A 288,358-nucleotide genomic window follows, 5' to 3' on the forward strand; every position below is an offset into this window, starting at 1 on the left:
GGAGGTTATCTTTAGAGCGCCCAAGACCAGGCACGTGAACAGGATGGTGGGAGCATAGCAACAAACAGACATTTAGAGACAGTGGGTGGTATGGGTATATAGGGGGGATACAGATATATAGGGGGACACAGACATATAGCAACAGCATGGGGAACAGGGGGGCAGGGTGCACAGAGATGCACATGTGGGGCAAATTCCATCAAATTCTGCTCATTCCATCTGCCCCATTCATTTTGTCCGCTCCGGCCATTCGTACTACCTTCATGAGAGTACATTCTGGAACTAGGTCAGGTGAAGCAGGAGACTACAAGTGTGTTCACGATACATGTTGTATGTACCCTTCCTTACTTCCCCACTACCCATCCATTATGCAAGATCCTTACCCTCATTTCAGTTACCCTAAACACCCCCCCCCCTTCCCTATCCACAACTTCTCCCTAACCCTCTTCCCCCCATTGGCTGCCTCAAGGTAACCTGTTATTCAGAATCAGGAGCCTGTGCCACCTAAAGTGTGAGGGGTCAACTGCATTTGGCTTCCGTGGTCAGGTTGGAGTTGTGAGATACACCAGGGGCGTGACAGCATTTTAGCCTGAATTTTGGCAGGTGGCTCACTGTCTCGGTAGATCAAATTTTCCTGCTTCCCCTTTGTCCTTGGCTGGGTGTCCGGTTTATACTCGTCTCGAACTACGGTGATCATGTCAGCTTGTCTGTGTTTCTTGAACTGGTCTCCTTTATTGCTAGGTCTGATGGCCTATAACTGCTATAGTGTCCCTTATGGCTTCTCCATGTTAGTGGCAGTTTAAGTATATGGAAGTTATATGTACAAATTCTTCTGCATCTTGCGGTTTTAACTTTGGCAAAAGATATGAATTTAGAAATATATATGTGTGTTCGTCCTCTGCCTAAGTGGATCATGTGCTTTGTGCTTATATACAATAAAGTAGTACAGGTCCGGGCAGCTTCATGAATCGATGGATATGTACTTGATGTATAAGCGCGACTACGTCATGATGTCAGTAATGATGTCATTGGTTTCTGGTTCTCCAGCCGACCTGATCAATCGATGTCAATTCCATATCGTCCAAATCATCAATTGGGTACGGTTTGAATGGTTGTCTAAGAGAATACAGTTTTTCACACCTGTAATCCATCGATGACTAAAGTGATGGGCATAACCTTCCCTTGTATCCATCCTAGTAGAACCTGTACCCCATATGGGGGAGGAGGGGGAGGGAGAGGGGGAGGGAGAGGGAGAGAGAGGGAGATGGAGAGAGAGAGAGAGAGAGAGAGAGAGAGAGAGGGAGAGAGAGAGAGAGAGAGAGAGAGAATATGAGAAAGAATCCTTCTAAATGTGCTGTGTCCATAGTATGCTTGTATCAGCACTAACATCCTGGTTGTATACATCCCAGATGTGGTGCACACCGTCCTTTTATCTGAGAATGGAATTGTAGCATTCAGTTTGCTTAATAAATCTCTCCCCAATATGTTGATGGGTGTGTTTTTAGAATACAATAATGGCATTACTATATGCTCCGTCCCTATTGTCAATGGTAAATCTTTTGTCAGAAGAACCTCTTGGATGGTCCGCAAAAAGCCTTGCGTGTCCAATTTCTTATTAGACCACTAATTGAATGTTCATTTGTATAGCGCTTATACACAAATGGGAATCCTATTACGCCTATGCACGTAATGGGAATCCTCCTTCCTTTATACAAGACCTACTAGCTCCTGTGCCTATTAGGAAGGAAAAATCCATCGGTCCTATTTGAACTGCTACCTCAGGCTCCTCTTCGGGGGTCTTCTGTTGCTGCTAGGACAGGACACACTTGTACTTCCCGTGAGCACCTCTATTGGGAAAGTGTATTGCTTGAGGATGTAAATGGATTTCCTCCCACTGGTGCCACTTGTGTAATGGGGCACCTCATTGTGCCCCAATATTGCCACCTTCCCTTGTGCAAGTGTCTGCGCAGGTGCCTGTAATACGCTCACCGTGCCCTGTGCTTCTGTTCCCCCTAAAGTCAGTGCTTGTCTCTGCGTGGGAATGACCTGTGCCTGTATATGCTGCACTTGCATCTGTTGCTGCAGCACCATTTGTGCCTGCTGTGGTTGTACATATGTCTGTGTATTGTGCCTGCTGTGGTTGCAGACCTTCCTGCTGTCATGTTTGTGGAATAAGAGGGCTTGTTCGGGCAAAGTGACCAAAATTCCCACAGACAAAGCACTGTCCTCCAATCCAAGGCCCCATTCCCCTATATCCAAATCCCCTTCCTTTTGGATTTCCCCTGCTGGATCTGCTGCATCCCCCAGTGTGAATTATATGGTACTTGTGTGTATCCCCCTTGTGCCACTGCTGCTGTCACTGGAAGCCCCCTTGTTGGGCAGGTGGCAAAGGTACTGGTCCTATGAGCACTGCCCCTTCCATGCTTATTTTTGCAAATTCTTTCTGCACAAGTTTGTTTTCTGCTTTTATTGCTTTGTCTACTGCTTCTTTGTCTATTCCCTGTTTCCTTTTACAATAATGTACAATAGTCGCTTGTATTTCAGGCCATCCCTTCACTTCGATCGCAACCACCTTTTATAGGGACGTCAGTTGGGAGCCCCCTCACTAGAATGTGATTGAATAGAGGTATTTTATCATCCCCAGATTGTTTATTCTCTTGGGTCCACATTTCTTGAATTGACCGTATGTACTCTGCAGGGTCCTCATCTTGCTTCATATTGATGCTATATCTGATGTGTCTGGGTATAGCCCTCTCAGAGCCTTCCATACATGTGCTCAGTAGTTATTAAAAGGTGCCCCATCATGTATGTTAGAGCTTAACTTCACCCCTTCATATTCTGCTTGCTGCCAAATCTTGTCACTCCTTTCTTCCACCAATACTGCCAATAAGCTCTTAATGTCCCCTATGGCCAATGGTATCCATGCCATATCCTTCTCGAAAACGTATATCCACTTGCTGGCCCCTGCCATTACTGAAGGTAAACTGTACACCAGATTGTCCCTATCCATTGTCTGCCAGGATTCGTAATGCACTTCCCCTTTTGCCTTCCGGAAGAAGGGGCAACTGTGTCTCTGCTTGGTGCCTAGCCCCCCGCCGTGGTCTTTTTACAATCACCATCCTTGTTCACCTGGTTCAATGACTATTTCCCCAGTCCTGTGTGCTCCTCTCTTTCCTATTCCTCTTTTCTCCTCCTCCTCCCTCTACTCCCACTCAATAAATCGCATGTGTCAAATTCATCATCCCTGCTATCACTGTCGCTACTCTCCCCCCAGTCTGATGCGGTATGATCGCCCTCTGTTGTATCTGGTTCGTCTTCTTCCATGTTCACTCCCCATTCATCAATTTGAAATTTTATGCGACCTGCTGTCCATCCAGGCTTTTCTTCCCTCTTCCCTGGCTCCTTCTCTTTTTTTTCTATCTCGCTCTGCATTACTTTTTTTGCTTCTCTGAAGATTGAGTCAAGCTGTTCTCTTGTGTTTTTCTTAATGTCTGCTAAGTATTGATTTTTCCCTTTCTCTTCCTGAGTGGGGTTCCGGCTCTGCTTTATTTTTCTTTGTTTTCTCTCTGTCTGGGGATGCTCGCTTGAAGTTTGTGTATCCTGTGGCTGATTTAAACAATGGATATAATGCTTAAGGAGGGGGTGGTCTGCCATCATTCTTTTCTTCCCTCTTCTCTACTTTATTTTCTTTGTACAGCTTCCAAGGACCCAGAATATCCTGTCTATTTTTAAGTTTCGCGCCTTGTGCGCATCCATGATAATTCATTTGAGGGCTGCACGGTCCTTTCTAATAAACAAGAGCCCTGCCTGTCCTATTCGCATAGGACATCACGTGATTTGTACGCACGTATGGTCACGTGTTTACCTACGAGGGCGATGAGGAAACATAATACGGAAAGCCGATTACGGCGGCTGAACACTCTGAGCATTCCACGTTGCCGAGTTCCCATATTTTGGACGTGGTGGGGATTACCACACGCAGGTATGTACAGCTAACTGCCTGACCACTAACCTCGACTATCTTTTTGTACAGGGCTATCCCACAAGCCACTACCTGCTCGAGTACGACTCAAGCAAAGTAAATTCATAATATTGCAGAGCCAATGTGTACCGGCGCTGCAGTAAGCCCTAAGAATTTCGACAAGCATACTAAGTCAGGTACGTGTGCACTTAACTTGTTAAGCACCTTTTCCTGACACAACGTCAGCACAGCAAGGAAGGGAATAAGTTTTCAATCACATTTGACTTAGCAATTGTTGCATAGGTTGTATACACCAAAGCGCGTCCCTTTCTCAATATGTACAGTTAATTATCCAATGAAGAAGCCGCACACTGGTGTACCCAGAAGCTTTACAGAAAATGCATTATCTTATGAGTTAATTACCTTATTAGTGATATATCTAGGTGATACCTATACACGTAATGTAAGAATTGGGAGTATTCTACACACTGACTCCCTTGGACTAGGATCACGCCTAAGGATGTGACAGATGAACAAGTTACTTACCAACTGGTAAAGTTCTTTTGATTGGATGTTCCTCCAACGTATTCGTCATCTTTGATGTATTCCATCCAGCTTAAGCTGCTTCGGAAAAAAAAAATGTTCGGCAGAGGGCGCCGTGCGTCGATGTCGTCGAGTCGATGGTCCCTCGAAAGCCTCCGTCGAGGGTGACATCATCGGGCGTATAAGTAGCACGTGCGGCGCCCGTTGGCCTCAGTTCTGTTTTCCCCCTTCATTATTGATTTTTCACTGTGTAGACTGTGCCGGTAGACAGGTATTTGCCTTGCGAGAGTTGGAGTGGCAACAGCCCGGGAAAAATCTACAGAGGGGTAGGTTGGGAGGGCAATGAGGAATACGTTGGAGGAACATCCAATCAAAAGAACGTTACCAGTTGGTAAGTAACTTGTTCTTCGAGTGGATTGTGTCCTCCAACGTATTCCTCATCTTTGATAAACTCCAAAAGCAGTAAGGATAATTTTTATGGAGGAGGGATTAGATTTTTTCGATATCTTTAGATGGCTGAGTATAGGACTGCCCTACCAAAATTCAGCTCCTTAGATTGGGAAGCATCTAGGCTGTAGAACTTTGAAAAAGTATGCAGCGATGACCAAGTCGCTGCTTCACAAATGGACCTTATAGGAACACCTTTTTGTAGGGCTGTAGACGAAGCGATGCCCCTGGTGGGATGAGCCCTTAGACCTTCTGGTGGGTCTTTTCCCACCAGTCTCTAGCATTCCGAAATGCAAAGCACAATCCAACGTGATATTGTTTGTTTTGTTACTGACTGGCCCAATGTTTTTCCTGTGTAGCCAATAAACAGTTGGCTGTCCACTCTAGCCTAGAGATATAAAAGCTGAAAGCTCTTTTTGGATCCAATCTGTGTAATCTTTCCTCCTCCTTACTAGGATGAGGTGGAGGATAGAATGCGTGTAACACAATTTTTTGATTTAAATGAAACTCAGATACCACTTTTGGTAAAAATTAGGGTTGAACCCTCAACACAACTCTGTCCTTATGGAACACAGTATAGGGTGGCCCAGAAGACAGTGCCTGCAATTCGCTCACTCTTCTTGCAGATGTTAAAGCAACTAGGAAAGCAGTTTTCCATGTCAGTAATCTTAAGGGAAAAGTGGGCAAAGGCTCAAAAGGAGCAAACATTAAGAATTTTAGGACCAAATTGAGATCCCAAATTGGCACTTGAAATGGGTGAGGAGGAAACACATTAGTGAGTCCTTTTAAGAACTGTACTATCAAAGGAATTTTGAAGTAGGAGCATTCTTCCGACGAGCGCTTGAAGATGGAAAGTGCCGCAAGATAACCTTTAATGGTTCCAACATTCAGACCTCTATGTGCTAGGGTCAGAAGTAAGGAAAGCACTTCCGGAACAGTACATAGAAAAGGATAGACATTCTTTTCTCTGCACCAGTTGCAAATTGTTTTCCAACGGCAACGGTATAGAGACTTTGTTGCTGGCCTTCTTGCCGAAAGCAATACCTCCATGACATCACCTGGAAGGTTCCAATCCTTGTATTTCAGCCTTTCAGATACCAAGCGTGAAGGTTGAGCATTTTGACCTCTGGATGGAGAACCTGACCCTCCATTTGAGAGAGAAGGTTCTCTTTCTGAGGAAGACGTACTGGGGGACAGATGGACATGTCTAGAAGGTCCGAGTACCACGTTCTCCTGGCCCAATCCGGGGCAATTAGGATCATGCGGCTCCCGAAGCGTCTCAGCCTCCTGATGACCTGAGGAATGGCGGGAATCGGAGGGAACGCATACAATAGTGGAAAATTCCACTCCACCACGAACGCGTCCCGCAGGGCTCCTCTCGGGGGAAATTCCCTTGAGCAATACCTTTCGCACTTCCGGTTGATTCCGGTCGCAAATAGGTCCACTTGAGGGGTTCCCATGGTGAAGATCTCTTGAATGACTTCCTGAGCCAGTTCCCATTCGTGGGACACCGTGCTCTACCTGCTCAGAGCATCTGCCGTCATATTCTCTTCTCTGGCTAGGTGAACTGCCGTTAAAGAGATTCCTTCGTGAATTGCCCAATACCAGAGTTGCATTGCCTCTCTGCACAGAGGTAGTGACCCTACACCTCCTCTTTTGTTTAGATAATGCATGGCCACTGTGTTGTCCGTCATTATCAGGACATTCTTCCCTCTGACAGATGGCAGGAAAGCCTTCAGCGCTAGTCCGATTGCTCTCAGCTCCAGAATGGTGATGTGTAGTTTGGACTCTGATGGAGACCAACGACCGCTGATTGTCAGATCGTTGGCATGAGCTCCCCACCCCTTGAGTGAGGCATCCGTCACTACTGTGATCTCCAGCCATGGTTGCCAAAAAGGTTCTCCTTTCAGGATATTCTCTGAACAAATCCACCATAGAAGATCTTGATGAACCTTGTTCGGAATCTGGAGAAGATCCATCATTCGACCTGAGAACTGGGGCCATGGAGTCTTTAGGGCCCATTGAAGGGATCTTATTCTCAGACGTGCCTCTGGCACCAGAAAGAAGCAGGATGCCATGAGGCCGAGTAATCTTAAGAAGTCGTAGGCCTGAAGATTTTGGGCGTTTTGGAATTTGGAAACCATCTGAAGAATGTCTTGAGCCCTCGACCTGGGAGGCAAGCTCTTTCCCAGGGATGTGTCTAATACAGCTCCTATATATTGGAGCCGTTGAGAAGGTGTCATTTGTGACTTCTTGAAATTGAGGGAGAAGCCCAGACTGTGGAGGAAGTGGCAGGTGACTTTCAGGTGATCCAGTGCCTGTTCGGCAGAGCATGCTCTGATCAGCCAATCATCCAGATAGGGGTAGACATGAATCCCCCCTCTCCTGAGGTGCACTGCCACTACTACCATCAATTTGGTGAAGACCTTCGGGGCGGAAGTCAATCTGAATGGTAGGACTCGAAACTGATAATGTGAGTGGCCAACCACGAACCTCAGGTATTTTCTGTGCTTGAGATGAATCGGCACATGAAAATAAGCATCCTGGAGGTCCAATGACACCAACCAGTCCTGAAGTTGAAGGGCCTGAAGGATCTGAGAAGGGGTAACCATCTTGAACTTGTCCTTCCTGAGGAACTTGTTCAAGTTTCTTAAGTCCAGGATGGGTCTCAGTCCTCCGTCCTTTTTGGGGATCAAAAAATACAGGGAGTACCATCCCATGTTCCTCTCCGCTGTAGGGACCGGTTCTATAGCACCTTTCTCCAGCAGGGTTAGAACTTCCTGCTGTAGGAGCGGGTCCGAAAACTTCAAAGGGTGTCTCCCTGGTGGATTGCTTTGAGGTTGCATTAGAAAAGGAAGGCAGTAACCTTGGGCTATTATTTCTAGAGCCCAAACACCTGAAGTAGTGGCTCGCCATTCTTGCAGATGCTGTGACAGCCTGCCTCCTACAGGTGTCTTGTGATGCAAGTCCTCAAAGTGGTTTTGTGGCGGTTGCTGCAGCATCTGATGGCAAAGAGGCTGTAGCTGGAGCTGGCTTTGCACGTTTTGCTCGTCCACCGCGAGTGGCCTTTCTTTGGCCCCTTTGACTGGCCATTCCTCTCGTTCTTCCATATTAGGAGTAGTAACGATAGGATTGTCCCCTCCAAGATTGACTTGTCGCACAAAAAGGCTGAGGTTGCCTGATAGCAGCTCCCAATGACTTGCCAGCTGCCTTTGAGGTCTGCAACCTCTCAAGGCTCTCGTCAGCCTGGCTGCCAAAAAGGTGAGACCCATCAAAGGACATGTTCAGAAGACGATTCTGTACGTCTGGTGCAAAACCTGACTTCCGTAACCATGCAAATCTGCGCATTACCGTGCTAGTGGCCATGGACCTGCTCACACTATTAACAGTGTCCAAACCAGATTCAATGGATTCCTGCATAGCTTCCTTTCCATCTCTAACAATGGCCAGGAATCCTTCCCTTTCTTCCCCCTCTGGTATGTGCTCCCCCGCAATTGCAATGCACTCCCACAGAGTGTACGAAAACTTTGCCAAGGCACATGTGGAGTTGGCTAATTTTAATGCCATCCTCCCAGCTGAAAATACCTTTCGTGCCCAGCCATCCACACAATTATCGTCCCTGTCTGGAGGGATAGACAGGTACGCAAGTTTGTTAGAAGCTGTGGCTGTCTGTATGACCAAACCTTCGGAAGTGGGATGTTTAGACAGATAGCCGGGGTCGCTACTGGCAGAGCGGTATTTTGAAGCAAGGGATTTATTCTTACTGGAGGAATAGAATCCGAAGTCTCCCAATTTTTGGCCACCCTATTTTGTAAAGCCACATGGAAAGGCAGAATTGGGTCTTCAGTAGGACCATGGTCCAGTATGTCTAAGATCATCTTGGACAAATTGGGCTGAAGGTCTGGCCCAACCCAAATAATCTACTACCTTAGTCATTACGGTATGATGGATTGGCATGTTCACCTGGCTCTGGTCTACCAAATTCATTTTCTGGTGACGCATCAATACCACTTGCATTGTGCAATGATTCAACCAGATCTTTCATCCTGCTTTCCTCTGAAATCAGGCATTCAGGAACATTTGGAGTACCAAATTGAAGCCCAAAAGGTACATTCTCCTCATCGGATTTTTCTTGTTCCTCAAAAATTGAGGTCAAGGATTTGAAAAACTCCTTCCTAGGTAGAGGTTTGAAAACCTTCTCTGGAGGAGGTGAAGGAGGAGTGCTAATGGGTCCTGAATGCAACATAGGAGTTTTTAGCCTTTTCATTCTCTCTTCCTAGCTGATCTTGTCGAACTGGAAGTTTCGGCGTCGAGGGCTTCGGCGTCGACAAAGGCGTCGATAACGTCGACGTAGTACCCGACTTCGACGGCATCAACTTCAAGGGCGTCGAGGCACTCTTTGAAGACTTGCCCTTCGAGGTATGTACGGTGTCGGATGGCGTCGGTGACTTCGAGCGGTCGACTCGACTCGAGTGATCTTTTTCGCTCAGCGTCCTAGAAGGTTCTCTATCCTTCCTCCTTCGATCACCCGGGCTCAAGGGCGCGCGAGTGTCGGAGCGATAATGCTCCCAGCCGGCTTCCGAGGAAGGCGCAGACCGAGGCTCCGCTTTCTCAAACACCTCCATCATTTTTACACTAAAGGCTTCCCACTCTTAGGACGATGAATGTTTTGTGGGACATTTCATCCTTTTTGGGGATTCGCCCGAAGACGAAGTGGAGGGGGACCTGTGGCGTCGTTTCTTCAATTTTTCGTTGAATACCACGAGCGATAGGAATCGCTTCGGGATCTGGACCGATGCCTCTCGCGTCGAGGAGATTTCTCCTCACGGGACTTCGACTCGACGCTAGAAGCTTTTCGGTCAGACTTACGACCTACCTGCAGTTTTCCCCTCCTCTCTCGCAAGGCTTTCCCCGTCATCGCCTGACACTTCATACAGGCCTCCATGTCGTGGCCTTCTCCAAGGCACCATAAACACTCTTGGTGTGGATCGGTGATCGACATTTTTGAGCCGCACGACCTGCACTTTTTGAAACCGGATTTCGGGGTCGTGGTCAGCGTCAATAACGAAGACATATTTCATATTTGTTCTTTCGTCACAGAACTCGAGGCGCGCCGAATCTCCAAAGCAACGTACACTGTGGAAAAACAGAACTGAGGCCAACGGGCGCCCCGCGTGCTACTTATACACCCGATGACGTCACCCTCGACGGAGGCCTTCGAGGAACCATCGACTCGACGATGACGCACGGCGCCCTCTGCCGAAATTTTTTTTCCAAAGCAGCTGAAGCTGGATGGAATACATCAAAGATGAGGAATACATTGGAGGACACAATCCACTCGAATGTAATTTTGGGCAATGTATGTAGGTTATTAGACACTATTCAGAGGGGCCATACCACGAAACAAGCTAGTATCAGCATTGATCCTTTTTAATTGAGTTAATCTTGCAGCACATTATTCACCCAGTTATTGCCTCATTCTTTACAGGGCAAGCAATATGTCAGCGTGCATGATGGCAATAATGGCAAGGAGGATTGAAGTGTCTTGACATCTGCCATGCCATCCCAATTCACTTTATCTACAGTGAATTATAAGACTGTCCTGAAGAAAGTGGGTACATTTGTTTAAGAAACCACTGAAACCGGTAGACCAAGGGTTCCATGTGTTAATATCCCCACAAAAATATCACCATACAAAAATATTGCCATATTTATGCGGCGATATGAAGGCATAGAACCTACGGGGGGGACCCCTGTATTATTTTAAAAGGAGTGGGGGGGGCACACCCTGCTCCCAAAAAACCCTAATATTATTCCCACTAAAAATATCACCTATGGCCGTTCCCGACGACCATGTATACGGCAATATATTTGGTGGGGATATTACCTGATACCAGACCAAGAACCAACAGCAATTACAGGTTCCAGCTTGGCTCACCATTTAAGTACCTTATTCTAGAGGTTCCTTGAGTGTGTGACAGCATTTTTGTCTTTGTTACCTACTTGCATGACAGTATGAGTAAGTGAAAGGTTCTAACAACGTTTAGGGTCAATATAAAACCCCTGACTGCACAAGGTAACTGATGTTTACGATTATCTTTTGGATTTTTTCTTTTTAGCACACATTAGTTTGGGTCTACAGGCTAATAAAAGGTAAACTATTGCCAAAGGTAGAACAGCCAGGTATGTGTATGTATGTGTTTTTACATTGCATTTGATGCAACACACAGCATTTATTTTGCAGTGTGGGTGACGTCTTGTCTCGGCAGTGGGTAGCCGCAGCTCCCACTAATCACCTCCAGCTGCATATTAATATTGCGATTTAGTTCCTTTCCATATTCTGTCTGCTTTTAAATAAGCGGCACACCAGTGCTACCTAGTACTAGAGGGCTAACAGGTAGGGATAGTTAGAACTTCCGTCTATCCTTCTGTCTCCTGCATTTGGTTGGTTGTTTGATGCATGCTGCCAGCTGCGGCTCTCTCTGCTATGTTCTACATTGGTTCTCTCCTGAGGATTCCAATTGGAACAACATGATTTCTTTGCTGCAATATTTTACTCATATTTGGGTTATGATCCCCTGATTGTGTGATAATATGAATGCTGGGATTTACCCCATAAGAGATTGAATTGATAGTCACCCTATAGTGTTTTTTTGTGATTGCTTTTACACACCTACATAATTCATTTTTTATTCCAACATTTCAAGTTGTCATGCATGATGTAGCTATATTACAAATTCTTGCCTTAGTAAATTTTTCGCTTGGTGGCAATCACATTAGAAAGAATATGTGTAATAGATTTGTTGATTTCTAATTTGTCAGGTTTAGGTGTTCTGTAATCATCTGGTCATAAATAAGGACACAGTTTAATATTACTGAATTCAGTCACATCCTTATTTTGTTGCTCAAATTATTTTGGTGAAGGTAAGGTCAGCAGGTCTTGTTTACTTCATATGTTTTTGTCTGTTTATTGGGTAACTGCGAATGATCCTATTATTTATTTCCTGTTCTACCCGTGCCTAGTAGTGTATGAAGTTAAAGGGTTTCAGCTTATTGACGATCTGTGTTGTCTAATTCCTGGAGCATTTGCACCCTATGAAGTTAGAGTGCTTTTCAAATGTTTTGTGCATCCTGCGATGATAGCCACCTTTATCTATAGCTTTTCAATCATGAACTCACTGTGCAGCATTTCCTTGGGACGTGGTGACTAATCCCATCCAGTTTTTTATTTTATTGCTCATTCAGGGTAATGTTGTCCAGAATGGCAGAATGGTTGGTCCACTTTGTAATTTATGGAAGGAGTTGTAATTGAAGCTCATCGTTTCGGATCCCAAATCTTGGTTCATTGTAAGGGAAGGAAAGCTGTTCAATTCTATGGTGTGATCTGGGGATTGTCTTGATTCGGAGAACAACTGAATCTTTACATGTTCAGGGATTTCTTTAAATGTTTACTTAAAGCTAAAGAAACTGGACCCAATCCCAACAGTGAATTCGCTGGACTCCATACCTTCCTGTAGAATGACCGTAATATATTTTTATGATTTTAGGGGCAAAAAACAGGTATATTTCAAAAAGCTTTCTTATGGAATTGATTTCTAAATGATGGCATCAGAGAGGTTATTCGATCTAGATAATGTATATTGTTTAGTAAGGGATAAATTGTACTTGGGAGTGAACCTTTTTCTGAAATTAAGCCAGGTGTCAATTTAAATTAAATAAAAAATGCTTATGATAAACTATATAATGATTGTTTGAGAGAAAGCTTTATCAGAAATCCTGTGAGAAACACATAGATACATGCTAATGAGGCAGATTGTCTTCATGCTGCAGTTAATCAAGGTTTAATATCTCGCGCCATTTCCAAGATTGTATTATCCTTGTTTCCCCAAGTCCTCCCGTGGACGTTGTGCTCGCTGGTACATTGGTCGCGGTTATTGGATATTAGGCACCATGAGGCCAGCCCAGCAGAATTCTCCCCCGCTCCCCCCACAATACTTTCATCATCTTCTACTCCCAGGAGCAATAGTAGCCATGCTGCGGCTGGAGCACTTCTATGCAAATTATAAGTGTTTCAAACAGCCGTTGAGTAACAGACTAAGCTATCTTTGGAAGCAAGACAAGCCTATCCTTGTGGTTGTGGGGAGGGCTTCCTTTCCAAGGAACCTTTTTCACATACATGACAAAATTCCCCTTAAAGCAGACTGTCTCAAATGTATTGGCTAAAAATCTAAGGTTTTAGAAATATTTCAGAAATCTAGCTCATGAATTAACCCAATACTTCAAGGTATCACCAAAAATGTGGGAGCACTATTTTGTATGTGCCAGTCAGATAATTGTGTCTTATTGAAATATTGGTTGTAAAGCAGAGTAATGTTTGTGCCACAGGAGAAGAGAAATGGCGGTTATATATTTCCATTCCTTGTTAGCTTCTGCTGTACAACAGTAGTAACACAGAGACTAAAGACTCGGGAGAAAGCACATTTGAAAGCTGTGAGGATGGCGGGTTTGAGGGAGACTAGTAAATGGGTACATATGGAACATGTAGGAAGTTGCAGGATTGACTCCTGATGACTTCTCCCCCTGTCTGCAGGATTGTCCCCAGACAGAGAGGTCATTTAGGACTTCCCTTGACTGCTGTAAAGACTATGCCTTCACATTTATAGGTATACATTACTGCACTATATGTTCTTAATCTTAAGTAAATTTCACTCAGAAGGCACTATATATATATTGGAGCCTATAGTATCCCACGGTTCCAGATAACATTTTGAAGTTTGGCGAATAATTATTTTTAGGGCATACAAAAGTAGTTCCTATTCCTAATGTGTGTACATTTTGGCGGGTAAAAATATATAATAAGTATAAAACAAATATGTTTTGTGATCCATAATTCATGCACATTTAAAAATGAATTTTTATCTTAAAGTTCCCTTTGCCTGTTTTCTGGCAGTAAAGGTAGCTGCTACACATCTTATCTATAGGGCTGAGTGTTCCTGTTTGATCCTCTTCTCTAAACATGCTTCAATGAGGCGCTCATTTTTCATGTTTCCCTCCATTCCAACCCCTTCAACTCCAAAGATTGGTGGTCAGTTCTGCTGCACACTGGGGTTCCTAAGCTTCTCCACCATTTCAGTAAGCATACGGTTGCAGAGGGCAGCATATGGGTTCATCAAGGCTAGCTGGTGTCGGGCAAACTGGCTGCCCAAACCTGCTGCACACTGAAAGTCCTCACGGGCTGCCTCATCCTGGCCTTGCAAGCGATAGACCAGCCCTCGCTGGACAAGGGCCTGGCAGGCTGAGCGCCCCTTTCCAGAGCTCAGGTTCACAGCTTGGTTCAGCTCCTTCAATGCACCTGGGGGAAAAGATAAAAGAAAGACAAAAATCACATAAGGAGGCCAAGGGTATGGAGCCATTTCTGAGATCGGACCCATCATTTCTACAGTTATTATGTTAATTTAGGTGTAAACCTGAAAATACTGTTTCTTTTACAAGAGTATATTATTTCTTAAACAACTATGAAGCTTGACTTTAAAACACTATTCATTCTAGGAAGACATGTTTGTTGGACAACTAGGGGCAGGACAGGATCTGAATGACCAATAGGCAAAGGGGCAAGTGAGTCAAATGCTGTATGCTTTCTGTATTGATGTGAAGATCTGTTCCTCTAGAGAGGCTTAGGTGAAAATGCAAAGAGCAAAGAGCAATGGTCATGCTGCTCTATGGAGATTCGGTCCTTTAAGGGAAAATTACAACCTAGAAATCCTTCAAAGTGTTACATCACATTTCTGTTCTTTTCATTAATGAGTTACTGTACATGGCAAGGGTATGCAAGTCATGGGTAATGAAATGGTTGCTGCGATATGATATGGCATTTATAACGCGCCTGTGCACAAGTGATTCTAGGCGATGTAGCCTCCTGCCTGGTTCTATGGACTGCCAAATGGGTGACTCAAGGGGCTGGGTGCCATGCTGAGTCAGTGGATGTTGGGGCTGGGGTTAGTATAGCGAGGATCCCCTGGTCATCCTCCTTGGGTCCTGTAACAGGTCAGGGAAAAATCACAGTGCTCCAGTCCAGGACATAACTAGGCAACCTCCATAACCATTCCAGTGGTTCAGGATAGGATTGTCCTGATGGTCTTCACCCCTTCAACTACCCTAGTAGGGCTGTGCAAGACACGTATAGTGAACCCCTTCCCAAATTGAGGGAATATGAAGCAGCTCTAAGTAGAACTAAAATCCTAGCATGGCAAAAATGAATGTGCTTCACCCAAAGTTAATTTCACAATGTTGTGAACTCTCAGTTCTTTTACTGCAATATCAAGGACGCTATTTGTAAGACCTAATGATACACTCTATGAGCTCTGGGGACCTATCCTTGCTACAATGTTGCACATTTGCAGTTCACTGCCCACAGGTCTTGCACATATTATACAACGTTGACAATGTATTTTCTTCTTGCACCGTATTCCCTTGTCGCAAATATAACAATGCAAATTCCCCACAAACCAACATCCTCTGCACATTTAGAGGATTCAGAAAGCTTATCAGAAAATGTTCCAACTTTTACTTCACACGCTGCGTGGATAGGAGAGCTGGGTCTATTGCAGGAAACTCTAAAGGCTAGCAGGAAGGAGAAAATAAAATCCAACATGACGGAAAGGCCAGCTGAAGGCTTGGTCCAGCCCACTAGCCCAAAAGTGAGGCCAGATGAATCCATGGGTTGGAGGCAATACTAACCCTATCCCAATTTCCAGCCACAGGTGGAGCCACTCACAAATTACTAAGCCCAGAGAAACCACTGTAAGAGCCAGAAACCGCAGTATACCAGTGTTGGCTGGTTGAGCAGAAAGTTTGAGTTGGACCGTGTATGGAATTAGAGAAAGCAGAGGCGTGAGAGATGGAGGTGATTAGAGTTGGCTGGAGAGGCAACAACAGAAGAGAAGAAGCAGAGGTGATGAGTGCTGAGAAACTGAAGGAGGTACTAAGACCAAGGGTCAGAAAGAAGTAGTAACAACAAGGGGGAGATGCTGGAAGTCAGGAAGAGGTAATAAGACGAAAGGTGCAGGAGAAGGATGTAACAAGAGGAGCATGAAGGAGGAATGGTAAGACTTAAGGTAGAAAAGTATGTGATAGCATCAGAAACTGAAAGCGATACAGAGGAGGTGATAACATGAGGTGATGAGGATTATACAGAAGGGGGTGGAGCTCACCACAAGAGGGTAGAAGGTGGTAGCTTGGAAGAGACAGCACCAAGAGGAGAAAGTGGCTAAGAGCAGGGTGTGAAGGTGGCACAGAAGAGGTGGTGACAGTGAGACGCGATGATGGTGGGGTGACAGAAGGAGGTAAAAGTGGCACAGAAGAGTAAGAGGGAATATCGAGCAGTGAAAGTGGGACTGAGGAGAAGGTGACGGCTAGTCCCCTAGGCAGACGAAATAAGAAGGTTCTGATGAGTAAGGTCAGTACTAGGCAGGGCCAGATTGTGGGAGGAGAAAAGAGAGGTAGTCAGGGAGATTACATGAAGGTCAGAGGGGAGAAGAAGCAGGCGGGATCCGGATAAGGCAAGCCTTGCGACAGGGGTTGTCAAGAGACGCGTCCCTATATCTGCTGACTACTTCTTCTAAACTATCAGCTGCTAAGTCTATGCACCTGAGTGAGCATTGGGATAAAGGACCCAGGAAAACCTGCAACTAGATTATCATCAGAGGGCCCCAGGAAATCATAAAGCCTCCAACTTCCGGACAAAAGGGTGACAAAACCCCTTTGAGAACTGTCAAGACTGGGATAGACATTGAAGGGGGCTGGAAATACCCCAGAGTCCAGACAGCCAGGGACGACATTGTGGGGGTCTCCCACAGGTCGAGAGCCTGACAAAACCAAGAAGAAGAATCATCCTGTTCATTCTGTATGAAAAATCTTATTTGTATTTAAATTGCCCTTTTCTTGTACCTAATCCCCAAAAAAGGTGTTGAACTCACGTGTGTGGTCCAAAGCTACAATTCACTAATGACCAACAAGGCTAAAACATGTCTGGTGTGGCCCTGTGTACAAGTGATGTGTGCAGACTGGACTATGCCACAAAGCCCTGATGGGATAATCACATCCATGAAATAAGATTAGATTTTGCAACAGTAAGAAAAACTAACTTAGAAAACACAAGTTAAGACAGTACTGAGGTTTCTTCTCAACTCCTTTTCGGTCCTGGGCCAAAAGTTATTATCCCTCTAGTTGAGTCAACCAGACCAAGCTTTCCATCTGGGCGTGCAGCTGTATAGAATTCAGTTTCCTATTGCAGGGTGGGTTGTTTTTTTAATATATATTGTACCACATGTGTGTCTGCAAGAGGGGTGCAGGGTTTCTGAACTCTCTAGGCCGCGCTTCAAAAAAGCTGGTTCCCCATATTGGATTTATTACACATCCCACGCATGTGCCAAATCACTGTAGCTACATGATGGATTTGCATGTTCGGCGTCCACTTGGCAGCAGCTTTCACAGGAAGTGGAACTGGCTTGGGTGCACCAAGACTTGGCTCAGACACTTGGTTGTGTGGGGGGACATCTACACTGTGTGCCTGTATTAATGGCACATAGATTACACATTTTCACTACTGCTTCTTAGTGGATGTTGGATATTTTTTGATGGTCCTGTTTTTTAAAACCAGTTGTTGGGGGACGGTAACCAGGGGACCTCCCACACCAACCCCTGGCCCTGCATCAAGGAGCAGGTGACGGCACCCACCTAGAGGTGTTGCTAGGTCTAAAAAAGATCTGGGGCTAAGCTAATGTCGGGAGTATCTGGGCTAGTTAGCCTTTTGGCCGTATGCCCCTGAGCTTCTCTCCGGGGTAACAACCAAAAACCAGGGGCTACAGCACCCTCAGCCACCCGCTAGCAACGCCTTTGCACCCGCCCTCCATTTTCACAACTCTATGGGCCCAAAAAGGCACAGACACCGACAGATGCCCTGAATACGCGACAATTGTACTTCTATGCATCAAAAGGAAGTCCTGGGAGTTGCTTTGGTTTAGCACTATTAGGAATGGTTTCGAGTGGAGGTACTTGTTATTTATTGCTGAGGCGTAAGCAAAATTGAAGGCGCTTCATGATATTTTGTCAGACGAATCCTGATATACATTGGAGAATTCTAGAATTGGGACTGCAATTTGGAAAACGATCAAGGGTTAATGTATAGCCTACTGACAGCATGATTGTACTCATGGAGATATGATATGATGTGGCATTTATAACGCGCCTGTACACAAGTGTTTTTAGGCGCGACAAGACAAGAATGGGAAACAAGGGAGGACAAAATAACGATCCTACTAGGCCTTGTGTCATTCAGATCGTGCAAGTGCAGGGAAGGGTGAAGGGGAGAAGTTTCAGGAAGCAGGGGAAGGGGGGAAGTGCAGTTAACTCACAAGTGCAGCCAGCGGGTGGCTCATAAGTGCAGAGAGAAGGAACTGTAGGGTTGCAGATACAGACCCTTAAGTGCTGGGGAGCTCGGTGGTAGTGTGAGGGCAACTGGACATGCAGGAGCCTGGGCCTGATGAGTTCTGAGGGTGACCAGTGCACTGAGCAGCCACGTGCATCAGCAGGGGAGAGGAAGAGAGAAAGCAAAACTGAAAAGGAAGGTCTTGAGTTGCTTCCAGAACCGGAAGTGGTTCTGCGCAAGTTTGGAAGAGGCAGGGAGGATGTTCCAGAGGATGGCCCCAGCTGAGGAAATGGATCTGGCCCCAACTCTGTGCTTGGAGAAGCGTCTGACCCTCAAAGAGTCGGAGGTGGATTAGCGGAGAGCTTGAGAAGGAAGATGTTTTGGAAGAGAAAGTTGGAGGTAGAGCAGTCCCAGGCCTCAGAAAGGCTTGTGGACAATGCAGAGGGTATTGAAGGTGATCCTTGCTTGCAGCCATGAGGAGCCAGTGAAGAGATTTCATCAGAGGGCGTCCTGCGTCAATAGTGTCGGGTCGATGTCCCTCGACGGCCTTTGTCAAGGGTGACATCATCAGATGTTATAAGTAGGACGCACGGCACCCGTAGACTCATTTCATGTGTTTTCCCTCCACAACGTGTGCCATAACCGCACACCAAGCCTCCGTGACTGCACATAGCCTTGTGGGAATGTAAGCTGCAATAGCATGGAAAATTCTTCAGAGGGGAAAGCTGGGAGGGCGATGTGGAATACGTTGGAGGAACATCCAGTCGAAAGAACATTACCAGTTGGTAAGTAACTTGTTCTTCGAAAGGATTGTGTCCTCCAACGTATTCCACATCTTTGACAGACTCCCAGAGCAGTATCAGTGAATGGAGGAGGGAGAAGAAATTGGATATACCCAATCAAATGGCAGAATAGAGCACTGCTTTTCCAAAGGCCATATCTTGACCATAGAAAGTATCCAGGGAGTAATGCTTGACAAAGCTGTGGATGGAAGACCACTTTGCAGCATCACAAATGTTTTTAACAGGAACTCCGTTGTAGGGCTGTGGATATAGCCACGCCCCTGATGGAGTGAGCTTGCAAACCCTCAGGAGAGTCCTTGCCAGACAATATGTATCATTCAGCAATGGGGAGGATAATCCACCTGGACAAGGTCTGTTTGGTAACAGTAGGCCCAATTGGTGTCCAGTGTATCCCAACAAAAAGTTGGTTGTCCACTCTGACCCTGGACATGCAAGAAATATAAAAGCTCAAAGCTCTCCTAGGGTCCAACCTCTGGAGTCTCTCCTCTTCCTTACCGGGATGAGGAGGAGGATAGAAAGCAGGAGGTACCACCTTCTGGCTCAAATGAAACTCAGACACTACCTTAGCAAGGAAGGAAGGAAGGAAGAAAGGAAGGAAGGAAGGAAGGAAGGAAGGAAGGAAGGAAGGAAGGAAGGAAGGAAGGAAGGAAGGAAGGAAGGAAGGAAGGAAGGAAGGAAGGAAGGAAGGAAGGAAGTACCTTCAGTACAACCCTATCCCTGTGGAACACAGTGAAGGGTGGCTTAGACGAAAGTGCATGTAACTGCAATCAAGAAAACTGTCTTGAATGTCAACAATCTCAAAGGACAAGAGAGCAAAGGTTCAATCAGAGCACCCATTAAGTATTTCAAGACTAGATTCAGATCCCAAACCGGCACCTGCAAAGGGGATGGCGGGAACACACTCGGGAGCCCTTTTAGAAACTAGGTAATCAAAGGAATCTTAAAATAAAAACATTCTTCAGACGAGCGCTTGAAAATAGACAGCGCTGCCAGGTAACCTTTAATGTGACCCACTTGAAGACCCATGTGGGCCAAAGAAAGGAAGAAAGAAAGAACCATCGGAATCGAACACTGAAAAGGATCGACATTGTTTCCTCAGCACCAGTCACAAAATTTATGCCAACGGCAATGGTACAGGGATTTGGTTGCCGGACGCCTGGCCGAAAGCAACACCTCCATCACGTCATGCAGGAGGTCCCAATCCTTATATCTCAACCTTTCAGAAACTAAGCCAGAAGGTTGAGAGTCTTCACCTCTGGATGGAGAACTCGACCCTCCCTCGCGCGAGAGACTATTCTCTCTGTGGGTAAGACGGCGTGGAGGACAGATGGACATTTCTAGAAGGTCTGGGTACCAAGCTCTCCTGGCCCAATCCGGAGCAATTAGGATCATGTGGGACCCGAACCTCTGTAACCTCCTTAGAACCTGAGGAATGATGGGGATCGGAGGAAACGCGCACAGAAGTGGGAGAAACGCGTCCCCTAAAGCTCCTCTTGGAGGAAATTCCCTTGAGCAATATGTTTTGCACATCCAGTTGGTACCGGTCGCGAACAGATCCACTTGAGGAGTTCCCCAAAGGGCGAAGATCTCCTGAAGGACTTCCTGAGCTAACTCCCACTCGTGGGGAACCACGCTCTGCCAGCTCAGAGCGTCTGCCGCCTCATTCTCCTCTCCGCCCAGATAAACTGCCGAGAGTGAGATTCCCTGCTGTATTGCCCAGAACCACAGCTGCACCGCCTCTCTGCATAGCGGGAGCGACCCTACACTCCCCTTTTTGTTGAGGTAATGCATGGCCACAGTGTTTTCCGTCATGATCGGGACACTCTTCCCCCATGCAAACTGCAGAAAAGCCTTCAGGGCTAACCTGATGGCCCTCAGCTCCAAAAGATGTATGTGAAATCTGGACTCCGATGCAGACCAGCAACCGCTGGTGTTCAGCTCGTTGGCGTGAGCCCCCCATCCTGTGAGGGAAGCATCCCTAATCACCGTCACCGGCGGCCATGAGTGCCAAAACGGCTCCCCCTTCATCAGATTCTCTTTGCTGGCCCACCACAGAATATCCCGTTAAGACTGTGAGCTGAATCTGAAGGAGATACCACATCTTGGCCGAGAATTGGGACCACTGCGTCCTGAGGGCCCATTGAAGGGATCTCATCCGCAGTCTGGCCTCCGGCACCAGCAAAAATGCAGAATGCCGTAAGGCCAGGCAACCTTAAGAATTCGAAAGCCGGGAGACTCTGGGCATGTTGAAATTTGTCGACTATCTGGACAATGTGATGAACCCTCACCTTGGGAGGCGAGCACTTTCCCAAGGATGTGTCCAACACAGCCCCGATGTACTGGAGCTGTTGGGAAGGTGTCATATGTGACTTCTTGAAATTGAAGGAGAAGCCCAGCTTGTGAAGGAAGTGGCAGGTGATCCAAGCCCTGTTCGGGAGAACGCGTTCGGATCAGGCACTCGTCCAGATAGGGTTAGACGGGAACGCCCCCCTCTCCTGAGATACACTGCCACCACCACCATAAGCTTGGTGAAGACCCTCAGGCGGAGGTCAACCCGAATGGCATGACCTGAAACTGAAAGTGCGAGCTGCCCACGGCGAACCTTTGGATGGATCGGCACTTGAAAATAAGCATCCTGTAGGTCCAATCATACCAAACAATCCTGAAATTGAAGGGCCTGCAGGACCTGAGAAAGAGTGACCATCTTGAACTTGTCCTCTTTGAGGAACTTGTTCAAGCGACGCCAGTCCAAGATGGGTCTCAGTCCTCCTTCTTTCTTGGGAATAGAAAAATATGGGGAATACCAGCCCTTGTTCCTCTCCGCCACGGCACTAGTTCTATAGCACCTTTCTCCAGTAGGGTCAAGATTTCCTGCACAAGGAGCAGATCCGGAATCTTCAAAGAGAGTTTCCCTGGTGGATTGTCATCAGGCTGATTTAGGAAGGGTAGGCAGTAGCCATGGGCTATTGTTTCCAGAACCCATGCATCTGAAGTATGGCTCGCCACTCTTCGAGATGCTGAGACAGTCTGCCCCCAACCGGCGAACAATGAGACCTGGCCTCATAGCTGTTTCGGGAGCTGTGGCAGTGCCAGAAGGCATAGAGGCAGCTGCTTGAGCGGCTTTGGCACCTCGTCCCCATCCACTGTGAAGACCCTTACGGTGGCCCCTTTGACTGGCTGCTCCTCTCGCTCTATCAAACAAGGAGTAGCAACAAAAGGAACCCCTCCACTGCTGTCCCCTAGGATGAAAAGGCGTTGACGCACAGCTGCGCCCAAAGATTTAGCAGCTGCTTTGGAGGTCTGCAACCTCTCGTCCGCCTTGCTGCCGAACAAATGAGAACGTCCGGTGCAAATCCCGACTTCCGTAACCAGGCAAACCTGTGTATCATGGTGCTCGCAGCCATGGACCGGCTAACACTGTCTGCCGTGTCCAACCCAGACTCAAGGTATTCACACATGGCATCCTTGCCATCCTGCACAATAGCAAGGAACCCATCCCTTTCTTCCCCTTCGGGAATATGCTTAGCCACCAGAGAGACAATTCCACAGAGTGTGCGAAAATTTGGACAAGGCACAGGTGGAGTTGGCCGATTTAAGGGCCATACTCTTACCCGAAAATACCTTGCGCGCCCATCCATCGAAGCGCTTGTCGTCCCTATCTGGAGAGATGGTAGGGTATGCCCCCTGCCTGGAGGTGGCCGTGGCCGCCTGAACCACCAAACTCTCAGGAATGGGGTGAGTGGACAGGTAGCTGGGTCGCTACAGGATGGGTGGTATTTCTTAGTCAATGACTTGTTAACCGCCGGAAGACATTCCAGGGTGTTCCAAGCAGCAGGCACCCTTTTCTGTAACACCATGTGAAAAGGCAACACTGGGTCAGTGGACGGACCAGGATCTAAAATGTCAGTCAGGTCATCCTGATCGAATTCAGCTGGGGGCAGGACCACCCCAGGTACTCCGTAACCCTCGACATCAACCTCCTATAGGAGGACTCAGCATGAGCACCAGGCTCTGGCCTGCCCAACTCCATCTCAGGAGATGTGTCCAGGTCACTGGCGTCATGTAAAAACTGACGCAGATTCTCCAATTGACTGTCCCCAGAGAAAACCATGTCAGAAGCTTCAGGAGCGTCACCAGGAGCATCAAAAGGCTCCAACTCCACATCCGGCCTCCCCTCATAAATATCTTGAAGAGAGTGAAAGAACTCCCTCCTAGGTACAGGAGTAGACCTGGAGTCCACAGGGGGCCTCACAGTCTTAGACAGAGCCTTTCTGGGAGGTTCCACATCTCTAGGGGCCTCCACCGGCAAATTTAGACCTGTAGGCCCTGATGGTGTCGAGGGCGCCGATGGCTTCGGCGTCAACAATGGCACCGAGGGGTCAGATGACCTGGTCGAGGGCAAGGCCCCAACAGCCGCACTAGATGGGCACTGGTTCGACACCTTCCCGGACTTCCGACGGTCTCGCCAGGGACGTGGACCTCGATCTGGCTCTGGAACGTCTCTGGCGATCTACCGGAGCCTTGTCTGAACGGGACCTCGACGGTTCCCGATGCTTATCGCACCAACCGCCCGGGCCGAAAGGCGCGTGAATGTCGGACTGAGACCATTCCACGCCGGCTTCAAACAAAGGCGCGAATGGGGCAGTGCCCTGAGATTGAAAAATCTCCAACATTTTCTCCCTGAAAGCCTCCTATTCTTCCGCAGTAGAGGATTTAGTGGAGCAAGCCACTTTCCTCGCTGAGCCATCATCCGATGAGGATGGGGAAGGAGACCGGTGACGCCGCTTCCGGGAGTGCCTCGACGAGGAGGACGAGTGGCGAGAACCACTCCAGGACCGAGATCCCCTGGACTACTTCCGACGGGGAGAGTCACCCCTCGAGTCGTTGGTGGAAAGACCAGTAGACTTCTTGAATTTACAGGGTTTGGATACCCGACCTACCTGCAAATTCCCCTTACGCTGCCGCAAGGCCTTGGCAGTCAACGACTGGCACTTCGAGCAGTCGTCGGTGTCATGGCTCTCACCCAGACACCACAAGCAGATATAGTGCGGGTCCGTGATGGTCATCTAGGACTTACAGTCCCTGCACTTTTTACAGCCTGACTGCGGGGTCGGAGGGGTAGAAGAAGAAGACATTATTGAAGTGTATAACACAAGGCGTGCCGAGTTCTCGAAGCAAACATGTTTGCGGAAAAAACGGAACTGAGGCTACGGGAACTGTGCGTCCTACTTATAACATCCAATGACATCACCCTTGACAAAGGCCGTCAAGGGACATCGACCCGACGCCATCGACACAGGACGCCCTCTGCCGAAAAATTTCCAAAGCAGCACAGCTGTGGATGTCAAAGACGTGGAATACGTTGGAGGACACAATCCAATGGAAATATATTTTTGAACATGGTAATCTTGAAGAAGGATACAGATTGTGAATGTAATCATATGATTTTATTGACCCCACATCAATGTTGAAGCAAGGTTTATACTAACTAGAAAATTCACCATTTCCCTTTGTTTACACTATATATATGGAGCACTAGGCGTAGGTCTACTATGCCACCAAAATAAGCCTTTGCCTTTTGGGTTTCTCTGGGACCAGTTTGATGGCACACACAGACAGGAGGTGTTTGAACCCCTGAGGTGAGGTCTGGCAAAATCTCCTGTTTCCACCACTCCATGGCAGGGAGGGTGTGGAAATCGGAAAAGGCAACTGTCAATGAGAAAGGTCCTGGGTGAGAGTGTACCTCTGGTTCAAAAAAGAGCCTGGGCCCTCATATAGGATCAATCCCAGTACTCCTTGAGGTGCAGGGTCTGCTGGGACAAAATGCTGGAAATCACCCTGTTGGGCTCCTAGGGGGACGGTGTCTATGGCTGATTGCAAAGGCAGCCTTATTGGGCCATCTATATTGCTTGGTGACGACTCCCCTACTTTATGAGGAGAAAGGCTCTTGTGGGGAATATATCCTTTCAGGTGCAGTTTAAGATGGGCTGTTTTACCAGAATCTTGCGGTTCAGCTGACAAAAACAAATCCATGAAAGTAGAGATACCATAAGAGTGGCCTTCTCACTAGATAATGCTGCAGGAAATGCAATCTTCGCAGCTAAGCCACGCTTGCTTGGAGCTTCCCCCAAGGGAAGGACTCCCTGTACCAAGATTGTACTTAGCATGTGTAGTTGTGGCCTGATAACCACAGTTCCGATTTCCCCTCTTTCTTTCTCTTGCAGGAGGACCAATATTTTTGATCATGAGCAGGGAGTGATCCCAAACCTAAGATGTAACTGAGCAGAATGAAATTCCCATTCTTAGAAATCTTAAGAAGAGCCACTCTTGGTACTAACATATTAAAGTTCAACCTGTGAGCCAGATGGACATTTATGGCTGGTGTGGATTCACATAAACAATTAGTCAAAATATCCAAGGTCATGCTTTAGATCACTTAAGTGCCGGTTCTCCCACACTCCATGGATACTTGAATGACATCTGGGGTGCACAAGTTGCTACATAAAAGGGTCGAATGCAAGGAGACACCTTGCTCTTTTGCACTTGTGAATGAAGCAAACCGGCTATAATGCCTGGCATGGGATTATTCTTCAGCGTTTGAAATTGAGATCCATTGAGCAGGAGCTAAAACCAGCTCCTGGGTGTCGGGCATCACCCAGTAGTCAGGAGCTACGACTAGGGAACCAAGAGCGAGTACATAACGCACCACAAATCCAACTTCCATGTAAGAGGTAAGATTTAATTGTTTGTCCATTTTATGTTATCCACTATGTTTAAGTGTGACATAATTCATCTTTATTGACATTCTCAAATACTTAAAGAATTTAACATGTGCGTGTTTATAAAGTTGTCGGGGAGCCAAAAGTAGCTCCTGGTTTCAAGTTAGCAAGGCTCTCCAGTGCTAGAGGAAGTAGCTAAAGAGATCTCAGCCCCCACCAATTGTGAGCCCTTTAATCTTCTTGAATGAATGAATATATACTGGTTTTTGGTTAAGAAAACGATAAAAGCAAGACATGCATACATAAAATACAAGCATCTAAGAACCAAAATGGCATTTCTAAAAGGTTGAGTTGTCTGGTCATTACAGTAGTTTTGCCTGTGGTTCCATGCTCTGAGCATATAACTGAAGCTGCAAACATTCTAGACAAGCTTATAGGGGTCTTACAAAATTACTCCAGTGCACTGATCACTGTAGTGATCTTACTTGCCTTTAATATAGGGATAAGCCATCTTCTTCAGATTAGTCCTTATGCTGGACAAAAGAATAAGAAGTGTTATTCATCTTCCCAGTCATCCCTGCTCATAGGCCAGCATGTATTGTCCCGGGTCGCCCAATTTCAGAGGTTATATTTTAAAGGTAGAATACCCAGGTGTAACTTAATACACAAGTTTCTTGCACTTCAGTGGTGGATCCAAGAGGTAGGCAGGGCAATGTAACCTTCACGCCTTGTCTGCACAGCTTCCTGCCCACCTCGGGCCAGTGCAACCCTCAGACAGATTCATTAAGAGCCAGACATACTCATGTTGCACACTCCACATCCCGCTTGCTCACCTCCGGTTGGACTGACATACAGTGTGTTTTACCCAAGGCTGTCATACGAATATCATCGATCAGTCTGCTAGACTTGCTCTCACAATGCCCTGCTTGGGGCAACTTTCATGGCAGAGGAGTATGCACTCCTTTAAGAAACATGTAATACCTTTTGATTCCAGCAATGCCTACTTCAGCAAGTGCCTTGGATCTCGGATACCAAGAACAATACACTACCACCTCTCTGTGTCCTGTGAGAAATCTGAGGCCGTCTCACATTTAACCCACTTAAGACCCCCCCCTTCCCATCAGGTAACCAAGAGAAGGGTAAGACTGTCAGATTCTGACCCTGGGAGTGGGGCTGCAAAGGGGTACTACTGGGATGGAGGGTCTTTGAAAAATGGAAGTGGGATGCTTGAAGATGAAATCTGGCATCCCCCTTTTCCTAATCCCGATCTATCCTACCTCCCCTCTACTGTCATAGGATATCATCACGCATGTCCCTACCCCAAGATCTTCCGTCAAACACTCACACTCAGAGGAAAACAAGAGAATGTAAACCCCCTTTTTCTAACTATAACCCAGACTTATCATCCCATCCCTCAAATATCATAAACTACTGTGAGAACCAATTGTTTACTTCCCTGTTAACCTCATTTACTAAGGGTACCAGAGTGAAAGAACCAATATCAATTTCTTGTCCTAAGAACACCCCTTAACCACAGGCATGGCATCCCCCCCTCCCATCAGCGTGACCTACCAACCCCACCTCCCCCTCAGCCTTCATAGAATGTATTAAGACACACAATCTTCTTTTTCCCAAGCATCACTCAAGTACTGTGATGAAGAAGAGAAAATCAAGAGGAGTAAAGATTTCCTATGAGAAACACCATTATGGTACTGGGACGAAGAAGATGCAGATAAAGGCACATCAAAATCTTCATAGGCAATGTCCCACTAACAAGAACAGGCAGGGTCGGACAATTGAAATCAACCTTGCCCACCTTCAGCCTATCAAGTCTTTAGGAGAGTATAAAAGGAACACTAGCAATCAGCAAGGAGAGTGAGTTGGGAGAAGAGCTGAGGACCCGTGGCTGGCCAGGACCAATTGGAAGAAACGGGGATGCTGAGACGCAGATGGTCTGTATGAGGAAGCATCCAGCAGAAACATGGCTAACCACCCGTTTCCAGCAAAGATGAGAAGTTCAAAGAAGGGAGCCAAGAGGTGTGCTCATACCTTGTTACATTGGTAAAATGAAATGCTTGTTCTCCTGGGCCCGGACAGGAGGACAGGAGCGCAGGAGTGTCTGAGGAGTGTCTGAGGAGCAGGCAGGGAGAGCCTGACCTCAGATAACCAAGACATTAACCCAAGAATGAAGAAAACATTACCAGTGAGTGAAGCACAGTGAGAGCCTGGTGTGTACTGAAGTAAGCGAGCAAGATACAAAGTTGCAGCCCCAACGCGTTAAACTGGAGCTGCGTCAGGTGAAATTGACAATTGGAATTACAAGGATACATAGTGGCAGAATGGTTGTGATTATGATTACACGTTCTCAAGTGACTGTGTAAAGAAATGAAGTGTCTGCAAAGAGGGGAACTGTGTGCGGAAAAGAAAAGTTCACAAAATAGAGATCTAAAAAGGGGGAGCTGTGTGAGAAATGAAGTGGGAGCAAAATCCATAAAAATGGTCAAATTTTTTGACAACAAACACAGAGTGCTGGAAAAGCATTGGGGTGGCCACCAGGTGGAAGACTGATCCAGGTTGGCCGCAGCACCCCCAGTATAAGGAAAAGAGAACTCTATTAAGGATAAGGTACCTGGTTGAGCAACATGTAAGGGGTGGACCGTGCAGTCTGACAACTGCGCCATGTCCAGGGGAGCCCAAAAGAAAGCAAGGAGCTGCATGATAGTGGGTTCATGGAAAGGAGACCTGGAGAAGCCTAAAGAATTTACCAGGAAAAAGTACAGTGAACTTTTTGCCAAGTGAACTTTGTGCCAAGTGAACTTTTCTTTGTCAACTGAAACCTGAGAGACTTGTGGAACTTCATAATCCAGAGTGCCTTAAACTATGGGAAGGGTGCTGCAGAAAGGCTCCATTGTCAGATTTACTTTACTTTGAACACTACTGAGTTGGCCAAATCCCATTCACCCTATTATTCTGAGAAAAGTGAGGATAAGCATATGTTTTGACACAGACAGTATTTTGTTTTGGACTGATAGACTTAGGATTCCCTTAGTTTTGTTACCGTTAGAGAACATTCCCATCTTAGAGTTAGGGCAAGTTAGGTGTTACACCATCCTGACCATTGAGAATAAAGGTTTTCAAACTGGGTTTCACTTGTCTTTGTCGTCCCTTGATACCATATCTGTCTCACAATACCCATCCACACTCACCATCTACATCCCCCTGGAGTCTCAGCGCCTGGGCCTGGTTGTTGTGTGCTGATGGCCTGTTGGGCAGGAGCTGGATGGCTTCACTAAACCTCTCAATAGCTACCTTGATGTCTCCCGACTCTGCTGCCAGTACCCCTTTCAGCTCCAGATCCTGGACACGTTTCAGCAGGTCTGGGTCGTATGCGTCATCTGTTGTGTTTGTGGAAAGAAATGACCAGAAGGAGTTAGTAAATTAACTTTACTCAGGATTTTCACTTCTTCAGTGGGTTCCAGTGTCAGCAGCAAACAGAACCCAAGAGATTTTCACTGGTATTATTTGTCTGACTGATCATAGCAATTCCCCCCATTCTATAAGTCAGGGATCCGAATTGCTTGGTACAGTGGCCAAGACATCTCACCTCCTACCCAACTCTGTGGTTTCGTTTATGGAGAAGGTTCTTCTCTCAGCTTCACCCGTTAGGCTACTTGAGACAAGCCCTTCCCCGCAGACAGATCACCTAACAACACAACATTCCCAGATTCCTATGAACTTCAGAAAAGAATTCAAGAGAGGTCAAAAGTACTCTGTAGGACTGCAAAACTTGATCTTGGCAAACCCATTTGATCTAATGAAAGGGTTGCACTGCCATTGGTTAGCATAGTCTGTATGTTACAGTGGCAACACTAAAGTTAGGTTACATGACACTTTACATAGGAAACCTTTTTCTCTGTATCTTTTTACTTTATCCATAGAAGTTCACCAAATTTGCCAAGCAACTGGTCTGGCCAAATGCAAACAATAATGCTAAAACTGGTGAGACTTCATAAACGTTTCATGTAGAAAAATGGTGTTTTGGACTTTGAGTTGAGCATAGATTCATAAAAGAAATCCTTTTGTGATGTATGTCTAAAAATCGTCTGCTTCGGTTCGTAGATTAGAGCACATACCTAGCCTGTACCTGCATCTACACAACGCAAGAAGGAATAAGTTAGTTACCTGTAACTCCGGTTCTCCAGCATTGGTATCTTTCATAGATTCACATGCTGTGACTATTCCCCGTCATCAGGCTGGGAATCCTCGGTAACATAAAGCAGTTTAAACTTAAACTGAAAACTTTCAGTCGCTTTCATGCTCTATTCCAGTCTTTTTTGGCTCATACTGCCCACAGCCAATAGGAACACCTCCCTTAGCTCATCCCCTGTCAGCCATCTTCAGATTTGGCAGCGCACTGGAATGGCAGTAAGAGCCAAAAGATGAGCGATGCGGGGTAGGCGGGAGTGTCGCTTGTGAATCTATGAAAGATACCAATGCTGGAGAACCGGAGTTACAGGTAAGTAATGTATTCCTTCTCCAGCATTGGATCTTTCATAGAATCACATGCTGTGACTAGATTACAAAGCAGTACTACAACAATACCCATGGTCGGAGGCAAGCTCCCAGCATAACTTACACTGGAGACTTACCCACCTCATACAAAAAAGGTTCTGCAGAACTGATTGGCTGACTCTAGATTCTTCTGCAGAATGTCTGTCGACACAGGCAGCAGAATTCCGAAGAGAAAAGCTGTGGTTGCAGCCACTGCTCTGGTAGAATGAGCCCTAGGCCTGCCGGGAAGTGGTCTGCCGGCTTGCTGATGGCAGAATGAGATACAGGTAGCAATCCATCTTGTAATGGACGACTTCGAGAGAGCCTTCCCAGGACCAGAAGGTCCAAAGGAAGCAAAAATCTGATCCGTTGTGCAGAAAGATTTAGTACGTGCCACATACTTGAGGGTGCACACCACATCCAGTGTGCAGAGTCTGTTCCACTGGAGACATGGGTGTGCCAAAGAATACAGCAAACCACCTGCTGGTTTAGGTGGAAAGCAGATGGCACCTTCGGCACAAATGTTGGGGTGGTACAAAGAACAGCCTTGTCCTTATGAAACATTAGATAGGGCTGTTTTACAGAAAGCGCCTGGATTTCACTCACTCGTCTGGCTGAAGTTATGGTCACCAAGAATGCAGTTTTCCAGGAAAGTTATTTACTAGACGCTTGGTGCATGGGCTTGAAGGGAGGCTTCAAGTCTTGAGAGTAGCACATTGAGGTCCCATGCTGACACCAGGTGGCGAACCGCTGGAAAAGACCAGAGGAGCCCCCATAAAAACTCCTTCACCAGCCAGTAAGAACACAGGGAAAGCACACCTGCAGCATGGTTGCACCTAGAGATCGCTGCTATGTGCACTTTAATGGAGGAATGTGTTAACCCAGATTGAGCCAGGGACAGTAGATATGGCAACAGATCCTCCGGTCGGATGGTTTGAGGTTGCAGTCGCTGGCTTTTGCACCACACCTGAAAACATTTCCACTTGCTTTTGTAGCATTTCAAGGTGTACTGGCTCTAGCCTTGGCCAGGACAGCATGGCATTCTTGCGGAAGGGACAGTGCCCCGAACTCTAAGAAGACAGAAGCCAGGCCGCCAGATTGAGAGAGGCGGGTCATGGTGCAGTACTGCTCCTTGATTCCTAGGCAGGAGTGACTGATGAGGAAACAGCTTGATTGGTGGCACCGACGAGAGGACAAGGAGGTCTGAGTACCAAAACTGTCTCGGCCACGCAGGGGCCACTAATATCAATTTGCACAGATACAGTTTGATATAAGAAATAAAATAATAAGGTGTGTAGGACTTGAGGCACCAGAGGAATGGGGGGAAACGTATAAAGAAACTTCCCATCTCATGGAATTGCAAAGGCGGCCCCCAAGCTATCTGAATGGGGAAAGCAGCTGGCAAACGTTTTGCAGCACCTGTTGTCGTGGGTGGCAAAGAGGCGATCTCGAGAGTGCCCCACGTCTGAAATAACAAGTGTAGCTGGTCGTTGTGCAGTTCTCACTCATGGGAGGAGTATAAATCCCTACTGAGGAAGTCCGCCAGAGTCTTCTGAATCCAAGGTAGATGGAGGGGAATGAGAAACATGTCTTGCTGTAGGGCCCAGTGCCACAGTGCTTGGGCCTCCTTGGAAATCTGTGGGGACCTTGTTCCTCCTTGCTTGCGGACATAATACATTGACATGGTATTGTCGGTATAAATTCGCACCACCTTCCCCTTAAGGAGGGGAAGAAAAGACTCCAGAAAATTGCTCTTAGGTTCAGCAGATAGATATGCTGGCTCTTTCCTACTCCGATCAAAGGCCTCTGGTGTGTTGGTCTTCACAGTGGGCACCCCAGCCCTTCAGTGAAGCATCCATCATGACAGAAGCCTGATGGTTTCAACCAGGCGTCCATTACTGACCACCAGCGAAGGCTCAGTTAGAAACCTGGTGTTAGGGTAATGCGGTCATCCCAGGACCCTGAGAACTGGACCCAGCGAGCATCAAGGAACTCCTGTACCGTTCTTATGTGTATTCAGCAGTTGGAGACTAACGGGATGCATGATGACAACATCCCCAGCAGGAATTTGTAGTTGCAGACTGGCATCACTCGGGCGCTGTTGAGGTAGCGCACCTTGTGTAAAAGAGCCGCCACCCTTTCGTCCACGTTTCTGGCTGTGCGGGTCTGAGTGTCGAGTCTCACTCCGAGATAGAGTGCTTGGTGCGATGGAACCAGGCATGACTTTGGGAAGTTGATAGAAAAACCCAGTTGCTGTAGACACCGGATGGCGTTGGCAGTGGTGGTTTCTGCCAGCGGAAAAGAGGGTGTCCTCCCTAAACAGTCATCTAGGTATGGGTAGAGGTGGACTCACCGCCACCACAGGTGAGCCGCCACTGGTGCAAAGGACTTAGTAAACACTTGCGGAGCAGACACGCAGGCCAATTGGAAGGGCTTTGAACTGATAATGTACTCCTGATACCACGAAGCATAGGTATCGCCGGTGTGAGAGGCGAATAGGGATGTGGACATAGGCGTCCTCGAGGGATGCCAAAACATCTCCTTGTTGTAGCTGCAACACCTGCTGTAGCGTGACTGTGCGGAATGTTTGCGATTTAGGAACTTGTTGAGCATCCGTCTAAGATGGGTCACCAGCCCCCCGACTTGATGTGCAGTGATTTTTTTCCTTACCAGGAAGTAGCGGGAGTAGACTCCTGTGCCCAGCTAGTTCCTTGGAACTTTCTCCACCGCCCTTCCGCTGCAGACCCTGCACTTCTTGAAGCAAGATTTGTCATAATCTTTCTGGTTTGTGCTTGGGAGGAATGTCCGGTGGATAATCCACGAATTCCAGTGAGTGGCACTGTTGGAGGAGGCATAGAACCCATTTGTCGGTTGTGATGAGTGTCCATTCATCAACAAACCTTTGACAGGCATCCTCCCACTGGGGTGCTGAAGTGGGAGGGCCTGTCCCTGGGCTGTTCATGTCTGCTTGCCAGACTGTCCCTTTGAATGGGCTGAGCCACAGCGTCGCTGTGAACCCCTGTAAGACTGGGATCTTTTCCTGTATTGGTCCCCTTATGAATATAGGGTCTTGTAAGAGGAGGAAGACTGGTACGTGGTGTGCTTATCCTGCAAAGTCCTGCCATAGCGACTTTTACCTGAACAAAAAAACTGGCGCCTTTGCTGTAGTGTGCCCAAGGAGCAAGTGGTTTCTGTGTCCGTTTCCATGGACTGCAGGGCCTCGTCCACCTTTTTTTCAAAGAGGGCAGATCCATCGAAGGGCATATCTGCGCCCCTGGGCTGGATGTCTGGTCGAAAATCTGTAGCCTTGAGCCAGCCCTGCTGGTGCAGGACTACTCTGTTCCCCAGCTGGCGAAAACAAGTGTTGGAGATGTCTACAGAGACCGTAATGGTATGGACGGACACAAGCTTGCCTTCATGGAAGATGTCCAAGGCCTCTTGCTTCTTGTCGTCTGGTAGGAACTCCAGTAAGGGACCCACCTTGTACCACAACTCGTGATTGTAACGTGCAAGTATGGCCATTGCATTTGCCGCCCTGATAGTCGCGGCTCCGGTGGTGATCATTTTCTTACCAAAGGTGTCAAGGCGTTTTCCTTCTTTGTCTGGTGGGACAGAGCAGGATGAGGATTGATTAGCCAACTCTTTCCTGGCTGCAGCAGAGGCAACAGAGTCTGGTGTGGGTTGGGTACTGAGGCAGCACTCTCTGGGGCTCTGTATTTTTTGTCAAACTGGTCTTTTTTAGCCAGTGCATTTGCAGTATTTGCTAAGGTGATTAGGCCATCATCCCAGATGTCTTCCAACCTTGGAATAGACGCGAAGCATTTCCTGCACTGTTCTCTGCGCTGGTACAGTACTTTTTTTCCATTGTGCCTCCACCGCAAGGATGAACATCGTGGCCGCCTTAGACATTAGAGCGTGGAAGGCACATACCTCATCAGGGGGTGAGTCCCTGAGTGGAACGTCACCTGGTTTCCCATCAGCTGTGATGAAATCATCAAATTCATCAGTCTGGGTTGTGTGCGTGGAGGCCCCGTCATTGGAGTCTGTGTCCGTCCCAGTATCCCACAGCCTCAGTGGTGCTTACCACGCAAAGTTGGATGACCGGAGCTGTAACCGGGGTCGGTGCAGGCAGATATTGTTGCAGGGATGCCACCAGTGTGGTAAGAGCAAATAAAATGTCCAAAGACATGTCTCTTTGTGTAGGTGGAGTGATGGCTTGATCTGAATGCAGAGGGGGTAAAGGTGGTAGCCTAATCCAGCTTGCCTCACCCTGCTTTCTGGGAGGCGATGTCCTGTGCTCTGGCGAGGACGGCAGTAATATGATGGTCTCCTCCTCTTCCTCCTCTGCCTCCGATTGGGCGAGAGCTGGCTCTGACACAATGATGCCATCCGGCATCAAGGCCACCCCAACATTAGGGAAAGATACCCTTGCACAGGCAGTCAATGCAGAAACTGTACTGGTGTCGGAGACGCCCGTGACGATAGCCGTGGTTACAATGGCGTGGTGGTCATTTTTGTCCGTTAACAGGGTAAACGACGAGGGTTTCGTTGACGAGTGTGTGACAGCCGTGAACGCAGATGTTGACAAGATCCTGGTGGTCATTGGTGTAGTCGTTGATGATGTGGTATTCATAGCGATTGTCGGCTTAGTTGACAACGAGGTAGTTGTGGTCGTTGACAGCTTCGTTGACGGTTGTGATGAGGTAGTTGTGGTTGTGGCCGTTTACGGTTTTGTTGATGGTCCCTCTGAGTCAGTCGTGGTCGTAGGCGCAGGTTTCATCAACAGGGTGCTGTAGCGGGGTAGATGACCGGGAGTGAGGCTTGGTCGTCGACGATTTTGATGAGGAGCTTGTTTTCGACCCTGAAGATGAAGAGTGGCCCCCAGATTTGGACGTGGACTTAGGGGATGTTACATCCTTAGGGAGATGGAAGGAGCGTTGGCTCTCATCCCCTGTTGATACCCTTTGGGCATTGAGCTTTGTTGAAGAGTCCTTGTGCGAGGATCTGGGCTTGTCGGCCAAGGAATCCTTGTGCCTCTTCTTGGAGGCCTGGACTATGCACGACCTAGACCCATTTGCTACAGGTGGTTCGCTGGCCTGTCCTGCCCAGGCCTAACGAAGCATGACTCCGTACTGAAGCAGAGTCAGAGGCACCGTCTGCGTCCTCGAGCCAAGCGATGAGATGGCAGTGACGATCCTTCAGTGTTCTGTTGGGAGAACAACTGGCAAATTTCGCATTCCTGGATGACATGGTGAGGATGAAGGCAGTAGAGGCAGTCGTCCTGGTGATCCTCTACGTAGACATTCTTTAGTCCACAGCGGGCACAGGGTTTGAACAGGCTTTTCCTTGTGGATTCCGCCATGAAGCACGACCAACTACGCAGACAAAGCTTTGTCGAAGAATACCGGCAGCTTGGCGGTCATCGGTAGCTGCGCTGTCGCTGCTAAAGCCAGTCATCAAGCAGACGTCGAAAAATATCTATTTTTCCTGAAAAAGATGTTACATTTTTATTTCTATCATCCAAAAGTTGAAGAGATGATTTCTGAGGACTCCCTACACTAATGTGTGGTAAGAATCTGGAGATGGCCGACAGGGGAGGAGCTGAGGGAGGTGTTCCTATTGGCTGTGGGTAGTATCACCCAAAAATGACTGTAATAAAGCATAAAAGTGACTGAAGGATTTCACTTTAAGTTTAAACTGCTCTATGTTACCGAGGATTCCCAGCCTGACGACAGGGAATATTCACAGCATGTGAATCTATAAAAGACCCAATGCTGGAGAATTTCAAAAATCTAATCAGCCACACGTGAGATATTACCTTTTGAAAATCAATACATTTATCAATATATTCTGATCTGCTCATTAGTTCTGGGGAGACAACATACAATGTATCTCTTTGATCTTTAATCAGTTTGACCCCTCGGCACATTATCCACACATCATCCACCTCATCTGTCACCTACAACTAGCACATACATGAGAAGGACAGGCAAAAAAAACAGCATTAAGTCTGTATTCACTGCTCATCGCCCATGTCATGTACTGCTACCACATCTAGGGAAGAAAGAACAACAAAAAGATAGCATTAAATCTGTAATCACCATTCACCACCTACTGCTACCACATCAAATGAAAGGAGAGAAACAAAAAGCAGCATTATGACCAGAATCCCCATTTACCACCCATGTTACTGGCTGCTACCACATCAAAGGAAAAAAGAGAAACAGAAATGTAGCATCGTGACAGGAATCATCATTACTCATCATCCAGACATCATCCATTTTCTCTACTGCCACCACATCAAAAGGAAGGAGAGAAACAGAAATGTTGCATTAAACTCAGTATCACCATTCTGTAGACAGATAAGTAGATAGTGCGACAAAATACCCTCCCTGGCATTGTGGCTCAAATAGAACATGAATAAGGGGGCTGGGCACATGCCAGAGCTGGTGGATTAACATCCTGGGGTGAAATTGTGAGGATCGCTGGTCATTCTCCTGAAATTCAAACTGCCTGGCAGAGCTTAGTCATATTGCCCCAACCACGACCAGTCATGGGGAGCAGAACCCTCCCAGTACAACATTCCACCAGGACAGCTTAGCATTGAGACCCTACTCCCTGGTACATAGTCTATAGCAGTAGCTCTCCAGGAAAGCCATGCCAAATCCCTAGCCAGACCTAAACCCTCAGCAGAAGAATGTATACTGCAGCCTCTAAACCTCCAAGAAAAAAGCGTTGCATTCTCCTAGAGTCACCATCAAGTGTTTTTAGACATCACCCCACTTGGTACAGGAAGTATCAGGAAAAACTATTAAACATACAGACTCAGCCTGCGGAAATCCTACGGAAACCCTGTTCTGACCAGAGGCAGTAACTGATGAGGAGCAGTAATTCTGCATGTGGGCCGGTTTTCCCTTTGGTATCTGCACCTGTGTAGTGGGCTCTGGCTGAGTTATGATTGGGCCATGTGACTATGGTCAATTGCTCTGACAGGGGACTGGCCTATGGCTATATGGTTCCATGTAATAATGTACCTGCAAAAATGTTGCCTGGCAAAAAAGTCACCAAAAAATTGCTGTTTTTTGCAGTGACATTATTACATTGAACATGCAGGAGACACCCCCGCTCCCCTTGACTCCAAACATATGGTCACCATATATAATGTCGCAACAACCTTTTCCAGGCGACTATGTATGGTGAACATATGTATGAGGATAATATTACCTGACACCGGCTACATCGAGGCAAGCCACATTATTGGATCTGCTCTGGACCCATTCCTGGTACCTGGTTAGCCTGATGTAAACCTCTTTGGTAGTGCCTGGTAGAGGTTGGGACTTGGGTAGATAATTAAAAAATAAAACATATTGAAGCAACAATGAGTAGTCTTGGCACCCTTCTCCATCTTATATGCCCTATGCAATGATAGATACATATATACATAGATACATACATGTATACATACATGGGCAAGGAGGATGGCTGGGCGTGTGGATGGATGGCTGTGCAGTACAATGAAAGGGCAGATGTGTGTATAGGTGGAAAAATTGAGAAATGTGCAGATTGATGGATAGATCATGGATGGGCAGGCATATGAATGAATTGATGGATGGGCAGATGGATGCAGGGTTGGGAAGGCATATAGATGAATTCATGAATGCATGGATGGGCAGATGGATGCATGGGCGAACAGGGATATCGATGAATTGATGGATGGGAAAATGAATGAACAGGCACATGGATGAACTGATGGATTGATGCATGGATGGGCAGGCACATGGATGAACTGATGGACAGATGGATGGATGGAGAGGCACATAGATGGATAGATATATGGACGGATAGACAGATGCATGGAGGGGCAGGTTGATGGATTGGTGCATGGATGAATTGATGGGCGCATGCACAGATGGGAAGGCACATGGATGAAAGGATGGCTGGGTGAAGGGAGGGACATCGTCCTGTTCATTCTGATGTACAGGTAGGCAGATGTGTGGATAGAGAGACAAAAAGATGGAAAAGGTTGTAGCAACATTATATATAGTGACCATATATATGGAGTCAAGAAGAGGGGGGTGTCCCCCGCATGTTCGACGTAACAATGCAAGTCTCTCTGGAGGTTAAGTTGTTGTATGGGGCAGGGCTGGACTTCCTGCCCCTCTGGGTATTAAATAGTTGAGGTGTGCGGGTTCCCAATTACTGTCTTTTTTTGGGGTGTCAAGCACTTCTATGAAGTGTTCAGTTCCTCCCCTTGGTCTTTCTGGACACCAAATCCTTTAAGCATGTTTTGAGAGTCCACTCCAGGTTGACCTAAAAGGGTGGAATTATGGGAGATATCGTTCTTCTGAGGGGTTTCTTAGCCGATTCTGAATATCTTGGGCTTAGCTCATGTTCTCCCATGTCCCTCCGGACCTCTGGGTCATGATTAGGGTTTCTCCATAATCCTCTTTCGTCAAGATCCAGAGTTTACTCTTGTGAATCAAGTCCAGGGTTTCCTCTGACATTCTAAGTGGTGTGGAATATCTGTTTTCCCAAAACAGACATGTAACAGACATGGGCGTAGGACATAAGGGGGGACAAATCCCCCCTCAATTTTAAGTGTGGGGGATATAATGGCATTGATCCCCCAGAATATGACTGTGTTGTGCACAGAGCACTGTGTCTCTGCCACTGTCTGCAGTTGTAAATATACTTCTGTAGGCTGTGCACTGCTGAAAAGTGACTTTGCACTGCCAACACAAACCCTGATTCATGGAACTGTTTAAAGTGCATTTTTGGCGTGCAAAGTCAGTGTAAAGTCATTTTTGCTGTACAAAATGACTTTGCACTGCATAAATACACTTTGCACGGTTCCATGAATCAGGCTTTGGGTCGGCAGTGTCAGTGCAAAGTCACTTTTCAGCAGTGCAAACTTGCAAAGTCACTTTCGACCGTGCAAATAATTCCATGAATCGGGCCCAAAAATGTGTCTTTACATGACATTGGTGATGACCCCTGAGGTCTCTCTGGCTACCACTGTGGTCTCCCTTGCTACACCTAAGAAAATCTCCAAAAAGTGTTTAAACATTTTTGATTTTTTTTTTAAATTGAGGCTCATGGGCTGTGGCCAGCAGCATGTGGCTCTTTGTTTCTGGAGTGGCTGGTTTTCTGATAGCTATAGCCAGTAAGATAGCTCAGTGGGTTGAGCGCTCATTGCTGCAATGTGTGTGTGACCTGCAGGTTTGACTCCCAGCAAGGTCAACTCAGCCTTTCATCCTGCTGAGGTTGAAAATTGAGTACCAATACAGGTTGGGTAATATTGTATGTGTATTTTTTTTATATGAAGCGCTTAAACATAAGTGCTATATAACAACGCATCATTATTGTTTGGCCTTGCATTCCCAGTGATTTAGTACTATGGGCATATACGCACCGATATTAACGATACATATGGTGATCCATTCTTGTTTAAAACGTATATCACTTTACAGTGATATCGTAACCATATTTTTCGTAATGTGCTTAGAAACGATGCTATGTGATGCCACTTCCTGTTTTGTCGAGGGGTGAAAGGTTGTGTTCCATCGCTTCCTGTGATGTCACTTCTGGGTGGGGTCAAATTACATCACATCCTGTGATGTCATCAGAGGTCAAGCGCCGTGTGATGTCACTTCGCTACCCCCTGGCATTTTGGTGAAATTACGTCCCTGAAGTAATCATAGGAAACCTTTGGTACAACATTTCAACTTTGTATTTATTGAAAGCTCCTTCGCAACACAACACTTGCATTGGTGTGTTTACAACAACAGGGTCTTTTCAGCTCCTGTATTTGTGCATCACTAATCCAATGCTTTGCTGGGTGCATGGTGTCATGGGAACATAGCTATTTATTTATGTATGTATTGGATATTTAAAAACCGCCGAGACAGAAAATGGTGTTTCAAGGCGCCACAAGACAGAAAATGGGGCGGAGGACAGGGAAGAAAACCCCAATGACAGTCCTACTAGGCATTGCTGTTAACAATATAGCAGCTGGAAGCTGCTGTCTGTCAGACATCATTGAGATAATAAGTCAGTAGCGCCTGACCCTTATTCACATATCCTGAATCCTTCTCTTAAGTATCTCGGTGAAGCAACTGCACATGGACATGTTTGGGCAACCAGTAAGGCTCGAAATAGAAAAGTATCCAAAGCGACCTTCATTATAAATTCCACTCAGCCTCATGGAACCTCACCAGTCCGGAACCCGAGGTCTTTAGGTCCTTTAATCACTGCATGCTCAGTTGAAGTTCTGTCCTATTCATCCGCAGTACGTCCCAGAATGCTGCAAAATATGCTCGTCTACTCCAACCTACGCCAGCTCCCACAGATTGTAGGCACACAGCTGAGAAATAGATGTTGCGTCTGCCAATGCTCTATTAGTGTAATCAAAATGTTGTAACCAGGTTCATGCTGAGCCACTCCATTTATAAGCACTATGTGTGTCCTTCACTGAAGTCCTGGTCAAAACAAACATTGGAAAAGCCAGCAGTTTTGGCTTGTGTACAAGTATTAGGCATTTGCCAAGCACTGCTGTTAGATGCCCAGGTACTCACACCACAAGTGACACTGCTGACACAAAAGTCCAAACTGTTGGCATTGCCAATGCTTGTTCTTTTTCAAATCAATTAGGATAAAAACAATAGAAGATATTGTGTGAGTACATATAGTCTATTGGTGAAAGTAAGATGCAAGCACTTAGACGTGGGACTTCAAAAATAAGTTCTTGACGGTAGCATAAACATCTGCAAAAAAAAATTATAATAAAAGAAGCTTTATACACTGTGGGATAGGGGATGCAGGTATAGGGAAACCTGAGGCTGAACAGGGCAATTCCTGTATATGGGCAACCCTCGCAGCCCTACTTTATGTGACGCTAATGCAGGTTTTGGCTAATGGGTGGGCTGATGCATTCTACTCACAGGTGTGGCCAACAAGAGGCCTGCAATGTAGGAAATTGCATTATCCTGGACCATGTGTTTTGGTTGGATTGAGCACGCTAGCACAGAAGCCAAGATTGAAACCAGCTGCAGTGGTTTAACCACTGCGGTTTGGTGGTGCTCAGGAAGGGAATTTTTAGTTTTATATGGGAGCACAGCTTTTTGTTATTTTGTGGACATAGAATACCCTATAGGGTCGGGACTCTGCATTTGACACCCTTCTAGGAAGGGTATACAGTTCTTTTGCCGCTGGATTTTTCGTTGCGGGACTTTTCGAGAAAAAAAACAGAGATGAAAAGTCCTGCGACGAAAAATCCCGCAGCAAAATAAAGTAGAACCCTAGGAAGGATTTGGAATGAGGGAGCCAAATGATCTCAAACAATGACAAAAACACACATCTCTTCGTACACATATTTGAGCGATGTCTCACATGCACTTTGACCACCATTGAAGGTTCCACATTGTATACATCAAAAAAGCCCCTGCATTGCAAGCCTCAGACTCATCTCCCAGCAACCATCAATCCCAGACTCCCATGAACTTGTGTGGAGATTGGTGCAATCAACTCACTCTTTCATGGATCGCCTCCTTCTTGTCCACATCACTTGGACTCGCCATTTGCACCACATCTATCAGGCAGCGAATAACACTTTCCACCACCTCATTACTTTGGGGAGTTACAGCGCTGTCTTCCTGTGTTTTATACAACATAAGTACCCGGCGAGGGACAATCAGAATGAAAGGACTATTCTGATTGGCCCTCGCCGGGGCATTACCTGACCGGGAATCCCTGGATTCATGCCTTTGTCCCCGGCGGGGGGCGTGGCAGCCCCTCAGCCAATGAGGAGGCTCGAAGCGGGGCAATCCACGCTCTGAGCCTCCACACGGCTGGAGGCCGCCTTCGGTCTCCAGCCGTATGTTTTAGGTATGTTTTTCTTTTTTTGTCCTCCCTCCGTCCCCGGCCTCCCACCCGCCCATTTACCTTCTACCTGCTTTGGCAGCCTCCAGCCATGTGGAAACTCGAAGCAGGGACACTACTGTTCCCAGCGCATCCACTCCCGATGGCCGCCATGGAAAGGGAAAACCTACTCCCTTTCTCGGCAGCCATTTTCTTGGCTGTTTTTTTTTCTGTCCCAAAACTCTCCAGGGTTTCGGGACAAAAAGCTTTTAGTGCCCCGGTCACGCAGATCTTGGGGGCCGGGGTACTAATAGCTATATGCCCCTCGCGGCGGGGGCATTACTGACTCGGTAATGCCCCCGCCGCTCGGGGCATATTGCTTAATTGTCCAAGATACCTTTCTACCTCCTTAGTCACAAACTGTGGACTGTTGTCACACAGTGCACTGGCTGGCTGGGTTGGGCTGTCACCAAAAACACACAGAGCTCTCACTCCAACAGCCCGCTGCATGCCCTGTTCCTCTATACAGGAAAGAGGGCTTTTTAATGCTTCTGCATGGCCTGGTGCCACACCCAATAGACACTGTGCCAGGTGGGGGGATGCCTTCAGTCCTACCTCAATAGTTTGATCCTAACTGCAGTACATGCTGTTAATGGCCTCTGGTATTCACTGAGCCATGCTTAGAGCACGGAGGGCCCAATTTAAAAATATGTTGGAATATTGGGTGTCTGTCTTAAGCCACCTCTCAAATATTCACATCACACATTAGATTAAAGCGCTCCTTTAGGGAATATGGATTTGTGAACAAATGCTCATGATCATCACTCACTACAAAACCATTGGCAGGTCATTTTACTCTGTGGTTTGTGTCTTCAGCAAAGTCCCCGTTAAGAGGGTTGTAAAGCTTGTGAGATTTGTGAACAAGGAACAGTGGGTGGACACCCAATCTTTTTGGGACCAGCTATGCTCAGGCCGTGAAGCCTTTTGACCTGGGAAGTGGTAACATTTTTACGTGAACTGAGCCTTCTGAAGTGAGACGATAAATTGAAGGATTTTATATTCTGAACTGCATTTCTTTTTCTTAATTTTCTTTTCTTCTTTACTCTTGTTTTATACAGTGATATGTATAATTTAATACATACTGCTATTTTAATATTGTGAAGTCAAGTTCTTTGACTAAAACACAATAAATAAATAAAAAAGTAAAGTCCCCAAGGTGTCCCCTGTCTCCCCCTGCACCCCCCCCCAGATTTGATGCGTCTCGTACACCACTGTTAACAGAGAAACCCCTTTTAGAGAGCCTGCTGGAAAAAGGCATTTTTTCTGTTTCTGTGTTAACGTCCAAAAGAATCATAAAATCAAACCCCTCAAAATAAAAAAGATGGAAAAGAGATTTGTGTCTGCTCCTTCCTTGATCCATGTACACTTAAAGGCAGATTGCATCAACCGGACAAAGAAAATAAACAACTTTATATTTTAATATTTTTATTAGTTTCATTGTTGCATCTTACATAGAGAATAAAGCAATAAAAATTCAAGCATCCCAACTTCAACTCTCCCCCTCCCCCAGCCAGAAGTGACATTTGTCTTTCCTTAGTTCAGGTATTGTTAAGTTCACATTATGTCCAAGATTCGGATCTTATGCGGACACCATTGTACCATATAGTCACTTTATAAGTAGGTAATTACTGGACTCCATTCCTGTTTGAATGCAACCTGATCCCCCTGGATCTTATATGTTACCCATTCTAGTGCTACACAATTCCAGACTTTTTACAGCCAGTCCTGGATCGTTGGTGCTGTTCATTGTTTCCATTTTTGTGCTATCACCAGCTACGTTGCTATCAACAGGATCATCAATCCTCGCAGCTGTATCTTTGTAGGTGGTTTTGAACCAGGATCCCATACATCCCGATCTTGTCCCCTATTTGTTCCACTCCCTGGTACATTTCTTGCATTTGGCTCTTTACCTCCACCAAGAATGGTTGTAGCACTGGGCATTTTCTCCAGATGTGTGCCAATCTCCCACTGTCTTGCATCCCCTCCAACACTGATCTAATGCTTGGGGAAACATTGCGTGGATCTTTTGTGGTGTATAGTGCCATTGTAGAAGTACTTTGACTCACATTTCCCTTACCTGAATGGAGCGTGTTAGTTATGGGATTGCTCCCCATAGATATTCCCACTTTCTTATTGAGATATTCGATATTCTCCCCAGTGTTTTCCTCCATTTCCTCATGTAGTTCCATTGAACATGCTCTTCTTGATAGATCAATAATCTATAGAGCTTTGAGACCTATGAGTGGTTATAGTTTGTTCGAAAGGTGTCAGTTGTCTTGTAGCCGCCTCCCTAATAGTTGGGGTATTTCACTTGCCCAGTGTTTCAGTTGGTTATATTTAGATCGTTCGCCCATGGGCCAGGAAGAGTCTCCACTAAAACCAGGCATCCTTGCCCTAGGCCTTCTTGGGGCCATTCCTGGAGCCTTTGGCGCCAGGCTCATACTTGATAAAGGACTGGTATTGGGAACTACTTTATTTCAGTGTCAATCAACATGGAGGCATCTACATAGCTTGGCTCCTTAGAACCAAGCTATGTGGTATAGTATTTTTGGGTGTGGTACCATAGGAACTATTTTACCTGGACTACTTTCTTGAAGCTATTTAAACCGTGCCCGACTGGGATAACACGCTTCGCGTTACTTTGCAATTCTGCAACGTGATGCTCACCGTGTTCAGCTGCACCCACGAACCTCGGAAGAACAGCATCTGTAAAGGAGAAAAAGGACATTGTCAGCAGCAGCAGTTTACCTGTAATTTCATCGTTAGCTGTCCACGGCTCTTGAGATCAGCATCCTGGAACCAGTGCTCCTCCCGAACCCACAGATCTGCAAAAACGGAAGAAACAAGGCATTAGACATTTTTACAATTTAATGAACGGTGCCGAAAGCTCACCTCGCAAGCCGCTCCTCGACCAGCATCGCCTCAGGAATTCCATGCACCGGGTGATCACCGCGACCTGTGGGAAGACAAGAAAACAGGTTAGCAAGAGGCAAGGCATCATAGCGCTGCGCTTAGCGCCTACTCACCGCATCAAGGCGCTCTAAGAAAGCCATTACTTACCGGCGAGAACCAATTCAGCCTATGCCACATATTGGACTTCCACGCACCTAAGGAAGAGAAAAGACATTAGTTAAACCGAAAAGGCATGCAAGGACTATAATAAAGTACAGCAATAAAACCTACCTGAAAGACTCAAAGCGGGTCGGCATCAGTGAAGTAACTCGATCGCAAACGGCCACCAAGCACAACGCGCCCCTACCAAGAAGGCAGGACGGAGAACACCTGCATTAAAAACAAGGTGAGGGGAGGTCCAGTGGGGCCGCGGGTATACAAGGTGGTGGGGGACTGTTTACCCCAGTTGCCCAGTCTTGAACATTGCCCACCTGTATTCCAGGCAGAACCCTCCCGCTGGTCACACCTGAGAACCACAGAGAAGGATACCTGAGCCCCAACTGCTGGGTGGCGTCCCTGTGGAACCAGGTGAGCGTAACAGAACACGAAGCCTGCCAAACCAATCCACCTGGGCGCCATGGAGACCTCGGAATTAGACCAAATGGCCCAATTAATAGGAGAACTGCGTGCCAAGGTTCATTCTGCCCGACAGGAGACTAATGCTCTCCAAAGAGATTTAATAGTGACTAAGGAGCGCACAGAAGACATTAGCAGACAATACTTGCAATCACAAGCAGGACAGACACCTCTGCCTGGAAGCAACCCGACGATGCAGAATCCTACCCTACCATCCACTTCATCTCCTCCAGTACAAATTATGCTACCAGGAACAGTTCCTTTGGCACCGCCGGAGCGGTTTACAGGTGATCCACGGAAATACGCAGCTTTCATGAATCAGTGTCGCCTTTACTTTCTTTGCAGGCCAGGAGCATTCCCAAGCTTGGGTAGCCTTTGTTATATCATACCTGAGCGGTAGCACAGCAGATTGGTCTGTACTATTGGTGACCCATGATGATCCTTTATTACATGACTTTGGGGGATTTCAGAGGGAAATGGAGAAACTTTTTGCTCGCCATACCCGAGAGCAAGCAGTGGACAATTAACTCCTTTCCCTCCGACAGGGGAATCAGGACTTGTTAACGTACATTGCTACTTTCAACAGATTGGTTGCCGAAGCTAGGTGGCCTGAAAACAAAAGAACCACGTTGTTTCATCGGGGCTTACGAGGCAAATTAAAAGACGTTCTAGCTCAAGTAGTTGATCCTGCTTGAGACTGTTCTGAGTTCATAAATCTAGTCGTACAACTAGACCACCGGTTGCAAGACCGAAAAGCAGATCGTTGCAAAATGGATCCTCGGGCTGTGTATGTTTGGTCTAGAGACAATATAACCCGAGCACAAGAAAGCACTGTGGAGCCCATGCAAATTGGGGGGGGGGGGTGCAACCTCCATTAACAAAACAAGAGCGAAATAAAAGAAGGCAACAACAGTTATGTCTGTATTGCGGAAAACCTGGCCATTTCCTGAAGGACTGCCTGGTGAAACCTCCAAGGAAGATCGTCGGGGCCACGCAAAAAGATGAAGAGAAACCATCTAAATCGGAAAACTACCCAGCTCGGCAAACGTAGAGGTCAGTTTGTCGAGTGAGAGGAAAGAGCCACCGACCTCACACTTTGCAATACCAGTGATCTTAATCAATAACCAACGGTCGTCAAGAATGCATGCCGTTGAGGCATACTGTAACGCTCACCTGATTCCTGCAGAGGCGCCGGTCTTGACTGGGTGAATGCCGTATCTTCAAAGGTGATGTGTAACACACGGTTGGCTCTTTGGGCTGGACCTCTGTGCGCTGTATGTCTGACTTGAAGAGTAAGATGTCTGCAGATAGAAAATATGGGATTAATGAACTGGGGTTATTGGGTGCCTCTCTCCTCTTCCCTTTCTCTTCTCCTGTAGAACCCCAAAGGTTAACGCCCTCACCTTAGGTAAGTGAACGCCGAGCTCTCCATCTGCCTCGGGGCAGGGTGCCGTAACCAGTTTCTTCACTGGATAAGGGTGCAGGCCTCTTGACCTCAGAGGACTGCTGTCCGTCGTTTACTGCACGAACGGTAAGTTCTGGGCACTTCAAATGTCTTAAAAGTCTTTTGTAATGATATCTCTTGTTTTGCAGGGTTCCGGCGATGGCGGATGGCGGGCTGAGGAGAGTTGAGGATCGAACCCGCGTGAGGAATAGAAGCGCCTGGAAGCACGTAAGTAAGCGCGTGTAGCCTGCTTCACGATGCGCACTAACTGTCCCTTTTATCTTGCAGGTACAAGTTCGGAGCTTTAGAGAAGCTGAAGGGTGCTGGAATACCCACTGGATTCGGCGTGGGAAGGAGTAATGGCACGTGAGTAATAAAGTTGCCCAATGTCGTTAAACGCACCTTCTTTTGTCTTTCAGATGCGGGATGCAGCGCCGAAGGCCTCCGGAGCGTGCGAAGAGCTGGTAAGCTTTTGTCTTTCAGATGCCGGAATGCAGTGCGAAGACCTCCGGAGCATGCGAAGAGTAGGTAAGCCTTTGTCTTTCAGATGCCGGAATGCAGCGTGAGGCGTTGGTGACAGCCGATGGACCAGGTAAGAGATGCGCTGCCACTGAAGACCGTAGTGCTAACCTGTTCTTTCTTTGTCTTTACAGGTGCTGCTGAAGACTGGATTCCAGGATGGTAAGCCTTTGTTCCCTTAGGCCCAGGATCAGAAGCAGAAGACACGATGAGCGTTCTGCTGCAGAGAATGCAGAATAACGCAAAGCAAGATTCATCCATCGGGTGTGGTTTAAATAGCCTCCTGTAGTGCTTAGGTGTCTCCTTCCACAGCCACGCCTAGGTAAGAAAAGAGTTCCTGCTTTCCAGAAGAGTTCCAGTGTTCTGAACCTAGGGAGTGGCTCCTGCCCCACCCAACAGGAAAAGTAGTCCCAAACAGAAGAGGATCTGGGGTTCAACTGGCAGGTAAGTAAGCAGCATGGTCTGCTGCAGGTAAGTCCACCCAAGCATTATGAGCCCGGCGCTTCCAGCGCTGGGACTGGGCATCTTTATGAGCCTGGTGCCACTGGCGCCAGGACAGGGTCCAAAAGGTCCCAATTGGGACTGGCTGGCACTCGGAACCGGGGTTATGGGTCTGCTTCCAAGGGAGTCGGGCAAGTCCTGATCTTTTGGAAGCAGAGATCATGACAGCACCCCCCCTCAAGGCCCCTCCCAAACCGGGCTTCTCCGGGGGTTTGGGCTTGTTAGGAAATGTTCGATGAAATCTTTTGATTAGACGAGGCGCATGGACATATTCTGCAGGTTCCCAGGATCTTTCGTGGGGACCGTAGCCTTTCCAGTCAATCAGGTAAAATAGTTTAGATTTGGAGATCTTGGAATCCAGGATGCTTTTGACTTCAAACTCGAGTTCTCCATCAACTAGAATAGGTTTTGGAGATGTAGTTAGTCGGGTTTGAGGTTTCACGGGTTTTAATAGAGAGACGTGGAAGACCGGATGTATCTTCATGTGAGTGGGCAAGTCCAACTTGACCGCTACTGGATTTACTATGGTAGTGATGGAATAGGGACCAAGGTATCTTGGGTTGAATGTGCGTGGTCCTTTTAGAGGTAGATATTTGGTGGATAACCAGACTTGATCTCCTACTTGATATTGGGGGGCTTCCTTCCGATGTTGGTCTGCTCCTTTCTTGTATTGTTCTTTAGCCCTTTGAAGGTGAGAAACGGCTTCCTTAAAGGCTTGGGTGATTGTAGAATGCAGGTGGTCTACTGCTGGTGTTCCAAGATCTTGGAGTGGATCCAACTCCGAGGTTCGAGGGTGACTACCGTATAAAAGAAAAAACGGGGTCTTCCCAGTTCCCGAGTGGACAGAGTTATTGTAGGCATATTCGGCTATCCAAAGGATATCTTTCCAAGTTTTTTCAGTTTGTTGTAGCATGCAGCGCAAATACTATTCCAGAGTTTGATTGGTCCTCTCGGTTTGTCCGTCGGTTTGAGGGTGGTGGCTGGTCGAAAGTCTCACATCAATTTGAGCCGACCGACAGCAACTTCGCCAAAAATGAGAAATAAATTGACTACCTCGATCCGAAATTAGAACTGAAGGAAAATCGTGCAGTCGGACGATGTTTTCGAGAAATTCTCGGGCCAGAGTTGCTGCTGTTGGTAAGCCTTTGAGTGGAATGAAATGCGCCATCTTGGAGAATAGGTCCACGATTACTAGGATCGTATTGTATCCGGAGCATGGAGGTAGATCGGTGATGAAGTCCATAGAAAGCGTATGCCAAGGGCGAGGCGGGATGTCAATAGGGCGTAAGAGGCCGGCTGGTTTTTCCTTTTGACGCTTGTTTTGGGCGCATACTCCACAGGACATTATAAAGTCTCTGATATCTTTTTTCCAAGACGGCCACCAGAAGTAGCGCTTGATCTTTTCCGAGGTCTTGGTCATACCGGGATGTCCTTCCATTAAAGAATCGTGATAACAAGAGATTACCTTTTTCTGTAAATCTGTGCTGGGCAGGTATAACCGTTCTTGGAAATATAATAGGTTGTCCTTCACCGTAAAGTCCTTTCTCTGCAGATGCCAATTCTGTATGTCTGCTGGAGTTACCAGTAGCCTGGCTTTATCCTTAACTTCCTCTATGGATTGTGTGGCGATTACACCTAGAATTCTTTGTTCGGGAATGATAGGTACAGGTTTAGGATTGATCAAATGTTCTTCCACTCTCATCCGAGAAAGGGCATCAGCTTTACCGTTTTTTGTACCAGGTCGATAGGTAATTATGAAGTCAAACTCGGCAAAGAATAGTGCCCAACGGAGTTGCCTAGAGGATTGAGCTTTTGCGGTTTTCAAATATTGCAGGTTTCGGTGATCTGTAATCACAGTAACGGTGTGGCGGGCCCCCAGAAGATAATGCCGCCAAGCCTTAAAGGCGGACTTGATAGCTAGAAGTTCCTTAGCAGTAATAGTGTAATTGATTTCAGGAGGCGAGAATTTGCGGGACCAAAATGCCACGGGATGCAACTGATTGGTTACTGGGTCCTTTTGTGATAGAACTGCCCCCATGGCAAGGCTCGAAGCATCAGTTTCAACGATGTAGGGGAGTTCTGGGCGAGGATGTTTTAAGATCGGTGCAGAGATAAATCTAGTCTTCAAATTCTGGAAAGCTTGTTCCGCCTCGGTAGACCATTCAAAACGTTTGTTTTTCTTTAACAAGGCGGTGATGGGCTGGACTATTCGAGAGAATTCGGGGATAAACCTGCGGTAAAAGTTAGCGAAGCCTAACATGCTTTGAACACCTTTTACGGAGGATGGCGATGGCCATTTGAGAATTGCATCGACCTTCTTTGAATCCATACGCACTCCGCTAGGTGATAATATGAATCCCAAGAATTCAACTTCAGTCACGTTGAAAACACATTTTTACAACTTAGCGAAAAGTTTGTGTTGACGCAATCTCTCGAGGACCATTTTCACGTGTTTCCGATGTTTAGTTTCCGATGAAGAATAAACGAGGATGTCGTCAATGTAAACAACAACACACACATCTATGAGCTCTCTGAGGACATCGTTCATAAAATATTGAATGGCGGCCGGGGCATTGCAAAGTCCGAAGGGCATGACCTGATATTCAAATAGCCCATACTTGGTGCGGAAGGCCGTCTTCCATTCATCGCCCTCTTTTACTCGTACCAAGTGGTAGGCTCCTCTAAGATCCAGCTTTGTATATATGCATGCTTTTCTGACTTGGTCCAGGAGTTCAGGGATCAAAGGTAACGGATATCTATTCTTAACGGTGATCTGGTTCAGGGCGCAATAATCTATACAAGTTCTAAGGTCCCCTTCTTTTTTGGAACGAAGAACAAAGCTGAGGAAGCAGGGGACTTGGAAGGACGAATAAACCCATTCGCTAGGTATTGATCCAGGTATTGTCGGAGGTGAAGATTCTCAGGCTCGGTGAGGGCATAAATTCTACTACAAGGAGGAGTAGATCCAGGTATCAGGTCTATCTGGCAGTCATAAGACCTATGAGGAGGTAGAGAGTTAGCCTGATCCTTCCGGAAAACATCTTGGAATTCTAGGTATTCAGGAGGTAACTGGGGAGCCTCCGAGGAAATTGCTGCCAGTGCAACACCAGGTCGAGGGTGACAAGTAGAGACACATTCTGGAAACTGAACCGTTCTTGCTCGCCAATCGATCTGAGGATTGTGCTTCTCTAACCAAGGAATTCCTAGAATAATCTGGAACTGAGGGGCCTTGATCACATCGAACACGATCTTCTCATGGTGTCCATCTTGACTTACTAGCGTCACTTCTTGGGTGGTATGCGTTACTGGTCCGGAGGCTATCTCCGTACCATCCACCGTAGTAATGACGTCCTTTACAGCCTTTGGACAAAGAGTCAGATTCATCCTCAAAACCATTTCATGATCCACATAATTGCCGATGGCACCGCTGTCGACGTAAGCTTCAATCGCATGTAATCGATCCGGATGTTCAGGGCTAATGAGGACCATAGGTATCACGAAATGCGAGGTCACGGAACTGGTTTTAACGCTCGGCAAGAGGACCTCTATTCTTGTCGGGCGAGGTCGTTTCCCTGCTCAGAGTTTGTGACCCTGGTAACTGCAGCTCCTACTACCTTCTTGGCTGGTTTCACCGGACAGTCTCGAAGAAAGTGCCCCGAGTTTCCGCAATAGAGGCATAATTGCAGCTGTTTTCTCCTTTCCCGCTCCTTTTGTGTTAGTGGTCCTTTCAGGCCCCCTATTTGCATGGGTTCCCCGGAGTCTACTCCTTTGGTAGGAGTTGGTGGTTTGGAAAATACTCGAGCATCAAACTTGGAACGATCGGCCTTCCTGTTCTGCAGTCTGTGGTCAATTTGAACGACTAAGTCAATATAGTCCGAACAGTCTTGCGGGGGATTCACTACTTGGGCTAACACATCTTTGAGCTCTCCACGTAGACCTCTATAAAACAGCGTAATCCTTTTGTCCTCAGGCCATCGAGTTTCCACTATCAGTCTGTTGAAAGACGCAATATAAGCCAAAAGGTCTCGATTACCCTGTCGCAATGAAAGGAGCTCATTGTCCAAGGCCTGCCCCTGTGAATGTCTTGCAAACAGTTTTTCCATACTGAGCTGAAAAGCTTGAAAATCATGGAGAACCGGATCATCTTGATTAACTAGAGGGATCGACCAGTCTGCCGCATTGCCACTAAGGTACGAAAGCACGAAAGCTACCTTAGCTTGATCAGTTGGAAAGGCTGCTGGCTGGCATAAGAAGTGCAACCGGCACTGATTAATAAATACTGCAAACCTCTTTGGGTCACCAGAAAATTGTTCGGGCGGAGCCAGAGGTACATTCCCAGGTAGGTTGATCTGCACTGGGTTTGTAGAGGATGTTGAAGGAAGATTTGCCCCTGATGCGGGTAACGGAGTTTATCCGGCTTGTGACTGTAGCAATTGTCTAGCGAGATCGTCTGTTCGCTCCTTGGAAATAATCAGTTCCCTTCTTAGAGCATTCGTTTCCTGACGGGCTGCATGCACTTCTGCTCTTAGTTCCCCAAGTAACTGGGCTAGCTGGTCGGTATCCGAGGTTTCCATTGCGCCTGGGTGGGAGTTTTGCTGTAGGCTTTGCGTTCTGTAACGCTCACCTGATTCCCGCAGAGGCGCCGGTCTTGACTGGGTGAATGCCGTATCTTCAAAGGTGATGTGTAACACACGGTTGGCTCTTTGGGCTGGACCTCTGTGCACTGTATGTCTGACTTGAAGAGTAAGATGTCTGCAGATAGAAAATATGGGATTAATGAACTGGGGTTATTGGGTGCCTCTCTCCTCTTCCCTTTCTCTTCTCCTGTAGAACCCCAAAGGTTAACGCCCTCACCTTAGGTAAGTGAACGCCGAGCTCTCCATCTGCCTCGGGGCAGGGTGCCGTAACCAGTTTTTTCACTGGATAAGGGTGCAGGCCTCTTGACCTCAGAGGACTGCTGTCTGTCGTTAACTGCACGAACGGTAAGTTCTGGGCACTTCAAATGTCTTAAAAGTCTTTTGTAATGATATCTCTTGTTTTGCAGGGTTCCGGCGATGGCGGATGGCGGGCTGATGAGAGTTGAGGATCGAACTCGCGTGAGGAATAGAAGCGCCTGGAAGCACGTAAGTAAGCGCGTGTAGCCTGCTTCACGATGCGCACTAACTGTCCCTTTTATCTTGCAGGTACAAGTTCGGAGCTTTAGAGAAGCTGAAGGGTGCTGGAATACCCACTGGATTCGGTGTGGGAAGGAGTAATGGCACGTGAGTAATAAAGTTGCCCAATGTCGTTAAACGCACCTTCTTTTGTCTTTCAGATGCGGGATGCAGCGCCGAAGGCCTCCGGAGCGTGCGAAGAGCTGGTAAGCTTTTGTCTTTCAGATGCCGGAATGCAGTGCGAAGACCTCCGGAGCATGCGAAGAGTAGGTAAGCCTTTGTCTTTCAGATGCCGGAATGCAGCGCGAGGCGTTGGTGACAGCCGATGGACCAGGTAAGAGATGCGCTGCCACTGAAGACCGTAGTGCTAACCTGTTCTTTCTTTGTCTTTACAGGTGCTGCTGAAGACTGGATTCCAGGATGGTAAGCCTTTGTTCCCTTAGGCCCAGGATCAGAAGCAGAAGACACGATGAGCGTTCTGCTGCAGAGAATGCAGAATAACGCAAAGCAAGATTCAACCATCGGGTGTGGTTTAAATAGCCTCCTGTAGTGCTTAGGTGTCTCCTTCCACAGCCACGCCTAGGTAAGAAAAGAGTTCCTGCTTTCCAGAAGAGTTCCAGTGTTCTGAACCTAGGGAGTGGCTCCTGCCCCACCCAATAGGAAAAGTAGTCCCAAATAGAAGAGGATCAGGGGTTCAACTGGCAGGTAAGTAAGCAGCATGGTCTGCTGCAGGTAAGTCCACCCAAGCATTATGAGCCCGGCGCTTCCAGCGCTGGGACTGGGCATCTTTATGAGCCTGGTGCCACTGGCGCCAGGACAGGGTCCAAAAGGTCCCAATTGGGACTGGCTGGCACTCGGAACCGGGGTTATGGGTCTGCTTCCAAGGGAGTCGGGCAAGTCCTGATCTTTTGGAAGCAGAGATCATGACACATACATCGACAGCGGAGCAGTCGGGAATTATATAGATCAAGACCTGGCTGCAGAGATGGGGCTTCCCTTATGTTCTAAGCCGACTACAGACAAGGTGACTACGGTAGATGGGACAGAAATCGCTTCCGGACCCGTAACCCAATGCACAGCCGAGATAACCTTGCTGTGCCAGGACGGGCATCGGGAACTCATTTCGTTCGATCTCATCAAGGCACCTCAATTCCGGCTTATACTAGGGATGCCATGGTTAGTCGCTCACAACCCTTTGATCGACTGGCGGGCCAGGAAATTAACCTTCGCCAGTGACTGCTCTCCAACCTGTTATTATCAAAAACAGAAACCAGCTTTCAGTATTTCTGCAACTCCCGGAGCGACGACAACAACCCGGGATGTAATTAATACCTTGCCAGAGGAATACCGCAATTTCCAGGATCTATTCCAGAAGGACCAAACAAACACCCTGCCGCCCACAGGCCTTATGACTGTCAAATCGACCTTGTTCCTGGTGCTCAAGTCCCTTGTGGCGGAATCTATGCTCTTACGGAACCTGAAAATCTTCATCTGAAGTCTTACTTAGACCAATACCTTGCAAACGGATTCATCCGTCCATCGAAGTCCCCTGTAGCCAGTCCTTTGTTCTTCGTGCCGAAAAAAGAAGGGAACTTAAGGACATGTAGTGACTACCGCGCATTAAACCAGATCACTGTAAAGAACCGTTATCCCTTGCCACTTATCCCAGAAATGCTGGACCAGGTCAAAGATGCTCAGATTGACACCAAATTAGATCTTCCAGAAGAGTACCACCAGGTCCGGGTCAGAAGCGGAGATGAATGGAAAACTGCCTTCCGTACCAAATATGGTTTATTCGAATATCAAGTCATGCCCTTTGGGTTATGCAACGCTCCGGCAGCATTCCAATATTTAATGAATGACATCTTGAGAGAGTTAATTGATGTCTGCGCCCTAGTGTACAGTGTTGGTCTAGAAAAATGGACACCTCTCACGATTGACAGCAAATGTATTTTGGTGGCCGAAGACCAACCGTCTCATGTACATAACGATAGAAATACAGATTTCCGAGTTTGACCAATGAGCGGCCATTTTGATGTAACAAGGATCGCCATTTTGTTTTCTCACGATTGCTCATTGCTTTCTGTTCAAACTGCTTTGCAGCACATTTTTTGCTTACTCTGCTCGACTGTTAACATTGTTGTATGAACGTGAAAGGACAAGGCCGCAAGGCTGCAAGGCTAATAAGGAGTTCGTTGAAACACAACGTAGGCAGCTCCGGAGAGGAATGCCCAGCTCCCTCCCGAATATAGCCTTGAAGGAGAGCCGCAAGGCATTTAATCATTTCACAGCTGCCAGCCAGTCTCATTATATGGTAGAAAATGTTAGAATAAAGCAGCTAAAGGCTTGAATTATGCTTTTCTTATGGCCCCCCTTTCCCGAGCCCTGTAGAGGGTGTCAGCTCCCAGGACACGAATAGCACCTCAAAGATAGCAAGGTCTGGAATGTGACTCTTCCCCCGTATGTAGCTTGCTTACAAGAACAGAAGCACTGTGTTCTGTTCAACAAAGAAAAGATGTCTCTACACTTGCAAGGTTACATATTGTTGCTAGAATAGATATTTGAAGGTGTCATATTCGTCGAAATTGTCCATCATCAAACCGAGTTCAAAGAAACCCAATAAAGGGCGGTGCTGATTGTATGATATGCATTTTGTATATATGTAACTGATGTACGTAATTCGCTCTCTTGCGTCCCTTGAGGTCAAGAGATACACGTCACAGGGCGTGAGACCGAGTTGGCCAACTGAGACTATTTGCTTTGCAATAAACCCTAGCTTTGGGAATACAACCTGGTGTCTGGCGTATCTATCGTGTGTGGTGATTTTCCTGGTTTCCATTACGCGAGGGACCCCTAGGGGCCCCTTTCAAGATGGCACCCGAATAGGGACCATCCCCCACTTGTTCCATCGTGTACGTTGTCCATAGAGTAAAGGCGGAGAACGACTATGACGGTACGATCGAGCCGGGATCAAGAGGTGTTCGGGGCGCCCTGTAGAAGTGATGAGAGATTCCTTTGCAGATCTGCACACATCTGATCCCTGATCGACGTATCTGGCCAGAGAACAAGGAGGCAATGGTCCCGAAAATGAGGCAGAAGCCAAGAAACGCAGACACAACGTCATTGGTTGCGTCAGTATACAGACGAATTGTGTCCTGGAGGACAATTTGATTTATCAGGTGAGTCATACCCCGATTCAAAATAACCCTGATATTGGTTGAGAGTTGACTTTGCAAAATCAAACGCCCAGGGTAAGGTTCATTAACCAAGAGGACGTTGAACCATGCTTGGGATATTGTCCACCCTAGCAGGGTTTTTCCGCTGCGGTAGACAATCTTTGGAGAATGGCCAAATTGCACCACCTGGGGGAACGCCGGCGTATGAGATGTATGCGAAGTATGGTGTGGGAGCGATAATATTCTGTGAGACTTGGCATAGGCAAACCAGAAAGCAACAAGACCATCAGTGGCCGATAAATGGTAGTTTTGAGATAGCGAGAATAGATAACCTGGAAAGGGTGTTGATAAGAAAGAAAGCGCGTCCCGCGGCACTTGATATCGTTGAGGACTGGAGAAGGGAAGCAATGCTCCAATTTAGAAGTAGAGCGAAGCATGCGCGCAGGCATAAATCGAAAGATGAAGTAGCGGAAGAAAAGGAGGAGGAGGAGTGGACGGAGAGTCTAAGGAGGTCAGGTAGACGGGACCAGTTGAACATAGAAAAAATATACCCACAACGGGAATTGCACATAGCAGATGAAGTGATGGAAAACATATTGATCCATACAAAACAAGGCCCAAGGTCAGAAGCGAGGCCAAACACACCAGTAACTATTGCTCAAGCCCCTCCCGCAGCTCACACTCTCCCTCCCGTAGCTCAAGCCCTCCCACAGCCACAGACTGCGCACGTAGCACTTCCTATTAGCCAGCCAGGCCCACAGCAGACACTCCCTGTTCCTATTGTCCTATCAGCACCTCCTGCCCTAGATACAGACTTGGTACCGTCCGTCCCTCCAGGGGTTGAAGTTGAAACCACAGGGGCGAGAGGCGGGAGTGAACAAAGTGGATGCACAAGGGTAACTAGCAGTGCGATCAGCAAAGAAAGGAAAGTGGAATTGCAGCAACAGGCAGAGATATATATAGACAGCAATGATGGGACGGCAGCATTGGCTTCGATGTATGGCTTCCGAAGAAGCAACGAAAGACAGGTAGTGTTGGAATGCATGGGTGAATATTTGGTGGAGAGATGGAAACAGTTAATTGGGAAATTACCATTGTAGCGATTGTTAGATCTGAATGCATTAGCACGCTGTAGAGAAAGAGATGAATCCTCAGGTCAAAAATTAGCAACATATTTTCAGGGAGCAAGTTGAGTTGGGTGGATGCATTACCGATAGCGCTATTGTGCATGCGTATGTCTGTACAGGCTAAAACTCGGCTCTCCCCGTATGAGATTGTGATGGGGAGGCCGGCGAATGTTTGGTGCACACCTCAGCCAAAGCGACTGAGTGATGTAGAGCATCCTGTACTTAGCACTTATTGTGGCCTTTTAATGCAGAAATTGCGTTTGATTCATCAACAGGTGCAGGAGGCTCTACCAGTAAGATATACTGGTCCGGGGCACACGCTGGAGCCAGACGACTGGGTGCTGCTTAAGAACTTTGAGAGAAAATCATTGTTAGCACCCAGGTGGCGCGGCCCCTATCAAGTGCTTCTGGCAACGCAGACGGCGTTATGGGTGGATGGGAGGAAGGCGTGGAACCATGCCACCCATGCCAAAAAGATCCCATCTTCACTGAAAGACCTGCCCAATCTGGATGACCGGAAAGAGACAGCGGTCCCAGAAACGAAAGAAACTGCTGCCAGTCCACTGCCGCTAAATCTGTCCAAGCGAGAAGTGAAACTCGAAACAAAGCCTGAAAAGATTGCCAAAAAGGGGGAAGGGCAAAGAGTGCTCCAACGTTGCCCAGTAGAACCTACATTACTGTTGGCCGACACGAAGTTTGCATTGCAAATAACGGCAGACACTAAACGTGCACCCCTTTGGCGCCCACCAGCACTTGCCTTTGCGCCAGAGCCAAAGACCGAATCTGCATCACTGTCGCGGCGCACACCAGCACCTGCCATTGCACCACAGGCTGACTCTAAGCCTGGATCTGGAAGTGCACCGGCACTGTTCACGGATCACACAATACCAGGAGTGAGCCGATATGATTTGCGGCCTCGAAAGACAGAGTGATCCACAGTTCTTTGGTGTTTATGCTAACCTCTGATTCCGCTCATGGACAGAGAAGGAACTAGAGGTGTAGAGGAGAGAAGCGTGAGAGTTGTGCAAGTCGGACAATTCAAGACTCGCGGCTCCTCGGTGCAATCATAAAAAGTACATGTGTCCTGAACAAGAGCGGACAAGCTGGGCGCACATGGTACAAAGGCAATAGAGAACTGTTCAGAAGTCCTCTGAGCAGTGTGAGAAAGGACAAGTGATCTTGCCTAGAATTAATAAGCAACCCAGGCTGCAAAGGGCTGGCAGACTAAACTGTTGACAATTCCTTTGAACTTATTGACATCCGGACAAGTGCAACGAAGAGAGATATTCACGACGAACTTTGTCAGGAAGAAGAAGGACAGTGAGAAAAATGTCGGGACCGGTTTCAGCCTCCTCCTGCACCACTGCTGAGAATGAATTAGTTAGTTATAAAGACTGTAAACTTGGGGAAAATGCATGGTAAAAAATGTTTATGCTGATCTTGACAACAATCATGTGCTTCATGAGTGTGGTAGCACCAATAACGACAGCCTTTGTGTTATGGTATGTGGAGTCTATACACCCATTGGGAATGTTCTTACCAATAGTTAATATATCCACTACATGACGCATACAATTCTAAAGAAAAATAATTGCTGGGTATGCGCCCATTTACCGCAGCATGTGGGGAAAGGAATAGGCTGGTATGTACAACCATTACCATTAAGTTCTGCATGCAGTGCATCTTTAAGTGCAATGTTTTATGGGAAGTGGAATAAGAGTAGTACGGGTCAATTAGATAGAACAAACATGAATGAGTTTGAGGAAATAATTATGAGGCCTGTGGGTTGTTCCATATTCCATAAAGCGCGAGTGATGATCCCAGAACCTACGGCTAAAAGTACGCGAAAAATAACACGACAAAATAGACAAGATAGATTATCCCTGCCAGTTAAAACATCTGTGATGACGTTTCGTGTAAGGACAGACGGGAACAAAGATGCAATCCCCCCTTCTTACACGGTGAATTACAACCCGAGAACTGTCCCTTTTTGTCTAAAAAAGAAAGGCTCCTATTCAGTAGGAACATTTACTGGATGCATGAATACAGCGGTGCTAAAATGGGAAATAGAACCAGTATATGTGGGAGATCCTGTCTATTTTATATGTGGAGAAAAAGCATATCCTTGGTTGCCCAGAAACTTGGGAGGTACATGTTACCTAGGTCTACTGTTCCCGGGAGTGTTCCTCTTAGAACAGCAGACATAGCCAGGCTATCCAGATCTAGAAACCGAAGGAGTAGCGAAGGTGTTTTGATAGCAAAGGACGTAACAAAATCATTCATACCATTCTTGTCCTAGATAGTGAACTCCTATAACATAAGGCAGCTGTCCCGAATACTAAAGGATACGATAAACAACAGATATACTATTTAACATGACGTTTGGAAGAAAAGGGAATTAGGTTAATGACGCTGCAAAATAGAATGGCTCTCGATGTAATCCTGGTTGATCGTGGGGGAATTTGCAAAATTGTGGGATCAGCGTGCTGCGTATTCGTAGAAGACTACTCCCCTACGATTTTTGAAGCAATAAAAAAAATGCATGTCCTAAGCTCCGAACTCCCTACTGGAGAGGGGGGCTGGGGAATAGGGTCCTGGTTCTGGGGAATACTGCGTTTTTGGGGATGGAAGTTGATTGCAATATTAGTAGTAGTGTTTGGAATATTAATAACGTGCTGTTGTTGCATACACTGCCTACCAATAGTTTGCAATGAGATAACTGAGGGATGTACTAAGGGATGTATGCATATGATAACAAAAAGAAAACAAACTTATGGCCGGGATGACAGAGACACGAATTAAATGAAAATAGTGAAAGAATTAATGGCTATAGATATTAATGACGATGATGATGCTTATAATAACATGCAAAATTCAGAAATAGGTTACAATGAATGAATGAATGTGACGCTTGGCATACGGCCAAAAGGAGGGTTTGTCAGTCTAGAAAAATGTACACCTCTCACGATTGACGGCAAATGTATTTTGGTGGCCGAAGACCAACCGTCTCATGTACAGAACGATAGAAATACAGATTTCCGAGTTTGACCATTTTTATGCAACAGGGATCGCCATTTTGTTTTCCAACGATTGTTCATTGCTTTCTGTTCAAACTGCTTCACAGCACATTTTTTGCTTACTCTGCTCGACTGTTAACATGGTTGTCTGAACGTGAAAGGACAAGGCCGCAAGGCCGCGAGGCTAATAAGGAGTTCGTTGAAACACAACATAGGCAGCTCCGGAGAGGAATGCCCAGCTCCCTCCAGAATATAGCCTTGAAGGAGAGCCGCAGGGCATTTAATCATTTCACAGCTGCCAGCCAGTCTCGTTATATGGTAGAAAATGTTAGAATAAAGCAGCTAAAGGCTTGAATTATGCTCTTCTTACGGCCCCACTTTCCCGAGCCCTGTAGAGCATGTCGGCTCCCAGGACACGAATAGCACCTCAAAGATAGCAAGGTCTGGAATGTGACTCTTGCCCGCTATGTAGCTCGCTTACAAGAACAGAAGCACTGTGTTCTGTTCAACAAAGAAAAGATGTCTCTACACTTGCAAGGTTGCATATTGTTGCTAGAATAGATATTTGAAGGTGTCATATTCCTCAAAATTGTCCATCATCAAACCGAGTTCAAAGAAACCCAATGAAGGGCGGTGTTAAACATGTCACAGCTGATTGTATGATATGCATTTTGTTTATATGTAACTGATGTACGTAATTCGCTCTCTTGCGTCCCTCGAGGTCTAGAGATACACGCTGCGGAGCGTGAGACCGAGTTGGCCAACTGAGACTATTTGCTTTGCAATAAACCCTAGCTTTGGGAATACAACCTTGTGTCTGGCGTATCTATCGTGTGTGGTGATTTGCCTTGTTTCCATAACGCGAGGGACCCTTAGGGGCCTCTTTCAAGATGATATCGTAGTGTTCTCAACCTCAAAACAGGATCATATCAAGCACGTACGTTCAGTCCTCGCCAAGCTCCGTGAACATCGTTTATATGCAAAGCTTGAAAAGTGTTTCTTTCACGTAATCGAAGTAGAGTTTCTAGGCTTTATCCTTACTCCCGGAGGCATCAGGATGGACCTGCACAAAGTTGACGCCATTCTGAAGTGGCCATCACCAACGTCAGTAAAAGGAGTGCAAAGTATGTTGGGCTTTGCGAACTTCTATCGCCGGTTCATACCGGACTTCTCCCAAGTTGTACACCCGATCACCGTATTACTACCAAAAAATAACAAAAAATTTGCCTGGACCAAAGAAGCAGAAAAAGCTTTTCAGGAACTTAAGAAAAGGTTCACCTCAGCGCCAATCCTGCGACATTCACGTCCAGATCTGCCTTATATCGTGGAAACGGACGCTTCCAGTATAGCAATGGGAGCTGTCCTCTCACAAAGAGATCCTGACACCGGCCAGCTACATCCAGTGACCTTCTGGTTGAAGAAGTTCTCACCTCCAGAAGTAAATTACGCCATTACGGACAAAGAACTCTTGGCAATCAAATCCGCCTTTAAAGCTTGGCGACACTATCTTCTGGGGGCCAGACACACCATTACAGTTATCACGGACCACCGAAATCTGCAATATCTTAAAACAGCTAAAGCCCAGTCTTCACGCCAGTTGTGGTGGGCTCTTTTCTTCGCCGAATATGATTATTTCATTACATTTCGACCAGGGGTCAAGAATGGAAAAGCTGACGCACTCTCTCGTACTGGCACTGATGACATAGTTTATATGGCCACAGACCCCGTCCCCATCAAACCCGAAGACAAACTCTTAGGCCTCACTATGGCCTTAACCCAAATGGAACTGGGAAAAGAAATTCAACAAACCATGAATCCGGATGCCCTCCTTGCATGGCAAGCGCAGGGGGAACAATATTCCATCAAAGATCACTTACCCTTTTTTAAGGGTCATCTGTACATACCCACCAAGGACTTACAGCAACAAATCATTTCAGGTTATCACGATTCTTTGATCGAAGGACACCCTGGAATTACCAAGACCTTAGCCAAGGTAAATCAGAACTTCTGGTGGCATACCTGGCGTAGAGATGTCATCCAATACATTTAGTCTTGTGGAGTCTGCACACAAAACAAGTCGCAAAAACAAAAACCATCTGGCCTTCTAAAACCTCTGGACATTCCTCCTGCACCAGGGCACACTCTTTCCCTCGACTTCATCACTGACCTACCTTCCAGTCAAGGGTTTAACACCATCCTTGTAGTCGTAGACCTATTCTCAAAAATGGCGCACTTTATTCCGCTCAAAGGCCTCCCTGACGCATCCACTCTAGCCAAGGAATTTCTGGACGGTATTGTTAAACTACATGGCTTCCCATCAGTCCTAATCTCCGATCGAGGTAGCCAGTTCGTCTCTAACTTTTGGAGAAACTGTTGTGCAATGGCGCAAATTGACATCCGGCTATCCACTAGCCATCACCCCCAAACGGACGGTCAGACCGAGAGAACCAACCAGACCCTTGAGCAATATCTACGATGCATGTTGCACCATGAATTAAGAGACTGGAAGGACTTACTATGGATAGCCGAGTACGCATATAACAACTCCTTGCATTCCAGTACCGGACAAACACCCTTTTGCACCCTATATGGTAGATACCCACGTACCTCAGAACTGGATCTCCCAACCAGCTTGGAAATGCCAGCAGTAAAAACCCTTCACACCAACATCACTCAGGCTTTCAAAAAGGCCAAAGAACATCTAATATGCGCCAAAGACAAGCAAAAACAATTTGCCAACCAACACAGGAAAAAAGCCCCAGACTATCAAGTAGGGGACAAAGTTTGGCTGGCGGCCAGGTTTATACCCATCAAAGGAACCCGAACCTTTCAACCCAGGTACTTAGGTCCCTACACCATCAAGGCGATTATTAATCCAGCGGCCGTCAAATTAGATTTACCATCCAATCTACACATCCACCCGGTATTTCATGTGTCCCTTTTAAAACCAATGCAGCCAGGTACACGGATTGGAACACCACCAAAACCCATTCTTGTTGACGGAGAACCAGAATTCGAAGTTAAAGGCATACTGGACTCTAAGTATTCAAGGGGGAAGTTATACTATCTAATTGATTGGAAACGTTTTGGACACCAAGATAGATCCTGGGAACCCTGTGAAAACGTTAATGCGCCACGTCTGATCAAAAACTATCATTGAAACTTCCCAACTAAACCCGGGCCGGATAGGAGGAACACCTTGAGAGGGGACTTGGGGGGGGGGGGGAGTGCTGTCACGACCCCCATCCAGAAGACCCCCTGGCAAGCCCATGGGCCAGGAAGGGTCTCCACTAAAACCAGGCATCCTTGGCCTAGGCCTTCTTGGGGTCAGTCCTGGCGCCTTTGGCGCCAGGCTCATACTTAATAAAGGACTAGTATTGGGAACTACTTTATTTCAGTGTCAATCAACATGGAGGCATCTACATAGCTTGGCTCCTTAGAACCAAGCTATGTGGTACAGTATTTTTGGGTGTGGTACCATAGGAACTATTTTACCTGGACTACTTTCTTGAAGCTATTTAAACCACGTCCGACTGGGATAATACGCTTCGTGTTACTTTGCAATTCTGCAACGTGACGCTCACCGTGTTCAGCTGCACCCGCGAACCTCAGAAGAACAGCATCTGTAAAGGAGAAAAAGGACATCGTTAGCAGCAGCAGCTTACCTGTAATTTCATCGTTAGCTGTCCACAGCTCTTGAGTTCAGCATCCTGGAACCAGCGCTCCTCCCGAACCGACGGATCTGCAAAAAAGGAAGAAACAAGGCATTAGACATTTTTACAATTTAATGAACGGTGCCGAAAGCTCACCTCGCAAGCCGCTCCTCGACCAGCATCGCCTCAGGAATTCCATGCACCGGGTGATCACTGCGACCTGTGGGAAGACAACAGGTTAGCAAGAGGCAAGGCATCATAGAGCTGCGCTTAGCGCCTACTCACCGCATCAAGGCGCTCTAAGAAAGCCATTACTTACCGGCGAGAACCAATTCAGTCTATGCCACATATTAGACTTCCGCGCACCTAAGGAAGAGAAAAGACATTAGTTAAACCGAAAAGGCATGCAAGGACTATAATATAGAACAGCAATAAGACCTACCTGAAAGACTCAAAGCGGGCTGGCATCAGTGAAGTAACTCGATCGCAAACGCCCACCAAGAACAACACGCCCCTGCCAAGAAGGCAGGACGGAGAACACACCTGCATTAAAAACAAGGTGAGGAGAGGTCCAGTGGGGCCGCGGGTATACAGGGCGGTGGGGGACTGTTTACCCCAGTTGCCCAGTCTTGAACATTGCCCACCTGTATTCCAGGCAGAACCCTCCCGCTGATCACACCTGGGAACCGCAGAGAAGGATACCTGAGTCCCAACTGCTGGGTGGCGTCCCCGTGGAACCAGGTGAGCGTAACACATTCCTTGAACGATCCAATGGTCTGACCTTGGTACTTATCCCGTATCTTTTGGCAGCCAACCTTTTCCTACTTTCTGAATGCCCTCTTTTCCATCTCTGGTTCGAATTCCGAGTTCCCAAACATTGGGTAGAATGGAGATGGCTTCACCATTAGTACCCCCCCCCCCTGTTCGATTGCTGAGTCCCATATTTCCACCCTGGCCCCAGGTATCTCACTTAGCCTAACATTTGGGTGTTTTTGCATTTATTCAGCCACATAAATCCTGTGAGGGCGGATCCTGATACCACTCTGTCTTGTCGTTCCCATATTTTATCTTGGTCTCCGGCTAGCCATTCCCTCAAAACCTGCAACAGGGCCGCCTCGTAGTATCTATAGAAAGGAGGGAAAGCAAGACTTCCCCTGTTCTTTGGGGCTATAAGTGTGGTCATTGCTACCCTGGGGGGTCTTTTTTTCGAGATGTACGATGAGATGGCTTTATTAAGCGACCGAAAGAAAGTTTTTGGGATCCTAGTGGGTTAAAGTAATATAAGAGTTTTGGTAATACCATTTTTACTGTCATTATTCTCCCCCACCATGTGGTTGTAAGAGGATTCCATTTCAAGAGATCTGTCCTTATCTTGTCTAGCGAATGGGGATAGTTAGCTCTGTACATTTGCTCTATCTTCTTTGTGAGGGTTATGCCTAAATTATGTATACGTTTTTCCACCTGTTTTAACTGCATTTCCGTCTCCAGCCTGTCTATCACTTCGTGGGCCACTGATAGGTTTAAGATTTCATATTTTTGCCTGTTGATTTTTAGCCCTGATATCGCCCCAAATTTGTCCAATGGTTTCATTAATATCAGTAATGAGCATTCCGGGTTAGATAAAGCTAATAACATGTCATCCGCAAATGCTATTGATTTATGTGCCTCTCCCGCCATTTCTATTCCCGTCAGTCGCTCCATTTCACGGATCCTAATCAATAGGGGTTCTAGGTAAATAGCATATAGTATCAGGGATATTGGGCAGCCTTGTTTAGTACCCAGCCCTAATGTTACTTTTCCTGAAACTACTCCATTGAGGGTTATACGTATTATTGGTGAATTATAGTTAGCCTGCACCATATGTAGAAATTTCGTGCCGAATCCCATATGTTTTAGCACGTGGAATGGAATAGCAGGGACCATTCCACTCTGTCAAATTTTTTTTGTACATCTAATGATACTAGTATTGCATGATTTTGTGTTATTCCCATATTTTCTATTAGGTGGCAGATATGTTTGCCTTGATGGCATGAAACTCGATTGGTCCTGCCCTATTAATTTCGGTAATAGATGAGTTAACCTATCTGCAAATGGAACAAGTTACTTACCTGTAACTGTTGTTCTCCAGCATAGGTCTGGCATGGATTCACAAGCTCATGAATTTTCCCCCTCGCCAGGCTGGGAATCCTCGGTAAAGAAAAAATCAGTATCAGTTTCGTTGGGTCATACTGCCCCCAGCCAATAACTGCCCTCTTCCTAAGCCCTGCCCCTGGCAGCCATCCTCAGATTTGGTGGCATGTAAAGTGGCATTACGACCAAGTGAAGAGCCGCAGAAGGATGAGCAGGAGGGTTTGCATGTGAATCCATGACAGACCCATGCTGGAGAACAACAGTTACAGGTAAGTAACTTGTTCCTTCTCCAGCATGGGGTCTGGCATGGATTCACATGCTCATGAATATAAGAATACATAGCAGTACACACATGCACAACCACGGGAGGTGGCAAGGCTCAACATTAAGCAACTCTTACCTCCTCACCAGGCCCACCTTCAGGCGAACAGGTTGCGCAGCACTGCTTGGCCGACTCTGGACTCCTCCCTCGAATCCCAGTCGACGCAGTAGAATCTCGTGAAGGTGTGCGTCAACCTCCACATAGCAGCCCTGCAGATGTCCAGCAGGGGCACACCAGAAAGGAATGCCGTGGTAGCAGCGATCGCTCTGGTAGAATGGGCTCTCAGACGGCTGGGCAACGGTCGGTTTGCCAACCGATGACAGTGCATGATGCAGCCGGAGAGCCATCTGGAAATGGAAGCCTTAGAGAGAGCCTTCCCTTGGTTCACAGGTCCAAAGTTCACTAATAGCTGTGATGTCTTCCGAAAACTCTTTGTTCGGTCCACGTAGAACTTCAGCGCTCTAGCTACATCCAGCGAGTGCAAAGTCCTCTCGGCCGGCGACGAAGGCGAAGGAAAAAAAACTGGTAACACCAAGGGCTCGTTGACATGGAAGTCCGATGGCACCTTGGGCATGAAGGAGGGGTGCGTCCTCAGTACCACCCTCGTCTCGTGGAAAGTCAAGTATGGAGGCTTGCAGGATGGGGCCTGAATCTCTCCCACGCGTCGTGCAGAGGTGATGGCCACAAGGAATGCTGTCTTCCACGACAGGAACTTCAACGGAGCTGAATGCAAAGGCTCGAATGGCGGGCTCATGAGCCTGGTCAGCACCATGTTGAGCTCCCACACCGGGGCTGGAGCCTTCACCGGCGGGAACGATCGGAACAGTCCTTTCATAAACTCCTTCACCAGGCGATGGGACCACAGGGACGCCCGTCCTGCAGTTCTGGTGTATCGGGAAATCACTGCCGGATGTATCTTGATGGAAGCATGAGCTAGTCCAGCCTTGGCCAGCGACAGTAAGTACGGTAGCACTTGATGGGCTTTAATCCGTAGAGGGTTAATCTTCTGTGGACGGCACCAGACAGAGAACCTCTTCCACTTGTGTGCGTAGCACTTGAGAGTTGAGGACGCCCTGGCCTTTGCAAGAACCTCTCTGCAGTCAGCCGGGATATCGTACCCTCCAAACTCTAGTGCTGCAGGAGCCAGGCCTGCAAGTTCAGCGACTCCGGGTCGTGATGAAGAATGGCGCCTCCTTCTCTGGAGAGAAGATCTGCGTCTGTCGACAGTTTGACTGGTGGGGACGCTGACAAGTCTAGAAGGTCCGGGAAGCATATCTGTCTCGGCCACGCCGGTGCGACGAGGATTATCCTGCACCGGGACCTCTTGAGTTGGTTGATGAGTCTGAGCAGTAATAGCCACGGAGGGAACGCATACTGGAACAGGCCGTCCCAGGGGAATGAGAAAGCATCGCCCATGCTCCTCGGCTGGGGGAACCTGCTGGCGAACCTCTGGCACTTGGAGTTCATCGCCGTTGCGAACAGGTCGATTTGGGGTTTGCCCCATCGCTGGAAGAACCAAACCACTTGATCCGGGCGTAGTTGCCACTCGTGGCACGATCGCAGCTACCTGCTGAGTGAGTCGGCGATGGTGTTTTTTTATCCCTGCTAGAGGAAAAGGTACCAGAAACCTCCCCTGGGTAACGGCGCAGCGCCACAGATCCTGGGCTTCCTTGGACAGGGCTGGGGATCTGGTTCCTCCCTGCTTCCGGATGTAGAACATCGTGGTGGTGTTGTCAGTGTAGATCCTCACCACCTTGCCCTTGAGGGACGGGAGGAATGACCTGAGGGCCCAGAACACTGCTCGTAGCTCCAGTATGTTGATGTGGAGCGGCTTCTCCTCCGGGAGCCAAAGGCTTCTCGAGTGAAGATCTCCAGTGTGCGCTTCCCACCCCTCTAGGGAGGCATCCGTCATCGTTGTCACCGTCACCTGGTATGGTGGGGTCTGAAAGTTCGTGCCCGCTATGAGATGCGCGTGGGTGCCCCACCATCGAATAGCTTGACGGAATACCTCGTTGAGCGAGATCTTGTCTTCAAAGCTGCCCGTCAATTGCATCCAACGGGCGTCGAGGAACTCCTGCAGAGGACGCATCCGAAGCCTGCACAGGGGCACCAGATAGATGCAAGAGGACATCATCCTGAGAAGGGACTTCATAGACCTCACTCTGGCCACGTCCGTGGCCAGCAGACGCTGTACCTTGCCCAGGATGGCCTGCGTCCTTTCCTCCGACGGCAAGGCCGATTGCGCTACTGTATCGAGTTTGGCTCCCAGAAACAGCGCGACCTGCGACGGAACCAGGTGGGATTTGGGGAAGTTGATGGAGAATCCCAGGTCCATGAGCAGCCGGACTGTCATCGCTGTGTGTTCGACAGCGAGTTCCCTTGTCCCTGCTCGGATGAGCCAGTCATCCAGGTAGGGGTAGACGTGGATCCCCTGCAGGCGCAGCCGCTCTGCCACTGATGCTAGGCACTTGGTGAACACCCTGGGCGCCGACTTCAATCCGAATGAGAGGGCCTTGAACTGGTAGTGCCGTCCTTGGACTAAGAACCTGAGAAACTTTCGGTGTCCTTTTAGGATGGGGATGTGAAAGTACGCATCCTCCAAATCCAACGACGATAGGAAGTAGCCTTCCTCCAGCTGGCCCAGCACGTGCTGGAGGGTGACCATCCGGAACTTCCGTGCCTTGATGTATTTGTTTAGCCGACGCAAGTCCAGGATGGGACGCCAACCCCCTGTCTTCTTTCTGACGAGGAAGTATCTTGAGTATACTCCGCAGCCCCGGAGCCTCTTTGGGACAAGCTCGATGGCTCCTTTCTTGAGCATCGCCCTTACCTCTAACAGCAGTTGAGGGAAGTGGTTTTCCTTCCTGGCCACGGGAGGAATTCGGGGGCACTTCTTTAGAAATTCCAGAGTGTGCTCGTGGGCCAGGGCATCCAGCACCCAACGGTCGGTGGAGATGGACTCCCACACGCTGACGAACTTCGTCAGCCAGCCTCCCACTGGGGTGCTTCGGTGGGGGCCCGAAGCGACGGCCGGTTCAGTCTTGCTTGGAAGCGGCCTTACCACCTTGGCCTCCCTGGCGACAACAGCGAGATCCACCTGACTTGCCTCGTCCCCTGTAAGCTTCTTGCGACGAGGAGCGGGCTGCCTGATGTTACGTCGAGGAGCTGCCGCCGAATCCTTTGGAGGCACTGTGCTTGCCTCCGGAGTTCCGAAAGGGCGGCCGCCGTTGCTGCAGAACTCCCAAGGCCCGAGCCGTCTCGGTGTCGGTCTTGATGGCCTGCAGGGACTCATCCACTGTCTTTCAAAACAGATTGTTCCTGTCAAAGGGCATGTCCAAAACCTTGGCTTGCACGTCTTGGTGGAAATCCGTCGCCTTGAGCCACCCCCGCCGAAGGCAAACGCCGATGCCCAACTGGCTGAAACCGGTCTCGGCAATGTCCGTGGCCACTGTTATGGCGTGGTCCGATGCCACCTCACCCTCCTGTACGATCGCCAGGGCCTCTGCCCTCTTGTCATTCGGGAGGAAGTCCAACAGGGGGGCGATCTTGTACCACAACTCCCTGTCGTAGCGGGCCACAATTGCTAGGGCGTTGGCCGCCTTAATCGTCGTCGCCGCAGACGAGATGACTCGTCGTCCAATGGTATCCAGTTTCTTTGCCTCGCCGTCTGGTGGGGAAGTTGAAGTTGAAGCCAAAGCCCCCCCCCCCTGCTTTCTTCTTGGCCGCTGCCGAGACGACCGAATCCGGGGTCGGTTGTGCTCTAAGGCACAAAGGGGCGCCGTCGGGGACCCGGTACTTCTTCTCGTACCGGTCCCTTTTGGCAGGCGTCATGGACGGGTTCTTCAGAAGAGAAAGTCCCTCGTCCCAGAAGTCATCCAGCAACAGCACCGCGAGAACTGTCTTCCTCTTAGCCTCGCGTTGTTGGTAGAGGAAGCCTTCCTTCTTTTCTTCGGGTCAGAGCTGAAAGAGCTCGGACGCCCTGGCAATCATGGCGTGGGTGGAGCCAATTTCGTCGGGCTAGGGGACGCCCGAGGAATCGGAGACGGGAGGTCAGTCCTGTCGTCGCCGCCGTCGTTATCCGTCCCCGTCGTGGCCATGTCTGTTCCCGTGTCATCACTCAGGACCGGGGAAGGCGACAAAGGCTGAGAAGGCCGTGAGGGCTGAAGGGGAGCCGGATGAATTCTCCTCCTCCTGTTTGGAGGGCTTCCCGACAGACCCGGTTCAGCTGGGTCGTCCGTCGGGGGTAGCGGTAGGTCTACTCGGTGGACTTAAAAGAGGATTCCCTCGCGGAGGCAAGGAAACTCTGGGCCCCGAGGTCACCTCCACTGGGGTAGCCTCCACAGGCTTCGCCAGAGCCGCAGCGACTCCCTCAATCGAGGCCTTGGCCGGGATCAAGGCCTTCACCACTTTGGGCACGCTTGAGGCCTTCACCTTAGGGGGAGGGTCACCACCTCGCTCCCCTTCGGCCTGTTCCTTCGAGATCGACCAGGGCCTCTCCAGAAGCTTAGCCGGGTTCTTGTATTTTCTCTTTCCCGAGCCAGAGCGTTGGCTTGCGGTTGATGGCGTCGGTGAAGGTGCGCCCTGCCTGGCAACCGAGGAGCCCGACCGTTCGGCGCTCCTGCTGCCCGCGGACTCGCGGTGCATAGCCTTCTGTTGGGCCCCCGTCGCCGGGGCGCCCTCACAGGACTTAGAAGACCACTCAGACTTCTTCTTCTTCTCACCTGCTGGGCTCTTGCCTTCCAGCCAGTTGGAGAGACGGTCCGACGATCCCTCATAGTCCGATCCGACATGTTCATGCAAAACGCACAGTCCTTCTCCACGTGCGTTTTGTCCTCGTGGAGGCAGTAAAGGTATTTCGAATGCTCGTCCTGCTTGAACACATTCTGTAGGTTGCATCCAGGGCAGATCCTGAACAGTTTGCCGGGAGTCGAGCTTCCCTTCTCCTGGGCCATGTTCCTCTCGTCCGTGAGGTAGGCCTCAGAAACTTCTGGAATCCTCCAAGAAGCGTAACTCGACATAAACCTCACCCTTGAGGGGCGTAAATAAATCCGAAACAGGTCCCCGTTGATCGGAAGTAGAAACGGTGGAGCTTGAGGCTTGATTAAACCAAAAAATGAGATACATTTCTTTAAAAAAGCACAAAACGCAGTAAAAGCTCGAGAGCTATAGCACGAGGACTCCCAACACTTGAACGTGCTGTAAAAATCTGAGGATGGCTGCCAGGGGTGGGGCTTAGGGAGAGGGCAGTCATTGGCTGGGGATAGTATGACACCAGTGATTGGTTACTACTAAGAAAGACAGATCAGAAACAAAACTGATACTGATTTTTTCTTTACCGAGTATTCCCAGCCTGACGACGGGGAATATTCATGAGCATGTGAATCCATGCCAGACCCCATGCTGGAGAAATGTTGGTATATAAGTTCCAGGTTTATTAGTGCTATTGGACGACATGATCCTGGCAGTGTTGGATCCTTGCCCTGTTTGTGGAACACTACCAATTTTGCTTCATTCATTGAGGGTGTGATGGCCCCCTTTGTTTTAAATGTGTTGAATAGTTTTGGGAGGATAGGTGTCAGTATATCCCTAAACCTTTTATTAAAGCTTGCCAGGTAGCCATCCGGCCCCATGCCCTTGTTATTTGGGAGATCCTTGATGGCCTTCTGTAGCTCTTTTTCCCTTATTTCCTCATCTAGATATGCCCTTTGTTCTTCCGATATCTGCAGGAGAGGAAGTCTCACTAAATATTCCTCTTTTTTAATTTCCAATGGGTTATCTTTTGCGTATAGTGCCTGATAGTATTCTCTAAATATTTCCCCCATTTCCTCGTTTGTCGTCTTGTCCTTGCCTTGGCTATTTCTGAGTTTTATTATTGTTTGGATCCCCCTTTTTTTCTTTTAGTTGTCTGGCTAGGTGTCTATCAGCTTTGTTGGCTTTCACATAGTGCCACTGCTTCAGGTATAGTAGAGCTGTCTTGGCCCTCTTCGTTCTAAGGGTCTCTAGTTGTCCCTGGATATGTCGCAATGCCCTCAGTTTATTGTTCAGATTTTTTTATATTTCCCCCTGTATGTCTCTTAGTTTCCCCTCCAGTTCCACTTCCCACTGCCGTCTGTTTATCCCTCCCTGCCTTTAGCACTATAAAATGCCCCCTAGTTACCGCCTTGAAAGCATCCCATATCATTTCTTGTGGTACGTCTCCCGTTTAATTGTCTCTAAAATATTGCTCCATCTTTTCCCTGATAGATTCAACCTATACCGGGTTGTGTAGGAGGTCTCTGGGGAACTTCCATTTCCAAAGCCCACCTTCCTAGTTCCCACCGTAATGTACATCCATATCGGGGCATGGTCTGACAGGGTAATGGATCCTAGCTCTATATGTCTTACTTTCCCCAAGAGCCCTTTGGAGGTCCAAATGTAATCTATCCATGCCATGGAGGCGTGTATATGCAATTAGTGGGTGAATCCCTGATCCTCCCCTCTTATTTCCCTCCAGACATCTTGGAGGGTCAATGTGACCATCTTCTGCTGCAATGCCTTGGATGGGGCCTTTGCTCCTTGTGCAGTGTTCCTGCTCCTATCCTGTCTGGGAATCCACATCATGTTGAAATCTCCCACTAAGATAATTTCCCCTTTTGCAAAATTCTCTAATGTCGACAGGACTTCCCTCAAGAAGCCATCCTGTACAAAATTTGGGGCGTATATAGACACCAGTTCGACCATTTGGCCTCTATTGGCTACATTTATAAACGTGTACCTTCGCTCCTTGTCTGATATGGAGTCTTTTACTTGTGCTCACACCCTATTGTGTAGTGCAAACAGCAGCCCTGCCTTCCTCTCCTCTGCGTTTGCTTGGCATATTTGTGTGCATGCTTTAATTCCAAGTTTCCACTAGTCTAGTTTACGTATGTGTGTCTCTTGATACATGAGAATGTCTAGTTTTTGCTCCCGCAGGAATTGTTCCACTTTTTTACTTTTTACTCGGGTATTGAGTCCCCTTACATTGTACGTTAATGCTTTAAGATCCTTCATCTAGGTGCCTATCTTTCCTTTTCCCCTTAACTCTCTGTTTCTTACACCCTGATGATTTCCCCACCTCTGGCTCCCTCCCTTCCCACCCGTTTCCGTGCCCCTCCAACTGTCAACAGAACCTCCCAAATTGAAACCCCCCTCCAATCCCTCACTTTCCCTGAAGACAGCCCAGGTTACTACGAACCTTCGGACAATGTGTCCATCGTGCCAGGCCCTCATACCATCCCAGAGAAATCAGTGTGGGGAGTACTAAGCCCCACTAACGATTCCAAGTTGCGCCCTCCCTTCCCCATCACCTGGGCCACAAACTTATGTCATGTGTTACAGTCTTAACCCTGTCACCGGGGTACATCTTTTGCCTACTTCTCCTCCTGTTATAGTCCACCTCACATCCGATGTTCCCGATCTCGGCTTCTCTTTTCTCTTTCAGGTATTAGTTCTACCTTTGCCCTTTTTGTCACTGTTTTCCATTCCCATGGTTTCCTGCGTCCTTTGTCTCCTCTCCTTTGTTCCTCAAGGCTCTCTCAAAGTTCTCCCTGTAGGTTTAAAATCTGTTCCCCTTCTTCACATGCCGTGATCTTATGCTGTCGTCCTTTCCATGTGAAGACTAGACCAAAGGGAAACGTCCATTTGTATCTCATTTGTTCCATCGACAGAAACTTCACCACTAGGCCCACCCGCCTCCTTTTTTTAAGCGTGTATTTTGCCAGGTCTTGGTATAATTGCACCTCTTCCGCGGTTATTCGCATTTGTCCTGCTAGTCTCGCTTTCCTTCTGCCCGTACAATGTTATTGCCACCAACACATCCTTTGGTCGTGTGCCCAGATTTCCTGCTCTTCGGGGACACACTCAATGTATTCTATCCACCTGGATTATATCTTCCTTGTCGGTTGCCATAATTTCTGCGAAGAGTTGTTGGGCTGTACCTTTCAGATACTTGTCCTCCACTGTTTGAGAGGTTTTATATCAGAATATTCAATAATCGTGAACGATTTTCAAGGTCCTCACATTGGATCTCGAGATTATGTGATAAACGTGCAAGATGTTCCAATGTTTCATTGTTTTTTGCATGTCCTCTTCCATGTTTTGCACTGCTTTTTCCAGTGTGTCTGTTCTTTCTTCTAGCTTTGCTACATTGATTCTCAGTTCTTGTAGTGACTGCTTAATTTCTTCTTTCAGAGTCTCGAATTGTGTCTGGAAGGAGGCCATGAATTGGTATTGAAGCTCTATGAACCAGCTCTGCATATCTTCTTTACATGCCATTGCTCCCTTTTCTCTAACCGTCGGCGCGGGTGGGCTCTGATTACTTTCTCCTCTCCTGGGATGCGTTGTGTTGCCCAAGCTCCACAATTGTTTAATGCTTGTTTCCTGCCTTGCCTGGGGTGTCTGTTGGGTTGCTGACACAGTCTTCCCCCTTGTCTTGGACATGTGGGCGCTATTATGGTCCCTTTCGCTGTATCTAAGCTACATAGTTTAATGCCCAGCTCCTTTAGTTGTGTTGATGGGTTCACTCTGTGGCTTCCCTCAGTTGTAATTCCCTTCTCTCATTTGTTTCTTTCCTTTTCCGGGGGGTCTTCGTTATGGTTGGTTCAAGGTCCCCATCTGTTTCAGCCCTTGGCCCCTCCGGGGTACTCCATTTTCTGTTTCCCAGGTTTTGTTTTTATTATTTGGGGGAGCGAAGTGGGGAATCACTGTCTCCCTTGCCTGGTCTCCCCCGGCCTAATGTCGTGTGGTTCCGTTCCCTGTGTTCTCCCTTACCACGAAATGTTATGGTTTTGCCCTTCCTGCCAGGTCGCTTTGTAATCCGGTGGGATTTTAAAATACTTCTCCACGTTCTCCTGGCGTTTCTGTGCTCTGGAACTTGTTATGGCTTCACTCCAAGGCCTCTCTCCCATCCCGCTCGGTGTGCTTGTTAATGGGGATCTCCTCCTCTGCTCTCCCCGCTCTGGTGGCGGTGTGGGTTCCCCTCTGGTTTTGTGTCTATTCCCCAGTCCCGTTCCCTGGCACGCCGAGAACATCTCTCACCTCTATTCGTTCCGGGGTGTCTCTGATATCCTCCTTGCCAGTATGGCTCTTATGGGTGTGATCTTGGTTGCAGGATGCTCTGGCTGCTCATTACGTTCGGCAGGTTCGTTTTCTCTTGTTCCTCTCCCTTGCTCACCTACAGCTTGCTCGGTGGTATGGGCTAGTATGTCGTCCGTCTCCCTGTTTCAACTGCGGAGGGAAGTTGGTGTCATCTTTTTCTCGCATGGGGGGCATGGCTACAGGGCCCTGTAGGGAGACGCGTTTCTAGAAGAGCTCTGGGAGATGCTGAACTGATCCGAAATAAAAGTGAAAGTGCATACAAAGAAGCCCATGGCGGTCAAAAACACAGAGGCAGGCATGCGAACGTATGGAGCCCCTTCCCAGCACGTTGGGAACCCATGGAATGCACCAGTGCAGTGGTTCTGAACATAACTGAGGATGCGGTGGCCTGCGATGTCCGGACCCAAATGCCGTTTAAGAAGAACAAAGGAGCCCAACACGAAGAAACATTTCCGGGCCTGTGATGCGGAGTAACAAGCCAGGAGAGTGACAGAGGAGGGTAAACAGAGCTGCGACTTTCATAGGCAGCATGGGTCTGCTGTTGTGTCACTACCGAAATACAGTGCGCGGCACCGAGAGGAGTAGCAAAAGTGCTCTGGCGTGTGTTGCGGATTGTTCGCTCATCCGACCCCACAATCACACACTGGCGCATACGGAGGAGCGCTGCAGCAGTCTGCATTATACCATGGCGGGCTGCTAGCAGACTGGCGGATTGAATACGCGGCACCCGCGTCTGGAAGCCGTCGGAGGAGCCACAGTGAAACGGCGAACATTGGGAGCACAAGCGGAGCACCCGATGAGCGTTACTAAGGATACTTAGTAGCTGGAGGTGTTGCCGGGAACAGAGCACAACATAGTGATAGCGCGGTCCGGGCCACTGAGAGGGAAAGGACGGTGGGCCCTGCATGTGACGACGTCTGTAGCTTCACCAAACGACATGCAGCAGGGAAATTAGGCAAATGGCGAATGCAATTTCAGATACACTGTGAACACGCTGGGCTAACACGGCCAGCACACCCCGGCAGCGGATGCAAGCTGATCACAACAGTGACCCACATGTGCAGGAACATTAATAGGAAGGGCCATAAATTAAATTGTGCTGGACCCCGACCGAACACGCTCCATAATGCCCCAAGCGGATGCCACCTCAAAGCACAGAAGCCCCGGAAGCCACACCACCAAGTCACACTGGGTGGCTGACAGGCAGCGAGAGCACGCTGCTAGCATTAGCATTGGGGCACAGAACTTAATGACGTGAAGTACGACGGCACACCACCAAAGGCCGGCACCCACAAACATCAGAGGTATGGGCCGGGACGTGTCAACCACATCAGACAAGCGCAGTAGACACGCCTAAGAGCGCAAACAACTTAAACGAGACAACCACGGCCTCACCTCAAAAGAAGCAGCCGAGGACATACTGCTGCACCGCATACCTGGACACGTGCACGGAGTACAAAGTGGGTGGCAGGCTGGGTGCGCACACGAGGGTGGCAGCTGCAGGAGTGGCTTGGAAGGCTCAGGCGCATTGAAGGATAACCTTATGGGCATTGCAAGCCCCATAAAAGCATAAACCCATGCTGCAAGCCATGTGAAAATCTACCATAGCACCAAAACAGGCCCTTCAGGAGCAGACATCGGCATGACCTAACAAGGGCCGGGATACAAAGACAGTAAAGAATAGCAGTGACCACAGACGTGGGAGGACACAACCCATCCGAGAAATAGCGCTAACAGAATACGAACACTTCCATCGCAACGTCCCTGAAGCACCATAGCTGGAGACGGACTAACCCTGAGGCACCGGGCACCACACCCCCGAGGGCCCGAAGGAAAGTATACGGCACACCAAGATGGCGAACAAAGAGGCCAAGGCAAAGGGCAAACAACCCACGCTAGAAGAATATGCAAGATCACTGCAGATGGCAGAAGGAGCAAGAAGCAAGGAGAAAACTCCCACCCCAGAAACCGTCACAGCGAAAAAAGATCAGCAGATCCTGGAAGCAATTGCGGACCTGAAACTAGCGTGGGAAACCAAATTGGATTTGCGGTGGAATGAGCACATAGGGCCCTGACAAGGAGGCCACTGCCAGGCACCCCCACACCGCTGAGACCAATGATCGCCAAAATCCTGAACAACCGCGACAGTGAAAAAAATACTAGAATACTTCAGGAAAGGAGGCACGATACAAAGGGCATCAGCGAACATCACGGCATACCCGGACTATACACTGTTGGCACAAAGACGCCGTATGAACTATGGAGCAGTGAAAAGAAGATTGCGGGAAGCAGGCTACAAGTACATGTTAATATACCCGGCCAAACTGAAGGTGTACTACAGAAATAGAGCGCTGTTCGTCGACACCCCAGAGGATGCCTCGGAGTGGCTGGACACACAGAATTGCCAATTGGAATCTGGTATCCAAAAGGAAGACGGCGCAGATAAGTAACAATAGAGGCTGTGGCACCTTCAGGACGGCAGCCTCAAACACCGGGACTAGAATATAAGACAGGGCGAAGACACTTAGGTGATACGCAACATGGGCTGCATAGATAAGAAGGCTCAAGCATGAAGGTATAGCGCAATAAGGTAGGAGTCTCGTGGAACAAGCTCTCACACCCGCAAGATTAGATTAGTTAGGTTACTGTTAGATCGGTAACACCCTGCTAGGCTCCTGATTTCGGCATTCCGAGATAGGGCCAAATGCGGGAGAGCCTGAGATCCAGGGATGGAAGTGGGCATAAGTTGGGGACGGGTAGGGAGGAGGGAGGGGTGGGAATGTGTGCAGTGAATGTAGTTGGGGAAGATGGGGTTGGGGAATTTAGCTGGGGAGTTATTGTTCATAAGGGAAGGGGAACGAGACCATACTTATGCCAAATAAGGCCGGAGGGAGGTATAAAAAGGAAGGAAGGAGGGAAGAAACACTGACGACAATGGGAGGTCTCAGAATAATAACGTGGAATGTGAGAGGCCTCAATAGTTACCTGAAGAGAAACAAAGTAATTATGTATTTAAGAAGGCAAAAAGTGGATATAGCATTACTGCAGGTATCCCACCTCACCAAAGAGAAACTAGAGATGGTCAAGTAAAAGTGGAGAGGGACCACCATGGGAGCGACATATTCAGCTTATGCTAGGGGGGTGATGACCTGGGTGGCACCTCATTTGCCATTCCAGCAGCTTCAAGCCACGGTAGAGCCAGATGGGAGGATGATAATGATACGAGGGCTGCTGGAGAACAGAGAATTGAATATCATAAATATGTATGCTCCCAACCATGAAACAGCAGCCTACTTTAGGACACTATATAGCAAAATCAGCCCCCTTATGGGAGGCGCGATCATATGGGTAGGAGACTTCAACTGTACGCTATGCCCTAAAATGGATAGGTCAGATACAAAATTAGATAAACCCATCTCTGCTGCAAAAGCACTACTGGCCCTGCTGAGAGACTTTGGGCTAGAGGATATATGGAGACAGCAACACCCGAATGGCAGGCATTATTCACACTATGCCGCCCCACACAACCTGTATACAAGATTAGATTATCTATTGGTCACCTCAGATCTCGTAGGGGAAATGAAGGGCGCAGAATACAAGGCTAGAACACTATCAGATCACTCCCCCCTGCTCATTGACTGGAGACACCAACCCCCCAGAGCAAGAATTCCGACATGGAGGCTCAGAGCAGAGGCCCTGCAAGACTCGGTTTTCCGGGAGGGCCTAAGGGAGGAGATCATCGGGTATTTTGATATTAACACAGGGGGAGTGAAGTCAGAGGAAACCCTGTGGGAGGCATTTAAAGTGGTAGTGAGGGGGGCGGCCATATCCAAATCCAGAGGGCTACTAGGAGGCATGGAGCGAGAGCTACAAGAGACAGAGAAGAGATTAGAAGAAATAATGCACAGGGGAGGCACCTCACAGGAGGATGCCGAACAAGTGTGCCAACTACAACAAGCTAGCGGGGAGCTCTGGGAAAGACTACGCAAACTGCACTATAAAAAATATATTGAGAGGCAGCACGTGGGTGGGGATAAACCGGGAAGGCTACTTGCATGGTTATTTAAAAACGTGTCACCAAGACCAGTAGTCAGGGCGATTAGGGGAGAAGAAGGCCAGATTTGGAACACCCAAGAGGGGTGAACGGAGGGTTCCTTAGGTTTTACAAACGTCTCTATGAAGACACGGGAGAGGTAGCAGAAAGGGAAATTCAGGAGACGCTGGCGGACATAGGATTACCCAAATTGAATGAGGAAGAAAAGGATGACCTGGAGGCCCCAATCACGATAGAAGAACTAGACACTGTAGTACAGAACCTACCCCCTAGTAAAGCCCCGGGGTCAGATGGGCTCCCCAGTGAATTCTACAAAACGTATAAGCAAGAAGTGCTCCCGCCGCTGCTGGCCATGTTAAATGAGTCATTCGAAAGAGGAAGGCTGCCGGAATCCCTAAAGGAGGCGGTGATTATTCCACTACTCAAACCCAGCAAGCCTAGCATGCTGCTGTACCTGCGCTTCCCAGAGGAAAACCTGCGGTATATTCTGGAAGTGATCGAGCAGTATGCGACCCTCTCGGGCATAGCAGTAGACCCCAAAAAGTCAGGCATGTTCCCCCTGGGGAGATATAGAGGGGTTCCACAGGGGAACCTATCCACCCTGCAGATACCCTGGCAGACTAGTACGATTAGATACTTGGGGATTATCGTATATCACACGATTGCAGATGAAAATAAATACAACACGGAGAGGGTAGTGCAAGGAATTAAGAACAGCATGGGGTTCTGGGCGAAGCTCCCCCTGGTCATGGTGGGTAGGGCGGCTTTGCTCAAGATGGTGGTTCTGCCCAGGCTGTTGCACTTCTTCACAAATATCCCATACATTCTCCCCAAATGTTTTTTCACGAAACTCCAGAGTTTATGCAGGGGCATTATATGGCATAATACCAGAAACAGGGTGGCCCTATGGAAACTGCAGAACTCGTATGATAAAGGGGGCATAAATCTGCCGAACTTCGAGATGTACCACTTAGCGGGGCAGCTCCAGTACATAGCCAGATGGTTATCAGAAGTAGAAACAACAGAAGCCAGATTGCTAAGCAGAGACTGTGCCCCATTTTTCTTGAGAGAAATGATATGGCTACCCGAACCACAGATACAAGGACGAGCGAGATTGCTGGAACTAGTTTGGAATACTTGGCGCAAAGCGTGCCAAGCAGTGGGAAACCCAATCTCATGCTCCCTGCAGATACCACTGGTGGCGCTATGCGGAGAGGATGAGCAATTGATAAGGGTGATACGCAAATTCTGGGAACCGGTGGGCCTCACCACCCTGGGAGACATATGGCAAGAAGGGGAGGTATTGGACTTTCAAAGGATAATAGAGGAAACCGGAGTACACATAGGACAATACATCACATACGCCAGAATCATCAAACGAGTGGGGGAAAAGCGGTCTGAGAAAGCACTGACAGAGCAACCCGACACAGCCACTGAAACGATGTACGATATCTCGGAGGGCGGGCACAAAATATCCCGAATTTATGAACTATTGATGTCCAGAGTGGGCAGAGAGTTACTCCAACTGAGAAGGGATTGGGAGGAGGAGGCTGGTGAACTTATGCAGGACGGACAATGGGAGAGAGCCCAAAGATATCACAAGAAGGTGTCCCGGAATGCGAGGCTGCAACAGATCCAGTTATATGTTACTCACAGGGCATTCATGACCCCCAGCAAAATTACTAAGTTTAGAAATACAGTAAAACAGAAATGCCCTAAGTGCGGGGAGGTAGATGCAGGGATGATCCACATGTTCTGGGCGTGCCCGGAGGTGGGAAGATTCTGGGAAGAAGTCAAACAATGCCTGTCCCAAAAGGGGATCAAGCTAAGGGTGGACTCAATATGGGCATGCATGCTGGGGGGATTTACTAGACCACGCAACCTAAAGCATATCAGTAAACTGAAAGACCTGGCCTACATCTTGGCCAACCAGAGAATTGCTATGAGCTGGAAAGCGGCCCAAAGACCTAGACTAGAAGTGTGGTGGAGTGATCTGTTGAAATGGGCAGAAGCGGAGACGGTGGCATGGTATGAAGCAGTCAGCAGGGGAGGGGAAGAGGATGTGGGTCCCCTGATAGCATGGAAACAAATGGTGGCTAGGATGTCGGGAATCTCCCATGACGGACCTAGTGAAGGTGATACGTCTGGTAACAGTGAAGGTGATAAACCCTAAGTAACTAATCCAGCGGCATGGGTAAGTGGAGGCATGGATGGAACAGTAGGCAGAGGGATGGTTGGATGGATAGAAGGATGGATGAGTAGATGGTGGGATAGATGGGTAGGTGAAGCGATAGATTGGTATGTGGAGGGAGGGGTAGATGAATGGGTAGGTGGAGGGATAGATGGGAAGATGGAGGGATGGATGTATGGGTAGGCAGAGGGATAAATGCATAGGCAAGTATTCACTTGTCCCTTTCATTTGGTGGCCACTAAAATAAACATGGATTAGGTTTTGGCTGAACTCACGGATCGTTGTTTGGGGTTTCAGAAATTGGTCAGCCTTTTTTTAGGGCTGTGGTTCTCAGTCCTTCCCTCTCTCCAATAGCTCAGGTCTGCCTTCTTGGTGGGAAAGCTATCATTCAGAATCTCTGGGATTCTTAGTGTCTCACACATTTATCTTGGCCTGCTTTGAGCCTTTCTTAGTTATTGATGTCGTGAGGAATAATTGTTGCTCCACCTGGACTCTCCTACCAGATATCTCCACTTGGTACCCTTAAATCTTCTGATCAGGTCGGGTGTTGGATAAATACACAAATGGTAAGACCCTAGGGATATTAAGCTTGCCTGCCCCCTTTGGTGGTAATCTTGCAACCTCATCTTGTGGGCTTTCAAGATCTTTGACTATGACCATGGGGCTCTCCACCTCTCCAGGATCTTTCTCTATGCCTCCTTTTTAGCATTCCTACCTCTGCTCTCTTTATACCCACTATCCTCTGCTCCTCTGATCTAGCTCCTTTTGTCATGCCTCAGGATAGGGGATGGTCTGTATGGAACAGGTGGAAGCGCTTAGCAGTGCGCTCTTCCATTTCCTCTAATATTGTGACGCGATCTCCGAGTAACGTTTCAGTCTTCCCTGCTAGTTCTGTGGGTTCGGCTCCTCCCCCCGCGTGGGCGTAGGTTTATCAGCAGCCTCTGTTAGAGTCACTTCGTGCTGCTACTCTGTATGAAGCCACGCTCCATAAGTTCTCCTAGGATTTCCGAATTTACACTTAGTCTTCTGCTGACGATTACTACTTTTTCATTTTCCTTCTTGCTCTTTCCAGACTCCCTTTCCGTGCCCGATTGTGCCTTCAGCGGTTTCCCAAGGACCTAGCCACGCATCGGATCGCCGGAGACACTTCCCCCCCTTTCTGTACACGACTTCTCATTCCCTCCTGATCCCTACTTGGGCTCTTCCCCTATTTCTGTTCCGTCACTTACCATGTATGCTCTTCCTTTCTGGCAACAGAACAGTTCTTTGTTCTTCCAGAACTCCTCCATCCCTCCAGGCATTCTCTGACTCCCGACGAGTCTGCATCCAGGCAACAACTGCCACATGTGAACGGTACACTGTTACCTGTCCCGGTAGGTGTAGACCCTCCCGCCTAAATCCACAATACTCCTCTGTGTTCTCTCTCTGACTCTTACCTTCTGCCAACAGAGAGACAAGACTACATAATGCAGCACTGCAACAAACCCAGTACCATTCTTATCATATATTCGAGCTTCAGGTACACCCTCGCCTCCCATAGAGAATCATTTGGAACCGTCACAAACCAATCCCTTATAACTCTTCTTACCTTCACAGCTCCAGCAATCCGCTATTGAGCACCACATCAGGGTCACTTCTAGTCACTGCATCGAGAGGCGACCATCCTCCTCTGCGCTACACAGGGTTTTAAACCCGAAAGGGTTTCCCTGGAAACTCAACTTGCCCCGGGCTTTGTCTCAGGCAAAGGGAGAGTGACCAGGTGGATTCTCACTCCAGCTGGTTGGCGCATCTGATACAGGTTGGTGATTCTTTTGTACAAGTGTTTATCAAAGAGGGTCTTTCTTCAAGGCCTTCACAAATTGTCACAGTTAGCAACGCCTGTGTTTTCACCAACATGGAACAGATACAGCAGCTGGTTGCAGCTGTGCAATCCGTGACTACAGAGGCTCAAAACCTCAAACAAGAAAATGCAGTCTTACGACAGAAAATGATTTGGTCACCACAGAGCTCCGCACTACCCCCGGGTCCTCTTCCATGAGGTAGATTCGACGGAAAACCCATAGATTAAAAGAGTTTCTGGAATCTTGCACTGTGCAATTTGCCTTTAAGGCAGGCTTTTTTCCTCACCAATAGAGACCGAATGGGGCATATGATCTCCAACCTAACTGGGGCAGCTTTAGCATGGGCAACCCCATTAGTCACCATGAATACCCTTATCCTAGACTCCTACCCTGCCTTTTATAACAGTTTAAAAGCTATGTTTGGGCGGCAGGATATAACTGTGGCCTCTCAGGAGCGCCTTTTGGACCTTAAGCAAGGAAGCCAGGACCTACTTACGTTCATAACTCGGTTTAAACAAATGGCGGCTGACACCGCCGGGCCGGACGATGCGCTCATTACCTTATTTCGTCGAGAACTTACTGAAGAACTCAAAGATGAGGTCTCCCGGGTGCCAAGACCTGGAAATTTAGCAGAGCTGATATCCCTTCCCATGCAGCTTGATTACAGACTACAAGAAAGACATTTCCAGAGGAGAAGAAAACGCCCTTCTCAGACTCTTCCTGATTTGTCTCCTCTACCCAGCAAACCTGCTCCCTCTAAGGAGCCCATGCAATTAGGGATAGCGTGAAGACCTTTGTCCCCGGAGGAACGCGCTCGTAGGAGGAACCTCAAGCTTTGGATGTATTGTGGGTCTAAGGACCATATAGTACAGGAATGTCCCATCGCTCCCCCTAGGAAACCGGAAAACGCTCCCGTCTGACCGTAACGGGAACCACGGTTCGAAAGATCACAATGGTTCCCCAACTTCATGCGTTGCTTCTCACAGCTCTGTTTCTACGGACACTCCCATGATGGTTCTCCAACTAGGTTTCTCCTATGGCAAGTCACAGATCATCAACATTCCAGCTCTAAAGGATAGTGGAGCCGCAGGCAATTTCATTGAAGATACTTGGACAGCTCAACATAACATACCCTGCGCCTCCAAAGCCATGTCCATCCCAGTAGGGAGAATGGATGGGAGGCCTCTCACCTCAGGGCCCATCGTAGAACAGACTGTTCAGCTCCTTATAAACATTGTTTCCCATCAAGAAGAGATCATGTTTGACATCATAAAGATCATCAGCCACTATTCTGTAATCCTGGGCTTACCGTGGTTAAGGGTCCATAATCCCTTTGGGAATTGGACTGCCGGAACGTTTTTCTTAGGGTCTGAATACTGCCTTGCTCAAGGGGCTGTAGGACAACATACGCCTTTGGTTTCCCGTTCCGGCGCATCCCATCCTACTGTGCTCAACCATATCCAGGGACTACCCGATTGTTATCTGCAGTTCCAAGAGGTCTTTAATAAGACCGAATACTCCACATTACCACCCCATTGTATAGACGACTATGAGATCACTCTGATCCCTGACCATCCTCTGCCCTTTGGGCGCATGTTTATCTTGTCAGCACGGGAAAAAAGTGTTGAAGGACTATCTCCAGATTAATCTCCAAAATGGTCTAATTGCAGAGTCCCCTTCCCCAGCACGGGCGTCACTATTTTTTATACCTAAAAAGATGCTCAAGAATTACAGCCCTGTAGTGATTTCCGCAGCTTGAACCAAATAACTGTGCCGGATCGGTACCCCATGCCCCTCATACCCGATATTTTGGAGGCAGTGCAGGGAGCTACTATCTACACCAAGCTAGACTCAAGAGATGCCTACCATCTCATTAGAATAAAATAAGGGGATAAGTGGAAAACAGCCTTTCGAACACCATTCAGCCAGTAAGAGTATAGAGTAATGCCTTTTGGGTTGTCCAATGCACCGGCTGTATTTCAGCATTTTATGGATCATCTATTCGAAGATATTCTACTTCACTAAGTAATTGTCTATCTGGACGATATTCTGGTGTTTTCCCCATCCCCTTCCGAACATGAAGGCCATGTCAGAGAGGTGCTCCGATAACTACAACAAAACCATTTTCTTTGTAAGATCGGAAAATGGGAATTCCATATATGCAAGGTTGCCTATTTAGGTTACATCGAATCACTATTGATACACGGAAAGTGGCTGCAATCTTGAACTGGCCATCCCCATCTTCCGTTAAGGAGATACATCGATTAATAGGTTTTGCCAATTTTTACAGGCGATTTATCTCTACATTTTCGGATTGTATCCGACCTCTGACATCTCTATTGAAGAAGAACACACCCTTTCAATGGACCACAGATGCCCAGCAATTTTTTGACAAGCTCAAAACCCGACTCTCTTCTGTTCCGATTCTGATGTCTCCAGACCAGAACAAAAAATTCATACTAGAGTTGGATGATTCCCATCATGCCATTGGAGCAGTACTACTACAGATTGATGAGCAAGGTGAGGAAAGGCCTATTGATATCTGTCCAAGACCCTGACACCACCTGAGATGAAATACACAGTCTTGGAAAAAGAGCTTTTATCGATCAAGCGATCATTTGAGGAATGGCGGCATTTCTTGCTTGGAGCCCAACACCCTATCGAAGTCTGCACCGACCATCATAACCTTTGGGTCCTCCAATATGCTCCAACCTGCAACAGTAGGCAAGCCAGGTGGGCCCATTTATTTTTCCCTTATCACACTGAATTCACATTCATTCCAGGCTGTGTTAACCTTCGAGCAGATGCTCTTTCCCAGAAGGGCATTGTGCAGAATTCTCAATTTCCCTCTGAACCCATCTTTCCAAAATCTAAGTTCATTCACGTCATCCCTGACTTCTTACAACAAATCGCTGTTCAGTCTGAAAACTCAGGACCCGCAAGTGATTGCACAATACCAGCTCGCACAGGACCAAGGTTGTTATTTTATGGATAACAAGGCCTACTTACCCACTGAGACGCTTCGTAGAGAGGCCCTACGACTATGCCATGACTCAGTGGCAGCAGGTCACCGAGGTGTGACCAACACACTGGAATACATCCAAAGACACTTTTGGTGGCCCTCTCTGCAGTCTGATGTTCAGGAGTATGCATCTTCCTGCGCGGTGTGTTTACAGAACAAAATACCCTGTTCTCCCCCTGTCGGGAATCTGGTCCGCATACCCTTACCGGACCAGCCTTGGCAGAGATCAACAGATTGTATAGTAGACCTACCACCTTCACATGGATGCACTACTGTAATGGTCACAGTTGACTATTTTACCAAGCTACATCATTTTTTTGCCGTTGCCCGGAATTCCATCTTCAACAGCCCAAATCGCACGTCTGTTCATCGACTGCATCTTTTTACTCCATGGTCTCCCTGAAACCATTGTTTCCAATCGTGGTTCGCCGTATACCTCTAGATATTGGAAGCAGATCTGCGCCACATTGGGTATCAAACGGGCACTAAGCTCAGGATATCACCCCCAATCCAATGGCCAAACAGAGCGAGTGAACCAAACTCTCGAAGGATACCTAAGGTGTTACATATCTGCTGCCCAGGATAACTGGAAGGAACTGCTCCCCCTGGCAGAATTTGCGCATAATAATGCGATTAATTCATCCATCAAAACCAGCCCTTTCTTGTGCACCTAGGGCTACCATCCCGCTACCTTTCCATCCCTGCTTTCTCCAGCTATGAATTTCCCGGACATTGACTGTTTGATTGTGCAGATACAGGAAGGTCACAAGACAGCCCGTGCAGCCCTGCAGGCTGCGCAGGATCGGATGAAAGACTTTGCGAATCGGTACAGGACCCTTACTCCACTGATTCAGATTGGTTACAGGGTGTGGTTAGCCTCTCGATTTCTCCCCTGGCATTTGGTGCCCTCCAAATTGTCTCCCAGATACTTTGGTCCCTTCGTAGTCCTTGGTTTGTGGGGCCCTGCTGCTTTCCATCTTCATCTGCCTCCTTCATGGCACAGGATCCACCCAGTGTTCCATGTCTCCCAACTCAAGAAGGATGTCCCTAGCCGTTACCTCAAGTCTTGACCACCTCGCCCTGCTCCAGTGGCTACCTCTTCTGGCCCTGAGTATGAAGTTGCTGGTATTTGTGACACTAGATATCGACAGGGCACTCGCCAGTATCTCGTCGATTGGAAAGGGTATTCCCCGGCAGAGCGTACTTGGGAACCAGCTTCAGGGGTTCATGCCCCCCGTCTGGTGCGCAGTTTTCATCGCCAGCATCCGGGTGCTTCAGAGGGGGCATACTGTCATGAATCGTGCTAGGGGATGGTCTGTGTGGAACAGGCAGAAGCGCTTAGAAGTGCGCTGATGCATTTCCTCTAATATGGTGACGCGATCTCTGAGTACCATTTCAGTCTTCCCTACTAGCTCTGTGGGTTCGGCTCCTCCCCCCACGTGGGCAGAGGTTTATCAGCCGCCTCTGTCAGAGTCACTTCGCGTTGCTACTGCGTATGAAGCCACGCTCTGCAAGTTCACCTAGGATTTCCGAATTTACACTTACTCTTCTGCTGACAACGATTACTATTTTTTCATTTTCCTTCTTGCTCTTTCCAGACTCCCCTTCCATGCCCCATTGTGCTTTCAGTGGTTTCCCAAGAACCGAACCACGCATCGGATCTTCAGAGACGCTGCCCCGTTTCGGTATGCGACTTCTCATTCCCCCCGGGTGCCTACTTGGGCTCTTCCCCTATTCCTGTTCCGTCACTTACCGTGTATGCTCTTCCTTTCCGGCAACAGAACAGTTCCTCGTTCTTCCGGAACTCCTTCGTCCCTCCAGGCATTCTCCGACTACTGATAAGCCCATATCCAGGCAACAACTGCCGCGTGTGAGCGGTACATTGTTACCTTTCCCGGTAGGTGTAGACCCTCCCGTCTAAATTCACAATACTCATCTGTGTTCTTTCTCTCACTCTTACCTTCTGCCGACAGAGAGACAAGACTACATACTGCAGCACTGCAACCAACCCAGTACCGTTCTTATCATATATTCGAGCCTCAGGTACACCCTCGCCTCCCATAGAGAATCACTTGTAACTGTTACAAACCATCCCTAATAACTCTCCTTACCTTCACAGCTCCAGCAATCTGCTATTGAGCACCACATCAGGGCCACTTCACGTCACCACATCGAGAGAGGAGCATTCTCCTCTGCGCTACACAGGGGTTTCTGCCCCAGAGGGTTTCCCTGTAAACTCACCCTGTCCCGGCTTGGTCTCAGGCAAAGGGAGAGTGACCAGGTGGATTCTCACTGCCACTGGTTGGCACATCTGATACAGGTTGGTGATTCTTTTGTACAACAAGTCCCCATCCAATAACTAAATTGCCCACCTCCCTGACCCCTGTGTGTCTGAAAGTCCCTCCCTCCCCCGTGTATCTAAGTGGCCCCCCTCCCTGCCCCCATTGTGACTGAATGTATCCACCTCCCTCCCCCCTGTGGGACCGTTATTCCCCTCTCCTTGCCGCCTTGGGTCTGAAGGTGACCTACCCACCCTCCCTTCCCCTGCTTGACTGAGTACCCCCCTCCCACCTCTTGCTCCCTGTCATACTGAATTGTTGTCCCCCTTACCTCCCACGTCTGTCCCCATGTATCCCAGCCAGTTGTTTCTTGTGCCCCCCCACATTGTCCTCATGTATAGCTAACCCCGCCAGTTGTTGTCTTGTGCCCCCTTACCTCCTGCATTGTCCTCTTGTATACCTAACCCCGCCAGTTGTTGTCTTGTGCCCCCTTGCCCCCTGCATTGTCCTCTTGTACCACTAACCCCGCCAGTTGTGTCTTGTGCCCCCTTACACCACCGCCATTCATCATTATCCCCCTTACCTCTGCCAGTGTCCATGTCACCCATCGACCACACCCTCCTTTGTCTTCATATCCGCCCTACCCGTCAGTTGTCCATATCCCCCCCCACCCCCACTAACATTCTGTCCATGTCTACAGGTATCCACTGACACCCCTGTGTGTCCACCTATCTCCCCCTTCCCACCCTACTTTTTCCTGTCTCACCCCTCACTCCTTGTCTCTCAGTTTCATCTCCCCCCCCAATCACTTCCTACCTTACTCCTTGCACCTCCTGTTCTCCGCTTTCTCCTTCACCCCTTCCTCTCCTCCCTCCTCTATCAAATTCAGGCACTAGACAATTGGCGTTAGGCATAGTAAGCCGTAGCCGCCTGTCTTTGCTGCCTTTCGGACCCCCTCTTCCTTTTTCTCTCAGCACTTTTATCACCCGTCCCTTTGACCATTGATAATAGCTTGTCTGTCTCCCCTTTTTACCCTTCTTTTTTATCCCTCTTCCCCCCCTGTACTATCTTGAACACTTGTCAACCTTTTCTAGATAGTCACTTGTTTGTCCCTAACCTTACCCCCTCCTCTCCTATGCCCCCTCCCACCTTCCCCTCGTCACTCTTGCACTGCAAAAATGTGATGTCACGATTGGCGTCCCTAAATATAAACAATACCCTTTAATATATGACGGGTAACATTAAATCGGCTGGATTAAGATGTATATGATAAACAAAATGGTTGGTACAGATTAAATAGTATTGCTAAATGCATGATTTAAGCCATAGTCAGATAAAACTTTAAAAATAAAAAATAAAAATATTGAATTGGAACGCGTGATCTAAATGACTGGAGTTGTTTATTTGCTGATTTAAATTGGTCGTCTAATTTCTTTAGTTGGTTCTGCAAGCCAATAAGGAGTAACTCAGTTTTGTCGTCGTTGAGACATAGCCAATAGATAGCCATCCACGCCTGAATGGTTTGCTACGTTTCATTAAGTCGCTTCGAGTCGTAGGAGCCTGTGATGGGGATCAGGATTTGGGTATCATCTGCATAATTAGTGTAGGTGACACCCAAGTTGCCCAAGTGGTCAAACAGTGGCTTCGTAAAGATGTTATATAATGTAGGGGGACACACAGGAACCTTGTGGTACTCCACAGTCGACTGGGGCAGACTCGGCAGATGCCATAGGGGCAAATACCCTCATTGTTCTGTTGGATAGGAAAGATTCACTCCATTGAGAGGCTTTATTAGAGAAGTGAGCGGCCGAGGTCAGATGTTGGCACAGAAATTCGTGGTTGATCAAGTCAAAGGCCGCTGATAAATCTAATAGAAGGAGGAGAGCTAAATTGCCTTTATCTTTAATTTCATCCATTTGGACTCGGCAGATGCCATAGGGGCAAATACCCTCATTGTTCTGTTGGATAGGAAAGATTCACTCCATTGAGAGGCTTTATTAGAGAAGTGAGCGGCCGAGGTCAGATGTTGGCACAGAAATTCGTGGTTGATCAAGTCAAAGGCCGCTGATAAATCTAATAGAAGGAGGAGAGCTAAATTGCCTTTATCTTTAATTTCATCCATTTGGATTTTTGAATTTCTCAAGGCTGATTCAGTCCCATGCCCTGGTCTAAAGCCTGATTGGCGAAGTCCCAGAAGATTGTTAGATTCTAGATGATTTTGTATTTAGAGGTAAGACACCCTGTGCAGAATTTTGAGTAGGAAAGGTACGGTTGTGATAGGCCGATAATTTGTAGGGATGTTAGGGTCTAATGTCGGCTTTTTTTAGTAGGGGGAGGACCCAGGCATCTTTAAGGTTGGTAGGGATGGTACTTGTTTCAAAAGAGGCATTAATTAGAGAGGTGATGAAGGGAGCGAGTTCTTCCACAGCGTCTTTAATGACTGCGGCTGCGCAGGTGTCGCCTAGACATTTGGATGGTTTAAGACTAGAGATAACTTTTTGTACTTCTGTTACAGAAACCGAGGTGAACTTGAATGGGATGATCTATTTCGGAGGGACATCTGTCAGTTTAGGGAATTGAATGTCGGGTGGCAGGCTCAGTTTTTTAGTTTCCATTTTTGTTAATAGAAGTTTCATTTTGTCCAGCACAGCTTTTTGGATATTAGTGCACCAAGTTGCGTCTTTAGTAGAAGATTCTTGTGGTGTCACAGGCGATTCTAATTCACGAAGGATGGCAAACAGTTCCTTCGTCCCTGAGTTGGCATTCAGGGTTCTTTCGTTATATGTGGTACTTTTAGTCTGTAGGATGGCTATTTTGTAGTTGTTGGAGGCGATAGAGAATTTTTCTTTGTTCAGGATTGTAGTTTTTTTTTCTCCAGTACCCTTCTGCTACTCTTTTAGTGCTAGGCAGGATTTTAAGATTGGTAGTGTACCAGGTGTTTAGATGTGCAAGCTGTATAGTGGCGCTACTTCGTCTGCAGCTTGTAGAAAGGTATGATTGTAGAGCTTGACCATAGTGGATGGGTCCAGGCTATCCGAATTAGTGTGACTAGCAATCGGGAGCAGTAGAGGCAGTAGCCTCTCAGCTGTAATGTTGCTATTGTTTCTAGTAGCTACTAAGGGTGCTTGAGTAGAGCCGGTGTCTAGGAGAGGGTTATCCTGGATGGTGAAGGAGATGACATGGTGGTCCGACCAGGCACAAGGCGTATTGGCGAGAATTTTAGTGTCACAGTTTAAATCAGCCAGCCAGTCCAGGGTTCTGCCTTTGTTTTGAGTGGGGTTAGTGATGCAGTGTGTGAAGCCAAGTTCAGATAAAGTGTTGGCTAAAGCTGCAGCGTTGTCATTGATGTCGTTAAAGCCTAAGTTAAGTCACCCAGCATCATAATTTGGGAGCCTGGTTTGGTGTTCCGGGTAAGGAGGTGTGTGATGTGATATCCTCAAAGGAGGATTTAGATCCAGGAGGTCTGTGGATGAGGTGGATAGTTAAGGTGCGAGAGGCAGTGAGGGGGAGTTTGATAGATAGTAGTTCTCCTGAGGGGGAACAATTGGTTTGCGAGTTCTCTCAGACCCAGCTGATTTTTTGCAATGATGGCTACACCTCCATCCCTTGCAGTGCCTCTATCAGCTCTAAGGATAGTGTAGTTATCAGGGATGGCCAATGAGAGGGCTGGACATGCGGCAGCGTGGAGCCATGTTTCAGTGATCGCCAGGAAGTCCAAATTGTTAGTAAGGATAAGGTCAGCAATGTCTAGCGCATGTGCTAAAAGCGATCTAGTGTTCATGAGAGCACCCTTGATTAATGGTTTGTTCGAGTTCGGTTTGGCTAAAATCATGGGTGTGTCAGCGGCCATAAGTGGGTTTATTACTAAACTGTCCCCAGTGGCCTTAGGTGTACCTGAATCTTTTAAGTTGGTAGGCGAGTCCTTAGCACTATCGTTCTGCACAGTGTTGCTACCAACATTAGGAGTGTTGTGGTAGTCTATATTGGTGGAGATGGGCAGATCCTTAATTCTGAGCCTATTTGTATGGGTAGGCTTAGGTTTGGTCAGTCAAGAACCGAGTCTAGTGTTTCTGATGTTCACGGGACAAGGTTGGTTAGGCGTATTGCAGAATCCATTGAATAGGGATGAGTGGACAACTGGTATCCAGTATAGTCTCTTTCTTTAGTTTGACTGTAAGATTGATGTGTTGTAGTGTAGGGAGGAAACTTGTAGGTGGTATGGCGTGTGTTTGTGGTAGTAGGGGGACATAGTTAGTGTTATCCTACATGTGTTAGCCGTGTGGAGTACAGACCTCAAGCAAATGGCTGGGCTTACCATCTTCTAGGATAGCCTGTCTGTAGTTAAGGAGTATTGTTGTTGAGAAAGTTGCTAATGATATAAGTACTGATAAGTGGCCTGTATTTTTGGAGTGGTAGCACAGCCGTGACTAGTGGTGGTGCTGTGTCAGCATTCCTAATTAGGAAGTTAGAATTACTGGCAGTGTTTGCTAGGGAGTACCGCTAGGCAGGATCAGGTGGAGATACAAATGCACATGCAGGTGAGGCGCGTAATGTCACCTAGAATCACATTATTTTATTTTTAGTATTTGTAAAGCGTGCTAAAGCCCAAGGGCATCAAGGCGCTGTTGCAAAAAGGTGTCTTAGTTTCAGGGTACGAAGGTTTGCTTGTGGGTTACAGAGAGCAAAGCCTAGGCATAAAGATGTGAAAGAGGTACATGGAAAATTAGGGTGCATAATCATAACTCATAGAATAGCAGAACGGTTACAGTGCGATGGTGCAGTGATAAACAGAAGATGGGAGGAAACCAAAATCTCAGAGGCCCATAATACAAACAACAATGTTTTGATGGCTTTCCTGAAGGCTGTGTGTGAATCCATGCTCCTTAAGTGCAGTGGAGATCCAATGAGTCGCTTCGATGAAAGGGGAGCTAGATCCTCCTGCGCGGGTCCTCAAAGTTTTGGGAATGGTGACCAAGTTGGTGTAGGACGTACAGGTAGGTCTGCTCTTGGTGGGTTTAACTAATCTCTGGGAGAGGTACAGGGGCATGGGGGGGCAGTGTTATTGAGACATTTTTGTGTGATGGCGAGAGTTTTGAATGTGATGCGTTCCTTGATGGGGAGCGAATGGACAAGTTTCCTGGTAGCTGTTATATGTTCCCTTTTTGAGATGCCCGTAACAGCCCAAGGGGCATTGTTATGGATGGTCTGGAGTGTCCTGATGTTTTTAGCAGAGGTGCTAATAGGAGAGCGTTGCAGTAGTCCAACCGGGATCCGATTATAGCCCTTGCTATGGTGAGGCAATTTTGCTGAGACAAAAAGGGTCTTGCTGCATTGAGCAGTTTACAATGGTATGCCGCAGCAGAAGCAATAGTGTTAACCTGTCTGTTCATGGTAAGATTGGAGTCTAGGAAGAGCCCCAAGGTTTTGACCGCCTGCGACACAGGGATGGGAGTTTTGTCAATGGTAAAAGAGTTGTACTTTTTGTCAAGTTTCTATAGGGCAGCTGGAGACCCAATAAGTAGCAGTTCAGTTTTTTCGCCGTTCATGCAAAGCCAGTTTTCCTGCCATGTAGGTTTGAATTTTAGAGTAAATGGGATTTAGCTTTTCCTTGCCTGACTCAGTTGCCAGTGATGGGGATGAGGACCTGCGTGTCATCCACATAGTTTATATACAATATGCCTAGCTCGTCCAGGAAGTTGAATAACAGCCTCATGAATAGGTTGTAGAGGCTGGGTGAAATGCAGGAGCCCTGAGGGACACCACATTCAGATCTGGGTTAGCGCAAGCTTGGTCAGAGAAGACTTTCATAACTCTGACCTGGAGGAAGGCAACAATCCGATCTGTAGCCTTAGGGGAGAAGTTGGCGGTGGAAGAGAGGAGATGGCAGAGGGTATTATGATCCACAAAGTCAAAAGCTGCCGTTAAATCTCATAGAAGGAGGAGTGTCGGTTTGCCTGCATCTCTGAGGTCATCAATCTGATTTTTAAGGTCTAAGAGTGTGGTTTCGGTCCCATGGCCGGGACGGAAGCCAGACTGGGGTAGACCAAGAAGTTGATTGGCTTCAAGGAAGTTTTGGACCTGCACATAGGCTGCTTTGTCAAGGAGTTTTAATAGGAAGGGGACTGTAGTAACGGGCCTATAGTTTTCTGGGATGGTTGGGTCATGTGTGGGTATCTTCAAGAGGGGCGTACCCAACCTACTTTGAGGCATGAAGGGACAAGTCCAGATGTGAAAGAGGCATTGATAAAAGATGTCAGGAAAGGTGCTAGGGTAGAGGCACACTCTTTGATGAGTTGTGCTGGACAGGCATCCCCTTTACAGTTAGATGGTTCGATTGATTTAAGGAGGGTGATGACTTCCTGTTCATTCATTTCCTCGAAGGAAAAGGAGGTGGAGTCATAGGAGGTGTTACAATGTAGGTCAGCAATTTGTTGGCTTAGGCCTTGTTGGTGAGCGATGCATGGCAGACTGGATACTATTACACCAGTTTTCAAAGAATTGCTCTTGACCTTTATAATGGCAGCTTTATATTCTTTGGAAATAGTCTTGAATGCTAGTTTAGTGGAGTCACTAGGTTTGGCTAGCCAGGCGGAGTGTGCAGCTCTTTTTCTAGTGCGCATCTCGAGAAGTGCGGAGGAGGACCAAGAGTTTGTATCTTTATTACGCTTAGCTTTCCTAAGGTTAAGTGGTGCAAAGGCGTCAACTGCGAGGGTGAAGATGGTGTTGTAGGTGGTGGCAAGGGTATCCGGGTCCTTGGAGAATGGATCCTTGAGGGCGGGCACCATAAGGTAGGGTAGACGCCTTTCCTTGGTGAGCTGATGGTAACTCCTGGAGAGAACTGGGGGGAGTGGGATAGCAGGCAAGGGGGGCCCTTTGGCGAGGTTAAGATTGAAACAAATGGAATGATGATCTGACCAGGGAATAGGAGAGATGGCTGTGATAGTATAGGGTGCAGTTGTGGTGTGCAACCCCAGTGCAGGGTGGGCCGTTGATGTGGGTGGGCCCTTTAACAACTTGTTGGTATCCTAGGGAGGATAAGGATTTGTGGAGGGTGGCGGCTTGGGAGTCTGAAGGGTCACAAAGACCAAGATTGAGATCTTCCAGCAGGATGGCTTTAGAGTTTTCTTTTTAGATTATTTGAAATGGCGTGTAAGTGGGCGTCTTGGAAGTCTGTGACTGGCCCTGGTGGTCGATGCACTATGTGGAGGGTAATAGTGCAGCTTGGGGAAGGGTTAACTTTGAGGGGAAGGTAATCACTGTTGAAACCCAGATCTCCTTGCACTTTTCTGATTGGTATGGTCTCCTTTGCTATACGTGCTACACCCCCCCCCCTCTCAAGGGGGCGATCTTGCCTGAAAATGGTGTAGCCGTGAGGGAGAGCTAGTGAGAGGGCTAGTGAGAGGGCTGGTCCTGAAGCTTTGTGAAGCCAAGTGTTGCTAATGATTAGTAAATCTAGGTTTTGGCTAGTGATGAAATCATGAATGTCCAGTGCATGGGCTGAGAGCAACCGGGCGTTGATCAGAGCACAGCTGAGAGAGAGCAGAAGGGAGTTGCGAGGGATAGGGAAGAGGGGGGAAGAATTCAGGGAGGGGCTAGCATCCTCAGTTGTAGGTAAGGTAGAGTGGTCATGCTCATGGGTCTGGGCACCTGGGGTTAACAGGTGCAACAAGACTGGCAATATCATTTGGCAAAGTTACAGGCACATAGGTGAGGGCCACTGGCCCGGGTGCAACAAGACTGGCAATATCATTTAGCAAAGTTACAGGCACATTGGTGGGGGCCACTGGCCTGGGTGCAACAAGACTGGCAATATCATTTAGCAAAGTTACAGGTACACTGGTGGGGGCCACAGGTGCAGGTGCAACAAGACTGGCCAGATAATTTAGCAAAGTTACAGGCACACTGGTGGGGGCAACTGGCACAGGTGCAACAAGAATGGCAATAACATTTAGCAGAGTTACAGGCCCACTGGTGGGGGCAACAGGTGCAGATGCAACAAGACTGGCAATATCATTTAGCACAGTTACAGGCACATTAGTCGATGCCAGTGGCACAGGTGCAACAAGAATGGCAGTGTCATTATGCAGAAGTACAGGAGTAGTAGTGGGTGTCATGATGCCTAGCCCCGGAGCACCAGGCCAGGCCCAGCACCCCCGGGAGCAGGCATCATGCCCCCGGGTAAAAGCCCAGCGGCCCCTTATAGGGGCTCTTTGGACTCTGTCCTTGCGCCTTTGGCGCCAGGCTCATGTTGGACATCAGTCCTGGCACCATAGGCGTCAGGCTCATAAAGGAAGGTGTTTTGTGCACTTACCTGATGCAGACCATGCTGCAAGATTCAGGCCTCTCTGAGACCTGAAAGGGACTATTTTTTTCATGGGGACTATTTTTCGACTCGGGCGTGGCCAGGGAAGGATACTTACCTGGAACTACTTTGGAGGCTATTTAAGCCACGCCCAGACAGTAGCTCACGCTTCGCGTTGTTCTGCATCCCAGCAGCTGAACGCTCACCGTGTCTGCTCCTGCACCTGGACTCCAGCAACGCCCGCCTCGAACCTGGAATACCTTTAAGGGAAGAAGAGAAAGGTGAAAACCAAGAACTTATTCAAACTTCTTACCTGCATCCGGAACCTTCACGCCAGCATTCCTGAAGAAAGACTTCCATTTAAAAGCATCGCGTTGCTCGCTGCAGCGCCGCGCTTCACTCACTTGTCCTCGAGACATCTCCTGGCTCCATCACGGCTCTCAGCACCGGTTGCCACATCTCTGCGCCTAGGGGAGAGAAGAAGAGACAAAAGGTGAGCAGAAGGGACACAGTAGGAAAGCCTAATTTTCAGCAATAATACTTACCGGCTTTTCTTGGTGAACCATTCCACATTTCGGGTCGGCGCCGCTTCGTTGGCAGGTACCGCACCCCGGCCCCTATGGGGAAAGGACAAAAGACATTACTGGGGAATTATAAAGACATTTTGAGGGATCGCCCTCATCACTAACTCACCTGAATTTACCATCGGCAATTTAACCCCTCAACTCATCGCCTTCATTCTGCACCTGAAATAAAGGACAGATCACAGGTTAGGAAGACAACATAAAAGAGGCTCACACTTGAACTTTTGAATCTTCATACTTACGGCGCATTTCTCAGAAAAGTCAAGTGGATTTTGCCAGCGCCCTTCAGAAAACCAGTGAAGTAACTGGACGAATGCGCGCCCCCCGCACCAGAAGCAGGATGGAGAGTTCATCCTTCCAAACCATAAGGTGAGCTTAAACCGGGGATTTTGGAGGAAGCTAGAGAAGAACGAAGGGGGGAAAGGGGGAGCAAGAACATTATTCTGCAGACTGTTAACCCCCTCTCTCATCTGCAGAAGGATATTCCTACGGGCCAGACAGGCAAGATTTGGGGGTCCTGTTTAATCGGTGTTCCGAGTTCTGCGCATCACGCTTGAAGAGGCCACAGCAACCCAGACTAGACCAGCGCCTCCGTGGGAGTCAGGTGAGCGTTACAGTGGGGCTGGTAACTTGTGCAGTGCAGGATGGGGCATTTGCAGGTGTGATCCGCACTTTCGAGCGCTGTCATTTTTCTGAGGTCCTGGGAGGTCTTTTTGGAGCCGTGGCATACAGAGGCATTGACTCCTGCAGCTCCAGATTAGCACTGGCGCAGAGTTCTGATAGTGGTGATGCCTTGCAATTAACGTGGCAGAGGGCAAAGACGCGGTCGCCTATAGGGGTTGAACCAATGTTACACCTGGGGGCCCAATGCAGCAAGTCAGGGAGGGCGCACGGCGGGCAGAAAAGCCTGGAACCTAGCCGCAAGTTAATAGTAGATGAGGACGGGGCAGAAGAGGTTATTGGTGCAATTTGTGCACACGCTCTAAGGTGTGTTGTCCTAACTGCTAGGAATGTTTGCGTGGGATGACGTGCCGAGAGAGTTTTAAGGTGGCACTCGGGAAGGGATACATTGGAGGTGCTAGCAGAGGGCCGATTACCTTGGAATGAAGGGATATTGGCTGGGCTCACAGCATGCAGAATCTCCGAACAGTGGAGAGCTGTAGAGAGAATCAGAGGCCTTATCCCTTGGCCTTCACCCGATGGCTTCGCCGATCGGTCTCCCTCCTCTCTCTCCCTTTAGGGCGGGAGGGGGTGGGCCGGCAGGTCTGCGAGGGCAATCACAACACGGACCAGCGGCGGTGATGCTTCGGTCTGCAAACATGTTGTTGTGGGTTTGCCGGGGCAACCATGCCATCCATTTTGTAGATTTGTAAAGCCACGTAGAGCGCAGCAGGCAACGTGGAGGAAAGGGAACACTCCGGTGTCCCTGGACGCTTCTTGGATGCTGCTTCCTCCACAATTAGCAATGCCTCTCGCAGCTGAGCTGCAGAGAGAATCAGAGGCCTTATCCCTTGGACTTCACCTGGGGGCTAGCGTAGACTCAGGTACAGCCCCATTTTCATGCGATACACAGTCAGCAGTACCAGGCACAAGCACATATTTTGGTATTGCTATAAGTTACCCAAAGTACACAGATGAGATGGCAGATCATATGCAGGTGTTCAGTGCTACTAGAGGCAGAGCAAGGTACATAAAACAACAGGGCAGAACAAATGCAAGTATTCAGTATTTCAATGGGAGGTCACAGTGCAAAAATAACATTGCAAAGCATGGTTCGGTAATCAATGTTTCACAGTGCAAGTGCAGCACTGTGCCGTGCTCACAGGTAAAGTGAGAAACACAGTGGGGAGTCAGTGACTGTAGCGTGGGTAGTGATGTTTACGGGCGGAGCAGAGATGTATGTACGTTCTGCTGATGGCGTGTGGTGGCACATTCGGGGACGTGCAATCGCAATGGGTGACTATGAGCAAAATTAAAGTTAACTATGCAAGTTGTGCTTTTGCGCCAGACAAATACGTGGAAAGGATTTCAGTGGCCTGAGAGAGTGGAAGATAGGGTTTCACTATACACAGATGACCTACTAATATACATGGGTGACCCATTCCGCTCCTGTCCAATAGTCACGGAAATACTAAAAAATATGGAACATTTAATGGGTTAAAGGTAAACTGGAATACGTCAATTTTCTTTCCAGTTAAAGGAGGGGGCCCAAGCAATCCCTATACACTGTCAATACCGCATTGAAATAGAACACTTCCGATATCTGGGGATCCAAATCACGACAGACATATCAGAATATGTTCCCCAGAATTTACAACCAGATCACAGAGAAATTTATGTCAGATGTCCAACACTGGACAATGCTCCCACTGACCCTGCTTGGAAGAGCGTCCCTTTTCAAAATGCTAGTGCTACCATGCTTTTTGTATATCCTACAGAATGCCCCACTCCAAATACCAGACCTAGTATTCGATAAATTGAGAGCACTCTCAGAACATTGATATGGGGAGGTGCACACCCACGAATTGCGTTAAAAACACAACAGTCTATATGAGAGGGTGGAATTGGGCTACCACACTTGCAATCCTATTATTGGGCAAGTCAGATGACGGTGGTTAATGACATCCTGCATGGAGATAACAAGCTACCTCACATCCAGGCGGAGATTAACACAATGCAAGGCATATCCCCACTCATGAGTCTCTACCAGAAGCCGACATAACCCCCCGCTCACACCAAGACATCAAGCAATGCATTAATATGGCGAGCAACCCACAAATATAATGGCTGGGATAAGAAAGTGACCCTGGCACAGACACTATGGAAAAACAGGGGTCTACCTGAACTGGATAAATTACTGATATGGCCGGGATTGATATCAAATGGGATTATAAAGATTGGGGATGTGATCATTAACGGCATACTAACCTCGTTTGAGGACCTAACAGGTTCAATCTCCCCGTCACAGAACACTATTGCTACCTTCAACTAGCTCATGCAATACACACCCATCTCCCTACACTTGCGGATATGCCAGAATGTACGCCACTGGAAAGCAATATAGTGCTAGAACGCATACCCACTAAAATAACCTCCACAATGTACAATGCTATAACCTCTTTTGCCACCTCTGAACTTTGTAACCTTAAACTAAAATGGGAGGGGGATGTTGGACCGATACAAGCAGAAGACTGGCTCATGGCACTGATGTACCCGCGAGAAACCGCTATCCTCTCGAGAATCAGGTTAATACGGCTCAAAATCCTGCATAGGGTATACTCCACCTGTACTGCATTGTATCGATGGAACCGGGCCACTAGTCCCAACTGCTTACACTGTCGGCAAGAAGAGGGTACTTTTTACCATATTTTGTGGGGGTGCCCCCGGATCCAAGAATATTGGCTCCAATGCAGTCATAAACTGAATAAAGTCATGGGACGAGTCATACCATTAGACCCTAAAATGTCGTTGTTGAAAATTGAGGAAGAAGGGCACAACACACGATATGAGAAACTATTTCTCTCCATGGCTACAGGGTTGATTAAACGCAACATAGCCAAGCAGTGGGGATCCAAAGTGGCATCACGTTTTGAACAATGGGTAGCGGATGTGGAGATGTATATGATGATGGAAAGGCGTATATATACGGCCAGAGGTTGCCCCGGGAAAGCGAAGAAGATCTGGCAGAAATAGGAAGAAGCAAGCTAGGATAAGTCTTGGGAAACCATGTACTGGAAAAGACAACTGATGATGAAAGTGGGAATATCTGGATTAATAAGTGGATATGTTCGTTTTGCTATGTATGGATATGGATGTTATTGTATTATCTGTGTTTTGAAAACCAATAAAATGTTTGATTAAAAATAAAAACTATGCAAGTGGTGAACATATGATCAATGAGTTATAGGGGGGCACAATACATATGCTGCATGCAGCGACCTTCGAATTGAGGAGAGAACACATTTGAGGAAAAATGGTCTACGGCAGGGTCAGAGGCGAGACCGTATTGACGATTGTTTGCAGATCCAAGTGTTTGACAATTCTACGTTGCAAGCAAGTGTTATGAGGTACACCACGTGAGGCACGATGCTGTAAATGCAAGAGTGAGTACATTGATGAGTATATGGAGTGTATTGATGCGTAGCGACGTTGTTTTACTTAGTAATGGCAACATGTGGAACGCTAAAAATGGAGCGGAACATGGTAGAGGGAATTAGCTCTCAAAATTATTGAGTAGCGTTTGCTGAGGAATAGTTACACATTTTTAATGAACCAGATATATAGTTTAATTTCTTAGAGCTGGACCTAAACATTGAATACAATTATCTTATTTCACAGTGAGAGCACAGAAATATAATATTAAATGATTGAGAAGAATATAATACCCAAGAAAGAATTTCAAGCCCTAGACCTATAATATAATATGAAAGTGGTAAGGCCCTAACTTTTCTAAACCTTTATATGTATTATATTCTAGCTAAACTAAATTAGAATAGCAATAACAACAAAATAAATATATAATTTCACCTCTGAGGGAATGTTCAAGAAACTCACCCTAGGACAAGTCCAAGATTAAGAAACAGGAGGATAGACAAATGTCTGGAAAGAATGATATTCTCAAATGTAGTATAACATGCCATTTAAAAGCCAGGTAAAACTAATCTGTCTCACGACGGTCTAAACCCAGCTCACGTCCCCTATTGTGGGTGAATAATCCAATGCTGGGTGAATTCGGCTTCACAATGATGGAGCCTATTCTGCTGTCCCATCTTGCCCAGATGGGTATATCTGGGCAGGTGCTGGCCTGGTTTGCGTCGTTCCTGGCGGACCGTACTCGGGCCCTCTCCATGCCCCCTTTTCTATCTGCACCGTGCCATCTAAGTTGCGGGGTGCCGCAGGGTTCCTCACTGTTTCCGATTCTATTTAATATCTACATCTGGGCACTTGTGTGTCTCATCCGCTCCTTCGGCGTCAGGTGCTACTCTTATGCCGACACCCAGATCCTCATCCTTTAAGATCTTGATCAGGCTGAGGTGTTGTCGTGCCTTCAGAGGTGCCTGGCGGCTGTGGGGGACTGGATGAACCACAATTGGCTTAAATTGAACGGAGACAAGCCTGAGGTGCTGATGGTGGGATGCCCTCGGGATCCCTCAGTCTGGGTGTCTTTCGTCTGGCCCTTTTCTCCTGGTCCCCTTCCAGCTCAAGCGATGAAGGTGAAAAACTTGGGGGGTAGTCCTGTCTGCCTCCTTGTCGATGGACAATCAAGTAGCAGCTGTTTGCCAAGCCGGTCATTTTCAGCTTAAAGTACTCAAAAAAGTGCTTCCCATGATCCCTGCTTCTCTTCGTTCCCTGGTCGTGGCAGCCATAGTACTTACCCAGCTGGACTATTGCAACTCCCTTTATCTGGCTCAGCCGAAGTGGCTGGTTCAGCAACTGCAACGCTTACAAAACCTAGCAGCTTGCGTAACAGCAGGCACGCCATATGGGGATAATATTTCTCCGGTGCTTCGGGCCCTTCACTGGCTCCCAGTGGCCCAACGCATCAGGTTCAACGCGCTATGCATCGTCCATCGGGCGCTGCACGATCAGGGTGTGGAATATCTATGCACAAAGTTCTCCCGCTACTGTCCTACGCGATGCCTGCGCTCTGCCTCAGCCAATTTGCTTTGTGTGTCTTCCTTCCGCCATGTGCAGGTTGGGGGAGGGGCCAGCTTTTTCCATAGCAGCAGCTCAGCTATGGAATGAGCTCCCGCCGGCCATAAAAAAACCATCCAATCATCTGGCCTTTAGAAAGGCTGTCAAAACATATTTGTTTTAGGCATAAGGGTGTTTTGGTGGTTCTGGCTCTGTGCCTGCCCCTGAGCGCCAAGGTACCTTTGGGTGGTCGTGCGCTTTATAAGTTCCAATAACATAACATTCATTGCAGACCATATTCTCAAAATATAAGCAGACAACATGTGAATTAATGAGAGATCACTAATGAATGGATATACAACATTAAATATTGGAAATTCTATAGATGCTCTCGCATGTGTTAACTAAAACGTTTTGTAACTATTCGGACACAAAGTATATGGAAAAATAATGAAAATGTATTTAGAGTATAAACAGAAGAGTTACAATCTAAGGTCACAAGCATAATTATATGTAGTAGAATTAAAAGTTGATTGGTATTAATTTCAGTATCTTTTTCTGGTTTTCTATTTTCACCTCTTCCATTGACGTCCCCATTCCATGCATCGATAAATAGAACATGAAATGGAAATGTTTAAATGTTTGCATGTTAAATCAAGTTCGTTTTAAATTGATAAATCAACTTGAACTAGTTGAATGTGAACTGTAAAACAAGTTGCAGGATTGAAGAAGCCCAGTTGGGAGAAACATGTATTGGCAGGCAATGGGAAACTCAGAAACCTCAATTAAAAATAGAGGCTGACTAAATAACAGTTTTTGAAATAATTATGGCAGATGAATCATTGATTTGTTCAATTTGGATATTAATTAAAACAATGAGAGATCAAACAGATTTTGGGACAAGCGCGCAACCTGGAACAAGTTTTCAGTATTATGGGTATGAGGATCATCTGCAAGCAGGGCTAGCAGGCTTCTGCTCTCTTAAACAGCAAATCCTTCCTATGTGCCTGAGGCATCTTGCGATACCCACATCAGGCAGACTCCGATTGGCACGCTTCTGACCTCTGCATCTTGCAATGACCCGAGCACTGGTCAGTTTGCCCAGGCTCAGAGGCACAGGTAGTGGGAACCAGATATGATCTGCTTCCATGTCAGTGGTCACTTTGCCATTGACCATCCCCTAAGCCCCTCAGACCAATCTTAAGTGGTCTCTGGTGAAGGCCTACATCCATGGCCAGTTGTCACTTTGCCTAGCACATGACTTACACCCATCGGCAGAGGTCACTTTGTCCATTCCCAAGGCCTGCAATCCAGTCAGAGAGGCTAGTGGCCCGGGAATACAACCATGCCCAGTAGTCACTTTCCTAGGGCTAGGCTTTCGGCCAAGCTTCTGGCCCCAGCAAGCAACTGTGACAACGTCACATGCTGGAGGCTAGCGTATGGGTCTTAGGCGACCCTTGGGACAAGGGGATGCCACACGCTCTGTGGGGCGAGCTGAGGAGGAGGTATCCTGGAGGCCCGCAAGGTGCTCCATCCTATTGTCATGTGTTCAACTAGGTGAAAACACCTTAGTATGCTCTGAAAACCACGGTTATACATTTGATAGAAATGGAAAAATTATTGTGGGGAGCTGACCTTTGTGAAAAGGGGGTGAGCCAGGTCCTCACCTATGCACACAAACAAAAAAAACTGTAGTCAATTAATACAGCATCCATATGTATTTAGGTAGAAAAACTGATTTTATTGTTTCTCAAAATAGCTATCAAATGCACAGATGTTTTCTTATAAATGTCCACGTAACACACAGCGTATGGTGGACATTGACTTCTTTTCAGAAAAAGCCCAAAAAGGGAATATTAGCCTGGCCATATTAGGGCAGTTTGAGCAACATGGTACTGACGGAAAAGACATGTGTGAACTGCATTGGCCCTGTATCAGGTGTATGCAACACACATAAAATGATCAAGATTGAAGATAATGTCTGTATACTTTGTCACAGGGTGGCCCGAGTGGGATGCACTAAAAGGCGGACACAGGAATGTGATTTTGAAAATACAAATACGTTTATTATACAAAAAAGGTAGCAGAGTTCTCTCCAAGTGAATACTGTGCATCAGAAAACGAAAGCAAGTGTTTCTTACAATAGTCATGGATTCTTCCTGGCCTAGTCTGCCTTCCAATTATGTACCCTGAGTTTGCATTGGGTTGCAGATTATAGAATTTCTAAATCCTCTTCAGTCTGTTGTCTGTTCTATCCAGGCAATGACACTCTGGGACTCGCACAGTATCAGGGTCCTCGCCAGTGGCTCCAGAGACGGTAATCAGGAGCAACAGGGGTCTGCCTCCTAAGGCAAGATGTGGCATACTTGGGTGGCTCTGTGGGCCCTGTCCACCTTCATGCTCTAGGGTCCCAGACCATGGGATTTTGCCCACCTCACTACACCTGTTGTACTCGTCCTAGCTCCTGGGTAATTGCACCATTGTGTTCCTTCCACCTGCCTCTAGTAACTGCCATTGGCCCGACAGGCAGCTGGATCCTTCCAAAGCTATCTGTCTATAGGGGTTGCCTGCTATCCTCCCACCTTCCAGGCTGTCTGGCAATATGGATTGCCTGCTATCCTCCCTACTTCCGGCTAAGTACAGGTACCTTCCCCTCTAGCCTGCTGGACAAAGTGCTTGCTTCTCCTTTACAGTATTAATCTCTCCTTACAGCTCCAAAGCCCTTAGAAGTTAAATATCCTCCTACAAAAACTCTCTCCAGATGTCACCCCTCCTCCTTCAACAATTCCCCCACCAGATGGTAACCCGCCTCTGCCAATAACTCTAAATTCAGATGGTAACCGTTATCCTCCTCCAGAAACTCTCACATTACAACCTCCAGCAAACACCTCCCATCTCTCCTCCTCTCAAAAAAACATCTTGTTTGTCAATCTCCTTCAACCACCTTCCTCCAGCTTCTTCTTAATCCCCCCTCCACACATATAGATTGTGAGAACTGGCTTTTATAGTCTGGTCTCTCGTCCACTGGGGTGCTGCTTAGAGCCATGAATTGCACCTGTGTAGTGTAGGCTGAGCTAGCCTGGGATTGGGCCATGTGTCTGGGGTCCTGTGGGCTAAGAGGGGTCTGGTCTGATGTTATATTAAGACCTGCTGCCATTAGAGATGTTGCTCTGGCTTTGAACCTGTATGCATTCTCTTCTACTCACCCCTGGAGCTGTGTATGCATGCCCTGCTTTGAGATGTGTCCCCTGCCTCCCCAGTGGGTTATTCAGAATTCAGGGAAACCTTTGGTAAGCCAGGGATTGATAGTATGCTTTTGTAGCAGGGAAATTGTAAACTTGTAATCTCAGCTACGCGAGCGGTGGAGCATTGTTAGTTTGTTTTCTCACTTAGTTGGTGATTGTGCATCGGTTCCCCTTTCTTTGATGTGTTTCTCGAGCACGACACAGGAGTCCTGTAAACTTTACAAGTTTTGAGAACTTGAGTGATTCCCTAGGCAGAATGATGAAAAGATTCTTCTGTGGGTCATATGAAATCGTTTCTACAGTACTAATAATATGAGATGTATATTTTATGTATGATTTCATGAGCAGGATTTGTCTCAAGTAGAGGTCTGCATATTTAGAGAGGGGCTAAATTGAATGAATACCAGAAACAAATGGATTCCTTGGAAGAGGAAAGGTTATTGAAGTTTATGGACCTTGATAGAGCAAGTAGAAAATCATTGTTCTAAGTTTGTCATATTTAAAGAATGCAGACTCTTGATACAAGAGTGCACCAATCTCAGTTACTTGCTGGGCCTTGCGTTTATGCTCCCAGGCAGGTGTTCAGTGGGTTCCATCTCAATTAACTCATAACTGCGAGAGACTCTCAGTGGATGGAGGAATTCCACCTCATATTTGCAATGAGCCCTAAAAACCATGGCACCTCATTTGTTAGATGGTTTAATAATTAATCCCTCATTGCTTGCCAGTGATTTTATGGGTCCCTTTCCTTGTTTCATTAGATTATGAAATACAGACATCTTGTAGTACCCTCTGCTAGAAGACCATAGATTCAGCTGAATGACCAGAACAGGTGGCTTGAAATCTGGATGGCAACCCAAATCTAGTATTGTTTGAATTAGTTGAAAACAATTATTTCAAGCAGATAAGACTTTTCTAACCCTTGGAACTTGCACCTGAACTGATATGGGTCGTATTGCTTTGTGATAAAAAAATCCAACCCTTTTTCCAAGAGCTATGTCTCAGCGTGAGGGTGTATGGTGATATGTTTATCTCCACTGTGAACTTCTCCTGGTGGTTTTAGGAGGGCCCTAGCCATTCCATTTCTTCTTCCCTCTTTTGCTTTGTCCTAAAGAAAAGTTGTTGGTGATACATTTTCCTCTTTGTGCCTTCACTGCCTCATCTATTGCAGTCTCTGGACTGCTGATAGGTCTCCCTTCCCATCTGCCGGAAATACCACACGGGCCTCATTGGGTGGTTGTTTCCTTCTGTAGGAGGAGCACCTAAATCGGACATGGTGAATGTTCTCGTTTGGGGCCCAATTCCATGTGTTGCACGAAGTCCCAGGTATATAACACTTGTCAATGTATGGCTATGCTCCAGTAGTTTTAAATTGACTAAGGTCTTTCTGTAATGTCTTTACCCTATCACTAGTCAATTTTTTTTCTACTTCGTCAAGGCATATTTAAAATGTTCCCAGGAGCACCAGTTTGGGGGATGTTCTCCTCTTTCTTTACTAGTTCTTCCAATATGTGTTTTGTGACTTCTGTGACAGTATCTATGATTAGTAAAAACCCAGGTCTCTGCCACACTTGCGCGCTATTTGATCACACCTGACTCTTAAGTTCAAATTATCTAGGAACGCTATAGGTTCATGTTGTACAATCAGACTTTGGCAAAGAGCTTTGCCTTTGAGGCATTCCAGCATAATGGCCCTGTGCATCTTAGTCCTGATCAGTTGTTTCTCTATCTGAGTGAGTTCATCGTAGTTGGCAGTGGAGGTACTAAATAACATTACAATTGTGCCCCTTAAAAAATATGTCCGAATGTGGGCAGACTGAGGTTCTCTTTGCTTTGGAGGCTTTTTCTGAAAAAAGACAGTGTACACAATAGGCTAAGTACTACTTGAAGGTTGAAAATAGAGGTCTGAGACATTGATCGCTCTTGTAAGAGACAAGACAATCATTGTTTCTACATAAATAATTGAGGGTGTTGTAATATTTGAGAAAGGTTTTTTCTGTATATGCATATGCTTTTGGTAGTACAGATGACTCACCTGAAGCAAACCCCTCATGGACCTCCTCTGGCATGGCCTGTAAGCCGTGTCATGCCCATAGTAAATGAGTAATAGCTCAGGAGGTGAAGTTTACAAGAAATGTTCACAGACCATGCCTCGGGCCCCACACTTACTTGTTAGTGGGAAATTGTGATCATCAGGGAAGAGTTAGAGGTTGCGGTCCACAGGAAGGGTCACAGTACAATTCGGCTCCTTTCGGGAAGGATTCTAGGTAGCTGAATGGAGATTGTACTAAACTGAAAATGTCGACCAAGCCTCTTGTAATATCAGGAGGAGGAGTAAGGGGCAGATCACTTCTCAATTGAAACCACACAGAGAAAGAGTAATCTGCATAGCCGATTACCAACCTGCCGACACCTCCACACAGCAAACACATATGCAAACAATCACACACTCATACCGCCTGGTCCCAGCCATGCAGCATTTCTTAATCAGACATTCACAGAGGTCTAATGGGGGTGTTAGGAGTCAGAGTAGAGTGGGTGTGAAGGATGGTGCTAGAGGCTGGAGTGTGGAGTGTGGCACAAAGAGGTGGAAAAGAAAAGGAGTGGAGGAGAAGGGGAGGTGAAGGAAAGCATGGTGGAGTGACGAGGAGGTGGAAGAGAAACAGAGGTGAAGAGGAGGGAAAGGAGAGCATTGTGACGCAGCAAGAAGGTGAAAGAGCGAGTGAAAGAAAGATATGGGGTGAAGGGGAGGAGAGCATTGCAGAGCAGGGAGGAAGCAGAAAGGAGAAAGGGAGCAGAGGAAAGGAAGAGACCATAAGAAAGTGAATGAGAGAAGAGAGCAAAAGTGCAGAGGGAGCAAATGAGCATAAAAGAAAGGAGGAGAGGTAGTAGAGAAGGTCGAAGAGGAAGATGTAGAGAAGGAGGCAAGTACCCCCACCTCAACCACTTTGCCCATATTGCCTATATGTTGGGAACCAGAGTGAGAGACACGTGCGGTACCAGTGAAAATACTGATACCGAAGAGAATCCTGGAGGCAGGGTTCCCATTGAGAAAGCCATACCTGCATACGAGACGGTATAATGGCCATTTGAATGAAATCCCAGAAGAAGCAGGACCAATGAATGGAAGAGAAGAATGGTGAAGGTACCATCACCACCGTCACGTGAAGCTAAGCTGACATACATGGAAGAGATGCAGAGATAAGATAATGCAGATATTCAATAAGGCATTAAGAAGGTATCAAAGATAAGTGACATCTTGGGATCAAGATGAATAAACTTATGCTACAGAAACAATGAAGATAAGAAGTTATTTTACACGTGTACAGATGCAAAGAAACGCAAGCAGACAAAGTATTCTTGAGGCTAGCTTTATAGTGAATAGATTGTGGCATGCGCCAACATATACATATATTGAAGTGAGTAAACAATGGATGTTTCCACTACGTATTATAGCAGAGCTGGTCTAAAAAGGAAGGCCTCTTTTTCCAGTGTGTTGCAGTTAAAAACAATTAAACGAATTAACAGCAGTGAAACTCAGAAAGGCAAGGCTGGATGAGCCTGAAGAAGCCAAGGCCGTACCAGGCTGGGGTGAGCAGACATTGGATACAAATCGTGTGAAGGAAGGAAACTCCTATTTAGAAGAAATTGACCAAAACAAGGAAGACGTCAGAGGCCTATTAAAAAATTGTATTTTTAATGCTCTGGAGCTCGATTTTGTGGTCTTCAGTCACGTGGAAGGATGAAGTTGGACGAACATGACAACCACACCTATGCATGAGGGCAGAGTGTGCCTTCACTCCCCTGAATTCTGCAGAGCCAAAGAAAACTCCCAAGGACAAGTTCAAAACCTTAATTGACAGCAAACCACGGAGGTGATGATAGATGAATATGCTAATTGGTGGGAAGCTATGGTTAAGACTAGCTCACCAGCACCTGGAAGACCAGCCTGCGTGCTGCTAACGTGGGTGGAAAGGTACTGACGGAGGTTAGAATTCCAACCAATGGTAGGGGGTCTTGTGATTAAGGGTCCTATAGTTTGTGTAACCATTGGGACGTTGTGGGCGTTGTGTATTTAGTGACGTTCATAGTGACCTGTTTTGCCATCTATCACTTTTCTTCACTCTCAAGACTAGTATGGATCGTACACTTAGATGTCCCCCCCCCCAGTCCAATCACTTTATTCAATAGGTTTTTGTAGTTTGCCACGTAGGATGACATTAGTAATATGTAGGTTGACGTCATCAATGATGATTTTTTGCTGTAAAAGAATGCTTTTTTTTAAGATGCATTGAGAGATCTTGCGCTGAGACGTCCGTTGATGTCCGTTGTACTCCCTGATTTAGAGAATTGATGTTAAAACAGTTATCTTTTAGCCAACTACCTGAGTCATTTCAATTATTGATGTTTGAGTAACCTCTGCATCACCATCCATCTCAAGGGTATTGCTACCTCGTCTTAAAGGGCTGTGGTCTACCAGTTCAAAGAGAAAGAAGGAGAGAAGGAAGAAAGAGACCAAAGGAGGGAGGGAGAATAGATATAATGATGAAGAAGGGGAAAGGAAGAAAACAGAGGAGAGTGGGCTTAGGAAAATAAGAGAGAAAGCATACGTGAGGAGAAAAGGCAAAGAGAGAATTGAGGAGGAATAAAGTGGGAAATAACAAAGCAGGTTGGAAGGAGAGTAGCTAGGGGCCTGAGAGAAAATCTCTAGAGTCTCGCTTCTAAAAATGTGTATCCACTGGTGGAGTGCCCTATGGTCATAGCCAACAAGCATGAAAGCCAAAAGGACAAGCTGCTAAATCTAATAGTAAGGGGAAGCCAGAGGGTCCCTAGATTTGTACCTCAGTGCATTTTCCCAATGTATGATTGCGTCTGAGGACCTAAAGTTGCGGAGTATAGGGTAACTGGTAGGAGATCCAGGTGGATTATTACAATACCTTGATGACTTCAGCAACAGACAAGAAAGACCCAGGAATGGCAATAAAGAAATGTGGGACACTATAACTCCCAAAGACTGAGCGTTTGTTTTGCCGACAAGAATGTGCACCTGGATATGGGGAGAGAGGGATGGGCAGAGGATAATAGTCCTAAACAAAACTTGACTGGTGTGTGTGAATCATTCCGTGGGCTCAGTCAAACCTAATCACGGATGTATCGTAACAAAAAAAAAAGGTACATTAAGAATATATATACATATATATATATATATATATATATATATATGTGTTTAGGTTTAAGGTGGTCTGTTGAATCCTCACTGTGACACTACTCATAATGGCCATTGTCCACTGGGCACTTTTCCGGGACTTGCGGAATTGGCCTACATTAGCATCTGGGCATGGTCTACAACCAGTGGCCACTCTGCTGCCTTGGCCCCCCAAGCCACTAAAGTGGCCACTGACCATCCAGCTGCTCACAGGAGTCACTGGCCATGGCCAGCAGCCAATACCCATGGCCCCTGTGCCTGGCCTTTGGTCAAACCACTGGCCCTTTCAAGCAACCCAAAGTGGCGACTAGCCATGGCCTGCAGCCACAGTCAGTGGTCATGCTGCCCGAAGCATGACCTTTGGCTATGCAACTGGTTCCCTGAGCTACTAGTAATTACCATAATGGACAGTTTGCATGGAACAATCACCAGTAGTGGACACTGGCCATAGCCTGCAACCATTGGCAGTGGTAACGTTGCCTGAGGCCTGGCCTTCATTCATGCCGCCCTGGAACCCAATCCAAGCTACCAGCTTTGGAAACTGGCTATGTCCTTCGGGCACGGTATGGGGCCACTTCTGCCAGGGTTGTTTATGTTTAATCATTTCTACCGCACTCCAGGTACCCAAAGGATTAAGGGCGCAAAAACGTAGAACAGTACAAGACAAAACACATCGAACAGGGGAGTCAGAGATCATTGCTGCAAGGTGTTAAGGCTTTGAACGGACTAGCAGAATAGAAGTGTCTTCAGTTTCTTCTTAAACATGCCTGTTGACTCAATTCTGAGATCGGGTTGTCAGGGCATTCCATGCTAATGGAGCTGCTATGTAAAAAGCTCCATTGCAAACTTTATTAGTTTTGCAGCGGTGGTCTTTAAAAGGTTGGTATTATTGGATCTTAGAAATCTGGAGCTATGTTTTTTGTAATGGTTTCTACTAGATAAGATAGCATATGACCCGTAATATATTTGTGTGATGAATAACATCCTGAAATGTACTCTTGCTTGAAAGGGAAGTCAGTGCAGGCTCCGTCTTGCTTCAGACACATGATCCTTACGACTCAAGCCTTTCACAACCCTCACTGCGCCATTCTGAATGACCTAGAGCCGGTGAAAGTCTGCTTGCGTAATGCCGACTAGGAGGCTGCAACAATAGTCAATTTTGGATCCAATGATGACTCTGGCTAAGGTTTCTGTATTGTTTTCTGATATCAGTGGACGAAGATGTCGTAGTAGCTTGATATAGTAAGATGAGGTAGAAACTAGGCTGTTCAATTGAGCTTTCATATTCAGATTCTTGTCCAAAATGATACCTAGTGTGTTAACTTTACTCTTCACCTCATTGTTACAATTGTTGATGTTAAAATTGTTCACTATCGGACCTAATTTTGCGAGTTTAATGTCAGTGCCAACGATCATGAGCTCTGTTTTCTCGCTGATCAGTGCCAGGCCATTCAGGACCATCCAGGTATAGATCACATGATAAGCTTTAGTGATGTTTTTTTCATCACTACCATGTGACCCTGAGATAGGGATGACACATTGTGTCTCGTCTGCGTAGTTGGCAAATGGGACCACCTCTTGTTCTAACATATGGAAAAATGACACCATGAAAATGTTGTAAAGATATGGTGATACACAAGCTCCCTGAGTAACCCCATACAACAGAGGCACTGGTTTCGCTTCTGCTACCCCAGTAACAACTCTGACCTGTCTACCGCTCAGGAACAAGGTGATCCATTGAGTGGCCTGATCTGAGAAGTGGGCAATATCACTTAACCTGGTGGTCAGGACGGAAAGATCCACCAGGTCAAAGAATCATAAGCAGGGATGTTTGACCATCTTCCAAGAATTCAAGCAGCTGGGATTTTAGTGCTAGAAGAGCCATCTCTGTCCCATGATTCTGACGAAATCCGGATTGATATTTATACAGAATCTGTGAGCTATTCAAGTGGTGTGATATCTGATTATAAACAACCCTAGCCAATGTTTTCAAAGGAAATGGGGTATTGGTAATGGGTCTGTAGTTGTTGTGGGTCAGAGGACAGGGATTAAGTTTTTTTTAACAGTGGAGTGATCCAGGCGTTTCTTAGGTCTTTTGGGACAGTTCTCAGCAAAAGTGGTATTAACAGATTTCGTAAGAGCTGAAATAAGTATGGATGAGCACTCCTTGATGATCATGGCAGAGCAGGGATCCCCCTGACAACTAGTAGTTTTAAGCTTCGATGATCTTGGATAATTCTGTTTCAGAAACGGGCGAGAGGTTAAGAATCTGATGCTCCTTGGCCTCTGCTGGGATAGCATAGAGATTTGCTTCAAGATATTTTTTATTAAAGGAGAATTGTTTCTCTTCAATATTCTCTTTGATCTTTTCCAGTTTGCTAAACATAGCTGTCTGAATATTTGTACACCATATCTCTTTTTTTAATATAGGGTCTTTATTGGGGCCCTTTGGCTTTTCCTGTTCGGTTACCCTGAACACCCCAGTAGTGACTCATGGTGGGCACATTGCTTGAGGCATGACATTCAGTCATGCCGCCCCACCCTCCCAAGTCTCCTGCACTGGACACAGCAGATAGTCTTCAGCCATGGACAGAGGCCCTTTTGCCCAGTCCCCCAAATCACACAATGAGGGCATTGGCTAGTGTGCACCCCCTGAAGTAGCTTAGCAGATCCTGGGGCATGGCCAAAAGCCATGCACATGACTCAGGAGCTACTTCTTACGGCCATGGTCAGTGGTCACTTTACCTGGGGCATGGCCTTTGGGCCTGCCCGTGTCTTCCCCTAAAACACCAGTAGGGGCTAATAGCCATGTGCCTGGGCCCTCCAAAGTCATCCATCATGGGCACTGGCCATGTACTGCAGCTAGGTCCAGTAGTCATTTTGCCCGAGATATGCCATTCAGTTTTGCCCCTGGTCTCCCCAAGACATATAAAGTGGCCATTGATCATAATCTGTGGATAAGACCAGTGGTCAACCATAGCTCGCCCACTACCACCACCCTAATAGAACAATGGCTTTGCCATCGCCATGCACCCTGTAACATTCTGTGATTTGCATGCTGTTCACAATGTCACCTCTCAAAATCAACTACAGTGTGGAGTTTCATTGATGGCGTGCAGCCCACTTGCTTATTTAACTGCACCACAAAGTTAAACATCTTTCGAGCAGGGACTCATCCAGCACATTAAAAACTATCGATGAGCAAGGGGGAAGCGGACCCCTGCACGTCAGGAAGGCACGCATGTCAGCTGAACTTCCAAGCACCACAGTGAGGGCGGCTAAGCCAGCATACTTCTCAATCGCCATCTATGTGTCCTTCTCTCCTTCAGCACTTGATCATTCAGCAAGGAAAGGCCAAGGAGCAAACAGCAACACACAAAACAAAAGAAAGAAAAATGTGTTGGTGATTCCTATGCAGTCTTCCTTCAGTGGGGAACTAAGCACGGTGGTGGTTTCAGCATGGAGTGGTTGTGTGCCCCACAGGAAGTACAAATCAATGACACTGTCACTTCTGGCTTAATGGAGGAACACTGCCGCCCACAAGTACATTCCACCATGAGTAATGGAGATGCAGTGAACCCAGACTCATCATCACAGTTACCATGTTCAGAGGAAGAGCATGATGCAGCAATCTCATCAACATCTCTTTCCGGTGGCAGAATTTGATGTTGTAGGAGCACAATCCAGTCTAGGTCCTTGTTGGACCCTCTGGGTGGAAGGTCTTGAGCTGTACATGATGGTGTGGGAAGATGACAGCACTGCAAATAAGTCTACCATCCTCTATACCATAGTGAAAGGCTATTTAAAAAAGTCTTAAAGGTGTTGCACCTCATGTTTGGGGTATACAAGGCTGTGACACTGGCATTAGCATCTTATTTTAATCCACAGGTCAACACTGATTAGCAGCGGTTCGTTCTGAGACAGGCTCACCATGCAGAGGGAGAATCCTTGGATGCATTCCAAGCTCACCTTCAACACTTGGTTTACACATGTACACTGGCCAAATAAGAGCACAGTTTCTATGCTCAGTTCATACAGAGGGCTTTCACATTAAAGCTGCAGAGGCGGATTGTGTGAAAATGGGGCATATCAGTCCAAAGGATTTTACAACTTGACCGGTCACACGAACCCGCTGACAAAAGGGCATTGCACATGGGTATATGGCCCTTATAAATCTCAAGGTAGAGGACATTCATGCAGTTATGAGGTGCCAAGGGTAGAGACAGATCCAGCTCATTCACCTACAGCTAGACAAGCACTGGATTTGTGTTACCTGATTGGAGGGCCTACGCAACACACAGGGCAGTGCCCAGACAAGGGACAAACCTGTAGCTGTTGTGGCAAACAAAATACCTTTGTTAGGGTTTGAAGCTTTAGCTCAGCCTGAAGCCCTACATATTGCAAGCCCTAGATCAGCAGTGTTGCAAAAGAATGGCGTAGCTGGGGCCGAGAGGGTCAGTAACAACCATGAAGAGGAGGAAAAGTGTTTTCAATTACAGTGGTAAAAGCATTACCGATCCCAGTATATGGTCAAACTTTAGTGCATGGACAGCCCAGTGGTGATTGATGCAGAAACATTACAGAATGTCATGGCTGAAGTCCACTTTAGAGCACTCCACCAGCCCAAGTCTCTTAAACCGACGAAAGTCTGTATCTTTACATTTGAAGGCTTAAAACCAATACCACTAGAAAGGACAACATTTATGACTTACGTGCATCATGGAATGAGACAAAAATAAGTAAGGGTGAACTATTGAGCTGTGACATAGCAGAAGAACTGGGGGCATTCAATTTACAATTGTGGGGTCTACTTAGGGGATTTAACCAGACGAATCCTAAAATGACAAGTGCCATATTCACATACGGAAAACGCCATTCAGCCAATTGCCTTTCAGAAAAGAAGAATCCTATTCGACCACATGAAGAAGGTTGAGCAAGAACTGGACAACTGAAGCATGAGGAAATTATTGAACAAGTGACAGGCACCTCCCGGTGGGTATTCCCAATTGTGGTTGCAGCCAAGCACAAGCAACCAGAATAGGTACTGAAAAGCATGGACATGCGGTTGCCCACAAACCAATCAAACGGGATGGCATCCCATGCCACGCCCATCCTAGATGATAGATGATAGCTGACTTTCAAGGAGCAAAACTGTTTCTGAAATTGGACCTCAATGCATGGTATCACCAGGCAGTGCTACACCTCACATTAAGATACATAACACCACTCTCCACAACGAAGACGTTGTCAGTACAGAAGGCTGAGGTTGGGTATATCATGGGCTGCCCAAGTAATAAATACACCACATGGAGCATACTTGATGGCCTTCCAGTATTGAAAGTCAGCAATGATCTCCTTATATAAGTCACAACAGATGTCGAACACCTAAAACACCTCTCCAACTTGCTTTTGAGGCTCCAGTCTAAAAGGTCGACCCAGAATGTCAGAAAATGGCAGCTCTTACAAAAGAAAATCAATTAATTGGAAGGTGTTTTCAAAAATGCAGGTCTGTCACCCGATACCTTGAAGGTTAGGAATGTGAATTTGGGTGCAGTGGCTCCTAATCTATTGGTGTTGAGAACCTTCCTAGGACTCACATACTGTGGCCAGTTCATCAAGAACTTAGCAATTTTGTAGGAACCATTAACAAATCACACAAAAATGGACTCCACATTGGGGTGGACACTCCCCACATACACACCATGGTCTTCCTTGCCCAAGGCGGCACCACGCTAGTGGTTGACAGAAGCCGTTCTGCCATGGAGCGGTGCTGACGCAGCTTGATAAGGCAGAGGTGGCTCTCCCCATTGCCAATGCCTTCAGAGAACTCACTCCAACAGAGCAAAGATAGCCAAATGCCAAGGGTTGCCGTCACTATCATGTGCAAGTCTATAAATTTTAAAGGGTGCATTGGTACAGACGGAGCATCTGTGAGCTGCAACACCAAATATGGTTGAAGCTTTGCTGTGGCGTTGCAGCCCACAGATCACAAGTATTTGCCAACTCAACCTTTAAAATATCTTGTGTAAATGCCCAGCACATGCATGGAATATGTGTGTATATATATATATATATATATATATATATATATATATATATACACAAGTAATTGGTGGCAGGGGTTACAGTTAGCAACTGCTTATTCCTACTATATTGTCAGGTTCTGCGCTTCTTACTCTGGCCAGGACTGAGAAGTGGCTGCTGGAACTCCAAGAATGCAGTGTCACCATGGTGCACAGACCTAGAGCAACCAATCCAGCAGATTTGTTGCTTTGGCATTCCCAAGTGAAAAGTCAATCTCCAAGAAAAAGTCAGTCAGTCATCAGGATGAGGACATAAGTGGAGAGGATTACATGTGCCTGCTTACAACAACAGCTATTCCATTATCAATGTTCATGGACAAAAGAGTCAATAACTCAGAGCAAGATGAGTTGGGACCCGCATATTAATGTCATAGCCACAAAACTAGAGCTGAGGATGGGCGGACTGCTGATGCTTAAATCCGGGGCCAAGATCCTAATGTCTGGAAGTTTATAGAGTTAAAGTAGGGACATTGTTCCTTTATGGGAGTGAAATTTGGGGGTATACAAATTGTGATCAGTTGGGAGTGGGCCAGAATTGTTAAGGAAAACTAACCGGCCTTCCCCTGGGTGCCCAAAATAGTGCAATTAGGCTGGAACTGGGTGTCCCACACAGAGCTACATTGGCGAAGCTGAGGATTGCAACCTTCCTTTTAACGGGCATGTGCTGGACCTGAGGAATCCTATTGCACAGAACGCATCGGCGGAGATGGTCTACTCAGAATCCAGGAGGAAACCCATATGGTAATGAGGGCTGTGCTGTTTTTAACTGAGTGGGGACACAAGGGAGTGAAGGAAATGTCTGTGCAGGAATTTTCTAAAACTAAAAAAGGAGTTATGAGGAAAGCAATTTGTTTTAATAAAGAACTAGACAAGGCTAAGGGTAGCACTTTACCTTCCCTCACATTGTATAAGGCTACTCGGTGCATTTTGAAGAGGGGCGAGAAGTCTGTATGAACAAGTCGCACGAGTGTAGGAAGTGCATGTTGATGATCAGACTCGATGTTCTCCCACTGAATGCTCGAAACACCTGGAAAACATGGGTGGTGTCTACAAAATGTAATTGTGAAATGGGAGCCGATGAAGGTCTGGGGAATTTTCTGTTAATTTGTGGGAATTATAATGTGCAACGGAAAAAGTAGCTTAGGCCTCATTTTCTAAAGGACAAAATTAAAACGTATCATGAGGCCTTACTTTATGTAATAAATTGTAGCGACAAGGATTTTATAGAAATGTTTTAACGAATAACTGCACTTAGTAATTTAAAACTTTACTTGGATTTGTTTATTTCTGAATAGGTGTTTTTAGGGATGTCCTATACTATTTTAGGATGGGTCAATTGGGATGCTGGGCAAATTGAACTGAGCATTGTGTAATTATTGTATATGTTTTAATAGAGAAATCTGAATCCAAATATTTTGAATTGAATTGAGTGTTTCCAGCTGGTCACCATAGCCGTACAGTTACCCCTGCTGTGAAATCTAGCATCCAAAGCTGTGGAGGATCCATCAAGATCTAACTGCTCGCCTCACAGGCTCCTACTGATGGACCAACACATAGTGCTACCATCAGCCTTCATGGATAAAATGAAAAATAATGCACTTAAAGATCATCAAGGTCTTGCCAAAACAAAGGACCTTTTGGGAGAAAGTATGGTTCCCAGATTTGGAAGCAAAATCACACAAGTGATCAAAAAATGCATGTGGTGCCAAGCGACAGCCGTTGCCAATCAATCTACTCCCACTGAAACTCCACTGCAGAGTTCGATGCCGTGAACCAATCTCGGTAGTGACTTGCCCTGATCTTGATGGACAAACACTTAGTAGTAGTGGTGGTAGACGAGTGCTCTAGATACCAAGAGGCTGAGTTTGTGCACTCTGTCTTTGCACTGCTTCCATCATAGTAGCTGTGGCACAAGGGAATAGTTTCTTACCTTTAACTCCATTTCTCCAGCATTGGTATCTTTCATGGATTCACATGCTTAGAATATTCCCCGTCGTCAGACTGGGAACCCTCGGTACACTTATAAAGCCATTTCCCATAGGAAAAACTCCCGACACTTCTGTGTAATATCTACATCGTTTTAGGGCCGCTTACGCATTCCCCAATAGGACATAGCGGTATAAATGCCCGCCCCCGCGGCTCCCTTCAGATTTTAACCCCTCAAAGTAGAATGGGGTAAAACACACTTATGTACATACATTGCATTCCGGGGAGGCCGGCGGGCGCATGTGAATACATGAAAGATACCAATGCTGGATAAATGGAGTTACAGGTAAGAAACTATTCCCTTCTCCAGCATTGGATCTTTCATGGATTCACATGCTTAGAATAGATTGTATAGCAGTAATCCTGAAAAAAGGCAGTGTGAATGCAATCCAACACCTTCCTATACATCAAAAGTAACTTGTCCCGGCAACAACGCAAAGTCCTGTCAAATATCTGTAAAATGGATGGATGGATAATCAAACCATCGGAATAAGGCTGTAATGTTGTTTTGATGAATAAGGTAGACTACATCAAAGAAGCTTAAAGACAACTTAAGGATCCCAGATGCTATGAGAGACTTGAAAAAAATCCCATAGAACAGATGGAAAAAACAACTTGGGAATTCCTAGCCAGATGGGAGAACGCAGGAATTTTAGATGAGGACATGGTGAAATTTCTATTCACCCCACATTCTACCATTCCCACAATCTGCTTCCTCCACAAAATTCACAAAAATGCTTCCAAACCTCCTGGCAGACCAATAGTCACATTGTGCGGCTCACTACTCGAAAATATGTCAAAATTTGTGGACGAAACCTTGTGTTCATTCGTGTCCACTCTTCCCTCTTATATAAGAGACACTACTGACTTTCTTTGTAAAATTGATGATCTTCAGTGGGAACCAACATACCTGATTGCCACCATGGATGTGGTATCATTATACACTTCCATACAACATGAGGATGGCATCAAGGCATGTAAAACATTTTTGGAAACGCTCTCTATTAACTATCTCGACCACTCTACAATGATTCTAGAAATGGTAAGACTTTGCTTAGAGAACAATGTTTTCCTCTTCAATAATGAATTGTATCGCCAAATCCAGGGAACTGCAATGGGCACCACATTTGCCCCATCATATGCAAATCTCTTTATGGGACAATGGGAGAAAACTGTGGTATGGGCCGAAGGAAATGAGACCTTTACTGATAAAATTATTTTGTGGTTACGCTATTTTTTTATTTATTTTTTTTTATTTACTTGTGCATAATCAAAGATACATGATTTTTACGAGGCTACACATTGACTAAAGAGATCAGGCGTGTATAGCTCAGTTACCAGAGTTCAAGTCTAGTGACAGGTAAACTGCGGTTAGCCTGTATGTCGGAAAGAGAATTTCCATGAGGGACCTCACCCCTCGCAGAAGCAGTTAGAGCGAAGAAATGGGCTGGGTTGCGCTATGCCCCAACGGCGTTGATTTTAATAAACGCTGCTTCCAGCAGTTTGGATGTCGCAACAGCCCAGCAGGTTTTTTCCCCAGAAATGAGACGGTACCACCAGGTGTCTTCTTCTATTAATCGACGATCAACCCAGCAGGGTGACAGGAAAGCAGTTCGTTCTTTCGTTAAGGAGGGACAGTTCAAAAAGGAGGTGGCGAACTGACTCAATAGAGTCTGGAGCCTTGCATAGTCTACAGCTTTTAGTAGCAGTTTGGTGTCTTATTCCCAAGATTTCTCTTGTGTGAAGTATGTTCAAGCGTGCTCTTAAAAAAGTAGATCTTAATTTCCTATCCGGAAATTTTGAACAATAGGCTAGAGGAGTGTTTAGCCTATTGAACGTAGGAGGGAGATGGCTCAGCAGCTTGCAAGCATGTGCTTGATCGTTGGTCGTTATCCAATCCTGATTTTTCAGTTTTTTGCTGACTCTTACTGGATTGGAGATAAGGTCATCCGTGATACACGCTAGCTCATGCAGTTTGTTTTTTTGGCATTCAGCCCAGTTGGCAAGAGTCTTGCACTCCGTTGAAGCCATCTCTTGAGCAATGACATTGCAGATGGGGAGCCCATCTTTTATGAGGATCTTTCTGAATAGTTCTAGTGTAGAAGCATTCACCGTGGCACTCAATGATAGTAGGCCCAGCTCTCTTCTCACGGCCACAATGGGAACAGAGTTGGGGAGGCCGAGAACAGATTTCCAGATGAAACCCTCCAGTTTCTGCCAGAAGGAGGTTGGTATGGTAAGTGTAGCATCCATACCGTAAGTCAGGGCCAGAACCATTTTGCCCTTGTAGAAATTAATGGCCAGTATCAAAGAAAATTTGCCGTACTTGCGATCCACCATTCTTAATTGCGAAGTTAGATTTTTTGCTTTCGCCCATAGATGGTCTTGCATTTTAGCATCCTGAATACTTCCATCAAGAATTACTCTGAGGTATTTGAATTGGGAAACCACTTCAATTTTTGTTTGGTGGACAGACCAGGGCCTAATGTTTTTCCTCGATGGCTGATTTTTGGAGCAGATCATGATTTTGGTTTTCAGCTTATTTATGGCCAAGTTGTTGGTGTCCATATATTGGGCTAAGTTGTTCAGCTGGCGTTGGAGGCCAATGGGCGTTTGATCAAGCAGGATCATATCGTCTGCATATAAGATGCGGGAAAGCTTGGAGCCACCAAAATTCGGAGGAAAGGAGCGCACAGTGGATTCTGACTCTTTGAAATCACCCAGAAAGGCAACAAAAAGCGCCGGGGCCAGCGGACAGCCTTGCTCGACTCCTCTTTTGACTGAAATTTCCTTTGACAGAGACCGTTGTTTATTGAGACGGACACTTAACGTGTTGTTGGAATGCAGTGCCATTATTGGATTCATGATGGCATCTGGGCATTTCCAATTTTTTAACTTGTTCCACAAAAGCATTCTGTCCACTTTATCGAAAGCCTGCGAAAGGTCGATGAAGGCCGGGTATACTGTCGGGGCCCCTTGTTTGATTTTCGCCTTCAGGATGTTGATTATCAAGATGTTTACCGACGTGCTTCCGTTCTTCTTGAAGCCGACCTGAAGGGGGTCTCTGCAGGGGGCCGAGAGCGCCCAGCGGCGGAAACGGTCCAACAGAAGAGAAGCAAATAGTTTCCCCAGAATATCCAGCAAAGCTATGGGCCGATAGTTGCCTGGTTCATCTCAACTTCCTTTTTTGATGATGGGTATTATTATGGCTTTGGTCCAGGATAGAGGGATTTTCCTACTATCGGCACAGTGTTTGAAAAGAAGACTTACAAAGGGAACCCATTCCTTGATGTGAGTTTTTAGGTCCAAGTTGGAGAGGCCATCAGGACCCGGGGCTCTAGAGGATTTCAATTTCTGAATGGCCATGGATATATCTGTTTTGTCTGATAGATCGGCCCAAGATGACTGCGTCAACTCTACCCGCAGATTTATGGTGGAATTTGGGGTCGTGAAAAGCGCTATAAAAAATTGAACCCAGGCTGCTTCTGACACTGCGTTGATCATGTTGTTATGTGTGTTACTCTGCCAATGGTTTATCAGATTCCAAAAGTCGGCAGTTTTTTTGAGGCAAGGACTCTTAGCATTGTTTCTGCGTCGTTTTGATATGACTGCTCTCCTTGATCTTATCCATGATTTGTAGATTTTGTTGTGGTTTTCCCACACGTCCCATGCTGCCTGTGTATTTTCAATCGTTGCTCTTCGTTTTTGTTTTCTTAACTCCTTCTTTTTCTCTGCTATGAGTTTGTCATAATTATGAGTAAAGGATGGTACAGTAGTCCTCCTAGGCCCCATCTTCTTTCTATGTTCCATCAGAAACGGAAGGTAGTTGGGCCTCCGTGTCTTTCCGGAAGTGTTAGGAGTTTTAGCTATCTCATAGTAGTGCTGGGTTAAAGAACGCACATTGGCCGCAGTAAGGCGAAGCCGGGTTTGTTGGGGATTCGTCTCGATGGAAGGAGAATACTGGTTACACAACTTGACATCGGCTGACCATTCCAGAGTGAGCATGTTATGATCTCTTGCCTCCGTTTTCACCACCTGGTAGTTGAGAGTTTCTGCAGTTAGTGCCTGTAAGACAAAGATGTAGTCTAGAGTTGCCGTCGACTGGCCTCTTTCCCAGGTTGGAATGTGAGTGTCTTTGCCCAAGATCCACGCTGCGTTGTGCAGCCCTCTTGCAGCCATGAGGTTCATCCAGGCTTTACCTCTATGTTCCGATTGCGTAGTGGGAACGTCCACAAGAGCTTGTTGGTTAGGGTGGATACAATTAGCATTAAGATCTCCGCAAATTATTACAAATGGGGTGTTCCATTCCAGCATGATTTCATCTCTGGTTTCAGCCATGATTTGGCAGAAGTCTGCTGCTGTTGTTCTTTGCGGGTTCCAATACGTGGTTATCAAAGCTAGAGGGTGCTTATGACGAGTTTTGGTACCAGGGCGTAAGCTGTCAGCCTCGTAGTTCCACTCTATAAGGACTGCCAGAACTACATATGACCTCTTCATAGTCTTGATGATTCTCAGGTTCTGTCCTGAACGAACCGCAATTAGAAGTCCGGCAGACGGGCGGCCTAGCAGGCCCTTAATAGCTGGTGAAGTCTCAATTTCAAATCCGTCCATCAACGGTTTTTCTTGGAGCCAGGTCTCTTGGAGACAGAAAATATCAAACAATGCTAGATCTACGGTACTGGGTTCCGCTAAGTGGGTGTGTCTTCTCGTATTCCATGAGGCCAGGGTCAAAGTCTTTTGGACACACAAATCGCTGGCTTCGGAGGATGGTTGCCATCTAGGTCGTTTAGCACTCAGCGCGCCTTTGATCCAGTTCCAAGGACCACCTACTGAGGATGTTTTTTCCGTGATCTCAGAAGTGCCTTTGCTCTTCCTGGTCGGTGAGCCTTGCCGATATTTTCTTTGGATGTCCTTTCTTGGAGCCGGTGAGTAGACTCTGGTAGCATGTCTCGGCACATATGGTCGGGGTTTGTCCATACATTGTTCACGCGGGCTGTCCCTGTTCTTCTCAATGCGGCCTCTTCTGTTAGAGAAGTCAGATGCAGCTGTCGCATACGTTCGGGCGAGATGGTATGTTCGTCGGGATGGTGTCTTGGTTTAGGCCCCTAAATGCTCTATTCTTGTCCACTCAGTCAAAGAAATGTGCTTTTAAGGCTTCTCTCCGTGCAGAAAGATAATGAGACGGGCTTCGGGGTTTATAGCTACTGGCAGCGGCCCTGTCTTCTGTCCGATCACTGGTGTTTTCCGGGGATATTATTTCTGATAACAAGAACCCCAAGGATTTTAATTCATCTTCTACTTTCCGGGAGAGGTCCTGTAATGGAGCGGCGTACAGGTAAGCGTTGGCCTTATTGTCACTGTGATAAGGCTGAATCCATTTAAAGCCATCAGATTTCAGTTTCTTTAGACTAACTGTCGAAGATATGATTTTCAAAACTGTTCTTCGGTTTAGAATCATAAAATTGTCTTTACTGGAGATTTGTTCAATTTTGAACAAACGGGTCTGGTTTTTCCTGTTCACTTCTGCCTCACGAGATTGTACACGGTTGTGTGAGTTGTTATGATGGGATTCCGAAGATCCATTTTGGCGATTTTTCTTTGCAGAGCTGTCCCTTGGGGCCGGCGGGTAAAACATAGTTTCCTCCGAGGCTGCTCTATGAGATGTTGAGGTCTTCCTAGAGTGAGCTTTCCGTGGCGGGGTAGTTATAGCAATAGGCCGCTTCTGAGCTTCTATAGACTTTGAGTCTGCAGCTGTTGGAGATTCATCGGGATGAACGGAGATGTTTGCTACAAGACTTGAGTCCAAAAAGTCATCTGCTGATTTTGGCGACTGAGTTAAGTCCGTAATAGAGACTGCCAGGTTGCCCCTTACGGACGATGCGCCCCCTTCTGGGTGGACCTGGGAGGCTAGGCCGCTTATCTCTAGTTTTTGAAGTAGGGACTGGGCGGTCGACCGTTCCGTCTCTTCTTTCCTGCTTAATTTTAGTGTTTTTTTCCCCTCAGGTGGGTGAAGCCTCTGACCGGAGCCAGATCCCCCGGTCAGTGCTTCGCTCACCGTAGGTCTATTTGACACTGTTAAAGCTGGGGGTTTATTTCGTAACAAAGGTGCAAGTTCCTCCCTGTCTGTAAATGCATAGGTCTGTGTGGATTTGTGGACCACTGCGTCCCCAAGTCTTCCTTTGTTGCATGTGCGTGATGAGGAGCAGGGCACGCCTGCCTCCGGCAAGTCTCTTTTTTTTTGTTGAATATCATATTTTAGATCAATTGCCGCAATGAAACCCTCCAAGAAGGTAAGCTTGGATTGAATGATAGCTAAAGATGCAGTATTGTCTTTTGATGTATCCCCCAGGGACTCAGAGTTTGCAGAACGGAGCCATTGCTATTGTGATGGCAGACATGATCGTTGTCATGTCCTTCCTCCTAGTAGGTGATTCTTTATGCCTCAGAGATTCGACATCATTGGGTCTTCCATTCCTGGCAGGTGTAGACTTCAGTTCTGTCGATGTTGCATTAGTAACTGAATGTCTCCGTCTCAAGCCAGGTTCCTAAGGCGGAGAGACCGCTTTAGGTGTGTTCAAGTGGGCTGGAGTCCACGCTTGTGCAGACATCTCTCTCTGGGATGGATATACTTTAGGCTGTAGGAGATCCAAGATCTCTGAGACTCCATTCCGAAGAGGCCTGGCCTCAGGGAGTGGAGACTGCGGCACTATGCATAGCGGAATAGTGAGGTTAGCTGCCACTACATCCGGTTGCAGAGATATTGGTTGCACTGGGGTAGTGATCATTGAAGTTTGTGGGGGCGGAGTGGGCGTGGATTGGACCGCTATAGTGGTTTGCCGAGAATCCAGAGCCTGGGGAGCATCTGGCTCATCTAACACTGAGCTAGGAGCTGCCACCCCTGCTGTTTTCCTACACTTACAGGCCGTCGGGGTTTGCTCCAATGCTTCCAGTATCTCAGCATCCGATGGTTCGGAATCAATGAGTGCCTTTCTTTTCCCCTGTGTCTTAAAGAAGTTCAAAAGGGCATTCAACAACATGGGAGTTGAAAGGAGATTTTTCCCCGAGGGTCTTTTTTATGGGCTAGGGGAGGCCCCATTTGTTTCGTCTGTTTAGTATTCCTTCCTTTAGGATCCGCCTGATTTTCTTGTGGTTTGTTAGACGGGAAACTTTTACCAATAAGGCCTTGGGACAGGACATGTCTCTGAATCGCCTTCCTTTTTTTTTATATAAAGGTCTTTTTATGTTAGACTGTAGGGACGGGTTTGGACTCCCTCGGGATGCAGAGGAGAGGTCCGAGATAGACTCGGATTCTGATTCTGAAATAACTTCGGGGGGACCTCTCATCCTTTGAGGGATAGGGCGGGCAGCCATGTCCTGCTCGTCGACCCTAGATGGAACAGGGCCCATAGGTGAATCCACAGTAGGAAGATGTGAAAGTTCCTCGGAAGACGGGGCCATTGTTGCTGGGACTATGGGAGACAACGAAGATAGAGTTTTCCTTGACTCATTAGATTCTGTGGTCAAGACCTCCAAAGGAGCGTGCATCATGGCCCTAATAGTTTGTAGGGGAAGAGCATCTGGTCGAACAGTCAGTTGGTCACGCCTCCCACGGGGGGTTACATCCTGTGGCTGGAGCTGCGTCTGAGGAGATGGCTCAGGAGGCTTGGGCACATCCAGCATTGCCTTGGTAGAGACAGGCTGGGATACCATTCGAGCAAGACCACCCGCCAGAGCCACTTCCCTCAGGTCCTCCCCCAGGGGTCCTCCGACCCTCACGGGGGGCAGACCACTCGCCGAAGCGGTGTCGGGGCAAGCGGCGCTGGCTAGCGGGAGCGTGTGCAATCCCAGACCATGGTTAACAGCGGAGAAGATGGAGTGCTCTCCGGGGCCTGTCACTGTGGCCTGTGACACAGGCCCGTTGACGACACAGTTAGTTGCCGCAGAGTTCAAAGTGGGGAAAGTCCTTCCGGGAAGCAAAGAGTTTGCCACTTTTATTCCACTAAGGCCATCTTGCCCCAAAAAAGGGCTAGTGGACTTACAGTTCATCACTTGGACTGAGTTGGACAAAGGAGCAGTCAAAACAGCCACCGGCAGGTCCATATTGGAAATCGTGGGTGAGTAGGTCTGCATTAGAAGCCGATTTTTTTTACATCGCTTCGCAGGAGGCGCTTCTCCGGGTCTTCTTCCATCTCCGGAGGGCTCCAAGAAGGCAACGAAAGGTAAGATAGGGGAAGGGGAAGGGGGGGAAGGTGGGGGAGAAGACAAGAAGTAGGGGACGAGGACAGAAGGGGGGACTGAGAACGGGGGAAGGCAGGAAGGGAAGAGTACAGGGGGGGGGTGAAGGCCGAGGAGATGGAGATGGAGATGAAAGAAGGAGGGAGGAGGGAGGATGTAGAGCACGGGCCGCCTCGGACAGGGAGTCACTGTTTTTTTCCCAGCGATGAAGGCAGAGCAGACAGATCGTACGAATAGGTCGCAATGCAGTGCTGGTTCAGAGAGTCATGGTAAAAGTCAGACGGGAGAGGTAAATAAGACAGCCTACCTCCCGTCAGTGCTGCAAAGGCCTCCGCTCCACTCTTCACGTCCTGATGCGGACTGGTGCAGACTGGAACTCTGCCCGGAACTCCGCGCACGCTCCACGCGGAAACAGAGTTTTTAAAGGAAGTGGAGGCTATTTTTCTTAAAGGTGCAGGTCGCCGGAAAAATAGCGTGTAGACAGGAGAAGCAGCAAAAGCTCGTCCTTTCCAAACAGTATCTGGTGCAGACTGGAACTCTGCCCGGAACTCCGCTGTTACGCTATATAGACGACCTATTCATTGTATGGAATGGTACAGCTCAATCATGGAAAGAGTTTGTGAAATTCCTCAATGTTAATGAATTGAATCTTCAATTCACCGAACAGCATAGCAAGCAATCAATCGTCTTTTTGGATGTGAAGGTCAAGATCATGGACCAAAAAATTGGGTGTGAGTTACATCGTAAAACCACTGGTGCTAATATTCCACTCCACGCAAACAGTGCACACCCAAAGAGTCTTCTATGGAGTATACCATATGGAGAGTTCATCCGTATTAGAAGAAACTGAAGTGATGTAAAGGAGTATGACCTAGCCAGTTAAATCACAGCCCAGAACTTTTTGAAACAAAAGTATCCCAAACAGGTGATTGAAAGATCTTACCTAAAGGTCAGAGATATGAATCGACAAACCTTACTAACGACATCTCAAGCGAATCTCCAAGACAGCACTGTCACTGACACCACCAGGCTAATATTGACATTTGGAAGCCACTCATCTATCATAAGAAACATTGTAACCAAGTATTGGAAGGTTCTAAAGGTGGACAAAGATCTAGGTAAGATGCTAAATGCACATCCAGACATTACCTTTCGTAAAAGCTTGGCCATAAAGGACTTGGTGGTTCAAAGCTATAAGGCCCCTGAGGAGGCTTCCTCAGCCCGAAACTGGCTCTCAGGTGGACAAAAGGGTTTTTGTAAGTGTTGCAAATGCAAATCATGCAAATATGCATTTAATTGCAACAGTTACACCCATCCTATTTTGAGAACCCAAATACAAATTGAAAGCAGAATCACCTGCGAGTCAGAATTCGTGGTCTATGTCCTGGAGTGCCCATGCCTGAAATGGTATGTCGGCAGCACTAAGTGCAAATTGAAGATACGAATTTTGCAACACATCAGAGCTATCGTCAATAAGGACCTCGCAAATCCCATGGCAAAACATTTTTTGGAGTTTCATGATGGGGATCCGAGTACTCTTAGGTTCTTTGGTGTCCATAAAATGACCAACAGCCCAAGAGGAGGCGATAAGGAGAAACTTTTACGACAGGAGGAAACTAGATACATCATAGACTTTGAGAGCAAAAACCCGCTGGGCCATAATATAGAAGAGGAGCTGTACACCTTCTTGGGAATATAACATGAGATAATTTGTCTCCCATATTGACATTTAGGGTGTTTATTATGTATAGCAGCTCTGTTAAATATGGAGGCCGAAATAAGTCCTCAGACTTGCCCGAGGTATTATTTTGCTTGTTTAAATTACTAGGAAAAATGTTCAGCCTCCTCCTTGAATTTTCATATTGATGATGATTTTTTCTTCTCTCATTATATATATTCTTTTCACTCTCTTTCGGCCCTTCCTTCCTTCTTGGTACTATGTGGGAGATTTTCAGTCTTTTTAAACTCTTTATTCCTTTTCCCTACATGACACTGATTTGTATGGGTTATAAATGAACATCAAAATGGAGATGTGCTCCTATATTGCGCACTGTGCCACTTAGAATTTTATCTATTTTTGTAACATGGAGTTCTGACTATTGCCAAGCAAGCCCAATTCTGAACATGAATAGACCTATGGTGATGCTGTGATATGGAGGGACAGTGGTTTTAGAGAAGCACTTGAACTTTATTAATGATGAATAATCATCATACTTTGCTGCTATGATGTTTTGTACTATGCATTAGCACTTTATTATATTGATATTAAGCATTAGCACTTGATTGCAAAATTGTCCCTACATACACAGAACTTCAAAAATGTTATATAATTGCTTGATATTATAAAATTGAGGTCGGATTTAGAATCAGACAAATTTAATCTTATTTATGCGTATATATTATCTGCATATAGCGTCACTAAGACGCTGATTCTATGCTCATTGCCGGAATGGACATTGTTGGCAACATTGGAAATACAAAATTTACAAGTAATTGTTAAAGTACAACAAAATGTACTTTGAGAATATATATCCTCTTTCATTAATGAAATGTAATAGATGTCGGAACGACTGAGTATGCAGACATGTTACTTTTATATATATGCACTTTGCACTTTATAAGATGGCCGAACGCAAATGTAGAGGCAGTACATCTCTGCGAGCTACCTTGTTGATGTTTACTATAAAACCAACCTATGCATCCAGGTATATATCTACCTATACATGCCTATACACAAGTACATATAAATGCAAACATATAAATATATAAATGTATATACATATATCAATATATCTGCATAAAATAAGTAAAGACCCTTACCGAATAGGGCTTACCTTATTGAAACAGATGGCGCAAGACTGCCCTTCCCATCTGTACATCGTCCGAGGCAGTAATGGTGGGTAAATGTGTGAGGCGCCGACCATGCCGCCACCTGGCAAATGTCCGTCAGCGGAATTCCTGTCCACAACGCCGTCGAAGACGAAGTTGATCTCGTGGAATGAGCTCTCGGACGCCCTTATAGCGGTTTTTCCGCCTTGGAATGACAAAAAGCAATCGTCGATGAGACCCATCGAGCCAGTCCTTGTTTTGAAATTGCCTTTCCCCTCGTCAACGGACCATATGCAATGAAGAGTTGCTGCGTAGATCTGAGTTGCTGAGTCAGATGAAGATAACATTTTAGAGATCTCTTCACGGCCAAGGTATGGAGGGCTTTCTCCACAGCCGATGAGGGGGTCGCGAAAAAGGTAGGCAGGACAATTGACGAGTGTTTATGATAAGCAGTAGGAACCTTTGGGATGAAACGAGGATTAGTCGACAGCACCACTTTGTCCTTAAAGAACCTTAAGTACGGTGGATCTACGACCAATGCTTGTAATTCTGAGAGCCGCCTAGCTGACGTAATAGCTATTAGAAAAGCCAACTTCCACGATAAGAACTTCATCGACGAGGTAGCCATCGGTTCAAAGGGGGCTTTCATTAACCCTGCTAGCACCACGTTAAGACTCCACGTTGGTGGAAAGCGCTTAATCGGCGGGAATGTACGGAACAGACCCCTCATTAAGTGTTTTACCAGCCTGTCACTAAACAAGGGAGACGACTGCCTCTTCCTCATGAACCTAGAGATGGCCGCTAGGTGTACCTTTATTGATGAAAAAGACAATCCGCTCTTCGCCAAGTGTAGCAGATATGGTAGAAGTTGCTCCGGCGTTACCCTTAGGGGTTGCACTCCCAGCTGACTTTGACACCACCCACAGAACCTTCTCCACTTACATGCATACGACCTGTTGGTGGAAGAGGCCCATGCTGCCTGCAGGATTTTCCAACAATCCGTCGAAATGCTCAGGGCACCAAATTCCAAAAAGTCAGGAGCCAACCTGTGAGATTGAGACTGTCCAGATTGTGATGCCACACTGTCCCTTTGTCCCGGGACAGGAGGTTCGGAACCTTCGGAAATGTTATCGGTTGCTCTATTGACAGTTGAAGCAGGTCGGAAAACCACAGCTGCCTCGGCCAATACGGGGCTACTAGGATGACTCGACACCTACTCGACACCTGTACCTGCGTATCCACTGCAGGGTTCTCCGTATAAGAGGGAACGGGGGGGAAAGAGTAGAGAAACGTGTCCGTCCACGGGAAGGAGAACGCTTCCCCCAGAGAACCCTCCTGTGGCCACCTGCTGGCGTACAGCTCACACTTCTTGTTCACCTCCGTTGCGAAGAGATCCAGCGGAGGTTGCCCCCACTTCTCGAAGACCTTCGATAACAGAATGCTGTCTATCTCCCATTCATGTATTTGGTCCATTTTTCTGCTGAGGAGTCCGCTTGCTCGTTCCTTACTCCAGGGAGATAGTGAGCTACCATGGTTATATCGTGCTTCAGAGCCCAATGCCACACCTTCTGAGCCTCGATGGAAAGGGTTCTGGACCGCGTGCCCCCTTGCTTCCTTAAGTAAAACATTGCTGTCGTGTTGTCTGTCAATATTCTCACTACTGACCCTTTGATGTGTGGTAGGAAAGACTTCAAGGCCCAGCGCACTGCCCTCAGCTCCAGAACGTTGATGTGCAGGAGTGACTCCCTCCGAGACCATCAACCTTGCGTTTGGAGAGTGCCCATGTGTGCTTCCCAACCCGTCTGGTACGCGTCCGTCAATATGGTCAGCTGAAACTCCAGCTCCTGTAGGGGTACTCCCCTTGATAGGTTCTGAAAGCTCTGCCACCATTGAAGAGCCCGCAGGAGCTCGTCGTCGTTGACGGTCAGCTTGTCCGACCAGAGCCCTTGGGCCTGCGTCCACCGGTCCGCCAGGAACTCTTGAACTGGCCTCATGAACAGGCAGCAGTTGCTCACTAGAGGAATGAAAGACGCCATAGCGCCCAGAATCGACACATATCTGCTCACTGATACTCTGGTATTGATCCTCCACCGACTTGCTAACCAATTGAGTTTGGTGATTCTGTCGACGGATGGCCTCAAGGAACGTGCCGTGTCAGAGTCCTCCTTCATGCCATTCAGGGCCTCATCCACCTTTCCGCCGAACAGAAGGTCTCCCTCAAAAGACATATCCAGCACCTTGTATTGCACCTATGGTCTAAAGTTGGTGCATTTAAGCCACGCTTGCCTTCGTAGAACCACCCCGTTGTTGACTTGCTTAAACCCCGATTCCGCAAGGTCCACAGCGATGTTTATAGCATGATTTGAGGCCTCCTCACCTTCCCGGACGAGTAACATCGCCGCCTTCCTATGTTCTTCCGGAAGATGCTCCAGCATAGGTGTCCGCCAGTGCCACATTTCTCTATCATATCTGGTTACTATAGCCAGAGAGTTGGCCACCTTCACTGTAGTTGCTCCCACCGACAACACCTTCTTGCCAAAGGCATCTTGTCTTCTGGCCTCGTTTTCCGGGGGGGTCGTGCATTTGTGCTGGGCCCTCGCTTTTCTCGCCGCCGCCGCTGACACCACCGAGCCAGGGGTTGGTTGGGAGGACAGACATTTGGGGGTGGATTCTGGTGCCTTAAATTTCTTCTCCAGCCGACCTTTTATTGCGGGTTCCGAGAAAGGGTGACGCATCGTCTGTAAACCCTCCTGCCACACATGATCCAGGATGGGTACTGAGAACAACGACCTCCTCCTCTTTCCCATGTGGTCGAAAAGAAAACAGTCCTTTTTCTCTTCCTCCTGGGCCAATCCGAATTCTGTACACGCTTTGCTCATCATGGAGTGAAATGACCCAATGTCGTCCGGGGGAGACGGCTGAGCTGGGCTCCCTGGGGCTTCTAATTCAGCCTCTGACTCCCAGGTTGGATCCCTGGAGGGGATGAAACATCCGACAGGGCACTTCTGTCCGAGTCCGAATCTAGCAGTTCTCCCTCCTCCTGGCGTGCACCTGTGAGGTCCTCACTTGCTGGTACCATCGTTGGCACTGTCGGAGTTGGCCGACGGGACGGGCCCGGTTCGTCGATGGTCGATTTGGCCGGAGTTGCCACTTGAGGTAGTCTCTCGTCCAATGTTTTCAATAGGGTCTGCAACGTGGATAGAACCTCCAGCGATAAGATCGACTGCGGATTAAGAAGAGGGGTAGACACCGGAATGCTGGTTCCCCCGGAGAGAGGCTTGCCAATTCCTCGTAACCAGAGTTCTGCATGGCCAGCTACCCTCTCACACTCATCTCCCGAGGACGCCGATAAGGCCGCCTCTTGCTGCAGCAAGGCCTCTGGTAAAACCGGGTCGAATACTTCTGGTCGCCAGGCCTCCTGCGGAATCTCCGTCGACGAGGCTAAAGCCGGGCCCGTCGTCGCCACCACCTGCGGCCCAAGAATAGACAAGACCAACTGTGTCAATGGTAGAAAAGGGGTCGACGACTGCCCTGCCGTCGACGACGGTGCTGGTCGTGTAGGTCCCTGAGGCGTTCCGGCCTTTTCTGAACTTGACCTGCATTTCTCCGATTCTCGACTCGAGGCTGATCTATGGTGATCACCTGAGGAGGATTTCGACCTTTCCTTTCTCTCCTTCTTCGACGAAGATGATGATGACGAGGTTTTCTTCGACAAAGAGTCCTTTGCGGAATTGCTTCCCGACGACCCTTTCTCTGCCAGCTGTGGTTTCTTCACCGGGTGTTCCACCGATGTCGAGCGGCGCAGGGCCCCTGAGGATTTTGATGCTGAGGTGACACTGCGCGTGGAGTCTACCTCCGAAGGCGGGTATGCCCCCGCTCCATCGCTCAACCCTGCCACTAACCGCAGACTTCGGTCTTTAAGAGTCTTTTGGGAGAAGCCTTTACATATGTCGCACTTGTCTGCCGAATGGTGAGGGTGTAGACAATATATGCAATCCATATGTCCGTCCCCCTCATACACTTTCTTCAACCCGCACGTACCGCACGGGCGGAACAGAGCTTTTCCAGACATAAGGACGAAGCTCAACGACACAACCTTGACAAAATAGTAGACGACGCGAGGTGATCCCACTACCTTGGAGACGGTTGAAATCTGAAGGGACCTGCGGGGGCGGGGCATTTATACCGTTACGTCCTATTGGGGCATGCGTAAGCAGCCCTAAAACGATGTAGATAGGACACAGAAGTGTCAGGAGTTTTTCCTATGGGAAACGGCTTTATAAGTGTACCGAGGGTTCCCAGTCTGACGACGGGGAATATTCTAAGCATGTGAATCCATGAAAGATCCAATGCTGGAGAAGTAACGAAACCCCACGAGGCCCTTAGCTAAGAAGGGGTCAGAGAGACTACAAACTAAAAATTGCAGACTTATTGAAATTCCATCATATCCCCCAATCATATAACCCCCATCTGTCACTGCCAACACACTGTTCTTCACTCTGCCGCACCTCTCCATCCCCTTTTTTATGCCAGGGTGCAACACATTTTTGAGGAATGCACATGCCACCCTCCATCTTTTCACCTCTGCCTTTCATCATCAAAAATCCCCTGCAGGGTTGCAGTATCATTGATACTGAAGGCCTGGTGCCACTTCAAAGCCTAATGGGTTTGTGTCTGTTGGTAGCAGTGGAGGGGGGATTTTCACTGTGGACTGTGTCAGAAGAGTTTGGGGCTTGAGGGAGACTTCAAGGTAAACCTCTGGGAGAAATGAGCAGGGATTCCCAGCCCCTGCCAGACTTGTGCCAGATGAATGCCTGACAAACGAATTTGTGTGCTGTCCAAGACAGGCCCTTCCCATGACAGGCAGAATTCCTAGCAAGCCACTGAGCACAAAACCTGAGCATGGTAGAGTGAGCTTGAGGCATCTTTCAGCCTGCCAACCAGCATAATAAGCAAGGCATAATGGGCGATGGCGGCACCAGACTTCAAGTAGCTCTTTCTCTGAACCAAAGGTTCCGGCCTCCCATAGTCCTTAGCTGTTGCTTATGGTAATTGACTGGAGTTTACAGACTGCCTAACCCTTCCCCCTCATCTGCCAACTCACACATGCTTGTTTTGCTGCACATGGGGGATGTGGGGGCGGGTGGGGAGGGCGGAGAGTGGCAGTGGCATTGTTAGCTAGTGAAATTGAACCTGTTTGCAATAGGCCAGTGGTGGGTGTGCAGGGTTGCAGGTTGTTTTGCTTTGACTGCATGTAATTCAGTGTGCATGTCTTCTGCATGTAAAGTGTAGCAGGGCCCTCAAGTGTAGACAGTTGCCCTAGGGGTTGATAGACGATTTATAATACCCATTACACCTCTTGCACTGCAACCCATAGAGTACAGCGGAGTCCCACAAAACATTCAGTCCAGCTGTCACATAGTAACTGACATATCGGCCATCTCTGCGCCTGAACAAAATGCTCTGCATGATTTATATAATGGTTACAGCTATGTGGAGTTATCTGGGTCGGGACTCCCAGTCTACCGCGCACCTTGTTTTTGAGGCAAGAGTATGTTGGCCCGCAGCCTTACTCATGGTTTGTCTGGGGACCAACTCCGGGGTTCCCAAGGCTGATTGAATTGATGAGAAGGCAAACCTATGGATAATTTCGGGCGCTGGGAGGATTCAAAGATCCATGAATATAGCTGGTTTGCTAGAGATTTGGGTTCATCACCAGGTCCGAGGAGTCTTGGTTGTCTTAGTCATTTAATGTTTTATTATTGTTGTAAAAAACCCAATACCAGCACAATTTCAAAACATTAAGTTGGACAGAAATTGCCCGTTTTGTTCAACATAGGTAAGTGCACACAGCCGACGCGCGTTTCGACCTAAGTCTTTTTCAAGGCTGTGAGTAGAGCGTGTGGTTTGTGTGATTAGAGATTCGGTGAGCGACGCAGTGACATGATTGTGTACCATAATTGAATAAACAAAAAAGACAACATTAATATCAAAACATTACAGTGCCCTGGTAGTTTGTAAGGTTTGCAAGAAACAAATGCAAGAACACAGGTAAAGTAGCATAGTTGGATGGTTTATCAGGTGGTGATAGTGAGTGCATGTGAAGTGGTTCGCCGAGGCAGGTAAAGTAATGCAATGTCATAAGATACAGTTGGGTGTACATTGATTATCAATTGCGAGGTAAATGATACAAAATAGATGAGCAAAGTACCAAGGAAAGAAGAGAAGGGGAATTGAATCGGTTAGTTAATAAAGCCAAGTAGGATTTATAAGGCGGTGGGTTAAGAAGCAGGGTGTAGTGGCTTACCCAATGGAGTAGCGATAAGGCTCTGGATAGAGCTGATGGGTGGTCCTCCCCAGTCAGGCCGCCACTGGGGCTGGATAGCCAATTCTGAGAAAGATAAGGGTAAAAGTTGTAGGTCCGTGGAAGGAGATAATAAAGTAGGAGAGCACCCATGTTGGGGGTGCCGGTAGGTGTTGTTTGGACCCGAGGGTGGGTGGGGCAGAAGTGTGCCATTAGGAAGGGTAGGGGACAAGCAGCTAGTGTTGGATCCAAATGCTCAGTAGGTAGGTAACCAGAGTGTCGTGAAGCGCAAGTAAGGAGAACGGCAGGGTGGTCAGGTGTAGTAGCCCTAAGGTTGAAGGAGGTGAATTGGAAGGAAGGCAGGATGGCCTCGGAAATAGTATTACAAGAGGTCTCGGTAAGAAACAAGCTTGCACGGGGATGCCCGCACGGGGATGTGATGCGTAAAGAGCGGTGCACAGAGAGATGCGGGGGAGCCCGGGACCTTAGAGGATCTGGGTTGCATGGTTGGTGCAGAAGGGGGGGGGCCTGCGAGGGCCAGAATACGAAGAGGAGCCATAGCAAGGTATGCTTGCAGAGAGCTGAATACAGCTGCTGGCAGGGGAGCGGTTAGTGCTGGGGGAGGTTGGATTGAGGTCGGATGCGGGCGGGAAATGGGGAGGAGAAAGAGGCTTGAAATATATCAGAGCGTTAGCGTCCTTATATATAGGTACAGTGAGGGGATGAGAAGCGTGTGAATCGATGGGCAGGTGAAAGTGAGGGAATCAGGGACCTGGTATGCAGCCGGTTGGGTGGTTCGTTCAGGAGGGGGGAGGCGCCCGGGAGGGCTAGGCAGCTGAGCGGCACATGAACGAGGTGTGCTCGTGGTCCGCTAAAAAGACCGCTGGGTTGCAACGGGTGGCGCTTGCGGGATGGGATAATGTAAAAGGTGGGCGTGAATATGTGAAGCCGTATGAAACAAGCTGGCACGGAATGGCTTTAGCGTCCGGTACTTACCTAGTGCCGAGTCGGCATGTCAGCACCAAGACAATTCGGTTACCCGGCGGAGCGTGAGGGAGTTTGTGAGGTCTTCCTGTTTAAGGAAAAGGCCTCGCTGCAATTGGTCGTTGGGAGGAGCCCGCTGATTGGGTACTGTTAGAGGGTGCCTGGTTGGTCAGTCGGCCATATGCATAAATGCAAGAGAGCCGAATTGGATGCATGTGCGTGAATAGAGAAAGGAACAACCTCCCTAGGCAGGATAAGGACGGAATCAATTTAGTAAGCCATTATTATATTGAGCAAGGGATAATTGGCAAGAAATATTAGAGGGTGTGTTAAACCCATGGCAGTAATTGTATGGTGAATACCAGAATTGAGACCGGAGGGTGGGGAGTAAATTTAATTGTGAATTTAAACAGCCCGGCGGCAGTGCTGACAATGGGCTAAGGATTCCATTACCCTGAGGATGGGAGGTAAGAGGGCAATTGAGAGTTACCAGGTGGTGTTTGGGGATCAGGAGAATGGATGGTTCCCCGAAATCGGCGCACCCAAACCATATGGGGCAAAGGGGCGGTGGAGATAGATGGGCGGAGCGGAAGAAACCAGTTCGATGGGACTGGGGTGGAGTTTAGAGAGAGAGGGTCAGTTAGAGAGTTGGCCCATGCAAAAGATGAACCCATGGTGGGGATGGGGTTGGCCAATCTGAGGTAGGGATGCGAAGTAGGGTCATCTATGGTGGCCAAGGTGCAGATGTACACAAAGCCCAATTTGGTTCACAGGAAAACATGGAAATCATGATCACTATTAAGTCCTGTAGTGATGGTTCTGTATTTGCAGATCAGCCGGGCCTCTTTTTGGCAGAGCAGCAGTTCTCTGTCACCTCCTCTTGGGTGCAGTGGTATTGATTCCAATCCCACGAAGGTGATGTTTTCCTTGTTATCCAGATGGTGTTCTTCTTGCCAGTGGATGGCCAGTGGGTATTTGGTTTCTTGAGAGTGCAGGGAGCTGAGGTGTTCCCTGATTCTTGTTCCAAGTTCTCTTTTGGTACCTCCGATGTATTTTCGATTGCATACACATATAATGGTATAGATTAAATATTTAGATTTGCAATTGATATATTATTTAATTACATGTGTATTGGTTTCACTGAATTTAACATTCTTGGTAGTTATGGTGAATTTGCACATGGAACACATTCCACATTTATAAAAACCTACTGGTGTACTGCTATTGAGCCAATTGTCATTAGTTTTGGGGGTCAGTTCCATGAAGGAAGGACTCAGCATGGTTTTCAGTGTTCTGGCCTTGCTATAGGTGATACTTGGTTTGTCAGGTATCCATGCTCTGTTGTCTTCAGCAATTGATAGAATGTGCCAGTGTTTTTTTAGTATCCTCTGAACTTTGTTGCTGTCACTGCAATATTGAGTGATATATCTTGGGAGGTTGTCATTCAGACCTTTGGTTTGTTCTTTCGGAGTCAGAAGAGTGCGGCGTTCTCTATTATTGGCCATTGTTTGGGCGGCCTGCATAGCTTGTTCGGGGTAACCCCTTTCTGAAAAACGTCTGGTGAGGACTATACATTCATCTCCATAAGTAGGCAGAGTGCTACAATTCCTTTTTGCTCGTAGACATTCCCCTTTTGGGATATTGTTAATGACTGATTTTTTGTGGCAACTGGATGCGTGTAAAACAGAGTTCACTTCCGTGGGTTTCCTGTAGGTTGTAGTTGTGAGTTCGGTGCCTACTGGTCTGATGGTAATGTCCAAAAAAATCAATGGAAGTATTGCTGGAGGTTCCTGTTAGTTCAATGCCAAAGTTATTCTTATTCAGGTAATGTCTGAATGCTTCCAGTTGCTCCATGGTTCCGCACCAGATCATAAGGATGTCATCTATATAGCGCATCCAGGTGTGAATATGTTTGTAGAAGTCATTGTTGGAGACGGCGTGCACCTGTTCATAATGGTGGATAAATAAGTTGGCCATTGATGGCGCATAAGTGGCCCCCATGACGATGCCTTTTGTTTGTCTGTAGTATTGCTGATTGAATAAGAAGACAGTGTTGGTAAGTGAGAATTCCAAAGGTTCTTTGGTCAGTTCCAAATGTGACCAAAATGAGGCTGAGGCTTTGGCAAAAGCAAATTCGATGGCTTTGAGTGCTAGTTTGTGGTCTATGGATGTATAGAGGGCTTTGACGTCCAAGGTAACTAAGAAGTAGTCCCTGTTCCACTTGATGTTTTGTAGTACCAAGAGAGTGTGCATGGTGTCACGTAGGAAGGTAGGTATTTTAGGTACTTCAGGAGCCAAAATGTTATTGATATACCGGTTAAGCGGCTCTGTTATCCATCCCTTGTCACTCAATATAGGTCGACCTTCTGGTATTTCGTGAAATTCTTTGTGTATCTTGGGTAAAAAGTAAATGGTTGGCATCGTGGGATGTCCTGGTTGAAGATATTTCATTTCCTCGTCAGACAAGAGTCTGCGTTTGTGCCATTTGGTCAGCAGAATGTAGGCTTGTATTAGGGTTTCCTTTGTGGGATTGGTGTTGATGGTATCATAGCATCCTGGGGTGATGAGATGGTTGAGGGCCATTTGAATGTAGTCTCCTCTGTCCATGACGACAACGTTACCCCCTTTGTCAGCTTCCTTGATTATGATCTGGTGATTGTCTTGCAGTTCTTTAAGCGCTAATCTTTCTTGATGGGTAATGTTGTCTGTTACTCTCAAGCGTTTGCTTCTTGCCTGGTCTTCCAGTGCCTGGAGGTCACGTGTGACCGCCTGACTAAAGATTTCAATCGCATTCTCACCGTGTAGATTTGGAGTAAATTTGGATTTGGGCTTCATTTCAGGTATTTCCAAGTTTCTTTCCTCAATGTTGAGTTCTCGCAAAGTCTGGTGCATGGTCTGCGATTCCATGTTCAGTGGTTGTTCAAGAGTAGTTAGAAGGCGGGTATGTTCCAGATGTTCCATATCTATGGTACTCAAGGGTACTGATATGGTCCTTGGAGATTTCCATTTGATTTGTTTGGCAATTTTTTTTTTCAATTTAAGTTTCCTGGTATATTTAAAGAGATCTATCTGTGCATCCACATAGTTAGTGCTATTAGCAGGAGCAAATGAGAGACCTTTATTCAGGATTTCCATGTCAGAGTCCGGAAGAATATGCTTGGAGAGATTGGTTACTAGGTGCGATGTCTTGGTGCTGCTTGTTGTGTTTTGGATCTCGGCAGTCTGATAGCGCTTTCTTGTTCTTCTTGCGTGTTTCTTGGTACCCGCTCTCGTGCCTTTCTTGGTTGTAATCTTGGCGGTATGTTGCCCCTGGTAGGGACTAAAAAACAGACCTGCTTGTTTTGTTGTTGTTGTGTTTGGGGGGCATGCGTTCCTTTTTTGTACAGTTGGTTTTCATCAAGGAAATTGTAACCAATGCTTCTGTTGGTTTCATGTTGTTTAAAATGTCTTGGTACTGTGATGTCCGTTTCCACATTGTTGACTTCTGATACTTGTTCCAGTTCCTCAGTCTCATCTATGTCTTGTTCTGGTTCACTGTCAGCGTCTGATGTTGCTGGGGAGCTGACGAGTGAGCTTTCATTGGAGCTTGTTCCCTGGATGTTGTCAAACTTAGGTTGGAAAGTGAAAACCCTGTTGTTTTGGTAGTCCCTTTCATCTCTTGCAAATTTCCTACATTTTCTGATTTTAACTTCATCCTGGTGGTTTCGTAATATTTCATACATGATTTTATAGTTTTTTTCTTTTGTTGCCGTTGGTGAGTTGCTTGATTCTATTATTTTTCAATTGATCAATTTCTATAATCAGTCTTTTATGTGCCCTATCGGCATGTTCGATTAACAGTTCCATCATTATTTTTGAACCCATGATTAGGTTCTCTTCCCATTTGGCTGCCAAATCAGCGTCATCAGGGTTGGTAAAATCTGGAAAAATGATAAATAAAAAAAAAAAAGAAAATAAAAAAATAATAATTCTCAATCCCCTTGGGATTTTTTCTTGTTCAAGGTAAGATTGGAGAGTAAATCTCTCCCAGAATTTGTTGATTGACTTGGTACAAAGACATTCTAGTTTGATGAATTATTGCCTTAGTGTATCCAGTGCCCTTGGAGTGGGTGGGAAGGCGTGTACCGTGGATCCTTTAGCAGAAAAAAGGTTTTTGGTGTCATTGGTCCTTGATTCAAGATAGTCAGCCATGGTGAGTTTAGGTGCTGCAGGGATCAGGTCCCTAAAATGAAGGTTACAGCTATGTGGAGTTATCTGGGTCGGGACTCCCAGTCTACCGCGCACCTTGTTTTTGAGGTAAGAGTATGTTGGCCAGCAGCCTTACTCCTGTTTTGTCTGGGGACCAACTCCGGGGTTCCCAAGGCTGATTGAATTGATGATTTGTATAATGTTTTAAACTATCAATCTCTGCTAGGTAATGGTAATGTTTATTTATATAGCGCCTATACAAAGGCAAGTGTTTCAAAAAAATTGAATAGTCCACCAATTCTATTTACTATTTGCATGCAATGTAATGTTCTTTTTATTTCCATGCTTGCACAGACTACGGCCTTGCGAACGGCCTTCCACCCTGCAGTGCTTCAAAGCCATAACAATGGCAGTAGCCACTATATAAATACCAAATAACATAACACTCCATGGCATCCAAAGCAGTCATTCTGGCACTGGAATGAATTTCTGCCACCCTTGATCTACCGGAAAGGGTGACTACAGAAAAAGGCCACCATTTCAGCAGGCCCTGAAAAATCTTTCAAATCCTGCTAGACCTACAGGTCGAGTCACTTATTTTATCTACTTAACCTAAGAGAAATGAACTCAAACCCACGAACTGATGTCATTATAAAAAAGAATTGTTGAAAAACAATGGTGACACAAGAAGAAACATTACCAGTAGTGTTGATGTGCCTTTTTTAATATTCACCACTCCTGGACATAAGGTAAACAATTTCCTATAGACCGTAGAGAACACGGGATCCCCTACATGTGAAGTAGCAATAGGCAAGGTCGATATGAGCGTTAAAATAGAAATGGGTCATAGGCTTAGAGTTTGCAACAGCTTGTTGGTTAAAGTTACAATAAGCCTAAAAGTTAGGGCTTGACTTAAGGTTAGGATAAATTATCCCCTAGACAATCAGCCGAGGCCCAAGATAGGATTAGAGTGTGAATTCGTGTTTGGACCTATCAAACAAAAGAAGCATATGGTTGGCTGCAAACTGATGCAGAATTAAATTATTAATGAGAGTAACTGAGGGTGGGTTTATTAAAAGAGTAAATGCTTTGTACCTCTACAATGCAGCCGCTCACCAATGATCTGTGCCTTATTGCACAACAGCAGTGGGAGAGGCGCTCAGAAGGGGCTACAGTCCGCTGCCTACGGTTGGCTTAATATACACACATGAAATTGGATGAGCAGGGCCATTCATGAATATAAATGAGCCTGGCAGTCGGCCATCTCCAAGCTAACCATACATGAAGCGCCAAAATATACATATCTATGATGAGGCTCAACATTCGGAAACTTGTTTGCCACCTCCCCAGCAGCAGCTAGTGGGCACTCGGCTGCAACGCAGCTGCCCCTCCTCCCCAGCCCTTTAGCTCTGATCTGTCCTCCTGTCAGGAATGTACCAAAATAAACATGTGCCGGAAGTTTGGGTCGACATTGCTATGTTATTACCACTTCCTCAGATGTCTTATATTCACTCAATAGCGCAGTACTTCCAATGGGAGCTCAGCAAGCCTCTGCTCTGGGACCAGAATTAACCTGGAGTGGTTGTTTTGGTTATTATTGCTGAAGCTGTTGAACTTTGAGCACAGCAAGCTAAGATAGTCACTCTCCACCTCACTTAGTGTCTGGCGGGTGCAACCTAAACTGCTGCTGGCAGCTGTGCCCAGCAATCTTTTACCCTCCATGGACACAACCTGCCTCACCATCTCAGGCCCCATCCTGAGCTTTGGCCTTTCGCAGATCTATGCTCCACTATCAGAAGGCCATTACGCAGCTCTGTTACAGACAATATGTTCATTTTGGAAACGCCAACAATGCTACTGTTCCTGAAGACCAGGGATTGGGCTACCAAGCCTGCCACACACTTGGGTTCAAGATTATAAACTCCAAATATACATCAATCTATACAGAATCATTTTTCTGGCTGATTACAATGCTATCACAAGACACATATACAACATTGAATTAATCCTTTGTAGGCCTGTAGCGCATAGCCAAAAGGTTCATCCAGCATGTCACAGTGTGCACATCGGGGGTCCGGTGTGCTTTGTTTGACCCAATGACTAATATAATGTAAGGCCTTTATTGCACTACACCAGTGATAGGACACAAATACCTTTCTTGTGCTACCTACTTACAGGTCTCAGTTACTGCTTCTCTGTGAATTCTTCATAGAGAAAGCAGAAACATGCTGACCCTGAGGCAGGCAGGCAGGCGCCTTGCTTCTCAGTGCACATACACCTCAGAGCTGCAGCAAAGCCTCATCCCATCCCTTCCAAACTGCCTTCCCCAACAAGCTTCACTGGCAGACTACCACAGAGTGACTTCCAGATATTTAGGATTGGCCTGATGCATGCTGCCAACTAAAGGGCAGCTGTGGACAGTACAATTAGTCCATACAAACATTTCTGAAGGGACACTCGACTACATGGTCAAGTAGCATGACAATGATATGATAGTTTATTTATAACGCGCTTAATACCCAAAGGTTTCTAAGCGCTGACCCAGGGATCGAACCTGTGTTACTCCGTGTCATCTTGCTTCCAAGGCGAGCACGATGCTCCTGAGCTATCCTCCCAAGACTCAAGTGGTACTCAAGTCTCCTAAAAAGTTCTTCTCGCCTATGCTAGAGGTCGAGTAGAATTTGAGAGCCCTGTCAGGGATTGGACTTCGAGGAATTCACAGACTCCCTTGGCATTACCCAAAGAAGGATCCCTCTGGCATAATCCAGAGCAGATGCTGATGCTTAAAGATGCAGGAGGACGCTCAACAAGACGTTTCAGATCGCCCTAAAGTCAAAGGGAAACCGAGAGTAGGACTTTGTGGCAGTTTCTGCTGGAAAACCACAGCACACAAAGCACCTAAAAGGGTATCACCGGATGAGGTGCTGATGGACCGCCTAATCAGAGGAATGCTAACTGCACACCCCACCTGGTCTGTCTCCCACAGTGAGAATGACCTTTTAAGTGTCAATTAAGTAACGACAAATGAGAAAAGAAAGAAAGCTGGAGGTGCTGAACCATTTATATCTCCATTAAAGAAGGTTATGAGAGTTGGTGTGGAATAGAAACTCACACAAGCTGGGCTTACCCTATGAAACCCCCAGCGGGGCTGTCACAAGAGTAAAAAGACCGACAGCCCAAAAGGGGACGAGAAACTGCAGCGTCTTCAGAAAAATGTACACAACAGAATAGAAACTCACACAAGCTGGGCTTACCCTATGAAACCCCCAGCGGGGCTGTCACAAGAGTAAAAAGACCGACAGCCCAAAAGGGGGCGAGAAACTTCAGCGTCTTCAGAAAAATGTACACAACAGAATAGAAACTCACACAAGCTGGGCTTACCCTATGAAACCCCCAGCGGGGCTGTCACAAGAGTAAAAAGACCGACAGCCCAAAAGGGGACGAGAAACTGCAGCGTCTTCAGAAAAATGTACACAACAGAATAGAAACTCACACAAGCTGGGCTTACCCTATGAAACCCCCAGCGGGGCTGTCACAAGGGTAAAAAGACCGACAGCCCAAAAGGGGACGAGAAACTGCAGCGTCTTCAGAAAAATGTACACAACAGAATAGAAACTCACACAAGCTGGGCTTACCCTATGAAACCCCCCCGCGGGGCTGTCACAAGAGTAAAAAGACCGACAGCCCAAAAGGGGGCGAGAAACTGCAGCGTCTTCAGAAAAATGTACACAACACAATAGAAACTCACACAAGCTGGGCTTACCCTATGAAACCCCCAGCGGGGCTGTCACAAGAGTAAAAAGACCGACAGCCCAAAAGGGGGCGAGAAACTGCAGCGTCTTCAGAAAAATGTACACAACAGAATAGAAACTCACACAAGCTGGGCTTACCCTATGAAACCCGAAACTCACACAAGCTGGGCTTACCCTATGAAACCCCCAGCGGGGCTGTCACAAGAGTAAAAAGACTGACAGCCCAAAAGGGGAACAGAGAACATCTGGATGGAAGTAAATAGGGTTCAGAAGTGACAGGGGCAGAGTATGGCGAAGAGACCGACAAGCCTGCACCAGTATGAATCAGCCATGGCATGGGGAGGTGGCAGATGGTCTGCTTCCCCAACCCTCATGAAAAGACCAGCCACAAGAGCTGGAAGACCCAGGAACACCTGCTGGTGCTCCACTAAATACCAGCCCATAGACATCGAGATACCTAAATCGGGTCGGGCTGTTGGGGCCTCACCACCTGCAGGACTATAATGTATGATTGAGATATGTTGCTGAAGTGACTCTCTATTTTTAAGCCTACTTTCATTTGTATAGCAAAGTTAAGTGTTAATGGGTTTGTTGTTTAATTAAAAAGGGAAAGGATCTTACGTTCTGTAGTATGCATGATGGTGATGTTCGCATCATCAAGCTCTCATGATAAAAAGTGCTTGTTCGTGCAAGCTGAGCAGACACGGATAACGAGTGTTTCATTAATGAAGTCCAACCTAATTGCTCACTCAACTTCAGCACACTGGCACACACTTGCCGTGAACTTCCCCCTATGACTTCTAAAGTGCTCCAATGCTTTCCGAAGCCAGGTCTGTGCTGAATAAATCACCTAACAGTGTTACTAGTAATCATAACAACAACCAGGGAAAGAATTGTGCCAGAACAATACGAAGCTGTGCGCCGGCAAAGATTGTCTTCCCAAACCCCCTTCCCAAGTTGAGGAAGCTCTCTGCACCCGACTTAATGCCTCAACATTGTGCGAGTCTTAATGCCAGCAGCCACATGCAAAAACTTCCCAAACTGCGTCTGAAAGATGTCTTTTGCTCACCAGGACAGCACAAACTCAAGCAATGAAACGGTCCAAAGCTGTATCTATGTCTCGTGCGTTGCACACATTTTACTGTCATGGTGACTATTCTGACAGGTGAAAGGAGCAGCATATCCACTGTGCATTGTATGCTCAATAGGGATGCACGTTTAAATGACTATTACAGCTGGTGCCGGACATTCTTATGTTTCCAAGATGCACTTTGTTTTTATGCGAAGCAGCCAGCATCCTATATTCAGGGCATCCACATTCTTCAACACCTACCTCTGCCCCTCAGTCCTGACCACACAACTGAGAATCCACCCGCTCCCCATACCCTGCTTGCGAAGGGGGGAGGGGGAGACTTCGCCCAGTACCTTTTGTACATTTCCAGCACTGTTGATAACATGCAGCCACAGGGTTGTCCAACTCCAGGCACAGAGGGCAAGAATCCAGACAGTCATGTGAAAAAATGGCATACGTTGAGAATCATTGTATGCAAATGTATTGCATGAATATTAATGAGGGGTATCCTGAAAGACCAACATGATTCCAGCCCTCACGGCCTGGAGTTGGACTGGCCTGATACAGGACATAAAAACAAAAACAGCAAAGGGAAAACTGTACTACCATACTCTGGTAGGGCAGTGGTCTTCAAACTGTGGGGACGGCCTCAGTAGGGGACGGCGACAACAGGCTCTTGAAAAATGGACCATTTTTAAATTAAACAAAGCGCAAACAACATGTAAATATTATTTTAAAACCCCGATTTTTCCTGGCAAGCAATTCGGGGCATCACACGAGGAGTGCATGGCCGTGGAAGAGGTATGCTTGTGTAAACTGGTGAATTTGTTAGGTTGTGTTTAGGTGCTGTCCTAAAGTCATTTTAAGGAATGTTTCTCTGAATACATATTTTATATATTTAATAAAAAAAGCCTCCAGCTCTTTGCATCTTGTGTTCCCAGCCACGCCTTGCTGCCTCTTTATTAAACGTTGACCCTGAAGGTGTCCATTCTCAATCTGTCTCAGACCATCATCCCCAGAAACACAATGGAAGCGCCATGCGGCCTAGTTACTAAATTGCCGACTGTGAATCGACGCGACAAGGTTTCTAGGCTCGGCTTTCTGATTTATCCAAACACTATGACTGGGCGTTCCTGGGCGAATGCCTTCATCTCTGTAGTGCTACTTTCCCTCGTGCGCCAAAATCAGGAGCGTGCACTAATAAAATGGGTTCATTAAAGTGAGCATTTACTTTCTCAAAACACGTGCCGACACTCACCGTCATCCAGGGCGTCGGCACCTTTCTCCACCACATCCAGGTCAGGTAGGTCACCAAATGGGGTGCAGGGGTTCAGGATAGACTGCAGGACTGCCAGGTCACCGGGCGTAGCCATTTTCCAGCAGCGTTTGGGGATACAGGGAGAAAAGAAATTGCTCCCCTCAGAAGAGAAGTTAGTCCCGAGTTGAAGCGTAGAGTCCCAGACGGGAGTCACTCGGTCAGTGGGTGTGCCAGAAAGCAGGGAAGAGGAGAGTGCGGCCTGTGGGCTGGGCCAGAAAGCAGGGAAGAGGAGAGTGCGGCCTGTGGGCTGGGCCAGCTGCAGCCAATAGCACTGGGGGTGGAGATGGCCTCAAATTCCTGCAATTCTCCCCCACAGGGGAGCCATCTGCATCTGTTAAACATTTGCAAAAAAGACAAATATTCAAAAGTGTGCAGTGATGCAACAGCAGGCCAGATCGAAGCCGACGTGAGCCGCAAAGGGGACGTCGGATAACAGAGGGGCAGCAGGGAAGGAGTAAGGTTGTGAGGTCCCTTTACTAACGGGGCAATGAGTACACTCTGGGCCTCTTAGGGCTAAATTGGCTAAGGGGACTCATGTCACAAAGATAAGGGGTTCGCAGGCAACAGGGAGTGAGGTACTCGATGCAAGACAAAGAAACGCGTTCAGGAAGCACAGAAGGCAGAGCGTCTCAGGCAGTAGAGAAGCAAGGGCCTCTCAGGGGGCAGAGAAGCAAGGGCCTCTCAGGGGGCAGAAAAGGAAGGAAGGGCCTTTCAGGCATCAGAGAAGAGAGGGCCTTTCAGGCAGCAGAGATGGAAGGAAGGGCCCGTCAGGCAGCAGAGATGGAGAGAAGGGCGGTCAGGCAGGAGAGAAGTAAGGGCCTCTCAGGGGGCAGAGAAGAAAGGCCCTTTCTGGCAGCAGAGAAGAAAGGTCCTTTCTGGCAGCAGAGAAGGAAGAGTCTTTCAGGGGCCAGAGAAGCGAGGGCCGCTCAGGGGCCAGAGAAGCGACGGCCTCTCAGGGGCCAGAGAAGCGACGGCCTCTCAGGGGCCAGAGAAGCGAGGGACTCTCAGGAAGCAGAGAAGCGAGGGCCTCTCAGGAAGCAGAGAAGCGAGGGCCTCTCAGGAAGCAGAGAAGCGAGGCCCTCTCAGGATGCAGAGAAGGAAGGGCCTTTCAGGAAGCATAGAAGAAAGGTCCTTTCTGGCAGCAGAGAAGCAAGGGCCTCTCAGGGGGCAGAGAAGCAAGGACCTCTCAGGGGGCAGAGAAGCAAGGGCCTCTCAGGGGGCAGAAAAGGAAGGAAGGGCCTTTCAGGCATCAGAGAAGAGAGGGCCTTTCAGGCAGCAGAGATGGAAGGAAGGGCCCGTCAGGCAGCAGAGATGGAGAGAAGGGCGGTCAGGCAGGAGAGAAGTAAGGGCCTCTCAGGGGGCAGAGAAGAAAGGCCCTTTCTGGCAGCAGAGAAGAAAGGTCCTTTCTGGCAGCAGAGAAGGAAGAGTCTTTCAGGGGCCAGAGAAGCGAGGGCCCCTCAGGGGCCAGAGAAGCGACGGCCTCTCAGGGGCCAGAGAAGCGAGGGACTCTCAGGGGCCAGAGACGCGAGGGCCTCTCAGGAAGCAGAGAAGCGAGGGCCTCTCAGGAAGCAGAGAAGCGAGGCCCTCTCAGGATGCAGAGAAGGAAGGGCCTTTCAGGAAGCATAGAAGGAAGGTCCTTTCTGGCAGCAGAGAAGCAAGGGCCTCTCAGGGGGCAGAGAAGCAAGGACCTCTCAGGGGGCAGAGAAGCAAGGGCCTCTCAGGGGGCAGAAAAGGAAGGAAGGGCCTTTCAGGCATCAGAGAAGAGAGGGCCTTTCAGGCAGCAGAGATGGAAGGAAGGGCCCGTCAGGCAGCAGAGATGGAGAGAAGGGCGGTCAGGCAGGAGAGAAGTAAGGGCCTCTCAGGGGGCAGAGAAGAAAGGCCCTTTCTGGCAGCAGAGAAGAAAGGTCCTTTCTGGCAGCAGAGAAGGAAGAGTCTTTCAGGGGCCAGAGAAGCGAGGGCCCCTCAGGGGCCAGAGAAGCGACGGCCTCTCAGGGGCCAGAGAAGCGAGGGACTCTCAGGGGCCAGAGACGCGAGGGCCTCTCAGGAAGCAGAGAAGCGAGGGCCTCTCAGGAAGCAGAGAAGCGAGGCCCTCTCAGGAAGAAAAGTCCTTTCTGGCAGCAGAGAAGCAAGGGCCTCTCAGGGGGCAGAGAAGCAAGGACCTCTCAAGGGGCAGAGAAGCAAGGGCCTCTCAGGGGGCAGAGAAGCAAGGGCCTTTCAGGGGGCAGAGAAGCAAGGGCCTCTCAGGGGGCAGAGAAGCAAGGGCCTCTTAGGGGGCAGAGAAGCAAGGGCCTCTCAGGGGGCAGAAAAGAAGGGGCCTCTCAGGCGGCAGAAAAGAAGGGGGCTCTCAGGCGGCAGAAAAGAAGGGGCCTTTCTAGCAGCACAGAAGGAAGGAGGGCCTCTCAGGCAGCAGAGAAGAAAGGTCCTTTCAGGCAGCAGAGAAAGAGAAGAGAAGCAGAGAAGGAAGGACCTTTCAGGAAGAATAGAGGAAAGGTCCTTTCAGGCAGCAGAGAAGGAAGGAAGGGCCTCTCAGGCAGCAGAGAAGAAAGGTCCTTTCAGGCAGCAGAGAAAGAGAAGAGAAGCAGAGAAGGAAGGACCTTTCAGGAAGCATAGAGGAAAGGTCCTTTCAGGCAGCAGAGAAGGAAGGAAGTCCCTTTCAGGCAGCAGAGAAGAAAGTCTCTCAGGGGGCCGAGAAGCAAGGTCATTTTAGGGGGCAGAGAAGTAAGGGCCTCTTAGGGGGCAGAGAAGCAAGGGCCACTCAGGGGGCAGAGAAGCAAGGGCCACTCAGGGGGCAGAGAAGCAAGGGCCTTTCAGGGGGCAGAGGAGAAAGAGCACCTCTGGCAGCAGAGAAGGAAGGAAGGGCCTCTCAGGCAGCAGAGAAGAAAGGTCCTTTCAGGCAGCAGAGAACGAGGGAAGGGCTCTCAGGAAGCAGAGAAGAAAGGGCCTTTCAGGAAGCATAGAAGGAATAGTCTCTCGGCAGCAGAGAAGAAAGGGGCTCTCGGGCAGCAGAGAAGAAAGATCCTTTCAGGCAGCAGAGAAGGAAGGAAGGGCCTGTCAGGCAGCAGAGAAGCAAGAGCCTCTCAGGAAGCAGAAAAGGAAGGGCTTTCAGGAAGCATAGAAGGAAGAGTCTCTCGGGAGCACATAAGAAAGGGGCTCTCGGGCAGCAGAGAAGCAAGGACCTCTAAGGGGGCAGAGAAGCAAGGGCTTCCTAGGCAGCAGACAAGAAAGGGCCTCTCAGGTAGTAGAGGAGGAAGGGCCTTTCAGGGAGCACAGAAGACGGGGCCTCTCGGGCAGCAGAGCGGAATGGCCTCACAGGCAGCATAGAAGGAAGAGTCTCTCGGCAGCAGAGAAGAAAGGGTCTCTCAAAAGAGGCGTAGCCAGAATTGTGGAACAAGTGCAGCCTGAAGCTAATGTAGTTGGGCCCACCGCAGTGACATTAACAACTGTTAATACCCACACTGAGTGGGCATTTAGAGATTTTGGGTGGACCTTGCCCTCTCAGGCCCTACCCTGTCTAAGCATCTGCCTTTCAAGGGCTTCTTAGGCAGCAGACAAGAAAGGGTCCTCAGGCAGCAAAAAAGAAAGGGCCTCTCAGGCAGTAGAGGAGGAAGGGCCTTTCAGGGAGCATAGAAGACAGGGCCTCTCGGGCAGCAGAGAAGGAAAGGCCTCTCAGGCAGCATAGGATGAGGAGTCTCTCGGCAGCAGAGAAGAAAGGTCCTTTCAGGCAGCAGAGAAGGAAGGGCCTCTCAGGCAGCATAGAAGAAAGGTCCTTTCAGGCAGCAGAGAAGGAATTAAGCTTTTCTCAGGCAGCAGAGAAGGAAGGGCCTCGCAAGCAGCAGAGAGGGAAGGGCCTTTCAGGAAGCACAGAAGACAGGGCCTCTCATGCAGCAGAGAAGGAAGGGCCTCTGAGGTAGCATAGAAGGAAGAGTCTCTCAGCAGCAGAGAAAAAAGGGCCTCTCAGGCAGCATAGAAGAAGAGTCTTTTAAGGCAAGCAGAGAAGGAATGAATGGTTTCTCAGGCAGCAGAGAAGCAAGGGCCTCTCGGAGGCCAGAGAAGCAAGGGCCTCTCAGGGGGGCAGAGAAGCAAGGACCTCTCAGGGGGCATAGAGGCAAGGGCTTCGCAGGCATCAGAAAATAAAGGGCCTCTCAGGCAACAGAGAAGGAAGAGTCTCTCGGCAGCAGAGAAAGAAGGGCCTCTTGGGCAGCAGAGAAAGAAGGGTCCTCGCACAGAGGAGAAGAAATGGCCTCTCGGGCAGAAGAAAGGGCCTCTATGGTAGCAGAGAAGGAAGGAAGGGCCTCTCAGGCAGCAGAGAAGAAAGGTCCATTCAGGCAGCATAGAAGGAATGAAGAGATTCTAAGGGGACACGGCCTGTTAGGCAGCAGAGAAGGAAGGACCTCTCAGGCAGCAGAGAAGACAGGGAGTCTGAAGACAGGGACTTTCAGGCAGCAGGGAAGAAAGGACGGGCCTCTCTGGCATCAGAGAAAGAAGGGCCTCCCACGCACCAGAGAGAGAAAGGGAAGCTCTGGCAGTGCTCATACTTCTTTTACCAAAAAAGGGGACCAGGCGCAGCAGTCCTGAGTTGTCCTGCAGGTCGGGTGGTGCAGGCACAGTAACTGGCAGCGAGTCAGGGTCCAGGTTTTGCAGCCTTGAATGATTACAGGCTGGCACTGCAAGCCTGCGGTGTAAGGAGCCTGAAGGCAGCAAAGGGAAGCAGCCAGCGAGCCGACATTATACTAGCTGGTAGGAGGCGTGGACCCAGGAGAAAGGTGTCCTCAGCGACTAGTGAGCCAGGCGGCACTAGCACAGTATCAGCAGGAGCTGACAGGTTTCAGGGGACCGGTCTGGACGGCCCCAAGTTTGCTGTTCATGAGGGAGCAGCAGGCACAGGCAGCGGGTTGCAGTCACAAGAGTGGCTGGTGACACAGAAGACCAGAATTAGCAGGTTTGCCGGCCTGAAGGAGGTTGCAATCGGAGTGGAGGCCTAAACGGCGGGGGAAGGAAGCTGCTGGTAAAGCAGTGTGGTTCCGGAACTGGTTTACCATCTGTGCAATGCTGTTGACTCTCTCCTGAGGCAGCGGGGGGGGGGGGGGGGGAGTGTGGGCAGGAGCCCTTCCCCCACCAAGTGTCTAGGACTGCTCCGATGAAGTGGAGCCTCTGGGCTGGTGTTTCATGGGAGGGACTTCTTCAAGTTCAGGGAGAATTCCAGCCTGTGGAGTAGTGAGCAGGTGTCCTCTAGGTGAGACAAACCCCACTCTGCCGACTTCCCCAGGATCAGCCAGTCGTCCAGGCATGGAAATGCGTGGACCCCAGATCTCCTTAGGTGAGCCGCGACTACTGCCATGAGCTTGGTGAATACCCTTGGAGCCGAGATCAACCCAAAGGGAAGCACCTTGAACTGATGTTGCTTGTCACCTATGAGGAACCTCAGGAACCTCCTGTGCTTTGATGTATCGGCACATGGAAATAAGCGTCCTGTGGATCTATAGACAGCAGCCAGTCCTGCAATTCAAGAGAGTGGAGAATTTCTCTCAACATCACCATGTGGAACTCATCTTTTCTCAGGAGCTTGTTCAGGGTCCTGAGGTCCAAAATGGGATGGAGACCTCCTCCTTTCTTGGGCACTAGGAAATACCAGGAATACCAGCCCGATCCGCTCTGCTCAGATGGTACCGTTCAACAAAAGGGCTCTCAGTTCTTCTTGGAACGCCTGTCCCGGTTGGCTTGGAGGTGGTGGGGGTCTGTCCGGAGGTTTCCTTAAAAAGGAGAGACAATAGCCCCACTGCACGAGTGCCAGGGCCCAGGCGTCAGAGGTAATCTCCCGTCATTCGGGCCAATGCTTTGCCACCCGCCCACCAACCAGTGAGTCGTGGGAGGGGAAATCAAAGCGGCTTACAGGGCATAGATGTCCCTGCCGCTCCTTGTTGGCCTCTGGAAGCCCCCTACCCCTTCCGGGGCCCGTGAAACACTTCTGCCCTTGCCTAGCCTGTGGGAGCTGTGCCTTCCTGCCGTAAGGCACATAGCGTCTATAATCTCTACCCATGGAGTCGAAGCTGAAGGCAGGTTTGGCCAGCTGCGCTGCTAGGCCCAGTGATTTCGCAGAGATCTTTGACTCCTTAAATTTCTCTAAGGAAACATCTGCCTTCTGGCTGAAAAAAAGTTCGCTCTCAAAGGGCATGTCCAGCAGTTTGTTTTTGATATTATAAGAAAAGCCTGAAGACCTCAGATAGGCCTGCCTCCTCAATCCAATTGCTATTGCTTTTGACCGACCCACGTAGTCGACCACGTCCAGGCCCGTTTACAACTACTACCTGGCCACCTCTTTCCCATCCTCCACCAGCTGTATGAAGCCATGTCGCATTTCCTTCTCAGGGATATACTGCATAGCATTTTCTACTGCCTTCCAGAGGCCAAAGGAGTACTCCGCAAAAAAACTAGCCATGTTTGTGGCTTTCAGAAGCATGCTGACTGACGTAAAAACGTTCTTGGCCATGGCGTCAATTATTTTGCCTTCTCTGTCTGGAGGCAGATTTGAAGTTGAGGATGCTGGTCTGGTGGAGACTGCGTCAGCCTGTATAGACAAGACCTTCCGGGGAAGGGTGAGAAGACAGAAATGAAGGGTCTCCTCCTTCTGGTCATGGTGGAGCTGACCGGGGGGATGGAGAAGGGATGCTGCCACAGAGAGGCTACAGGATCAGCAATTTGCCGGATTCAGAGGCATGTTCTGTTCTGTAATCAGATCCTCGTCCAGTATATCTGTTGGCTCGTACCCTTGGACTGGCACTGCCAAAGCCTGCAGTCCCAACGTGTCAACCACCCCCTCTATCAGTGCCCTAAACTTGGCATGGTTGTGGGTATAGGGTTGGCTTTGCTGATATTCCAGGTCATATGAAGTGTCCAGCCCGCTGGCATCGTGAAGCCCCTGTGCCAGCTATAAAAGCTGAGCTTGGTCGTGGAAATAGTCGATGGCCCCTGTATCCATGAACATGGGATCGACTCCTCCCTGGTCATCTGTGTTATCAGCACCGAAAATGGATTACAAAGTGCTGAAAAAAAAATCAGTCTGGGAGAGCGGAGTAAAGCATTTTTTGCCAAGCGCCAGCACAGAGAGCTTGTCTTTCAGGGCCGATAAGGTGACTGTCAGTGTTGACCGAGGCTGCGGCACCGGGACAGTGTCAGGGGCGCTCAGACCTTGATTTGCGAGGGAAGGCCATGGCATCAAAGGTTTCTGCGCCTACTTCACCATCGAGCATGAAGGCTTCCCGTGCCTGCTGGGCCTAGAGACCCAAGCTACTCCTCACTGATGAGCCCCAACAAGGGCGAAACATGTTTGGGGATGCTTGTGGTCTCGTGCAGAAGGGATTTGGCCTAGCAGTTCGGGCTGGACTGCCCCTCTTGGGGTGGGGCCAAGCCTGATTTGCATATGGTATTTCCCTTCTGTAATGGCTTGGCAGGCGAAGAACGGTGGTCTGGAGGGTTGCCCAGAGCATTGCCAGTGGTTAAGATTAAGTCTAAACCTTCCAGCCATCACCTCTTTGTTTTTGCTATGTCACCCCGAGTGGGACGGGTATGCCCAGACGTGGGTCCCGTGCCTGCTGGGCCTAGAGACCCAAGCTACTCCTCACTGATGAGCCCCAACAAGGGCGAAACATGTTTGGGGATGCTTGTGGTCTCGTGCAGAAGGGATTTGGCCTAGCAGTTCGGGCTGGACTGCCCCTCTTGGGGTGGGGCCAAGCCTGATTTGCATATGGTATTTCCCTTCTGTAATGGCTTGGCAGGCGAAGAACGGTGGTCTGGAGGGTTGCCCAGAGCATTGCCAGTGGTTAAGATTAAGTCTAAACCTTCCAGCCATCACCTCTTTGTTTTTGCTATGTCACCCCGAGTGGGACGGGTATGCCCAGACGTGGGTCCCGTGCCTGCTGGGCCTAGAGACCCAAGCTACTCCTCACTGATGAGCCCCAACAAGGGCGAAACATGTTTGGGGATGCTTGTGGTCTCGTGCAGAAGGGATTTGGCTTAGCAGTTCGGGCTGGACTGCCCCTCTTGGGGTGGGGCCAAGCCTGATTTGCATATGGTATTTCCCTTCTGTAATGGCTTGGCAGGCGAAGAACGGTGGTCTGGAGGGTTGCCCAGAGCATTGCCAGTGGTTAAGATTAAGTCTAAACCTTCCAGCCATCACCTCTTTGTTTTTGCTATGTCACCCCGAGTGGGACGGGTATGCCCAGACGTGGGTCCCGTGCCTGCTGGGCCTAGAGACCCAAGCTACTCCTCACTGATGAGCCCCAACAAGGGCGAAACATGTTTGGGGATGCTTGTGGTCTCGTGCAGAAGGGATTTGGCCTAGCAGTTCGGGCTGGACTGCCCCTCTTGGGGTGGGGCCAAGCCTGATTTGCATATGGTATTTCCCTTCTGTAATGGCTTGGCAGGCGAAGAACGGTGGTCTGGAGGGTTGCCCAGAGCATTGCCAGTGGTTAAGATTAAGTCTAAACCTTCCAGCCATCACCTCTTTGTTTTTGCTATGTCACCCCGAGTGGGACGGGTATGCCCAGACGTGGGTCCCGTGCCTGCTGGGCCTAGAGACCCAAGCTACTCCTCACTGATGAGCCCCAACAAGGGCGAAACATGTTTGGGGATGCTTGTGGTCTCGTGCAGAAGGGATTTGGCCTAGCAGTTCGGGCTGGACTGCCCCTCTTGGGGTGGGGCCAAGCCTGATTTGCATATGGTATTTCCCTTCTGTAATGGCTTGGCAGGCGAAGAACGGTGGTCTGGAGGGTTGCCTGGAGCATTGCCAGTGGTTAAGATTAAGTCTAAACCTTCCAGCCATCACCTCTTTGTTTTTGCCTTGGCTTCGCTGACACCAACAGCATCAGCACTGGGGCTTGTAAGAGGTCGGTATTACCGAGCGCCACTGTTGCCTCCCAGGCCTGTTGCTTGGGGGGAGCACCTGCGCCTTCAGCAATTTGATTACGGTTAACTCAAGTTGCAGGACTCGAAAATTAGGGTATTGAGTATCTTATGTTTTGGAGAGGTTGTAGATGCTCTATACGAACGCTGATCGCTTGCTCCTGGACATGAGATGCATTAACAATAGAATTTTCCTTTTTGAGTAAGTGTGTTGCAGCCAAAGGAGACTTAAATGAGAAATGAGTGATCAGATGTTGCACTGCTGGGCTCAATTGTACATGTCTTTAATGCTAAAAGCCGGCTTCTCCTGCCTTTTCAACCAGTTGGGGTTGCATAGTCTGCACAGCCAGAAAAGGCATTCTTCAAGAAATGCTGTTGTCTTTGTTAAGCCAGTTTTTTTGGTATAAGGCTGCACCACCTGAGTATTTGGTAGTGTAGACGGAAGCAGCCAGGCTTAGGAGGGAGAGAGTGCTGTAGGAAGTTACAAAGAACTTGTAGTATACCAAGGGTATAACAAACACTGCAACCAGAAGTATTATAAAAACAATAAAGGTTTATTATAAATATAATTAGGGCAAGTTAAGTCTACAATTAGGCCAAGTTAAGTCTTGGGGTAAGTACTTTGTCACAGTCATAAACACATTATAACAACATTTGGAAGGTACACAGACCAAAGCAGAAACCTTCTTCAGAATTCCCGAAGTAATTCTAGGGAAGTCGAACCTTATCAAACACATTTTAGTATAGGCCACACCTATTCATGGGAAGTAAAACCATAAATTACTTTCTGATTACTTTCATTAATACAAGTGTAGTGGACCCTGTCAGTTATGCAGCGACACTCGGCTAAGAAATTGCTTAGTTAACAAACCTGCCAGTGTAGAAATCTAGAACTACCTTCAGGATAACGTTCTACCAGGTGAGTAAGACCTTTTGGTGTAATATACAATTACAGTTGCTTTTCAGCTCAGTGGAAAAGTGTAGAGTTCTTGCTTACCAGAACTCTACACTACTTTAGGATTGCTCCCAGCAGAACAAGGTCAGCTAGACCTACAGAACACTTTTTAAGAATGACACACAGCTATTCTAGCCAGGTAAAACCTATTACAGTTGCTTTTCAGGACAGTGGAACACGGATTAAGGTAAGCAGGAACTTTCCAATTTATTTTAGGATGGCACACCGCTAACTCAAGGTAAGTAAAACCTATATACTTTTTAAAGAAGCTTCCAGCAACTTGAAGGTAGGTATAAACAAGGCAGACTTATTCTAGACACTCTAACGGCAAGTCCGGGAAAGCAAGACCCAGTTGGGGCACTCCTACCTTTATATCCTAACAAGTATCTCTGCTACAGCCTTCCTTCTCTCTGTTCCAAAATTCAAAAGAACAAAGGCGGGGGGGGGGGACGCAGCTTCCCAGTTGTGGCAGCCAAAGGTTGGAAAACCCTACCTCTAGGCATTAGATCTGACCCTTCCCACACCGCATTCCGCAGAAAACTCAAAGCCTGCTTCCTCACCTCCAATGTGTTGCCTCTGTGCCTCAATGCTTACAGTTTCTTCCTTATACAACACGCTTCTGCGAATAAATCTGCTCTTTGACATTTGTAAATTACCTATGTGAATAAGTTTGCACATGTTAATACTACTGATTATGTACTAATGACATTACTTTATATGTAAATATCTTAAGTCTGTAAATATTCCTATTATGATCAATGCCAAACCACTGTTTTCTATTGTTGTCTGTGGTAACCCTGCAATGTTTATTACCTGGTTTACAGCACCCAGATACCTAGGTGTTTGGTGCACGTTACAAATGCTAAATAAATAAACAGCATTACCTTTGGGGAAGTCGCACAACCAATTCACAGGTGAGTAAAACAACCTTATTTATACATTTCAGAATGGCAAAACACAATCCTGGTTAGTAAGAACGTTTGTAACTGCTCACTCTTGACACTTACTAACCAACTCTTTCACAAGTAAGTACTTTAAAACACTTGTTATACTTTTCATGCCCAAATCCTTTACTTATCCAGTCCTTCCCTAGTCTATGGCATGAGTTCACTCCGGCGGAACAGAGACCCTAGTGGCCTAGTTGCCAGCTGTAGGCAGGGTGAGATAGGGTTCTGTCGCAGCAAAAGTTCCTGTGCAAGACTCTTCAAACAACTAGTTCACTTTAGAGTTAGAGTCCAGGGACTTCTGAGAAGACACACTAGCAGGATTCCAGCAGTAGGCATGGGTGAACTGGATGAGAGGCCTCCCAATCACACACACCACAAAGCTACACAGGAACCACAAAGGCTTAAGGTAGGTAAATACCCCAGCATGGAAGAAGAGTTGCAGCAGGTGAGACTTCAGGATCTGCAACCAAACACCTGGTCGGTGGAATCCTTTGTCCTGAAGACGGAAGACAGGACTTTGGAAGGGATTTGGCAGCAGAGATCAACTGAGAAGGCTCCAGACAAGAGTTTCTTCACGGCTGTATGCAGCTCTGTGGTTCTGGTGCCCTTTTCAGGAGATAGGAGAAGACTGAACATTGCCTGTCAGATTCTCGTCACTTGCAAGGTGCAGCACTGTGCTGAGGGGACTGTTCAGACTTGATTCATGTCTCTGGAGGTCCTGCAGGATGCCACACTGCACACTGGGTCGAGGTCACAGGGTATTTGTGAATTGCAACACAGCAAGGTTGCAGCACGTTGTGGGATGGCTCAAAATGCAGGTCTTCAGTCTAGTGGATCTCACCAGGCTCTGGGTCATCGTTTTCAGAGTCCCCATTTAGCTTGGAAGGAAGGGCTACTGCAGAGACTGGTTACACAGCACTTTCCGGTAGCTGGAAATCATCTCAGCCATGGTTTCTTTAGCCTACTTGTCGGATTCAGGTCCAGTGGTCGACTACCTCCTTTAGCTTCCAGGATCACTTTTATAAAGGAACCCAGCAAATCAAACAGACTTGCAACTTTCAAACTTGGGAGGGTTGGCAGTCGTTTCAGGAATGCCAGCCTCCCAGTTTGAACTATACTTTTGCGGGTATTCTGTAAGACAAAGGGCTGCTGAGCTTTGGACTCCTCCCTCGCTGCCTGCTTTCTAAAGACACTGGAGCCTGGCAGCGCTTGACTGAGGTCTCCCGCCGAAGATAAAATGGACACACAGGATTTTCCCGCTCTTGAGGTCGGGGGGAAGGGACAAGGAATGCTAAAATGTCCAGTCATTAAAGGTAAGCATGTCTCATTAACACATGTTGGTTACAATGTATCCTTTTCTCATTCTATCTCCCCAACACTCAACTTAATGTGAGGGGGGGGGGTACTGGTCTCACCTAAATAAACTTTAGAGAGGATACAATATCCTTTCTATCCTCGGGCACTGTAGTTCTCACAAGGTTAGCCAGAGAAAGTAAAAGGGGAGCCCAAAGGGCCACCCTATAACAATAAAAAGGTATATACCAAAATGTTGTTGAGGATGAAATTAAAAGGACACTGGAGAGTCTTAAAAATGACACCCGTAAAAGATTCTGTGAGTGTGGAAAAAGGTTCCCACTCAATGAGGTATAGGGAAAAATAATCCACCAGTAAAGCCAAAAGTTCTGGGTTTCTCACAAGTGAGGCAGATTTAGTACTAAGGATTTAGTACTAAGGTTAAAATCTTAACTAACACATACCATGACCAGGTAAGGATAATTTTTAGAAATTACCCTGCCGTTACACTAAAATGCTACCTGTTTGCTGGGACATATGGTCTAGCTGCTGTCAGGAATGCAAGTGACCTTTGAACCCGCCCTTCCCCTTTGAAGAGCAGGAGCTGCAGAAAAGAATTGCACTATGCTTTTGCAATGGTGCTTTAATGAAGCTGGGGCGAGAGGGGGAGTCTGTTTAGCTAGCTTCCCTTTCAGAAAGACTTGCTCATTAATCTCTCTCCATATAAAGCAGGACATCTGTTTGTTTGTTCCTTATACAATTCCACACTGCTACACCAATCTGCACCAACTTATGCATAGGTACCTGTTTGAACTTTCCGGACATTGTAGACATTTGAACACCCCGCCCTTTCCCTGGATTTCAGCCCCATCACACATGACACTGTTGCCTGAAATCGGCAAAACATCAATGTGGTCGTAGAAGGACCGGACAAAGCCCATTTTAAGCATCTCAACACAAGAAACAAAACTCTCAGGGGCCTCAAACCACGTTTCAAGGCAATAGGACGCACTGTTTCTGATATTTGCACCGCAACGTGCCAGGGTGAGGCGACTGGTGGGGAGAGAGCACAGAAGGTCCTAGTATTGAATTGTATTCATCATTTATTATTATTATTATTATTATTATTATTATTATTGTTATTATTATTATTATATAGCGCCTGTCCCATTTGTATGGGAGGGCTCAGGAATGCGAGACAGACAAGTAGTTTCTCACAAGTAGCCATTTTATTAAACAATATGTATGAGATAAATTTGTCGCTTTCCCAAATGTGGTATAGTAAAACATGAAACTGTGAACAAAGCATCCTACGCCAACCATAGCATAGTGCAATCCTAGCCATGCTATGAGTCCACCCGGCCCACCATGGTCTCCTGAAAGAGACACACTCGAGCACGCCCACCTTCCCCCTCGCCCCACTTCCCTTCCCCCTCCCCAAACCATCTTGCCTTCCACCACACCCCCAGCCCACCACCAATCAATCTCCCAAGACAGAAGAACCACCCCATCCCAACCCAGCCAACCCGCTACCACATTCTCAGCCCACCCACTGTCCACCACGCCCCCAACCCAACCCCTATCCAAACACCAAGCCAGTGGAGCCTGATGGCGAAGCAACCATCCTAAGACCCCTGCTCCTCCCATTCCCCTCCACCCACCTGCCCAATATCATCACTCCCGCACCCACAGACCCCCCAACTAACAGCCCAACCTGCCTCCAAGGCACGCTCAGCCCCGCCACCACCCCCTCCCGCTTCCTCTCATCAACTCCCCTAAACATCCTCCCCTGACCACACACCTTCCCCTCTCTAAAAACTGCATGTCTCGCCCTGGCAAGAACAGTAGCCGCATCCCTTTGACCCTCCGACCCCCCTACCCTCTCTCACACTCCAACTGTAATAAAAACCCTGAAAAGGAAACGCACCTGGTCTCCCTCAATCTCTCATTACTCCTCGCTACTCATGTCTCGACCCACCACCTCAATCTCTCATTCCTGATCACCATCCCCCCACCTCAAACCCCTCTCCCTTGAATTCTCACCAAACAAAACTGGAACTCCCAACCCCCCCACTTTCGAATCTCCTGACCCAATTCCAACCAAGCTCACTCACCCGTCAAACCCAACCCCCCGCACAACCACCACCTCGACCGCCCGTGTACTCTTCCCATCGACCACCGACCAGCCCCCCTCTGCTACCCCCCAGTCTCCACTCCCTCCCCTCACCCTGCTCCACCCACCCATCCCACCACCCCTCCCAACCTCCACCTCTGCAACCTCCACATCTTCCTCGAGCACCGAAATAAGATGCATCCTTTTTAATGCCCGATCTGTAGCAAGAAACAAACACAGCATCTTTGACCTCCTCACCTCAGACAAACCAGACCTACTCTTTATCACAGAAACCATGTTCTCCGACGACTTTGCCCCTATTGCCAATGAAGCCTTCCCCCCAGACTACTCCCTCATCCCTCTTAACCGACCCTCTAGAGGAGGAGTAGCAATCGCCTCCAAGTCACACTTCTCCGCCTCAATCACCGACAGCCAGCCAACCATCCCTCCCTGCAAATCGCTTCTCGTCAAACTATCCCTACCCCCAACATTCTCCCAGCTTCCTAATCATCTACAGACCTCCTGGCTATGACAGACAATTCTCTGCGATTCGATAGCCACCATCCAATTAAACCATCCCACTCTCACTCTTCTAGGAGATTTCAATATCTGGCTCGACCATCCTGACCAACCCTATGACCCACTCTGTGGTCGACTGCCTAGACACGATCAACCTCCGTACCCACATAAACGACCCAACTCATTGTAAAGGACACATCCTTGAAGCCATCTTCAGCTCCCACGACCAGATACATCTAAACCCCCCGACCCCTGTCACCTGGTCTGATCACTTCATTGTCCCTTTCAGCATTCGCTCACCCACCCTCCTCCCCGTACCGGAACCAGAACCTCCAAATCTACGCAAATGCTGGAAGAAACTAAAAATCCTTCCCGACCTTGCTGACGCGCTCCTTCAGTCTCCCCCGCTACATCCATACGCAATGTAAGCTTAAGCCCCGACGCCTTTGACACATGGCTCAATACCTGACTAACCCGCTCACGCCCACTTGCCAAACATCCGCTCGCCATGGCCCATTTCCAAGATGGTTTACACCAGAACTGAAGACTGCAAAACAACTATATAAATCCCTCAAACGCAAATGGCGGCAAGATAAAACCACAGAGAGCAGATCCACCTTAGCCCAGCACCACTGCCACTACAAAGCCGAAATCCGGAAAGCAAAAAAACCCATTACAACTCTCGAATCCTCAACTGTGTAAACCCCAGCAAAGAACTCCACAAAATCATCTCTGAATTCACCAAACCATCATGTACCACCACCCAATCAACCCTCTCTCAATCACTCTGCGACTCACTCTCTCTCCACTTCTACACCACTGCTCTCGAAAGAACAAACTCCCTAATCAACAAACTGGCCCTCCTGCACCCACCGCACAATCCACCCTCCCCACCTGCCAACCCTTCACCTGCAACTACAACCCACTCTACTTTCGACTCATTCACACTGATATCAACTGACCAATTCACCAAACTTCTCTCCGCCCGGAAACAATCCGGCTGCCCGCTAGACCCCTGCCCAGCCTCAACCCTCAAAGAAATATTTGCATCCACCTGCGCAGCAGAATACGCGAGAACCATCATAAACAAGTCCCTCTCCTCAAGAATTTTTTCCGACACGTTCAAAACTGCTCACGTCAAACCCCTCCTAAAAAAACATGCCTTGACCCCAAAAACTACAGCCCCATCTCAAACACCAGGTTCCCTGCTAAACTCATCGATCAAAACGCTTACTCCCAACTAAATGCCTTTGTCGAATCCAACAATCTCCTAGACCACGCTCAATCAGGGATCAGACAAGGAATCGAAACCACCATGACCTTAATCTGGGATGACCTTAAAAACACAGAAGACTCTGCGGGGTGCGCTGCACTAATCCTTCTTGATCTATCCGCCGCCTTTAACACAATCAACCACTCAATCCTCCTCGACCGCCTCCACTCCCTAGGAATCTGTGGAAACGCTCTCAAGTGGATAGCATCCTTCCTTAACAATAGGAAACAAATAACCCTCCTCTCCTCCTTTGTCTCCACCACCCGACCAGTCAATACCGGAGTTCGACAAGGAGCGTGCCTATCAGCCTTTTTGTTCAACCTCTACATGTCCACCCTCCCACGAATATTCCGCTTGCACAATATCCTGTGCTACAACTACGCCGACAACATCCAACTAATCCTAAAACTCATTAACTCAAAACCCAACTGCCAGCCCGACCTCACTGCCTGCCTACTTGACATTGATCACTGGATGACTACAAACCACCTCCTTTTAAACCCCACCAAAACTGAAATCATGGTGTGTGGCAACACCGAAATTCTTCTTCACCCTCTACCCTGGCCATCATCCATGGGTAATCCCCCGACTTCAGTAAAAAACCTTGGGTGCACCCTCGACTCTGACCTAACCCTCTCGCACCAAGTCAACAACGTCTCCAAGTCCTGTCACTACCACCTCAAAATTCTTAGGCGCATTTTTCCATACCTCTCATTTCCCAACAGACTTGCCGCGGTCCAATCAATTGTATTGTCAAGACTGGACTATGACTAGGGCGCGTGATGAATGGGCAAATGAGCTGGGCTTGGAGGTTTTCGATCACCTATGGGGGCAAATGTGTTTGCATACCAATAGAGTTTCCCTCAACTTTCGCTACCGAGCCATACAATCTAAATTGTTGAATAGACTGTACTACACCCCTATCCGGATTTCTAAATTTGCTCGTGCCACCCCGCAGTCCTGCCCTCGCTGTAAGGCGGAAAATGCGGACCATCTACATATGTTCTGGGAATGCCCAAAGCTGGCGGAATTCTGGGAGAAAATTCGAGGGACATTATCTGAGATCAGTGACACTATTATTGACCCTGACCCGATGGGAGTCCTGTTTGGGGTGTGGAGGGCTGATGGGGCTAAAGTTATGGCCAAATATCTAAATATAAGTTGTATGGTGGCCAAGAAATGCATTCTTCAAAGTTGGAGGAGCCTCTCTCCCCCGACATTTCAGAAATAGCTAAACCGGCTTACCTGGTCTCGAAACTGTGGGGAAGAGTACCTTAACATGCTTCCGATTTGCTCACGCCCTAAGAACATTTGGACTGCTTTCAATAACTATCTTCAAAGTCAAGACGAGAGCTCTTCTGAGAGTGGTTCTTCTCCAACCTCACAATTACATGTTTACATCTTGTGGTGCATCACGATTTACTTCTCCCCCACCTGTTGCAAAACCGTTTTTTCAATTGCTGTATTCCTTCATGTGTACACTAAGTGTATTTGATTGCTCTGATGTATGTGGTTGCTGTATGCCTCTGCCAACAAAACAAAAGTAAAAAAAAGAAAAAAGACTGGACTATGCAAACTCCCTCTACCTCGGGGTCCAAGCATACCACCTGACTAAACTACAAAGAGCACAAAATGATACCACCTGACTAAACTACAAAGAGCACAAAATGCTGCAGCCAAACTACTACTAGCACTTGGCCCAAGAGATCACACCTCCCCAGCTCTCAAAACTCTTCACTGGCTCCCGGTAGGACGAAGGGTGACCTTCAAAACCGTATGCATCTCGCACCGAGCAATGCCAGAACCGGACCTCAATACCTTCAGGACAAGCTAAAACCCTACCATCCATCGTGCACTCTAAGACCAAGCTTTGCGCGCCTGCAAGTGATACCAAACACCAACTCAGTCAAGTTAGGTGGATCATCATTCTCAGCCTTGACTTCCACCCCACATCGGCCTCCCTGAAGACCTCATGTCTTTCCACAAGTTACTGAAAACGTGGCTCTTCCCTTAAAATCGACTCCTAGCACAAACAGAACAAACAACCACAATACACAGAAACCAAGGTTGTGGAATCAAAAATAACAATCCAGCATAGAGACTGATCGAATAAACAGAAAACTAAATTGGCCAATGTAATTAAAATGGATAGACCTAGATGAACAGATAAAGTGGATGAAACATATAAGTGGATGAATCGAATGAAGTGGATGAAACGGAGGAAACGGGTGAACTGGACGAAACGGATGAACTGGACGAAACAGATGAAGTGGATGGAACAGATAAAGTGGATGGAACGGATAAAGTGGATGGAACAGATAAAGTGGATGGAACAGATAAAGTGGATGGAACGGATAAAGTGGATGGAACAGATAAAGTGGATGGAACGGATAAAGTGGATGGAACGGATAAAGTGGATGGAACAGATAAAGTGGATGGAACAGATAAAGTGGATGGAACGGATAAAGTGGATGGAACAGATAAAGTGGATGGAACAGATAAAGTGGATGGAACGGATAAAGTGGATGGAACAGATAAAGTGGATGGAACGGATAAAGTGGATGGAACGGATAAAGTGGATGGAACGGATAAAGGGGATGGAACGGATAAAGTGGAGTGAACGGATAAAGTGGATGGAACGGATAAAGTGGATGGAACGGATAAAGTGGATGGAACGGATAAAGTGGATGGAACGGATAAAGTGGATGGAACAGATGAAAGTAGATGGACAGATGAAAGTAGATGGACAGATGAAAGTAGATGGACAGATGAAAGTAGATGGACAGATTAAATGGATGATCAGATGAAGTGGATGATCAGATGAAGTGGATAATTGGATAAAGTGGATGTAATGAATGAAGCGGATGGAACGGATGAAGTGGATGGAAGTGGATGGAACGGATGAAGTGGTTGGAAGGGATGAAGTGGATGGAACGGATGAAGTGGATGGAACGGATGAAGTGGATGGAAGTGGACGGAAGGGATGAAGTGGACGGAAGGGATGAAGTGGAGGGAACGGATGAAGTGGACGGAACGGATGAAGTGGACGGAACGGATGAAGTGGACGGAACGGATGAAGTGGACGGAACGGTAGGAGCGGTAGGAGCGGACGGAACGGTAGGAGCGGACGGAACGGTGGTAGCGGACGGAACGGTGGGAGCGGACGGAACGGTGGGAGCGGACGGAACGGTAGGAGCGGACGGAACGGTAGGAGCGGACGGAACGGTAGGAGCGGACGGAACGGTAAGAGCGGATGGAACAGTAGGAGCAGATGGAACGGTAGGAGCGGATGGAACGGAAGGAGCGGATGGAAACGGAAGGAGCGGATGGGAACGGAAGGAGCGGATGGGAACGGAAGGAGCGGATGGGAACGGAAGGAGCGGATGGGAATGGAAGGAGTGGATGGGAACGGAAGGAGTGGGTGGAACACATAGAACAGATGGAGTTGATGGAACAGAAGGAGTTGATGGAACGGATGTGACAAACAAGTAGAATGAACGAATGAAAAGGATGAGTAGCTTTACAGAATGGAACAGATGGATTTAATCAAGCGGATGGAACAGATGGAGCAGAGGAAACGGACACAGTGGATGGAACAGATGGAGTGGATGGAACAGGTTGCGTGGATGGAACAGGTTGCGTGGATGGAATCAGGCAGAGTGGATGGAATCAGGCAGAGTGGATGGAATCAGGCAGAGTGGATGGAACAGAGAAACGAATGAAGTGGATGGAACGGACAAACGAATGAAGTGGATGGAATGAACGAATGGAGTGGATGGAATGAACAAAACGGATGGAGTGGATGGAACAAACGGAGCAGGTGGAGCAGACGAAGCAGATGGAACGGTAGGAGCGGATGGAGCGGTAGGAGCAGATGAACGGTAGGAGCGGATGAACGGTGGGAGCGGATGAAAGGTGGGAGCGGACGGAACGGTAGGAGCGGACGGAACGGTAGGAGCGGACGGAACGGAAGGAGCGGACAGAACGGAAGGAGCGGACAGAACGGAAGGAGCGGACAGAACGGAAGGAGCAGACGGAACGGAAGGAGCGGACGGAACGGAAGGAGCGGACGGAACGGATGAACGGTAGGAGCGGATGAACTGTGGGAGCGGACGGGAGGTGGGAGCGGAGAGAACGGTAGGAGCGGACGGAACGGAAGGAGCGGACGGAACGGAAGGAGCGGACAGAACAGAAGGAGCGGACGGGAACAGAAGGAGCGGACGGGAACAGAAGGAGCGGACGGAACAGAAGGAGCGGACGAAACGGAAGGAGCGGACGAAACGGAACGAGCGATGGGAACGCAAGGAATGGATGGAATCAGGCGGAGTGGATGGAATCAGGCGGAGTGGATGGAATCAGGCGGAGTGGATGGAATCAGGCGGAGTGGATGGAATCAGGCGGAGTGGATGGAACAGACGAACGAATGAAGTGGATGGAACGTTCAAACAAATGAAGTGGATGGAACGAACGAATGGAGTGGATGGAATGAACAAAACGGATGGAGTGGATGGAACAAACGGAGCGGGTGGAGCGGACGAAGCAGATGGAACGGTAGGAGCGGATGGAACGGTAGGAGCAGATGAACGGTAGGAGCAGATGAACAGTAGGAGCGGACGAACGGTGGGAGCGGACGGAACGGAAGGAGCGGACGGAACGGAAGGAGCGGACGGAACGGAAGGAGCGGACGGAACGGAAGGAGCGGGCGGAACGGAAGGAGCGGGCGGAACGGAAGGAGCGGACGAAACGGAAGGAGCGGACGAAACGGAAGGAGCGGACGAAACGGAAGGAACGGACGAAACGGAAGGAGCGGATGGGAACGCAAGGAATGGATGGGAACGCAAGGAATGGATGGGAAGGCAAGGAATGGATGGGAACGCGCGGAGTGGATGGAATCAGGCGGAGTGGATGGAATCAGGCGGAGTGGATGGAATCAGGATGGAATCAGACGGAGTGGATGGAATCAGGCGGAGTGGATGGAATCAGGCGGAGTGGATGGAATCAGGCGGAGTGGATGGAACAGGCAGAGTGGATGGAACAGGCGGAGTGGATGGAACGGACGAACGAATGGAGTGGATGGAACAAACTAAACGGATAGAGTGGATGGAACGGACGGAGCGGGTGGAACGGACGGAGCGGGTGGAACGGACGGAGAGGATGGAACGGTAGGAGCGGATGAACGGTAGGAGCGGATGGAAAGATGGGAGCGGATGGAACGCACTGAGTGGATGGAGCAGTAGGAGCGGATGGAACGATAGGAGCGGATGGAACGGAAGGAGCGGAGGGGGACGGAAGGAGCGGAGGGGGACGGAAGGAGCGGAGGGGGACGGAAGGAACGGAGGGGGAAGGAAGGAGCTGTGGGGGACAGAAGGAGCGGAGGGGGACGGAAGGAGCAGATGCGAACAGAAGGAGCGGATGCGAACAGAAGGAGCGGATGCGAACAGAAGGAGCGGAATGCGAACAGAAGGAGCGGATGCGAACAGAAGGAGCGGATGCTAACAGAAGGAGCGGATGCTAACAGAAGGAGCGGATGCGAACAGAAGGAGCGGATGCGAACTGAAGGAGCAGATGCGAACTGAAGGAGCGGATGCGAACAGAAGGAGCGGATGCGAACAGAAGGAGTGGATGGAGCGGATGAAGTGGATGGACCGGATGAAGTGGATGGAGCGGATGAAGTGGATGGAACGGAAGGAGTAGTTGGGAACGGAAGGAGTGGATGGGAACGGAAGGAGTGGATGGGAACGGAAGGAGTGGTTGGGTACGGAAGGAGTGGATGGGAATGGAAGGAGTGGATGGGAACGGAAGGAGTGGATGGAAAGCATAGAACGGATGGAGTTGATGGAACAGATGGAGTCGATGGAATGGATGTGATGAACGAGTAGAACGAACAAATGAAAAGGATGAGTAGCTTTACAGAATGGAACAGATGGATTTAATCAAGCGGATGGAACAGATGGAGCAGATGAAACGGACACAGTAGACTGAACTGAAGGAGTGGATGGAATCAGGCGGAGTGGATGGAATCAGGCAGAGTGGATGGAATCAGGCAGAGTGGATGGAATCAGGCAGAGTGGATGGAATCAGGCAGAGTGGATGGAATCAGGCAGAGTGGAGGGAATCAGGCAGAGTGGATGGAACAGGCAGAGTGGATGGAACAGGCAGAGTGGATGGAACGGACGAACGAATGAAGTAGATGGAACGAACTAACAAACGAACAGATGGAGTGGATGGAACAAACGAACGGATGGAGTGGATGGAACGAATAGAACGGATGGAGTGGATGGAACGGACGGAGCAGGTGGAACGGACAGAGCAGACGAAGCGGATGGAACAGTAGGAGTTGATGAACAGTAGGAGCGCATGGAACGGTAGGAGCGGATGAAACGGAAGGAGCAGATGAAACGGAAGGAGCGGATGGGAATGGAAGGAGCGGATGGGAACGGAAGGAGCGGATGGGAACGGAAGGAGCAGATGGGAACGGAAGGAGCGGATGGGAACGGAAGGAGCGGATGGGAACGGAAGGAGCGGATGGGAACGGAAGGAATGGATGGGAACGGAAGGAAGGAATGGATGGGAACGGATGGGAACGGAAGGAACGGATGGGAACGGAAGGAGCGGATGGGAACGGAAGGAATGGATGGGAACGGAAGGAATGGATGGGAACGGATGGGAAGGAAGGAGAGGATGGGAACGGAAGGAGTGGATGGAACGCATAGAACAGATGGAGTTGAAGGAGCGGATGTGACGAACGAGTATAATTTTTTTTAAAAAACATTTATTTTTGGGTTTTTTTTAGAACAAAAACAACTACACACCCACATTAGGGTGGACTTAACTATGCGCCGTGTCCCTCTCTCCCTCCCTCCCCCTCTCCCTCCCTCTGCTTCCCCTTTCAGTATTATATCCTCATTTGTTTGTGCTGTCCTGTTCCAGTCCATTGCGTCACGGAGGTGGTGATACTAAGTCTGTGTCTTCACTGAAGCCTTTCTTCTGTGTCTGAAGTGTCTGTTTGGCTGGAAAGAGCCTCCCCCGCTTCATTTAGCAAGAATAGTACCAGTGGGCCCCAGATGTCTGGTGGACAGGCATGTAAGGGTAGTAGTTTGACAAAGCCTGTTTCTACATCCTGGCAATAAAGAATGTCTTTGCGCCAGGCGGCGATTGTTGGGGGGGGGCCTCGACCCCAAGTCATGGCCACTCTCCTACGGGCCAGTGTCAGCAGGAGTCCCGCCAGTTTCCTTATCGAGGCAGAGAGTAGATTTGTCATACCAAGTAGGGCTGCTGTTTGGCTCGGCTGTATCGCCTCTCCTACTATTGCCGCCGTTGTCTCTAAGACTTGGTTCCAGAACAGTGTTAGTTCGGGGCAGTCCCATGCAAGATGGACGAAGTCTGCTGAATGTGTCCCACATCTTTCGCATTTTGCAGCTGCCTCAGGGTGATGCTTGTTAGCTTTCGCTGGTGTGTAGTAGGTCTGGTGAAGGAAGTTGAAGTGGATTAGTTTAAAGCGTGAGTTGAGGGCGATTTTTTGTGTCTGTTTCAGGATGTAGGTCCAGTCCTCTTCTGATATTGTCATGTGCAGGGACTTTTCCCATCTGGTCTTTGCATGGTTGAGGTTGGGTGTCGTATCAGCGATGATTGATTTGTAAATTTGCGACACCAGCCTGCCTTCGCCTTGTGCCTCTTTGGTGTTGTGCAGCAGTTGCCAGGTTGGGGGCTGACGTGGGAAGTCTGGTAGGAGTGCTTGCAGAGTGTACCGGGTCCTGAAATAGAGGAATACGTCGAGTGCGGTATTGCCGCCTTTCAATTTTGCTTGTTGCAGCGTTATAAAGCCGTCCTCTGTGAAGAGGTCTCCCAGGGTCTCTATGTGCAGCTTATCAGTCCATTGGTGGAATACTTTCTCGGACGTCAGTGGAACCCCTGGTATGAACTTGATGGGCAGGAGGGGGGGAGTATCGCGTTTGTACCCCGTACCTTTGAGCTAGTTTCTTCCAGACTTTGCACGTCGTGAGCATTACATTCATGGTGGAGTTGGGGACGGGGGTTTGACTGAAGATGACGGCGGTTAACAGGTTAGGTGTTGCCAGGGCTCGTTCCACTTGCACGTGAGGTCTGATTGTGTGGGTGGCGTACCAGTGACTGAGGAATTGCGCTTGTGCTGCCCAAAAGTATTTCTCCAGGTCTGGAAGGGCGAGACCTCCGCTCGTTACTGGGAGTGTTAGTGTTGCGTGTGCCACTCTAGCCGGTTTTCCTGCCCATAGTAGCTCGAGGACCAAGCTTTTCAATCTTTTCAGAAAAGTTTGGGGTAGCAGTATAGGAATGTTGGTGAACAGGTATAGTAATTTTGGTAAGATCACCATCTTGACTAGGGAAGCTCTCCCCCAGAGCGTTAGTGGTAGGGTCTTCCACCGTGTCACTTTTTCCTGGAGGGACTTGACCACCTCTTCGTAGTTATCTCGGAACACCTCATGGTAGTTCAGAGACATTTGGATTCCCAGGTATCGGACTTTGGACATTTTCCATGTGAACTGGAAGTCATCTGCAAATGGTTTGGTGGCTGGGGTCAGCGGGAATATGATGGATTTTGATTGGTTGATTTTCAGACCGGAGGTCGTTCCAAATTTAATTACTTCCCTCTTGACCGGGTTCAGATTGTCTTCGGGATCGCGTATGAACAGCACTACGTCGTCCGCGTATAGGGGTATAATGCGCTTGTGTGGTCCAATAATGAGTCCTCTTCGTTGTCGATGTTCCCTTATATTGGAGGCCAGTGGTTCCATTACCAGGGCGAAGATCAGTGCTGAAAGCGGGCAGCCTTGTCTGGTGCCTCGGAGTTCTAAGGGAGCCGATTTTGCCGTGCCTACAATGATGTTGGATCGTGGCTTGTTGTACAGTAAAGATACGAGTTTGATAAAGCGGGCACCTAGACCCATCCTGGTGAGTACAGCGAACAGGAACGGCCATTCCACCGAGTCGAATGCCTTTTCGGCGTCGAGGAGGACTGCGATTGCTTGGTCCGAGGGGTCTAATGCTTCGATGACGCTGAACAGCCTCCTGATGCCGAAGGTCGTGTTGCGGCCTGGTATGAAACCGGCTTGGTCTGCTAGCACCAGGGCGGGCATCAATGGCAGCAACCTGTTAGTGAGCACCTTTGCGAGTATTTTATTGTCGAGATTAAGCAGGGAGATGGGTCTATAGGATGCGCAGTCCTCTGGTGGCTTGCCAGGTTTGTGTAAAAGGATTATGTTGGCTTCGCAGGAGGAATGGGGGAAGTTCCCCTTTTCCAGTGCCTCTTCATATACTGCCACCAGGAGTGGGGCAAGGGTGGTTGCGAAAGCTTTGTAGAATTCTCCCGTTAGGCCATCTGGGCCAGGTGCTTTGGAGTTAGGGAGGGTTTTCATGGCTTCCATGATCTCCTCTTGTGTGATTAGCTCATTCAGTGGTTCACGCAGGGGGTGCTTGACCCAGTACAACTCTGTCTACAAGGTACTCTAATGGAGCGTTTGGGTCTCCGTTGTGATTAGCGCTGTAGAGATCCTGATAGAAGAGCCTAAATTCTTCTGCTATACATTCGTCAGTGTGGACCCACTGTCCCTGCTTGGTCCGAATCCCTTCTATTCGAGATAGATTGCTGTCAGCCTTGATCAGGTTCGCCAGGAGAGTGCCAGGTTTTTGACCTTTGCCATACTGTCTGACCTGACTGTTGCGGTTTAGAAATTTAATGTCGCCATCGGCTGTGTTGCTGAATTTCTGTAGCTGTTCTCTAAGGGCGGCTGGTTTCTTGGTCGGTTGTGTTGGTGCGCTGGAGTTCTAGCTGTTTTAGCTTCTCTTCGCAGGTTGTCAGCTCCCGCCGAATGAGTTTGAGTATGCCGTTCTCTTTGGCGTGGTAGACCCCTCTGATAAAGCACTTTAGAGTTTCCCAGAGTGTGCTAGCTGAGGAAACCGACCCCGTGTTAGCTTCCAGGAACACGGAGATCTCCTCTCTCAGTTCGGAAGCAAATACCTCGTCTCGCATCGAGCCGGTCTTGAAACGCCACCGTTGTAGTGGGGGTTTGGGATTGGATGGGTTGAGAACAAGAATTACTGGGGAGTGGTTGGAGAGAGTTCTTGGTTGGATGCCACATGCGCCACTTGTCCATGGCCTTTCGCTGAGGTGAAGAGGTAGTCGATCCTGGAACTCGTGTTGTGTACCGCGGAGTGGAAGGTGTATTCCCGCAGCTCCCCTTTGGACGCTCTCCATGAGTCTTTCAGGTCGAATGCTTTGCACATTTCTTTTATTTGGAGGCAGGCTTTGGATGGGGGTTGTGGGGTGGATCTGGATCTGTCTCTCACTGGGTCTAGCACTGTATTCATGTCTCCCCCCCAGATTATGGTCGCAGGGTCTCGGGATGAGAGATGGGATTGTAGCCAGCTGAAGTTGTCGGGGCCGTCTACGTTTGGTGCATAGGAGTTGACGAAAGTAATTTTCTGGCCCGCTACTGTGCCACTTACTAGGACTGTTCTGCCTTCAGTGTCTTTTGCTGTGTGGACAAGTCGGAAGCTGATCCTCCTGTGTATAAGGATTGCGACTCCTCTGGAGAAGGACGAGTAAGAGGAGAAATATCTGTGGCATCCCCAGCTCTTAGCCCACTGGTGGTCTTTCCCCGGGAGTAAGTGCGTTTCTTGGAGCAAAGCTACGTCCACTTCATGTCTTTTTAGGTATTGAAGGATTTTCCTGGTTTTAGCTGGGATATTGCCTCCTCTTATGTTCCAGGTTATGATCTTGAATGGAGCGAATTACAGATTATGTTTGTCCGCATTTTTATTTCTGTGCTCGATAATGTTATAGTTAGGTTTGACCTGGCTTTATGGTCGGCGCCTGGAGGGCTGTTGGCTGAGTGGTGCAGCAGCGTTGCTGGTGATTCGGGGGACGACTGGACGGAGGGTGGCGTGGAACGAGTGGTACAGAACCTTCCTGGTTCCCTTGGTGGGTACTGATCACGGGCAATCCCCAACTGGCCCTTGCTGTTTCCCTCCCTATGGTGGCCAAACCCCAACTGGCCCACAACGAGGTCCCTTGTCAACAAAAAGGAACAAGAGGCGGTCCACGGAGCTGCCATGCCGCTGGGTGTATCCCAACCCGTTAACTTAACTTGTAAAACAAACAGGTGCTGTGCTAGGGGCCCTTGGGGCCTCCCAAGTATCCCAGCCCCTTTTTGGATTCATTGTGGTTGTTCTGGTGTTTATCGGTGAGGTGAATGAACAAGTTACGTAGTTCTGGTCGCTTCTGGTTATGATGGCTACTTGTAGTTTCTGGTTCCGGTGATATTTGCCGGTGGTAATCAGCTGCTGTCTAAGACTGATTAATGAGGGTTAAGGAGGATTCCTGTTATTTCTGTCTCTCTGAGGTCTGGGGCGATTGGGGTTTTGATCTGGGCAGCCTATCTGGTCTAGGAATAAGTTTGCCTCGTCGGGAGACTGGAAGAAGTGGACCCTCTCGCCGTGCTGTACTCTGAGTCGTGCTGGGAAAATCATCGAGTTAGCCATTTGGTTAGCTCTAAGTCTCTGATTTACGGTGGTGAATGATTTCCTCTGCAATTGTACCGCGGGAGAAAAATCAGGATAGAAATGTATTTTATCTCCATCATGTGAAAGGTCCCCCTTTTCCCTGGCCAGTCGCAGGATGGTGTTGCGGTCCCTGTAGTTAAGCAGCCTTGCGATGATTGGCCTGGGTGGAGTACCAGGAGGTGGTCTGGCTGCTGGTATCCTGTGTGCTCTTTCTATGATGAAGAATTGAGATAAGGCGTCTCGGCCAAAAAGGGTAGTGTAGAGGGACTCTACATAGTCCTCCATTTTCGCCTGCATCTGATGTTCCCTAACTCTGACTATGCGAATATTATTTCTTCTTGATCGGCCTTCAAGATCTTCGCACTTGGCTAGAGTTGTTTTCATTTGGTTTTCTAGTTGAGAGTCTTTGCCTGACAGGGTTGTTGTGGTATTATCAAGATTGGATACTCTCTGCTTGACTTCGTCTAGGCGCTCAGAGTGTGTGTCTATACGGTGTTGGAGGAGATCGACCTTGGAGGCTAGCCCGTCCATCTTGTTTTTCAAACTGCCTATGCCGGCTTTTAGATCAAGAAGGATCTCTTTGATCTCGGATGGGTTGTCGCTTGCTCCCGTCTGCTGTGAACCACCCGACCCGGACATTTGGTCCTCTTGTTGTTGGGGTAGTTTCGGGGTTGTGCTACTCTCAAAGTTCAGTTTCTTTTGGTTTTTGTCCATTTTCCCTATCGCAATTGGGAGTTGCGATGAGGTGTGGAGGGTCAGGAGTTTAGACTGCTCTGTCCAGGGTACCTCGGGGGCTCACCGGCGAGACAGGGGAGGTCTCCTGGCCAGCACCGCGAGTGTGACTGCTGCTGTGTGGAAGGGAGGTTTTCCCGTAGAGCGGCACTTTGTGTGATGTGATAGCTTCGCCCGCCAGGCAAATTTTATTTGCTGTGTGTGCCCGCGCCCCGTGTGGTCAGGCACCTGAGAACTCCCCCCTCGCCAGGACGGGGGAGCGGGCCGTCGTTTGGTGGCTGGCGTTTGTGGCGTTGGACTCTGGGAGTTTTCCTTTCCCCTCGTAGGAGGCAGTTTTCACGGGCTCCTCGTGAAGTCGCTCAATGTACAGGGGTCCTGTAACTACCAGTCATAGGGGTAGGGTTTCCTTTTCAGCAGGGTCAGCCACTTCTGTTGTGCATGTTGTTGTGTTGAGGCTGCGGGTGAGTTGGTCTCTCTGGGTTGAGTGGTGTGCAGGGAGCGTGGATCAGCTCGCTGTGGGAGTGCTATGATGAGCCTATATGTAAGGCTAAGGGTGGCCGTTGTTAATTCTTTATTGGTTACAGCAGCGCCGGCGTGTTTTGCGGCTTCCCACACCACGGTGTTTCAGGCGGCTCCGATAATTGTGTCTGACCGCGCGGGAGGGAGGGGGGTGCGAGGGCTGACTACTATGTCCCTGAGCAGCGCCTGCTTCCACCCCCTCCTTACCTCCTCGTGCAGGCGGCCGTGGTCTCTCCCTCCTCGGGGAGCGGGGGATTCCCCCGGCGGGGGCCGCTCCGGTAAGTGCAGCGTCCAGGGGCCCTGCTCGGAGCTTCGGTTCCCAGCTCCGCCAATGGGCCGCAGGGGTCCGCAGCTGGCAGGGTGGATGGGAGCCGCTCGTCGGCCCCCGAACCGTCCCGGCCCTCGGCAGCTTCTTCTGGCTGGTGATGGCGGGGTCCACTCCTCTTGTCGGCCCAGGATCAGGGGGGGAGGGAAGGATTACACCTGGTCCGCTCGCCGCTGATCTTCGCCTCAGATCAGAGTCTGTTCTGCCGCCGGAGCCGCCAGTGCCTCGGAGCACGGCTGGCCGGGTTCCGTCTGGAGGCGGGGGGCAGATTGGCGCCTCGCTCGGTGATCCACCCAAAGTGTGGCACCTAGGCCGTGCTGGCAGTCCTCAGGCAGGGGAAGGTCGTTTTAACCCCAGTTTTCGGGAGCTTGTAGTAGGTAGTGCCACGAGCCAGGAAACAAGAATTTAGAGGAGCAGATCCACCGGGAACAGCAGGATTGTTCAGGATTAATGCGGGGCTTGTACGGGAGCTCAGCCCAAAGCGGCCATCTTGGATGGCCCTCTAGCGCCCTCTGATGAACGAGTATAATGAACGAATGAGTAGCTTTACAGAATGGAACAGATGGATTGAATCAAGCGGATGGAACAGATGGAGCAGATGAAATGGACACAGTAGACTGAACTGAAGGAGTGGATGGAACAGATGGAGTGGATGGAACAGGCAGCGTGGATGGAACAGGCAGAGTGGGTGGAATCAGGCAGTGTGGATGGAATCAGGCAGCGTGGATGGAATCAGGCAGAGTGGATGGAATAAGGCAGACTGGATGGAATCAGGCAGAGTGGATGGAACGGACGAACGAACGGAGTGGATGGAACAAACGAACAGATGGAGTGGATGGAACAAACGAAACAGATGGAGTGGATGGAAAGGACGGAGCAGGAGGAACGGTAGGAGCGGATGGAACGGTAGGAGCGGATGGGAATGGAAGGAGCGGATGGGAACGGAAGGAGTGGATCAAACGGAACGAGCGGAGGGGGACGGAAGGAGCAGAGGGGGACGGAAGGAGCAGAGGGGGACGGAAGGAGCAGAGGGGGACGGAAGGAGCAGAGGGGGACGGAAGGAGCAGAGGGGGACAGAAGGAGCAGAGGGGGACGGAAGCAGCAGAGGGGGACGGAAGGAGCAGAGGGGAACGGAAGTAGAGGGGAACGAAAGGAGCAGATGGGAACGGAAGGAGAGGATGGAGCGGATTAAGTGGATGGAACGGATGAAGTGGATGGAATTGATGAAGTGGATGGAACGAAGGAGTGGATGGAAACGGAAGGAGTGGATGGGAACGGAAGGAGTGGATGGAAAAGGAAGGAGTGGATGGGAACGGAAGCAGTGGTTGGGAACGGAAGGAGTGGTTGGGTACGGAAGGAGTGGTTGGGTACGGAAGGAGTAGATGGGAACGGAAGGAGTGGATAGGAACAGAAGGAGTGGATGGGAACAGAAGGAGTGGATGGGAACGGAAGGAGTGGTTGGGTACGGAGGAGTAGATGGTAATGGAAGGAGTGGATGGGAACGGAAGGAGTGGATGGAACGCATAGAATGGATGGAGTTGATGGAACAGATGGAGTCGATGGAACGGATGTGACGAACGAGTAGAATGAACGAATGAAAAGGATGAGTAGCTTTACAGAATGGAACAGATGGATTTAATCCAGCGGATGGAACAGATGGAGCAGATGAAATGGACACAGTAGACTGAACTGAAGGAGTGGATGGAACAGACGGAGTGGATGGAATCAGGCAGAGTGGATGGAATCAGGCAGAGTGGATGGAATCAGGCAGAGTGGATGGAATCAGGCAGAGTGGATGGAATCAGGCAGAGTGGATGGAATCAGGCAGAGTGGATGGAATCAGGCAGAGTGGATGGAATCAGGCAGAGTGGATGGAAACAGGCAGAGTGGATGGAAACAGGCAGAGTGGATGGAACAGGCAGAGTGGATGGAACAGACGAACGAATGGAGTGGATGGAACAGACGAACGAATGAAGTGGATGGAACAGACGAACGAATGAAGTGGATGGAACAGACGAATGAATGAAGTGGATGGAACAGACGAATGAATGAAGTGGATCGAACGAATGGATGGAGTGGATGGAATGAACAAAACGAACGAAACGGATGGAGTGGATGGAGCGGACGAAGCGGATGGAACGGTAGGAGCGCATGGAACGGTAGGAGCGCATGGAATGGAAGGATCGGATGAAACGGAAGGAGCGGATGAAACGGAAGGAACGGATGGGAACTGAAGGAACGGATGGGAACTGAAGGAACGGATGGGAACTGAAGGAACGGATGGGAACGGAAGGAACGGATGGAACGCATAGAACGGATGGAGTTGATGGAACAGATCGAGTCGATGGAACGGATGTGATGAACGAGTAGAATGAACGAATGAAAAGGATGAGTAGCTTTACAGAATGGAACAGATGGATTGAATCAAGCGGATGGAACAGATGGATTGAATCAAGCGGATGGAACAGATGGATTGAATCAAGCGGGTGGAACAGATGGAGCAGATGAAACGGACACAGTAGACTGAACTGAAGGAGTGGATGGAACAGATGGAGTGGATGGAACAGGTAGCGTGGATGGAACAGGTAGCATGGATGGAATCAGGCAGAGTGGATGGAATCAGGCAGAGTGGATGGAATCAGGCAGAGTGGATGGAAACAGGCAGAGTGGATGGAAACAGGCAGAGTGGATGGAAACAGGCAGAGTGGATGGAAACAGGCAGAGTGGATGGAACAGGCAGAGTGGATGGAACGGACGAACGAATGGAGTGGATGGAACGGACGAACGAATGAAGTGGATGGAACAGACGAATGAATGAAGTGGATCGAACGAACGGATGGAGTGGATGGAATGAACAAAACGAACGAAACGGATGGAGTGGATGGAGCGGACGAAGCGGATGGAACGGTAGGAGCGCATGGAACGGTAGGAGCGCATGGAATGGAAGGATCGGATGAAACGGAAGGAGCAGATGAAACGGAAGGAGCGGATGAAAAGGAAGGAACGGATGGGAACTGAAGGAACGGATGGGAACGAAAGGAACGGATGGGAACGGAAGGAACGGATGGAACGCATAGAACGGATGGAGTTGATGGAACAGATGGAGTCGATGGAACGGATGTGATGAACGAGTAGAATGAACGAATGAAAAGGATGAGTAGCTTTACAGAATGGAACAGATGGATTGAATCAAGCGGATGGAACAGATGGATTGAATCAAGCGGATGGAACAGATGGATTGAATCAAGCGGGTGGAACAGATGGAGCAGATGAAACGGATACAGTAGGCTGAACTGAAGGAGTGGATGGAACAGATGGAGTGGATGGAACAGGTAGCGTGGATGGGACAGGTAGCATGGATGGAATCAGGCAGAATGGATGGAATCAGGCAGAGTGGATGGAATCAGGCAGAGTGGATGGAAACAGGCAGAGTGGATGGAAACAGGCAGAGTGGATGGAAACAGGCAGAGTGGATGGAAACAGGCAGAGTGGATGGAAACAGGCAGAGTGGATGGAAACAGGCAGAGTGGATGGAACAGGCAGAGTGGATGGAACAGGCAGAGTGGATGGAACGGACGAACGAATGGAGTGGATGGAACGGACGAACGAATGAAGTGGATGGAACAGACGAATGAATGAAGTGGATCGAACGAACGGATGGAGTGGATGGAATGAACAAAACGAACGAAACGGATGGAGTGGATGGAGCGGACGAAGCGGATGGAACGGTAGGAGCGCATGGAACGGTAGGAGCGCATGGAATGGAAGGATCGGATGAAACGGAAGGAGCAGATGAAACGGAAGGAGCGGATGAAACGGAAGGAACGGATGGGAACTGAAGGAACGGATGGGAACGGAAGGAACGGATGGGAACGGAAGGAACGGATGGAACGCATAGAACGGATGGAGTTGATGGAACAGATGGAGTCGATGGAACGGATGTGATGAACGAGTAGAATGAACGAATGAAAAGGATGAGTAGCTTTACAGAATGGCACAGATGGATTGAATCAAGCGGATGGAACAGATGGATTGAATCAAGCGGATGGAACAGATGGATTGAATCAAGCGGGTGGAACAGATGGAGCAGATGAAACGGACACAGTAGACTGAACTGAAGGAGTGGATGGAACAGATGGAGTGGATGGAACAGGTAGCGTGGATGGAACAGGTAGCGTGGATGGAATAAGGCAGAGTGGATGGAATCAGGCAGAGTGGATGGAATCAGGCAGAGTGGATGGAATCAGGCAGAGTGGCTGGAACGGACGAACGAATGGAGTGGATGGAACGGACGAACGAACAAATGGAGCGGATGGAACGAATGAACGGAGTGGATGGAACGGATGGAGTGGATGGAACGGATGGAGAGGATGGAACAGGTGCAGTAGACGGAACAGATCAAATGGATGAACAGTTGCAGTGGATGGAACAGATAACCACCACGCTTACTCTCTCCTATACACCAACACGCAACTAGAACGCAGCGATACTATGGCACATTCGGTATAGCTGTTCTCATACTAACACCCACCACATACTCCTCATCATCCTATTTAAACATCAGCTAAGCTCACCGCTAGCTTAAGCGACTCCTCGGGCCTAACGCAGCCATAAATCAGTCTGGACGTCATCCCTCCAGAATGAACACATATACCCGACCTCGCAACCACTACACCTACCGCTAAGAAGCAGCTATCATACAACTACCACACAGGCTGCACACATAACCAGTGCACACATGCACCTTATGACTCTTCCTCTCTCTACTGACTTGAACTACGGTTCCCAATGGCATTCAACCTACCAGCGCTTTGAGATCATACCAATGATACAGGCGCTAGATAAATGGCAAGTAACATAACATAACAGGATGTTTTTGAAACATTTCAAGCATGGAGGTTTTGAAATCCTCCCCCTTCATTACGAGTGGTTGGCCTAGCCAAAGGCTTACCTTCTTCCTCCGATAAATCTGAGTCCTGGCGGTTGTAGTGGTGCCTCTTTTTCTTACATGACGACGCAGAGGAAGAGTGGCTCCTCGAATGGGACCGCTTCTTCTACCGCCGATGTTTCTCATTATCTTTTTCGGGGGTAGACCCCTCGATCTCGGCCTCCGAGGACCAGACAATCGACTGCGCCAGAGATTTTGTAGGCGGATGGCCTAAAGCGAGTTTAGCTGCCCCCTTGCGCACCGATTTTGGGTGCATTTTAGTGCCCAACCCATACCCCTCTGTGTTGTGACCTGTGCCGTGGCACCAGAGGCATATCTTATGCGGTTCGGTAACTGACATTTTGGAGTGGCAGTCGGAACACTGCTTGAACCCTGAAACCCGGGCGACGGACAACTCGCGGTCGATCAAAAAATCGAATTCTAACGAAAATACATCAAGTAGAGTCAAAGACATGATCACTGTGTTCCTAAAGCAGCATGTCGAGCGCATGGAAAAAAAAGGAACTGAGGTGTGGGGTGTAGTGACGTGACGTGGTATATATATATATATATATATATATATATATAACCCCTGACGGTTGAGCACCGAACAAGACGGATTGACGATCGAGTCGAGGTCCACTACCCCCCAGTCGAAGTCTTTTCACAGCAGCAAAGTTGGATGACGATATCCATCAGACGAGGAATCTGCGGGAGAAAGGCAATCCATTGAAGGTGGAGATCAGGTGGGCAAGAGGAGCAAGGTAAATGTTGAAAAGCCACAGCAAGAGGCTAGAACCCTGAGGGCGAGAAAAGGGCCCATTTGAACAGAAAGAAATCAGCCAAGCCAGCGCCCAGTCTGTGATGCCCAGAGTATCACAGTGGGTTAAGGAAGGTGGCATGATTCACTGTGTCGAAGGCAAAGGACAGGTCAAGGAGGATGAGAACATAGGAAGTGTTTGAGGCGAGGTTTGAGAGCAAGTCTTCATCGGTGTTCAGGAGAGCAGTTTCCATGCCTCAGGCTGCTCTGAAGCCAGACTGGTGGTTGTGAAGACAGCCAACATATTCAATGTGGCGGATAGCTGGGAGATGACCAACTTTTAAAAGAGTTTGTCCAAGAAGGGGGTAGTGGAGATAGGGCGATAGTACGCCAGGCAGTAAGAGTCTGCAGACAGACTTTTTAAGAGGGGATGCAAAAGGGAGTGCTTAAGAGGTGATAGAAAGGAGCCAGTGGCAAAAGAGTGATTGCAGAACTCAGCCAGAGAGGGAGCAAGGGCAGCAATGTTGTCCTTCATAGTTCTAGAGGAGCAGGGAAGCACCTGTTTGGAAGAGACTTTCATAGAGCGAACAGTCTTGGTGACCTCACCCGGTGCTATGGGAGAGAAGGAGGAGAGTAGAAGGGATGGAGAGATAGAGGGGGGAAGGGAGGCCTATGTGCAGGAGGAGGACGCAAGGGGTAGAGGAAAGCGAAGGCAGGATGTCCTGAGTTTTTTTTGAGAAGTGGGAGGTCAAAGCCATGCAGAGGGCCTGTGAAGGAAGAGGAGAAGTAGGGACTGCAATAAAATTGGCAAGTTTCTTACAGATTTTGAAAAGTTACACTGTGTTATTGGTGGCCCCAGAGATGTGTGCTTGGATATGGACCCGCTTCTTGGACCGGATGGAAAGTCTATAATGACTTTGGAGCAGGCAACAGGCCAGTTTGCCAGAGGATGAGCGCAAACCCAGCCACTTCCGTTCCGCAACTCTGTACATGCTTTTCATTTAGGCTAGGTCGGAGTCGTACCAATTGCTGCACTTGGAAGCAGTCTTCATGGCAGGGGCAAAGATGTCAAGGGTGTTGGAGATGGAGAGGTGAAGGTTAGCAAGGATTGAGTCAGAGTGAGAATCAGTACCAGAGGTGGAGGGGGGAATAAAAGAGGCAGCAAATGTGGCTACTGACAATCACTTCATTTGTCGCAGAAGGAGGCTGGCAGTGCAGGCAGAGGTCTATCCGGGAATCCCAGGAGCTCCAGATGGAGAGGAGAGAATGATCAGACCAAGAGAGAGAGGTGTACTCAGAGGGTTAGAGAGGGGTCAGCAGAGATGAGCGCATCCAGGGTGTGCCCGGCTGTGTTACTGGGGCCAGAAGGAAGAATGGTGATGGAGAAAGAGTCAGAGAGGTTGTGGAAGGGTAAGGATGCATCGCGAGAGTCAAGATGGATATTGAAATCTCAGAGGAGAAGCTTAGAGGCAGGAGTCAGGAGAGAAGAGGTGAGGTCGGCCCATTCGGATAGGAAGAGGGAGACTGGCCCAGGGGTCCTGTAGATATTAGCAAGAGTAGGATTGGATAGGTACGACAGAGGCAGGGATCCATTCAGGGAAGACAAGGCCCACTCCGCCTCCTGGCCGGTTAGGTCTGGACTTGGAGAGGAGCTTGTAGCCCTAAGGAAGAAGAATGACAAAAGCAGTGACAGAGCTGGCATTGAATCACGCCTTGGTGAGGGCGAGGATGTCGAGGTCAAAGTCTTCAAAGAAGTGATAGAAGTCTGAGGAGTGCTTGACAGTGGAGCGAGAATTGAGGTAGCTAAGTGAAAATGATTGCCACTGTTAAGGTTTTTCTGAGGAGGGGTACAGGGGCGAGGTACCACCACTGGAGGGGTGGGGGAGGAAGGACAAGAGGGAGAAGGAGGAAAGGCCGGGGAAGTTAATGGGGAGACGGTAGACACATGTCAAGAAGGAGGAGGTTGGGCTGAGAGCCCTGGGCCATGATAGTGCCATTCAAGTAGACACTGATGGTGCAATTGGATGATGGGAAGTGTGCCAAGTGCACTTCCCATCTGGTTCCACCATTAATGGGTGAGGAAGAGAAAGAGGAGAGAACGGAAACCATATGGGCAGTCCATAGGTCTGGAGAGGTGACGACAAAGAGAATGTCAGTAATAGTCTGCCTGGAGAGAGTATTGACATAGGTGTTGGCAATGGGCATACCTGGATTAGAGACCAGGAGACCCTTCTTAAACTTCGTCCTTCCAGGTTTCGAAAGAGAGGGGGTATAGGTAATAGAGTAGCAGTTAGAATAGATGGGGGAGATGGAGAGCACCATAGGGTGTTGGGGGGGACAGAAGATGCCCAGGGGAGGGAGAGAGAAGTGAGCTGCACAGTGCACGAAGAACTCATCAGGTAGCCTAGCAGCCAAGCAGGCACAGATGAAGGAGTTGCTCTAAACAAGATTTGCACAAGGGTAGCAGATTTTAAATACCCTGATCAGCAGTTAAGGCATACATGAGGAATGCCTGCAATTACACAATTACACAAGGCAACAGGCTTTAAATACACCAAGATTTGGTGTTCCAAGACAGCAGGGAAAATGCAGGAGTTTAGCACAGGCAACAAATGGTTTAATGCACCCAAAAAGTATAAGTTAAGCCTGCGAAGCAGATCATCAACTCGATTCGAATTAGAAATATCTACTTATTTAGGGTATCACTTATTTAGGTTGGGTGATATGGGGATGATGGTGTTTAAGGCCCTGGAGCATAAAAGTAAAACATAAAACAAAGCTGTAAGATCTTTATGCATAGCTTTTACACTTTGGGGGATGTTAATGATATTTGTAGTTTGAGTGGGGGGCACGTAACGAGATATACTTTTCCGATATGTAGTCCCGCTCTGCCTTCAAACAACGGCATGTATTTTCATGCTAACAGTAAGACCAAATTGATTACTATGGAATCCACCTGACTCTTAACACCTGGTCAAATTCCATAGGATTCCATTGTAAATGCCACCTGCAAAGTGTAATTTCCAGGCAGCATTCACACTTTTTATAAACCGGAGTGGAACTGTGAAGAGTAAAGGGTATTTCGTCTTTGTTTTAATCTGTGCATTTTCTCTCCGTTTTGTAAATTACCAAAATTGCACAGAGTGGACCCTTTTCACTTAATTGAACATGGACAAGTCCCCTTCCAGCACAGTTTAGGAGTTGCACAAAATAACCCACAATGAAATTAAGACTATGAGAAGAAACCAGGCTGAAATGTATTGAATTGTTGGGCAAAAGTGAGGATCAGGATACTCTTGTGGGTCAAAGATGTATGAACAGAATGAGGCCTAGCCCATCATACAAGTATAGGTAGATATGGACACGGTGGCCATGGCCTCCATCTGCTTCCAAAAAAGAATGTTTTGTTGCCCTTCCTTATCTATGGTGAAGAACCTTGAGAAGAACTCTTTGGCTATCTGAAAGGAAGGCACTCGCAGTGGATCGCTTGGGGAATGTTTTCTTGATCCCTACTCTGAGGCTAGCCGAGAGACACAGAAAGAGAGGAGGGGGTGAAGAAGTGGTCAACGAATTGGTAACCAGAATTCCTATCCTATTACCAAGAGAGCAAAGGGCTTGTGAAAGATGGTTGACCACTTCTACAAAAGTAATGAGATACTTCTCACACACTGAAGTGCTGTTGGTCAGTGGCATTTGGCAGTTTGGAATCAATGGTTGTGGTGCTATGGACAAACTCTTGGTGTTCCTGTCTCCTTCTGACCTGGGAGTCAGTAGCTCGATTTATTTTGCACAAGCTCTTCCAAGCTTGGGCTTTGAATCCTCAAAAGACTTGAAAGGACTGTGAAGTGTCCTCAAGGGTTTGGACTTTTTCATTGTTCCGTTCCTCATCAGAAGACGAGTGGAAGTATTGTAATCCGTTAAAGGGAAGATTTAGGTGCTCTCATGGGCACCAGATAAATGATTGGTACTCTTAGGCCATGGTCATTGGGAGGCGCAAACATATATCATGACCAGCGGATTCAAAGTGACTGGCGGCTGACTCTAGCATGTCAAGAAAATCCTTTTTGGTGTCTGCCACATCCAAGAGGAACTATTGGGTTTTCTCTAGTCTAAGGTGAAAAGCAAATTGTGGTATGTTACGACAGGGATTGACTGTGCCAGCTACTTTGTTAAACGTTCTTGCAACCCAAATCAAGCAGTTTCTCATCCTAGTCTGAGAGGATTCAGGAGGAGCCAGAGGGTTACTTTTCTTGAGCTAAGAGCGGAACCATCAGAGAATATTAAGCAGGTGGGTGAGAGGCTAGTCTGAGTTTATCCACGGCAGAAGGATGAACGTGGAATCCAGTCGGTTATTAATCCGCCTACACAGTGAGGGCTGTCACCTTACTTCCCGGCTTCTTTAATCACAATCGACTGGAAACGGATATCTGATTCGTCTGACTTCGAAGACAGAACCATGCACTTGAGGTCCTCTGGCAGCTGCTTTCCTCCTCCTCATGGGATATCAGGGTAAGTGATTGAAGCCAGGGCTACTGTGTAGACACCATTTTAGAAGGGGAGAGGTAATCAGTGCGGATGCTGTACCTACCAAAACTGGAGCTGACATCAAAGCAACAACTGTAGGTACCTCATAAAACTAAGATAGGAAATATGTGGACCTGTGGAGGTTGGGCGCGGGACAAAACAGGGATGCCCCCTCTCACCGCTGCTGTACGCCCTCCATTTGGAACCTTTTCTAGCCGCTGTTAGAGCCGCAGTAAACATAAAAGGCATACCATTTGGAGGGCAAGAGCATAAAGTAGCCACTTTTGCAGACGACTTGCTCTTTACACTGATAGACCCGAAAGTATCTCTCCAGGCGCTCTGCGAGGAAATTGACCAATTTGGGCAAGTTGCAGGCCTGAAAATAAATCCAAGTAAATCAGAAATACTAAGCTTGGGATTATCACCATCCACTGAGCGATATATTAGGAATACCCACGCCTTTCGTTAGGCAGATAAAAACATTCAATATTTAGGAGTACACCTTACAAAGACTATAGGAGAACTTTTTAGGGTCAATTACCTCCCCCTGATAGAGAAAATTAAATCAAAATTAGTTGACTGGGGTCCCCTGAATATTTCCTGGCTAGGACGCATTAATGTACTAAAGATAGCAATTTTACCTCAGCTTTTATACCATTTTGCAGCCCTCCCAATCATAGTCCCACGTAGTTTCTTCAGGGTGTTACACAAGATTACGAGTCGGTTCATATGGAACCGAAAAAAACAGAGGGTGGCAGCATCTCTCATGAGTACCCTTCGCTCCGGGGGGTGGGGGGGTTGGGCGAGCCAGCCTTTAGGGCATATTACCTTGCAGCTCAGATCAGAATCATTAGAGACTGGCAGAGGGACGATCGAAACAAGATGCGGAGGCCAATGGATAGAGCGGTAGTTGCGGGACATCTGGAGGGAATGCTCTGGAAGCCAAAGGCAGATATAACCCCCCAAATGTATGCAAGCGATATCACGTCGGCTGTGGGAGAAGCGTGGGACGCTGCAGTGATAGGATCCCATATTACCACATTCCCTTCCCCATATACCCCTATATTTGAGAACCCACAATTCACTCCAGGGTGCAAGAACATGAGATTTGATGCATGGTACAGGGGTGGCTGTCGAATGATACGGGACATGTACCAGGAGGGTAAAGTTAAGGACTTTGAGAGGTTCAAGGTGGACTTTAATTTAGATGAACGCCTCAGATATGGGTACATACAGCTGCGACATTGGCTGTCCCACCCTGTAATGCGTCAGGCAGGCACACGATTGCTAATTCCTTTTTAGAAGTATTTAGATACGCACGCAGGAGATAGGGGGCTAATGCGGTCCATCTACAGAAACATAAAGGAGGGGGAAAACCCCCGCCCAGGAAATACATGAAGAAATGGCAGGACGACACTGGGACAGTCATTGGGGAGCAGGAGTGGCAACAGCTGTGGAGTCAAATACCGAAATTAACCAGGTCTACCCAGGTTCGCGAGATCTGGGTAAAACTATAAGCCCAGTGGCATCTAACCCCGATCAGATTGAATAAGATCTATTCGACTTCGTCCCGGGAACGCTGCAGAGCCTGTGGGGGAATTGGCACTTAGGCTCACATTTGGCGGGAATGCCCAAAATTAAATACATTGTGGGATCGAATACAGCAGGCAGTGGTCCATACTTTAGGGAACGTGGAGGGCAAAAACAGAGGGCTGGACATGATGGGATTGGGGAGGGAGGGGGAGTCCTGGGTGACGTTCCCACCAGGTCCCGCCGAAAGGTATATCTTGATGATGTCGGCGGCCCTGGTGCTGGCACGTAGATGGAAGTCCAAAGAACCACCACAAGAACACAAGTGGGTTACTAAACTGTGGTTGGTGCTAGCTATGGAGTGGCTCACTTACTCAATACAAGGAGAGCATATAAAATTCAGGACGGACTGGTCTGAAATGATAGGATATCTAAAGGAGGGAGCATACAGAGCTTGGTGCCCGAAGTCTATGACATTGCTGGGAATTATAGACCCTCAGGAAGAATCAGATCCATAATCTGGGAGAAGAGAGGATTGTTTTCTAGTGACCCTCGAATAGATGGATGAGACCTTGAGACTCTTTATGACTTTTTATGAACATTGCTGAGATAGGAACGAGATGGACCACTTCTCCTGGATCAAGAGGGAGGGGGGAGGGAGTTACTTTTGTTTCCATTAGTTGAATGTTGTTGTTTGTTGATATAAGAAATGTTAATAAAAATCAAGTTAAAAAATAAAAACATTTAAAATAAGATAGGAGCTCCAGAGCGGACACAGAGGCAGCAGTGTAGCAGCCCGGGGGGGGGGGGAGAGGGTGACGAGCCCTCATTTATAATGCCCTGGAAAGAAGGAGCTCAAGGAAAGAGTTCTAATAAGATGCAGCAACTTCTTGAATATGAACTCCTCAGTGCTAGTCACAGGAGTCGTAGGCCAAGCAATAGGACTAGGATTCTGTGGCAGACACTGCATGTGTAGAAAAGAAAAAGAAGTCCACATAGGTGGGGGGGCAGAAGAGGCTCTAGATCCTTATAAAATAGAGAACAGGGTGAAGGTGGAAATGGATCACTTGAGGAGTGAGTGAAAGACCCTTCTACTAGGGTTGGAATCCAGGTCTAGTACACTAGAAGGACCCCTGCGTTCCTTGTGTGTTTCTGTTGGCTACTTCCTACAATGCAGGGACTACCTCTCAAATAGGCATGTCACAAGGGGAGCCCTCCCCAGACACAATAAGGGGACTAAACAGATTCAGTGAGGATTCAGTCAGAGCAGGAGTTCCAATTGAGGACACATTATGAGGGCTCTCTGGCCATATTGTAACCATGGAAGGAGAAGTCAGAAGGGGACCTTGCCTTATGCATCCTGGGTAAGGGATACCATGTCCCTGTCTAAGCTCCAGGATGGGCTTTGTGAACACAGAGGTGAGATAAAGTGGAATGATCAGCATTTTTAGATACAGGGCACTGCTGTGTACTGAATCGATTTGAAAAGTGTAGGTGCATCACAGACAGTGGGATTTTTCAGCACTAATTTAAGTTGAAGGAACCAGGAATGCAGGTGACACTAGACTTAGAGTACCAATATGCATATGGATGGATCCAGAGAGTTGGGAAGTGCCCAGGAACACCCAAGTCATTAGGTTACAATTAGAATGCCGAAGCAGCACCTCAAGATTGCTCCCAAGGTTAGAATCGAGAGCACTGCAGTGCAAGCTCTGAACTCAAGCCTTCATGAAGCCTTGCAGTCACCCCTAGTAGAGTGTAGAAGTAGGAAGCATGTCTAAAGATCTGGAGAGAACCTCCAAGGTTGCCGACACACAGTAGAACGAGTTAACATCGCCGGTTGCCAGGGTGAAGATGATTTACATATGATTTACATATGGAGGTACAAGAGCTCAATGAGTTAAATATTTTAATGCAGAGTGTTGGCAAAGTGTGGCTGTCTTCCCTCTACTACGGTCTGTTCCTGCTCCTGGAGTGTTTTTTCTACCTCTACTGAAGAAGGAGCCCTACCTACAAAACCTACCACTTGGACGCGGAGTGTCCGTGGAGTGTGGGCAGAGTGTGGCTGCCTTCCCTCTACTACGGTCTGAACCTGCTCCTGGAGTGTTTTTTCTACCTCTATGGAAGGAGGAGGCCTACCTACAAAACCTACCACTAGGATGCAGAGCGTCCGCGGAGTGTTGGCAGAGTGTGGCTGCCCTCCCTCTACTACGGTCTGTTCCTTCTGCTGGAGTGTTTTTTCTACCTCTACTGAAGGAGGAGCCCTTCCTACAAACCTACCACTAGGATGCAGAGCATCCGTGGAGTGCTGGCAGAGTGTGGCTGCCTTCCCTCTACTACGGTTTGTTCCTGCTCCTGGAGTGTTTTTTCTACCTCTACTGAAGGAGGAGTCCTACCTACAAAACCTAACACTAGGACGCAGAGCGTCCGTCGAGTGTTGGCAGAGTGTGGCTGCCTTGCCTCTACTATGGTCTGTTCCCGCTTCTGGAGTGTTTTTTCTACTTCTACTGAAGGAGGAGCCCTACCTACAAAACCTACCACTAGGACGCGGAGCGTCCGCGGAGTGTTGGCAGAGTGTTAGCGGGAGGGTTGCAGAGAGGCAGAAGTGAGTCAACATGGACCTGATTTCCACTATCCAATCCTGCCCCCGAGCCCTGATTGGAGCTTAGCTCCGTGTGTGTGCCCAGGCCCCCAGACCCACAAAGCCACTCGGCTCATCCCTCGCCACAACCAGGTAAGGCCCCAGACCCCTCGCCACCCACCCAACAAGGAAAGGAACACCCGCGGCCAGGCCCGCTTCCCTCCCCAGCCTGCCACATCCATCCCAGCTCCCCTTCCACATCCCAGTCCTCCCGTCTCCCATCCTGCCCCGAGCTCTGATTGGATCTTAGCTCCGTGTGTGTGCCCAGGCCCCCAGACCCACAGAGCCACCCGGCTCACCCCTCGCCACAACCAGGTAAGGCCCCAGACCCCCCGCCACCCACCCAAAAAGGAAAGGAACACCCGTGGCCAGGCCTGCTTCCCTCCCCAGCCCGCCACCTCCATCCCAGCTCCCCTTCCACATCCAAGCCCTCCCGCCTTCCATCTCGCCCCGAGCCCTGATTGGAGCACTAGGGCCAAGGGCGGTTCCGACAGAGGCGGCTCCAAGAAGTGTCAACTGGTGTCTGCAGGGGAATCAGTGGCCGGCGATCAACCAGCATCTACAAGGACCAGTAAGGTAGGAGTGGCCTGGGTCAGGAGTGGAGCAACTACTCTGCCCCAGACTCCAAGCCACTTACGGAACCAAAAGTAAAGAAGATGATTGCATTGTATGACGTTTAGATTCCATTGATGGGCCTCTCTCCCACTACACAGGTCTCTCAAGTTTAGCTAGGGTTCTGTCCCCAAATTGCATTGTATGATGTTCTAGATTGCATTGATACGCATCTCTCCCACTATACAGGTCTCTCAAATTTAGCTGGGGTTCTGTCCCCAAATCGCATACGATATCTAGATTGCATTGATAGACCTCTCCCCCACTATACAGATCTCTCAAATCTAGCTGGGATTCTGTCCCCAAATTGCATTGTATGAGATTCTAGATTGCATTGATAGGCCCCCTCCCATTATACAGGTTTCTCAAATTCAGTTGGGGTTCTGTCCTCAAACTGCATTTTATGATGTCCAGACTGCATTGATAGGCCTCTCTCCCACTATACAGGCCTCTCAAATTCAGCTGGGGCTCTGTCCCCAAAATGTGCATTGTATGATGTTCGAGATTGCATTGATAGGCCTCTCTCCCACTATACAGGTCTCTCAAATTTAGCTGGGGTTCTGCCCCCAAACTGCATTGTATGATGTTCTAGACTGCATTGATAGGCCTTTCTCCCACTATACAGGCCTCTCAAATTCAGCTGGGGCTCTGTCCCCAAAATTTGCTTTGTATGATGTCTAGATTGCACTGATAGGCCTCTCTCCCACTATACAGGTTTCTCAAACCTAGCAGGGGTTCTGCCTCCAAACTGCATTTTGTGACGTTTAAATTGCACTAATAGGACTCCCTCCCACTATACAAGTCTCTCAAATAATCTAACTGCACTTAGCTTAGTACTCTATCAATCCCGGGAACCCACCACAACCTAACTCAGTCAAGTCCCATTCCAACAGACCGTTAACACCCTAACCCCCTCGATAGCGCACCCTTAGGAAACACACCCAATCCACCGACAGGAAAGCAACACTGAGCCAGAGAACACCCCAGCACATCCAGAGAAGGAAAAACCGAGGGCACTGCGACTGCACAACATAGCATAGAGGACCAACTACCTTACTACGCCTGCATTTAAACTGGAAAATGGCCCGACCCAGAAAAGGACGCAGAGAAACAGAACGTGACCGTGCAACAAGAGACGCGAACACACAACACCGACAGAACCCACAAGAACCAGCCCCACTGGAAGGAAACACGCCCAACACAGCCATAACCGGAACAAAATCTACAAGAGAAAAATCCTTATACCTCACACCTTACCTCGCAACAACCACGGTACACCAACACCCCAACATGGAAACCCCGAAACATGCAAAGAATTTCCCGAAACACGTGGAAAAACAATGGGAGCACTCAACAAGAGAGTGGGAGGGCTCCAACCCTATCACACCTTACATCACAAGAACAGAGGGACAACGTCGTTTTCCACTACATCCCGCACAATATGGCGAAGCACTGACAACTAGCAATGCTACTTCCCACCCAAGAATCGGACTCAATGAAGAAACCACCGCTGATCTTCACCCGAACAGCATCACAGCAGAAACACCAAGAATAATCAGCCCTGTTACCAACCTACTGGACCGCTTAAATGAAGAAGCAGCTGTCGCCGTTCTTCATCCTACCGACATCAACGCGGAAACACCACAAACAGACAACTACAAACTTGAACAACAAATAACCTCAAAACAAAATCTCACCCAGAGAATCCACTGCAACCTAATAAACACAAGGTCAATGTCCAAACACTCAACTGAAATATACAACCTCCTTTCAGAAGAAGGCATAGACATCCTATTTATAACTGAAACATGGCTAGACGACAACTACAAGATCACCCTCAACAACTGCCTGCCTGAAGACTTCAAATGCATCCAAACAAACAGAAAATCCAAATGAGGGGGTGGGGGGGGCTAGCGATCATCCACAAGGAACAACTGGCCATCAAAATGGAAGATCCTCTAAACATCGAGAAATGTGAATCCTTAATACTATGACTTTCAGTAAACCCCAAAACTAACCTGAAATTCATACTGATATACAGACCACCAACCTATGGCGCGACCTTCATAGACGCTTTCACGGAAGCAATCACCACCCTAGCCATCAAGTACAATCATCTGATCATCCTCGGAGATTTCAACATCTGGTTCGACGAAGAAACAACAACCACACAAAAATCCCTAACCGCCCAACTAGCAGCCATGAACCTACAACAACTAGTCAAAGGAGCAACCCATTCAGCAGGGACACACTTGACGCAATCTTCGCCAACAGGGATCTCATCACCAATTCAAATACTTTGGAGCGACCACCTCATCATTCCATTTATAATCACACCGACCACTCCAAAAAAAAAGCAACAAGAAAAACGACCCATCATGATGAAAAGAAATTGGGGAACCATAAAAAACTCCAACCTAACCGAACTCCTAGAACTCAGCAAACCACAAGCATCAACCATGGAAGAAGCAGATCTAGACAAAAAAGTTGCCCTACTTCATACCTGGATCGCAACAACCCTAGACGACATTGCCAAAGAAAAGCCCTTCACCCCATCACGTAAGAAAACCACAGCCAAGTGGTTCACCCCACTACTCAACGCCATGAAAGGAAAAAAACGAAAACTAGAATCTGAATGGAGGACCAACAACACCTCTGCAAACAAATTGAAATTCCTACAACAGATCCGCTTATATAAAAAGGAAATACAAAATGCGAAGAGGAAACATTACGACAACCGAATCTTCAGAGCACCAAACGACCAGAAAGAACTATTCAAAATCATAAACAAAATAAAAAACCCACCTGGCTGCAACAACACGCCAATTCCATCGATGAAACTCTGCGAGGACCTTGGAGACCACTTAAAAAACAAAATAACCTCCATCCAACACACCATTCAAAACAGACCAAGAGATCACAGCGCAAACCCTACCGACACCGACGAGGAACACGCAAACAAGCTACAAAACTTCACAGAAATATCAGTTGAGGCTTTTGTCAAACTGGTAAACAACAAATCAGGCTCTCCTGTAGACCCCTGCCCCTCGGACATATACAAAACAATTCTCAAACAAGGAACCCCCATGCAATACCACAGGAACCTCCTCAACCTCTCAATCTCAACAGGTAAAGTACCACAGGCCTTCAAATCAGCCTATATCAAGCCGCTACTCAAAGACACAACAGGAAACGTAGAGGACTTATCTAACTATAGACCCATTTCCAACATACATTACATAGCCAAACTGCTAGAAACGTACGTCTACCAAACAACCCAAGAATTCATAGAAGAGCATACTAGACCAGGCACAAGTTGGTTTCAGACCCATGAGCGGAACAGAATCAGCTCTGCTTTCAATATGGAACGACCTAAAAACAAATGCAGACTCGGACAACAGTACCGCCCCGATTCTCCTTGATCTGTCTGCAGCTTTCGACACCGTCAACCACACCATCCTCATAAAGAGATTAGAAGGACTAGGGATAACAGACACTGCCCTACTATGGATCAAATCCTTCCTAACAAACAGAACAGAAACAGTATGGATGAAACCTTTTAAATCCAAACCCAGAGAATCCACGTGCGGAGTACCACAAGGCTCATCCTTCTCCCCGCTGCTATTCAACATCTACATGTACCTACTAATCAAAATCATCAAATAACACGGCCTCACACACTACAACACACAACACACTGAAGATACTCAAATAATCTTCAACATACAAGATACCAGAGAAGAAAATGCCACACTAGAGAATTGCCTTCGTGACATATTCAACTGGATGAACCTCAACCATCTCAAAATCAACCCAGGCAAAACAGAGATAATGATTGTTTCAAAAAAGGTAGGAGACATAAACTACATCCCCTGGCCAAGAGAGCTCGGCACCACACCAGAACCATCATCAACTGTAAAAAACCTAGGGGTCCTGATGGATAACAATCTCACTCTAGAGCCACAAGTAAACTCGGTAATCAAGAAATGTTTCTTCCTCCTGCGAGCAGCAAAAAGGATCCTACCGTTCCTGTTGTTCGCCAACAAAACACTTACCATCATCGCTCTGATCATGTCCAGAGTAGACTATGCCAACAGCCTATACCTGGGCATGCCCGAACGACTTCTAAAAAAACTGCAAAGCATACAGAATGCACCAGCCACACTCCTCCTCAAGATAGCCCGAAGAGAACACATCACACCCACGCTAAAAATTCTACACTGGCTACCACTAAAACAACAAATAAAGTTCAAGTCCATGTGCACCACGCACAGAGCAATACACAAACAAGGCGCAGAATTCCTAAGCGACAAACTACGCCTACATCAACCGACAAGAACACTAAGATCAAGCAGCGACATACGCCTGGAACCAAAACCCTACAACAGAAAAAAACTCGGAGGATCCTCTTTCTCCCACCAGGCACCCAAAACCTGGAATGACCTACCTAAGAATATACAGAACACAACAAACCACCTAGCATTCTGGAAACTCCTCAAATCATGGCTCTTCACAGGGTAACCACAACGGACACGCACCAATATGCGCAGACATTAAAACAACGATGAAAATAACTCCAATCCCGGCCACTCTCAATCTGGACAAACACACAAACCAAAGAACTAACGACCCGACAGAGCATAAGATATCATGGAAAATAGCCACAAAAGGAAGGCTCCAGAGACTGAACACATACTTAGACACAGATGAAAGCCCTCAAGTAACTCGCCCACTCGCACGTACCGGACGCACCATATCCAGACCGGCAGACGCATTTAGATAGAATTGAGAATATTAGCATGGCCACACTTGGATGGAGTTGCGGACATTGGCCTGTGTCGCATCTAGAGGGGACTCTGAATGTTAGCATGCCCGCCCTTAGATGGAGATGTGAATATTAACATGCCTACATTTGGACAGAATTGAGAATGTCAGCCTGCATCGCATCTAGATAGGACCATGAGTGATGGTATGCCCGCACCTAGGTGAAAGCTGAATGCCAACATACCCACACCTAGATAGATTTGTGAAATATAAGCATGCATCACATCTAGATAGGACTTCGAGCGTTAGCATGCCCGCACCTATGCGAAACCTGAAGACTAGCACAGGCCACACCTAGAATTGTGGATACTGGCCTGGGTCGCATCTAGAAGGGATTGACTGAAGGATAGCAAGCCAGCACCTAGATGAAACTTGAATGTTGGCGTGTGCCACACTTGAATTGTGAACACCAGCCTGCGCAGCATCCAGATGGGGTTGCGAATGATAGCATGCCCACACCTGGACAGATTTCTGGACGCAAGCTTGCACCGCATCGGGACGGGACTGTGAATGTTGGCTTGCCCACACCCAGATACAATTCTGAACATTGGCCCGTGCCGCATCCAGATAGAGTTGTGGGGGTCAACTGGTGCCACACTGGGACAGAACTACAAAGGCTAGCATGCCAAAGGTCAGGTAACACACTAACCAATAAAAGCTCAAACTCTGCATACTTATCTCACTCAAACTCACACAACCATCTCTCGCACAACAAGCCGTACACACTTCACAACACTGCAACAACACATAAGCCGGACCAACAGCACACACGGCCTATTACAGACCCGATACCCGCACCAAAGCTCAGCATCTGGTGTATACCGAGTTGAAGCTGCCAACAGAACACCACTCCTCTCACTATCCTACTCCCTCTTCACCTTACTAACCCACCCCACCTTATCATTTACAGATCCGCCAGAGCGCCTGGGGACCAATTCCGTTGGTGACGGTGCACGGTACAAATACCTTTAACATTTAACTATCCCCCCTGCTAACTCTGCCTTGAGAACACGCAGTCGTACAAAATGCTTTCAGCCTGACATAGAAGAAGTGGAAAAGGGCACATACTTTCACAGTCAATCTCTGCAGCGTTGTGCCCCTGATCAAGCTTTGACACGAGTCGTGTCCACTGTGACTTTAGTGACCTCTCTTGTTCATAACAGCAATATCAGCGGGAAGGAAAAGCTCCCGCGGCAAATCCCTCGAGCCACCGACAAAGCATTGAAAGATCCGGATGCCTGGGGGGGGGGGATCAGAATTAGCCAGCGCACCTATCCAGGGCCAAGATTAAGATCAAGGTACATGGCCCCCCGTCCCCTACAACCACCATCAGCCCGCCCCCCATCAGCAACCCTGTGTCTCATCTTGAGGGCAGCGGTGGGTGTCCTTCTCTGCAGCGGCTTCCGCAGCGGTCGTCTGCCGTTACAGCAGAGGAGGAGCCCGTTGCCGCACAAGGTGCGCTTGCATGTTGCGGCGTGGAGTCACAGGTCCTGGAGGGCGAACAGGGGAGGGGCAGCACTGGGAGTGTGTCTGGATAAGGAAGGCACAACGTGTGCACTAAAGGGGCTGGTGATTCCCCCCCCCCCGGACAACCAGGGAATTAAAATAAAAGTCAACAAAAATTAGCGAATCCCTCCCCTAAGCACAGAATCTCCACTATATGTGAATGCGGTGGGGTATTTTATGGAAAATTGGGAGGACCAGCCTCCAAGCATTGAAAAAAATACAAATATAAGCGCAGTGCTTGAGCTACAATCACAGAAAATCCCTGAAATATTAAAAAACACACTCCTAAGTAACGCCATGCCAAAGAAGATATCCACAGATGTCTTGGAATGCCTTGAAATGGGTGCTAAAGATCTGATAGGCCAAGGAGTCGTAAAAACATCATCATCAAGCGAGACGACTATCCCAAAGATTATACCAGCAAATAGTGCAACTCCCCTGCACCCAAAATTAAAAGAAGTCCAGCAAAAACAGAGAACTAAATCCATGTCGGACCTGAAATCTATAAGGTGGCACTTCAAGCCAAAAGACAAAATAAGACTCGATTTGGGAAACGCAAATGAAAAACAAAAGTCAGTGACCATGGTTCAAGCGGAAAACAATACTTGGCGAGAAGTCACAGACAATGAGATTCTGTTAGCCTCGGGCCGCTGTGGCCATGGAGTAAAGTTGGATAATAACAACAAACCTGTGATGGCTATTCCAAACAACGAACAGACTTCACAAAGTGGTAAACAGCCAACAGAAGTGGTAAAAATGGCAAAAGACACAACGGAAGAAGACCAAAAAAGTATGCAAAAAGATGCTAACTCTATGCTAGCTACGGTGGATGACCAAGAAGACATAATCTTGGACTCCATGGAACAACCAGCCGAAACCTCTACGCCTTCTAGGCAGAAGGAAAAAGCGCCTAATAGATGAAGTTGAATTAAACACATCAACAACCCAAATGGCCCCAGGAAAGAAACCAACGAAAATGAAAGTCGTGGCAATTGAAGTTAACACCTTAACAAACCAAGGCCAAGACCCAAGTTCCCTGAGCTTGCTTGTAGAGGCAAACAAACCAGTCCAAGCGGTGTACATCAGTGTACTAAAAAAGCAGCACAAACAATCACAACTCAAGAAGAAGATTGGGATAGCTCTACCTCCGAACAAAGTTATACTCATAAGCAGAAATCTATAAGAGGACACAGACACCCCAGAAGGCGAAAGGAACAACAAAGACCCTAAAAAAGAGAGGACAGACAAGAAACACCCTCCCAAGCGGAGCAACTAGCGAACTTCCAAGCAGCAGTCGGGTCCATGCTGACTATTACTCGGGCCCCATTTCTCAAACTTTATGAAGCCTTACACAAAAATGACAAGGATCAAACCACCTTGCTGGCACTTATGCAGTCAAAACTGATCTTTATTGAGGCATACATAGAGGCGACAAAAGAGCGAAGAAATAGGGAGAAAGAATTTGAAAACGTTATCTTTAAAACCTTGATTGAGCTCATGAGGACGCCTGCCACGATAAAAGAGCTGCTATAAACAGCTTTAGTGACATTGTAAATCTATTAAGATTGGACCTAGATAGAAAATATCAAAGTGAAAACGAATACAAAGCGGTAGTGCACCTAGTGGAAATCCTGGAGCCAATGAAAGTATTCCTGGAACAAACCCAACGGAGACTGCCCTACTGAAAACCTAAATTGGCAGAAATCCCCTGGACACGCAAGGTATCTGGAGTGTAAAGGAAAATAAGATTGCGGAAGAACGTCCTCTGATAATAAATTCAGGAGAAGGCACGGACGTGATTGAATCTACACCTTCTTGTTCAAACAACCTCCAAACGTTGGACAAAAGAACACAAGATCAAATGACACCTACATCTATGGCCAGGAACTCCGGATCTACACAAGAAGATGACAGTGTGGAAGAAAAGCAAGCTTCCAAAAACCCACAAGCTGTTTACACCTTGTTTGAGACAGACAAGCTTCAGCTAGATCGAAATGGGAAAGACATGGGAGCCAGAAGAAAAATTGTTGAAAAACAAACTAAAAAAACAAAAAACTTACCACTGCCTAAAACAGCTTCAAATGGCGGAGCGAGAAACTTTATTTGTAACCTAAAGCCAATTGGAGATCAGGTACACTTGAACTCTCAAAGCTCTCAAAGGATGAAAATTCAAAGTGACGCTGAAGAAAAACTGTTAAATAAAGAAGAAAGGCAATTTGTAACTTCACATAAACAGAATGAGTCTGAATTGGAGGAGGTAAACGAAAAAGAAGAGGAATTGCTACTGTCTGTCTGTCTATGATGATGAAAGTATCAATGACGTGGATAATGAAATACCACGAAGTCCGTTGGCAAGGGAAGGTCAGACGATCTTCCTCCTATCACACCGATCCAACCTCGATTTGCATTTTCTTGTCCAAAGTCGTCGTGAATCTGATTACGTCAGTAAAGGAGGAATTAAGAATCCTAGGTTTTGACGTAACACTTGTGGAGAAGGAAGGGAGAGCTGTGGACAAGAGATCAACAGAAAAAAGCGTTGAGTTGGCCTTGAAAAAAGACAAAAAAAGGGAACAAATCGACAAGTATGCGGATGAGGAAGATATTAGACCCGTCAGATTTTCCCTGACTGTACTGCGGGCCCAAATGCCTTGCGTATTCTAGTCAAAGGTCAACCAAACATTGCAGTGACAGTTAGGGGGATGCCAGAAAATGAAGTAAAAACTAAGATCGATAAAGCAGCCTCTTGGGACTGGCTCCCATCATCTCTAGAAAATATGAACAAAAAATAGAGCGAACCAAAGGGGAAGCAGGATACCTTCAGGATTGCGTCATGGAACACCAGGGGCTTCAAAAACCTGCTTGATAATATAAATGAAGACCTACTACAATCAGAAATCATATGCTCACAAGAAGGTTGGCTACTAAACACACCAATTTTAGATGGCCAGCCTTGTTATCTGAATAAAGCATACAAAGGTGCTACTGGAAGGCCGTCGGCAGGTATCCTGACAATTATTCAAATTAATCTAACCACAACAGTCATACGAATGATCGCGCCCTCACCGCTCATTCAAATAATGGTAATGCAGGAAGTTTATCCTTTGACAGAAGACAAAGAAATGAAGGCAATCTTCAATCTCTATTGGAATAGAGAGCTATAGATGGAGAATCCTTTGTAACAGTACTCATGAAAAGTATAGACGACCTTCGTGCACAGTTCGGTAACCTGCATATCATCATCTGTGGGGATTTAAATATAGACTGTATCGACATAAAAGACCCAAAGCAATTAATGGAAACCAAACAGCAAAAGGCATCTCGCTCCCAAAAATGGATGAGAGAAACTAAAATCAGAGACTTCAACCTGGTAAATGGGAATGTCGAGGGAGATCGGCTGGAAGAAAAGACCTGGCGATCTTTTAATGCTAGCACAACCCTAGATTACTTTCTTGTAGGCTCTGTCATATATCAAAACATCAAATCCGTGAAAATTCTGGACTCCACCAAGAGCAATCGCAGCCAGTTGATCTTAGCCTGCAGCCTCCCAAGTAATCAAAATAAGGATGTGAGAACTAAAACTCACCTCATAAAGTGAGTGTAAATAACGGCCTAAATCACTTACGTTTAACAACCAAATCAATTCCTCTGCTAAAATCAGCCATCACCCCTTTCGTAAATACACATCTGCATGTGCAACCATATTCCTGTGCCCACTCCTGAACAGCAAGATCGGGAATCCATTTTTATAATGTACCAACTCCATTTGCAAAATATCAAGAACAGTCAGGATTTTCGGTTCCCATGAGAAGGCCGGCAGCAGGAATGCAACAAAATCCACACTATATCACTTGCCACCTAACTCCCTCCTGTAATTTAGATGCGGCCCCGGTGGGGGAGAAGGTAAGAACCAGGGCCATCTGTCTCTGTAACCTGCCCTGCAACCCACAAGTTACCGGCCATAAAATCCCAATCCCTGTGTACCCCAGAGCAAAGTCAACAACGAGGGGAGACCCTTAAATCAGTGAACGTGTTCTTTCCTTCCGATAGACATGGGCAAAGAGATGGCCCATCCTCATGTGTAAAACTCACACAAACCCGCTGATGTCCGAAATAAGCTAATGAGTAAACAATGTAAATACATATACGCGTGCAAGTGAAAGCTCATGTAAGAACCTGTTATATCAAAAGTAGAATGCATGTTGATCCACAACACTGAAGTGTGCACAACGACTAACTGTAATGTATCGACGAGTAAACAACTCTTAGATTTGTGCAAGCTCACACAATGCTACCTCACGGTTGATAACGTAGAGTGTAAGAGTATAGTGCGCTATTAGGAAACCTCATGTGGACTATTATTTTACAGTCGAATGCCATGTTGTATGGTTATGTGTTGACAATCTCTCTCTCTCTCTCTCTCACTCTCCCTCTTCATCCCCTGTTATTATGTTGCAACATTTGTCTGAATAACATGGAATTATAGGATGTCATAAGTGAATTTCACTCAAATAACAAACCAACCAAAAGGGTATAAGGCAGCAAACCGCCATGTGTAAGCATAAAAAGCCCCTTTGCATCAAATAAGACTAACAGCCCTGAAAGGGGGCCTGAACCCATCCCTGACCGCCTTGCCCTATAAAGAGTTATGTTGTCCAAGTACCTGGCCACCAAACCCCCTCTAAAGAAATATACCACCATAATGAAATATGTTTATTTGTAATCCAGTCCCAGCAACCTTGTATTCCAACCTTCCCCACGACCACGCAGCAACCTTGCAACCCTCACCCCCAACTCAATATTCAAGCCTGTTTTGAAAAAGAAAGTGATTTATGTGACAAAACATATATAATAAATGTTCAGCAATAAATAAGCATGCCTTGTTGTTTACACGCGCAACCTGCTAGTCTCGCCACCAGATGAGCCGTTCAAAACGTATGAATGGATGTGAATGTGTGGCCACAAGGGCATAAGTGTTGCATAGATGAGGTGTCAATGTGTCCATCCAGCGGATGTACGACAGATGAGCCCATCTGAAACCTTGACTCCACTACATCATCTCGTCACGTGCCAGTGGACCAATCAGCCATCGCCGACCATATAGCACCTATAGGTGCCTCCCCTTAGCGACCAATCCCTATCCACCATGTGCCCCCTAGGCCATCCCCTTGCCGATGACAAATCTTGTGCATAAATGTAACTTGTAACACGTTTCCTGCAGAGCGCTCTCGGCGTGAGCAGAGTAGATTTTGTTTGCCCTATTTTTTAGATAAAAAGCCTTTAATCGTACTCTCACTTGGTCTTGGTTTTACTCCCTCCTGGGATGTATCTTTATTTACTCTTTTGGTCACTTGACCGGCAGGCCTGGGGACTCTCACTTTCATTGGTGACCCCGACGCAATAGCGTTCTTTCCCGTCCTTCTGGTACGAGACGGCCACCTGCTTTGACCCTGAGCGCGCTCCCTCAAGAGCTACCCTCCAACGTCAACCGGTACACTTAGACGTGCGCACGCAGTAGGGCGAGCGGGTATGGGATCCCTCTTAACAAAACCCATACGTACCACTCGCCGGAGCCGGGTGTGGTCTTTGTGCGAGGAGCAGCGCCCTACTGATCGGGTCCAGAGGGTCTCGGATCAAGACGGACAGGTGAGTATTAAGTGCAAGTGATACTAAAGGCACGGGAAGGGGGTCGAATCAGATTAAGAGGTCTTAGGATAAAAAGGACATAGCACGGTGACACCTAGGGTGTGTACAGGTGAAATTAAAAAGGGGATAAACGGGGGTTCTGGGAATTAGGGGTCTTTTCTCTATTTTTCATACTATTCTTGTTCTATTGCATATGGCCATTAGAACGGTGACAAAGTAGAAAAGGGTAAGAAGTTGAAAAAAGGGATCCCATCTCCGTGGGGAGTAGAAGGCGGCATCGCATAGTGCTATCTCGACTAGTACAGGATATACGGGTGTAAATAAGTGTGAGTGAAAAGGGAACTAAGACATTAAAGGGGTCAGTAGATAGACCCATGGTGTTAGGTAAAAACGCCTTTTCTGATCTACACTTTACTTGATCTCGTCTCAATCCTCTTAGTGGGTGAACTGGTGAAAGGTAGGGGGTGAGAGTAAACATTTGAAAAACAAAAGACAGGGGCAGTGGGAACGGTAGGGGTGTGTTATGTGTATGTCTATGTTTTCTGTTGTCCGTGTGGAATGTTAAAATATCAATGTTTTCATGCAAAATGATTATTTGTGATGCATACAGTGAAAAGCAAACTTGGTGATTTAAGAGAAGAGTAGTGTGTTGAAAAATAACTGTAAGAAATATTAAAAAGGTGACACGACAATCCATCGTGGTGTATCAGAAGCGTAACACAGGTTGAATTGAGTATACAAAAAGTGAATAGGGACAGAGTAGAATTGTCAGGTAAGGTGAAGGGGAAGGGAATCACAATGGGTGCAGAAACACCCCTCATGCATATCTGCAAGACACTGCCGGGATATGCAGAAAAGATAATGAAGTACCACGAACAGTGGGTCACTGAGTTGAAGAGAGAAGGACTTCCCCAAGTTTGGCCAGAAGGGGGGTCATTTGAAAAGGAGGTATTAGATATGGTTGCCACCTGTCTGTGTATCAAGTACAAAGGGAAACAACTACACGATAGGAGAGGAATACTGGACCTATGGCGCCTGTTCGAAGAGGTGCCCCCAGGTAAGGATAGGGAGCAGAACGCATCTCCCCTGACAACAGCTGGCGGCGTAGGACTACTCCCACAAGAGGGGAAGGACATAGAGATCACACGAGTTTACCCCCTATAGTCAAAACCAAACCAAACCAGTGCCGGCAGTATAGCGACCCTGTGTATGTAGCAAAGCCCACAGCCCCGCCCCTACCCAAGCCCTCCACCGCGGCACCACCCCCGTACGAGAGCCAAAACATAACAAGACCTTTAGACACCTCAACAATCGATATTGGAAAATTGGCTGAAGATTTGGAATCACAACTCACAATGGCCCGTACAGAACTGTCCCACATAAGGGCACTAGGAGAAGGGGGAGGGACATCCACTCCACGGGTGGGAAGGGAAGACATTCCATCAGTGAGCGTGGGGACAGGGGAAGATGGAAGGAAGAAAGGAGAGATCCTGTTCAGAATAAACGATACCCCAATGCGAATAATAGAAATAAACACTGCAGACAGCGAACAAGAAGTAGAGGAAGGAGAGGCAGCGTCAGACAGAGAGGAAGCGTGTTGGAGTGACATAGAGGAACAAGGGGACGAGGACAGGAGGTTAGGAGTTGCTGCTGGCGGTGTGTCATTCGGAGGAGGGGTGTCTCCTGTAGATGAATGGACAGGGAGGTTGAGAAACAGAGTAGGACGTATGTCAGTGGTTGGAAAGAAAGGAAAGAAGGGGAGTACCAAAAAGGGGGGGGGGAAATCTACAACTTCCTCTGATACACAAGGGGGCGGGAAGGCCGAACTACATACCATGGGTGCAAATGGACAAGGCCAACTTGCTTAAACAGTTGCCCCCTCTCTCTGGAGGCGCCAGCAAGTAGATATATGCGTTTGAAAAACACACGGCAGGACTGCCATTTGCAGTGGGGGATGTTAAAAGCTTGTATGTGTCCGCAGTGGGAGATCAGGCTAACAGTGTCTGGGCAAAGGCGGGGTTTCCAGGAGTAACATTAGATTGTGACCGCCATGATGGGGCTTCATTCAACACAGTGCGAGCGCGTGTGTGGGATGCACTGAGGGAAACATTCCCAGACACTCCTGACTTGCAGTCAGTAATGCAATGTACAATGAATGATGAGGAAGATGCAATGACTTTCATTCTCCGGGTGCAGGACATGTGGAGAGCGGAAACGGGTACGGCCTGTGACCAATCAACATCCCTTTTTACCTCATTGTAAAAAGAGGACTCCCAAAGGAAGTGCAGAAGGCCCTTGATAAAATCGCTGGGATAGAAGCCAAGGGGTGGCCCGATATTCAAAGCATCATAGTGCACCACTGCAAAAGGATCAAAGAGAGAGAGGAGATAGCGCAGCGGCGGTTGGCAGATGAAGCTAAATTAGTACAGAGCAAGTTGATGAAGGTCAGTGCAGTAGTAGCTACCAGCGCGGCAGAAAAAGAGGGGGAGGAAGAAGACGGACAGATGGGAATACCAATGCAGATGGTGGCCAACTGGACAGGTGACAGGAGCAGTGGGCAGGAGAAAACGAATATGGGGCAGCAGTGGCAATCGAGAGGTGGGCGAGGAAACAGAGGGGGATTTAGGGGGTTGAGAGGAGGAGGTGCAGGGTACGGAGGGACACCAGGAGGAATACAAGGGCAATGTTGGCAATGCGGGAGGTGGGGCCATTTTATGTGAGAATGTCGAAGCAGGCCAAACAATTCATACACAAACGGGCACCCGCACCCCAGAAGCCCATATGGGCTGCCGATGGGCGGCTGCAGGAGAGATAGCCAAGCCGACCCTAGATACACGAACGAGCGTCCCATGCCCCCTCAGGACACATCCGCACACCCCCAGTATCACAATCATGCCCCGCACGCGTGTAACCAAACTTATGCCACTACTGCCAATGGGGCCCCAGCAGCACCATGTAGAGGAACGGCAGTGGTAACGGGGAATGTCTTTGACGTGGATGAACTCCCATGGCACTCAGCATAGGACGGCCCACAGAGAGCACTTGTGTGTCCAGTACTATCGATAACCCGCGACGCAGCAGAGGAACCACTCGTGGGGGCAACGATATGAAACAAACAATTCATTTTCATGGTAGATTCGGCAGCGGAAAAATCATGCCTCAAGGAGGGCAGGTTCCCGATCTCTAATCGGACTTTGGAAACATACAGGTTCTCTGGGGCAGTGGTCGAGGTTCCATATACAGAAGAATTGGACATAACGGTGGGGGGGAAAACTGTACGTGCCCCCTTATTGTATTACGAGGAATCGCCCATTAATCTGCTGGGAAGGGACCTACTCAGTAAGCTCAGTATGTCTATCTCGTTTACAGTAAGAGAAATAGTATGCTCCACACCAGGCATTTGTGCAATTCACGCTATGTTAATGATACACCCGCAGGCAGGTTTCTCACAAACACGAGGCATACCTGTGAATCCAGACATGTTCATACAGGGGCTGAGAATATTAACACGAGTGGTGCCAGAATTGAAGAATAACAAATGGAGAGTGCCAGAGTTCATTTTTGTCGCCCAGTAGCAGACCCAGAAATAGTGCCGGGATCCATCGTGTCCCTAGACATACACGGCGTGCAGGTAACAGCTCAAAAGATAGCAGTAATAGCAATGGACATGCAGGAATGCTGGTGGAGAACAGTAGTGTGCATCGATGCTAATAAAGCCCTGCGAGATTTAACTGACAAAGAACTTTTTAATGACACAGAAGACGCCGGGGAGATAATAATGGAAATATCCATCCCCTGCGACGTCATGATTCAAAGACGCGAGGTACAGTTACCCCTCGTAGCACTGATTAAAGCCCCATCAGAGTACTTCGAGGATGACCTGACCTAGTGCCACAACAACTGTGGACCACAGGCCCTCACGATGTAGGCCTACTACACGAAGTGACACCAGTAAAGATCAAACTCAATTCTGGGGCTACTCTACCCCGGGTGAAGCAGTACCCCATATCTAGGGAAGCTGAGGAGGGGATAAAAGACAATTTATGCACTAACAGTACAGGGCATAATAGTACCCTCAAATTCACCGTGCAATACCTGCATTTACCCAATCAAGAAACTGAAGGGAGGGGCATGGAGGATGATCCAGGATTCATGACCCCTCAATGACGTGGTACAGAAAGAATTCCCTCTTGTTCCAAATCCTGCGTCAATACTGTGCAGCATTCCAACAGAGGCCACCCATTTCACGGTGGTAGACCTGAAGAATGCGTTATTTTCAATTCCACTCTATCAAGGGTCTTGGTACCTCACAGCATTCACATTAGGGGGAAAAGGCATGAGCATTGCTGGCTGCCTCAAGGCTACTGCGAGAGCCCTAGCATCTTTAATAGGATATTGTATGAAGACCTCGGAAACATACACACATCAAGCCCCATAATTCAATACGTGGACGGTCTGTTGGTCTGTGGAAAAAAATGAGATTGAATGCAGAAAAGATTCAATTGTCCTATTGACACACCTGCCCAGAAGGGGTACAAGGTAGACAGACAAAAACTGCAATATTGTCTAACGGAGGTCTTGTACTTAGGCCAATTTATTTCAAAAGATGGTAAATGAATCATTCCAGACAACGCAGCAACAATAAGAGCAGTGAAAGAACCTGGTACAGTAAAGGAGATGCAGAAGTTCCTCGGCATGTGCAATTACTGCCACGTATGGATATAAGACTATGCATCATACACAAAGCCCCTGCTACAAGCACTCAAAGAGGCAGAGAGAGAGAACACTAAGTTGCAATGGGCACAGGAAATGCACACAGCTTTTGACACTCTTAAAGAACTGATATCCACTGCAACGGTTCTCGCAACGTCAAATTATGAGCAGGAATTTGACCTTTTCTCAAACTGCAATGGCGCTCTCATGACCGCCGTGCTGACACAGAAAACATCACTAGGTCACAAGCCCCTGGCATTCTATAGTGGAACACTTGACACGGTGATGCAAGGACACTTTGCTTGTTAACAGGCTCTCGCAGCCCACGCGTTTGCAATTTAAATTTAAAAGAGCTCTACCATTGTGATGGGATGCTCTGTCACGTTATATATGGAGAACTCCCTGTTTGCCATACTCAAGAGATCAAAGAGTACGCTGACCACCCAAAGAGCTACAGCATACGAACTAATTATCTCCAGTGCCTAAATTCACATAGTCTGGTGCAACAGAGTAAACCCAGCCACCTTCATCAGAGAGGCATACACAGTTGAAGATATGCAACAGCACTATTGTGCAACAGACACAGGAGATGGCGAAGATGCACAGAAGGCACAGGAAAATGCATTATCAGAAGGGGAAGTTTACTTTGTTGACGGGTCTGCTTCCATAGACTGTGAAACGGGAGGAAAACACTTAGCGGCAGCAGTGGTACGGGTGGAAGATGGGGAGTTTGAAGTGATTGTGCAAAAAAGACTACCCCCACATTTCTCGGCCCAAGCAGCAGAACTAGTAGCGCTGATAGAAGCACTCCATGCAGCAAAGGGATGTATGGTCACCATTTACACAGACTCCGCATACATGGCCACAACAGTACACAGGGGATTAGCACGGTGGGGAAGGAGAGGATTCAGGAGAACTGATGGGTCCCCTGTACAACATGCAGCATTACTAGGCGATCTGAGCCATGCCCTGAACAAACCCACACTCGTCGCAGTCGTGAAATATCAGGCTCACACCCGAGGTGATGACGTCATCTCATTAGGAAACGCGGCAGCGGACGCTGCTGCCAAAGAGTCCTCCTACCTACCCAAGAGCCCAACAGGTGAGTACATATTACAGAAGGCAATAGAAGAAACACAGCCAGAAGGGTTTAACTCGTTGCCATTTTCCCAAATAATTGAGCTCCAGCACGATGCATCTGGTGAGGAAAAGGAAATATGGGTAAAGAGGGGGTGCAGTCAATCACCCACCGATTTGCTGTGGAGACAAAATGTCACAGGCAAGGTAGTGATGCCAATTCAACTGCTAGAAGTGGCATTTAAACAGTTACATTTCCCAGCCCACAACGCAAAGCAACACATCATTGCAGACATTCAGGAAAACTGGTTTACCCCTGGGTTGCAGGAACATGTCACAAAGCTAATAGTAGAATGTATCAATTGCCAAACATACAATTCTGGTATGACACTACGAATGCTCAGAGGAACACTTCCAAAACCTGAAGGGCCATTTAGAGAGCTACACATAGACTATGACGACATGGGTGAGCAGTGTAATGGGGCCAGATATTTGATCGTTGTTGTGTGCCCATTTTCCCGGTGGGTGGAAGCAGGACCCTGTGCCCTTCCAGATGCACGGTGCGCCGCTAAATTTCTAATGCGAGAGGTTTTTCCTCGCTGGGGCATTTGTGACGTCATACGTTCCGACAACGGAACTCACTTTGTAAATGACATGTTCAAGCACATTACGGCAATGTTGGGTATAACACACAAACTCTGCACGATATATCATCCGCAATCTAACGGCGTTGTAGAAAAAATGAACGGACTGCTCAAAAGCTGGATGTCAAAACTGTGCCACACACTCAAGAGGAACTGTGTGTACTGTTTACCCCTGGCGCTTTTTGAAATGAGGAACCAGCCCAGCAAGGAGCACCACGTGTCACTACATGAGATTGTGACAGGTAGGAGGATGCATATAGCTCACTCACCCCTGTGCAGACAATCAGATGCCCATTGAAACGCCACGGATCTAGGTGAGGAATTCCATGAATATCTCAGAAATCTGACACGAGCAGTTTGCACAATAGCAAAACAAATAGCACCCCCCTTCACACAAGACACGCCATCAGACACGGCACCAAGTACAGACAACACAGCCTGCCACTGATGACAGGGGACATGGCATACGTCAGAAGTTTCGTGAGGAGGTGGAACGGGCCAAAATTCCATGGCCCATACAAAGTGATCTTTTGCACACCCACAGCAATAAAAGGGACTGTGGTACTGGGTGCATTTGACAGATGTGCGCAGGGCCGATAGAGGCACTAACAGAGAGGCGGTCCAAGAAAGCGCAGAAGAGGGTGGCCCACAAAGTGTAAATGCTTAAGGTGGGATAAGAAACTGATATGTCATTAAAATTACAGAAAACTCAGGGACAGTAAAAAGTGTAAATATCTGTGCCGATGCGGTAACACATTTTTGTTTATAATAGGTAAACGAGAAAAGGTTAATGAAAATTGTTTCACCATGTATGATGCGACTTTAGAGTATGGTGTACAGTGATGATGCATAACTAACATCTTTTCCTCCCTCAGCAATAGAATGACGCAAATGCCACACGTATCTCCCTCCCTCTTGCCCTCTCCAGATATATTATGTGGAGAGGAGAGGGGAACGGACATGGTTTGAACAATGAATGTACATATGGATACATTATAAGTGTAACAAGATGAAAAATAATAGATGTGAAGCAATGTATAAAAGGGAAATAAGGATCAAAGAAGCCAAGTTATGGCTGTAAATAACATCTGTAATGCTATGCATGATTAACAAAGATTTGTGTCTTATTTATTAGGAATATCAATGGACGAACCTCCAGCGACAGCTAGTGGTAGTGTAGAGAGGGGTAGACAGAGGAGAGTTGTATCCTAGCTATTCGTATGAATGTGTATTATTTTTGTGTGCCATGGTGTTCTTTACAGTACTATTCAGTCTGTTTTTATATTGGGTGGTGGCGTACATTACGATTGATGCTAGCCAAGGGGGCACGGGCATGAAAACAAAGGAATGGACCCAACTGATCTGGGACGGGGCAAGGCTGATATGGGGCCATTGGACACCAGAGAAAGAGCAGAACCATACGATTAGTTTAAATGCAACACACAACTCCACCATGCTGCCCACAACACCGCCCCAAAAAATGAATGATTCCCATTTTAATGTACACACTATGAATGATAAAACACCTTCAGAACTCACTTGGGTACAGAACCACCCGTATCCCACCACTGCGACAACGCAAGACACAGACAGTCACACTGCCACAAATAGTGGACGAGGAGATAATGAAGGCAGGACGGCGCTCCACACTAACGTCATCTTTCATGTTGTCGTGACAAGAGAACAGGAGTGGGAGGTTGAAGGATATGGGTTACCAAGGAACCTGAGAGAAGCAGAGGTAGAAGAGCAGGACGAAGAATACAAATTTGGCCTAGATACAGTTGACAACCCCCAGTACCCCGACCAGAGAAATAAGAGGTAGGCCGATATGAGCCATACAGCGCAACAAACTACCAATGAGAGTTGTTCCATATGCTCCCTTATACCTCACGCCTCAGGTACCCCTAAGGTGTTACTGCCACAAGAAATTCCAATTGCAGAGGCCCAATGTCTTGTACATCTGACACTGTGCCGGATCAAAAATACATTTCAAGCACACACAGTTTCTTTTGAATTGCTGCAGAATGAGTGCACATGCTACTCTCGGCTGCAAGGAGCGATCTGTGTAAAAGAACCTTTCCTGGTTATAAAGGGTACATTGCACGCTGACAACAAATGGCAGAAGGAAGAGATATTGTGCAAAGCAGAAGCACTGCAAGGCCTATCTGAAGATAATCTGGCCTGGGTACAGAGGACATGCGCTCCCATATGGACTGAACATATAAGCAAACTCACATGGCTCACCACCATCGAGAAGCCCTTCAAGCTACAAAAGAACATTTCTTACAAACTATGCTTCCATGGAGAGGGAAAGGAAGACCTGGGCAGAAACGAAAATTGTAGCAAAACACTCATACATCCCGACATGAAGAAGGGCACTGCAGCATTGATGGACACTTACTGGGTCTGTGGCAACATGGCCTACCCGCATCTTCTGCAGTCCTGAAAGGGGACATGCTCCCTGGCAACGTTACACTCTGCACGAATGGTAATCCCGGAGAGCCACATCAATGGGAGGCGCCAACTCACGGCAGCAGGAGGTGCACCCACCTTGGCCCCAATTGAGACAGAGCCGGCTGACACCTTAAACGAGGAAGGAGTGCTGAGCATGTACAGGACAAGGAAAAGATCGTCAAACTACATATCCACCAAGTGATCTGAACTGCTGGCCCGGATCCTGTATAAATACAGATTATTCAGCTGGGTGGAGATGTTCTTTGCATTCTTTGTTCCCAGCATCCAGTCGCGAGCAAACGCCAAGTGGTTGCAGATCACCAGATGGGAACTCATCCAATTGGCCAACGACACTGAAGAGGGGTTCCACATCATCAAAGTAGAACTCCGAGCCCTCCGGTTGATGACGATGCAGAATCGATATGTATTGGATCTATTGACAGCAATTGATGGAGGTGCTTGCCGAAAAATCGGGAGCGCGTGCTGCACATTCGTACCTTCTGCAGATGCGGAGAATGGTTCACTCTGACACGGGATAGCCGCAGTGCACGACCTAATCAAGCGAATGAAGAACGAAGGAGGGGCGCAGTCCAGCACCTGGTTCGACAATCTGTACTCATGGGTGCCCTCCTGGCTCGGAATGACTGTTAAACTACTCATACCTCTCATGGTCTTTTTGCTACTGATTTTTCGTGTGTGCCAACTGGGACTTCGATGCTGCGCAAATGCAATACCAAATGGCACGCTAATGATGGTGACAATGGGACGTGCAAATTGTGTGGCACAAGTAAAGCATGAGGCGGAGGTACAAACAAATGATGCCCCGGGCCCCAAGTAGAGAATGACCGCAATATATAGTACAGAGCACATAGTAAACAGCCTATATCACACAACTATCAAAGAGCCCAGTGAACTGTGTTGGTACATGGAGGTGTGGGTGGACTTGGAAGGGGATGGGGGCTGTATATATTTGAGCTGCACTCCCGATGAATATGCCAGACGAGGGCACAGCCTCAGGGCAGTGTGTAAGGCATGGATGCCGATTAAAGGGACCCCCGCATGGGATGAAGCAGTGGCTGAAGAGGAAGAACGTAGAAGGTTGGGACAGGTACATTATTCGTTACTTAAGTAACGAAAGGGGGGAAATGAGTGGAAGGAGGGGACATCCAAACCCCCACCCCCTTGTTTCCATGCTTCCCGGACGGGCCCAATCGTGGCTGCCTTGGGTCCAGGGCCCCGGCCTCGAGGCACTCACGTGAGGACACCTCCAGGAACCATCACCCCTTTCGTAAATACACATCTGCATGTGCGACCATATTCCCGTGCCCACTCCTGAACAGCAAGATTGGGAATCCATTTTTATAATGTACCAACTCCATTTGCAAAATAACAAGAGCAGTCAGGATTTTCAACCCAGGCCTCAGTCATCTCTGCCAAGCGCACAGCCAGCGTGACTCTACCCCCACCACCTCTTCCCTGCCGTCCACATAACAGCTCGGTTCCCATGAGAAGGCCGGCAGCAGGAATGCAACAAAATCCACACTGTATCACTTGCCGCCTAACTCGCTCCAGTAATTTAGATACAGTCCCGGAGGGGGAGATGGTTAGAACCAGGGCTGTCTCTGTAAACCTGCCGTGCACCCCACAAGGCACCAGCCATAAAAACCCAATCCCTGCGTACCCCAGAGCAAAGTCAACAACGAGGGGAGACCCTTAAATCAGTGAACGTGTTCTTTCCTTCTGATAGACATGGCCAAAGAGATGGCCCGTCATCATGTGTAAAACTCACACAAACCCACTGATGTCCGAAATAAGCTAATGAGTAAACAATGTAAATACATATACGGGTGCAAGTGAAAGCTCATGTACGAACCTGTTATAACAAAATTGAAACAAGTGGACTGGGCTTAGGGTTACAGCTGATCTGTTGGGTGACACTTGTTACTTTAGTAAGGGTGTAACAAATTCTCGCTTCTCCAAGCTAATCAATATTGTTGTTGCAGATCACTGGACCGACGGTAAGCCACAGGTAAAACCGTCTAATATATGAACAAATAGCATGCAAGCGCATGGAAAGGAGTCCAGGAAATTGCGCCTTGTTTCAAGTGAATTTATTTGCATTAATTTGCTTTGCAGGATCTCACTCGCCCTTGTTTACACATGTTTCGGCCACCAAAGGCCTTCCTCAAAATAGGGCTTGTCAAATTAGTACTCAAATTAAACTGAAAAGCATTAACATAGCAATGTATTACATCATACATATTCGAAATCAAAAAATGTAAAATACATAATTACCCAAGTGGTGGTGGGGAGGCAGGAGAAACAAACAGGATGAGAGGAAAAGAGACAAATGTGATGTAAGTAAGGTACAATACCTAATATTATATACTAAAAGACGTAGGCCACAGAGCTTTTAGGTCCAGACTTACCCACTAGGGTGTTCAATAAGTCCTTACCCTTCACAATTATAAAGGGTTAGATCCCGTTGTGATCTGTTACATACAAAAAGAAGAAGGAAGGAACAGTATATACCATACTCCTTTTAAGTTCCATTTTGTTATGTTTCAACAAATCTAATAAATGGCGTAGTTCAGAAAGGTCCTATTGGTTAAATGATCTAGTGTACTACAATTATGGGTAAATAAAATTGCGCCATATATCTATCCAAGTATAAGGTATTACCCCAAATGCAACATTCTGTATAATCCGGGCAAAACAGGTGAGTGTAACCATAAAAGAAAGTCTATACTTTGGTTAAATGCTCCAATGCACTACAATTGTGCGCGCGTGATAATACGCCATGTATTTTTCTAACACGAGCATACGGTATTACCCAATTACAACATTCTAATATGTCCGGACTCTAACATGAGTCATGTTGCGAGGAAAGTCCTCAACTGAATTGGGGAATGTGTGCTGTAAGCAGTACTTACTCGCCAGGTAGCAAAGCAGTCTCTGGCGTTGGCTCCTCTCGATCTGAGCCGGCGGCATCTTGGGACTACTTTATGTGTCCCCATGGAAACTAGACGCCGTAACCAAGCACCTTTGAGAAGACCAAAAATTTACAACAAAAGGATACACTGACCCCAAGAAAGAGTGAGCAAGACCAACAGAGGAAACTTATGTTTGTGACTCAATATTACAAAGACCACCATCAGATTAGAAAAACGTTACAAAAGCATTGGTATCGGTTACAACTGCATGAGCATTTGAATAAATTCCTTGACAATACCCCAACCATGATATTCAAGAGAGCTAATACTCTCAAATCAATGATCTGTCCATCTTTGCTACCAGAGCCATCGACTAACCATCAAACTACATGGCTCACTAAAATGGAGCCTGGATTTAGGAAATGTGGATATTGTTCCATGTGTAAATTTGCTGGAGATAAAATCACTCATGTAGAGGGCAATAATGGACGAAATTTTGTGATCAAACAGTCAATCAATTGCAGATCTAAATATGTGGTCTATGTAATCAGATGCGCTTGTAAGAAATTGTACATAGGGAGCACTATAAGGGAATTGCGCATTAGAACCAGGGAACACCTGGCAAAAATTGGAAGTCAGGATACCACCCTGCCACTAGCGGCACATTGGCAAAAGAACCACCAACTAGATGATAAATCTGATATACAGTTTATCGGCATAAAGCAGGTTACTATGAATAAGAGGGGTGGTGACAGAATGAGGGCTTTGCGCCAGGCGGAAGCGAGAATCATTTGTTTTTTCAATGCGACTATATGGGGTCTGAATTTAGATGCTGAAATGTCATCTTTTCTGTGAAGGCATTTATAATTATATGTTATAACGAAGGTGAAACTAACTGTTTAAATATGTTATTTCATTTTATCAATGTATCATGAGAATCAACATTACTTCTTTCTGCTGCAGACGGAATAGCCATGAATTTAGGGTACTTAACTTGGGATATCTGGATCCAGTACCAGCTTAAGTGTATACCCCTTTAAGACTTTTCTGAAACAAATGAGTATTGGTTATCATATATTACTTAGGCATTTGAGTAAATATATAACTTAGAGCTAATTATACACTGTATTTAGTTTTGCAGTCGACAGAGCGAGAGATATTGAGTCTATGCATAAGCGCACAAGGTATGGCAACGTTACGGACACGTTGCCAAGCAACAACTTGAGGCGCTTGGTTACGGCGTCTAGTTTCCATGGGGACACAAAGTAGTCCCAAGATGGCGCCAACTCAGATCGAGAGGAGCCGACGCGAGAGTCTACTTTGCTGCCTGGCGAGTAAGTACTGCTTACAGCACACATTCCCCAATTCAGTTGAGGACTTTCCTCGCAACATGACTCATATTAGAGTCCGGACATATTAGAATGTTGTAATTGGGTAATACCGTATGCTCGTGTTAGAAAAATACATGGCATATTATCACGCGCGCACAATTCTAGTGCATTGGAGCATTTAACCGAAGTATACACTTTCTTTTATGGTTACACTTACCGGTTTTGCCCGGATTATACAGAATGTTGCATTTGGGGTAATACCGTATGCTTGGATAGATATATGGCACAATTTTATTTACCCATAATTGTAGTACACTAGATCATTTAACCAATAGGACCTTTCCGAACTGCGCCATTTATTAGATTTGTTCAAACATAACAAAATGGAACTTAAAAGGAGTATGGTGTATACTGTTCCTTCCGTTTTCTTTTAGTATGTAACAGATCACAACGGGATCTAACCCTTTATAATTGTGAAGAGTAAGGACTTATTGAACACCCTAGTGGGTAAGTCTGGACCTATAAGCTCCGTGGCCTACGTCTTTTAGTATATAATATTAGGTATTGTACCTTACTTACATCACATTTGTCTCTTTTTCTCTCATCCTGTTTGTTTCTCCTGCCTCCCCACCACCACTTGGGTAATTATGTATTTTACATTTTTTGATTTCGAATATGTATGATGTAATATTTTGCTACGTTAATGCTTTTCAGTTTAATTTGAGTACTAATTTGACAAGCCCTATTTTGAGAAAGGCCTTTGGTGGCCGAAACACGTGTAAACAAGGGCGAGTGAGATCCTGCAAAGCAAATTAATGCAAATAAATTCACTTGAAACAAGGCGAAATTTCCTGGACTCTTTTCCATGCGCTTGCATGCTATTTGTTCATCCGTTATAACAAAAGTAGAATGTATGTTGATGCACAACACTGAAGTGTGCACAACGACTAACTGTAATGTATCGACGAGTAAACAACTCTTAGATTTGTGCAAGCTCACACAATGCTACCTCACGGTTGATAACGTAGAGTGTAAGAGTATAGTGCGCTATTAGGAAACCTCATGTGGACTATTATTTTACAGTCGAATGCCATGTTGTATGGTTATGTGTTGACAATCTCTCTCTCTCTCTCTCTCTCTCTCTCTCTCTCTCTATCTCTCTCTCACCATCCCGTTATTATGTTGCAACATTTGTCTGAATAACATGGAATTATAAGATGTCATAAGTGAATTTCACTCAAATAACAAACCAATCAAAAGGGTATAAGGCAGCAATCCGCCATGTGTAAGCATAAAAAGCCCCTTTGCACGAAATAAGACTAACAGCCCTGAAAGGGGGGCCTGAACCCATCTCTGACCGCCTTGACCCTATAAAGAGTTATGTTGTCCAAGTACCTGGTCACCAAACCCCTTCTAAGGAAATATAGCACCATAATGAAATGTTTATTTGTAATCCAGTCCCAGCAACCTTGTATTCCAACCTTCCCCATGACCACGCAGCAACCTTGCAACCCTCACCCCCAACTCAATATTCGAGCCTGTTTTGAATAAGAAAGTGATATCTGTGACAAAACATATATAATAAATGTTCAGCAATAAATAAGCGTGCAACCTGCTAGTCTCGCCACCGGACGGGCCGGTCAAAACGTATGAATGGATGTGAATGTGTGGCCACAAGGGCAAAAGTGTTGCATAGGTAAGGTGTCAATGTGTCCATCCACCGGTTGTACGACAGATGAGCCCAGCTGAACCCTTGAGTCCACTACATCATCTTGTCACGTGCCAGTGGACCAATCAGACATCGCCGACCATATAGCACCTATAGGTGCCTCCCCTTAGCGACCAATCCCTATCCACCATGTGCCCCCTAGGCCGTCCCCTTGCCGATGACAAATCTCGTGTATAAATGTAACTTTAACATGTTTCCTGCAGAGCTCTCTCGGCGTGAGCAGAGTAGATTCTGTTTGCCCTATTTTTCAGATAAAAAGCCTTTAATCGTACTCTCACTTGGTTTTGGTCTTATTCCCTCCTGGGATGTACCTTTATTGACTCTGTTGGTCACTTCACCGGCAGGCTTGGGGCCTCTCACTTTCACACTGTTTAGGGACAATGGGCAAATAAGCTCGAAGGAAATAACAGACTTATATCACTTCGACCGGGAGTTATCCAGTAGGAAAAAACAACTAGCTTGCAAACTACGAGCCTTAAAAAAGGCAAAGAATAAATCAACAGAGTTTGATGTAAAGTCCTTAAAAGCAAAACACCAAAACTGGGTGAAAGCACATAGAGTCCAATTATATCAACAGGACTCGGAGTCCATGCTCATGACAATAGAGAATAAAAATGCTAATGCCTTCTGGACCCTAATAAATAAGCGATACAATACAAAAAGGGTGTTGCACAGATAAACCCCATTGATGAACAACAGTTGTTAGACCATTTTAGAAAAATGTATTAGTGAAATAATATGGATGCCAATGAATTAAGGTTCCCAGTAAACAATAAAGCCTGGGAAATAGGGTTCACGAAAAAGGAAATACTCGACTTAATTAACAAAGCAAGGAAGTCCCGCGCAACAGGACTGGATGGGCTGTCAAACTTTGTTCTAAAACAAAATACGAAACTATGGGCTGACTTGTGCGAAAATCTCTTTAGCAGAATTGGTATTAGCAAGCAAATATTGGAATCATGGTTGAAAGCAATTGTGATCCCCATTTTTAAAAAGGGGGATCGTACAAAACCCGAAAACTATAGGGCAATTTCCTTACTAGACTTCCTTTGGAAATTATATGCAGGTATTCTACTCAAAAGACTGAATGAATGGCTAAAAATGAATGGAAATCGCGACCAGAGACAGATAGGGTTTGTCGCAAAGGTAGATTGCGGATTAAATTTACTAACACTCAATTTACTGAAAATGAAAACAATGAATGAGAACAAGAAGTTGCATATAGCTCGTGTCGATATGGTCGCTGCCTTCGATAGGGTGGAACGAGGCATATTGTGGTGCAAGCTTAAAAAAAAAAGGCTGTCCACAAGATCTCCTTGAGGCTATCATTGCGCTACATACGAACACGAGCCTTCAAATTAGATTAGATCAAGGAGGGACTCTCAGCGAATCGCTATTAACAACAAGAGGCCTGAAACAAGGCTGCCCACTAGTGGCCATCTTATACAACTTCTTCATTTCAGACATCAAGAAGTGGATCGAGCCGGCGAGAGCTTGCAACCCGCGTATAAGTGGGACCGTCCTGGGTCATCTCCTCTTTGTGGGTGACCTCACCTTGCTCCATTTTACTGCGATAGGCCTCCAACACAAGCTAGACGCCCTACAGCATTACTTCAATGAAAATCAACAGCAGATCAATGGCGGAAAAACTGAAATCTTGGAAATTGAAAAAGGACAAAAGAAACAACTAAGAAAATTCAGTTGGACGCTGCAATAAACTACTATCAAGGTGACAAAAAAGCACAACATACTTGGGAGTTATGATAAGTGCAAATTATGGAGAAAAACCGTGGTTGTTAAATCTAGATCTAATTGGACCAACTAATAGCACAAGCCCTCTTATTGAAAAAGAAATACGGGAAATTCTTGCTACAACCAGTGGTTGATTTTTACAACCGCAAGTAATCCCAGTGATAACAAATGCTGGTGACACATGTTTGATAATGCCCTGGGAGGTGTGGGACAAACTAGAGGCCAGATACTGGATAAGACTACCAAACTTAGCAAGATCAGTGCCGATAGGCGTAATTCGCCAGGAACTTGGCCTTCTGTCGATGCACACTCACGTGATTTGGAAAGCATTAACAATTTACAGAAAAGTCGAACTTCAGGACTGCCCAGTCCAATATAAAATACTAAAGGAGGAAACCGACTACCTGTCTTTTGGCCTCTTAGGATCTGGAGAGAAATGTGTATCACAATTCTGGAAAACCTGCCTATCCATGCTGAAACACTTTGCTCTGACCCAAAAAGAGTCAAAACATTACTCTTGTCTGTAGATTGGGCTCAAACAGAGGCAAGCCACTCTGCTTCCAAATCACACACACTATCAAAAAATGTGGTTACTTTTCCTAATCAGTTGCCCAACTACCTAAGGAAGAGTGCAAACTCCAAGCACAGAGACTTGATCTTGAGCTTCAGGCTGAATGTGTTACGGACAAGACAAAACTTAGAAATATGGCCTAGAAAAATCGGACAATAGCAGACTATGCAATGGAAGATAAGAATCTTTATAGCACCTGTTGATGTTCTGTGGAGAACTAAAAGAAGAAAGAGAAAAATATCTACAAACCATCTTGTCACCGCTGTGTGGCTAGGACTCGGACTTATGGTGGGTAGCACTGTTTGTAGAACTGAATAAAAGAACTGTTAAAGGTTTGGGCATGTATATGGAATGAATGCTAATATGATTAATAAATAGAGGAAACAAATCTATCGGATTAGAAAACTGTTAAAACTTAGCCGAACGTATAAAAAAAAAACAATCACCATCGAGGAACGAATGTTTGGAGAAAAGGGATAACTTACGACAATCCTTTAATGACTATTTAAAGGCCCTTTTTGGTTCGGCTAGGTCAGAAGATGAACAAATGACTAATTGGAATCAAAGCAAAAAAGTTTTGTATTCATTTACACTGAAATTCTAATAAAAAAAATGTTTAGGGAAATGCTGGCTGATGGCGGAAGGGTAATTGCCATACTGGTCACAACAGTTAGCCTCTTGGAGAATGCAGGCAAAGGGACCTGTGAGAAACTCATGGTGACAACAACTAAGATAGACACAAGTGATCACACGTCAAGGGTGTTTATTGAACAATGACATGCGTTATGCAGGTTGGAAAATGCCTAATCTAATCCTAACTCTAAAATGAGAGCAAATGTCAACCATCAAACGAAAAATAAGGCAGTCCTAGTGGCGTTGTGTCAAAATAAAAGGGGTGTATACTAAGAAACCTATTGCCAAGCCTCACAACTAATACAAAAAGGGGTGTGGGATATTTTTCATGAAAAGAAAGAAGTGTTCTCAAATAATATGTCAGGATGCGGTAGTCTGGGTCTCCCTTCCCCACGTTTTGGACATGGGATAAGATGTGAGCTTGGAGCCAGTGACGTCTTTATGGGAGGGCGAAAGGGGCACTTGCCCCGGGCCCCCATTTGGAGCAGGCCCCCCACAAGGGTGTCTGATATAAAGCAGTTAGTGACCATTGTTTACAAAATTTAAATAGCACATGTCAAGCTATTGTATGGCATGTTTCTGAGGCTTGGAACCTATTTCCTGTCTGTTGTTATAAATACTTTCTGCTCTGATCAATACATCCCGTAATGTTTTCGTGTTCACTGTCCCACACAGTTTGTGTGTTCACTATGACAACTCCTGTAGCAATCACACCTTTCTATGGGAATTATATTGATCATGTGCAATAGCAAAAGTTGAAATGCATATCGATAAATGTGAGTGCCACACTGGTTCAGAAGGTAGCTCAGTGGGTTAAGCACTAATTACAGATATTTGTGTTCATATGCAAGATTATAATACTCAATTTCCGGCAAGGCAAACTCAGCCTTTCCTGTGTTTGAAGTTGATACATTGCAGGTATGTTTACTTTGTTTTGTAGCGCAACAGGGGCTATTTTCAGCAGTGTACCTGTACCTGTGGTTGCTATAAAAAAACAAATATAGCATCAGTATGGTGAATGTCCAGAAATTGGTTTCTGCAGATGGAAGCTTTTAAAACCTAGGCAGGCACCTCAAATGACGACTATAAATTGACAGTCCGAGAAGTGATTAGGTATGCAAATTCAAGACTGTGGAACCAAAGCATTCCTGCTTCTATCCTGGCTTCCCCAGCAGAAGATACAATGATCCTGGACAAATCAAATTATTTCACTAATATTAGTGTACTATCTTCCTTGAAAAGGTTGGCTTCTCACGTGCAAGGGGTATTGTTTAGCCCATTCATTACCTGATCTGACTTTTTATGTAGGTCGTTTCAGCAGAAGGGGTCCTATACAGAAAAGAGCGCATCAGATATCACAGGCCTCTGGCAAGCATATGTAAGCAATAAGCCCCGAGCCGCAGGGGCATTACCGAGTCAGGTAATGCCCTGGGGCCCATAGTTACAGGCCCGAGCGAAAAAAACAGAGTACTAGTAGCAGTCTATTTTCCCTTGCCATGGTGGCCATCGGGAGCGGACGCGCTGGGTTACGCAAGTTGAAAATGGGGCAAAAAGAAGGTACGTTTGGTTGGGAGGGTGGGCAGGGGATTATTTGGGGAGGGGATTGTTTGGGGAGGGTTCGGTGGGGAGGGGAGGGGAGAAAGCACTTACTGAATCCCTGGTGGGGGAGGACGGCAGCCTCCAGCAATGTTGTTGCTCGGAGCGGGGATTATCCTGTTCCGAGACGCCTCTTTGGCTGAGGAGCTGCCACACCTCCCTGCCGTGGATATGAAGGCGAGGGATTCTGAATCGGGCAAGGACCCAGTGAGGGGCAATCAGATTGTTTGTTACATTCTGATTGCCACTCGACGGGTACTAATTTAAGGTTTGCTCATTTGGCACAAAAACATTTTGTTTTTTTGTACAGACAAAAGGTTTTTGTGTATGTTTATAAATAACAATTTCAAAAGCCTGTTTTTTTTCCCAATTTAAAGCATTAAAATATAAAAGAGAAACCCAGATGTAACCTTTTAGAATCGCATCAAATAGTACGTTGGCACAAATATACTTGCCTTGATGATGGAGACAATGAAGCTAGAATCATTCCCATTTTGCATAATAAGCTTCTATAACCTTTTGTTTTTAAAATTCTCATGTTAGGTTATGTGGTTTGTCTACTTTCTAAGTCAGATCTATACATTGTGATTATTTTAGTTCATGGTACATACTAGAAAAGCCAGTGGTAAAGTGCAGAAATTGCAGAGTGGGTGCAAATCCCAGCTTCACCTTTTAACCAATGTGCAATACTGGGCATTTTATTTTATTTTTGCATTGACTAGTATGTCAAAATTGACAGTCCCTAAACCATTCACAATTGTCACCCTTCCGAGTGATTTTGTTCTCAAGGTATGATCTTCACAACAGCTTCACTCGTAGTTTCACTGGCTAGCGTTGTTTCCTCTATAGGAATTTTCAGCATTGATATATTGTACACCACAGCCACTTGCTTCTTTGCTCTCTAATGGCAACCCTACTTGAAAACCACGTCCCTCCTCTAACCTCAATCTGGCTGGATGTATGCACCATCCTCGTAGCTTCTAATCTTCATCCACCATCTATTCTATGGTGGTGTATATTCCTCTGTGTTTCCAATTGGTCTCCCGTATCCATGCTTCAGCATTTTTGCATTATATGTAGGAGCTAACCTGAGTTGTCTGTCTATTCCAGATTATGTGCACCTTTTACATACGATCGATATCCTAAATGTATACTGTGACTGGCATACCTTCATTGTGGCTGCTGTTGATCAGGAGTGTCCAGTACCTATGCTAGAATGCAAGTAGCCTTGTCATGGATTGCTAATGTTGGCCTTGAAATGTTACTGATTTATCATTCTTATTACAGCAAGAATGAAGAGGGTAAGGGGACTGAAAGAGAGTACCATTGGCTATTTTAATCGCTGTGAGGTAACATGCCAAGCTATGTATTGTGATTGCGATGAGGGCGGCACAGCCAGATATTCTGGATACCTTAATTCCTTTGGCTCGATGGAGGGGGCCCCCCCTCACGGTGTCCATGCCCCAGGCCCCAAAAGTGCTTAAGATGTCCCCTGCTTGGAGCACAGTCGGTCTCGGGCCTTTCCAGCATGAGACAACAGTTCCCATGACAGTTCTTAGGACACACTCTCGAGTTTGTCTAGCACGAGATGACAGTTCAGCTTTAACCCTCAAGCTTTCCGTAATCAGGGCCGTTGATGGTCAAGTCTCGTTTCACTTGAAAGTCTCTTGTCTTCGAGGACCTAACCTGTTCAAACAATAAAACAAAAGTTCCTTTTTTTAAAACTACTTTATTTATTAATGGTCATTTTGATATTACCACAGTACAATAACATTCTCAACAGCATACTGTAATTCCAATTCCAATAGTGCACGTACATAAAAGATTATGGCGAGGAGGCTAGGGAGAAGTCCTTATTGGATATCATTTTGCATAAAAAGATTCTGAAAGGGGCCCATACGTCTTTGGGGCGGTTTGTTGCAGGCATTGTCAATACAAATTGTTCCTCACACTCGTTCACAAATGTCAATTTTCAGAGGAAGCCGTCAGTTTGGGGTGTGTATGTGGCTTTCCAGCATTGCAGTATACATCTTTTAGCGACAGTGCATGTCACATTGAACAGTCTTCTAGTGGTTTCAGCCACTTTACCGATATCGCCAAACAGATATTTCTGAAGGGTGAGGGGGACCGGGATTTGTGTTATTTTCTCAATAATCTCAGCCATATTTTCATAAAAAACAAAGCAACCAGAGGACATGCCCAGTACATACGAAAGGAATTGGCGTGTGGGCCCCCACATTTCAGGCACACCCCACGAACAACCCTCAGTAAACTTGGCCATTTTGACAGGGGTGTAATGTAATCAATTGGAGGCCAGCATTTAAAGGTACAGATTTTGTCAGTAGGCAGTGTTTGCACCATTGTTCTTCACTCAGTGCAGTACCCAAATCTGATTCCCATGTTGTTTTGATGGTGTTTAGGGATCAAGAATGTGTTTGTATTATCTTTCTATCGGGATATGTGTGGCGGTGTCCTGTGGATCATACCAGTGTTTAGCGAATTGGGCTTGCACCGTTAAATAATAAAGTTTGAAGTCTGGTGCCGCACTGCCACCATTAATGTAGGGCTCTACCAATTTGTCTCATTTCATCCTTGCCACTCCCCTGTTCCATATGAACGAATTGGCAATGGATTGAAGTTTCGTGAAGAATACTCTGCCTGGCCAGAGGGGAATGTTACTGAAGTAGTAGAGAAGCTCGGGAAGGACCACCATTTTTAGGAGCGCTATTCGATCGTATAAGGAGATTGGGGAGTTTGGCCCATATTTGAAGTTTTGTGGTTAACAGCTGTAGGAAATGTTCATGGTTATCTGCATAAAATGTTTGTTTCTCTTTAGACACGACTATGCCCAAATAGCGAACACGGACAGGTGACCATTTGAATCCACTAATATTTGATGGGCATTCAGTAGTAGGTGTAAGTGGCAACAGTTCTGATTCAGAGTTATAGATTTTGTATCCGGAATACCGTGCATACTCATGTATATCTTTCATGATGAGTTCTAGTTTGGCTTCGGGGTCCCAGACATAAAGTGTATCATCCGCATATAATGAAATACTTTGAGGTGGGACAGTCCTTCTAATGCCCCTGTGCCCATGGTTTTTACGCACACACGCAGCCATTGGTTCAATTGTTAGAGCAAACAGTATTGGAGAAAAGGGGCAGCCTTGTCTGGTACCCCTACCCAATGGGAATAGTGCAGATAAGGTGTGGTTTGTGAGGACTCTGGCTCCTGGGCTGGTGTAGTCGAGCCAAACACATTTTATGAATTAAGGTACCAGTCCAAAGCATTTAAGCACCGTAAACAGATACTCCCAGGATACAGAATCGAATGCCTTTTTGGCGTCTAACACAGCTACCGCTGCCTTGGCCTTAGGGGGTATCTGTGCCATGACCCCGAATAGTCTACGGAGATTGAGGGCAGTGGACCGAGTTGGGATAAAACCAAATTGGTCTGGGTGTACCAATCTGGGTATGTTAGGGAGAAGCCTGGTGGCGAGTACCTTGGCGAAGATCTTTGCATCTGTGTTGATTAAGGAGAGGGGTCTATATGAGGACATGTCATGGGGTGGATGCCTTGGTTTCAGTAATACAGTTATTATGGCTTCGCGCGTAGAGTCAGGGAGTGTGCCACGGTCCATTGCCTCCTCCCATACGTTTAACAAAATAGGGGTTAGCTCTGCATGGTATTCCTTGTACAATTCAACGCCTAGGCCGTCAGACCCAGGGGCTTTTCCTGATGTTAGGGCTTTGATAGCCTCTACTATCTCATCCCGGGTAACTGGTAGATCCAACAAGGATTTGGCTTTGGGGGTGAGCACTGGGAGTCCTAGTTTATGTAGATATTCAACCGTTTCCTGGGCTGATTTCTCATCTCGATTGTATTATAACTCCATATAGAATTGCGTGAATGATTCATTTATGTCTTCCTCTTGTGTTGCCACCCTGCCATTTATTGTTTTGATGCTAGCTATAGGGTTATGATAGTTTTCGGCCGTCAGCATGTTAGCCAGAGACCATCCAGCCTTATTTCCCTGCCTGAATCTGCACGCCCTCACCGGAGCAGCCATATATTGTACTTCCCTGTCGGCTAGTTTGTGGAATTCACTCAGCAGTTTGCTACTGTCTGCGAGTATATCTCTGCTATGTGTACTAATGTAGTTCTTCTCCCGTTCTTGTACCCGAGATTCTACCTAGTTTAACTTCTTCCTAACAGATTTGAGTAATCTGGTGGTTTTGGACATAAGGATACCCCGAACCCAGACCTTGAAGGTTTCCCAAAGCATTGCATGAGTGTTTATAGATTACTTATTTATAACAAAGAATTCTGCAATTTCTGTATGTAGGGATTCGGTCACATTGGGGTCTCTGAGGATAGCAGAAGGCATCCTCCAGCGCTTAGCGGGTGGGGCAACATCACATAGTTCAAGCAACAGAGAGACCAGGGAGTGATCTGAAAGTGTGTGTGGATAAATATCACAACTAACCAATGCGTGTGAGAGAGAGGCAGTCAGGAGCCAATAATCGATACATGATTCAGAGTCATGTACTGTGGAGTAATACGAGTATTGTCTGTCTAATGGATGGAGTGTTCTCTAGGCGTCTATTAAAGGTAGTTGTAACAATATCTGATGATGGGCATTAGCTGCTTTAGTGAGTGTCCGGGAAGCATTGGATGATCTATCCAGTGTGGTATCGAGGATTATATTGAAGTCCCCTCCCCACAGTACCCAAGTCTCATCCAGTGGGATTAGCATATCTAACACTGTGAGATAGAATTCCGGATCATCTATATGGGGTCCGTAAGTGTTCACCAGGATCACTGAATGCCCTGCTATTTCACCCCAAACCAATATGTATCATTTCAGTGGGTCTATTTTACCATAAAATAGTAAAATCTGTATACCATAAACCCAGCGACGGGTGGTTGAGGGTAAGGACCACCCTGTGTGGAATATTCAGTGTAGTATTGGAGTGGGCCCCAGCTTGCAATAAAGTCAGCATTCACTTTATGTAGCGCATGGGTTTCCTGGAGCATCAGTATGTGCTGGTGCCGTCTTGTCACATATACACCCACCTTCCTGGCTTTACCTGGATTATTGAGGCCCCTTACATTCCAAAACAACAGCCTAATTTTGAGCCCTTGCCTGTAGGTGTATAATCTGCAAGTGGTATTCATCACATCTATCGTCATCTTTGCGTGCACTTCGAAGTTTAGTACTGTTCATAGCGACATAACCATTCATTTAAAAACCTTTAACTCCCCCCAACTCGGCCAGCATCCTTCACCCATACATCCTCCTCATAGGGTGTACCAGGGAGTGACCATTGTGCATCCCTCCACCTCCCCCGTCCCATACCATCAACCCCAACACAATGATGTTTCTCCTCAAACTTGTGGAATCTTCCGGAGGTGCGTATGCTGCAGCTCTATGACTGCCCCAGCTGGACTCACCCAATCTGGTGTAACTAATAATATGGATCGGTGCCATCTGTTGACAATGCATTCAAAAACACACCTAAAGGATATTCCAGTGTGCAACATTCAGTCTGCTGGATCTCTCCTTTCGTCATTGGGTTGTGGAGCCAAGTTCTGATCTATTCCATGATCACGTGGTGGTAGCTGAATCAAAGCTTCGATGTAGTCCATTGCTGACGTGGGGTTCTCGAAAAAGTGTGCCCTGCCTCCGTGTTGAATTCGCATTTTCGCTGGAAAAATTAAGGGATAGGGGATTTGACGCAGTCTGAGTTGCCTTTTAAGGTGTTTGTAGGATCTCCTTTGAGCCTGTACTCCTGCAGCGAAGTCGGGGTAAATATGAATGTTGTTACCATCATATTGTAGCATTCCCATCTCCCTGGTCATTTTGAGGATCATTTCTCTGTCATGATAATTTAGCAGCCTGGCGATAATACTGCGAGGTGGGGCTCCGGGCATAGGCGTCAGGGCCAGGGTGTGATGTGCTCTCTCCACTAGGAAGTGTTCGGAAAAAGATGTCGCGCCAAATAGGGATTTTAAGAGAGCTTCAGTGTGCGCCTCCATCAGGGCTTTACCGAAGTATTCAGCGACTCAGACTATCCGGATACTGTTTCTCCTGGATCTAGACTCCAAATCCTCACATTTGCCTCGCATTTTCATGATTTCCCCTTTCAGTTGAGCAATATTGCGGCTGTGCTGGCCAATGGTATCTTCGTTCGTACTTATTCTGGCCTCGGTTTCCGTCACTCTGGCACTTTCTTTATACAATCACGCCTTGACTGATCCGATAGTGGCCACGATGTCATCCAGTTTAACATTGACAGATAAAAACCCATTTTGCATTGTGGCGAGAGATGATCATCTCTAGGATTAGCTGAGGATGTAGTTGGAGTGTCTCTGGTCGATGGCATTGTTGTCGCTGCCGCAGGGGCCTGGGAGCTTGTGAATGAATCCATTGGGCCTTTTCTCCTTGTACCGGAGCCCTTTGTCATTATCGATACGTTGTTGTATATCCGTCACCCTGTGGGTCTTGTGGACTAGGACGTTGAACTTTTTGGCGGTGGGAAAGCGTCCAAGAGCTGACTGTGTCATGCAAGCAGAGCTATTCTGGCGTGGCTGCCCCGTAGAGGTGTTCAAAGGGTTACGCTGGTTGCTCTGTATTAGGGGCGTGTTTCCCTCGCAGCAGCACCGGTCTTCAGTGCAGCCCGGTCAAGGATGATGTGTCCCACACATATCTGAATTGCAGCCCGGCGAGGGGACCTCGTTTACAATTAGAGATACCCCTCCCTTGTCCGGTATGGGTAGGATCAATATTGAGGCTTTGGTGGATGAGTGCCCTTGGTAGCGTTCTAGTACCTTCTTGTTCAAATCACACCCTATGGTGTGTTCCCCCAGCTATTTCTGTCAGGTTCGCTGCAGCTGTTTGCCCAGTGCCAGTGGTCTTGTAGTGTGTACTAAGAGGAGTAGCTTCCAATATCCTCTGTGTGGGTCTTACTGGGCTCCATGTATTGCATGTGGCGCAACGGTATTAGACCACAAGGCGGCAGACCTTCCGTGAGTGTGATTTGTCCATAAATGCCTTCTCTGCAGTGACATTGAGTATGCCACCTGCACTGTACTATGGATAAAGGATGGACTGTGCTCTCCCACGTCTATAGGAGTTGTGACCACTGCATTAGCTTAACCGGCACAGTACCTGTATTGTGTTGTATCTCAGTCTTCGTCGTCTAATTAACGGGTTGTTGGCAAAGAGGCGTTGTAATGTCTTGTTTCACACTGCGCACCCAGGGTCTCCTTCCCTTACTAGTGTAATGTTCCTCAGGTCAATCATCTGGCGTAATTTCTTAATCAGGATGTCTGTCATCCGTGGGCAACCTGGAGTAGAATGTGTGCCGAGGAGTCGGGCGTTATCTTGGCTTACCCCAAACTGTTGTAATACGCGTGCTACATGCCTGTTGTGTGCCCTGAGTCGAGGCGCAGTCTGCGAGGGGTGACGCCCTCCCCCCGTTGTGTTAGCAACCGCGAGTTGGATAGTTTCGGCTGAGGGATCTGCCGTGTGTCCTCTCCAGTTGTATCCGGTAGTTCGTGGCCCCCGGTTCCAATGAAATAGTGCAGGGGCTTGAGCATGTGGGAGTCTATAACTCGTTTAAGATTTGAAATTGCAGATTCGAGTTTAACACACAAAAATCACAGTCAGCGTTATTTGGGCCAGAGTGGATCGTTCTGAATGTTCGCCCCTCAACGTCAATGAAGGTAATCTGCCATCTTGTCAAGAATATATGGGTTGCGATCTCCCACATTTCAAGGACTTATAATTGCTATGTAGGGCCGTTCATCGGATCAAACGTGGCATGCAGTGGTGTGATGGCCCCTGAGCAGCCATCCAACTGCGAATGTCAGCCAAGCTGCGAGGCCTTTGCATCTCACCTATTAAAGGCTTCTTCTTCTTTCGGACGTTAGGATCCATGTAGGATTGTGCATTAAATGGGTGGTACTGTGGCCGGGTGGGAAGCTGCTGTCGCAGGATTGTCATGGGATTGCTGCCGGGGGTTGCGCGCAGCCTCCAATGTCCACTCGATCGGGTCAAGCGGATCTCATTGCTTCGACCATGTGCGGAATTTGGGGCACAGTCCGGGGAAGGATGTCGCCTTCTGCGCGCCACCTCTCTCAGTCAGAGAGACGGACAGTGCGTATGAAGGGCTTACCTCAAGGTTTCAGAGTTGAGCTAGATACGCTCCGGTTTGTGTGGCTGCAGCGGTTCCTACGTTGTTTTGGCGCGAGACACACATGGATCGCCGGTTTTTGCTGTGGTCAGTCCCACTTGCGGGCGAGTTGTTGATGTTTTCTGGGACTTCAACAAAGGAGGGTGCGTTCCCAGGCAGGGCATTTCTCGCTGAGAATCGATGGGACCGCACACGGCCCGGTCAGCTGTAGCTCGGATTGCCCGCTGTGGATGTTGTTGGGGGGATGGAACGGCTTGTCTCTCTTGAAAGGGATGTATTGAAGTGTTCAGCCGCAGTGAGGTCTTGCAGCCCCGTCAGATACTGTGCATGGCGTTAGGCGGTGTGGCATGGATGTCGATAGGCTGCTCCTCTTTATCGGCCTATGAAGTCCAGCTTCCCCAGCAGATTAGAGTGTGTGTTGCGTGGTTCTCGCTGCCGGCCTCTGCAGCACGCCATTCACTGTTCACCCTTTCAGCAGGGATAGCTCAGGCTCTGCAAATCGGATTGTTTCACAAATCAAATAGTAAATGTAGCAGCAAATCTGGTTGTCGGGTGGCTCCGCAGCGTATATATTTAAGTAAAGGATCTGGTCCAGATCAGCGCTCTACAGCTAGGCAGCCATCACGTGCAAGCGCAACAGCGCCCCCCAAACAAAAGTTCCTTTAACAAATGATAGTTCTTTTCCAATGTTCACTGGGTGACGATTCACCCCTGGGTCACCCTCTTCTGGGTGCTGACCCTTCTCAATTGGATTCCAAAATTCAGATAGGGTGATGGTTTCACCCCCTGTACCCCTCTGCCGGGCTGACCCCTTTCAATTGGCAGCCCACTTCCCAACTGATGCCATACACTGGATACAATCATTCCTTACCAAGAGAACAATGAGGGTCTTCTCACCCTCAGCAGCAGTGCCCCAGCCCCAGTTTCATGTGGAATGCGGCAAGGATCTTGTGTATCACCCACACTTTACAATATTTTCACAAAACCTCTCTTTGACCTCCTCGATGACATGGGTGTCACCTATACCAACTATGCAGATGACACCCAAATCCTCATACCACTAACTGGCTCCTACAACCTTGACTCTAAATCCCTAAATCAAATTTACCAAACAATCCAGGCATGGATGGCTCAACACAGCCTCTGCCTCAACGATGATAAGACAGAGCTTCTCCTCATCTGTTCACAACACCAACTCATTAAACTGGACGATACCTTAAAATCCTTTACCATAGACAGCCACATCATTAAAGTATATAAGGAAGTAAAAACCCTGGGCATTTATCTTGATTCTGCCCTCACGCTAACAAAACAAGTCAACGCCACTGCTACTGTGGTGGCCTACATATCTAAGCTCATCAACGCCTGCAGATCCTTCCTGTCTTCAGTCAGTTGTATTACACTAGCTAGAGCTCTCATCCTATCCAGACTGGACTATTTAATGCCCTCTATATAGAAACCAACAAAAGCAAAGTATAAAACCTTCAATTGATCCAAAATAATTCCTTAAGAGCAGCACTTAACATCTCTCCAAAAAATCACATCAGCGAAGCAAGACGTTCTGCCCACTGGCTGCCAGTCCAGAACGTATCCTTTTCAAATCTCTCTCTCTTACACACAAATGCCTCTCAGAATCAGCCCCTAAATACCTCTCAAACAAATTTGCAATTAACAAACCTAACAGGCCTACGCGGCGTGCTTAAACACATCTACTCAATATTCACAAATACAAACTTCAAAAAGCAGGAGGCAATAGCTTTCCAGGGTTAGCTGCCAAACATTGGAATGCTCTACCTTCATCACTAAGATCTGAAGCATCCTTCTGGACCCTCCAAAAAAATCTGAAAACCCTTCTATTTACTCAAGAGCATCCCAATTAACCCAACTTCACATCAGAGTCCAGTAACTACCAGCCACACCACACTGCTCTGTTCTTACTGACCACCCATTATGCCTACCAACACCTCTCTATGCACTCTTACTTTCCTCGGCTCTTCTACAAAATGTAACCTATAATGTTCAACTATGTCTAACTTGTATGCTACATCATCCCTAAACGTATTATGTTTCTGCTACTTCAACTGCTATTGACATGTATGTACCGTTTTTTAAAAAATATTAGTGCCCAGATGCCTCAGGGTTAGGAGTGCTCTACAAATGCCAAAATAAATAAATTGTATTCCACAAATTTATCTATCAGTTTTCTTCTTGTGTTGGATGACCGCTTCACCCCTGGATCTCCCTCTTCCAGGCTCGGACCTCTCTTGACTGTCAGTACTCGGGCGATAACGTCATCTCCGGTATCCCTCCCTCGGGTTCACCCTTGCCATTTCTTCAACTTCTATTTCTCTCAATCGGGGTTTTGAACAACTTTTCACCCTTGGATCCCCTTGCGCCAGGCTCCTACCCCTTTCGATTCTTTGCCTCCCTTCACACCGTCGGGTTCACTGGGGCTCTCGATCAGGATGATAGTGGCTCACCCTTCTTCACTTTCATTATTCACTTTCTATATTTTTTATATACTTCAAGGTTTTCGGGATTCACTTCCCTTTCTTTCACCGTGTTTGTAGATCAAAGTCTTCCGATTTTACAGGGCGTTTGCTTGACCCTGTGTATGACCACTCTGACCCATTTCGCTGGCCTTCCTATGGCCTACTGATTCTTGAAGTTTCTCTCATATGGGGCTCGACCAGAGTCTCTCGAATTAGACCCCACATGGTGCCGCTTTCCCTCTGCAGCTGGTCTCACCTCCACACTTAACAGTTCATTCAAAGTTCAATAGCTTTGTTTTGAAGCTTGCCACTCCTACAATTGTCACTCAATACAGCCCAGTTCTTATTGGTTCTCCCCTCGACTTACTGGTTGTGATTCTCTGGAGATAAGGCTGGTACAACGGGTGCGGGAGCTTCCCTTGCCCTGCCTTCTGGGCATAAGCTTCCCTTGTGTACCGTTGACATCTGCTGCAGGACACATGTGCTATTGTTTGCGGTCGCTTTCCTCTACAAAGGTTCTGTGGGCCTGGCATGAAAAGGGAAAGGTCACTTCTCTCCTCGCTACCCTCTCGATTCCCGTCACCCTTCTCCTTCGTTTGAACTGCTGAACTGCTGCATGGTAGCCGTCTCGTCGTGCTGTCTGCTCTACTCGCCTTGCTCGTACTGTGCTTGCTTTCTTGCTCCACCTTTTATCCCTGTGGGTAAAAGGAAGGGCCGTCAGGTGTGTGTGGTTCAATTTAATCGCCTGACTTTGCCTGACCCTCGGTTTGGGACATGTCAGGTATACAGGCTTAACATTAGTCCGTTGTTTGTGGTGTGCGCAAGTGTTTGTTTCAGATAAGGGGAAAGTTCGAATTGTCAGAGCATCCTACAGAGTCGGAAGGGAAAGATGTGTTTTATTGGATCACATCCTTCATATTTGGGTTTGGGGTGCTCTTGGAAGGGTACGTTTTGGCGGGTTTGTTAAATGGGCGAGAATGACTTGGATGAAGAACACAACATAAGAAATAGTGGGGACGATAGTGTTCTGTCATAGTAGATTGGAACTTTGGGAAATGACAATCAGGGTTGGGGGATTGGTAGGGTTTACAGGGTAAGTGGGAATAGCTGGGGTTGTGACGAACAAAGGGGATTGTGGGAATTGTAGTGTTTTGTCTGATCAAGTAGGGAATGCGGAAAATGATAATCAGAGGAACGGAAAGAAGAATAGGGAGCATTCCAATGTAGAAACAAAGATTCTGGGAGTTGTGCTTTTTGGATGTAACCAGGTTTGGGGCCTTAGAGGATTGATTAGGCAGATGCAATACAGCACATGAAAGCCTCAGATATCTCGCCCTTCTCTGGCACAATACCGCATTTCACATGGGGTAGTCCCCTGAGCATAACCCCGGGTTCCCATACCCAGGTGATCCAATCCCACTGGTCCGCCCCCCAGGAACAGTATCCAATAGCGATAGCTGTGTCCTGGCCACCTGAATAAGGGATCCTCAAGGTCTTACTGGGAGAATAACCTCAGGTTTCTCACATGCCCTACCCCTATGCTGGGTGGACAAAGGGTTTTCATGTGGGAATTCCATCTTGGAACACCTAGACAGATGGTCCAATTCTTCCAGCATTATACCGGCATTGGTATCACGCGTTTGCAAATGAGGTTTTTAAAGAGCTGTTCACCTCTCATTCTCTTTGGATCTTTCTTTCCCTTTCTGGGGTGTTCTTTCTCGGCAGATTTCCATACTGTGGCCTCTTTCTCCACAGAAGAACAAGTTGCTTACCAACTAACGTTCTTTCGACTGGATGTTCTTCCCACGTATTCCTCATCTTGTGATATTCATATTTGTCATATTCGTCAGCTTGGCTGCTTCGGTATTTATTTCGGCAGAGGGCGCTGTGCACAAGGTTGTGGCGTCGATGTCCCTCGACGGGCTCCGTACCGCGTCAACGTCACCATCAGTTTAAATAGCTTGTGCCGCGCCCGTTGACTTCAGTTCTGTTTTTTCGAGGAAATATTCGAGGAACACCCAGGCGTGCCCCGTGACTACTCCTCGTGAGAGGAAAGTGTAAGAAATGCAAACTGTACTGCGGGGTAGGATGGGAGGGTCGATGAGGAATACGTGGGAGGAACATCCAGTTGAAAGAACGTTACAGTTGTTAAGTAACTTGTTCTTTGAATGGATTGTGTCTTCCCACATATTCCTCATCTTGTGATAGACTCCCATAGCAGTGGTAAATTTGGAGGTGGGAGTACTAGTTATTGTTCTCATGGATGGAATGAAGTACCGCCTTGGAAAAGAAACCCTCATTGGAGGAGGAGGAATCTAAGCAATAATGCTTGATGAAGGTATGCTTTGATGCCCATGTTGCAGCTGAACAAATATCTGCTGCAGGGGCTCCCCTCTTCAAAGCTGCAGAAGTAGCCATTCCCCTAGTGGCATGGGATCGTAGCCCATCCGGTGGGTCTTTTCCCGCTAATCTGTAGCACTCAATTATAGCCAGAATGATCCAGCGGGATATAGTTTGTTTTGTCACCGCTAATCCCAATTTATGACCTGTATAACCTACAAAAAGTTGGTCATCTAGACGTAACTTTGACATTCTTGAAATGTAAAAACTGAGAGCCCTTTTGGGGTCCAGTCTATGCAGTCTCTCCTCTTCTTTGCCCAAATGAGGAGGAGGATAGAATGTTGGTGATATGATTTTTTGTGACAAATGGAAGTCAGAAACTACTTTTGGTAGGAAAGATGGTTTAACTTTAAGAACTACCTTGTCCTTGTAAAACGTAGTATATGGGGGTTTACATGACAGAGCCTGTAGTTCACTAACCCTGCGGGCTGATGTTAAGGCTACAAGAAGGACAGGCTTTAGTGTTAGAAGCCTCAAGGGACAGGCGTGCAGAGGCTCAAATGGGATTTAAATCTAGTACTTAAGTTTCTAACTTTTATACCAAGTTGGGACATGAAGCGGTACTGGAGGGTATACATTAGTTAGCTCTTTCAGGAATTGAATGATTAATGGAATTTTGAAGTAGGAAATCCCGAGGAGCGCTTGAAAATGGACAGCACAGCAAGATATCCTTTAATTGTTCCGATCTGGAGCCCCAGATTGGCTAGATGCAATAGGAAAGAAAGCACAATTGAGATGCCACATTGAAAAGGGTCCACATCCTTATCTTTGCACCAGTTACTGAACTTGTTCCAACGACATCGGTACAAAGATTTTGTTGCTGGCCTTCTGGCCGAAAGCAAAATCTCCATAACGTCTTCCGGAAGATCCCAATGCTTGTATCTCAACCTTTCAGAAACCATGCATGAAGGTTTAGTGTCTTGACCTCTGGATGGAGAACCCGACCTTCCTCTTGCGAGAGAAGATCCTCTCTTTGCGGAAGACGTATTGGAGGGCAGATGGACATGTCCAGAAGGTCCGGGTACCACATCCTCCTGGCCCAATCCGGGGCAGTTAGGATCATGGTTTTCCTGAACTTTCTCAGCCTCCTGATTACTTGAGGAATCACGGGGACTGGAGGAAACGCGTACAGAAGTGGAAACTTCCAGTCCACCACAAACGCGCCTCCTAGAGCTCCCCTTGGAGGAAATTCCCTTGAGCAGTACTGTTCGCACTTCCGGTTTACCGTGGTCGCGAACAGATCCACTTGGTGTTCCACAAAGGCCAATAATCGCCAGAAGGACTTCCTGAGCTAGCTCCCACTCGTGGGAGGCTGTGCTCTGCCTGCTCAGAGCAGCTGCCGCCGTGTTCTGCTCTCCGGCTAGGTGAAGTGCTGATAGAGAGATTCTTTCTCGTATTGCCCAGAACCAGAGCTGCATTGCCTCTCTGCACAGTGGTAGTGACCCTACGCCTCCTCTCTTGTTGAGTTAGTACATGGCCACTGTGTTGTCCGTCATTATCAAAACATTCTTTCCTTGTACAGAGGGCAGGAAGGCCTTCAGCGCTAGTCTGATTGCCCTCAGCTCCAATAGATTGGTGTGTAGTTTGGACTCCGATGGAGACCAACGGCCACTGATTGTCAGATCGTTGGTATGGGCTACCCACACTGTGAGTGAGGCATCCGTTACTACTGTTATCTCCGGCCATGGTTGCCAAAAAGATTCTCCCTTGAGGATGCTGTTGTTGCAAGCCCACCAAAGTAGATGCTGAGCAACTGCGCCCAGGACTTGCAGAAGATCCGACATATTCCCCGAGAACTGGGACCACTGAGTTCTGAGGGCCCACTGAAGGGATCTCAATCTCAATCTGGCCTTTGGCAACAGAAAAATGCAAGATGCCATAAGGCTGAGAAACCTCAGGAAATCGAAGGCCGGCAGATGCTTGGCATTCTGGAACTTTGTTACCATCTGCAGAATGTGGAGAGCTCTCACCTCAGGAGGCGAGGCTTTGCCCGAGGAAGTATCGAAAACTGCTCCGATAAACTGGAGTTTTTGGGATGGTATCATGTGGGACTTCTTGAAATTGAGGGAGAAGCCCAGTTTGTGAAGGAAGTGACAGGTGATCGACGTTCGGGAGAACATGCTCTAAACAACCAATCGTACAGGTATTGGTAGACATGAATCCCCCCCCTCTCCTGAGACTTGCTGCCACCACCGCCATCAGCTTGGTGAAAACCCTCGGGGTGGAGGTCAGCATGAATGGCAGAACTCGAAACTGATAGTGAGAACCGCCAACTGCGAACCTCAGGTACTTTCTGTGCTTGTGATGGATTGGCACATGAAAGTAAGCATCCTGAAGGTCCAATGATACCAACCAGTCTTGGAGTTGGAGAGTCTGAAGGATCTGAGAAAGGGTTACCATCTTGAAATTGTCCTTCCTGAGGAATTTGTTCAAGTTTCTTAAATCAAAGATGGGTCTCAATCCTCCGTCCTTCTTTGGGATGAGAAAGTAAGGGGATTACAAACCCTTGTTCCTCTCCGCTACAGGTACATGTTCTATTGCACCTTCCTATAGCAGGGATAAAATTTCCTGCAACAGTAGCGGATCTGTAATTTTGGCTGAGTTGGTTCCCGATGGATGATCCCGAGGCCTTTTTAGGAAGGGAAGGCAGTAACCTTGAGCTAATGTTTCCAGTGCCCAAGCATCTGAAGTAATGCCCCACCATTCTTTCAGATGCTGAGAGATTCTGCCTCCCACTGGGGTTTTGTGTGATAAGGCCTCAGAGTGATCTGGAGGTGGCTGCAGGAGCGGCTGAGGCCAAAGATGCAGTTCCTCAGGATGGCTTTGCAGTCTTTCCTCGTCCACCACGAGCAACATTTCTTTTGCCTCTTTGAAAGGCCTGTCCTCTTCCTCTACCAAAAGAGGAGTAGTACCGAAAAGGACGACCCCTCCAGGAAGATGAGCCCGAATAGGGTTTTTGAGGCTGCGCATGGAGGCACTAAGAGATTTAGCTGCCGCTTTTGAGGTCTGTAGTCTTTCTAGGCTTTCATCAGCCTTACTACCAAACAGCCTCAAGCCATCAAAAGGCATGTTGAGAAGTCTGGCCTGCACATCTGATGCAAACCCTGACTTTCTCAACCATGCAAATCTGCGTAGCAATGTGCTTGTAGCCATTGACCTGCTGATACTTTCAGCAGTGTCCAATCCAGACTGGAGACATTCCCCCATTGCCTCCTTTCCGTCTTTGACAATATTCAGGAAGCCTTCCCTTTCCTCGTCTTCCGGAATATGTTCAGCCGCCACTGTGATACAGTCCCACAGGGTATGTGTGAACCTGGCCAGGGTACAGGTGACGTTAGCTGACTTTAAAGCCATGCTACCTGAAGTAAAAACTTTACGGGCCCAAGCATCTACCTTCTTATCCTCTCTATCCGGAGGGATAGTTGGATATGCAGTCTGTCTTGAAGTAGTTGCGGCCTGAATAACCAGACTTTCTGGAGTGGGATGCCTGTTCAAATACCCCGGATCAGAAGTAGAAGTTCTGTACTTCTTAGGAAAATTACTGTTCACTGCAGCAATGTTGTCAGGAGCTTCCCAGCTCTTTTCTACTGTTCTCTGAAGTGCCCTATGGAAAGGGAGAACTGGATCCTTCTGAGGGCCCCGATCTAGAATGTTCGTCATGTCATCCTGATCAAAGGTGGGTGAGGCTCTACCCTAACCCATATATTCCACCACTCTATTAATTAAACTCCTGCACCCTGAATCTGCATGTTCTGCAGGGTAAGGTCTCGCAAACTCTAGCTCAGGTGACGTATCAATGCCACTAGCAGAATGAAGAGTCTCACACAGGACTCTCATTTTTGATTCTGGATCTATTAGTTCTTCTGGAACCTGTCTAATGCCATATTGCACTCCAAAAGGAGAAACCTCCTCATCTTCAGAACCACTTTCTTCAAATATCTAAGACATAGACTTAAAAAAGTCTGATTTTGGTAATGGAGTAAATCTCCTGTCTTGTTCATGTGTTTTCGTCGAGGGAACGGAAGGATCCTTCGAAGGTATCGAAGGACTCTTCGACGACATTGATGGAGTCTTCGACAAAGGCGTCGAAGACGCTTTAGGCTTCGATGTCGAAGCTGTCGGCGCTGATGGCGTCGACGAAGTCGCAGATGTTTTCGACTTCGGTTTTTTATGCAGTGTCGGAGAAACACTCTACTCTCGAGGATTCCTCGACGACTTGACATCGACTCGAGTCTTACGAGTTTCACCCATACTACTGGTTTTTACCGCAGTAGTTCCTGACTTCCCTATGTCGTCCGATGGAGCGACCAGGGTCTGGCTCTTTTGAGGCTTCTTTGAGGGGTTTGAGGCCGCATTCTCAAAGATCTGCATCATCTTTCTTCTAAAATCTTCCCATTTTCTTGGGGAATCTGACTTAGTCGGGCATCGTACCAATTCGGTAGATGTATCAGATGATGACAAGGGAGATCTATGTTTCCTTTTAACTCTTTTTGAAGAGGAAGATGAAGAGCGCCTCAATCTACTACGAGATCGGGATCTCAGAGTGTTTTTTGTGATGCTCCGATTCTTTCGAATCGGACGATTTTTTATGTCTTTTTGACGAGGCCTTCAAAGAGGCCTTAGAAGCACCCTGCCCCACCGCCAGTTTACCTTTCCTCTCACGAAGGGCATTCTCCGTCATCGACTGACAGGGGCCACAGTCGCCGGTTCGATGATCTGAACCCAGGTACCAAAGACAAATGCGGTGAGGATCTGTTATCGACATCTTCGAACCGCAGTCGATACATTTTTTGAACCCAGTCTTGGGTGTAGAAAGGATAGATGAAGACGACATTTTCTGAGAAAATTTCAAAGCGCGCCGTTCTGGAGAGCGAAGCAATCGCAAAAAAACAGAACTGAAGCCAACGGGTGCGGCACAAGTTATTTATACTGATGGTGACGTCGACACGGTACGGAGCCCATCGAGGGACATCGGCGCCATGAATCCGTGCACAGAGCCCTCTGCCGAAATTATTTTTCCGAAGCAGCAAAGCTGACGAATATGAATATCACAAGATGAGGAACAGCCGCTGGAATCTCACCGCCGCAGCCCAAGGTCCCAATTGGCGCGTGGAGTCTGCCAGCCCCTCCCCTACTGCTTTAAAGGTAGTGGGAGACGACCGAAAGGCAAAGCCGCAAGGCAAAGGCCCAAGAATAAGGCCACAACAGTAGCTCTCATCTGCTCTGCTGCGAGAGCATGAGCAGGCTAGGAGCAGGAAAACCCCACCAGCCGCCGTCATCACAGCGCCGTAATTCCCATTGCTGGCATCATCAGAAGCTGAATTGAATTTGTCCGATATGGCACACGAGGAGTCTGCTGGCCTCACCAAGATGGCCACCCCTGTTGCCGTAGCAACATATGGAAACAAGAACAGCCGCCGGAATCTCACCGCCGCAGCCCGAGGTCCCAATAGGCCCGTGGAGCCTGCCAGCCCCTCCCCTACTGCTTTAAAGGTAGTGGGAGGCGACCAACAGGCAAAGCCGTGAGGCGAAGGCCCGAGGATAAGGCCACAACAGGAGCTCTCATCTGCGCTCTGCGGCTCGAGGGTGCTCCTCAAATATCAAGGTAAGAGCCTCTCTCCTCAGCGGCTCACCATCATGCTGGTAGTAGCGGCCCCCATGGCTTACCTACTACTCTGCGCCCCCTCCACATCCGGGCCATCTTTCAATACTAAGGTCCACAGCACCAGAACAGAAGCCGCCTCTTGCGTGACGCCCAGCACTGATAAACTGTGGCACACCTCAGAGATCCGGCAATACCATGCAGTAGCCCGTCCTAAACTATCTCCAGTGACAATAAACACTCTGTCTGCAGCCTACATTGCAGCCACTACGGAACTCGTCGTGTACTCCCCCACAGTTAATGTTGTTAATGTATGCCCCCCATTACTGCCAATGCCAAGCCTGCTGTGTGCGCCACCACCTCTGCCAATGCCAAACTTGCTATGTGCGCCACCACCTCTGCCAATGTAAATCACACTGTGTGTGCCACCACCTCTGCCAATGTAAATCATGTTGGGTGCCCCCCCATTACTGCCAATGCCAAACCTGCTGTGTGCGCCACCACCTCTGCCAATGTAAATCATGCTGTGTGCCACCACCTCTGCCAATGTAAATCATGCTGTGTGCGCCACCACTTCTGCCAATGCCAAACTTGCTATGTGCGCCACCACTTCTGCCAATGCCAAACCTGCTATGTGCGCCACCACCTCTGCCAATGTAAATCATGTGGGGTGCCCCCCCATTACTGCCAATGCCAAACCTGCTGTGTGCGCCACCACTATTGCAAATGCCAAGCTTGCTGTGTTCCCCCCATTACTGCCAATGCCAAACCTGCTGTGTGTGCCACCACCTCTGCCAGTGTAAATCATGTTGGGTGCACCACCACATCTGCCAATGCCAAACTTGCTTTGCGCACCACCACTTCTGCCAATGTAAATCATGTTGGGTGCGCCACCACCTTTGCCAATGCCAAACTTTGTGGGTGTGCCACTACCTCTTCTAATCATGTCGTGTATGCCGGCTCTCCCAAGGGTACCCCCCTTTTGTATCCCACTACGAACAACACGTCCTCTGCACCTACTCCCATATCAGACAGCCCAAGCACATCGACCATACTCAAGAGCACCCTCATCTAGGCGCAATCACTTCCTGCGCATGCTTTAGACATCCATGACCTTCTCTGTGACTCCAACCTCGACCTACTATTCGTCAGCGAGACATGGCTTCACGAAGCCTCCGGCCCAGAACTGTCCCTTGCCCTACCCGACAGTTACACAATTTTTAGACAGGACTGGAAATCCCAAAAAGGAGGGGGGTTGCACTGATCGCTAAGCAATCCATCCCCATCAGAAGAATCCAAGGAGACCTAGGCCAGAACTGCAACTACATGCTCATCAAAATTAACCCCTCGCCCAGCTGTACCATCACCGCCCATGTCACCTACCACCCACTAGGACCAACTACAGAATTCCAAGAAGCACTCTTGCACATCCTCTGCGACAACCTCAAGGAATCCACCATGTCTATCCTCCTTGGTGACATGAATCTCGGCCTCAATGACCCCACAGATGGGAATGCCTCCTCCCTCAACAACGCCCTTGCTACACTCGGCTTCAAACAAGCAGTGTCAGAACCGACCCATAAGAAAGGTCGCACCCTGGATTGGATTGCCCAAAACAATTGTACACTATCAATCCCAAGCATCACCTCCACTCCTTGGTCAGACCACGCGGCTATCCATTTCAATCTTAACTACGCCTAAGTTCCGACCACCACCCAAGGGACACTGCCGCCCCCCCCTCACTAGGAGCGCCAAGCAACTCACCAAGGAAAGGCTACTCCAAAATCTCCAGGTTCCAGAACTTGAGCATCCATTCACTAATGATCCGGACACCCTCGCAGCCACCTACAACCTCATCATCTCCAAAGCCATAGTCACCATTGCACACCTTAAGCAAAGAAAAGCCAAACCCATCAGACAAACCAACTCCTGCTACACCCAGGATCTCCTGAAACTTCGCTCACAAAAACAATCAGCTGTCTCTGCTTGGCAATTGAAACCTAATGACGCCACTAAACTTGCCTTTAAAAACATTGCTAACCAATACAAATCCGCTATCATCACAGCCAAAGCTACTTCCTTCAACTCTAGGATAGCCAACGCAAAAACCGGGTCCAGAGAAATCCTCGCAATCTTCAGACAACTAGAAACCCCTACCCCGCCCTTCCAATCCCTTGAACAAAGACAAAGATTGGTGCAACGACATTCAAGAAGTCATGCTCAATAAACTAAACACCCTCCAAGAAAAAATCATCAGCCACCAAAAAGCCTTAACGCCACAACTATCCAATCTTCACCAGAACATCCCAGCCGAAATTCCAGCCTTCTCATTCCAGGAGATGACAGAAAAGGAAGTCCTATCCATACTCAACTCAATCAAGCCTTCCAACTGTAAGGGTGACTCATGCACTGCCCAGCTCATCAAAGACAGCGCCCCTACTCCAAAACCATTCTTTACAGCCTTCATCAATGCTTCATTCCAATCAAACCAAGTGCCCTCCTGCCTCAAAGAAGCCTAGGTGCGCCCGCTGCTGAAGAAACCTACACTTGAACCAAAATCACCAGGGAACTATAGGCTAATCACAACGGTCCCCTTCCTTCTGAAGATTCTAGACAAAGCAGCATACATCCAAGTCCAGAAATACCTAGAAACTCATCATCTGCTTGGCCTCCGACAGTCAGGCTTCCGCCCCAACCATGGCACAGAGACCAAATTATTGGATCTCAAGAACCAAATGAATGACCTCAGAGATGTGGGCAAACTGGCCCTCCTATTACTCCTCGACCTCTCCGCGGCATTCAACCTGGTGGACCACGACACCCTATGCCACCACCTCTCAACGGCTGGCAATTTCTCACCTAATGCCACTCCGTGGATCGCATCCTTTCTCAGTGGTAGAGCAATGAAAGTCTTCTCAGACCAAGCCTGCGCACAACCACATCTAATCAAGTGTGGGGTCCCGCAAGAGTCCTGCATCTCACCCACCCTGTACAACCTATTCACTAGATCTCTATTCAAATACCTCGACCTGATGGGCATCACATATACCAATTATGCAGACAATACGCAGGTCCTCATCCCCCTGATGGGCGACTATGAGACCGACCAAAAACACTCAATTCCATCTACATCACCATCCAGACATGGATGGCCGAAAACTGGCTCTGCCTTAACAGTGAAAAGACTGAAATTATCATCATCGGCTCTCCGACCACAATAAAAAAAATGGGTTCCCAATAGGACTCCTTCCTCATCGATAGCTCTTGCATCCCTGTATCCCAGTCAGTCAAAACATTGGGAGTTTACCTGGATTCTAATCTCACCATGACAAGACAGGTGAACACAATTTCATCAGCGGCAGCCTACCACTCGAAACGTATCACTGCTGCCAGGCCCTTCCTTACGCAACAAAACTCCCTCACCATTGCAAGAGCAATCATAGGATCACGCCTAGACTACTGCAACGCACTCCTACTAGGCACGTCAGCAAGGAACATCAAGAAACTTCAAACAGTGCAGAACAATGCACTTAGAGCAGCCACAGGGATCTCTAAAAGAGACCACATCTCGGCTACAAGGAAATCCGTCCACTGGCTACCCGTCAAAGAACGCACCCTCTTTAAATCCCTTGCACTGACCCACAAATGTCGCCATGACACAGCACCTTGCTACCTCGCACAAAGATTCTCTGCGCCCCCATCTAGCAGACCAGCTAGATCCAACCATACTAACCGACTTTCCATTCCTAAAAGTCTCAGGATTGGGGCAGGCGGCTCTAGTTTCCCAGTTCTAGCGGCGACCAACTAGAACCTGCTACCTCCCACTATCAGAGGCATTGAATCCCACACAGTCTTCAGAAAAGCAATAAAAACCCTGCTGTTCGTGTAATCCGCCACAATATCTGTACTACATGAGCGGACCACTCTCTGTGCTACCGCTTGTCAAGCTAACCTTTAAGGCATATAACACTGTCTGTAAGCAATGTATAACATATGTTTCAACCCCACCTCCTGTAACTAAGTCACATTCTTGAAACAGCGCCGCGATGCCTCCGAGCGGCCAGGTGCTTTACAAATATAAAATAAATAAAATAAATACGTGGGAGGACACAATCCATTCTAAAAGGCATGTTTCCAGCTGTGAGATTTTGAAAATATACAGAGATATATCGGAGGTTGATCCTTACTCATCTTTATTCAGGGGGCTAAAAAAGAATTCCTGAATGTTAGGTTTCTCTAGGTCTTGTTCTGCTGTGTTAACATAAGTTTCCCCATGTAATCTTTCACTTGAGTTTCTTACTCCTTCTCTTATTTGCCCGTCCACTATTGTCCCCTCTGAATAGAAAAGGTGGGTTTTCTGTATAGGGATTTTTGGTACCTCTTTCGAATTTCTTTCCCTCTTTCTCTGTTCTACCACCGTGGGTATCGGATGTGTCCCTCACCACTGTCTCTCTCGCCTGGAACAAGGTCGCAAGAAAATTCTCGAGCAACAGAATTTTTTTATTTCCGTTGCCAATGGAGGTGACAGTCTATTAAGGTTTTGCCTTCCCAGGTAAGGGAATTTGGGTCTTCCAAAGCAAGGATAGGATGAACCATTTTAAGCTTGTACAATCCTCCTGGATTTTGAGGGGTTCCATCAGGGAAGAACTCCATGTGGTTTCATATCAGAGGGTTCCCAGTATTGCACCTCATAGAATATTTCTTGGAGTGGAGGAGAAATTAAGTACGATGAACTTCACTTCACCTCCACAAGATAGAAGGGGAAATACCTCCATACCCCTTTCCTTGTAGGGTAGTATATATACAGCTGAGGTGGTGATGTTAGCTATTTGTAGGCCTAGAGAGACCATGATTTTCTCTCTCCCTGGTATTAGTGCGTCTTGAGGACATCGGAGGAGATGACTGTTACCCTCTATTGTTTTCCGGTCTGGGACAATAGTGTGAGAGGCCAAAAGGATAAATTGTACTGTCATGATGCCTACCCCCGGGGATCCGGACCAAGCCCATCAGCCCCGGGAGCAGGCATCCAGGTGCTTACTAAAAGCCCAGCAGCCCCGGCTAGGGGCTGTCTGGGTACAGTCCTGGCGCCATTGGCACCAGGCTCATAGAGGAAATCAGTCCTGGCGCCATAGGCGCCAGGCTCATGTACATTACATACCTCATGCAGACCATGCTACAATGAAGTCAAGCCAACGTGAGGCCTGAATGGGACTACTTTACTTCAGGGACTATTTATTTACTCGGGTGTGGTTCTGGGGGAACTTCTTACCTGGGACTACTTTGAAGGCTATTTAAACCACGCCCGAACAGCAGCACATGCTTCGCGTTATTCTGCATCCAGCACACCGCTCACCGTGCCTGCAGTCAGCATCCAGTCTTCTGCCACGCCCGCCTCGAATCCAGAGCTCCTAGAAAAAGAGGAAAGAAGAAGGAAAGTTTAGAACACGGACATTATTTTAATTCCTTACCTGATTCCGGATCCATCACGTCTTCGAACTTGGAAAGGACATTATTTCTGCACGCGTCGCATCGCCAGCTGCAGCGCCGCGCCATACTCGCCAGTCCTCACAGCATTTTTCGATTCAGCGCTGCTTCCATCATTTTCCTCGCCGAACTCCAGCATCTAGGGGACTAAAGAAATTTAAGGTGAGCCGAGAGAGCCAACACATACAATCTCTTTTTACCACCACAGACTTACCTGATTTACCACTGGAGGCATTATTCTTTAACATCCCGCAACTTCTTACGCCGCACCTATAAGGAGAGAGAAAACAACAAGTTAAATACAAGCATCTTTTACCAGACACTGTTGGGTAATACATACTCTTACCTGAACGCCATCAGCTGCCACAAGACAATCTTCTCTTGGACCCAGCTGCAACACAAGAAGGGAATGGGACAAGAGTGAACATAGGACATATTGAACTCTTTGGACTTTATACTTACAGGTTCTCGCCAGGAACCTCAGAGTCAATATTCATCTGGAACTCTTCCAACGCCTTCGAACCAGTGAAGTAACTGGTATCTACGCGCCCCTGCATTCCACGCAGGATGGAGAGCTCATCATTCAAAAGCATAAGGTGAGATTACTGAAAGGGAATATCGGAGGTGATTAGTGGGTAGAACAGTGGGGTGCCATTACTAGAATCCACGGGTGGCTAAATCCCTTTCTTCACTTGCAGGAGAATACTTCTACGGGTCAAGCAGACGAGATTAGGCGGGCCAGTCTAGTCTGTCATCTCTGCACTACGCTTCACGTTGAAGGAGACCGCAGCTGTCCGATCAATGCCCCTGGGGGAGCCAGGTGAGCGTAACATTGTACTCCCAATGTCTGTACCAACGGGGGCAGGGCCAGTGTTATGCTATCCATCAATTTCACACCATTCAGGGAAAAAATAGTTTGTCAAGATTTGTCTTTTGTTGAATCATCTACCAGTAACGGGGTCCTCCAACTATTATCAATTGAATCAAATCCCACCCCTGACACCAAATGTGAGAAACTCAAGGTGACAACAAGTTAGACAGACACAGGGGATCACAGTTCAAGGGTGTTTATTGAACAATTAAATGCGGTATGCAGGTTGGAAAAACACCTAATCTAATCCCAACTCTAAAATGGGAGAAAATGTCAAACATCAAATGAAAAATAAGGCAGTGCTATTGGCGTTGTGGCAAAATAAAAGGGGCCTCTACTAAGAAACATATTGCCAAGCCCCACAACTAATACAAAAAGGGGTGTGGGATATTTTTCATGAACAGAAAGACGTGTTCTCAAATAATATGTCAGGATGCGGTAGTCTGGGTCTCCCTTCCCCACGTTTTGGACACAGGATAAGTTGGGAGCTTGGAGCACAGTACGGTCTCAGGCTTTTCCAGCACGAGACGTCAGTTCCAATGACAGTTCTTAGGACACACTCTTGGGTTTGTCTAGCACGAGATGACAGTTCAGCTTTAACCCTCTAGATTTCCGTAATCAGGGCCTCGATGGTCAAGTCTCGTTTCACTTGAAAGTCTCTTGCCTTCGAGGAAGTAACGTATTCAAATAACAAAACAAAAGTTCCTTTAACAAATTATAGTTCTTTTCCAATGTTCACTGGGTGACGATTCACCCCTGGGTCCCCCTCTTCTGGGTGCTGACCCTTCTCAATTGTATTCCAAAATTCAGATAGGGTGATGGTTTCACCCCTGATCCCCCTCTTCCGGGCTGACCCCTTTCAATTGTATTCCACAAATGTATTTATCAGTTTTCTTCTTGTCTTGGATGACAGCTTCACCCCTGGATCTCCCTCTGCCAGGCTCGGACCCCTCTTGACTGCTAGTACTTGGGCGATAGCTTCATCTTCGGCATCCCTCTGACGGGTTCATCCTTGCTGTTTCTTCAACTTTTCTCAATCAGGGGTTTGAACAACTTTTCACCCTTGGATCCCCCTCCGGCAGGCTCCGACCACTTTCGATTCTTAGCCTCCCTTCACACCTTTGGGTTTACGGTGGCTCGCGATCAGGATGATAGTGGCTCACCCCTCTACACTTTCATTAATCACTTTATCTTTTATACTGTACAAGGTCTTTGGGATTCACTTCCCTTCTTTCACAGTGCTTGTAGATCAAAGTCTTTCTATTGTACGGGGAGTTTGCATGACCCTCTGTATGAACACTGACATATTTCGCTGGCCTTCAATGGCCGTCTGATTCGTGAAGTTTCTCTCATATGGGGCTTGACCAGAGTCTCTCGAATTAGCACCCAAGTGGTGCCACTTTCCCTCTGCAGCTGGTCTCCCCTTCACACGTTTAACAGTTTATTCAAAGTTCAATAGCTTTGTTCAAAGCTTGCCACTCCTACTATAGTCACTCAACACAGCTCAGTTCTTATTGGTTCTCCCCACGACTCACCGGTTGTGCTGAACCGTTTGGCTTCTCTGGAGTCAAGGCGGTACCACGGGTGCGGGATCTTCCCTCGCTCCGGCTTGTCAGCTTGTCAGCATAAGCTTTCCCCACGTGTTGACATCTGCTGCAGGACACTTGTGCTACTGTTCGCAGTTTTAGGCTTTCCTCTGCGAAGGTTCCGCGGGCCTGGGATGAAAAGGGAAAGGTCACTTCTCTCCTCGCCACCCTCTCGATTCCCGCTGCCCTTCTCCTTCTGCCACGTGGTAGCCATCTTGGCGTGCTGTCTGCTGTAATCGCTTTGCTTGTACTGCGCTTGCTTGCTCCACCTTTTATCTCTGAGGGAAAAAGGAAGGGCCGTCAGGTGTGTGTGGTTCAAGTCAATCGTCTGACTTTGCCTGAGCCTTGGTTTCGGACATGTCAGGTACACAGGCTTAACATTAGTCTTCTGCCAGACCCTTGGAATACCTATATAGCACCCCTGGGTGCGGGTACTACCCTGTACCCCTAGTGTCTGTGGGCACCTGTGTGTGGCCCACAGAGCAGGGTATGGGCTGGTGGAAGCTCCATGCTGAATTTGACAGGTGCTCTGATTATTTTAGGATACCCAGGCCCTGCCATTGGAAACAGTTGATTCCTGATAGGAGACAAGGTGGCCCTTGTGGCCTCTTGCTTTCTATTACCTGTTACCTTGTTTTCCCAAAGACCTGGGAAGCCCTGACTCTGTCCCTTCACCTGACTGGCTGTTCGGTGTAAGTTCCACATATGCTATTGTGGGGAAGTCCAGGCCAGACTGGCTGGAGCCTTTCCAGTGACTGCATGTTGCGGGTACACCCTTGGGGTGGGACCTGGTTGAATGGAGTTTATGACCAATATACATTTCATGTTATGGCTGTCTGGTTTCTGGTGTGTGACACAAAGAATGAGACTGCCCTGACCAAAACTGGTGTGAATGCAGTGTGCTTGCCCCAATCCGCATTCCTTGTTGTGAGTGTCTGGGTGGAAGTGAATGGCCTGAATGCACTGTGAGCCTGATTGGCTGCCTGCCTTCATGAATGCCCTTCTGAATGATTAGCTGCCTGAGCCTGGCTCAGCAGTGTGAATGAGAGACAGAACAGTATATTTGGGAGCCTCTCACTGACTAGAATCGTTCAGAAGCTGAAGTCGAAACTTGATGCTTACCTTGAACCCCATCTAGAAAAAGGTTTTGCTGCTGCTTTCCTTCGATGCAATCCGAAAGCTGTCGTGTCTCCAAGAACTGATCCAAGAGAGGACCTGGCTAGTAGACCTCTTCCCAAGCTATGAGGGACCATCATGCACCAGCTCATCTTCACTGAGGCTCCCTGGAAGTCAGTCCTCGAAAGGCTGCCGACCGGAGACGGGGACCGCCGAGCAATCCTGAAGTGAAGCGTCAGGACGTTGAGGCCGTCGACGACCATCACTGTCAACTGAGGTTCAGAGGACCGCTGTAACCTCGTCTACCAGAGCCACAACGCTCCATTGCCTAAGACACTTTGAAATCAAGGACTCCCTTGCTCATCACTATCGAACGCTTTGTCCCGCTGGAGAAAGTCAAGGTCGGCGATGAACTGAGGAGAATCCGCCGGTGGGTTTCCCGCCAACCAAAGTCCACAAAGACGCCGATGAAGATTCAAAATCCAGCTGTGGTTGCGTCCCAACGCCGACGACCAGATGCCCTTGCTGGGCCTACGTTCTTCATTGATCTGCTTTGCGGCAACAAACTCTTGTCATCAAGGTGCACCTCACGCCTCATCTCCGCAGGACGTCCACGATCGCTCACCGACGAGCATCGCAAAGACCGAAGCTGCTGCCTCAACGCCAGTGTTCCCATTTTCTTCGAGGAATCTCGATGACCTGTGGCTCCTGCCTTAAAGGGAGTTCACTCAAGAGGGATACGTCGACGACCCGTCAAAGAACTCTGCTAAACCAGGTACATTGGGGTAGTACAACATTTTTTTTTATAAGAAACAAACACTATTTTAAACAATATATGGACTGGGCATGTTGATATACTTTATTTACAGGTTGCCCAGGTGGGGGGATCCTCACACAGAACTGTGTCGTGGGTAGGTACAACGTATTCTGCCATTTGTTTAACCTAACCTGTCTTCCTGCCTAGGACTATTGTTGATTCACTATACTATTTAATTTGTATGCCATTGAGACTGTCAGCAGTTGGTGCATTTTAATGGAATCAAGAGTTAACTGTGGTACCATATAGACATTGTACATTTATCATTTTAGTATTTCCAAAGCACAAAGTGTGTATATATTCTGTACCTTATTCATAAAGAACTGTGTTATCACTAAGATAGTATGTGGACATTCCTTTGTTGGGGCTTGGGGATTATACTGTACTTAAGAACCAGCCTGCATCATCTCCTGAGAGCTAAACCTTGATTGCTCGTCCATTGCAACCAATAATAGAGAATCATGGCTGGGGTGCTCTCTGTTTGTACTCTGCCATATAGAGGGAAGGAGTACAGATAACCCCCATCCAGTCTTTACAATCTTATCCTTCGTATTTGGGTTTGGGGTTCTCTCGGAAGTGTAGGTTTTGGAGGGTTTGTTAAATGGGCGAGAATGACCGGGATGAAGAACAGAATATAGGGGATTGTGGGGACAAAAATGTTCTGTCATAGTAGGTTGGAACTTTGCGAAATGACAATCCGGGGGAGGGATTGGTAGGGTTTACAGGGTAAGTGGGAATAGCTGGGGTTGTGACATGAACAAAGGGGATTGTGGGAATCGTAGTGTTTTGTCTGATCAAGTAGGGAATGCAGAAAATGATACTCAGAGGAACGGAAAGAAGAATAGGGAGCATTCAAATGGAAACTGGTGAAGCAAACATTCTGGGAGTTATGCTTTTTGGATGTAACTGGGTTTAGGGCCTTAGAGGATTGATTACATACAGAGGGTTTGTTGGATCTGGGCCGAAGAGATCTAACAGGAGCAAGGGAGGCAGATGCAATACAGCCGATGAAAGCCTCAGATATCTCGCCCTTCTCTCCTTCTCTGGCACAATACTGCATCTCACCTGGGGTATTCCCCCGAGCAGAACCCTGGGTTGCCCTACCCAGGTGATCCTCCCCCACTGGTCCGCCCCCAGGAACTGGATCCAACAGCGACGTTCGTGTCCTGGCCACGTGAATAAGGGGTCCTCGAGGTCTTACTGGGAGAATACCCTCAGGTTTCTCATACACCCCACTTCAATTCATATTGATAACATATGTGTTTGCCTCAGGACTCCAGGATACTGTTAATATGGGCCCCGTTTAATTTGTTCATAACACGTGTACCTCAGATCGAAGTCAGTATTTTTAGTGCATCCTATATTATCCTTTTATACAATTGTTACTGTGGTTGAGCTATGGTGGTCTTAAACCACATTAGATACTTCCATGTAATTGTTTTATTCAGTTGTCAAAGTCAGCTCAGCAAACTTCCTCAATGTTATCAATATGAATTGAAGAAAGATTGGTACAGCATTAAATGCTGATCAGCCTGGACATGAGTATGGCTGTTTCAATGGTCTTGAAATTCACAATGTACCACAATCTTTGGTCCTGATGAAGGTGGTTCTCAAAGATGCTTAATGTGCCCGAATGGTGTACATGTCAACCTAAGTCCAATGATTTATGACTATGCACTGTGAGGGGTCAGAAATGTGAGGCAGACACAAAAGTAGTTTTCTCAGAATTTGCCATTTCATTAAACAATAAAGGGTGACAAACTCATACCTTTTCCCATCCTAATGAAGATGTCCCTACCTAGCAAACTAAACTAAAAAAGGATGACATAGTGTCCAAAAGTCTCTGACCCTCACACTAATACAAACAACAAAATAATACTAGGAACATTTGCCAATCTTTAGTTCAACACCCCAGTGCAAAAGTTCAAACATATACGTTTCAAAGAGCACTCCCTGTGACCAGAGTTGCGTTCCCTTCCCCTGGTTCAAAGCAGGAATACTCATAGAACAGTTTTGATTCAACAAACTTTCTTTCTGTCCACCACAAAAGTTTCTTTTCTCCCAATACGACCTTGCCTTGGTAAAGTAAATGTCTCTTCATAAACACTTGTTTCTAAAAAAACAAAGCACTTGTTATTCTTCCCAGTTTGCTTCTAGATAAGGCAAATGTCTCTCCCACAACTCCACTTCAAATCAATTGATATTTACCATGATATTCTTCTTATCAAAACCAATCTCTTTCTCACCAAACAGTAGTTTATGACTTAAGGAAAATGTTCTTTTCAAGACATAGAGCAATTATTAACATACCACACTTCTTCCAAATGAATTATTTTGTCAGGATGGCAAGACAACCTCTACTTGGAAAATAACAGTTTGTAAAGGATTGCAAAACCACTTCTTGCAAAGCAACAGTTTGTAAAAAAATGATTTTTGAAATAATACTTTCTGCCACAACTTTTTGCCACCAATATAGTGTTATTATTATTATTTATTCAGATTTGTAGAGCGCACGTCAGCCTGAGGGCATTGTGACGCTTGTTACAGACATATCTTAGTTACATAAAAGTACATTATATACAGGGGCAAATACGACATTTGTACACATTTACAGAGCAGTATATTCACATAGGTTCACGAGTGTCACACATTATTGTGCAAGGAAGGAGGTCTTCAGTTTCCTATGAAAAATCGGGAGTGAGTTCTCCGCTCTAATGTCTGCAGGAAGAGCGTTCCAGGTCTTGGCGGCAATGTAGGGGAAGCTTTGGCCACCGGCTTTGGCTTTTTTGATGCATGGGATGTGGAGTAAGTTGGTGTATTGTGTCCTCGTGAGATGGGAGGAGGAGGGTTTGGAGATGGTCTCTGATAGATAGGACGGAGCGGTGAGAGAGAGGCATTTGTGTGTGAGGGTGAGGATTTTGAGTGTGATCTGCTCTTTGACCGGGAGCCATTGGGCTGAGTGTCTGGTATGGGAGATATGCTCTCTTCTTGGGATGCTAAGAGCGGCCCGGAGAGCATTGTTCTGCGTGACTTGAAGTCTGTTAAGGTTTTTTTTGCTGAAGTGCCTGCTAGGAGGGCCTTGCAGTAGTCCAGTTTTGCTCCAATGGTTGCTCTAGCTATAGAGAGGCAGTTGGGTTTAGTGAGGTATGGCTTGATGGCGTTAATGAGTTTGGTGATATGCGCAGATGAGGAGGTGATTGTGCTGACTTGTCTGGTCATAGATAGAGAGGAGTCTAGGTATACTCTAGTGTCTTTACAGCTGTGGTTACGGGGATGATGGAGTTGTCAATGGAGAAGTTGGCGTAAAGTTTGTCCAATTTGTCTAAGGTGCTCGGTTGACCTAGTATCACGATTTCAGTCTTGTCTCCATTGAGGCAGAGGCCATTAACTGCCATCCTGGATGATGGAGTAGATCGTGTGGAGTGCCTTGGCGTCTTCGTGGTATGATCCTGAGAGCGGTAGAAGTACTTGTGTGTCGTCCGCGTAGTTTGTGTACGTGATACCGTATGAGTCGAGTGTGTCAAAAAAGAGCCTTAGTGAACAAGTTGTAAAGTGTGGGTGCAGTGCAGGATCCTTGAGGGACCGCACAATGGATTGTAGTGGGAGTGGCGTTCGAAATGTCTGAGAAGTCTTTCATGGCTCTTTCCTCTAGGAAGGAGGTGACCCAGAGAGCTGATTCTTTAGAGAAGTTGGCTGAGTGTGTCAGGTGAGGCCAGATCGAAAGCGGCTGAGAGATCTAGAAGGAGCAGAAGAGCTGGCTTGCGCTTATCCATGATTTGGGTAATCTGACTCTTCAGATCCACCAGAGCTGTTTCTGTGCCGTGTCCTTTCTGGAAGCCTGATTGCCTAGTCCCGAGGATGAGTGGGTTTCAAGAAAGTGTTGGATTTGGCAATGTGCGGTTTTGTCCAGTAATTTCAGGAGGAATGGCCCTGTGATTATTGGTCTGTAGTTGTTGGGTTGTAGGGGTCAAGGGTAGGTTTCTTTAGGAGAGGCCGGGCCCAAGCCTCTTTGAGGCTAGCTGGGATAATGCCTGTTTTAAAAGACGCATTGATGAAAGACGTAAAGAGCGGCGCAAAGCAGTCTGCGCAGTCTTTGACGAGTTTAGGTGGGCAGATATCGTCTTTACAGGGGGAGGGTTTGAGATTTTTTAGTTTTTAGCAAGTTGATAACTTCTAGTTCAGTGACATCCCTGAAGGAGAAGTCAGGTATAGTGGGCTTGGATGAGATGGGTGGGGCGTTGGTAGGCTTGGTTTCTGTCTGTTGAGGTAATGCTTTGCAATGGTCTTTGATTTTCTTTTGGAGAAGGTCAATTTTGTGTAGCATGGCAGCTTGAATTCTGGCACACCAAGCGTCATATTTGATTATTTCATCAGGTGTAATGGAAGGAGGGGGGGGGGCAGATGAAGTCGTTGAAAATGGCGAAGATTTCTTTAGAGTGCGATTTGGCATTAGAGATTCGAGTGTTGAAGGCGTTGGCTTTGGCAGCGGTGATAGCTGTTTTGTATTGGTTGGAGATTAAATTGAATTTGTTTTTGGCACTGCTGCAGGGGTTAGATTGACAGTTTTTTAGTGCTGCTCTTTTATGGGAGCACATTGAGTGCAGTTCTTCAGTGAACCAAGAGTTGGTGTGTAGTGATTTGCTTTCTTTTTTCCATTTGAGTGGTGCTAGTTCGGGGGTGTTGAGGTAGAGGCGCAGGTTATCCTCTGAGTTTTTTTGAACTTCTGACTTGTGCAGCGATAGCCGGGGTGAGAGTTTTGTGGTTTTTGGTGATAGGAACAGAGAATTAGATACAGTTGTGGTCCGTCCATGGCAGTGAGGTGTTAGAGGTGATGGTGGAGAGGCAATTGTGGTCTGCGATCCAATCTAGAATGCGGCCTTTGTCGTGAGTAGGACTTTCTACTTTTTGGGTGAAGCCTAGGTCACTAAGTTCCTTGGTGAGGGTTACTGCAGATTTGTCTTTAGCATCATTGAATCCCAGATTGAGGTCTCCTAGTAGAAGGGTTTTGGTGGAGCTTTTGATATTATTGCCGAGGATGATGTTGTCCTGATAGTCTAGGGTGAGGCCTGTGGGGGCGGTATAGTAGGAGAATACTGATGGTGCTGTTGGGTGACAGTGTGAGTTTAGCCGATAAGAGGTCAGAGTTGTTGGTCGAGGAGTGACTGACAAGTCCGAGCTGGAGGTTCTCGTTGTAGATGAGGGCTACTCCGCCTCCTATACGTTCTGGTCTGTCTTGTCCGAGTATGGTGAAGCCCGGTGGTAGTGCAAGTGCAACGGCGGGGCCTGATGCTTCGTGTTTCAACTCATCTTCTTTCCTGGTGCACACGCCTGACAGGATTAACTCCTATGGGTCCCTTTCCTGGTTTACTCACCTGCCAAAATTAAACTCCTACATCTACAATTGTTGGCAGTGGCGATATCTGTTCCCAAGACACTCCACACCAGCATCCCATGAGAGGAGAGCTGAACAATGATTGCCCTTTTAAAGTCTCTTGTCAATATGGGTTGCAAACATTCCCCCCTTAGCATCCCACCAAAGAGGAATGTAGCCATTGTTGCTTCTATGTGGCTTCTGTACAGCCTCTTGGCTGTGGGTAATGTAGGTTGTAGGTAGCCCCAATTTGGTGTACCACAAAAGAGGAATTACTCACTGGTTTCTTATATGCTGCTTCTGTACAGACTCTTGGGTGTGGGTAATGTGGGTTGTAGGTTTCCCCTTGTTGATATCCCATACAGGAGGAATTATGCCTTAGTGCTACTTTCTTAATTCGTTATTCAAAATTGTCTTTTACTATTTAACAGTCTTTTCGGAAGCGCCCTGGGGTCACCTCAGTGTTTAGGCCAACTCACTGGATTGACTTGCCGTCTCTGCTTCTTGATTACTAGAGGCGGCAGATCTCCCGTGGTCTGCCTGCGCTCCTGACAGCATCTGCTTAACTTCAATGGACTGTTTCTTCTGCTTCTGAAGCTCCGGTAGCCTCGGCTCTTCGCGGATTTACCTCTCACTCCACAGTAGTGCCCACCTCAATGGGAGCATGTCTCTCTTTCAGTCGGCTTCCCTCTTCTGATGCTGCTTCCCACTACGAACACTCTGCATGGTCCCCCGGCTGCTTGTTTCGCAACAGCATCAGCTGGACTTGCTTCTACTCTCACTGTGACCTAAGCACTGCTTTCGGCTTCAGCTACACAGTTTCCACCTTCTCTCAGCTGCACTTAATTTCTCCATTTAAATATCCCGCTCAGGTTTTTTCCTTTGCAGCAACTAGACCGCTCATTCAGATTAGTTGCTCTTTGGATCTTTACTACCTTTGAGCTCCTGTTCCTCGCTTCAGTACTAAGGGCATTCTGGACCTTGAAGTCCTTAGTAGTCTTAATAACATGCTGTTTTACAATAAGCCATCACAATTTTAGAATGAGTGGGGGAATCTAGGTTTAAGCAGTTCCCACATTTTCCCTGATAGGAGTCCCCTCCCATGTGATCCTCCCACGAATTACCATCCCCAGGGTCAGGATCAGGCAGCAGTTGCCTTCCCATGGCCATATTAGAGGAGGCCCATATCGGACCGCTACATTCAACACAGCACATAATCATGAAATTGAGTCCTAAATCGAAGTTGACCTAAATTGTATAATTTATGACATTGTACTTAATCATGAAATTGGAACATCATTTGTGTATGGGATTTATTCTGTGTTTTTGAATCTCTATTGAATTCTTGTTTTGTCAGTTATAAAGTTTTTCCTTTAACTGGGTTAGTGCCACAATATATTTTACACAATGTATTTTTCATACACTTTTGTATTGATGCGAGTTATTGTGATATATGTTAAGCAATTATATAACTTTAACATCTGTTTTTTTTACTCATATGTATGTTTTTCAACTAATCCTTAAAACATGCAATTAGTAAATCTTCCATGGACCATTAAGATGTCTACATTCGTTTAGTTATCTTAATGTGTATTTGAAATAATTAAATTGTTCTTGGGAACTAGCATTTTTAGTTTTTCTCCTCTGGTTGTTTGGGTGAAGTCAGAGGAGGAGAAGGAGGAAGAAGAGGACCAGCAGTAGGCAGGAGGATGTGGTGCAGTGTGGAGGCTAATGTTGGAACAGGTGAGGTGTTGGTTTAATGAGTGAACAGGTACTGCTGTGTGAGTGGGCATGTATGTGAAATGAGTGAAGTAGTGTAGCTAGTGCAGGGATCTGCATACTGTGGCTCTTTAGATGTTTTGGACTAAACATCCATGATCTCTCACCATTGATTATGCTTGCTAGTGTTGATGGGAGTGCTTGTCCAAAACATCTGGAGAGCCAAAGGTTACAGACCCCTGAGCTAATGAACGGAGTGCTTGTAAAGTGACCTTGAGAGTGAAGGAAGGGTGTGTTGTGGAGAGTGGATGGAATGGTAGGAGTAGTAGTGGGAGAAGGAGAGTAGTATTGGGAGGTGGAAGCAGTAGTGGGAGGAGGAGATTAGCAGTGGGGGAGGAGGAGTGCAATGGTGTAGGAGAAGTAACATCAAAGAGTGCAGCAAGAGGCAGGAGTGAAACATCAACAAGGACAGAAGATTGGAGGGAGGGGTAAGCCAGAGAGGAGTGGTAGTAAATATAGCGGCGAAGTGGCAAGTGGCCATGATTCAGCTAGTCAGAGCACCACAGAGCAAGTGCAAGGCACAATCTGAACTCTCATTGGAACACTAACCTTTGGTAAGTGCAGGGAAAGCTATTAAGTCCCAGAGGGAGTATAGATAGCCTGCATTTAGGGAGCCATCCTTAGCAGAAACCAGGAATGAGACAGTAGGCGTTACCATTCAGGAGCACTAACCAGTGGTTACGGAGGCCTGGGTTCGCTGGCTCAAAAACTTGGAGTATTTGTCTGTGTCATCTGTGACAGTATTAAGACATTTATAAGGGGAAACACTGCTACACTACAAAAGTGGGGAAAAGAGATGTTAATCACAAATTATAGACTTTATGATAATAGAAGACTCAACAAATTCAATGGATAATTTAAGAAGGCCAAACCCTATCTAGAGAATGTAGTCAAATGTCACAGGTAAGTAAACCCTTCCCGAGAATTACTATAATGCAGTTCTAACGATTTGATCTACGCTCGACTAATAGACCACAGGAGTCAATGGGCTTGGAGCGACTTGAAAAGTTTAGACAGTTTTTCAAAGTTAGGTAAAATATATAATATGCGCTAAGTCATTCAAAGTTAGTTTCTGTGGTGGAAAATATAGACTTCCATCCCTCATTGCCTGGGGACAGTATAAAATACTTCAGGCCCAGAATCCACTGACTAAGACCAGGTTAAGGTAGCTACTTTTAAAATGAAACTCCATGCACCAGACTATTAAATGGGCATAGGGTCTCTTTGAATAGATAGAATGAATCCGTCCCCCTAGATCCTAAATTGAAGTAACAACAGCACCCCTCGATAGGTAATTACTGGGGACAGCTGGACTCACCTTTAGTTCAGCTGTAGTGAGCTCACGGGTTTCAGTCCTACCAAGACCGTTGGGTCAGGCTCAGGCAGAGAGCCCTGGATGAGGTGAAGATGTCTGGATTTCTGATGCCAAGGCGCAGAGTACCACTGCGGAGCAGCCGACGGGAACAGACTCTGTAGAGAACATTAACAGGCGCTCATCAGCAAGGTGGTTGGATTTTAGTTCCAAGCAGGTGCTTACCCATGGAGTAGAACAGCTACTGTAAAAAGGGGATGCCCCAGCAGATCAGAGAGAATGTCAGCAGTTTCCAGCCCTGAGGCTTGACGCTGTCCATACAGAGATGCAGTCCAGTCCCAGGAGGATGCAGGCCAGCTGCAGACCCAAGGATGCTTCCAAACTCAGGGAGGCGAGGACAATGGCGCAGGACATCAGACTGGTTAGTCCCACCAGTGTAAGGGAGGGAGGCATCCTGTTCAAGACTCATCAGGAGATAAGAAGGTAGGGCTTCATTGAGGGGTTATTGGCTTTGCCAGTGCTGGACGAAGCAATGCTTCTCCAGTGTTCCTTCAGCTTCAGATAATTGGACTACAGGGTATATTCCGAGAAATGATGCTGGCTCTTCTACTCTTACCCTAAATTCAAGATGGGGAAACCCAGCCCTCCAATATTAAGGACCTACACCATTAAACACACAAGGTGCTGTCCAGTAGTGGACAGCAAGCTAACTCACATCAGCCCAGCAACAAGACATCACCATGGCTGGTATGTGGAGGGCAGTTGGAAAGCACTACCAGGTACCAAGGGCACTCGTCTGGCCTTCTTGCAAGAATCCTGAGAAGAGGCATGGCCTAATAAGGCAATATCTGACCTGAGAGGGCAAAGAGCAAACTAACAAAGAAGAAAAATGAAAGTACAGGGTTTAAACCATGAGGTCCAGCCATTTTGAGTATATGCTACTGAAAAAGAGCATTATCCAATTTAAATAAAGAAGCACAGTATTGTAGCCTGGAATACAGTATAAATTGATTCACTGCCACTAGACTGGTCCGGACACATAGGAAAAGTAGCAAAAAGTCACATTAAAGAATAGAAAATGGGACACGTGTTCCTGCAACACTCCACTTGTAGTGGATTGTGCTGCCATGTAAAAACAAAAGGAAATAGGGGAAGCTCTCTCCGCACTGGGAGCCTGAAGGACTACCCAGTGCACCCAATCAACACGAGTTGAGCAACTAAATGAGACTAAAAAGTCTGCACTGGCCCCAAAAATCGATCAGAGTAAAAGAAATAGGCGATATGCTGGCGGTCCCATTGAAGCTGGAAAAAGACAAATCTTTCCTAGCACTCCCTCCTCCTTCCACAGACTAGGGACAGGCGATCTAATCCAGCCCAGATGGATTTCCTGTTCAGACCATCAGCATCGCAATGTTGGGATCCTGCTCTATGCTCAATGGTGAAGTGAAAGCCTTCAAAGTTTATGGACCACTTCAGCAGCTTAGGATTCTCAATCTTCATATACATCAGCGGCTTGAGAGGCCTGTACCAAGCATGTATTTTGAAAGTAGAATCCAAGTATGATCTCAGCATTCGTAATGCTCACACAATGGCATAACACTTTATACTCTTAAGTCCCATCCCCATTCCTCCATACTGCATGGGCGTCCCTTCCTAGGGACGAGAGACGGAACCTTTTTCAATAGAAAAAACTTACTTTGCCTTTAAGTTTGGCGGTGTGGGGGGGGCGGGCCCTGGGAGGATGCGCTGCCCTGACTCTGCCCTCCGGCGCCACACCTCAGTCCCCTTTTCTGCGTCGACAGGAACAGGCCAAATTCACCAGCGCTCCTGGGTTTGGCTTCGGCCATGTAATTCCACGCACAGATACTTCTTCTCTTCTTCTCTCCATTTCGGTACTCGGTCCTCAGGCGTCACGCTCCTCCCCGGCGCATGTCGACTTCTACAGGGTTCAGCAGGTGTCCATCATGCAACGGGCGCTTTCCAACTAAAGATCCCCATGCCCTCTGCCTACGTTGCCTTGGCCCAGACTATGGCTGGCAAGCTTGTACCGCGTGCAATGCGCTCTCCTTGAGGTCTTTGAAGAATAGACTAGTCAGGTGGAGGGAGCTCTTCCAGAGATCGCCTCCAGAGGACCTAAAGGACTTTGTCTATCATTGATCCAAGTCCAAGGTAGGGCCGCTCTTTTCCAGCGTGCCCCGCAAGGGAGACTCCTTCCCAAGGACTCACCCGCGCGGGAGGGACCACTGAGGTCCTCATACCAGCACGAGTACCGAGGCTACATCAGCTACCGGCCGACAGGCCAAGGGGTCAGTAGATCCTCCTGGTGACAGTGCTGACGGACCGGAAGGTTCTTTTACCGGATCTTCACCCGAGGGGCCACGCCCTAGTACCGGCAACATGTCCGAGGGGGCGCCTATACGCAGTTCTACTGGCAGATCCGGCGAGGGCGAAGCACCTACCAGGCCCCGGCCTAGGAACAGTGTAGGCCCCATGATCCACACTCAAGAGTCCTGGACGGGGCGAGGCCCAGTGAGCCGAGCAACACGAGGCAGGCACGTGAAAGGCAGCTTGACAAAATGGTCGCTGTGCCAGACATTCCTGACATCGGCCCGATAATGCACCAAGGCAGGGAGGAGGTGGAGGATCGTGTGTCTAGGTGGGACTGGTGTCAGCCAACTATGTGGCCTACAGCCTACCCTTCATTTGCACAGGGCAGGTTCACGCTGCGTCCGTATGGGCAGGGCACGCAACGGCTCCAGCAGCGGCCTGCTACCCCGTCAATATCGCCAACCACTCTGGCCTGCGAGGACAGATTTATTTAAAGGTTCCTTGGGCTCATGAAATCTCCTCGGATGAGGGACGCCATCAGGGACGTGCTCCCGCCAATGGCCCCGGCGCCGCAGGCTCCAGTACAGGCGCCCCTGCGCAGCCTCAGCCGCCCGCACCGGCCTCCCAACCGATCGTGCAGGCGGTCTCACACCAGCCTCCGCTGCAACCTCCAGCTCCGGTCTCCACACCCCAGCGTTCGGCTCCCAGCACCCCTCCACCTGTGCTGGACCAACTGGACCCTCAGGTGGACACGGCTGAGGAGGAGGACCCTGACACAATGTCGTCAGCCAAGGCCTTCCACGAACATCTTGCAGGGCTGGCAGAATAGTTGGGCCTTCTTCAACCAGAGCAACCAGCAGAGGGAGTCCTCGCCGAAGTCCGCACGCTGCATCCCACAGCAAGAATGGGGATCCTGATGCAGAAGGACGTGGTTGCCTTAGCCAAAAAGGGCTGGCTAAAGCCCCACTTGGTCCAACCGGTCAATCGATGCCTGGACGCCATGTACAGGCAGATGGAGGGGGATACACTCTTGCTATCAGCCCACCGAGGCACACTCTTCAGTGATCGCTAAGCCTCAGTCCTCCTCGGCCTCTTCCTCTGCAGCGCTGCTAGGCAAGGAGAAGATCTTGGAGGCGTACGGGAAGAAGCTGTATTCTAACGCGTCCCTGCATATTCGTCAAGCCAACACGGATGCCATGCTGGCAGCCGTTAACTAGAGGCTTTGGCAGGAAAATGCAGATTTCCTCCCAGAGCTTCTGGCGGAGAGCCAATCACGATTCAAGGCGGGACTGGCAGAGGCCAAGATGGTGGCACAAGACATCATGAAGTCCACTGTGGCCCACATTGACTGCTCTAGGGGCATCTGAATTGCCACGGACATCAGATGTCCAGGAACGCATCTTAGACCTTCCATTCGAAGGGGGTGACCTCTTCCACTCCACCACGGACAAGGAGCTGTACAAAAAGAAAAACAGCTTACAAACAGCCAGATGTAAGCCAGATTGAAATAGCAGCCTGTACAAAGGAACAGGATTTTTGACTTTCTAAATATGTAAACCAGATCGGTTCATTGAATGCACGCAATCGTGTTTTTGAATAAGTCATAAACCGAACAAGAAAAAAATAGTTTTTGTGCTTTCTGACTAAGTTAAGACAAACCAAATTGGGAGGCAATGATAACGGGCGTATATGTTCTTAATGATTAATAAATATGTATTATCATAAAAAATTTGGAAGAACATAAAATATGAGTTCATCAACAGGCACGCAAATAGTAACACATATACATTTGTTATTCAATGGGAGGGGATTTAACCCATGTCCATAGCAATAAGGACAGAAAAAATAGGTAAGAGATGACTATCCGCCACAATAATTTTCAGTAACCTTGCAGACTAATAATTTGTGTATGTTTGGAATACATGTAAAGGAAGATAACTCATTGTCTTTTTTTCAGTTTTTGTCTTCCCGTTCAAATTTCCTTTTTAACTGCCTATTTATGCGGTATGTTTTCTTTCCTAAACCATCCTCCCCCATCACCCATCCTCATTTTCTGTGAATATATAAACAATGACAATGATTTTCTAATGCAACTTTACTTTTGTTTTTTTCGGATACTATGTTTTGCCTTGATGCATTTTCAAAATGTAACTAAAACACTGACAATGGTAATATTCTCTAACACTTCCACCTTCTATGAATATATAATAGAAGGGAGAATCAAAACTGTTATGTTGTGTTTCCTTTACAAAATAGCCCTGATTTGAGAAAGGTGTTTGAATCGCCGAAACACGTGTCATCCTATAGGGTAGCAATAATAAAAAATTGGAATGCACCGGACCTATGTGTGGTATTTGAAATTGCTTTTGGCGCATGAATATTTGAAGCAACCTTGTTCTACTTTACGCAAACGGAGTGGAGGAACCTACTGTCTCCTTCTCTCGCTTCATTTACATGCAACATTATTTGTATTTGGAATTTCCCAAGAACATAGGTCGCTTTGGGTCCACTGGTTTGTGCCGGTTAAAAGGATCCTCAATTTGCTTAGCCAACTACGAGTGGCAGTTGAACGACCTAGTACTGCAGGAGATCTTCTACAAATGGGGACACCCCCAGGTGGACCTCTTTGCCTCCTGGCACAACAGGAAGTGCCAACTGTTTGCCTCCTGGCAGGTTGAGGGTCCGGGCTCCCTGGGTGATGCATTATCGGTGGGACAGAATGACAGCATATGCCTTCCCGCCCACACCGCTGATACAACAGGATGATATGCAAGATCAAGGAGTCTCACCTCCTCAGCATCATTCTAATAGCACTGTGGTGTCCAGCCAGGCCATGGTTCTTGGAGCTGCTCAGCCTCTCGGAGAGGCCTCCCATTCACCCTCCGACGGGCCCAGCACATCTTCTAGCGCAGCAGAGCAGCAGGGTCATCCACACCGCTCCACAGAAAATAACTCACAGCGTGGTTCCTGAACAGGTCACTCTAGGTCACCTCAGCCTTTCCCAAGCTAATCTAGAGATCATACATGGCGCAGGAGCAAGTTTATCAGGGCCCAGTATAAGAGCAAGTGGAACAGGTTCTGCCACTGGGCAGACTCTAGGGTATCAACCTTCTTGCATGTACCCTGGACGACGTGCTCTCCTCCTCAGGGCACCTCGCCCATTCAGACGTGCAGGTAGACACTTTCCGTATCTACCTGGCAGCCATTGGGGCTTACAGAAACTCAGAGGAGGAGATCTTTTCCTCTTCTAACCCCACTTTCAAGAAACATTTGACGGGACTCGCCAGGTTCTACCGGCCCAGCGAGGACGCACCTCGTGTGGGACATCAACATAGTTTTGGGTGCACAAACCATTTGAAGCAATGGCGTCCGCGGACATCAGGCTGGTCACCATTAAGATGGCCTTGTTAGTCGGCCTCCAGGCGCTGGTTGCCTCAGACCCATATACTACGTTTCACAGGGACAAAGTAGTACTGCGGACACACCAGGCATTCCTACCTAAGGTGCCTTCCGCATTCCATCTGAAAGAAGAAATTGTGCTGACTACGTTTTTTGTTGAGCCCAAAGACAAGGCACAGAGAGCTCTGCACTGCCTTGATGTCAGGCGTGCTCTGAAATTCTACTTAGACAGGACCAAGGGCTTCCGCAAGTCGGATGCACTTTTTGTCACCTTTGGTGGATCAAGACTGGGGTATCAGGCCTCAGAGGCCTCCATAGCCCGTTGGATGGTGACGGCCATCAAAGAAGCTTACGAGGGACAGCATAAGCCACTGCCGGCCAACATGCACGCCCACGCAGTCAGAGCCAAGGCAACGCCAATCGCTTTCCAGCGGCATGTCCCCTGGCAAGTCATAAGCAGGGTGGCCACATGGGCCACCCCTTTGGCTTTCTGCAAGCACTACTGCTTGGATGCCGGCTTTAGATCAGAGGCGGCCTTCGGACAGGCGGTTCTTAGAAACCTGTTTGCTTAAGGAGGGTCTCATCTCCACCATGTGGCTACACTTAGTTGTAATCATCCATGCAGTATGGAGGAAAGGGGACAGGATGTAAGAGTAATTATAAGTTACTCACTTAGTGACTAAGTACTTACTTAGTCCCCTTTCCTCCATACGTCCCACCAACTTCCCCCTAATAAAACTGGTGTCACTAAGCAATGTTAATCTATTGTCGACGCGTCTACGGGGACTGAGGTGTGGTGCTGGAGGGCGGAGTCAAGACAGCACATGCTCCCAGGGCCGCACCCCCAAGCGCCTCTAAATTTAAAGGGGAAGAAGTTTTTTTTCTGGTGAAAAAGGTTCTGTTTCCTGTCCCGAGGAAGGGACGCCCATGCAGTATGGAGGAAAGGGGACTAAAGACCAAGAGTACGTTAGTCAGTACAGTCAGCAAACATTTGGAAAGTTTCCTGAAGGCTATGGGAAAGAGGGAAAAAAATAAATGGATATGTAGGAGGAAGCACGAGGCGCCATTCCAAGATGACCTTGAGGGCAATAAGCAGAAATAAAGAGACTTTTGCTGGGTCAGAGGTTGAGATTTCAATAGAAATCTGGGATGCTGATAGCAATCAACTTGTTTGAATACATGGGTTGCATTCAAACAAATACTCACCTAAAATGGCCACCATGAAAATGGAGGTGGGGCTCCATGCAGAGCCCCTCTTACTTTTCCATGGTGGCCCAGGATGTGGGAGTAGTGGTGGCAGGGGGCCCACGGTCAGATCTTCAGGTAATTGAGGTTGGGAGGAGGAGAGTGGATCGTAGGAAAGGAGAGGTGGGGGAACATGATGGGATGTGGGATGAGCGCTTGCAACTTCCAGCATGCTTCGAACGCGGGCTTGTATTATGGGATTCAGCCCACAATTCGAGCGAGCTGGTTGGCTGCTTTCAACGCGGTCAGCAACTTGAAAATTGATTACTCTATGCCACAAGCTCAAATTAATGAACATATATTCTATTAAAAGCCAGGCTATTCTAGCGACAAATGTAGGCACTGCTGGTAATGTTGTTCTGCCATTTAATGATCTCAGGCCATATGTACAGATAATTTCCAACATCCTCAAACCATTCTTATCAGACATATTCGTTATCATTTTAGGAATCCCCATGCCTTTTTCGGTAATAGATAATTTTCCAAATCATCAGGGGGCTCTGGCAATTTTACATTGAAATCTCCCAGCAGTAGAATGCAAGGGGGCTTGTCTAATTCATTCTTAAGTGAATCTTATAAATTATTCAACAAAGCAAGTAAGCATTCCAATACATTCCCACATGTATTACCCTTGTTTCTTGAGCTCTTTGGGGGTTTGCCTACATTAATTAGTATTAATTCCACCACTTAGTTTTTTTCCCTTGAATACAAAAGATATTGCGGGAGACGCTGCCGATTACACGTAGCATGCATCGCTATGTCCATGCTTCCGAGCCTTTAAGTACCAAGGTTCGGACTCTCTGCAGCATAGCCCTTGCAGGACAAGGCTCCAGTGTTAAGCAGCACAGGAGACGCTGCACGATTACACGTAGAACGCATCGCTACATCGCCGCTTCTGAGCCTTTAAGAACCGAGGTTCAGAGCCCCTGCGGTAATGTCTTTGCAGGGCAAGGCTGCGGTGTTGAATGATGCATGGGGTAGTGGTGCAGATTGGGAGCGCGGACGACTTCACCCTCCTTTCTGCGACCTCAAGGTAAGAAGATGCGCGGAGAGTTAGCAGTGCTACACTCCATGCACCCCCATGACCATTGTGCCCCTCTCCCTATGCACATGCGTTTCCCCCTGCAACCAGTCCTCGCTCTCCCCAGTATCCCCACATGCTCGCCTTCTCCCCTGCCTTTGTGCGCTCCCTCACAAATTAGGCCGCGTGCGCTCCCTCGCAACCTAGGCTATATGCGCTCCCTCGCATCTTAGTCTGCGAACGCTCCCTGCTACTCAGGCCGCGTGCGCTCCCTCGCATCAGGCCACGCCACAACTTAGGCCATGTGTGCTCCCTTGCAACTTAGGCTGTGTGCGCTCCCTCACACCTTAGGCCTTCCGCCTCCTTGTCTATGCTTCTCCTCCCAGCGTTTCCCTACCTTCCTCTCGCATCCTTAATTTACCAGATTGTGAATGGTATTTCATGGCGGCTCAATTACAAGCAGTACACTTGTCTGGAATGACTGCTAGGTGTCCATCCGAAGTATCAACAAGGGATCGCTCTGCTATGGGTTATGGTGGGGGGGAGGTGCTACTAATGTGTTTCAGGTGATGAGGGTGGTCTGGAAGAAGCTGTTAGCTAAATTACATCTGAATGGGGTATACTGTAATGTATTGAAAAAGACTGCATGACACTAGGGACCTTCTTTGAGGATGGAAAACCGATGCCCTTCGAACAGGGGAGTAACATGCAGGGATTTCTCGTATTAATGGTTTATTACATTCCATCTATGAATGTGTCCAGACAGTGGCCCTCATTACGACCCTGGCGGAGATCGTGGTGCTAAATGCACCATGGAGCACGGCGGAAAGCTGCCGATACCGCCATGGGGGTTGGCGGATTTACCGCCCCATTCCGACCTTGGCGGGGCGGTAAATCCCCAATCCCCATTTTACCCTTCCCCATTCCCATTTTTGCCCCATAGGGTATAATGGGAGTGGGGAAGGAGTTAATTACGCCACCGTAAAATACGGTGGCGTAATTAACGACGAGGTCCCGTAGCGCCATGGTTTTTTCCGCCCGGAAAAAACGGGCGGAAAACTCACCATGGCGCTACGGGATCTCGTAGTAGGGCGGACGGGTCCGCCGCGAATAACGCTGGCGTAGACCCACTCCGCCAGGGTCGTAATGAGGGCCAGTATGTTTATGTGGTATTATTCCGGGAAGGAAGGGACATAAAAATAGACAACTGGCACAATTTATGTTAATATTAGAGAAAAGATGGGTAGCTATTAGCTGGAAGAAACCTCAGGGTTTATCTTTGATACAATGGATGGAAGATATTCGCAGGTGGGGTCTAGCGGAATTGGAAATCTTACAAAAAATTCAGGACCCTGATTCAGAAGAAGGGGTGGAAGTGGACTGGGGGTCAGATGTTAAATGAGCTAACATTTTTCAGAAGAATTGCAACCTACCTGAACTGAAAAGAGAATTGCATGGAAATAGGATTGTTGGGCTGGTGATATGTATGAGGGGTGGGTAATATTGCGGAGAGGGCAGGATGTTTAGTATCTTGTGCAAGAGGTCTTTGGACAGTGGTGTGGATGTACCTCTCTGTTAAATATAGATTGGACCCTGTGACTGATGCTGTCTAGACATGATGTTTGTGCACTGAAAACCTGAATAAAAAAAGATTTAAAAAAATAAATGTCTATAGTACCAAATGAGCCCAAAAAGGTTCTCACATGAGTCTGAGTACTGGGGGGTTCCCACTCCAGCACAGCCTGCACCTTACCGGAAAAAGAGGTTGCATCATACCCCCTCCTAATTCATGTCCAACGTTAACTACTGAACACTGACTAAATTGACCCTTTGATGCCTTTATGGTCAAATGAACCTGCTGAAGGGCCTGCAATACTCTATGTGGATGTGAAACAGGTTCTTTCCAAAATTGAGCTGAAGATAGCAATATCATCTAGTTATTTCATGACAAGGTCATCAAGTCTATTCAGTAAATGATTCACCAGCCTCTGGGAAGTGACAGAGGCAATCTTCAAGTCAAAGGGCAAGTACCTGTCTTAGTGACAGCATTCCGGGATCTTTAGTCAACAAAGAACAAGTCTTTTGAGCCTGCTTTTGGTATCAATATGACTGGGACATTAGAGGACTCAAAATCACCAAGGAGCAACATCTGTGTCACCTGAGCCTTGATGGGATCCTTCTCCTTTTCAGACATTCTATAGCTCTTACGTTTGGTGGGCACACCATCACCACTGTCAATGTCATGTTGACTCCAAGGTGCCAGCACTAAGGAGAGTGACAACAGAGGAGCCAACTGCCTGAGGAAAAGTTTGCATCCTGCTGTTACTGTAGAGTCAGTAGTGGGGAGAGTATTACTCCCTCCACTGAGCCATCAGAAGGGCTAATTTTGAGCAGATCGGGGCGAGGTTCCATTTTCTCTTCCTCTGTCAGAAGCAAAAGTAGGGCTCCCATTTAAATCTGAGGAACGAATGCCTTTAGTCTATCAATAAGAAAGATTCTTGGATGCTCTTCGAAGTTGCCCATGTTCACCTAATAGTTTACCTCACTAAGTTTGGAGACAGCTTTTTAAGGCCCAATCCAATCGTCCAGTAAGGCTTTAGGCCTTTAAAGGGTCCATGACCAGCCCTTTTTGTTAAGAGAAATCAATTGGTAAGGACTTCTGGTCATACCAATGCTTGGCCAAATCTTGGCCTGCCTTTAGATTGGCATTTGCCTGTGCTATTGTCTGGTTCCCTGCTAGGCATCATGTATATGTATCTTAGTCTGTTTACACCTCTGGAAGTACACTGTGTATTATAGCCTGCAGGCATCATTCATATAATACACCTATAATCACATTGTAATTTAGTTTTACCACTTTAGTTCTGGTTCGGTTTGGGCTTTGACTAGGATCATTCAGAAGTCTGGGGTCTCCCCTGGCTAAGACGGAGAGAAGCAGCAAGACTCCTGTTTGGCTGATGGAAAAACAAAGGACTTGGCAGGACATTCTAAACTGCCTTTCATTAATTTTTTTTCCTGTGAGTAGGTCCTGTTTAGGTTCCCAATAATTTTTGGCCAGAAGGGCTTTTGGTGAAGCACTACCTCAACAATTAAGAAGAAAGAGAGAGAGTCTTACACAGAGAAGAAAGAAGATCTTCATTTTATCAAGCTAAGTACAGCGCTGCATCAGTATCATATGTTGCCAATTTAAAAGTAGCTTTGAATAAAAGTTAACTAGTTTTCAATGTTATGTTTACCTTGCACTCCAACACAGAGTTATAAATAATCCTTTAGTAGGTGATGTAAACTGTAAAAGTCTGATTAGCCGGATTTCGAGGTAACGTCATGAACTGGACTTTCTGCGTTTGCACATGTTTTCTTAAGGGTACTCAATGTGAATCAGTTCAAGTATGTAATTTCCTTATGTTACGGTCGTCTTTGTCCGACTCTACGCAGATAATGCAGAGCCAGTGTATGGAAGTAAAAGTTGTTATTTTTCCGGCACACGATCGGCAGTTGATGACGAATAGGGAAAGGAAGTCATTTGTGTCACGTTCCTTGTTGGTGAGTCGGAGGGAAACGAGAGAAAGGAGAAGGAGCGCAGGAGCTTTTTCGGGCAGTGAAGATGAAAAGTCGAGCATCGGACTGTGAGGAACCCGAGAACGTACACACTTCATTCTCCGCAATATCCTCTATTTAGGTTGCCAGGTAAGGGCCATTGCTTTTGGATCCCGGCCCTGCGGGTGGAGATGTGAGGAAGGATCACCTGGGTAAGGGAGACTTGGGGAGTGGTAGGGGATGCCGTCAGGCGAGATGCAGTAACCACCATTTCCATTCCGTAATGAACCCTTAATCCCAGATGCATTTATGTGATATTGTTACCCCTTTTCCTCTGGCCAGGATAACACCAGAAGATATTATCAGTCTAGAAACACCAGGAAGAGGGTAGATGTTATAATCTGCTTTATCAGGAACATGTAAAAGTCTTGGTGCAAGCAGTAGTATTATCTTGAGTTCAATATTCTTTATTTATTTGGGCATGTCAAAGAAACTACTCTCTAAACTTGAGGTTGTGCTTAACCGCGCATAACGGGTGATTGGCGGTTTGAAAAAATGTGCCCATATTTTGGGAGGCAAGAAGGGCACTGCATTGGCTACTAACAGAGACCCACATTGAAATGCGAGTTTTGACTCAGATATGGAAGATGTAAAAAGCTCTGCACCCTGTTAGCTCATTAACATGGCGCAAACCTACATTCCAATCCGCTCTCTTAAGTCTAAGTCTAAGGAGATTTTGGTAGTAGGTAAATATAATACCACCCATTTTGGGAGCAGGTAGTTTCGTATTTTAGGATGTAGCCTATGGCGCAATCTTCCAAATTAGAAAGTGCACTACGTTGGAAGCTTTTAAGTCCCAGACTTAAGCCTCCTTTTCTGGCTGTTCAGGTTGCCTAAAAATGTAATTGGAAGCCTTATTGTTTTGTATATATGTAACTGTTGTATGAATTTCACTCTCTTGCGTCCCCCAAGGTCTGATAGACACACGTCGCGGGGCATGGGACCAGTTGGCCAACTGAGACTATTTGTTTTGTAATAAACCCTAGATTTTGGGACTACAACCTCGTGTCTGGCGTATCAGTTTGTGTGTGGTGATTGTGCCTTGTTTCCACAAAGGAGGGTCCCTCAGGGGCCCCTTCACGATGGTGCCCGAATAGGGACCTTCCCCCACTTGTTCCATCGTGTACGTTGAGAGATAAGGAAGGCGGACAGAACGGCGAGGACGGAACGATCGAGCCGGGATCAAGAGGTGTTCGGGGCGCCCCTGCGTAAGCGATGAGACTCCTATGCAGATCTGTACACATCTGATCCCTGATCGACGTGCCCGGCCAGAGAACAAGGAGGCGAGCGTCCCGACACGAGGCAGAGTGAGCCAAGATACGCAGACACAAAGTCATTGGTTGAGTCAGTATACGGACGAATTGTGTCTTGAAAAGACAACTTGACTGATCAGGTGAGTCGTGCCCCGATTCAAAAGTGATCCAGATAATGGTTGAGAGTTGATTTTGCAAAATCAAACACCCAGAGTAAGGTTGATTAGCCAAGGGTAAGGTTAAAACATGGCTGGGGTATTGTCCACTCTAGCGGGATTTTTCCGCTGCGGCTGACAATCTTTGGAAACTGGCCAGGTCACGCCACCGGTGGGAATGCCGGTGTATGAGATGTATGTGAAATACGGTGTGGGAGGGATAATGTTTTGTGAGATTTGGCATAAGCAAACCAGAAAGCAGGCAGATCTTCAGTGGCCGAGTCATGGGAGTTTTGTGATGACGAGGATAGATAATTTGGAGAAGGTGTTAATAAAAAAGAAAACACGCCCTGCAGCATTTGATATCCTTAGGGACTGGAGAAGGGAAGCTATGCTTCGTTGGAGAAGTAGAAAAACATGCGTGCAGGCATACATTGAAATCGGAGAGAGCGAAGAGAGAGGAGGAGGAGGAGTGGAATAATAGTTTGAGAAAATCAAATAGACGCGACCAGTTGAGTATAGAAAAAATATATCCACAACGAGAATTGCATTCATCAGATGAATTGATAGAAAAAATATTGACTGATGCGAAACAAGGCCTAAGACGAGAGGCTCAAAAGACAGTGTTAGTGGCTGTAGCTCAACCCCCTCCTGTTGCTCAGCCCCTTCCGACTGTTCAGATCCTAGCACAGCCACAGACGGCACATGCAGCGCCTCCTGTTAGCCAACATCACAACAGATACTGCCCTTTCCCATGATTCCATCTGCACCTCCCACTTTAGAGATCGTTTCTGTCCCATCTGCCCCTCCCGTAATTGAACTTGAAGTTGTTGAAACAGAAGAAGAGGCTGAACGAAGGGGATGTACAAGAGTAACTCGTAGTGCGATTAGGAAGGAGAGGAAGCAAGAGTTGCAAGAACAGGCCGAAATGTATATAGATGGGAATGATGAGACAGCAGCAATGGCTTCCATATTTGACTTCAGGAGGATCAACGAAAGACAGGTAGTGTTGGAATGCATGGGTGAATATTTAGTGGCTAGATGGAAACAGTTGATTGGGAAGTTACCGCCACAACGATTGTTGGATTTAAATGCATTGGCACGTTGTAGAGGGAGGGATGAAGAGATGAGGGAACATGTAGACCGACTTTTTGAACTCAAGAATGAACTTGATAATGAGTATGCTGAAATGTTTGCCACACCTGGGTATAGGAGTAGAGATATTAGGAGAGATAGAACTGAAGCGGTAGAGTCATATATACAGCGGCGATATTTGTCGTTATCAAGAGAGACAGGTGACCGACTAAGAGTGTGTATACGAGAGGCGTTGAAATGGATTTCAGACCCTAGTATTCCTGCAATGGAGATACATGAGATATTTGATGAGTACACCTTGCCCATGAAAAGAAAAGCATTGTAGATAATGGCTGAACATCTGTTAGACAAAGATATAAGTGAGAAGAAAGCCAGCCCCACCCCCCCCGCGAAATAATAACAGTGTATAAGAGGGAATTTGAACGCGGAATAGGAGAATCAGTTTTATCACTTGACTTGGGAATATTACTACATATGAGAGAGGGGGGAGGAACAGTGAGTGCAGTATTTCCCATGAGAGAAGTCCCACCTACCTTTGTACCGAAAGTAGAGATTCCTGAAACAGGTACCGTAGCAGCACAGGTAACGCCAGCCCATTATACCGCCCAATATGTACATGTCCCCTTTTCCAGACAGGAAGTGAACACCATAAAAGGAACAAGTTACTTACCTGTAACTGTTGTTCTCCAGCATGGGTCTGGCATGGATTCACATGCTCATGAATATTCCCCGTCGTCAGGCTGGGAATCCTCTGTAAAGAAAAAACCAGTATCAGTTTCGTTTCTGATCTGTCTTTCGTAGTAATAACCAATCACTGGTCTCTGCGTCATACTGACCACAGCCAATGACTGCCCTCTACCTAAGCACCGCCTCAGGCAGCCATCTTCAGATTTGGAAGCACGTGAAGTGGCAGTATGACCAAGTGAAGAGCCGCAGAGGGGTAGGCGGGAGGGTTCGCATGTGAATCCATGACAGACCCATGCTGGAGAACAACAGTTACAGGTAAGTAACTTGTTCCTTCTCCAGCATGGGGTCTGGCATGGATTCACATGCTCATGAATAAAGAATACATAGCAGTACACACATGCACAACCACGGGAGGTGGCAAAGGCTCAACATTAAGCATTGCATCAAACTCAACATTAAGCATCTTACCTCCTCACCAGGCTCACCTCAGGCGCAGCACTGCTTGGCCGACCCTGGACTCCTCCCTGGAATCCCGATCGACGCAGTAGAACTTCGTGAAGGTGTGCGTCGACCTCCACGTAGCAGCCCTGCATATGTCCAGCAGGGGCACACCAGAAAGGAACGCCGTGGTAGCTGCGATCGCTCTGGTGGAATGGGCTCTCGGACGGCCAGGCAGCGGTCGGTTTGCCAACCGATGACAGTACATGATACAGCCGGAGAGCCATCTGGAAATGGAAGCCTTCGAGAGAGCCTTCCCCTGATTAACAGGTCCAAAGTTCACAAAGAGTTGTGACGTCTTCCGAAAACACTTCGTGCGGTCCACGTAGAACTTCAGCGCTCTAGCCACATCCAGCGAGTGCAAAGTCCTCTCAGCCGGCGACGAAGGCGACGGGAAGAATACAGGCAACACCAAGGGTTCGTTGAGATGGAAGTCCGACGGTACCTTGGGCATGAAGGAGGGGTGCGTCCTGAGCACTACCCTCGTGTCGTGAAAAGTCAAGTACGGGGCCTTGCAGGAAAGGGCCTGGATCTCTCCCACCCGTCGTGCGGAGGTGATGGCCACAAGAAACGCTGTTTTCCACGACAGAAACTTCAACGGGGCCGAGTGCAGGTCCCATGAGCTTGGTCAGCACCACGTTGAGCTCCCACGCCGGGGCCGGAGCCTTCACCGGCGGGAACGATCTGAACAGTCCCTTCATGAACTCTTTCACCAGACGATGAGACCACAAGGACGTCCGCCCCGTGGTTCTGGTGTATCGGGAGATCGCAGCAAGATGAATCTTGATGGACGCGTGTGCCAGTCCAGCTTTGGCCAGCGTCAGCAGGTACGACAGTACTTGGGGAGCCGTAATCCGTAGAGGGTTAATCTTCTGTGCGTGGCACCAGACAGAGAACCTCTTCCATTTGTGTCCGTAGCATTTAAGAGTCGAGGACGCCCTGGCCTGTGCAAGAACCTCTCCAAACTCTAGCGCTGCAGGAGCCAGGCCTGCAAGTTCAGTGATTTCGGGTCGTGGTGGAGGATGGCGCCTCCTTCCCTGGAGAGCAGATCCGCGTCGACCGGCAGCTTGATTGGCGGGGACGCTGACAAGTCCAGAAGGTCCGGGAACCATATCTGCCTCGGCCACGCAGGTGCGACGAGGATCATCCTGCACCGTGACCTCTTGAGCTGGTTGACGAGCCGGATTAGCAGTGGCAAAGGAGGGAACGCGTAGAGGAACAGGCCATCCCAGGGGAACGAGAAAGCATCACCCATGCTCCTTGCCTGGGGAAACCTGCTGGCGAACCTCCGGCACTTGGAATTCTTCGCCGTCGCGAACAGGTCGATCTGGGGTGTGCCCCACCGTCGGAAGAGGCGATCCACTAGATCCTGCCGTAGTTCCCACTCGTGGCACGAGCGCAGCTCCCTGCTGAGTGAGTCAGCGATGGTGTTTTTTATCCCTGCCAGATGAAACGGCACCAGAAACATCCCTTGGGCGACTGCCCAATGCCACAGGTCCTGCGCCTCCTTGGACAGTGCTGGGGACCTGGTTCCGCCCTGTTTCCTGATGTAAAACATGGTGGTGGTGTTGTCGGTGAAGATCCTCACCACCTTGCCCTTGAGGGATGGAAGGAAGGACCTGAGGGCCCAAAACACTGCACGGAGCTCCAGGACGTTGATATGTAGGGATTTCTCCGTCGGGAGCCAAAGGCCTCTTGCGTGCAGATTTTCGGTATGCGCTCCCCACCCTTCCAGGGAGGCATCCGTGGTCACTGTCTCCTGGTGGGCTGGGGTCTGGAAGTCCATGCCCGCCGTCAGATGCGCGCGGGTGCCCCACCACCGGATCGCTCGTCGGAAACTCTCGTCGAGTGTGATCCTTTCCTCGAAGCTGCCCGTCGTTTGGATCCAGCGCGCGTCCAGGAACTCCTGCAACGGGCGCATCCGGAGCCTGCACATGGGAATGAGATAGATGCAGGAAGTCATCATTCCGAGGATGGGAATATGGAAGTAGGCATCCTCCAAATCCAACGACGACAGGAAGTCTCCTTCTTCCAGCTGACCCAGGACGTGCTGGAGGGTGACCATCCGGAACTTTTGCGCCTTGATGAACTTGTTCAGACGTCGCAGGTCCAGGATGGGGCGCCATCCCCCCGTCTTCTTCTTCACGAGGAAGTACCTCGAGTAAACTCCGGAGCCCCGAAGCCTCTTTGGGACAAGTTCGATGGCGCCCTTCCTGAGCATCGCCTTTACCTCCAGGAGAAGTTGAGGGACGTGAAGTTCTTTCCTGGCCACGGGGGGGACGCGCGGACACTTTCTTTGAAACTCGAGCGCGTGGCCCCGGGCCAAGGCGTCCAGCACCCAACGGTCGGTGGAGATGGACTCCCACACGCTGACGAAGCTCGCCAGCCGGCCTCCCACCGGGGTGCTTCGGTGGGGGCCCGACCCCATGGCCGGTTCAATCCTGCTTCGACGAGGCTTTGCCGCCTTGACCTCCTTGGCGACGACGGCGGGGTCCGCCAGACTTGCCTCGTCCTCTGTAGGCCTCCTGAGACGACGAGTGGGCCGCTTGACGGTAGGAGGAGAAACCGCCGCCGGAACCTTTGGAGGCGCCCTTGCCTCCGCTGCTCCGAAAGGGCGTCCGTCGTTGTTGCAGAACTCCAAGGGCCCGGGCCGTCTCGGTGTCCGCTTTAATGGCCTGAAGGGAATCGTCCACTGTTTTCCCAAACAGGTTGTTCCCATCGAAGGGCATGTCCAGGACTCTGGTCTGAACGTCTTGACGGAAGTCCGTAGCCTTGAGCCATCCACGCCGCCTAAGGCAAACGCCGTTGCCCAACTGGCGGAACCCAGTGTCGGCGATGTCCGTCGCAACGGTAATGGCGTGGTCCGAAGCCACCTCACCTTCCTGCAGGATCTCCAGGGCCTCAGTCCTCTTGTCGTCCGGCAAGAAGTCCAGCAGGGGAGCCAGTTTGTACCAGAGCTCCCTGTTGTATCGGGCCACGATAGCCAAGGCGTTGGCAGCTTTAATCGTCGTCGCTGCAGACGAGACGACGGAGTCCGGGGTAGGCTGCGCCCGGAGGCACAGGGGGGCCGTGTCCGGGACCCGGTACTTTTTCTCGTACCGGTCTCTTCTAGCTGGCGTCGTGGAAGGGTTCTTGAGGAGGGTGAGGCCCTCATCCCAAATGTCGTCCAATAGAGGCACTGCGAGGACCGTCTTCCTCTTGGCCTTGCGCCGCTGATAAAGGAAACCTTCCTTCTTCTTCTCCTCAGGGCAGAGTTGAAAAAGCTCGGATGCCCTGGTGATCATGGAGTGGAACGATCCAATCTCGTCGGGAGGAGAAGCCCTGGTGGGAGGCGACGACGGTACATCCTCGTCGTATACCTCGTCGTCCGTACCCGTCGCTGCCGTGTCAGTCCCCGTATCATCCCCTCGGGTGACGGGGAGGAGGGCTGGAAGGGGCGCGACGGCTGAAAAGGAGGAGGAGGGTGGATCCTTCTTTTCTTGGTAGGGGGAACCCCAGAAGGTCCCGGTTCTGGGTCCCCCGACGGGAGAGGTTCCGTCGGCAACGGTAGTCTCGTCCTTATCTCTGAGCATAAGGACTGTATAGCCAACAAAATGGCCGCCGAGCTGTCTCGCGGCGCTGGCAGAGGGGAATCCGACGGGCGATCAGGGGCCCCGTCGGTACCCTCGACGATGTCGTCGTCACCTGCGTCGGGATCCATCCCGACGGGCCGGTCTTCTTCCACGCCGAGGCCGTGGCTTAAGACCTCGACCAGCTCCTCCTCCGAGGTTGAGGCTGAATCTACGACGACGCCCTGCCCCCCCTTTTTCTTCCCCACGGGGGGTTTCACAGGGGTCCTATCGATGGGCACAAAAGAGGACTCCCTCCGAGGTGGCAGGGAGACTCTGAGCCCCGAGGTCGCCACCACTGGTGTAGCCTCCACAGGCTGAGCCAGGGCCGCCGCGACAGTTTCGATAGAGGGCTTGGCCGGATGGGTTAAGGCCTTCACCACCTTAGGTGCGCTCACCGCCTTATCCTTGAGGGGGGGACAGTGCCTCGCTCCCCCTCCGCCTTGGAGCTCGACCGGGGCCTCTCCAGGAGCCTCGCCGGGTGCTCGGCCTTCCTCTTACCCGACCCAGAGTGTTGGCTCGTGGTTGATGGTGCCGGGGAGGGTGCGCCCAGCCTGGCGCCCGTAGAGCCCGACCGTTCGGCGCTCCCGGTGCCAGCGGACTCGTGGTGCTTGGCCTTATGTTGGACCCCCGTCGCCGGGGCGTCCTCAAAGGTCTTAGAAGACCGCTCAGATTTCTTCCTCTTCTTCTCGCCGGACGGGCTCTTCCCTTCCAGCCAGTTGGCGAGACGTTGATGGCGGTCCTTCATGGTCCGCTCCGACATGTTGCCGCAAAACGCACAGTCCTTCTCCACGTGCGTCTTGTCCTCATGTAGGCAGTAAAGGCAAAAAGAGTGTTCGTCCTCCTTGAAGACGTTCTGCAGCTGGCATCCAGGGCAGACCCTGAACAGCTTTCCGGGCGTCGAGCTTCCCTTCTCCTGGGCCATGACCGGGCCTGAGAAACTTCTGGAGTCCTCCAAAAGCGTAGCTCGACGAGATCTTCACCCTTGAGGGGCGCAGACGAATCCGACACGGGTCCCCGTTGATCGGATGGAGTGTTGGTGGAGCTTGAGGCTCTTTTGACCGAAAAAACGAAGTTTTTGAGAAAAAACGTGAAAAAAATTAGCACTAACGCTCGAGAGCAATAGCACGAGGATCCCAACACATGAACGTGCGGTAAAAATCTGAAGATGGCTGCCAGAGGCGGTGCTTAGGTAGAGGGCAGTCATTGGCTGTGGTCAGTATGACGCAGAGACCAGTGATTGGTTATTACTACGAAAGACAGATCAGAAACGAAACTGATACTGGTTTTTTCTTTACCGAGGATTCCCAGCCTGACGACGGGGAATATTCATGAGCATGTGAATCCATGCCAGACCCCATGCTGGAGAACAGACGATTCCCGATATAAGAAATAATCCTGCGGGATTTTATAAAGAAGTAGAGTCCTGCTTGCAATCATCCGTGCTCACTATGGGTGACATAGATTTAATATTCCCAGTAATATTACCAGCAGATATATGGAAGCAAATAAGGAAAGTGGATGATGCAACGGCCTATGGCGCCACATGGGCGGATTTAGTACTAGACGATAGGAATAAAGAGGTGGGAGGGAAACCGGGGCCATATATGGTGGCATTACCAGCACAAATAATACAGAAATTGAAAGGAATTGTTCCAGAGAAAAGAATTCAATGGGACAAACTGACTGCAGGTGTCCAGGGCAAGGATGAACTAGCCATGCATTATTTTAATAGATTCGAGGAAGTCTTTACAGATTTTAGTGGACAGGATGTAAGTACAGAGGCGGGAAAAAGGTTATTTGTTGATAAATATGTGAGAGGGTTAATACTTCCCATTCAAACTTAATGACATCGGAAAGTGCATGGCAAGCAAAAATGTTGAGTGAAGTATTACATATGGCTCAATATTACGAGAATAAAGTAAATGCCGAGAAAGAGAAAGAGGCGAAGGATAGAACAAATTTGAAAACAAGGGTGCTACTCCAGCAAGTAGCGGGACACAATAGAGATAGAGGAAACGCTCAAGGCAGAGGTAATTCGAACATGCATGGAGGGCCCCTGGGATTGAATCAGTGTGCGTATTGCAGAGAGGAAGGTCACTGGCGAGCACAATGTCCACACTTGCAAAATAGAAATGGGTACGGCCAGAGAAGACAGCATATGGGGCCTCCAGGAGCAAATGGGCATAATAGAAATAACATGCAGCAGCACCAAAATAGTCAAGGGAATGGTGACCAAAATCAGAGCCAAGCTCAAAATCAGACCTCTACTCAGAATCAGAGCCAGCAGAACATGCAAAATGGAAATAGAGGAAGGGGTGGGAACATTTTTGATACTCATTCGAATGCGTACTTTAATAACAGCAGTGATTACACATCGGATGATGTGTTATTTCCCCAATAGGACAGCCCAAGACAGGTGTCGGAACCAGTGTCTATTATCGTTAATCAGAAAGGACTCTACGTAGAAATGAAAGTCGGGAATGGTGAGCACAGATTCCTAGTGGATATGGGGGCACAAAAGTGTTCGATAGACCATCACTTGGTTCCAGAAATGCCATTGTCAGGGCATAAAAATATTTCAGTAGGGTTCGCAGGTACCCCAGTGATTAATCCAATGTCCCAACCAGTAGCAGTAACATTAGGCCCATTCACTGAATACTGTCCATTCCATTTAACAGAGAACTGTGGGGAGAATCTGTTGGGATTGAATTTTTTGAAAAAACTAAATGCAGTTATCCCCTGTACGCCCAATGGAGTATTTTTGACCATTTCTCCACAGGATGTGCCAGTATCTGAATTTTTGTCTAAGCCTTTGCCAGGGGAATTAAGTGAAGTACCAACTTGTATATGGGCGGTAAATGACAATGATGTGGGATGCTTGAAGATAGAGCCAGTGAAAATTACGCTAAAAGAAGGAGTAACGTTACCACGTATTCCGCAATACAAAATCTCAGCGCAAGGAGAAAAAGGATTGAAAAGTGTTGTGTCTGATTTGGTAAAAAAATTGTGATTGAAGAAATTACAGGCAGCACGTGTAACAGTCCCATTCTCCCAGTGTATAAGAAAGGCGGTAATGAGGTACCGTACTGTTTCATAATTGATTTGCATGCATTGAACAAAGTAGCAGATCCGCAATTTCCATTGGTCCCAGATGTTACCACAATTTTGACAATTATTCCTGCTTCGGCAGAATACTTTAGCGTTATTGATTTGAAGAATGCTTTATTCAGTATTCCAGTACACCAAGAAAGTAGATATTTGTTCGCCTTCACATTAGGAGGACGATCATTCACATTACGCGCATTCCACAAGGCTACACAGAGAGTCGAGTATTTGCAACAGAGCATTGAAAGAACAACTAGACATGCTAGAATTACCAGCAGGTTGTGTATTATTACAATATATAGATGACCTATTAATTGCAGCAGACACAGAAGGGATTTGTAAAGAGAGTACTGCTTTACTATTAGCACATTTAGCAGCACATGGCCACAAAGCAAGCTTAAAGAAGTTTCAGTATTGTCGAAAGGAGGTGGCTTATTTGGGTTACCTACTTTCGAGAGAAGGGAAAAGACTAACGCCAGAGCGAATAGAGAGCATTTCTGGTATGCCTATTCCAAAAACACAAAAAGGAGTAAGAGCTATAATAGGCATGGCTTCTTATTGTCGGCAGTGAATTTCGCTCTAATTGTGAAGCCAATGGTGGGTGGAGTTGACAAAGAAGGAGTTGACAAAGAAGGATGCTGTGATGTCTTTGCAGTGGAGTGAAGAATGTCGGAGAGCATTTGGGTTGCTCAAAACTGTGTTGTGTTCCACTCCAGTTTTGGGCACACCAATGAAAACATTTTTAGATTGTTTGTGCATGAGAATGACGGCTGCGTGCTGGCTGTTCTAACACAGGAACAAGGTGGAATACATATTTTTCTTCTGCACTGGACCCTGTAGCGCGCGCATTACCACGATGTTTGCGAGCTGTTGCAGCGGCTGCTGCGTCAGTGAAACAAACGGAAGGGATGGTATTGGGGCACACCTTCATTTTGATGGTGCTACATGCCATAGACGTTTTATTAAATAGAACACAGACGCAACACCTCACCTCTGCTAGATTGACTAGATATGAAATTGTCCTGTTCGCGCCACACATCCAAATTATGAGGTGTAGCGCTTTGAATCCTGCTGAATTAATGCCACTGCCCTTGGAAAAATTTGATGGAAATGAATCACCTCCCCATGATTGCTTAATGGCTACTGAGGAAGAAACGAAGGAGAGACTTGATTTGACAGACACCCCACAAAAAGAGCCAGATGGAGAGTTGTTTTGTGACGGCTCCGGTTTTAAATTGCCGGATGGCACATCAACTGCTGCCTATGCTATCACCACATTAAAAAGTATTGTAGAGAGTAAAAGAATCCCCTACAACTCTACACAAGCGGCGGATATAATAGCATTGACCAGAGCTTGTGAGATTTCTGAAAATCTTAGTGTAAACATTTATACTGACAGCGAATACACCTTTGGCGTGGTTCAAAACTTTGGCCGACTTTGGGCTGAGAGAGGTTTCTTAACATCACATGGGGCTAGAATAGAACATGGCCCTTTGATTGTACGATTGTTGTCTGCACTTACGTGTCCGAAGCACCTGGCAATAATAAAATGCGAGGCACATAAAAAAGTAACATGCAAAGTGGGAGAGGGAAACGCATTTGCAGACAGGATTGCGAAACAAACTGCCACTGACCTGAACGCCAGAATGTTCACAGTACAGTCAGAGGAAGTGCCCTGCATGATAGAGAATGGAATTGCCACTGTCAAAGAAATGCAGGCGGAAGCCACTGCAGATGAAATACAAGGATGGGCTGAGGGCTCTGCTGAATTAGATCTGGAGGGTTGCTGGGTAGACAAGAAGAATAGAAATTGGATGCGGCTCAACTCCTACGTGACTGCAATGGTCACGATGGCTCACAGCCCTACTCCTATTTGTGCCAAAAAGATAGTTCAACACTTAGTCACAGTATGGGAGAATGCGCACATAAAGAAAAATGCTGAGAGGTTGGTGCAAAATTGTATCACGTGTCTACAACACAATGTGGGGAAGGGAACGGTGACTCCAACAGGCAGTTTTGGTCCTCCCTCTATGCCGTTTGAGATAATCCATTTTGATTTCATAGAAATGGAGAGATGCCAAAACTTAAGTATGTCCTAGTGGTCATATGTGCATTTAGCAAGTGGGTGGAATCATATCCATTGAAAGACTGCACTGCTATGAGTACGGCAAAGTAATGTTAAAAGAACACTTTCCCCGTTTTGGCCTGCCCCATGTCATATGGTAAGACAACGGTCCACATTTTGTAGGCGCAGTAATATTACAGATTTGTGCAGGTCTCCAGATCGATAAGCGATTCCATTGTTTTAGGCACCCCATGTCTGCCGGTCTTATTGAACGCCATAACTTTATCTTAAAATCTAAGATTAGCAAGATATGTGCAGGAAGCAAGTTAAGCTGGGTAGATGCATTACCGCTATCATTACTGTGCATGCGCACATCTGTGCAGGCGAGAACTGGGCTCTCCCTGTATGAAATCGTTATGGGGAGACCAGCGAATGTTTAGTGTGCACCTCAGCCAAAGAGGCTGAGGGAAGTGGAATATCCAGTGCTCAGTATCTATTGTAAACTGTTAATACATAAATTGCGTTTGATTCATCAGCAGGTGCAGGAGGCATTGCCAATAAGATACACTACTCCGGTACACACACTGGACAGGAAACTGGGTGCAAATAAAGAACTTTGAGCGAAAGACATAGTTAGCACCCAGATGGCATGGACCCTATCTGATCCTCCTGACTACACAAACGGCAATAAGGGTGGATGGGAGGAAGGCGTGGATACACGCAACACACGCCAAGAAGGTCCCACCACCGTCTGAAAAACTGACTGATCGAGACGACCAGAAAGAGACAGCGGTCCCAGCAATGAAAGACACGATTGCCAGTTCTTTGCCACAAAATCTGCCTGATCCTGAAAGAAAGTGTGAAAAAATTGCTGTGAAAGAGGAAGGGCAAGGAGTGCCCCAACATTGTCCAGCAGAATCTGCATCACTTCTGGCAAACACAGAACATGTACCTCTTTGGCGCCCACCCTCTTTCGTTGTGCCGCAGCCTGAAACGAAAGCTGTGTCATCACTGTGGCGCTCATCATCATCATCTGCTATTGCGCCACAGGCTGACTCCGAGCTTGAGTCTGGAAGTGCACCTGCACTATTCGTTGATCACACGATTGTCACGACCCTCGCCCAAAACCCCCTCAGCAAACCCATTGGCCAGGTGGAGTCAGGACTCGGGCCTCTAGAGCCAGGCATCGTCTTCAAAAGCCCTCATGGGGCCAGTCCTGGCACCTATGGCGCCAGGCTCATACACCATGAACAACAATGTGCTTGGGAACTACTTTATTGTATTGTCAGCCAACATGGAGGCATCCACATAGCTTGGTTCTTAAGAACCAAGCTATGTGGTCTAGTGTTTTGGGTGTGGCAGGCCTGGAACTACTTTCCCTGGTACTACTTTACCTGGGCTATATAAACCACACCCTGACTGCAGAACATGCTTCGTGTTGCTTTGCAGCTTGCAACGTGATGCTCACCGTGTCCAGCTATTCCCTCGAACCTCGGAGAAGCAGAACCTGCAAGGAAACAAAAGGATCATCATTAGCAGCAGCATCTTACCTGCAGTCTTCATCTTTAAACACTCACAGCTACTGAGAACAGCTTCCTGGAATCTGCACGCCTCCCGATCAGAACGACCTGAAAGAGGAAGATAGAGGCAACATTAAAGAAAGCTGTAGAGACATTTACAAATTACGAACTGCTCAAAAGGCTTACCTGGCTGGTCGCCTCTCGGCTGGCACCACTCCGGACATTCCACTCGCGCTGAAGAACACCGCGACCTACAAGGAAGGAAAACACAGGTTAGCAAAGGCAAGACTTCGCAGCCCTGCGCATAGCGCTTACTTACCGCATCATACCGCTCTTAATGCACCGTCATTTACCAGCAGGGCTCAACCAAGCCAGTTCGTCACGCTGAAGCTCCGCATACCTAAGGGAGAAAAAAAAAAAGAGACATTTTAAACAAAGAAAGGCATGCAGGATAGCAACAAAACTAAAGAACAGCAATAAGACATACCTGAACAATATCAAACGGCCCGGCGTCAGTGAAGTAACTGAACCACACTCACCCATGAAAGACAACACACCCCTGCAAAGAAGGCAGGATGGAGAACACGCCTAATTCTACCACAAGGTGAGGAGAGGGCGCCAGAGGGACTGAAATCATACTGGGGTGGAGGGAGGATACTTACCACAGTCGGTCAGTCTTGAACACAGTCCTCCTGTATTTTCAGGCAGAACCTTCCCCGCAGACCACATCAGGGCAAAGCTGAGAAGCATACCAGCGAGTAACCCAGCTGGGTGGCGTCTCTGTGGATACCAGGTGAGCGTAACAACGATACCAGGAGCAAGGCGATACAATTTGCGGCCCAGGAAGAAGGAGTGATCAAACCTGCAATCCTGTTGATTTTCTTTTTGTTGCCTGTTTCCTATTCTCGGATGAAGTAGGAACCGGAGGCCTAGAGGAGAGCGTCATGAGGGTTGTGCAAATCGGACAGCCCAATAATCGAGACTCTTTGGTGCTAACACAAAATCCATGTGTCCTGAACCTGTACAGACAAACGGGGCGCACATGGTACGAAGGCAATTGATAACTGCTCTGGAGTTCT

The 288,358-nt window shown here is 47.7% G+C and overlaps 1 protein-coding gene across 1 annotated transcript; it reads right to left on the reverse strand.

Annotated features, from left to right (window-relative positions):
* Positions 1–12,695: 12,695 nt before the first annotated feature.
* Positions 12,696–149,347, reverse strand: TTC36 (tetratricopeptide repeat domain 36). The gene is made up of 3 exons (XM_069614432.1): positions 149,100–149,347; positions 29,106–29,294; positions 12,696–14,303 (listed from the first exon to the last, which is right to left on the reverse strand). Exons 1-3 carry the CDS (start codon positions 149,212–149,214, stop codon positions 14,038–14,040), a joined length of 570 nt encoding a protein of 189 aa, XP_069470533.1. The 5' UTR covers positions 149,215–149,347; the 3' UTR covers positions 12,696–14,037.
* Between the last annotated feature and the right edge of the window lie 139,011 nt (positions 149,348–288,358).

The sequence above is a fragment of the Ambystoma mexicanum genome, chromosome 9 (genome assembly GCF_040938575.1).
Source record: "Ambystoma mexicanum isolate Mex_15411 chromosome 9, UKY_AmexF1_1, whole genome shotgun sequence".
NCBI classification, from domain to species: domain Eukaryota; kingdom Metazoa; phylum Chordata; class Amphibia; order Caudata; family Ambystomatidae; genus Ambystoma; species Ambystoma mexicanum.

Bases quoted from the DNA above. Each gene is read 5' to 3' on its own strand.
- TTC36 (XM_069614432.1), bottom strand. From the start codon at position 149,214: ATGGCTACGCCCGGTGACCTGGCAGTCCTGCAGTCTATCCTGAACCCC. The intron at 29,295-149,099 runs GTGAGTGTCGGC...CAAACACAACAG, and splicing joins TGCCGACGCCCTGGATGACG to ATGACGCATACGACCCAGAC. The intron at 14,304-29,105 runs GTGAGTGTGGAT...CTTTTCCCCCAG, and splicing joins ACTCCAGGGGGATGTAGATG to GTGCATTGAAGGAGCTGAAC.